Source organism: Ambystoma mexicanum, chromosome 2q, assembly GCF_040938575.1.
Source record: "Ambystoma mexicanum isolate Mex_15411 chromosome 2q, UKY_AmexF1_1, whole genome shotgun sequence".
NCBI lineage: Eukaryota > Metazoa > Chordata > Amphibia > Caudata > Ambystomatidae > Ambystoma > Ambystoma mexicanum.
The window spans coordinates 1,491,675,071-1,491,963,428 of NC_090924.1; the positions used below are offsets into that span (position 1 = coordinate 1,491,675,071).

General features: G+C 49.8%; 1 protein-coding gene across 1 annotated transcript; it reads right to left on the reverse strand.

Annotated features, from left to right (window-relative positions):
• Window positions 1-65,624: 65,624 nt before the first annotated feature.
• Window positions 65,625-181,555, reverse strand: LOC138570319 (zinc finger protein 154-like). The gene is made up of 2 exons (XM_069649102.1): window positions 181,468-181,555; window positions 65,625-70,617 (listed from the first exon to the last, which is right to left on the reverse strand). Exon 2 carries the CDS (start codon window positions 70,411-70,413, stop codon window positions 69,907-69,909), a length of 507 nt encoding a protein of 168 aa, XP_069505203.1. The 5' UTR covers window positions 70,414-70,617; window positions 181,468-181,555; the 3' UTR covers window positions 65,625-69,906.
• Between the last annotated feature and the right edge of the window lie 106,803 nt (window positions 181,556-288,358).

A 288,358-nucleotide genomic window follows, 5' to 3' on the forward strand; every position in this document is an offset into this window, starting at 1 on the left:
AGCTTGTGTTGGTTTAAGAAAGAAGATCTCAAACCGTGATCAAGTTTCCTAGCAGGAGAGTGTACTGGGAAGCTTATGTTGGTTCAAGAAAGAAGACCTGAACCGTGATCAAGTTTCCTAGCAGGAGAGTGTACTGGTAAGATTGTGTTGGTTCAAGAAAGAAGACCTGAAACCGTGTTCAAGTTTCCAAGCTGGAGATTGTACTGGGAAGCTTGTGTTGGTGCAAGAAAGAAGACTGAAACCGTGATCAAGTTTCCTAGCAGGAGAGTGTACTGGTAAGCTTGTGTTGGTTCAAGAAAGAAGACCTGAAACCATGATCAAGTTTCCTAGCTGGAGAGTGTACTGTGGAGCTTATGTTGGTTCAAGAAAGAAGACCTGAAACCGTGATCAAGTTTCCTAGCAGGAGAGTGTACTGGGAACCTTGTGTTGGATCAGGAAAGAAGACCTGAAACCGTGATCAAGTTCCCTAGCCGGAGAGTGTACTGGGAAGCTTATGTTGGTTCAAGAAAGAAGACCTGAAACCGTGATCAAGTTTCCTAGCCGGAGAGTGTACTGGAAAGCTTATGTTGGTTCAAGAAAGAAGACCTGAAACCGTGATCAAGTTCCATAGCCGACGAGTGTACTGGGAATCTTATGTTGGTTCAATAAAGAAGACCTGAAACCGTGATCAAGTTTCCTAGCCGGCGAGTGTACTGGGAAGCTTATGTTGGTTCAAGAAAGAAGACCTGAAACCGTGATCAGGTTTCCTAGCCGGAGAGGGTACTGGGAAGCTTATTATTGGTTCAAGAAAGAAGACATAAAACCAATATCAAGTTTCCTAGCCGGAGAGAGTACTGGGAAGCTTGTGTTGGTTCAAGAAAGAAGATCTGAAACCATGATCAAGTTTCCTAGCTGGAGAGTATACTGGAAAGCTTGTGTTGGTTTAAGAAAGAAGATCTCAAACCGTGATCAAGTTTCCTAGCAGGAGAGTGTACTGGGAAGCTTATGTTGGTTCAAGAAAGAAGACCTGAACCGTGATCAAGTTTCCTAGCAGGAGAGTGTACTGGTAAGATTGTGTTGGTTCAAGAAAGAAGACCTGAAACCGTGTTCAAGTTTCCAAGCTGGAGAGTGTACTGGGAAGCTTGTGTTGGTGCAAGAAAGAAGACTGAAACCGTGATCAAGTTTCCTAGCAGGAGAGTGTACTGGTAAGCTTGTGTTGGTTCAAGAAAGAAGACCTGAAACCATGATCAAGTTTCCTAGCTGGAGAGTGTACTGTGGAGCTTATGTTGGTTCAAGAAAGAAGACCTGAAACCGTGATCAAGTTTCCTAGCAGGAGAATGTACTGGGAACCTTGTGTTGGATCAGGAAAGAAGACCTGAAACCGTGATCAAGTTCCCTAGCCGGAGAGTGTACTGGGAAGCTTATGTTGGTTCAAGAAAGAAGATCTGAAACTGTGATCAAGGTTCCTAGCCGGAGAGTGTACTGGGAAGCTTATGTTGGTTCAATAAAGAAGACCTGAAACCGTGATCAAGTTTCCTAACCGGAGAGTATACTGGGAAGCTTATGTTGGTTCAAGAAAGAAGACCTGAACCCGTGATCAAGTTTCCTAGCCGGAGAGTATACTGGGAAGCTTATGTTGGTTCAAGAAAGAAGACCTGAAACCGTGATCAAGTTTCCTAGCAGGAGAGTGTACTGAGAAGCTTGTGTTGGTTCAAGAAAGAAGACCTGAAACCGTGATCAAGTTTCCTAGCAGGAGAGTGTACTGGGAAGCTTGTGTTGGTTCAAGAAAGAAGACCTGAACCCGTGATCAGGTTTCCTAGCCGGAGAGTGTACTGGGAAGCTTATGTTGGTTCAAGAAAGAAGACCTGAAACCGTGATCAAGTTTCCTAGCCGGAGAGTGTACTGGTAAGCTTGTGTTGGTTCAAGAAAGAAGACCTGAAACCGTGATCAAGTTTCCTAGCTGGAGAGTGTACTGGGAAGCTTATGTTCGTTCAAGAAAGAAGACCTGAAACGTGATCAAGTTTCCTAGCCGGAGAGTGTACTGGGAAGCTTATTATTGGTTCAAGAAAGAAGACATAAAACCGTGATCATGTTTCCTAGCCGGAGAGAGTACTGGGAAGCTTATGTTGGTTCAAGAAAGAAGACCTGAAACCGTGATCAAGTTTATTAGCCGGAGAGTGTTCTGGGAAGCTTATGGTGGTTCAATAAAGAAGACCTGAAACCGTGATCAAGTTTCCTAGCCGGAGAGTGTACTGGGAAGCTTATGTTGGTTCAAGAAAGAAGACCTGAAACCGTGATCAAGTTTATTAGCCGGAGAGTGTTCTGGGAAGCTTATGTTGGTTCAATAAAGAAGACCTGAAACCGTGATCAAGTTTCCTAGCCGGAGAGTGTACTGGGAAGCTTATGTTGGTTCAAGTAAGATGACATGAAACCGTGATCAGGTTTCCTAGCAGGAGAGTTTAATGGGAAGCTTATGTTGGTTCAAGAAAGAAGACCTGAAACCGTGATCAAGTTTCCTAGCCGGAGAGTGTACTGGGAAGCTTATGTTGGTTCAAGAAAGAAGACCTGAAACCGTGATCAAGTTTATTAGCTGGAGAGTGTTCTGGGAAGCTTATGTTGGTTCAATAAAGAAGACCTGAAACCGTGATCAAGTTTCCTAGCCGGAGAGTGTACTGGGAAGCTTATGTTGGTTCAAGAAAGAAGACCTGAAACCGTGATCAAGTTTCCTAGCCAGAGGGTGTACTGGGAAGCTTATGTTGGTTCAAGAAAGAAGATCTGAAACCGTGATCAAGTTTCCTAGCCGGCGAGGGTACTGGGAAGCTTATGTTGGTTCAAGAAAGAAGACCTGAAAACGTGATCAAGTTTCCTAGCCGGAGAGGGTACTGGGAAGCTTATGTTGGTTCAAGAAAGAAGACCTGAAACCGTGATCAAGTTCCATAGCCGACGAGTGTACTGGGAATCTTATGTTGGTTCCATAAAGAAGACCTGAAACCGTGATCAAGTTTCCTAGCCGGCGAGTGTACTGGGAAGCTTATGTTGGTTCAAGAAAGAAGACCTGAAACCGTGATCAGGTTTCCTAGCCGGAGAGGGTACTGGGAAGCTTATTATTGGTTCAAGAAAGAAGACATAAAACCGATATCAAGTTTCCTAGCCGGAGAGAGTACTGGGAAGCTTGTGTTGGTTCAAGAAAGAAGATCTGAAATCGTGATCAAGTTTCCTAGCTGGAGAGTGTACTGGAAAGCTTGTGTTGGTTTAAGAAAGAAGATCTCAAACCGTGATCAAGTTTCCTAGCAGGAGAGGGTACTGGGAAGCTTATGTTGGTTCAAGAAAGAAGACCTGAACCGTGATCAAGTTTCCTAGCAGGAGAGTGTACTGGGAAGCTTGTGTTGGTTCAAGAAAGAAGACCTGAACCGTGATCAAGTTTCCTAGCAGGAGAGTGTACTGGTAAGATTGTGTTGGTTCAAGAAAGAAGACCTGAAACCGTGATCAAGTTTCCTAGCAGGAGAGTGTACTGGGAAGCTTGTGTTGGTTCAAGAAAGAAGACCTGAACCGTGATCAAGTTTCCAAGCTGGAGAGTGTACTGGGAAGCTTATGTTGGTGCAAGAAAGAAGACTGAAACTGTGATCAAGTTTCCTAGCAGGAGAGTGTACTGGGAAGCTTGTGTTGGTTCAAGAAAGAAGACCTGAAACCATGATCAAGTTTCCCAGCTGGAGAGTGTACTGTGGAGCTTATGTTGGTTCAAGAAAGAAGACCTGAAACCGTGATCAAGTTTCCTAGCAGGAGAGTGTACTGGGAACCTTGTGTTGGATCAGGAAAGAAGACCTGAAACCGTGATCAAGTTCCCTAGCCGGAGAGTGTACTGGGAAGCTTATGTTGGTTCAAGAAAGAAGATCTGAAACTGTGATCAAGGTTCCTAGCCGGAGAGTGTACTGGGAAGCTTATGTTGGTTCAATAAAGAAGACCTGAAACCGTGATCAAGTTTCCTAGCCGGAGAGTGTACTGGGAAGCTTATGTTGGTTCAAGAAAGAAGACCTGAACCCGTGATCAAGTTTCCTAGCCGGAGAGTATACTGGGAAGCTTATGTTGGTTCAAGAAAGAAGACCTGAAACCGTTGTTAGGGAGAATTCTCTGTTTAGGCTGAATTTCCTTACCTAGTGAGTCCCCCAGCAGCTTTGCTGGATTTCTGGGGTTTCTTTTTTTCTCCTGCCAAGAGTGAGACTCTTTTACCCTCACTCTTGGACATGTTGAAGTGTGTTTTCTTGGTTAAACCTTGTGTTGAATGGGCTATGGGGTCTTTTACTCCATAGGGCCTCATGTATTTTTGTGATGTGGGTTACACAGCACCCTCTGTGCCGTGACCCAGGGGTGTCCTAGGGACTCCCCAACATAGACTCCATACCCTGGGACTGACTACTGTCTCCCAGGGCATGTAAAGTCACCAAAGACTTTGCTAGTCTTGAATCCTGAACAGAACCAGTACAAACCATCATATTGTGGACGTACTGGCTGGGGCAATTCGATTGCCCCAGGGTCTGTTAGTCGAGGGGCACGTCTCCGTCCCCCCTGATCGAGTTTTGGCTGGTGGCAGTGGAAACTACTTTTTATATTCGACCGCGAATATTTCCCTATGGGATTTCCCATTGTTTTAGGCTAACACATTTAATTATTTATTTACGGTAGCCTTAAACATACCGCCGGTTTATATATTTATTATTATAACTCCGGTTGGGACTTTTTGCCAAAACTTGATTCTAAAATGGCGTTGGCGTTCGCCTCTGTAACTCTGACCCAAAGTGGAGCCCTTTGTTCCACTTTTGGCGGGCTTCTCCACAGAAGCCCTCCAAAGTGGTGCCACTCTGTCTGGGGTACTTAGGAGGGGTGGAGGGGGATTTAGGCACCCTGGACTGAGTTACCTTGGTAACTCAAGTCGCACTCCGTCCTGATTGGCCCAAGTGGTGAGCCGGCCGGCTCACCACTTAGCATGTTTGAGTGACAGCTAGGCTGGGTGAATGGGGGTTTGCTGCATAAAAGCAGGGCTTTGGGGACTGGAACTTCAGAAGTCGCCACAGGACCAAGAATCCGACGAGGGAAGAGCTGAGCCGACCTGCTTCGACGACACCACCCGGTGGAGCCCTGCTGAACCGTCTCACCACTTTTCCCGACGACCGAGGAGAACTCTTAACGGAGTGGCTCCTTCCTTTGACTGGTGGGGACAACCAGTTTTCACCTTCTTTCCGCTTCTGGAGGTATCTCGTGGCCGCCTTGCCAGTGCCAAGCACCCCGGCAACCGGAACCCCACCACTTTTACCCCAACCACGAAAGTCGGTACAACCCTTTAACCGGAGGACTCCGCGGCTGGTTTCTTCCCGGGCAGTGCAACGACCCTCTTCTTCTGCTCTTCAGCGAGAACTTCTTCTCCCCTGACCGACGTCGAGCCTTGCTGCCACTGCCTGGAACAACTGCCACCGCTGGAGGATCCTTTCCGCTTAAGGTACCGTGTTCCGCCTGGCTTCCCTTGCCACCGACTGTACGGGGTAGATTTAGCCCCCGGCTTTCGAACCTGGGAGTGCCTGGAACACCCTGGCTAAACTTTCTAAGCCACCCTAAACTCTTTCTAACTCTTTGCAAGACTTTGAATCCCTAATAACAGTGTGATCTTGGGCACATTTTCGCTCCGGCTACTCTAAGAGTGGGCCCTGCCTAGTGACTTTTGCTCACCTGTGACTTTGTGCTTCTTTGAGCCTATTGCAAGTGTTCTGGACCTTAGAGTGGTGTGTTTAACCCATTTCTGTTTCTTTTTATCCCTTTCTTGCACCTACTAGAGTGTCATCTAACGTTAAGCGCTCACCTCTGTTTTAATTATGTGGTGTTAACCTAGAGTTGTCTAGATAGGAGTAAGGGTTGAAACTGCTTTCATTATAACTGTGTTTGAAGTGTTTTTACTATATTTTGCTAGAGTGATTTCAACTTATGTGTGTTTAATAAATAAATAACTATATACTTTTGAAACCAAGCTCTGGTCAGTGTTTGCTTGTGCTATTGTATTTGAGTACCTATTATGTATACTTTACATACTGCCTAACTCTTCTTGAGGGAAGTCTGACTGCTCAGCCACAGCTACCAAGTGGGTTTACTGCTATACCTGTAGTCTTAAATCTTTTGCAGTGGTCCCCAAGGGAACTGCACAGGTTTCTGCCTAACACTGGTGTACAGCGGTGGGATTTGTATTAAGTATACATTTTAGTGTGCTTTAGATACCTTAGTGCAACTAACCACAAAGCTTAGCACTATAAAAGTAAACCTCTAACATGTCAGTTATAGAAAGCTATAGTCAAGAGTCCCTTGCAGCCAAAAAACTGCTGATTGTTTAAGAGTGCTCTGTAAACATAAAGACCTCCTGACTAAGGGCAAGAAAATGGAGCTGATTGAAAGATTGTTAGCTAACCAAAGTCTGGGTGAGGGTTCAGAGGAACCTACCACTCCAGCAACTGTAGATGACAGTATTGAAATTAACATGGAGCAAAATGTTGATGATTCTGAGGAAGAGTCAGAAGAGGAGGGTGAGGCTGTTGTGACTGTCCCCCCTAGGCCTCTACCTGCTCTACCTGCTGTACCTACTGGGCCTTTACCAGGTCCCACATTTAGTCCTCAGTACTTTGAACTGGAGAAAATGAAACTAGAATTGGAGTATAAGAAACTGAATGCTCAAACTGACAAAGAACTAAGGCTAAGGGAAATGGAGCTCAAGTATGAGCTAGAAATGAAGAAATTATCTGTTGAGAATGCTTCTCTCTCCGGCTCCTCTAGAAGTTCCAGTCCTAAAAGACCCCGGATGCCTAAAGAATTGGTTGGTATGTATGAGCCTAAGTTGGATGTGTTGGATTGGTTGTCTCTGTTTGAATATAACCATGGGCTCCAGAACATCACAGGAAATGACTTACTCACCTGGTTGTTCTCTAGGCTTCCCCCTGTTGCAACTGATGTGGTAATGGAGATGGGGGAGGAGGATAAGAAGGACTATGAATGTGTGAAACTAGCTTTGATAGCTAGGTTTGGGAAGACCCCTTCCCAGTATCTTAAGAGGTTTAGGAGCCTCAAAAAGCATGATGGTACCCCTTGGGCTACCTGGGTGAGTGAAGGGTTGAAAAACTTAGAGGGATGGATTAAGGGTTACAAGGTGAACACTTATGAAGGTATGAAGAATTTGTTTATGTTGGAGACTATTTATGATGCCTGCTCTCCTGAGCTCAGACAACACTTGGCTGATTCCAAGGAATTAGATTCCCGGAAACTAGCTAGGGCTGCTGACTTGTGGGTTGCCAACAGGGCCACTCACAAGGATTCTGGGGTAACTCAGAAAAAGGATGGGGAGAGACAGCCTAAAAAGGACTCCAAAGAGAATTCAAATACTACAAATTCCAAAGAGGGCCCCAAACAAAACTATAAGGGTAAGCCACAAGGGAAACCGAATCAGGCTAGTGTACCTTCTGGTCCCAGACCAGAAGGAGGTCAGAACAAGCCTCCATTCCAGCGAGCCTTTGGCTCATGCTTTGTTTGTAAGGCTACTGACCATGTGAAAGGAGATCCCAGATGTAAGGGTAAACCTTCAGGGGTCCAACTTGCCTCCTTAGCCTTCGCTCCAGAAGAGGAAGTACATATGGCAAGTGGAAACTTTCTATTACTGGCTGATGAACCCACTGGAGTCTCAGCTAGTGTTTCTTTAGTCTCTCTGGGGTTGTGGGAACAACAGAATTTAGATGTATATAACTCTATCCCAGATAATACTAAAGAGTATTATAAAGACAGTGTCCAAGTGAATGGCCAGGAGACTCCTGCCATTAGGGACACTGGGGCCAGCATAACTGTGGTGGATGAATCATTTTTCAAGGCAGAGGATGTTGCTAAGGCACCCAAATGCCTCACCAAGTTAGCTGGTGGGCCTGTGCAGATGTGTCCCCAGTTACCAGTTATCATCCAATGTAATGATATGGCTGTAAAAATACCTGTCAGTGTACAATGTGAAGTGCCAGGTAGGGTTCTGTTGGGTAATGACCTCAAAGCTCTTGGAGTTGTATCTCATACCCCCAGACCCCCTAGCAAAAGGTTACAGGATCTCACAAAACCTGCAAGAGAGAAAACCCTGAGAGGGTTATCTCAGGAGATGATGACAGAAATCACTCCTCTCCCACTGGAACAACTTACTGCAGTAACAACCAGATCAGGAGCAAAGGGGCAACCCAAGACTCCTAGGAAAAAGCCAGCAGCAAGCACTCCAGTGCTTCCAACAAGGACTTCCCCTAGGTTGTCCAAAGTTACACCTGTAACTCCACCTCCAGCTGAGGCTGAGAGGGAGGTGCAACCCTGTGTGGTTGAGCTAGACTCTGAGGAAGAGCTAGAGGGAGGCCCAAACCTTATTGGAGATTTGGACCCTGAGGACCATCCTGAGCTGCAGTCTTTACTGGCAGAAGGTGGGCCTAGCAGGGCTGCTTTCCGTAAGGGGCAAAGAGAATGTCCAACTCTGGAAGGTCTCCGCCACCAGGCAGCTTCTCAAGCTGATGGGCAAGAGCCTGGGAAGTATAGGTTGCACTGGGAAGATGGCCTCTTCTACAGTGAACCCACTGAGTCTGAACCTGGAGACTACAAACGCCTTGTAGTCCCACAAGAGAACAGACAACAGTTCTTACAACTAGCCCATGAGATACCTTTGGCTGGTCACTTGAGTTTCAAGAAGACCAAGGAAAGGCTCTCACTCTACTTTTATTGGCCAAAGATGGGGGCTGAAGTAGATAGATATTGTAAGAGCTGCCATACCTGCCAGGTTTCTGGTAAGGTTGGTTCCAAGAATGTGGCACCTTTAGTGCCTCTCCCAGTTGTGGGAGTCCCATTTGAGAGGGTAGGGATTGACATTGTTGGTCCCCTTGATCCCCCAACCTCCTCAGGCAACAGGTTTATACTTGTTGTAGTAGACCATGCTACTAGGTACCCTGAGGCAATTCCTATGAGGACTGTTACAGCTCCGGCTGTGGCTAAGGCCCTCCTTGGTATTTTCACCAGGGTTGGGTTTCCTAAGGAAGTAATCTCTGACAGGGGGTCAAACTTTATGTCCCACTACATGAAAGCCATGTGGAAAACCTGTGGAGTTACTTACAAGTTCTCAACAGCATACCACCCTTAGACAAACGGGTTGGTTGAAAGGTTTAACAGAACCATGAAGAGCATGATAGGTGCTTTAGAGGAACCCCTTAATAAAAAATGGGACCTTCTACTGCCATGCCTGCTCTTTGCTTATAGAGAAGTCCCTCAGGAGGGAGTAGGTTATTCTCCCTTTGAGCTTCTCTATGGCCATCCGGTCAGAGGTCCATTGGCCCTGATTAAGGAGGGGTTGGAAGGTGCTCCTCCCCTCAAGCCAGTCAGAGTGACTGACTATGTGATAGGTCTCCGGAGGAGAATGTCACACATGATGGCAGAAGCAAGTGACAACTTGAAAGCTGGTCAAGCTCTGGTCAAACATTGGCATGACCAGAAGGCTAACATGGTTGAGTTTACTCAAGACCAGCTAGTTCTAGTTATGCTCCCAACAAGGCAGAGGGCCTTGCAAGACAAGTGGATGGGACCCTTCAAGTTTGTGGGAAAGCTTGGAGAGGTCAACTATCTGGTGGATCTGGGCAGACCCAGGGAAGCTCCTAGAGTCTTCCACACCAACAGACTAAAAGCATACATCTCCAGACCTGACGTAGGAGCCTTGCTTCTAGCTTCAGCTGCAGAGGAGGAAGAGAGTGAATCTCTCCCTGATCTCCTCAGAGGGGTGCCTTTAGATGAAAAAGTCGGAGGAGTTAATCTCTCTTCAGACCTGACACCTGAGCAACAAGAGGAGTGCAAATCTATGTTAAATCAGTTTGCCTCCCTGTTCTCACTGTCACCAGGCTTGACCCCTTGGGGCCAGCATGAGATACTCACTGGTGACTGTCTGCCAGTCAAAAGCAGAGGGTACAGAATGTCAGAACGTATCAGAACCCACATCAAAGGAGAGGTCAAGAAGATGCTTGATCTCGGGGTAATAGAACCCTCTACTAGTCCATGGTCTAGCCCAGTTGTGTTAGTACCAAAGGCAGGATCCAAAGACTTGAGATTCTGTGTGGACTATAGAGCTCTAAATGCAGTCACCAAGACTGATGCCCACCCTTTGCCCAGGACAGATGAGTTGGTGGATAAACTTGGTGCAGCCAAGTACCTCAGCACATTTGACCTTACGTCAGGCTATTGGCAAATAGCCCTGACAGACCATGCCAAGGAGAAGACTGCATTTTCAACCCCAGTTGGCTTGTACCAGTTTAAGGTCATGCCTTTTGGATTAAAAAATGCACCTGCCACATTCCAAAGGATGGTGAACCAAGTTCTGGCTGGGATGGAGGATTTCTGCATGGCATACTTGGATGACATTGCAGTCTTCAGCCACTCCTGGGAAGAACATGTGAACCACCTAGGACATGTGTTGCAGGCTCTGGAACAGGCCCATTTGACAATCAAAGCCAGTAAGTGCCAGATTGGTCAAAGTAAAGTGGTCTACCTTGGGCATGAGGTAGGAGGTGGAGAAATAAGGCCTTTGCTCAGCAAGATTGAAGCTGTGCAAAGTTGGACAACACCAACTACTCAAACCCAAGTGAGAGCCTTCCTAGGCCTCACTGGGTATTACAGGAATTTCATTGAGAACTATGGGACCATAGCTTCTCCACTGAATGTAATCTCCTCTCCTAAATTCCCTAAAAAGGTAAAATGGAATGAGGAGTGCAATCAGGCCTTTGAAAAACTGAAGAGAGCTCTTTGCCAAGCTCCAGTATTGAGAGCTCCTGACTACCACCAAACTTTCATTGTACAAACTGATGCTTCCAATGTAGGTATAGGTGCAGTTCTAAGCCAACTGGATGAGAAGGGTAGGGAGCACCCCATTTGCTTCATCAGTAGAAAACTGAAGGATCCTGAGACAAGGTGGGCAACAATCGAAAGAGAATGCTTTGCTATTGTGTGGGCACTGAAGAAGTTTAGGCCATACTTGTATGGTTCTACTTTTGTTATTCAGACTGACCACCAACCCTTGAGATGGTTAATGCAAATGAAAGGGGAAAATCCAAAACTATTGAGATGGTCAATCTGCCTGCAAGGGTTTGATTTCACCATTGAGCACAGGTCAGGGTGTCACCATCAAAATGCTGATGGACTCTCTAGGATGTATATCATCGACTAGAGGTATGAGGTTCATCCAGGAGTGGATTAAATCCTCCTGTCCCTTAGTCTGGGGGGGCGAGTGTTAGGGAGAATTCTCTGTTTAGGCTGAATTTCCCTACCTAGTGAGTCCCCCAGCAGCTTTTCTGGATTTCTGGGGTTTCTTTTTTTCTCCTGCCAAGAGTGAGACTCTTTTACCCTCACTCATGGGACATGTTGAAGTGTGTTTTCTTGGTTAAACCTTGTGTTGAATGGGCTATGGGGTCTTTTACTCCATAGGGCCTCATGTATTTTTGTGATGTGGGTTACACAGCACCCTCTGTGCCGTGACCCAGGGGTGTCCTAGGGACTCCCCAACATAGACTCCATACCCTGGGACTGACTACTGTCTCCCATGGCATGTAAAGTCACCAAAGACTTTGCTAGTCTTGAATCCTGAACAGAACCAGTACAAACCATCATATTGTGGATGTACTGGCTGGGGCAATTCGATTGCCCCAGGGTCTGTTAGTCGAGGGGGCACGTCTCCGTCCCCCCTGATCGAGTTTTGGCTGGTGGCAGTGGAAACTACTTTTTATATTCGACCGCGAATATTTCCCTATGGGATTTCCCATTGTTTTAGGCTAACACATTTAATTATTTATTTACGGTAGCCTTAAACATACCGCCGGTTTATATATTTATTATTATAACTCCGGTTGGGACTTTTTGCCAAAACTTGATTCTAAAATGGCGTTGGCGTTCGCCTCTGTAACTCTGACCCAAAGTGGAGCCCTTTGTTCCACTTTTGGCGGGCTTCTCCACAGAAGCCCTCCAAAGTGGTGCCACTCTGTCTGGGGTACTTAGGAGGGGTGGAGGGGGATTTAGGCACCCTGGACTGAGTTACCTTGGTAACTCAAGTCGCACTCCGTCCTGATTGGCCCAAGTGGTGAGCCGGCCGGCTCACCACTTAGCATGTTTGAGTGACAGCTAGGCTGGGTGAATGGGGGTTTGCTGCATAAAAGCAGGGCTTTGGGGACTGGAACTTCAGAAGTTGCCACAGGACCAAGAATCCGACGAGGGAAGAGCTGAGCCGACCTGCTTCGACGACACCACCCGGTGGAGCCCTGCTGAACCGTCTCACCACTTTTCCCGACGACCGAGGAGAACTCTTAACGGAGTGGCTCCTTCCTTTGACTGGTGGGGACAACCAGGTTTCACCTTCTTTCCGCTTCTGGAGGTATCTCGTGGCCGCCTTGCCAGTGCCAAGCACCCCGGCAACCGGAACCCCACCACTTTTACCCCAACCACGAAAGTCGGTACAACCCTTTAACCGGAGGACTCCGCGGCTGGTTTCTTCCCGGGCAGTGCAACGACCCTCTTCTTCTGCTCTTCAGCGAGAACTTCTTCATCCCTGACCGACGTCGAGCCTTGCTGCCACTGCCTGGAACAACTGCCACCGCTGGAGGATCCTTTCCGCTTAAGGTACCGTGTTCCGCCTGGCTTCCCTTGCCACCGACTGTACGGGGTAGATTTAGCCCCCGGCTTTCGAACCTGGGAGTGCCTGGAACACCCTGGCTAAACTTTCTAAGCCACCCTAAACTCTTTCTAACTCTTTGCAAGACTTTGAATCCCTAATAACAGTGTGATCTTGGGCACATTTTCGCTCCGGCTACTCTAAGAGTGGGCCCTGCCTAGTGACTTTTGCTCACCTGTGACTTTGTGCTTCTTTGAGCCTATTGCAAGTGTTCTGGACCTTAGAGTGGTGTGTTTAACCCATTTCTGTTTCTTTTTATCCCTTTCTTGAACCTACTAGAGTGTCATCTAACGTTAAGCGCTCACCTCTGTTTTAATTATGTGGTGTTAACCTAGAGTTGTCTAGATAGGAGTAAGGGTTGAAACTGCTTTCATTATAACTGTGTTTGAAGTGTTTTTACTATATTTTGCTAGAGTGATTTCAACTTATGTGTGTTTAATAAATAAATAACTATATACTTTTGAAACCAAGCTCTGGTCAGTGTTTGCTTGTGCTATTGTATTTGAGTACCTATTATGTATACTTTACATACTGCCTAACTCTTCTTGAGGGAAGTCTGACTGCTCAGCCACAGCTACCAAGTAAATCTGGGTGGTGCAGACTGCTACCAAGTGGGTTTACTGCTATACCTGTAGTCTTAAATCTTTTGCAGTGGTCCCCAAGGGAACTGCACAGGTTTCTGCCTAACAACCGTGATCAAGTTTCCTAGCCGGAGAGTGTACTGAGAAGCTTGTGTTGGTTCAAGAAAGAAGACCTGAAACCGTGATCAAGTTTCCTAGCTGGAGAGTGTACTGGGAAGCTTGTGTTGGTGCAAGAAAGAAGACTGAAACCGTGATCAAGTTTCGTAGCAGGAGAGTGTACTGGGAAGCTTGTGTTGGTTCAAGAAAGAAGATCTGAAACTGCGATCAAGGTTCCTAGACGGAGAGTGTACTGGGAAGCTTATGTTGGTTCAATAAAGAAGACCTGAAACCGTGATCAAGTTTCCTAGCCGGAGAGTGTACTGGTAAGCTTGTGTTGGTTCAAGAAAGAAGACCTGAAACCGTGATCAAGTTTCCTAGCTGGAGAGTGTACTGGGAAGCTTGTGTTGGTGCAAGAAAGAAGACTGAAACCGTGATCAAGTTTCGTAGCAGGAGAGTGTACTGGGAAGCTTGTGTTGGTTCAAGAAAGAAGATCTGAAACTGCGATCAAGGTTCCTAGACGGAGAGTGTACTGGGAAGCTTATGTTGGTTCAATAAAGAAGACCTGAAACCGTGATCAAGTTTCCTAGCCGGAGAGTGTACTGGTAAGCTTGTGTTGGTTCAAGAAAGAAGACCTGAAACCGTGATCAAGTTTATTAGCCGGAGAGTGTTCTGGGAAGCTTATGTTGGTTCAATAAAGAAGACCTGAAACCGTGATCAGGTTTCCTAGCCGGAGAGGGTACTAGGAAGCTTATTATTGGTTCAAGAAAGAAGACATAAAACCGATATCAAGTTTCCTAGCCGGAGAGAGTACTGGGAAGCTTGTGTTGGTTCAAGAAAGAAGATCTGAAACCGTGATCAAGTTTCCTAGCTGGAGAGTGTACTGGAAAGCTTGTGTTGGTTTAAGAAAGAAGATCTCAAACCGTGATCAAGTTTCCTAGCAGGAGAGTGTACTGGGAAGCTTATGTTGGTTCAAGAAAGAAGACCTGAACCGTGATCAAGTTTCCTAGCAGGAGAGTGTACTGGTAAGATTGTGTTGGTTCAAGAAAGAAGACCTGAAACCGTGATCAAGTTTCCAAGCTGGAGAGTGTACTGGGAAGCTTGTGTTGGTTCAAGAAAGAAGACCTGAACCGTGATCAAGTTTCCTAGCAGGAGAGTGTACTGGTAAGATTGTGTTGGTTCAATAAAGAAGACCTGAAACCGTGATCAAGTTCCCTAGCCGGAGAGTGTACTGGGAAGCTTATGTTGGTTCAAGAAAGAAGACCTGAACCCGTGATCAAGTTTCCTAGCCGGAGAGTATACTGGGAAGCTTATGTTGGTTCAAGAAAGAAGACCTGAACCCGTGATCAAGTTTCCTAGCCAGAGACCGTACTGGCAAGCTTGTGTTGGTTCAAGAAAGAAGATCTAAAACCGTGATCAAGTTTCCTAGCCGCAGAGAGTACTGGGAAGCTTGTGTTGGTTCAAGAAAGAAGACCTGAAACTGTGATCAAGTTTCTTAGCCGGAGAGTGTACTGGTAAGCTTGTGTTGGTTCAAGAAAGAAGACCTGAAACCGTGATCAAGATTCCTAGCAGGAGAGTGTACTGGTAAGCTTGTGTTGGTTCAAGAAAGAAGACCTGAAACCGTGATCAAGATTCCTAGCCGGAGAGTGTACTGGGAAGCTTGTGTTGGTTCAAGAAAGAAGACCTGAAACCGTGATCAAGTTTCCTAGCCGGAGAGAGTACTGGGAAGCTTGTGTTGGTTCAAGAAAGAAGACCTGAAACTGTGATCAGGTTTCCTAGCAGGAGAGTGTACTGGGAAGCTTATGTTGGTTCAAGAAAGAAGACCTGAAACCGTGATCAAGTTTCCTAGCCGGAGAGTGTACTGGGAAGCTTATGTTGGTTCAAGAAAGAAGACCTGAAACCGTGATCAAGTTTACTAGCAGGAGAGTGTACTGGGAAGCTTATGTTGGTTCAATAAAGAAGACCTGAAAACGTGATCAAGTTTCCTTGCAGGAGAGTGTACTGGGAAGCTTTTTTTGGTTCAAGAAAGAAGACCTGAAACCGTGATCAAGTTTCCTAGCCAGAGACCGTACTGGCAAGCTTGTGTTGGTTCAAGAAAGAAGTCCTGAAACCGTGATCAAGTTTCCTAGCCGGAGAGTGTACTGGGAAGCTTGTGTTGGTTCAAGAAAGAAGACCTGAAACCGTGATCAAGATTCCTAGCCTGAGATTGTACTGGTAAGCTTGTGTTGGTTCAAGAAAGAAGACCTGAAACCGTGATCAAGATTCCTAGCCGGAGAGTGTACTGGGAAGCTTATGTTGGTTCAAGAAAGAAGACCTGAAACTGTGATCAAGTTTCCTAGCCGGAGAGAGTACTGGGAAGCTTGTGTTGGTTCAAGAAAGAAGACCTGAAACCGTGATCAGGTTTCCTAGCAGGAGAGTGTACTGGGAAGCTTATGTTGGTTCAAGAAAGAAGACCTGAAACCGTGATCAAGTTTCCTAGCAGGAGAGTGTACTGGGAAGCTTATGTTGTTTCAAGAAAGAAGACCTGAAACCGTGATCAAGTTTCCTAGCAGGAGAGTGTACTGGGAAGCTTGTGTTGGTTCAAGAAAGAAGTCCTGAAACCGTGATCAAGTTTCCTAGCAGGAGAGTGCACTGGGAAGCTTGTGTTGGTTCAAGAAAGACGATCTGAAACCGTGATCAAGTTTCCTAGCCAGAGACCGTACTGGCAAGCTTGATTTGGTTCAAGAAAGAAGATCTAAAACAGTGATCAAGTTTCCTAGCCGGAGAGAGTACTGGGAAGCTTATGTTGGTTCAAGAAAGAAGACCTGAAACCGTGATCAAGTTTCCTAGCAGGAGAGTGTACTGGGACACTTTTTTTGGTTAAAGAAAGAAGACCTGAAACCGTGATCAAGTTTCTTAGCCAGAGAGTGTACTGGTAAGCTTGTGTTGATCAAGAAAGAAGACCTGAAACCGTGATCAAGTTTCCTAGCAGGAGAGTGTACTGGGAAGCTTGTGTTGGTTCAAGAAAGACGATCTGAAACCGTGATCAAGTTTCCTAGCCAGAGACCGTACTTGCAAGCTTGTGTTGGTTCAAGAAAGAAGACCTGAAACCGTGATCAAGATTCCTAGCCGGAGAGTGTACTGGGAAGCTTATGTTGGTTCAAGAAAGAAGACCTGAAACCGTGATCAAGTTTCCTAGCTGGAGAGAGTACTGGGAAGCTTGTGTTGGTTCAAGAAAGAAGACCTAAAACCGTGATCAGGTTTCCTAGCAGGAGAGTGTACTGGGAAGCTTATGTTGGTTCAAGAAAGAAGACCTGAAACCGTGATCAAGTTTCCTAGCCGGAGAGTGTACTGGGAAGCTTATGTTGGTTCAAGAAAGAAGACCTGAAACCGTGATCAAGTTTCCTAGCCAGAGGGTGTACTGGGAAGCTTATGTTGGTTCAAGAAAGAAGATCTGAAACCGTGATCAAGTTTCCTAGCCGGCGAGGGTACTGGGAAGCTTATGTTGGTTCAAGAAAGAAGACCTGAAACCGTGATCAAGTTTCCTAGCCGGAGAGTGTACTGGGAAGCTTATGTTGGTTCAAGAAAGAAGACCTGAAACCGTGATCAAGTTCCATAGTTGTTAGGAAAGATTTCGTAATTGTAGGGAATTTTCCTTCCATGTGGCAACCCCTAAACTTTTTGCTATTGTTTTTAACCTTGTTGTTGACTTTGCCAGAGAAGTACAGCCTTCTGCCGCACTTCTCTGGGCTTTCGCTCCTTTCTTACGGGGAAACTGACATGCCCTTAAGACAGTCAGTACCGGGGAACGTGGTTTCCCGTAGTTTCTTTTATCGTGTCGCAGCTTTAGTGCAACACGACACAAGAGGGCACTGTAAGCTAAGTTACAGCTCTCTTGGGTCTCTAGCCTTCTACAGGCCCTAGATACTCTTTTAGGATGGTATTTGATCGGTGCAAGTCATTCAGGGACTCGAATGGTGGCAGCGATCGTTTTGTTTATTTTGAGCTCCTTTTGGCGTTCTGAGCACGTTTTTGCACTGAACCCAAAATGGTGGCCTGGCTCCCAAAATGGCCAGGCCGCGAGGCTCCTTTGTCTTGTCCACTGACCGGCTTGCTCCCTTCACCTTCCCCAGGTCAGACGACCCGGGGCCTTCCTTATTTGGGCATGTACTTTCCCGCGAAACGTGGTTGCTTTCGCGGGCTTCTACATGTCGTTTGTGTGCCTCCAGGGTGTGGGCTGGGATGTCTGGTCCCAATACACATCCTGGGTGCCAGAGAGTCTAGGGTGGTGTGAATGCCTGGGACCACTGTGGTCCGTGATTGGTCCACGTATGGTATGTGTGTTGATGAGCGGATCTCCCATTGGCTCCCCTCCGTTTTGGCGCGAAGGGAACCGTGGATAAGAGGGGGCTGGAAACACCACTACCATGTCGATCTCCTGAGTTCTCACGAACGAAGGAATACAGGAGCCAAGTATCCTGCAACCCAGAGGCTGGACCGAGGAATCGCTGGTGACCCGCTGAAGGAATCCTCCTTTGCACTGCTGTCGTCCTGTGAAACCCTTTCCTCCTTGGATCGAACCAGAAGGCCTGTACTGGTGCTTCGACCTTTGGAATAGCAGGAACAGCTATTCCCGGCGACTTCATCATCTCCTGCCAAGTAAGCCTTCGGAAGTGTCTCTGGGCCATCCAGTTGACTGACCAGCTTACAAGGGAGTCCTGCTCTGTAACTGCCGCCAGGTTGTGTTGTATTTCGAGTCCTTGTCACTCTCCCACGCTTCGTACACTTGGCGTTCCCAAGTCTGAAGGGAGGAGTGTACATTTGGCTTGAATACACACGGCCGCTCCGTTGTCCTGCTGCGGCAACAAAACTGTGCTGGTTTCGTCGATTGGGACGTCTTTTTGCTCTACACGACTACGAGGCGTTCCCTGCTCTTCTGAACCTGCCAGCTGCTGAAACAAACGTGGAGAAGCCTGGGTCTGCTTGCTTCGGGGACCGGTGAGTAGTTTAGCTAGGATCTGGTCGCCCTCCTGCAGTATCCCATTGCTTTTCCCTGCTGTGTAAAAACAGCACCCTTTTGGCCGTACTCGCGCTCTGCTTCTGCCTGCTGTGGAGGCTGCGCTTGAGTTGCGGAACCTGTTCTCCTTCTGCTGTGCACTAACCCGAACTGCCTGACTTCCTCCGAAGAGCTTCCCCTTTTGCCCGTTGGCACCGGCGTGGCAGGTACTTTGAGCACAAGGCTCCACTCTTCGCAGGGCTCGGACTTCCATCTAGTTAGGTGCCTCTAAAGGCGAACTGAGTCTAAAGCGTTATCGCACTGCCTGTTTTCCTTCCCTGGCAGGTGGACTACATATTTCGTGCTTTAAACGCTTGCGACTGTGTATTTGTATATATATTGTGTTGATATGGTATGTGTTGGTTTAATATTGTGATATTGTGATTTTCTTGCTACGGTCATTGTTTTAAAGGCCTTAAAATAAATGTGTATCTATTTTTGATATAACAACTGTTTGGAGTAGTTTGTAAGCGCTCTTGCTTTGTGTGCTCACTGCGGGCTTTCAGTCACCCTCACCCTCTTGAGACCTAGTCTTGACCGCCGCGATCGCTACCTTGATTGGTCTGGCTTGTCCAGAGGTTACCCTGTTCCAAGTAATTAGGTTGGCCTTCTGAACTTCTGCGCCACCAGGACAGAGTTCAGAAATCCGTCTTAACAAATTGGTGTACAGCGGTGGGATACGACTGAAGGTATCCAGTGTTGCGCTCGAACTAAGGCATTTCAGGTTATTCCAAACAGTACACGTAGTGAATTGTTGTAATATAACTTTAAAAAGGCCATAGTCCTATCAAACAGTATGGAAACAAATACCTTGTTAACTTTAAATGCTTCCAAATCAGAAACGCTGAAAAAGATGTGTGCGGAGAGAGGTGTTTCCTCTCAAGGCACAAAATTGGAAATGATCCAGAGAATCGTGGCGTGGCAAGAAGCGCAGCTTGACGCTATAACTTCCGAGGACAGTGCAGAAGGTGGTGGGGCTGCTCTCACTGGCAGAACCGACGGTTCTGCCGCTGCACTGATCCATCGCGACCACGAGGACAGGGAGGATGTAATGTCTAATGTTTCCTCTGCCAGTGTTGATGGGGAGGCTATGCTTGAATTCAAGAAGCAAGAGCTTCGGTTTAGGCAGCAGGAGCTTGAATTCAGCATAGCCAAACTAAAAATCGAACAGGCAGAAAAACAGAAAGACAGGGATCACCAGTTGGAACTGGCCAAGCTTCAGGTTGCAAATGGATCCAAGGGTCCTAGACATGGGTCTGGGGCTTCCTCTCATCCACGGTTTCCGAAAGATCTGCTCAGTGTGTATGAAGAAAGGAATGACATTATGGACTGGCTGAATGCGTTTGAGTATGCATGCGAGGTCCAGGAAGTTGACAATGCTGATAAGATTGCGTGGTTGCTCAGTAGACTGCCCCATTCTGGCTGCAGTGCCATTATGGAAATGTCGAAGGCTGAGCGGGCTGATTTCGCAATGTTAAAGCAAACTCTCATTTTAAAGTTTGGGAAGACTCCGGCCCAATATTTAAAGCGTTTGAGAGTATAAGAAAAAGGAAGGTGGTACTTGGGTATCTTATGTCGCTGAATCTTTGAAAAACTTAACTGGCTGGGTCGAAGGTTATAAGGTTTCTACCTTCGAAGGCATGATCAATCTGGTCATGCTGGAACACATTTTTGCTTCTTCTTCCCCGGAGCTTAAGCAGCATTTGGCCGATTCGAAGGAGATAGATCCTAAGAAGCTGGCCATTGCAGCAGACTTATGGGTGTCACATCGAGTGTCCCATAAGGACAAAACTCATCCTGGTAAGCAGGAGGAAGGGAAAAAGTCCAAAGATATGGAGGGTGGGGAATCTGCTAAATCTTCTTCCCATAAGGGCCACAAAAAGAAAAACAAGGGTAAGACACAAGAGAACTCACAGGATAGTGGAGGTCCGCCTCCAAAACAGAACTCTGGTTACAATAAGCCTCCCTACGTAAACAGACCCACTGGGGCTTGTTTTTCTTGTGGAGCAACTGACCATGTGTAGGGGGATCCCCGTTGTAAGGTTAGACCTTTGGGGGTCCACTCCGCTAATCTGGCCTTCTCCTCCTACGAGGATGAAGAGATTACAGGAGCATCCTTCTCCTCAGACTCATTTCCCAGCGGAATAGAGGCTGAGGTAGTTTTAGTGTCCCTGGGTTCCTGGGAGCCTAAAGTCGCAGAGGCTTATGCTAGGATTCCGGATAATACCAAGCACTACTTTAAAGACAGTGTGCTGATCAATGGAGTGGATACTCCAGCTCTTAGGGATAGTGGGTGCAGTCGCACTGTAGTGGATTCTACCTTGGTAGACTCAGAGGAAGTTGCCAGAGCTACTCTGATGCCCACTAAGTTGGCTGACGGCCCCCTCCGTATGTTTCCGTGATCCCTGTAAATCTTACTTTAAATGGTACAGCAGTCAGGATTCCAGTGAGCATTCAGAGAAACGTCCCGGGAAAGGTCTTGTTGGGCAATGATCTCAGAGCTTTAGGGCTCGTAGGAGACACTGCCGAAAGACCCTACACACGGTCTCAAGCACGGGCAGCATTGGCCAAGTCCAATACGCCGCCCCAGCCGAAGGGGAAACCCAAGGCGAAAGGAGTCTACAAGTCAAGACGGGGGAAAGAGAATATTCCCCCGAGCTCGCCTACCACTGCGGTGGAGGAAGTTGGTCAATCGCCCGAGCCTGACGAGGAGGTGGCGATGCCTGAAGTATTCGACCCCAACGATCATCCTGAACTAAAAGACTTGTTAGTTGAAGGAGGTCCTGATAGGGACGAATTCAGTAAAGGCCAACGTGAGTGCCCATCTCTGGAAGGCCTAAGGAGACAGGCCTGCTCCCAGCTTGAGGGTGAACCTCCTGGGATGCATAGGATTTACCAGGAAGGTGGACTCCTGTATAGTGAGCCCACAGAGTCTACAGAAGGAGACCATAGGAGGTTGGTGGTTCCCCTTGCTGTTAGGCCCTTCCTCCTGCAGTTGGCGCATGAAGTTCCCCTTGCTGGTCACCTCGGTATGAGGAAGACCAAGCAAAGGTTATCCATGCACTTCTACTGGCCCAAGATGGGGGAGCAAGTAGAAAGTCACTGCAGGAGTTGTGCCGCCTGCCAGTTGTCTGGTAAGGTTGGCGCGACAATCCAAGCTCCGTTGGTACCGCTCCCAGTTGTGGGGGTACCATTTGAAAGGTTAGGGATCGACATGGTTGGTCCCCTTGACCCGCAAACATCCTCAGGCAATAGGTTTATCCTGGTGCTGGTCGACCATGCAACCAGGTATCCTGAGGCCGTCCCATTTACAACTGTAACTGCCAAGCCAGTTGCAGAAGCTTTACTCGGCATGTTTACTAGGGTTGGCTTCCCTAAAGAAGTTGTGTCGGATCATGGCAGCAACTTTATGTCGAAGTATAGGCAGGCTATGTGGAAAGAATGTGGGGACACCTACAGGTTCTCTTCTGCATACCGCCCCCAGACCAATGGTCTGGGGGGGCGTTTCAGCAGGACGTTAAAGAGCATGATTGGGGCTCTGGAGGAGCCTCAGAGAAGAAAATGGGATCTTCTTGTTTCATGCTTACTGTTTGCCTACAGAGAGGTACCACAGGAGGGTGTTGGCTTCAGCCCCTTCGAACTTCTGTTCGGTCATCCCGTACGGGGACCCTTAGCCATCGTCAAAGAGGGATGGGAGATGCCCACTCCCCCTGTTACTACCAATGTAGTTGATTATGTGCTAGGGCTCAGAAAACGGATGGTACTTCTGATGGGCTTGGCCAGTGATAAATTGAAGGCAGGGCAAGCGCTGGTGAAACCTTGGTACGACCAGAAAGCTTCCCTCATCAACTTTACACTTGGTCAGCAAGTCCTGATCATGAATCCCATAAGGCCTCGAGCTTTACAGGACAATTGGTCAGGCCCTTACCCAGTGGTGGAGCCCCTGGGTGAGGTTAACTATTCAGTGGACCTTGGAAGGCCTGGACAGGCTCCAAAAGTGCTTCCCATGAATAGGCTGAAGACTTTCGGCCCAAGCGTCGAAATCGCAGCACTGCTACTGGCTTCAGATGTTGAGGAAGAGGAGTCTGAACCTCTCCCCGACCTGTTCCCAAACAGTCCTTCAGTTAGCTCTTTTGAGGGTGTCCGAGTGGCCCCTCACCAAAATGGACAAGGCTCAGTGGTTTACCTTGGACATGAAGTAGGTGGAGGGAGGAGACAGCCTCTACTCAGTCAGGTACAAGCAGTACAAGACTGGCCTACCCCCACTACGCAAACCCAAGTGAGAGCCTTCTTAGGACTCACGGGTTATTACCGCAATTTTGTGGCAGACTATGGCACCATAGCTGCTCCTCTGACTGCCCTCACAACTCCGAAGAAACCCAAGAAGGTAACTTGGACCGACGAGTGTGAGAAGGCCTTCAATGGCTTAAAAGACTCCTTGTGCCAGGCCCCTGTGCTCAGGGACCCTGATTATCAAAGACCTTTTATCGTGCAGACGGATGCCTCTGACACTGGGATAGGAGCTGTACTATCACAAGTAGATGAGAAGGGTAAGGAACACCCTATCGGTTTTATTAGTCGCCAGCTTAAGGACAGAGAGCTCAGATGGTCCACGGTAGAGAAAGAATGTTTCTCTGTTGTGTGGGCCCTAAGGAAGCTGAGGCCCTACCTCTATGGGACCCACTTCACTGTGCAGACTGACCATAAGCCGTTAAAGTGGCTAATGAACATGAAGGGGGAGAATCCAAAGTTGCTTAGGTGGTCCATAAGTCTACAAGGCTTCGACTTCACTATTGAGCATAGGCCAGGTGTCCAACATAGCAATGCTGATGGGTTGTCCAGAATGTTTAACCGACCTGAACAAGAGACTCATCCAGGGGTGGATTAGTTCCCCCTGTCCATAGTCTGGGAGGGGCGAGTGTTAGGAAAGATTTCGTAATTGTAGGGAATTTTCCTTCCATGTGGCAACCCCTAAACTTTTTGCTATTGTTTTTAACCTTGTTGTTGACTTTGCCAGAGAAGTACAGCCTTCTGCCGCACTTCTCTGGGCTTTCGCTCCTTTCTTACGGGGAAACTGACATGCCCTTAAGACAGTCAGTACCGGGGAACGTGGTTTCCCGTAGTTTCTTTTATCGTGTCGCAGCTTTAGTGCAACACGACACAAGAGGGCACTGTAAGCTAAGTTACAGCTCTCTTGGGTCTCTAGCCTTCTACAGGCCCTAGATACTCTTTTAGGATGGTATTTGATCGGTGCAAGTCATTCAGGGACTCGAATGGTGGCAGCGATCGTTTTGTTTATTTTGAGCTCCTTTTGGCGTTCTGAGCACGTTTTTGCACTGAACCCAAAATGGTGGCCTGGCTCCCAAAATGGCCAGGCCGCGAGGCTCCTTTGTCTTGTCCACTGACCGTCTTGCTCCCTTCACCTTCCCCAGGTCAGACGACCCGGGGCCTTCCTTATTTGGGCATGTACTTTCCCGCGAAACGTGGTTGCTTTCGCAGGCTTCTACATGTCGTTTGTGTGCCTCCAGGGTGTGGGCTGGGATGTCTGGTCCCAATACACATCCTGGGTGCCAGAGAGTCTAGGGTGGTGTGAATGCCTGGGACCACTGTGGTCCGTGATTGGTCCACGTATGGTATGTGTGTTGATGAGCGGATCTCCCATTGGCTCCCCTCCGTTTTGGCGCGAAGGGAACCGTGGATAAGAGGGGGCTGGAAACACCACTACCATGTCGATCTCCTGAGTTCTCACGAACGAAGGAATACAGGAGCCAAGTATCCTGCAACCCAGAGGCTGGACCGAGGAATCGCTGGTGACCCGCTGAAGGAATCCTCCTTTGCACTGCTGTCGTCCTGTGAAACCCTTTCCTCCTTGGATCGAACCAGAAGGCCTGTACTGGTGCTTCGACCTTTGGAATAGCAGGAACAGCTATTCCCGGCGACTTCATCATCTCCTGCCAAGTAAGCCTTCGGAAGTGTCTCTGGGCCATCCAGTTGACTGACCAGCTTACAAGGGAGTCCTGCTCTGTAACTGCCGCCAGGTTGTGTTGTATTTCGAGTCCTTGTCACTCTCCCACGCTTTGTACACTTGGCGTTCCCAAGTCTGAAGGGAGGAGTGTACATTTGGCTTGAATACACACGGCCGCTCCGTTGTCCTGCTGCGGCAACAAAACTGTGCTGGTTTCGTCGATTGGGACGTCTTTTTGCTCTACACGACTACGAAGCGTTCCCTGCTCTTCTGAACCTGCCAGCTGCTGAAACAAACGTGGAGAAGCCTGGGTCTGCTTGCTTCGGGGACCGGTGAGTAGTTTAGCTAGGATCTGGTCACCCTCCTGCAGTATCCCATTGCTTTTCCCTGCTGTGTAAAAACAGCACCCTTTTGGCCGTACTCGCGCTCTGCTTCTGCCTGCTGTGGAGGCTGCGCTTGAGTTGCGGAACCTGTTCTCCTTCTGCTGTGCACTAACCCGAACTGCCTGACTTCCTCCGAAGAGCTTCCCCTTTTGCCCGTTGGCACCGGCGTGGCAGGTACTTTGAGCACAAGGCTCCACTCTTCGCAGGGCTCGGACTTCCATCTAGTTAGGTGCCTCTAAAGGCGAACTGAGTCTAAAGCGTTATCGCACTGCCTGTTTTCCTTCCCTGGCAGGTGGACTACATATTTCGTGCTTTAAACGCTTGCGACTGTGTATTTGTATATATATTGTGTTGATATGGTATGTGTTGGTTTAATATTGTGATATTGGGATTTTCTTGCTACGGTCATTGTTTTAAAGGCCTTAAAATAAATGTGTATCTATTTTTGATATAACAACTGTTTGGAGTAGTTTGTAAGCGCTCTTGCTTTGTGTGCTCACTGCGGGCTTTCAGTCACCCTCACCCCTCTTGAGACCTAGTCTTGACCGCCGCGATCGCTACCTTGATTGGTCTGGCTTGTCCAGAGGTTACCCTGTTCCAAGTAATTAGGTTGGCCTTCTGAACTTCTGCGCCACCAGGACAGAGTTCAGAAATCCGTCTTAACAATAGCCGACGAGTGTACTGGGAATCTTATGTTGGTTCAATAAAGAAGACCTGAAACCGTGATCAAGTTTCCTAGCCGGCGAGTGTACTGGGAAGCTTATGTTGGTTCAAGAAAGAAGACCTGAAACTGTGATCAGGTTTCCTAGCCGGAGAGGGTACTGGGAAGCTTATTATTGGTTCAAGAAAGAAGACATAAAACCGATATCAAGTTTCCTAGCCGGAGAGAGTACTGGGAAGCTTGTGTTGGTTCAAGAAAGAAGATCTGAAACCGTGATCAAGTTTCCTAGCTGGAGAGTATACTGGAAAGCTTGTGTTGGTTTAAGAAAGAAGATCTCAAACCGTGATCAAGTTTCCTAGCAGGAGAGTGTACTGGGAAGCTTATGTTGGTTCAAGAAAGAAGACCTGAACCGTGATCAAGTTTCCTAGCAGGAGAGTGTACTGGTAAGATTGTGTTGGTTCAAGAAAGAAGACCTGAAACCGTGATCAAGTTTCCAAGCTGGAGAGTGTACTGGGAAGCTTGTGTTGGTGCAAGAAAGAAGACTGAAACCGTGATCAAGTTTCCTAGCAGGAGAGTGTACTGTGAAGCTTGTGTTGGTTCAAGAAAGAAGACCTGAAACCATGATCAAGTTTCCTAGCTGGAGAGTGTACTGTGGAGCTTATGTTGGTTCAAGAAAGAAGACCTGAAACCGTGATCAAGTTTCCTAGCAGGAGAGTGTACTGGGAACCTTGTGTTGGATCAGGAAAGAAGACCTGAAACCGTGATCAAGTTCCCTAGCCGGAGAGTGTACTGGGAAGCTTATGTTGGTTCAAGAAAGAAGATCTGAAACTGTGATCAAGGTTCCTAGCCGGAGAGTGTACTGGGAAGCTTATGTTGGTTCAATAAAGAAGACCTGAAACCGTGATCAAGTTTCCTAGCCGGAGAGTATACTGGGAAGCTTATGTTGGTTCAAGAAAGAAGACCTGAAACCGTGATCAAGTTTCCTAGCAGGAGAGTGTACTGAGAAGCTTGTGTTGGTTCAAGAAAGAAGACCTGAAACCGTGATCAAGTTTCCAGGCTGGAGAGTGTACTGGGAAGCTTGTGTTGGTGAAAGAAAGAAGACTGAAACCGTGATCAAGTTTCCTAGCAGGAGAGTGTACTGGGAAGCTTGTGTTGGTTCAAGAAAGAAGACCTGAACCTGTGATCAGGTTTCCTAGGCGGAGAGTGTACTGGGAAGCTTATGTTGGTTCAAGAAAGAAGACCTGAAACCGTGATCAAGTTTCCTAGCCGGAGAGTGTACTGGTAAGCTTGTGTTGGTTTAAGAAAGAAGACCTGAAACCGTGATCAAGTTTCCTAGCTGGAGAGTGTACTGGGAAGCTTATGTTGGTTCAAGAAAGAAGACCTGAAACGTGATCAAGTTTCCTAGCCGGAGAGTGTACTGGGAAGCTTATTATTGGTTCAAGAAAGAAGACATAAAACCGTGATCATGTTTCCTAGCCGGAGAGAGTACTGGGAAGCTTATGTTGGTTCAAGAAAGAAGACCTGAAACCGTGATCAAGTTTATTAGCCGGAGAGTGTTCTGGGAAGCTTATGTTGGTTCAATAAAGAAGATCTGAAACCGTGATCAAGTTTCCTAGCCGGAGAGTGTACTGGGAAGCTTATGTTGGTTCAAGAAAGAAGACCTGAAACCGTGATCAAGTTTATTAGCCGGAGAGTGTTCTGGGAAGCTTATGTTGGTTCAATAAAGAAGACCTGAAACCGTGATCAAGTTTCCTAGCCGGAGAGTGTACTGGGAAGCTTATGTTGGTTCAAGTAAGAAGACATGAAACCGTGATCAGGTTTCCTAGCAGGAGAGTTTACTGGGAAGCTTATGTTGCTTCAAGAAAGAAGACCTGAAACCGTGATCAAGTTTCCTAGCCGGAGAGTGTACTGGGAAGCTTATGTTGGTTCAAGAAAGAAGTTCTGAAACCGTGATCAAGTTTATTAGCCGGAGAGTGTTCTGGGAAGCTTATGTTGGTTCAATAAAGAAGACCTGAAACCGTGATCAAGTTTCCTAGCCAGAGGGTGTACTGGGAAGCTTATGTTGGTTCAAGAAAGAAGATCTGAAACCGTGATCAAGTTTCCTAGCCGGCGAGGGTACTGGGAAGCTTATGTTGGTTCAAGAAAGAAGACCCGAAACCGTGATCAAGTTTCCTAGCCGGAGAGGGTACTGGGAAGCTTATTATTGGTTCAAGAAAGAAGACATAAAACCATGATCAAGTTTCCTAGCCGGAGAGAGGACTGGGAAGCTTATGTTGGTTCAAGAAAGAAGACCTGAAACCGTGATCAAGTTTCCTAGCAGGAGAGTGTACTGGTAAGATTGTGTTGGTTCAAGAAAGAAGACCTGAAACCGTGATCAAGTTTCCAAGCTGGAGAGTGTACTGGGAAGCTTGTGTTGGTGCAAGAAAGAAGACTGAAACCGTGATCAAGTTTCCTAGCAGGAGAGTGTACTGTGAAGCTTGTGTTGGTTCAAGAAAGAAGACCTGAAACCATGATCAAGTTTCCTAGCTGGAGAGTGTACTGTGGAGCTTATGTTGGTTCAAGAAAGAAGACCTGAAACCGTGATCAAGTTTCCTAGCAGGAGAGTGTACTGGGAACCTTGTGTTGGATCAGGAAAGAAGACCTGAAACCGTGATCAAGTTCCCTAGCAGGAGAGTGTACTGGGAAGCTTATGTTGGTTCAAGAAAGAAGACCTGAACCGTGATCAAGTTTCCTAGCAGGAGAGTGTACTGGTAAGATTGTGTTGGTTCAAGAAAGAAGACCTGAAACCGTGATCAAGTTTCCAAGCTGGAGAGTGTACTGGGAAGCTTGTGTTGGTGCAAGAAAGAAGACTGAAACCGTGATCAAGTTTCCTAGCAGGAGAGTGTACTGTGAAGCTTGTGTTGGTTCAAGAAAGAAGACCTGAAACCATGATCAAGTTTCCTAGCTGGAGAGTGTACTGTGGAGCTTATGTTGGTTCAAGAAAGAAGACCTGAAACCGTGATCAAGTTTCCTAGCAGGAGAGTGTACTGGGAACCTTGTGTTGGATCAGGAAAGAAGACCTGAAACCGTGATCAAGTTCCCTAGCCGGAGAGTGTACTGGGAAGCTTATGTTGGTTCAAGAAAGAAGATCTGAAACTGTGATCAAGGTTCCTAGCCGGAGAGTGTACTGGGAAGCTTATGTTGGTTCAATAAAGAAGACCTGAAACCGTGATCAAGTTTCCTAGCCGGAGAGTATACTGGGAAGCTTATGTTGGTTCAAGAAAGAAGACCTGAAACCGTGATCAAGTTTCCTAGCAGGAGAGTGTACTGAGAAGCTTGTGTTGGTTCAAGAAAGAAGACCTGAAACCGTGATCAAGTTTCCAGGCTGGAGAGTGTACTGGGAAGCTTGTGTTGGTGAAAGAAAGAAGACTGAAACCGTGATCAAGTTTCCTAGCAGGAGAGTGTACTGGGAAGCTTGTGTTGGTTCAAGAAAGAAGACCTGAACCTGTGATCAGGTTTCCTAGGCGGAGAGTGTACTGGGAAGCTTATGTTGGTTCAAGAAAGAAGACCTGAAACCGTGATCAAGTTTCCTAGCCGGAGAGTGTACTGGTAAGCTTGTGTTGGTTTAAGAAAGAAGACCTGAAACCGTGATCAAGTTTCCTAGCTGGAGAGTGTACTGGGAAGCTTATGTTGGTTCAAGAAAGAAGACCTGAAACGTGATCAAGTTTCCTAGCCGGAGAGTGTACTGGGAAGCTTATTATTGGTTCAAGAAAGAAGACATAAAACCGTGATCATGTTTCCTAGCCGGAGAGAGTACTGGGAAGCTTATGTTGGTTCAAGAAAGAAGACCTGAAACCGTGATCAAGTTTATTAGCCGGAGAGTGTTCTGGGAAGCTTATGTTGGTTCAATAAAGAAGATCTGAAACCGTGATCAAGTTTCCTAGCCGGAGAGTGTACTGGGAAGCTTATGTTGGTTCAAGAAAGAAGACCTGAAACCGTGATCAAGTTTATTAGCCGGAGAGTGTTCTGGGAAGCTTATGTTGGTTCAATAAAGAAGACCTGAAACCGTGATCAAGTTTCCTAGCCGGAGAGTGTACTGGGAAGCTTATGTTGGTTCAAGTAAGAAGACATGAAACCGTGATCAGGTTTCCTAGCAGGAGAGTTTACTGGGAAGCTTATGTTGCTTCAAGAAAGAAGACCTGAAACCGTGATCAAGTTTCCTAGCCGGAGAGTGTACTGGGAAGCTTATGTTGGTTCAAGAAAGAAGTTCTGAAACCGTGATCAAGTTTATTAGCCGGAGAGTGTTCTGGGAAGCTTATGTTGGTTCAATAAAGAAGACCTGAAACCGTGATCAAGTTTCCTAGCCAGAGGGTGTACTGGGAAGCTTATGTTGGTTCAAGAAAGAAGATCTGAAACCGTGATCAAGTTTCCTAGCCGGCGAGGGTACTGGGAAGCTTATGTTGGTTCAAGAAAGAAGACCCGAAACCGTGATCAAGTTTCCTAGCCGGAGAGGGTACTGGGAAGCTTATTATTGGTTCAAGAAAGAAGACATAAAACCATGATCAAGTTTCCTAGCCGGAGAGAGGACTGGGAAGCTTATGTTGGTTCAAGAAAGAAGACCTGAAACCGTGATCAAGTTTCCTAGCCGGAGAGTGTACTGGGAAGCTTATGTTGGTTCAAGAAAGAAGACCTGAAACCGTGATCAAGTTCCATAGCCGACGAGTGTACTGGGAATCTTATGTTGGTTCAATAAAGAAGACCTGAAACCGTGATCAAGTTTCCTAGCCGGCGAGTGTACTGGGAAGCTTATGTTGGTTCAAGAAAGAAGACCTGAAACCGTGATCAGGTTTCCTAGCCGGAGAGGGTACTGGGAAGCTTATTATTGGTTCAAGAAAGAAGACATAAAACCGATATCAAGTTTCCTAGCCGGAGAGAGTACTGGGAAGCTTGTGTTGGTTCAAGAAAGAAGATCTGAAATCGTGATCAAGTTTCCTAGCTGGAGAGTGTACTGGAAAGCTTGTGTTGGTTTAAGAAAGAAGATCTCAAACCGTGATCAAGTTTCCTAGCAGGAGAGGGTACTGGGAAGCTTATGTTGGTTCAAGAAAGAAGACCTGAACCGTGATCAAGTTTCCTAGCAGGAGAGTGTACTGGGAAGCTTATGTTGGTTTCAAGAAAGAAGACCTGAACCGTGATCAAGTTTCCTAGCAGGAGAGTGTACTGGTAAGATTGTGTTGGTTCAAGAAAGAAGACCTGAAACCGTGATCAAGTTTCCAAGCTGGAGAGTGTACTGGGAAGCTTGTGTTGGTGCAAGAAAGAAGACTGAAACTGTGATCAAGTTTCCTAGCAGGAGAGTGTACTGGGAAGCTTGTGTTGGTTCAAGAAAGAAGACCTGAAACCATGATCAAGTTTCCTAGCTGGAGAGTGTACTGTGGAGCTTATGTTGGCTCAAGAAAGAAGACCTGAAACCGTGATCAAGTTTCCTAGCAGGAGAGTGTACTGGGAACCTTGTGTTGGATCAGGAAAGAAGATCTGAAACCGTGATCAAGTTCCCTAGCCGGAGAGTGTACTGGGAAGCTTATGTTGGTTCAAGAAAGAAGATCTGAAACTGTGATCAAGGTTCCTAGCCGGAGAGTGTACTGGGAAGCTTATGTTGGTTCAATAAAGAAGACCTGAAACCGTGATCAAGTTTCCTAGCCGGAGAGTATACTGGGAAGCTTATGTTTGTTCAAGAAAGAAGACCTGAACCCGTGATCAAGTTTCCTAGCCGGAGAGTATACTGGGAAGCTTATGTTGGTTCAAGAAAGAAGATCTGAAACCGTGATCAAGTTTCCTAGCAGGAGAGTGTACTGAGAAGCTTGTGTTGGTTCAAGAAAGAAGACCTGAAACCGTGATCAAGTTTCCAGGCTGGAGAGTGTACTGGGAAGCTTGTGTTGGTGAAAGAAAGAAGACTGAAACCGTGATCAAGTTTCCTAGCAGGAGAGTGTACTGGGAAGCTTGTGTTGGTTCAAGAAAGAAGACCTGAACCCGTGATCAGGTTTCCTAGGCGGAGAGTGTACTGGGAAGCTTATGTTGGTTCAAGAAAGAAGACCTGAAACCGTGATCAAGTTTCCTAGCCGGAGAGTGTACTGGTAAGCTTGTGTTGGTTTAAGAAAGAAGACCTGAAACCGTGATCAAGTTTCCTAGCTGGAGAGTGTACTGGGAAGCTTATGTTCGTTCAAGAAAGAAGACCTGAAACCGTGATCAAGTTTCCTAGCTGGAGAGTGTACTGGGAAGCTTATGTTGGTTCAAGAAAGAAGACCTGAAACGTGATCAAGTTTCCTAGCCGGAGAGTGTACTGGGAAGCTTATTATTGGTTCAAGAAAGAAGACATAAAACCGTGATCATGTTTCCTAGCCGGAGAGAGTACTGGGAAGCTTATGTTGGTTCAAGAAAGAAGACCTGAAACCGTGATCAAGTTTATTAGCCGGAGAGTGTTCTGGGAAGCTTATGTTGGTTCAATAAAGAAGACCTGAAACCGTGATCAAGTTTCCTAGCCGGAGAGTGTACTGGGAAGCTTATGTTGGTTCAAGAAAGAAGACCTGAAACCGTGATCAAGTTTATTAGCCGGAGAGTGTTCTGGGAAGCTTATGTTGGTTCAATAAAGAAGACCTGAAACCGTGATCAAGTTTCCTAGCCGGAGAGTGTACTGGGAAGCTTATGTTGGTTCAAGTAAGAAGACATGAAACCGTGATCAGGTTTCCTAGCAGGAGAGTTTACTGGGAAGCTTATGTTGGTTCAAGAAAGAAGACCTGAAACCGTGATCAAGTTTCCTAGCCGGAGAGTGTACTGGGAAGCTTATGTTGGTTCAAGAAAGAAGACCTGAAACCGTGATCCAGTTTATTAGCCTGAGAGTGTTCTGGGAAGCTTATGTTGGTTCAATAAAGAAGACCTGAAACCGTGATCAAGTTTCCTAGCCGGAGAGTGTACTGGGAAGCTTATGTTGGTTCAAGAAAGAAGACCTGAAACCGTGATCAAGTTTCCTAGCCAGAGGGTGTACTGGGAAGCTTATGTTGGTTCAAGAAAGAAGATCTGAAACCGTGATCAAGTTTCCTAGCCGGCGAGGGTACTGGGAAGCTTATGTTGGTTCAAGAAAGAAGACCCGAAACCGTGATCAAGTTTCCTAGCCGGAGAGGGTACTGGGAAGCTTATTATTGGTTCAAGAAAGAAGACATAAAACCATGATCAAGTTTCCTAGCCGGAGAGAGGACTGGGAAGCTTATGTTGGTTCAAGAAAGAAGACCTGAAACCGTGATCAAGTTTCCTAGCCGGAGAGTGTACTGGGAAGCTTATGTTGGTTCAAGAAAGAAGACCTGAAACCGTGATCAAGTTCCATAGCCGACGAGTGTACTGGGAATCTTATGTTGGTTCAATAAAGAAGACCTGAAACCGTGATCAAGTTTCCTAGCCGGCGAGTGTACTGGGAAGCTTATGTTGGTTCAAGAAAGAAGACCTGAAACCGTGATCAGGTTTCCTAGCCGGAGAGAGTACTGGGAAGCTTGTGTTGGTTCAAGAAAGAAGATCTGAAATCGTGATCAAGTTTCCTAGCTGGAGAGTATACTGGAAAGCTTGTGTTGGTTTAAGAAAGAAGATCTCAAACCGTGATCAAGTTTCCTAGCAGGAGAGGGTACTGGGAAGCTTATGTTGGTTCAAGAAAGAAGACCTGAACCGTGATCAAGTTTCCTAGCAGGAGAGTGTACTGGGAAGCTTATGTTGGTTTCAAGAAAGAAGACCTGAACCGTGATCAAGTTTCCTAGCAGCAGAGTGTACTGGTAAGATTGTGTTGGTTCAAGAAAGAAGACCTGAAACCGTGATCAAGTTTCCAAGCTGGAGAGTGTAGTGGGAAGCTTGTGTTGGTGCAAGAAAGAAGACTGAAACTGTGATCAAGTTTCCTAGCAGGAGAGTGTACTGGGAAGCTTGTGTTGGTTCAAGAAAGAAGACCTGAAACCATGATCAAGTTTCCTAGCTGGAGAGTGTACTGTGGAGCTTATGTTGGCTCAAGAAAGAAGACCTGAAACCGTGATCAAGTTTCCTAGCAGGAGAGTGTACTGGGAACCTTGTGTTGGATCAGGAAAGAAGACCTGAAACCGTGATCAAGTTCCCTAGCCGGAGAGTGTACTGGGAAGCTTATGTTGGTTCAAGAAAGAAGATCTGAAACTGTGATCAAGGTTCCTAGCCGGAGAGTGTACTGGAAAGCTTATGTTGGTTCAATAAAGAAGACCTGAAACCGTGATCAAGTTTCCTAGCCGGAGAGTGTACTGGGAAGCTTATGTTGGTTCAAGAAAGAAGACCTGAACCCGTGATCAAGTTTCCTAGCCGGAGAGTATACTGGGAAGCTTATGTTGGTTCAAGAAAGAAGACCTGAAACCGTGATCAAGTTTCCTAGCAGGAGAGTGTACTGAGAAGCTTATGTTGGTTCAAGAAAGAAGACCTGAACCCGTGATCAAGTTTCCTAGCCGGAGAGTATACTGGGAAGCTTATGTTGGTTCAATAAAGAAGACCTGAAACCGTGATCAAGTTTCCTAGCTGGAGAGTGTACTGGGAAGCTTGTGTTGGTGCAAGAAAGAAGACTGAAACCGTGATCAAGTTTCCTAGCAGGAGAGTGTACTGGGAAGCTTGTGTTGGTTCAAGAAAGAAGATCTGAAACTGTGATCAAGGTTCCTAGCCGGAGAGTGTACTGGGAAGCTTATGTTGGTTCAATAAAGAAGACCTGAAACCGTGATCAAGTTTCCTAGCTGGAGAGTGTACTGGGAAGCTTATGTTGGTTCAAGAAAGAAGACCTGAAACGTGATCAAGTTTCCTAGCCGGAGAGTGTACTGGGAAGCTTATTATTGGTTCAAGAAAGAAGACATAAAACCGTGATCATGTTTCCTAGCCGGAGAGAGTACTGGGAAGCTTATGTTAGTTCAAGAAAGAAGACCTGAAACCGTGATCAAGTTTATTAGCCGGAGAGTGTTCTGGGAAGCTTATGTTGGTTCAATAAAGAAGACCTGAAACCGTGATCAAGTTTCCTAGCCGGAGAGTGTACTGGGAAGCTTATGTTGGTTCAATAAAGAAGACCTGAAACAGTGATCAAGTTTATTAGCCGGAGAGTGTTCTGGGAAGCTTATGTTGGTTCAATAAAGAAGACCTGAAACGGTGATCAAGTTTCCTAGCCGGAGAGTGTACTGGGAAGCTTATGTTGGTTCAAGTAAGAGGACATGAAACCGTGATCAGGTTTCCTAGCAGGAGAGCTTACTGGGAAGCTTATGTTGGTTCAAGAAAGAAGACCTGAAACCGTGATCAAGTTTCCTAGCCGGAGAGTGTACTGGAAGCTTTTGTTGGTTCAAGAAAGAAGATCTGAAACCGTGATCAAGTTTCCTAGCAGGAGAGTGTACTGGGAAGCTATGTTGTTTCAAGAAAGAAGACCTGAAACCGTGATCAAGTTTCCTAGCAGGAGAGTGTACTGGGAAGCTTATGTTGGTTCAAGAAAGACGATCTGAAACCGTGATCAAGTTTCCTAGCCGGAGAGTATACTGGGAAGCTGATGTTGGTTCAAGAAAAAGACCTGAAACCGTGATCAAGTTCCCTAGCCAGAGAGTGTGCTGGGAAGCTTATGTCGGTTCAAGAAAGAAGACCTGAAACCGTGATCAAGTTTCCTAGCCGGAGAGTGTACTGGGAAGCTTATGTTGGTTCAAGAAAGAAGACCTGAAACCGTGATCAAGTTCCATAGCCGACGAGTGTACTGGGAATCTTATGTTGGTTCAATAAAGAAGACCTGAAACCGTGATCAAGTTTCCTAGCCGGCGAGTGTACTGGGAAGCTTATGTTGGTTCAAGAAAGAAGACCTGAAACCGTGATCAGGTTTCCTAGCCGGAGAGAGTACTGGGAAGCTTGTGTTGGTTCAAGAAAGAAGATCTGAAATCGTGATCAAGTTTCCTAGCTGGAGAGTATACTGGAAAGCTTGTGTTGGTTTAAGAAAGAAGATCTCAAACCGTGATCAAGTTTCCTAGCAGGAGAGGGTACTGGGAAGCTTATGTTGGTTCAAGAAAGAAGACCTGAACCGTGATCAAGTTTCCTAGCAGGAGAGTGTACTGGGAAGCTTATGTTGGTTTCAAGAAAGAAGACCTGAACCGTGATCAAGTTTCCTAGCAGCAGAGTGTACTGGTAAGATTGTGTTGGTTCAAGAAAGAAGACCTGAAACCGTGATCAAGTTTCCAAGCTGGAGAGTGTAGTGGGAAGCTTGTGTTGGTGCAAGAAAGAAGACTGAAACTGTGATCAAGTTTCCTAGCAGGAGAGTGTACTGGGAAGCTTGTGTTGGTTCAAGAAAGAAGACCTGAAACCATGATCAAGTTTCCTAGCTGGAGAGTGTACTGTGGAGCTTATGTTGGCTCAAGAAAGAAGACCTGAAACCGTGATCAAGTTTCCTAGCAGGAGAGTGTACTGGGAACCTTGTGTTGGATCAGGAAAGAAGACCTGAAACCGTGATCAAGTTCCCTAGCCGGAGAGTGTACTGGGAAGCTTATGTTGGTTCAAGAAAGAAGATCTGAAACTGTGATCAAGGTTCCTAGCCGGAGAGTGTACTGGAAAGCTTATGTTGGTTCAATAAAGAAGACCTGAAACCGTGATCAAGTTTCCTAGCCGGAGAGTGTACTGGGAAGCTTATGTTGGTTCAAGAAAGAAGACCTGAACCCGTGATCAAGTTTCCTAGCCGGAGAGTATACTGGGAAGCTTATGTTGGTTCAAGAAAGAAGACCTGAAACCGTGATCAAGTTTCCTAGCAGGAGAGTGTACTGAGAAGCTTATGTTGGTTCAAGAAAGAAGACCTGAACCCGTGATCAAGTTTCCTAGCCGGAGAGTATACTGGGAAGCTTATGTTGGTTCAATAAAGAAGACCTGAAACCGTGATCAAGTTTCCTAGCTGGAGAGTGTACTGGGAAGCTTGTGTTGGTGCAAGAAAGAAGACTGAAACCGTGATCAAGTTTCCTAGCAGGAGAGTGTACTGGGAAGCTTGTGTTGGTTCAAGAAAGAAGATCTGAAACTGTGATCAAGGTTCCTAGCCGGAGAGTGTACTGGGAAGCTTATGTTGGTTCAATAAAGAAGACCTGAAACCGTGATCAAGTTTCCTAGCTGGAGAGTGTACTGGGAAGCTTATGTTGGTTCAAGAAAGAAGACCTGAAACGTGATCAAGTTTCCTAGCCGGAGAGTGTACTGGGAAGCTTATTATTGGTTCAAGAAAGAAGACATAAAACCGTGATCATGTTTCCTAGCCGGAGAGAGTACTGGGAAGCTTATGTTAGTTCAAGAAAGAAGACCTGAAACCGTGATCAAGTTTATTAGCCGGAGAGTGTTCTGGGAAGCTTATGTTGGTTCAATAAAGAAGACCTGAAACCGTGATCAAGTTTCCTAGCCGGAGAGTGTACTGGGAAGCTTATGTTGGTTCAATAAAGAAGACCTGAAACAGTGATCAAGTTTATTAGCCGGAGAGTGTTCTGGGAAGCTTATGTTGGTTCAATAAAGAAGACCTGAAACGGTGATCAAGTTTCCTAGCCGGAGAGTGTACTGGGAAGCTTATGTTGGTTCAAGTAAGAGGACATGAAACCGTGATCAGGTTTCCTAGCAGGAGAGCTTACTGGGAAGCTTATGTTGGTTCAAGAAAGAAGACCTGAAACCGTGATCAAGTTTCCTAGCCGGAGAGTGTACTGGAAGCTTTTGTTGGTTCAAGAAAGAAGATCTGAAACCGTGATCAAGTTTCCTAGCAGGAGAGTGTACTGGGAAGCTATGTTGTTTCAAGAAAGAAGACCTGAAACCGTGATCAAGTTTCCTAGCAGGAGAGTGTACTGGGAAGCTTATGTTGGTTCAAGAAAGACGATCTGAAACCGTGATCAAGTTTCCTAGCCGGAGAGTATACTGGGAAGCTGATGTTGGTTCAAGAAAAAGACCTGAAACCGTGATCAAGTTCCCTAGCCAGAGAGTGTGCTGGGAAGCTTATGTCGGTTCAAGAAATAAGACCTGAAACCGTGATTAAGTTTCCTAGCAGGAGAGTGTGCTGGGAAGCTTATGTTGGTTCAAGAAAGAAGACCTGAAGCCGTGATCAAGTTTACTAGCCGGAGAGTGTACTGGGAAGCTTTTGTTGGTTCAAGAAAGAAGACCTGAAACCGTGATCAAGTTTCCTAGCTGGAGAGTGTACTGGGAAGCTTATGTTCGTTCAAGAAAGAAGACCTGAAACCGTGATCAAGTTTCCTAGCTGGAGAGTGTACTGGGAAGCTTATGTTGGTTCAAGAAAGAAGACCTGAAACGTGATCAAGTTTCCTAGCCGGAGAGTGTACTGGGAAGCTTATTATTGGTTCAAGAAAGAAGACATAAAACCGTGATCATGTTTCCTAGCCGGAGAGAGTACTGGGAAGCTTATGTTGGTTCAAGAAAGAAGACCTGAAACCGTGATCAAGTTTATTAGCCGGAGAGTGTTCTGGGAAGCTTATGTTGGTTCAATAAAGAAGACCTGAAACCGTGATCAAGTTTCCTAGCCGGAGAGTGTACTGGGAAGCTTATGTTGGTTCAAGAAAGAAGACCTGAAACCGTGATCAAGTTTATTAGCCGGAGAGTGTTCTGGGAAGCTTATGTTGGTTCAATAAAGAAGACCTGAAACCGTGATCAAGTTTCCTAGCCGGAGAGTGTACTGGGAAGCTTATGTTGGTTCAAGTAAGAAGACATGAAACCGTGATCAGGTTTCCTAGCCGGAGAGTTTACTGGGAAGCTTATGTTGGTTCAAGAAAGAAGACCTGAAACCGTGATCAAGTTTCCTAGCCGGAGAGTGTACTGGGAAGCTTATGTTGGTTCAAGAAAGAAGACCTGAAACCGTGATCAAGTTCCATAGCCGACGAGTGTACTGGGAATCTTATGTTGGTTCAATAAAGAAGACCTGAAACCGTGATCAAGTTTCCTAGCCGGCGAGTGTACTGGGAAGCTTATGTTGGTTCAAGAAAGAAGACCTGAAACCGTGATCAGGTTTCCTAGCCGGAGAGGGTACTGGGAAGCTTATTATTGGTTCAAGAAAGAAGACATAAAACCGATATCAAGTTTCCTAGCCGGAGAGAGTACTGGGAAGCTTGTGTTGGTTCAAGAAAGAAGATCTGAAATCGTGATCAAGTTTCCTAGCTGGAGAGTGTACTGGAAAGCTTGTGTTGGTTTAAGAAAGAAGATCTCAAACCGTGATCAAGTTTCCTAGCAGGAGAGGGTACTGGGAAGCTTATGTTGGTTCAAGAAAGAAGACCTGAACCGTGATCAAGTTTCCTAGCAGGAGAGTGTACTGGGAAGCTTATGTTGGTTTCAAGAAAGAAGACCTGAACCGTGATCAAGTTTCCTAGCAGGAGAGTGTACTGGTAAGATTGTGTTGGTTCAAGAAAGAAGACCTGAAACCGTGATCAAGTTTCCAAGCTGGAGAGTGTACTGGGAAGCTTGTGTTGGTGCAAGAAAGAAGACTGAAACTGTGATCAAGTTTCCTAGCAGGAGAGTGTACTGGGAAGCTTGTGTTGGTTCAAGAAAGAAGACCTGAAACCATGATCAAGTTTCCTAGCTGGAGAGTGTACTGTGGAGCTTATGTTGGCTCAAGAAAGAAGACCTGAAACCGTGATCAAGTTTCCTAGCAGGAGAGTGTACTGGGAACCTTGTGTTGGATCAGGAAAGAAGACCTGAAACCGTGATCAAGTTCCCTAGCCGGAGAGTGTACTGGGAAGCTTATGTTGGTTCAAGAAAGAAGATCTGAAACTGTGATCAAGGTTCCTAGCCGGAGAGTGTACTGGAAAGCTTATGTTGGTTCAATAAAGAAGACCTGAAACCGTGATCAAGTTTCCTAGCCGGAGAGTGTACTGGGAAGCTTATGTTGGTTCAAGAAAGAAGACCTGAACCCGTGATCAAGTTTCCTAGCCGGAGAGTATACTGGGAAGCTTATGTTGGTTCAAGAAAGAAGACCTGAAACCGTGATCAAGTTTCCTAGCAGGAGAGTGTACTGAGAAGCTTGTGTTGGTTCAAGAAAGAAGACCTGAAACCGTGATCAAGTTTCCTAGCTGGAGAGTGTACTGGGAAGCTTGTGTTGGTGCAAGAAAGAAGACTGAAACCGTGATCAAGTTTCCTAGCAGGAGAGTGTACTGGGAAGCTTGTGTTGGTTCAAGAAAGAAGATCTGAAACTGTGATCAAGGTTCCTAGCCGGAGAGTGTACTGGGAAGCTTATGTTGGTTCAATAAAGATGACCTGAAACCGTGATCAAGTTTCCTAGCCGGAGAGTGTACTGGTAAGCTTGTGTTGGTTCAAGAAAGAAGACCTGAAACCGTGATCAAGTTTCCTAGCTGGAGAGTGTACTGGGAAGCTTATGTTGGTTCAAGAAAGAAGACCTGAAACGTGATCAAGTTTCCTAGCCGGAGAGTGTACTGGGAAGCTTATTATTGGTTCAAGAAAGAAGACATAAAACCGTGATCATGTTTCCTAGCCGGAGAGAGTACTGGGAAGCTTATGTTAGTTCAAGAAAGAAGACCTGAAACCGTGATCAAGTTTATTAGCCGGAGAGTGTTCTGGGAAGCTTATGTTGGTTCAATAAAGAAGACCTGAAACCGTGATCAAGTTTCCTAGCCGGAGAGTGTACTGGGAAGCTTATGTTGGTTCAATAAAGAAGACCTGAAACCGTGATCAAGTTTATTAGCCGGAGAGTGTTCTGGGAAGCTTATGTTGGTTCAATAAAGAAGACCTGAAACGGTGATCAAGTTTCCTAGCCGGAGAGTGTACTGGGAAGCTTATGTTGGTTCAAGAAAGAAGATCTGAAACCGTGATCAAGTTTCCTAGCCGGCGAGGGTACTGGGAAGCTTATGTTGGTTCAAGAAAGAAGACCCGAAACCGTGATCAAGTTTCCTAGCCGGAGAGGGTACTGGGAAGCTTATTATTGGTTCAAGAAAGAAGACATAAAACCATGATCAAGTTTCCTAGCCGGAGAGAGGACTGGGAAGCTTATGTTGGTTCAAGAAAGAAGACCTGAAACCGTGATCAAGTTTCCTAGCCGGAGAGTGTACTGGGAAGCTTATGTTGGTTCAAGAAAGAAGACCTGAAACCGTGATCAAGTTCCATAGCCGACGAGTGTACTGGGAATCTTATGTTGGTTCAATAAAGAAGACCTGAAACCGTGATCAAGTTTCCTAGCCGGCGAGTGTACTGGGAAGCTTATGTTGGTTCAAGAAAGAAGACCTGAAACCGTGATCAGGTTTCCTAGCCGGAGAGGGTACTGGGAAGCTTATTATTGGTTCAAGAAAGAAGACATAAAACCGATATCAAGTTTCCTAGCCGGAGAGAGTACTGGGAAGCTTGTGTTGGTTCAAGAAAGAAGATCTGAAATCGTGATCAAGTTTCCTAGCTGGAGAGTGTACTGGAAAACTTGTGTTGGTTTAAGAAAGAAGATCTCAAACCGTGATCAAGTTTCCTAGCAGGAGAGGGTACTGGGAAGCTTATGTTGGTTCAAGAAAGAAGACCTGAACCGTGATCAAGTTTCCTAGCAGGAGAGTGTACTGGGAAGCTTATGTTGGTTTCAAGAAAGAAGACCTGAACCGTGATCAAGTTTCCTAGCAGGAGAGTGTACTGGTAAGATTGTGTTGGTTCAAGAAAGAAGACCTGAAACCGTGATCAAGTTTCCAAGCTGGAGAGTGTACTGGGAAGCTTGTGTTGGTGCAAGAAAGAAGACTGAAACTGTGATCAAGTTTCCTAGCAGGAGAGTGTACTGGGAAGCTTGTGTTGGTTCAAGAAAGAAGACCTGAAACCATGATCAAGTTTCCTAGCTGGAGAGTGTACTGTGGAGCTTATGTTGGCTCAAGAAAGAAGACCTGAAACCGTGATCAAGTTTCCTAGCAGGAGAGTGTACTGGGAACCTTGTGTTGGATCAGGAAAGAAGACCTGAAACCGTGATCAAGTTCCCTAGCCGGAGAGTGTACTGGGAAGCTTATGTTGGTTCAAGAAAGAAGATCTGAAACTGTGATCAAGGTTCCTAGCCGGAGAGTGTACTGGAAAGCTTATGTTGGTTCAATAAAGAAGACCTGAAACCGTGATCAAGTTTCCTAGCCGGAGAGTGTACTGGGAAGCTTATGTTGGTTCAAGAAAGAAGACCTGAACCCGTGATCAAGTTTCCTAGCCGGAGAGTATACTGGGAAGCTTATGTTGGTTCAAGAAAGAAGACCTGAAACCGTGATCAAGTTTCCTAGCAGGAGAGTGTACTGAGAAGCTTGTGTTGGTTCAAGAAAGAAGACCTGAAACCGTGATCAAGTTTCCTAGCTGGAGAGTGTACTGGGAAGCTTGTGTTGGTGCAAGAAAGAAGACTGAAACCGTGATCAAGTTTCCTAGCAGGAGAGTGTACTGGGAAGCTTGTGTTGGTTCAAGAAAGAAGATCTGAAACTGTGATCAAGGTTCCTAGCCGGAGAGTGTACTGGGAAGCTTATGTTGGTTCAATAAAGAAGACCTGAAACCGTGATCAAGTTTCCTAGCCGGAGAGTGTACTGGTAAGCTTGTGTTGGTTCAAGAAAGAAGACCTGAAACCGTGATCAAGTTTCCTAGCTGGAGAGTGTACTGGGAAGCTTATGTTGGTTCAAGAAAGAAGACCTGAAACGTGATCAAGTTTCCTAGCCGGAGAGTGTACTGGGAAGCTTATTATTGGTTCAAGAAAGAAGACATAAAACCGTGATCATGTTTCCTAGCCGGAGAGAGTACTGGGAAGCTTATGTTAGTTCAAGAAAGAAGACCTGAAACCGTGATCAAGTTTATTAGCCGGAGAGTGTTCTGGGAAGCTTATGTTGGTTCAATAAAGAAGACCTGAAACCGTGATCAAGTTTCCTAGCCGGAGAGTGTACTGGGAAGCTTATGTTGGTTCAATAAAGAAGACCTGAAACCGTGATCAAGTTTATTAGCCGGAGAGTGTTCTGGGAAGCTTATGTTGGTTCAATAAAGAAGACCTGAAACGGTGATCAAGTTTCCTAGCCGGAGAGTGTACTGGGAAGCTTATGTTGGTTCAAGTAAGAAGACATGAAACCGTGATCAGGTTTCCTAGCAGGAGAGCTTACTGGGAAGCTTATGTTGGTTCAAGAAAGAAGACCTGAAACCGTGATCAAGTTTCCTAGCCGGAGAGTGTACTGGAAGCTTTTGTTGGTTCAAGAAAGAAGATCTGAAACCGTGATCAAGTTTCCTAGCAGGAGATTGTACTGGGAAGCTATGTTGTTTCAAGAAAGAAGACCTGAAACCGTGATCAAGTTTCCTAGCAGGAGAGTGTACTGGGAAGCTTATGTTGGTTCAAGAAAGACGATCTGAAACCGTGATCAAGTTTCCTAGCCGGAGAGTATACTGGGAAGCTGATGTTGGTTCAAAAAAAAGACCTGAAACCGTGATCAAGTTCCCTAGCCAGAGAGTGTGCTGGGAAGCTTATGTCGGTTCAAGAAATAAGACCTGAAACCGTGATTAAGTTTCCTAGCAGGAGAGTGTGCTGGGAAGCTTATGTTGGTTCAAGAAAGAAGACCTGAAGCCGTGATCAAGTTTACTAGCCGGAGAGTGTACTGGGAAGCTTTTGTTGGTTCAAGAAAAAAGACCTGAAACCGTGATCAAGTTTCCTAGCCGTAGAGTGTGCTGGGAAGCTTATGTTGGTTCAAGAAAGAAGACCTGAAACCGTGATCAAGTTTCCTAGCAGGAGAGTGTGCTGGCAAGCTTGTGTTGGTTCAAGAAAGAAGATCTAAAACCGTGATCAAGTTTCCTAGCCGGAGAGTGTACTGGGAAGCTTATGTTGGTTCAAGAAAGAAGACCTGAAACCGTGATCAAGTTTCCTAGCCGGAGAGTGTACTGGGAAGCTTATGTTGGTTCAAGAAAGAAGACCTGAAACCGTGATCAAGTTTCCTAGCAGGAGAGTGTACTGGGAAGCTTATGTTGATCAAGAAAGAAAACCTGAAACCGTGATCAAGTTTCCTAGCAGGAGAGTGTACTGGGAAGCTTATGTTGGTTCAAGAAAGAAGACCTGAAACCGTGATCAAGTTTCCTAGCAGGAGAGTGTACTGGGAAGCTTATGTTGGTTCAAGAAAGAAGACCTGAAACCGTGATCAAGTTTCCTAGCAGGAGAGTGTACTGGGAAGCCTATGTTGATCAAGAAAGAAGACCTGAAACCGTGATCAAGTTTCCTAGCAGGAGAGTGTACTGGGAAGCTTATGTTGGTTCAAGAAAGAAGACCTGAAACCGTGATCAAGTTTCCTAGCAGGAGAGTGTACTGGGAAGCTTATGTTGATCAAGAAAGAAAACCTGAAACCGTGATCAAGTTTCCTAGCAGGAGAGTGTACTGGGAAGCTTATGTTGGTTCAAGAAAGAAGACCTGAAACCGTGATCAAGTTTCCTAGCAGGAGAGTGTACTGGGAAGCCTTTTTTGGTTCAGGAAAGAAGACCTGAAACCGTGATCAAGTTTCTTAGCCGGAGAGTGTACTGGTAAGCTTGTGTTGGTTCAAGAAAGAAGTCCTGAAACCGTGATCAAGTTTCCTAGCAGGAGAGTGCACTGGGAAGCTTGTGTTGGTTCAAGAAAGACGATCTGAAACCATGATCAAGTTTCCTAGCCAGAGACCGTACTGGCAAGCTTGTGTTGGTTCAAGAAAGAAGATCTAAAACTGTGATCAAGTTTCCTAGCCGGAGAGAGTACTGGGAAGCTTGTGTTGGTTCAAGAAAGAAGACCTGAAACTGTGATCAAGTTTCTTAGCCGGAGAGTTTACTGGTAAGCTTGTGTTGGTTCAAGAAAGAAGACCTGAAACCGTGATCAAGATTCCTAGCCGGAGAGTGTACTGGGAAGCTTGTGTTGGTTCAAGAAAGAAGACCTGAAACCGTGATCAAGTTTCCTAGCCGGAGAGAGTACTGGGAAGCTTGTGTTGGTTCAAGAAAGAAGACCTGAAACTGTGATCAGGTTTCCTAGCAGGAGAGTGTACTGGGAGGCTTATGTTGGTTCAAGAAAGAAGACCTGAAACCGTGATCAAGTTTCCTAGCAGGAGAGTGTACTGGGAAGCTTATGTTGGTTCAAGAAAGAAGACCTGAAAAAGTGATCAAGTTTACTAGCAGGAGAGTGTACTGGGAAGCTTATGTTGGTTCAAGAAAGAAGACCTGAAAACGTGATCAAGTTTCCTTGCAGGAGAGTGTACTGGGAAGCTTTTTTTGGTTCAAGAAAGAAGACCTGAAACCGTGATCAAGTTTCCTAGCCAGAGACCGTACTGGCAAGCTTGTGTTGGTTCAAGAAAGACGTCCTGAAACCGTGATCAAGTTTCCTAGCCGGAGAGTGTACTGGGAAGCTTGTGTTGGTTCAAGAAAGAAGACCTGAAACCGTGATCAAGATTCCGAGCCGGAGATTGTACTGGTAAGCTTGTGTTGGTTCAAGAAAGAAGACCTGAAACCGTGATCAAGATTCCTAGCCGGAGAGTGTACTGGGAAGCTTATGTTGGTTCAAGAAAGAAGACCTGAAACCGTGATCAAGTTTCCTAGCTGGAGAGAGTACTGGGAAGCTTGTGTTGGCTCAAGAAAGAAGACCTGAAACCGTGATCAGGTTTCCTAGCAGGAGAGTGTACTGGGAAGCTTATGTTGGTTCAAGAAAGAAGACCTGAAACCGTGATCAAGTTTCCTAGCCGGAGAGTGTACTGGGAAGCTTATGTTGGTTCAAGAAAGAAGACCTGAAACCGTGATCAAGTTTCCTAGCAGGAGAGTGTACTGGGAAGCTTATGTTGATCAAGAAAGAAGACCTGAAACCGTGATCAAGTTTCCTAGCAGGAGAGTGTACTGGGAAGCTTATGTTGGTTCAGGAAAGAAGACCTGAAACCGTGATCAAGTTTCCTAGCAGGAGAGTGTACTGGGAAGCTTTTTTTGGTTCAAGAAAGAAGACCTGAAACCGTGATCAAGTTTCTTAGCCGGAGAGTGTACTGGTAAGCTTGTGTTGGTTCTAGAAAGAAGTCCTGAAACCGTGATCAAGTTTCCTAGCAGGAGAGTGCACTGGGAAGCTTGTGTTGGCTCAAGAAAGACGATCTGAAACCGTGATCAAGTTTCCTAGCCAGAGACCGTACTGGTAAGCTTGTGTTGGTTCAAGAAAGAAGACCTGAAACCGTGATCAAGTTTCCTAGCAGGAGAGTGTACTGGGACACTTTTTTTGGTTAAAGAAAGAAGACCTGAAACCGTGATCAAGATTCCTAGCCGGAGAGTGTACTGGTAAGCTTGTGTTGGTTCAAGAAAGAAGACCTGAAACCGTGATCAGGTTTCCTAGCCGGAGAGAGTACTGGGAAGCTTGTGTTGGTTCAAGAAAGAAGACCTGAAACCGTGATCAGGTTTCCTAGCAGGAGAGTGTACTGGGAAGCTTATGTTGGTTCAAGAAAGAAGACCTGAAACCGTGATCAAGTTTCCTAGCCGGAGAGTGTACTGGGATGCTTATGTTGGTTCAAGAAAGAAGACCTGAAACCGTGATCAAGTTTCCTAGCCGGAGAGAGTAATGGGAAGCTTGTGTTGGTTCAAGAAAGAAGACCTGAAACCGTGATCAGGTTTCCTAGCAGGAGAGTGTACTGGGAAGCTTATGTTGGTTCAAAAAAGAAGACCTGAAACCGTGATCAAGTTTCCTCGCAGAAGAGTGCACTGGGAAGCTTGTGTTGGTTCAAGAAAGACGATATGAAACCGTGATCAAGTTTCCTAGCCAGAGACCGTACTGGCAAGCTTGTGTTGGTTCAAGAAAGAAGATCTAAAACCGTGATCAAGTTTCCTAGCCGGAGAGAGTACTGGGAAGCTTGTGTTGGTTCAAGAAAGAAGACCTGAAACTGTGATCAAGTTTCTTAGCCGGAGAGTGTACTGGTAAGCTTGTGTTGGTTCAAGAAAGAAGACCTGAAACGGTGATCCAGTTTCCTAGCCGGAGAGTGTACTGGGAAGCTTATGTTGGTTCAAGAAAGAAGACCTGAAACCGTGATCAAGTTTCCTTAGCAGGAGAGTGTACTGGGACACTTGTTTTGGTTAAAGAAAGAAGACCTGAAACCGTGATCAAGTTTCTTAGCCGGAGAGTGTACTGGTAAGCTTGTGTTGGTTCAAGAAAGAAGTCCTGAAACCGTGATCAAGTATCCTGGCAGGAGAGTGCACTGGGAATCTTGTGTTGGTTCAAGAAAGACGATCTGAAACCGTGATCAAGTTTCCTAGCCAGAGACCGTACTGGCAAGCTTGTGTTGGTTCAAGAAAGACGTCCTGAAACCGTGATCAAGTTTCCTAGCCGGAGAGTGTACTGGGAAGCTTGTGTTGGTTCAAGAAAGAAGACCTGAAACCGTGATCAAGATTCCTAGCCGGAGATTGTACTGGTAAGCTTGTGTTGGTTCAAGAAAGAAGACCTGAAACCGTGATCAAGATTCCTAGCCGGAGAGTGTACTGGGAAGCTTATGTTGGTTCAAGAAAGAAGACCTGAAACCGTGATCAAGTTTCCTAGCTGGAGAGAGTACTGGGAAGCTTGTGTTGGTTCAAGAAAGAAGACCTGAAACCGTGATCAGGTTTCCTAGCAGGAGAGTGTACTGGGAAGCTTATGTTGGTTCAAGAAAGAAGACCTGAAACCGTGATCAAGTTTCCTAGCCGGAGAGTGTACTGGGAAGCTTATGTTGGTTCAAGAAAGAAGACCTGAAACCGTGATCAAGTTTCCTAGCAGGAGAGTGTACTGGGAAGCTTATGTTGATCAAGAAAGAAGACCTGAAACCGTGATCAAGTTTCCTAGCAGGAGAGTGTACTGGGAAGCTTATGTTGGTTCAGGAAAGAAGACCTGAAACCGTGATCAAGTTTCCTAGCAGGAGAGTGTACTGGGAAGCTTTTTTTGGTTCAAGAAAGAAGACCTGAAACCGTGATCAAGTTTCTTAGCCGGAGAGTGTACTGGTAAGCTTGTGTTGGTTCTAGAAAGAAGTCCTGAAACCGTGATCAAGTTTCCTAGCAGGAGAGTGCACTGGGAAGCTTGTGTTGGCTCAAGAAAGACGATCTGAAACCGTGATCAAGTTTCCTAGCCAGAGACCGTACTGGTAAGCTTGTGTTGGTTCAAGAAAGAAGACCTGAAACCGTGATCAAGTTTCCTAGCAGGAGAGTGTACTGGGACACTTTTTTTGGTTAAAGAAAGAAGACCTGAAACCGTGATCAAGATTCCTAGCCGGAGAGTGTACTGGTAAGCTTGTGTTGGTTCAAGAAAGAAGACCTGAAACCGTGATCAGGTTTCCTAGCCGGAGAGAGTACTGGGAAGCTTGTGTTGGTTCAAGAAAGAAGACCTGAAACCGTGATCAGGTTTCCTAGCAGGAGAGTGTACTGGGAAGCTTATGTTGGTTCAAGAAAGAAGACCTGAAACCGTGATCAAGTTTCCTAGCCGGAGAGTGTACTGGGATGCTTATGTTGGTTCAAGAAAGAAGACCTGAAACCGTGATCAAGTTTCCTAGCCGGAGAGAGTAATGGGAAGCTTGTGTTGGTTCAAGAAAGAAGACCTGAAACCGTGATCAGGTTTCCTAGCAGGAGAGTGTACTGGGAAGCTTATGTTGGTTCAAAAAAGAAGACCTGAAACCGTGATCAAGTTTCCTCGCAGAAGAGTGCACTGGGAAGCTTGTGTTGGTTCAAGAAAGACGATATGAAACCGTGATCAAGTTTCCTAGCCAGAGACCGTACTGGCAAGCTTGTGTTGGTTCAAGAAAGAAGATCTAAAACCGTGATCAAGTTTCCTAGCCGGAGAGAGTACTGGGAAGCTTGTGTTGGTTCAAGAAAGAAGACCTGAAACTGTGATCAAGTTTCTTAGCCGGAGAGTGTACTGGTAAGCTTGTGTTGGTTCAAGAAAGAAGACCTGAAACGGTGATCCAGTTTCCTAGCCGGAGAGTGTACTGGGAAGCTTATGTTGGTTCAAGAAAGAAGACCTGAAACCGTGATCAAGTTTCCTTAGCAGGAGAGTGTACTGGGACACTTGTTTTGGTTAAAGAAAGAAGACCTGAAACCGTGATCAAGTTTCTTAGCCGGAGAGTGTACTGGTAAGCTTGTGTTGGTTCAAGAAAGAAGTCCTGAAACCGTGATCAAGTATCCTGGCAGGAGAGTGCACTGGGAATCTTGTGTTGGTTCAAGAAAGACGATCTGAAACCGTGATCAAGTTTCCTAGCCAGAGACCGTACTGGCAAGCTTGTGTTGGTTCAAGAAAAAAGATCTAAAACCGTGATCAAGTTTCCTAGCCGGAGAGTGTACTGGGAAGCTTGTGTTGGTTCAAGAAAGAAGACCTGAAACCGTGATCAGGATTCCTAGCCGGAGAGTGTACTGGTAAGCTTGTGTTGGTTCAAGAAAGAAGACCTGAAACCGTGATCAAGTTTCCTAGCTGGAAAGTGTTGTACTGGGAAGCTTATGTTGGTTCAAGAAAGAAGACCTGAAGCCGTGATCAAGTTTCATAGCAGGAGAGTGTGCTGGGAAGCTTATGTTGGTTCAAGAAAGAAGACCTGAAACTGTGATCAAGTTTCCTAGCCGGAGAGTGTGCGGGAAAGCTTGTGTTGGTTCAAGAAAGAAGTCCTGAAACCGTGATCAAGTTTCCTAGCAGGAGAGTGCACTGGGAAGCTTGTGTTGGTTCAAGAAAGACGATCTGAAACCGTGATCAAGTTTCCTAGCCAGAGACCATACTGGCAAGCTTGTGTTGGTTCAAGAAAGAAGATCTAAAACCGTGATCAAATTTCCTAGCCGGAGAGTGTACTGGGAAGCTTGTGTTGGTTCAAGAAAGAAGACCTGAAACCGTGATCAAGATTCCTAGCCGGAGAGTGTACTGGAAAGCTTGTGTTGGTTCAAGAAAGAAGACCTGAAACCGTGATCAGGATTCCTAGCCGGAGAGTGTACTGGGAAGCTTATGTTGGTTCAAGAAAGAAGACCTGAAACTGTGATCAAGTTTCCTAGCCGGAGAGACTACTGGGAAGCTTGTGTTGGTTCAAGAAAGAAGACCTGAAACTGTGATCAGGTTTCCTAGCAGGAGAGTGTACTGGGAAGTTTATGTTGGTTCAAGAAAGAAGACCTGAAACCGTGATCAAGTTTCCTAGCCGGAGAGTGTACTGGGAAGCTTATGTTGGTTCAAGAAAGAAGACCTGAAACCGTGATCAAGTTTCCTAGCAGGAGAGTGTACTGGGAAGCTTATGTTGGTTCAAGAAAGAAGACCTGAAACCGTGATCAAGTTTACTAGCAGGAGAGTGTACTGGGAAGCTTATGTTGGTTCAAGAAAGAAGACCTGAAAACGTGATCAAGTTTCCTTGCAGGAGAGTGTACTGGGAAGCTTTTTTTGGTTCAAGAAAGAAGACCTGAAACCGTGATCAAGTTTCCTAGCCAGAGACCGTACTGGCAAGCTTGTGTTGGTTCAAGAAAGACGTCCTGAAACCGTGATCAAGTTTCCTAGCTGGAGAGTGTACTGGGAAGCTTGTGTTGGTTCAAGAAAGAAGACCTGAAACCGTGATCAAGATTCCTAGCCGGAGATTGTACTGGTAAGCTTGTGTTGGTTCAAGAAAGAAGACCTGAAACAGTTATCAAGATTCCTAGCCGGAGAGTGTACTGGGAAGCTTATGTTGGTTCAAGAAAGAAGACCTGAAACCGTGATCAAGTTTCCTAGCCGGAGAGAGTACTGGGAAGCTTGGGTTGGTTCAAGAAAGAAGACCTGAAACCGTGATCAGGTTTCCTAGCAGGAGAGTGTACTGGGAAGCTTATGTTGGTTCAAGAAAGAAGACCTGAAACCGTGATCAAGTTTCCTAGCCGGAGAGTGTACTGGGAAGCTTATGTTGGTTCAAGAAAGAAGACCTGAAACCGTGATCAAGTTTCTTAGCAGGAGAGTGTACTGGGAAGCCTATGTTGATCAAGAAAGAAGACCTGAAACCGTGATCAAGTTTCCTAGCAGGAGAGTGTACTGGGAAGCTTATGTTGGTTCAAGAAAGAAGACCTGAAACCGTGATCAAGTTTCCTAGCAGGAGAGTGTACTGGGAAGTTTTTTTTGGTTCAAGAAAGAAGACCTGAAACCGTGATCAAGTTTCTTAGCCGGAGAGTGTACTGGTAAGCTTGTGTTGGTTCAAGAAAGAAGTCCTGAAACCGTGATCAAGTTTCCTAGCAGGAGAGTGCACTGGGAAGCTTGTGTTGGTTCAAGAAAGACGATCTGAAACCATGATCAAGTTTCCTAGCCAGAGACCGTACTGGCAAGCTTGTGTTGGTTCAAGAAAGAAGATCTAAAACTGTGATCAAGTTTCCTAGCCGGAGAGAGTACTGGGAAGCTTGTGTTGGTTCAAGAAAGAAGACCTGAAACTGTGATCAAGTTTCTTAGCCGGAGAGTGTACTGGTAAGCTTGTGTTGGTTCAAGAAAGAAGACCTGAAACCGTGATCAAGATTCCTAGCCGGAGAGTGTACTGGTTAGCTTGTGTTGGTTCAAGAAAGAAGACCTGAAACCGTGATCAAGTTTCCTAGCCGGAGAGAGTACTGGGAAGCTTGTGTTGGTTCAAGAAAGAAGACCTGAAACTGTGATCAGGTTTCCTAGCAGGAGAGTGTACTGGGAGGCTTATGTTGGTTCAAGAAAGAAGACCTGAAACCGTGATCAAGTTTCCTAGCAGGAGAGTGTACTGGGAAGCTTATGTTGGTTAAAGAAAGAAGACCTGAAACCGTGATCAAGTTTACTAGCAGGAGAGTGTACTGGGAAGCTTATGTTGGTTCAAGAAAGAAGACCTGAAAACGTGATCAAGTTTCCTTGCAGGAGAGTGTACTGGGAAGCTTTTTTTGGTTCAAGAAAGAAGACCTGAAACCGTGATCAAGTTTCCTAGCCAGAGACCGTACTGGCAAGCTTGTGTTGGTTCAAGAAAGACGTCCTGAAACCGTGATCAAGTTTCCTAGCCGGAGAGTGTACTGGGAAGCTTGTGTTGGTTCAAGAAAGAAGACCTGAAACCGTGATCAAGATTCCTAGCCGGAGATTGTACTGGTAAGCTTGTGTTGGTTCAAGAAAGAAGACCTGAAACCGTGATCAAGATTCCTAGCCGGAGAGTGTACTGGGAAGCTTATGTTGGTTCAAGAAAGAAGACCTGAAACCGTGATCAAGTTTCCTAGCTGGAGAGTGTACTGGGAAGCTTATGTTGGTTCAAGAAAGAAGACCTGAAACCGTGATCAAGTTTCCTAGCCGGAGAGTGTACTGGGAAGCTTATGTTGGTTCAAGAAAGAAGACCTGAAACCGTGATCAAGTTTCCTAGCAGGAGAGTGTACTGGGAAGCTTATGTTGATCAAGAAAGAAGACCTGAAACCGTGATCAAGTTTCCTAGCAGGAGAGTCTACTGGGAAGCTTATGTTGGTTCAAGAAAGAAGACCTGAAACCGTGATCAAGTTTCCTAGCAGGAGAGTGTACTGGGAAGCTTTTTTTGGTTCAAGAAAGAAGACCTGAAACCGTGATCAAGTTTCTTAGCCGGAGAGTGTACTGGTAAGCTTGTGTTGGTTCTAGAAAGAAGTCCTGAAACCGTGATCAAGTTTCCTAGCAGGAGAGTGCACTGGGAAGCTTGTGTTGGTTCAAGAAAGACGATCTGAAACCGTGATCAAGTTTCCTAGCCAGAGACCGTACTGGCAAGCTTGTGTTGGTTCAAGAAAGAAGATCTAAAACCGTGATCAAGTTTCCTAGCCGGAGAGAGTACTGGGAAGCTTGTGTTGGTTCAAGAAAGAAGACCTGAAACTGTGATCAAGTTTCTTAGCCGGAGAGTGTACTGGTAAGCTTGTGTTGGTTCAAGAAAGAAGACCTGAAACCGTGATCAAGTTTCCTAGCCGGAGAGTGTACTTGGAAGCTTGTGTTGGTTCAAGAAAGAAGACCTGAAACCGTGATCAAGATTCCTAGCCGGAGAGTGTACTGGTAAGCTTGTGTTGGTTCAAGAAACAAGACCTGAAACCGTGATCAGGTTTCCTAGCCGGAGAGAGTACTGGGAAGCTTGTGTTGGTTCAAGAAAGAAGACCTGAAACCGTGATCAGGTTTCCTAGCAGGAGAGTGTACTGGGAAGCTTATGTTGGTTCAAGAAAGAAGACCTGAAACCGTGATCAAGTTTCCTAGCCGGAGAGTGTACTGGGATGCTTATGTTGGTTCAAGAAAGAAGACCTGAAACCGTGATCAAGTTTCCTAGCCGGAGAGAGAGTACTGGGAAGCGTGTGTTGGTTCAAGAAAGAAGACCTGAAACCGTGATCAGGTTTCCTAGCAGGAGAGTGTATTGGGAAGCTTATGTTGGTTCAAGAAAGAAGACCTGAAACCGTGATCAAGTTTCCTCGCAGAAGAGTGCACTGGGAAGCTTGTGTTGGTTCAAGAAAGACGATCTGAAACCGTGATCAAGTTTCCTAGCCAGAGACCGTACTGGCAAGCTTGTGTTGGTTCAAGAAAAAAGATCTAAAACCGTGATCAAGTTTCCTAGCCGGAGAGTGTACTGGGAAGCTTGTGTTGGTTCAAGAAAGAAGACCTGAAACCGTGATCAGGATTCCTAGCCGGAGAGTGTACTGGTAAGCTTGTGTTGGTTCAAGAAAGAAGACCTGAAACCGTGATCAAGATTCCTAGCCGGAGAGTGTACTGGGAAGCTTAAGTTGGTTCAAGAAAGAAGACCTGAAACCGTGATCAAGTTTCCTAGCCAGAGAGAGTACTGGGAAGCTTGTGTTGGTTCAAGAAAGAAGACCTGAAACTGTGATCAAGTTTCTTAGCCGGAGAGTGTACTGGTAAGCTTGTGTTGGTTCAAGAAAGAAGACCTGAAACCGTGATCAGGTTTCCTAGCAGGAGAGTGTACTGGGAAGCTTATGTTGGTTCAAGAAAGAAGATCTGAAACCGTGATCAAGTTTCCTAGCCGGAGAGTGTACTGGGAAGCTTATGTTGGTTCAAGAAAGAAGACCTGAAACCGTGATCAAGTTTCCTAGCAGGAGAGTGTACTGGGAAGCTTATGTTGGTTCAAGAAAGAAGACCTGAAACCGTGATCAAGTTTCCTAGCAGGAGAGTGTAGTGGGAAGCTTATGTTGGTTCAAGAAAGAAGACCTGAAACCGTGATCAAGTTTCCTAGCAGGAGAGTGTACTGGGAAGCTTTTTTTGGTTCAAGAAAGAAGACCTGAAACCGTGATCAAGGTTTTTAGCCGGAGAGTGTACTGGTAAGCTTGTGTTGGTTCAAGAAAGAAGTCCTGAAACCGTGATCAAGTTTCCTAGCAGGAGAGTTCACTGGGAAGCTTGTGTTGGTTCAAGAAAGACGATCTGAAACCGTGATCAAGTTTCCTAGCCAGAGACCGTACTGGCAAGCTTGTGTTGGTTCAAGAAAGAAGATCTAAAACCGTGATCAAGTTTCCTAGCCGGAGAGAGTACTGGGAAGCTTGTGTTGGTTTAAGAAAGAAGACCTGAAACTGTGATCAAGTTTCTTAGCTGGAGAGTGTACTGGTAAGCTTGTGTTGGTTCAAGAAAGAAGACCTGAAACCGTGATCAAGTTTCCTAGCAGGAGAGTGTACTGGGAAGCTTATGTTGGTTCAACAAAGAAGACCTGAAACCGTGATCAAGTTTCCTAGCAGGAGAGTGTACTGGGAAGCTTTTTTTGGTTCAAGAAAGAAGACCTGAAACCGTGATCAAGTTTCTTAGTCGGAGAGTGTACTGGTAAGCTTGTGTTGGGGTTCAAGAAAGAAGTCCTGAAACCGTGATCAAGTTTCCTAGCAGGAGAGTACACTGGGAAGCTTGTGTTGGTTCAAGAAAGACGATCTGAAATCGTGATCAAGTTTCCTAGCCAGAGACCGTACTGGCAAGCTTGTGTTGGTTCAAGAAAGAATATCTAAAACCGTGATCAAGTTTCCTAGCCGGAGAGTGTACTGGGAAGCTTGTGTTGGTTCCAGAAAGAAGACCTGAAACCGTGATCAAGATTCCTAGCCGGGGAGTGTACTGGTAAACTTGTGTTGGTTCAAGAAAGAAGACCTGAAACCGTGATTAAGATTCCTAGCCGGAGAGTGTACTGGGAAGCTTATGTTGGTTCAAGAAAGAAGACCTGAAACCGTGATCAAGTTTCCTAGCCGGAGAGAGTACTGGGAAGCTTGTGTTGGTTCAAGAAAGAAGACCTGAAACCGTGATCAAGTTTCTTTGCAGGAGAGTGTACTGGTAAGCTTGTGTTGGTTCAAGAAAGAAGACCTGAAACCGTGATCAGGTTTCCTAGCAGGAGAGTGTACTGGGAAGCTTATGTTAGTTCAAAAAAGAAGACCTGAAACCGTGATCAAGTTTCCTAGCTGGAGAGTGTACTGGGAAGCTTATGTTGGTTCAAGAAAGAAGACCTGAAACCGTGATCAAGATTCCTAGCAGGAGAGTGTATTGGGAATCTTATGTTGGTTCAAGAAAGAAGACCTGAAACCGTGATCAAGTTTCCTAGCCGGAGAGTGTACTGGGAAGCTTGTGTTGGTTCAAGAAAGAAGACCTGAAACCGTGATCAAGTTTCCTAGCAGGAGAGTGTACTGGTAAGCTTGTGTTGGTTCAAGAAAGAAGACCTGAAACCGTGATCAAGTTTCCTAGCTGGAGAGTGTACTGGGAAGCTTGTGTTGGTTCAAGAAAGAAGACCTGAAACCGTGATCAAGATTCCTAGCCGGAGAGTGTACTGTGGAGCTTATGTTGGTTCAAGAAAGAAGACCTGAAACCGTGATCAGGTTTCCTAGCAGGAGAGTGTACTGGGAAGCTTATGTTGGTTCAAGAAAGAAGATCTGAATCCGTGATCAAGTTTCCTAGCCGGCGAGGGTACTGGGAAGCTTATGTTAGTTCAAGAAAGAAGACCTGAAACCGTGATCAAGTTTCGTAGCTGGAGAGTGTACTGAGAAGCTTATGTTGGTTCAAAAAAGAAGACCTGAAACCGTGATCAAGTTTCTTAGCCGGAGAGTGTACTGGGAAGCTTGTGTTGGTTCAAGTAAGAAGACCTGAAACCGTGATCAGGTTTCCTAGCAGGAGAGTTTACTGGGAAGCTTGTGTTGGTTCAAGAATGGTGGCAAAACAAGCAGTGATAAAGCATTAAGAGGATATGAAATGAGAATAAGTCAATTATCACTGTGAAGATGAAACCGTGGCAAGGTGCCTATGAAGCAGACACATGTAAGGTTTGTCGATTGTGTGACCTGTAAGGGTTGGACTGTGTAGTCTGACAATTGTGCCTAGATCGAGTGCACTTACCTAAGAAAAAGCCATGTAAGTCACCCACACACTTCTGATTGAATTAAGTTAAACTTGGGTGAAATTAAATTAATTGAAATAAAGGAACTTTAGGAAATTGGTGAAAGGTAACCAAACAAGAAGAGCTGGTAAGTATTCCACGGAATTCTGTTGTTTTGGAAAGTTGAGAGACTTGAAAGCTTAGGGAAGGGAACCCCTTCTTTTAGTAACATAAACTATTTTGAACCTTGGGGAAGGGAAACCACCTTTTCTAACCAAGAGCTGGAGGAAGCTCTGAACTTTTATTTGAACACTTCTCATTTTGGGGCTGACATCCCTACACATAGGGCCTCATTACGACCCAGGCGCTAATGGGTTAACGCCGCTGTAAAAGGCTGCGGCGCCGTTAACCTATTAGCGCCTAATTACGAGGTCCCTTTGCGGGACCCGACCTTAACGGCTGGTTTTAACAGCCGTTAAAGTAGGGACCCGCAAAGGGACCTTGGTGCTAAGTACGGTGCCGCAATTTGCGGCGCCGTACTTAGCGCCTTCCCCATTCCCATTGAGCCCTATGGGGCAAAAATGGGAATGGGGAACGGCCATGGCGGCATGGGGAATTACCGCCCTGCCAACCTTGGAATGGGGTGGTAATTCCCCATTCCGTCATGGCGGACACCGGCATGGACCATGGTGCTATTAGCACCATGGTGCAACGCCAGGGTCGTAATGAGGGCCTATGAGTTATTATAGCACTAACTTTGCATTTCAAGAATGATTTATTCTGATAATACAAGAAAGAGTAAAGCGGACAGTGTGCACTGCACACCACTCTTTATAGTGAGGAGACTCAGTGTTAGTTGAAAGTATGGGTCTATAGGTGAAAGGTTTAAAGTCTTAAGGTGCAGGGGAGAATAGAACGTTCCTGGCACATGGACTTTCAAAATATGCGAAGCAAGCAGGTAAAGTTCCCACCATCGGGGAACTCCTGTCCCCTGCACACTCTCAATAGCTGGAGACAGCGAAGTATTCAAGAAAAAGGTATTGATTCGTTCAATTGAATTTAAATATGAATTAAGGTAGTTGTCAAGTAAGGCAATTTCAATACATAAAGTAATAATACATGATTTATCATATCTACATATTTGTTAAGAAGATTTTGTCCACGAGGTACTGTGGTTTTACCCCAATTCATCTTTTAATCAGATGCCCAACGTGCTTCGAGCAAGAATGCTCTTCATTAGAGGTTCAAATAACTGACATGTCCAAGAAAAATAATAAATAATGTGTAGGTCTCTTGGTTTGTATCAATCATCTACAATGATATTTAATAGTACACAAAGCTTGATAAATCACCTTGGGGAAGCGGTGCTTAATAGTACACAAAGCTTGATAAATCACCTTGGGGAAGCGGTGCTTAATAGTACACAAAGCTTGATAAATCACCTTGAGGAAGCAGTGTTCCAAAGGAATCGGGTGTCAAAATCTTATCAAGTGTAAAACATCTCGGGGAACTCATAGATGGAAATAAAAATAAAAATACGGAGGGGCTGTTATCAAGATGTCTATGCGGAGCATTAAATGGCAAAAACCTAGTTTGACGTGAAAATCGTGTTCTTTCTCACCTCACAAGGTCGTGTATAGAATCAATGCTTGGGGTGTCAGGTTCCACGTTTGATGGGAGTTTACTAGCCTTCTGAGCTTATCCATCTGTGGATTAGGCACATAAGTGGATGTATGAGTGGGAATTGCCACTCTCATATAGTAAAGTTAGGACACAGATAGTTAAAAAGAAATTATAGAGAAAGGCAGGATTTACATGGTGTAAGACGTGGAAATGAGCAAAAAGCTGCACCGGAATAGTAGCTCGCCGTAAAAGAAATTTCTCGCAATCAGTTCCAAAACAGTGCGATCTGCAAAATAGGAGTTACGTGAACAGGGTTTGCCCTGCGAATAGCGTGAGAGCTGCCAATGGGTAAAGGTGATGCAACTCACCGGTGGGCTCAGTCCAAGGAAAGTGTACTGTGGTATCATATCACCGGCATCCTGTGTCTGTAAGGTAAACCGCGTTGCCTGGACAAGCCGTTGAGAGCAACTGGTTGTGCGTGTGATGTGGTGACCTCAACGCGTGCGTGTCACGCTCTCTAACCTGCTAAAAAAGTTAGATGTGAGCGGTCCCGTTGCTAGGGGAAGTTGTTGATGGATACGGGAAGTGTCCACTGGGCACGGTGTAATTTGAGTAAAAATTCAGGTAAATGATAAACTAAAGATCATTCTGTAGCAGCAAGGAAGTGAAACGCTCACTTCCCAACAGCCTACCCCATCGATATCGTGAGACTCTTCGCATCCCGTGCTCGCTTCCTGGAGGAGGCGGAGCCTTGCGGGAGTCACGTGAGCTGTCACGTGACGGAACCAGCGCTGAAGACCAGCCTCATCCGCCCGAGCGGCGCATTCTGTAGCAGCAAAGAAGTGAAACGCTCACTTCCCAACAGCCTACCCCATCGATATCGTGAGACTCTTCGCATCCCGTGCTCGCTTCCTGGAGGAGGCGGAGCCTTGCAGGAGTCACGTGAGCTGTCACGTGACGGAACCAGCGCTGAAGACCAGCCTCATCCACCCTTGCGGCGTTAAGCCCGTCAGGGGTAAAGGCCAGTGACTGTTGTGTGACTGTTTGGCGCACTGGGGGCATATCAAGAGGCAATTCGACAGTCAACTCACTACTAAATCACCGCACTGTGCGGTGTGAGTCTGGTGATCGGGGCCAGGGGGCCGGTCACTGATTCCACTGTGAGACCCACAGCGCGTCGAAAACCTTCAACATCACTCCGGCTCATTCACTTCCCCAGCTTGCAAATATGGCACCTACGTCACCCACGGAAGACGACATCAGTCGCCGGCTCAGGAGCAGCAAAGTATCACAAGAGCTGGGAGAAAAACAAGACCACCATGACCCTAAGGAGGTGATAAAACAAAAAGCAGGGAAAGTCCCTGCGCCCCCTCCTCCTGAATCAGCGACTGGCCTGGACCTGCCATCTTCTCAGCCTCACCGAAGTCCGTCCTCTCTAATTCCAACGAGAGCTTCAGCCGAAGAGCCGCCTCACAGCGAAAGACTCCTCCCGGCATCCGACGCCGACAGCTTCTTGGTCATTTCCGGTCGTGACCTCACAGTGGCCTGGGACAAGGAAGCAGAATTAATAGACCGGAAGAGTGAGCCCGCAACAGGTAGCTCTGAGCCCGCTTCACCACCAATCGGGCGCTGTGCCTAGCCATTCCACCGCAAGTGCGAGTGACACCCAGCTCGAATCTGCCGTAGGGCGGACTCGGCAGGCGTCTCAAGGGCGGGGCACAGCCAGACCGTCGGAAATTTCCGACGCAGGCTCATCAAAACATCTTTTCTCCCCAGGAGTACGTTTCCACGCAACAATCCGTGACCCCCGTGTTGGAGAAAAAATGTTGCCGCAAATGACTCTGGCCACTAAAGAATCAGAACATCTAGTCCAGATTCACTGTGACAGGACTATAAGTCAGAATCCATCTAAGCGCACAAAGTTCACAAAACAGAGGGCTCCACCCAGTTCAAACATTAGGAACGAGTCCGGGTCCACGGACTCCGGCGGTGAACTGTCTCCTCAAAACAGACGCTCCCCAGATGACTCAGTCTTTGAAACATCAGCAAAGGAAAAGCAGTCACCGGTGCTATTGACTAAAGCTGAGCCCCTCATCAGTTCACCAACAAGCACTGCAGAAGCTCCGTGCCAACCCCTTGCCATAGCATCATTGGTCCGGCATCAGGCGGAAACACTATTACCGAAAGAAAATGCTAAAAGTAAACTCAAGCAAAAGAAAACGGGGGCAGGGAAACCTCGTAAATTGCAGCAGAAATTTCAGAGACCCACAAAAGGCCTGTCGGCGCTGCTGCTCTCTTCGTCTCTAAAGGAGTATTTCATTAGACAACATAAAAGAAAACTGGACCAGGACCCCGAACTATCAGACGCCGAAATTCTGGAAGCGATTAATGAATCTTCGCCCAGAACGAATCTACCAAAGCAAAGTACTTCTGCCCTAGAGTCACTTCTACCTCAACAGCCGTCGACCAAACAGATGTCACTGCAGGGGTCAAAAGAAGATTCAAATCAAGATCTGTCCAGTTCTGTCACTCCTGGACCATTGGACAAGCTGGGGAGAACTCCCCCTCCGCCTCTGATAGGGCTCCGAAATGAGTCCATTAACAACATCTCTTCATCAGAGGACACAAGCATTATGGCACCTAAAGGAAATAGCACCGTGGCAGGTCATAGAAAATCTCAGCCTCCAGAATACTATGCGTGGACTCCCCCTCACATCCAAGGCCAGTCTATTAGACTTCTAGGCGACACCGACCAGTCTCAGCAAGATTCAACCCATCCACCTGAGAGAAGGACCTCTGATAGATGGATTCCTAGTCCTTCCGAGAGAACCCAAAACACCTCCCCTAAAAACAGGATGTTGAGTGAACTTCCAAGCTCGTCAGACAAAGGATCTCCGGCACGGAAAAAAACAGATTTACTTTCCATTATGTCAGCACTTACGATTGCATTGAACCCATTTGCAAAACTTTATGAATCCATGCATGAAGCACTTAAAGACAATGGGGGTCATTACGAGCCAGGCGGTAATTACGCCAACTTTACCACCATGGTGTAAACTACGTTTACACCATGGTGGATGGCGGATTTACCGCCCCATTCCAAGGTGAGTGGGGCGGTAAATCCCCATTTCCCATTTTCCCTTTCCCATTCCCATTTTTGCCCCATAGGGCATAATGGGAGTGGGGAAGGCGCTAATTACGCCACCGTAAATTACGGTGGCGTAATTAGCATCATGGCGGGTTAGCGCCATGGATTTTAACGGCTGCTAAAAGCAGCCGTTAAAATCGGAATCAGGCGTTAAGGGTTAACGACGGCGTTAACCCTTAACGCCTGAGTTGTAATGAGGCCCAATACCACTATGATAAGCAGCATGAAGGAAAAACTCACCTTTATGGAGGGGTTCATATCTGCCGTGGAGCTAAACTCGAACAGGTCAGAAGTGCTCTTGGAAGAAAAACTGAAAAAAATGGAATAAAAAATGGAGAGCATCTTATGCATGCACCTAAGAGCAGCAAGTGACCCCCCCAAAGGAACGGATTCTAGATACACGCAGACTTTGCCCAATGGAAAGCACCATGACATGGCTCCAATTTTTGAGAAACGGCCGTCAAAGCCGATTACACCGTCTTCAAATTCCAGCCCTTTAGCGCAAACAAATGGGTGTGTGGAACACTCCAAAGAATCAGACACTGTAAGCATATGGACAGTCCCAAAAGATCCGAAAGATACTAGGTCGGTACAGGGTTGTACCAAGGCAGTAGAAACCCCCGTGAGCCATCCACCGAAGCTGAGTGCCACAATTCCACCATGTGACGAGAAAGCCATTAAACCCACCAATCCGGATGCAACTGCGGCGGCTTATCTGTCTCAAGATCTCCTAGAAATTTCCCAGCACGTAGAGGCTGAAACGCTGCGCCCTGGATCCACATCTAGTCAAGAAGATTTGACCGGCGTTACACCTTGCCCAAATCACTCTCAGAAAAAATCGCAAAGTGGTAGTGTGCAAGGCCAAAGTAAAAGCGGCAACCGGTGGCGTAGTCCATGATCGAACTCGCCAACTATAGCCCTCGGAGCTCTTAAGGATCTTGAGACAAAAGAAAAGGCTTCGGCCCGGAAATCAGCTAGAGACTCCAGCACAAGACGCAGAGAAGGACAAAGACAGGGCAGGCCCCGAATCCCTTCGCACAAGGAAAGGAACAGATGGCATAGGGCTGACCATAAGGACCGAATTAATCTGGAAAATTCAACAATCTACAAGTTAGAGCAAATAACAGCCAAAGACAGCTACCTAGTTCTCAACCGCAGGACAGTTCTTGTTGAACCCTACCATAGAGAACACAAAGCAAAAGCATTTCTCCATGTTAAAAACAAGGCAGCAAAAGAACTCACAGCTGAAACGGAAAGGGACTTGCGCCGCGTAGGCCTGAAATGTCAACAGATACCGAAGCATCCAACACTCAAATCATCTAGCGACAGACCGCAGGGGTACATGGTGAATACTCCATCTAAAAAAACATTCATGCGGCTCGGCCAGGCGAGGATACCGGAAGGAAAAACATGAGGAACCAGCGCACTGAGGAGCAGACGGAAAGCCGACAACCGCTCAAAAAGAAAGGGGTGCAATACACTGACACAGAAATCGGCATGACAAACACAAAAGAGACAGAGACGGCGAAAAACGCTACCAAAGGAAGCCCGACGTATCCCCTCAGAAGAGAGAGAACGACCTCCACTCAGCAACTAACCCATGGAAGTGGTTTTCAGAGACTTTCTCTCGCCAACACAAGAGATAGCAACGATCGCCGTGTGCCATGAGAAACATGTTTTGCCAAGAGATTGATGTACAGCAACCTAAATTCAGCACTCTTCAAATGGCATCATGGAACACGCGGGGCTTCCGCCATTTAACCACCCCGAATGACGCCAACCTGAGTTCCTTTGATCTTGTATGTCTCCAGGAAACCTGGCTTCTAAACAAACCCATATTCGATGGATATGAGATCCGGCAACAAAGTCTATTGCAGGCCGACCCTCAGCGGGCATATTGACTGCCATCCGCCTGGGTTCGGGTCTTACCCCGTTGGGAAAGATTGCTGAAGGCTACGGCATCCTTGCAACACTGGCATCTTGGCACCACTACGACCAATATCACAACTGCTGGGCGAAGGCCGAAATAGCCATAATAAATCTTTACTGGAATCCTGAGCGTACCAGCTGCAAAGACTTCTGTAACTCCATAACTTCAATCATTGACGAGTCCAGAGTCGACCGAGGGGTCGTAAATCTGATCATATGCGAGATCTAAATACCAAATGTGGGCCCGGCATTGTGACCACCAAAAACACCCTCCCACGCCCGTTGCAGGAAGACCGAGGCCGCGCGTGGTCTAAACTAATGAAGTCTCGAAATCTGCATAACACGGCAGCTCTTCAAAAAAACAAAAGCCAAATTCCTACATGGGAAAGACCAGGGGCATCAGCAACCATCGACCACATCTACATCAGTGAAGGTCTAATCCCATTCTTTATTGACTTTAACGTTGTAAAAACCACAAACAGCGATCATAATCTTCTTAAGTTGTCATGGGGTGGAGCTACACAAAAGAAATCTCACTACCACCACAACATTGAAGCAAATAACCAACAAAACCGTTTGAGATTGTCCTCGGACAACATAAGAAGTTTCGCGAAAAATCTAAGATCGAAATACGATGTCGCAAGCAAAGTCTCAGCGTGCAAAAGGCCTGAATACACTTCGCTTCTAGCCCCGCAAATAGTAAAATTCTCCAGTAAATCTCAAGTCTCAGTGAATCACATCCACTCTTTCAATCAAATGATCATGGAAAGGCGACAAGTAGTACCGAAACTTAAAAGACTGGCCATTAAGGAGGGGTCTACTGAATCCTGGACATCGTTCAAAATGGGACAGAAGCTCTACAAAGGGTGGATAAGACAATATCGTGCCACCTTATACCAGAAGGACGCAGAAGTAATGCAAACTACGCTGTTATCAAGAAGCTCTAAAGACTTCTGGGCCCTGCTGAAGAGCGCAAATGGCCTGAAACCGCCTCCAATTTCCAACTCGGTGTCAGAGCAAAAATGGATCGCACATTTCTCAGAGTTATACCGACCACTGTCAGCTACAGTCCCTGAGTTGACAGGGCCTTCCTCCTGAGGCATGGATGGATCTTTCAAATCCACAAGAAATCTCCAGAGTTATCAACAACCTGAAAGAGTCCAGGGCCCCAGGCCCAGATGGGCTGACGAACTTGGATATCAAAGAACACCCAGACATTTGGTCCAAGACAATCAGCAACCTCTTTTCCATCTGCCAGCGCCGGAAACAGATCCCTACAACCTGGACCGAAGGCCTCTTGGTCCCAATTTTTAAAAAGGGAGACTCAAGTCTACCAGCAAACTACAGACCGATAGTCCTCCTGGACATAATTGGCAAAATCTTCGCCTCTCTCCTGCTGTCCCACTTCAAGGAATGGGCTAGGATCTCTCCAGCAGCGGACACCTTCCAGACGGGCTTCTTAAAGGGTGCAGGCACGTCAATCAATCTCCTAATTTTGAACATCATCAAGGCAAAGGTTAAGAACGGAGCTCCAAAAGTCTTCATGGCTATGATAGACCTCTCCCAAGCATTTGACATGGTTGACAGAGCCAAGCTATGGGCCAAACTAACAGCATGGAATTGCCCAAACCGTCTCTTGGAACCTATAAAGGCCCTACATACAGTTACATTATTCCGGGTACGGCTCAGTCATCAAGGCACCTTATCAGACCAAATCTTTACTGGACGGGGAGTGAAACAGGGATGCCCCCTTGCTCCTGCTTTATTCATAGCTTTCATCTGAGATTTTCAGGTGTCAGAGAAAACAGTGAGAAGCTTCCCCCCAAAAGTAGGAGCAAATCAAGTATCAAGGTTGTGGTATGCGGACGACTTAGTCCTTATGGACCAGACTGCAATAGGTCTTCAAAGACAGCTTTCTAATCTGGCTGAATATATGGAAAGAAATAACCTGCAAATCAACATCGCCAAAACCAAAATCCTAACAATATCCAAAACAGTGGGAAGGAAAACAAACTCACAACTCCTGGTTTCTGGAGAAAGCAAAGATTGAAGAAGTGACGGAATTTAAGTACTTGGGCTTAATGCTAGACAACACCCTGAGAGACAGATCACTACAAAATGCCCTTTGGAGCAAGGCAAGAAATTTAGCAGCTCAGCTACGTGTGATCGATAAAAAGTTTGGCAAATTTTCCTGGAATGCAGCTCTGCAATTCTATAAAGCAAAAGTTGTGCCGGCACTAACTTATGGGACGGCGGCAAACTTAAACCTACCCACTGAGCTTTGGACCCAGTTAGAAGGTTTCATCTGGAAATCAGTTCTAGGTCTGCCTAAGTCGGCTCCAACACCAGCAATCCGGCGTGACCTAGGGCTACAGTCCCTTGCCTCCGTGGTGACTCATAGCGCGTCCCAATTATATGGAAAAATCCAGGCACCAAACACCATGCCCATCTACGGAATTATCCTCTCTGAAATTCGAAAAGGGTCCTGCAAACCGCTCACTACCTGGGTCGATAAGATTAAAACTAGTCTTGAAGAAATATCATGCACTGAAGACCTTCTTATCTCAAATCCAGGCCGTGTCAAAAAAAACGACAGCAACAAGACTGGATCAACACGCTGGAGCTAGTACAGCAATATAATTCTCTAAAGCATCTTCCACCGACCCATAACAAACTAAAAGAACCCCTGAAATACTGCGAGAAATTCCCGGAGAAAAATTTAAGAATGATCTATCTCCACGCACGCTTAAACTTACTACACACTAGGGAAATTCTAGCAGCAAGATCTTCAACGCTGAATTCGGACTGCCGCTTATGCGGCGTCCCAAATCAAGTGGAAACGGTCCGCCACCTTCTCATGAACTGTCCGGCGCTATCAAATGAGAGACAAGCATTTATGACACCACTTATCAGTGACCCACTAGCCATCGACGAAGAAACCTGTTGGTCCCGTCTGATGGCAGGTGATTCAGCCAGATGGTCAAGAACTGCAGCTAAATTTCTGTTGCTGGCCCTGTCCAAAGCCAACATAGTTGCTAGTGGTCCCTAGTCAGCTACGTCTAGGAGGCTTGAGACTTTCAGGTGGGACTGTTCGGCAGACCCCATTTATGCCCGCTAGACCTGATTACTCGTCTCTTGACCCCCTAAGTGGTGTGATAATGCATCTCTTTTCTAATTGAAATTTAAGCAACGCATTAAAGAGAGAAACAGAAGCAGACTTTTTTACACTTTTGTAAAAACCAATAGGTTAACACAAACAAAAAAATTATAAAAATAAACTAAAGAATAAAACATGTAAAAGTTGGTCCATGTAAAAATGAAAAAAGAAGACGGGTCACCAGTCGCTGTTAACTTGTAATAAATACGGCCCTTATGAAGGACCCCAAGGTATGGATTCCACGATTATGAATGTAGCAATGGGGTGAGCACTGATATAAGAGTGCCAGTGAAGTAATGCACATGGGTAAAAAGATGAAGTACATTGATCAAGCTTGGAGTCTCACAAGATATCAGACATCCTCTGATAGTATACAAATAGTTAAAGGTACATTAATTGTCACTTCTACAAAATCATTGTAATTCTCTGAAATCTGCAAATAATACAATTAAAGCAAGATACCACATATGCACCAAATACAATTAAAGGAAGATACCACATATGCACCAAATACAATTAAAGGAAGATACCACATATGCACCAAATACAATTAAAGGAAGATAGATATAGTGATGAATGATGCCCATAATGTACCTCTAGTGAAAATATGGGATAAAGGCTACCATCTAATATTGCAATGGTAATACATCATATGCTGTTGTGTTGATCCTATATGGTGTGGTGACCGCAGGTCTCTATCTCCTGAAGACCCAAAGTGGTGGAGAGGATCTGTACAATGTTATAAAAAGGGTCCTAAATAGAATTCTTCATTCATTCCCTTGGGGCTGATGGAATCAAGTTGGTAAATCCAGAAGAGTTCCCTCTGTGCGAGCCTCTTTTGAAGCTCTCCCCCCCCCCCCTGGATGGGGGGTGGACCACTTCTAGAATGACTCATCTCATTTGTGCAATAGTGTGTCTGGCTTCTCGGAAGTGGTGATAAACTGCTGATTTGCTATTCTACATCCGGATGTTGGATTTGTATTCCGTTCAATGCTCCTTGGCGCATGTCTGATGGTTTGACCTACATAGTAAATGCCACAAGGGCATTTTAGAGCATAGATCACATTTTTCCTGCTGCAGGTTGCCTAGTCATGTAATTTCATCCTATTGCCCATATTCGGGAGGCGTATGTGATTCCCTTTCATGATATTCAAACAATGTTGGCAATTGAGCCATGGGAAAATGCCTGATTTCTGTCTGTGTGGTAAGGTCTGTGATTATATTTTGACTGGTTCTGCTTTGACCAGCGAGTCTCTAAGATTCTTTCCTCTTTTATATGCCATCACCATAGCGGTATTGGGAACAGTTTGTTCAGATAGGGGTCCAATAGGGGTCCAATTTATTGAAGCTCCAGTTCTTCCTAATGGTTCTCGCCACCTGATGGCTCTGTACTGAGAATTTAAGTGTGTGTATCAACCTGGCACTCTCCATTTTAGGTTTAGTGCGTAGAAGACCACTTCTCTGATGGCCTCCCACTCGTGTGCGGGCATCGTCTAAGATGTTAGGTGGATAACCCCTCATCCTGAATCTGTCAGACATTAGTTCATATTCTGTCTGGAGTGTGTTGATGTTGGAAACTATCCTCTTGAGCCTGAGGAATTGGCTCTATGGTAGGCTTTCTTTCCAGTGTTTTGGGTGAAAACTGTTGTAATGCAGGGTGTTGTTGATGTCGGTTGGTTTTTGGTAGATCGTGGTATTTAGTTCGTTGTTGGTCAAGGTCACTAGCACATCAAGAAAATGTAAATTAGGCTGTCCTATTTGCAGAGTAAATTTGATGTTATTGCTGCTCTGGTTAAGATACTCGTGAAATTGTGGAAACTCCTCTCTGTTTCCTCTCCAGATTGCAAAAATGTCATCGATATAATGTTTCCAGAACACCAACTTGGGCCTCCAGATGTCATTTTTGAGAATGCGTGTGGTCTTGAACAACAAAGAGTCTCAGACATATCAGAACACATCAATACCCCTCATCTGAGCTGTCTAGCCCAGGTAGACTGGTTCTACAGACATCAGCCTTCCCCTGTGGCAGCCACGTACCAGTCACCAGGGGCTATCCAGCCTCTCATTACAGCAGCTTGATTCCTTCTGCTCCCGTCGATGCCGGCCTCTTGTTGGGAGACTTTGCTATAGCTGCTTTTCTCTGTGATTTTGATTTGTAAGTTTCCTTTCTATTATATCAGCTTCTGTATTGGTCCAAGAGCTCTTAGTTCAGCCCCCTTCCCATCGTGCTCTTTTGGCCCCCGTCACATGACAGTGGATGGACAGCTGATATAAACCCATCAGCCATTTCAGATTGTCCAATACCCATGGGGCGTGTGGCACCATCCCAGCTCTCCTTCCACCCGACTCCGGTTTCTTCCCTCCTTGAGTCTTCTTCTCACAGATTTCTCCCCAGCTCTGAACCGGGGTGTAATCCGCCGAAAATTCGCGCTCATACCTCCGGCGGGAAATCCACCGGCAGTATGAGCGCGAAATTTCCCCATTGAGCCCAATGGGGAATGAGGCATTCCCGAATGGGCTCAATGGGGAATGGAGAATTCCAAATCCGCCAAACCCATAATCCGGCGCTAATAGCGCCGGTGGGTTTGGTGGTAGGGCAGATAGCGCCAGCGCTATTAGCGCCAGCATTACCGCCCAACTCGTGATGAGGCCCTTAGAGCTGACATTAAATGTGCATACTGTATGATTCCTGCACAATACCAGTGTGAGGTTTCTAAGCACGGGATCGGGATTTGAACCTGCGTTGCGCCATATTGTCTTGCTTCCAGGACAAATGCATTGCCCCTGAGCTATCTTTCCTCCTTCATATAACTGCTATAGTTTCTTGCTAGCCTAGCTGGTGTTGATTTGCAGCACTGGTAGAGGTTCTGGAGGAGTGGAAATGTTCTCTCTGTTGCTAGTCTGGCTGGTGTTGATTTGCAGCACCGGTAGAGGTTCTTGAGGAGTTGAAATGTTATTTGTGTTGCTAGCCTGTCTGGTGTTGATTTTCAGCACTGTGTAGAGGTTCTGGAGGAGTGGAAATATTCCTCCTGTTGCTAGCCTGTCTGGTGTTGATTTGCAGCACTGGGTAGAGGTTCTTGAGGAGTGCAAATATTCCTCCTGTTGCTAGCCTGTCTGGTGTTGCTTTTCAGCACTGTGTAGAGGTTCCTGAGGAGTGGAAATGTTGTTCCTGTTGCTAGCCTAGCTAGTGTTGATTTGCAGCACTGGTAGAGGTTCTTGAGGAGTGGAAATATTCCTGCTGTTGCTAGCCTGTCTGGTGTTGCTTTTCAGCACTGGTAGATGTTCTTGAGGAGTGGAAATATTCCTGCTGTTGCTAGCCTGTCTGGTGTTGCTTTTCAGCACTGTGTAGAGGTTCTGGAGGAGTGGAAATGTTCTCCCTGTTGCTAGTCTAGCTGGTATGGATGTCCAGCACTGGTAGAGGTGTTTGAGGCGTGGAAATGTTTCTCCTGTTCAATAGTCTAGCTGGTATTCATTTGCAGCACTGCTCATGATATTTGCTGTAATCTGCTAGGTCCCCTTTCATCATTATAAGTTGCATCTGCCTGAAATTGGGTACAGAGTCGGACCTGGGGTTTCTTGTCTTTTACCATTTTAAGCTTTTCTACAGTTACTTTTGGTATTTGTTGCCATTTCATTTCTATTTCATTTTTCGTGGCCATCTTTATTTCACCAATCAAAGGTAGTTAAATTGCTTATAATGTTCAAATGGGCCTTGATATATAATTTTGCCAAATAGTAGGTTTCGGGTTATCTGGTGGTGTTTTAATGTGCTGAATATTGTGTAGAATCCTCTCTCTATTTGTGCTTCTTGAAAGATCTTTGTTTCTCTTTACATGTAAAGAATTTCAAGTCGTCCTCTGTCAAGGTGGCATTTGTTAGTTTTGGTAAATGAATTCTTCTCAGTACTTTGGTTGTAATTATTCTAATCGGAGGTGTCTCAAGTATTGCCAGATCTACTCTTCATGAGACAATTCTTTATTTATATTCAGTATAGCTCAGGGTGTGAGGTAGATCTTTTGTTTCTGCTTTCTGTTTTCAGCATGGGGACAATTACCCTCTTGATAAATACTTATAATATTGGATCCCATGTATTTCCTGCATTTAAATTGCCATTAATGAGTTTAATTGCCTGATGCATCTTGTGCTGCAAGTCCAGATTGTTGCTGTGAATGTATTTTTTGTATGGCCAAGGCTTCATTGCGCTAATCCCTGACACAGTTTGCATCCACAAAATCCTTTCCCTTGGGAACTTCAGGGTCTTTAAAGACCCCCTAAAGACATTTTTTTTAAAGAATGTATCCTCTGATGGATTCTCAGTACTGAGGGTCACTGAAGCGTTTCTTACACTCTGTGTACTGGTAGGGCTTTCCCCAGTATGGATTCTCTCATGGCCCAGTATGGATTCTCTCATGGCGTTTAAGAACTGAGAGATGACTGAAGCGTTTCTTGCACTCTGTGCACTCATGGCGTCGCCCCAGTGTGGATCATCTCATGCTTGTACAAGTTTGCTTTGTGTGAAAAGCTTTTTGTGCACTCTGTGCACTTATATGGCTTCCCCCCAGTATGGATTATCTTATGAAGATTCAATATACTGCAATTGCTGAAGCTTTTCTTGCACTCTGTGCACTTGCGGTCCTTCACTCCAATATGGATCTTCTGATGGGTTCTCAGAGATGAAGGGTGAGTGAAGCGTTTCTTGCACTCTGTGCACTCATAGCGCATCTCCCCAGTGTGGATCATCTCATGCTTGTACAAGTTCGATTTGTGTGAAAAACATTTGTTGCACTCTGTGCACTTGAAAGGCTTCACCCCAGTATAGATTCTCTGATGGTATTGCAGAGAAGAAGGTAGACCAAAGCTTTTCTTGCACGCTGTGCACTCATAGGGCTTCCCCCCCGTGTGGATGTTCCGATGCTTGTACAGGTTTGATTTGTGGGTGAAGCTTTTCTCAGCCATGTGAAAAGTCATGTGCGTGATTTGACTGGACCTGTGACTGAAGCAGCAACCACAAACTCTGCAGCCCAATACCTCCTTGTTTGTATGGATTGTTGTTGATGTGCAGGGCACTGGGCTCTCCTGTGAGGGTGTGAATGGCTTTACAGGTTTAGTGGAATGGTGCTTCTGTGGTACCGCTCGTATTCCTCAACACAGCCCATCTTCTGGCTATGATCTCTGTTGAAAGAAAAGATGTAATATATTATTTATATCATTGTATATGCTGCAAGATAATGTTCTAATTACGTAGGAGTAGAATTAATTGCTCCTACTCTTCCTTGTCACAGTGCTTAACAATGTAAGATGCTTGCCTTCTTATTGTAGTCTACTCTCAAAAATGTTTCTGCCATTTTGTTCCACTCCTAATGTCAAGCACGGTATTAAGACTCCTTAACCTTCAGGGAACCTCCTGTACGATACATGGGAGAGGACGGTCCGTTCTCCATGTTAAGGGAGATGGATGTAGAGGAAGTTATAGGTCAAAAGGTAAAGAAGAAGAGTATGGTAATTAATTAGAACATTACCCATAATCCCTCCTCCTAATCTCAGTACGTACAATGAAGTGTAGCAAAGCTAAATCATCGGACCCTAGATCTTCAAGAAAAAGAGGCTGACACTTAATTGGTGCAAAATCTTGTATTTTGTCTGTGCAATTCTAAGTGATGCCTTTTTGCCCAAACATCCAGGGTGATAAACAGGCTTTCAGATGATTGAAGGGGGATGTTCTGTCCAGGTACGCACCCAGTCCACATGCAGGGATTTGGGGACCCCTTCAGTATATGAGGTGGAGCAGGAATAGCAGGAAGGGCGATGCCTTCTTGCCCAAACATCCAGGGTGATAAACAGGCTTTCAGATGATTGGAAGGGTGCTATTTCAATAGGTATGCACCCATCTTACATCTAAAGATTTGAGAACATTTTCAGTCTAAGGAGGTTAAACAGGAATACAGGAAGGATGATCACAGGCAGCATATGTAACGTTTGTGCTTAGAGGAGGGGTTGAACCTTCATGCAAGTGCTTCCAATCCCACCATCGGGAATGGTGGGCAACAGAGCATGGCACCAGGCTCACCGATCCTCTGGGAAAATGAGACTGCCACTAGATAAAGCGTCTTCATCAAGAATGTCATATCCAATAGAGACAAAGTGTTTGAAGGCAGGACCCTGGCGACTGTTTAGCACCAGCAGAAGGTCCCAGGTGGAGACAAGGGATACGACCACCAGAAAGAAAATGATGATGCTCGTGAGAAGCCTAGCTATGATCGATTTGTCAAGGTAGCTTGCACTCCAATGTCTCTGAATGCTCAGGAGGCTGCCCATTGAACCCTCGGGGAAGAGTGTGCCAACCCCAGATGAAGCCCCTCCTGAAGCAAGTGGGTGATGCTCATTGTGAATGATTGCCTTAGCTGCTTTTCTTTATTTTAATTAATAATGAAATGAAGCAGGTCATCTCCATCTCAGGAAATGTGTTCTTCTGACCAAACCCCCACCCTTTATAAACTCCATGCCAAAATCAAAGTGTACACATATGCCCCGCTTGACCCGTCTCCTGAAAGAGATGCAGCACATGCCCTCCAGTGGCACAGAGCAGGGTCAGAGGATACATGTGCCCTTTGACAAATGATGAGGGCACAAAGTTCTGCAGGCAGAGGTTGCATGTAATTCTATGCACCTCTGATTAAAATATCATACATAGGGGTCTATCATCCTGGTGGCAGAGTAAATGGTGAGAGGAAGACGTAGTGATGTCGGTATTGTGGCTGATAGAAAATAATTATCAAAGCCACATCCGTTGGCTATCATCCCAGTGTCAACCCTGTCGACAGGCCCGGTCTGAGGCTTTATTGAGAGGCAAAGCAGGATGCCTGTCTCCGTTGGCTTTCCAGGAGGCAGGGTAAGTCCCACCTGACATTCCCAGGATCTCCTACCAGGAGATACCCTGAGGGCTTCCTTTTTAAAAAAATGTGTGCTATAGTTCACAAAACTTTTACACCTTTTTAAATACATTATGAATACATAAATTCATTACATTAAATCCAATTTCATTTTGTTTCCATAAAAAAAGAAGAAAGCTCTAGCCATTAAATTAAAAAAAATCCAAAACAATAATTAGTGGAAACATCTCCTCGTGATTGTTGTACATTCACAAATTCCAACAGAGCCTCTATTCTCAGCCATCACTTATAAAGTGCCACGTTTAATCTATGGTCAGAATCCCTTTCTCCTACTGCCTTTCCGGTGACCATCCAATAGAGGTAAATAGTTTCTTTTTTTTTTTTTTTTGAAAAACGACAGTTTGAAATTGTATTACAAACTTTTGTTTCACAACAGCCGAATTAACTTTCGAACCAACACCAACAGATCAAATCAGAATCAAACACATCAAAACAATCCAAAAAGGAGAGAACAGAGGCCAAACAAAGAAGGAAGGAAAATTTGACATTAAATATCTGTTTTCAAAATCATGTCAAAATAGTTCACAGTTGCACAAACAAGTTGTGTGCTGTGACCAGAGATGATCCTAGCCCAACACGTCTCCATGTCATCATCCAGAGGTGCAAATTAACCCAGATGCAACGATCGCTGGATAGTTGTTCGCTGACATTCAACTAGTAGATGTTTAGTGGTTTCTATCGAAGATTCACAAAAACGACACAGATTGTCTTTTAAGGATGGCTCCCTTCTTTGCCATAGGACTTCCTTGGTTTTTAGGATGTTGGCTCGAAACCGTAAGAATTGAGCTCTATGATAGCGGGATGGGCAATGTAAAAGGTAGCGGGCTGGTTCATTAAGTTTCCTAGAGTCATGATCCATCACTTTTGTTGACTTCAGCTTTTTTTTTTTCGTCATTATTGATGCTCCATGCCCAATAATCACATTTCTTTTTTGCATGTTGTGGCCGAAGTAGGAGTTCTTCATTGCTGATGTTTGCTGCAGATAGATACGCCACTAATTTGCAAAACCAAGTATTAAGAAGATCAGACTTTTTTGGCATCTGGTTTAAAGTAAACAATTTGTATAGGTGCCGGCGCCTCCAAGGACATTTTACGCAGCGTTGCTAATGAGTTCCATACCATTTTCATGTGTAGGGAGTTAATGGTTAGTTCATATCTCACAATAGCAATAGGAGTGGACTGTGGGCGCTTCAAAACCCTCCCCCAAAAGTGACCTTCTAAAACATGCCAGGTTTGCTCACTTATGTTCCAACCTGCAATAGCCCTGAAGATCATTACTGGCACCACTTTTTGCTGATAGAATTTATGACGGGTTCCAGAGAACATTTACCGTAGTTCCTGTTAATTTTTACAGCTTGCAGTGTTAATTTCTTCATGTTAGAAGCTAGTCCTGTCACCCATTGCTGTTCTCTGATGGAATTATTGAATTGTATACCCAAGTATCTTATTGAGTCAACAGATGAAATAATAGCTTCTGTAATTTTCCACCTAAAGGATTTATCCTTTTTTCCTTTGACATTTCCAATTGAAACAATCTTTGTTTTTGTGGTGTTTATGGTTAGTTCATTTCGATCCATATATTTTTGCAGACCTGTTAGTAGCCTCTGCAGCCCAATTTGCGTTCGATCCATCAGTACCAAATCGTCTGCAAATACGATACATTTGATTGCGGTTTGGTTTATTTTGGGGGAGAAGCATGGAATTTGCATGAGAAAGGTTGGTAAGTCTGCCAGAAACAACTTAAATAGCTCTGCGGCTAAGGGGCAACCTTGCTTGACACCTTTTTGGGTCATGATGGAGTTGGTAAGCAGCCCGTTGTTATTCAACCTCACTTTGATTGAGGTATGGGCATGTAACGCCATTATTGGTTCCAAGATAGATGCAGGACAGCACCACTTCTGTAGTTTTGCCCACAACAGGTTGCGATTTACACCATCGAAAGCTTGTTTCAAGTCGATGAAGGCAAGATGTAATTTGCCATTTGATTTCATGGTTTCCAATTTTAAGATTGTTAGGATGAGTAAGTTAACATCAACCCCAACACCTTTTGTGAACCCGGTCTGCCAAATGTCATTTATTAGCAAGTTTTCTGCCCATTTGGCAAGTTTGATGCGCAGGTTTGAGCCAAATATTTTACCGATCGTATCTAGCAGGGCGATTGGGCGATAGTTGTTTGGGTCGTCCCAACTGCCCCGCTTATGGATCGGAACGATAATCGCAGTCCTCCAAGAGTCTGGCAATTTTTTTAGCCAATCTGATTTTAGTGAAGAGATTTCCAATAAAAGCTGCCCACTCTTTTGGATATCGTTTTAGGTCGATATTTGAAATCAAATCTGGCCCAGCAGCGCGTGAGTTCTTTAGCGCCTTGATAGCAATAATAAGGTCGTCGTGTTCCATTAGCACGTCCCATTGTGTATCCACAGAGCTAGGCGTTGTCACATCGTTACCATCTGAGTTTTGGAAGACCAAAGAAAAATGCCATTCCCATATGTCGCCTGAGATGGTGTTTATTACATATGGGGTGCTTTTGGAGAAGTCCATATTCAGTATCTTCCAAATATCACGAGTGTTCTTTGGCATGATTAGGCGTAACATGTGTTCCTCACGATCTTGCTCTATTATTTTTGCCTGCGACCTTGCCCAATTCGTATACCGCGTACGTCTAGCTTTTATTGCTTGTTGAGCCTCGGATTTTGGTAAGCGTTTCTTTAATCGCCTTAAATCTTTCAGCATTGCCTTTTTCTCATCGTGCAGCACCTTACAATAAATATGTTGGTGAGACCGACCTTGATTTTGAGACCCAACTCCAGGCATTTTGAAGGCAGTCAGCAGGGCAGTATAATCTGCCCCATGATTATCTGGAATGTTCATAAGCTTTGTGCTGAGCCCTTGGATCTGGTTGCCGCTTAATCGTAGACGATTTCCACCTGAATTTACTTCCAAAGTGATGTTACTTGAGCAGTCTGGCAAAGGCATTTCCATCACCATGCAGAGTTGTAACAGGCAGTGGTCACTATATTTCATTCGTTTTATTTCTAATTCAACAATCATGGTTGCAAGATTACTTGAAATCCATATGTCATCGAGAATGCTGTTTGTGGATTCACGATGCCACGTTGGCTTAGCAGGGATGTCTGCTTTAGTTGTTCCATTTAGCATGTGTATATCACGAATCGACATGGCAGTCTGCCAACGGCTCTCTCTATCGTCAATCAAGGCGAGAGGGACCAACTGATAATTCCCCGACAAATGTTCAAACCTGAACCAATTGCAATTCAAGTCCCCGCAGCAAATCACTGATATCTTGGTGTAGGTCAGCATTGCGACGTCGATTAATTCAGCAATTGCGGATATAAAGATGTCTGACCTGATCTTTGTCGGGTTCCAGTAAGTGTTTATAATCAGAAGGTATTTTCTCGCGTTATCTTTTTTGACCGTTGTTTGCATGATTGTACCTTGTACATATGGATTGGGATTTTTAGACTCAAGCACAGCCCATGATCTTGATATCCTCACCATGGTTATAAGGCCAGAGCTTGGACGGCCTTTTGCATTTTTTACTGCTGGATTTAAAAATACAGTAAATCCATCGCAGATGGAAGGTGAGCAGAGCCAAGTTTCTTGCAAACATAAAATGAAGACATTTGCTAGCGGTGTTTCAAAATCTTTAAATAAGTGCTTGTATCCACATGTGTTCCAGGAAATGAAAAGGATTGAATTGCCAGAATTATTCAGTCATGGCTAATGTTGGTTTCTAGGCCCATTATCTTTGGTATTTTTTACAGTAGCTTTTCTTTGCGGGACACATTGATTGTCTTAGAGCAGCCGCATCAACTGGTTTCATTGGTTTCTTAGATCCATCTTTGGAGCATTCAGGTCGATTTGAAACTTCACAATCTGGTTCAACCAGTATTTCGAAACCAAAGAACAACAGTTCATCACTTGCATTTAGAAGGGTGCTGCATACAGTAGCTGAGTTGATATGTAACAAGACCTGGTCTGAACATTTTTCAGTAGCATACTCCACGATTCGTATGTCGTCAGAGACGATAGTTCGCAGCGAAGGTACGCACTTGAACAGTTTCAAAATGTTCGTTCGGTTTAAATTTACTTCAGCTTCGTCGCTTTGGATGTTTTGTAGCCGCAACTTGCGGCAGCCGCTTTGCTCTCTGCGGTTAGTCAACTCATGCACTCGATTTTTAAAGTGATTACGTAGGTTGCTTTGATTTGAAGTAAATTTAGGATTCAACTGTGACACCACTGTTTGGGCATGGAAAGATTTTCCTGAGCCTCTCGAACCTCTTTGCCTGTGCGCCATCGTTGGTTTTGTTGGTTTTGCCGTGTCCTTATTTGGACTCGCATCAGAGGACTGAGAGGGGGCAGCACGAGAGCAGGACAAAATGTCTGCTACATCGCGCTCATCTTGCAATGAATAGGTAGACAGATCACAAAGATATATATATAAAATATTGTGTCACCAGTCACCTTGGGGCGAGTGCATTTCTCTTAGGTCGAGTATGTTTACCTAAAGAACTCGCCCTGAAGGTCTAGTGGGATTTTTAAGAATTTGCAAGGCATGCCTGCTGCATCAAGACAGTTGCCTGTAAGGAGCTAAACCTGAGTTCTGATCTTAAAGCTTGTACCTGAACACTTTGTGTTAGCCCCAATGTTCCTCTCCAAATCTTAGCTTCCAATATGCTGAGCCAGCTGATTTTTGCCTGCAGTCATTTTTCCAGGCCATAAGAGGCCACCGGGATAATACATTACTTATATACTGTGATGCTCCCAGTGAGGCTGAAACCTGCTGTTTAATTAGCGAACGTTTTGGTCATAGCGTTAAGGGCCCGGGCCTTAATACATGTTTCTTGTCATATTGCAGTTCATTTTTCCCATTAAGGATTACCCGCAAATATTTACATTCTTTTACCCGCACATAACAATGGCCGCTGTTTCCTTTTCTATTTGGGGCAAAAATCATATGTTTGGTCTTGTCATAGTTTAGTTTCAACTTATGTTTGGGGCAAATCCATACCAGTAGCCTGCTGAATGATTTCAGCCCACAATTGTCTGGTCCAGAAGGACCAGACCAACTGCGTATGAAACCCATCCAATCCCCTGTGTTTCAATTGTAGGTGGGAAGTTATTCACCTCCCAAAACCAATGGAAAGTCAGCCATGTACAGGTTGAATAGCAAAGGTGCCAACACACAGCCATATTTTATTCCCTTCCTTATAGGAATATCACTGGTGCTTGTGTCTATGCGTGCCAACCTAACCTGCACAGTGTTGTCGATGTGGAATGATTTCATCCCTCACAGCAAATCGACCGGTAGCCCCCAACTTTACAGCTTTCTGCCATAATGTGTCATGATTCACCACGTTGAATGCTGATTTGAAGTCCAGGGACAGCACATGCAGAGGGGAACTGGCATGGGACCTTACTCTATTGATAAGGATGTTGAGTAACAGCCAACTATGCACTGTCCCAGAACCAGCTCTGAAACCAATCGGAAATTGGCTGAGGATTTGGCGTTCAGATACCCAAGTCTTTAACCCATCACGGATTAAATTCCCAAACAGCTTCCCTGATGCATCAAGCATTGACAGGAGTCTATAGTTCATAGGGTTGATTTGATTACATTTCTTGGAGAAGGGGATTAATATAGCCTTTTTCCAGCTTTTTGGTAATATCCCCTCTCTACATACCAACCTAAATAATTCCCATAGTAGGTGTCCCCACAATTCAGGAGTTTGTTTTAATAGCAAATTTGGTATCCCGTCTGAGCCTGGGGCCCGGGAGCCCTTTAATTTCCTAATCTTCTCGATGATCTCCTATTTGTCCGTAGTTATATTAAATGGATCACAGTTCTTTTGCGAAGGAGTTGGCTCCTGACTGTCGCCACTGAACATTTTTAGTACGTACTGGTCCAAGTATATCCATCAGTGGGGTTAGTTATATTCCTTACTGCACCCACCCCGCACATCACTGAATGATCTTCAAATCTTTTTATCATCTGCTTTTGTGATGAGCGCTTGTATTGCTCATTTGCCTCCACCCCTTTGTAGGTATTTTTGTTGGTTTTGATTAAAGAGAACTTCAGATCCATGGTTATATCTTGTTTTAATATATGCCTGATACATAAGATGGGAGTTTCCTCCTGCGGCTGTATGTGTACTACTGTTCCAGGCATATCCCTGGAGCTGTCTGGATAGAAGCAGGGGGACATGCTCTGATCACATCCCTGGAGCTGTCTGGATAGAAGCAGGGGGACATGCTCTGATCACATCCCTGGAGCTGTCTGGATAGAAGCAGGGGGACATGCTCTGATCACATCCCTGGAGCTGTCTGGATAGAAGCAGGGGGACATGCTCTGATCACATCCCTGGAGCTGTCTGGATAGAAGCAGGGGGACATGCTCTGATCACATCCCTGGAGCTGTCTGGATAGAAGCAGGGGGACATGCTCTGATCACATCCCTGGAGCTGTCTATATCAAAGCAGGGGGACATGTTCTGAACACATCCCTGGAGCTGTCTGGATAGAAGCAGGGGGACATGGTCTGATCACATCCCTGGAGCTGTCTGGATAGAAGCAGGGGGACATGCTCTGATCACATCCCTGGAGCTGTCTGGATAGAAGCAGGGGGACATGCTCTGATCACATCCCTGGAGCTGTCTATATGAAAGCAGGGGGACATGCTCTGAACACATCCCTGGAGCTGTCTGGATAGAAGCAGGGGGACATGCTCTGATCACATCCCTGGAGCTGTCTATATGAAAGCAGGGGGAAATGCTCTGATCACATCCCTGGAGCTGTCTGGATGAAAGCAGGGGGACATGCTCTGATCACATCCCTTGAGCTGTCTGGATGAAAGCAGGGGGACATGCTCTGATCACATCCCTGGAGCTGTCTGGATGAAAGCAGGGGGACATGCTCTGATCACATCCCTGGAGCTGTCTGGATAGAAGCAGGGGGACATGCTCTGATCACAACCCTGGAGCTGTCTATATGAAAGCAGGGGGACATGCTCTGATAACATCCCTTGAGCTGTCTGGATGAAAGCAGGGGGACATGCTCTGATCACATCCCTGGAGCTGTCTGGATGAAAGCAGGGGGACATGCTCTGATCACATCCCTGGAGCTGTCTGGATAGTAGCAGGGGGACATGCTCTGATCACATCCCTGGAGCTGTCTATATGAAAGCAGGGGGACATGCTCTGATAACATCCCTGGAGCTGTCTATATGAAAGCAGGGGGACATGCTCTGATCACATCCCTGGAGCTGTCTGGATGAAATCTGGGGGACATGCTCTGATCACATCCTGGAGCTGTCTGGATGAAAGCAGGGGGACATTCTCTGATAACATCCCTCGAGCTGTCTGGATGAAAGCAGGGGGACATGCTCTAAACACGTCCCTGGAGATGTCTGGATGAAAGCAGGGGGACATGCTCTGATCACATCCCTGGAGATGTCTGGATGAAAGCAGGGGGATATGCTCTGATCACGTCCCTGGAGCTGTCTGGATGAAAGCAGGGGGACATGCTCTGATCACGTCCCTGGAGCTGTCTGGATGAAAGCAGGGGGACATGCTCTGATCACATCCCTCGAGCTGTCTGGATGAAAGCAGGGGGACATTCTCTGATCACATCCCTGCAGCTGCCTGGATGAAAGCAGGGGGACATGTTCTAAACACATCCCTGGAGATGTCTGGATGAAAGCAGGGGGACATGCTCTGATCACATCCCTCGAGCTGTCTGGATGAAAGCAGGGGGACATGCTCTGATCACATCCCTGGAGATGTCTGGATGAAAGCAGGGGGATATGCTCTGATCACGTCCCTGGAGCTGTCTGGACATTCTCTGATCACATCCCTGCAGCTGCCTGGATGAAAGCAGGGGCACATGTTCTAAACACATCCCTGGAGATGTCTGGATGAAAGCAGGGGGACATGCTCTGATCACATCCCTCGAGCTGTCTGGATGAAAGCAGGGGGACATGCTCTGATCACATACCTTGAGATGTCTGGATGAAAGCAGGGGGATATGCTCTGATCACGTCCCTGGAGCTGTCTGGATGAAAGCAGGGGGACATGCTCTGATCACGTCCCTGGAGCTGTCTGGATGAAAGCAGGGGGACATTCTCTGATCACATCCCTGGAGCTGTCTGGATGAAAGCAGGGGGACATGCTCTGATCACATCCCTGGAGCTGTCCGGATGAAAGCAGGGGGATATGCTCTGATCATATCCCTGGAGGTGTCTGGGTGAAAGAAGAATGCAGGGGGACATGCTCTGAAAGCAGGGGGATATGCTCTGATCATATCCCTGGAGCTGTCTGTATGAAAGCAGGGGGATATGCTCTGATCACATCCCTGGAGATGACTGGATGAAAGCAGGGGGATATGCTCTGATCACATCCCTGGAGCTGTCTGGATTAAAGCAGGGGGATATGCTCTGATCACATCCGTGGAGCTGTCTGGATGAAAGCAGAAAGCAGGGGAACATGCTCTGATTATATCCCTCGAGCTGTCTGGAAGAAAGCAGGGGGACATGCTCTGATCACATCCCTGGAGCTGTCTGGATGAAAGCAGGGGGACATGGTCTGATCACATCCCTGGAGATGTCTGGATGAAAGCTGAAAGCAGGGGAACATGCTCTGATCACATTCCTTGAGCTGTCTGGATGAAAGCAGGGGGACATGCTCAGATCACATCCCTGGATCTGTCTGGATGAAAGCAGGGGGACATGCTCTGATCGCATCCCCGGAGCTGTCTGGCTAAAAGTAGGGGGACATGCTCTGATCACATCCCTGGAGATGTCTGGATGAAAGCAGAAAGCAGAGGAACATGCTCTGATCACATCCCTGGAGCTGTCTGGATGAAAGCAGGGGGACATGCTCTGATCACATCCCTGGAGCTGTCTATATGAAAGCAGGGGGACATGCTCTGAACACATCCCTGGAGCTGTCTGGATGAAAGCAGGGGGACATGCTCTGATCACATCCGTGGAGCTGTCTGGATGAAAGCAGGGGGACATGCTCTGATCACATCCCTGGAGCTGTCTGGATGAAAGCAGGGGGACATGCTCTGAACACATCCCTGGAGCTGTCTGGATGAAAGCAGGGGGACATGCTCTGATCACATCCCTGGAGCTGTCTATACGAAAGCAGGGGGACATGCTCTGATCACATCCCTGGAGCTGTCTGGATGAAGCAGGGGGACATGCTCTGATCACATCCCTGGGGCTGTCTGGATAAAAGCAGGGGGACATGCTCTGATCACATCCCTGGAGATGTCTGGATGAAAGCAGAAAGCAGAGGAACATGCTCTTATCACATCCCTGGAGGTGTCTGGATGAAAGCAGAAAGCAGAGGAACATGCTCTGAACACATCCCTGGAGCAGTCTGGATGAAAGCAGAAAGCAGGGGGACATGCTGTGATCACATCCCTGGTGCTGTCTGGATGAAAGCAGGGGGACATGCTCTGATCACATCCCTTGAGCTGTCTGGATGAAAGCAGGGGGACATGCTCTGATCACATCCCTGGAGCTGTCTGGATGAAAGCAGGGGGACATGCTCTGATCACATCCCTGGAGCTGTCTGGATAGAAGCAGGGAGACATGCTCTGATCACATCCCTGGAGCTGTCCGGATGAAAGCAGGGGGATATGCTCTGATCATATCCCTGGAGGTGTCTGGGTGAAAGAAGAATGCAGGGGGACATGCTCTGAAAGCAGGAGGATATGCTCTGATCATATCCCTGGAGCTGTCTGTATGAAAGCAGGGGGATATGCTCTGATCACATCCCTGGAGATGTCTGGATGAAAGCAGGGGGATATGCTCTGATCACATCCCTGGAGCTGTCTGGATTAAAGCAGGGGGATATGCTCTGATCACATCCGTGGAGCTGTCTGGATGAAAGCAGAAAGCAGGGGAACATGCTCTGATTATATCCCTCGAGCTGTCTGGAAGAAAGCAGGGGGACATGCTCTGATCCCATCCCTGGAGCTGTCTGGATGAAAGCAGGGGGACATGGTCTGATCACATCCCTGGAGATGTCTGGATGAAAGCAGAAAGCAGGGGAACATGCTCTGATCACATTCCTCGAGCTGTCTGGATGAAAGCAGGGGGACATGCTCTGATCACATCCCTGGAGCTGTCTGGATGAAAGCAGGGGGACATGCTCTGATCACATCCCTGGAGCTGTCTGGATGAAAGCAGGGGGACATGCTCTGAACACATCCCTGGAGCTGTCTGGATGAAAGCAGGGGGACATGCTCTGATCACATCCCTGGAGCTGTCTATACGAAAGCAGGGGGACATGCTCTGATCACATCCCTGGAGCTGTCTGGATGAAGCAGGGGGACATGCTCTGATCACATCCCTGGGGCTGTCTGGATAAAAGCAGGGGGACATGCTCTGATCACATCCCTGAAGATGTCTGGATGAAAGCAGAAAGCAGAGGAACATGCTCTTATCACATCCCTGGAGGTGTCTGGATGAAAGCAGAAAGCAGAGGAACATGCTCTGAACACATCCCTGGAGCAGTCTGGATGAAAGCAGAAAGCAGGGGGACATGCTGTGATCACATCCCTGGAGCTGTCTGGATGAAAGCAGGGGGACATGCTCTGATCACATCCCTTGAGCTGTCTGGATGAAAGCAGGGGGACATGCTCTGATCACATCCCTGGAGCTGTCTGGATGAAAGCAGGGGGATATGCTCTGATCACATCCCTGGAGCTGTCTGGATAGAAGCAGGGAGACATGCTCTGATCACATCCCTGGAGCTGTCCGGATGAAAGCAGGGGGATATGCTCTGATCATATCCCTGGAGGTGTCTGGGTGAAAGAAGAATGCAGGGGGACATGCTCTGAAAGCAGGGGGATATGCTCTGATCATATCCCTGGAGCTGTCTGTATGAAAGCAGGGGGATATGATCTGATCACATCCCTGGAGCTGTCTGGATTAAAGCAGGGGGATATGCTCTGATCACATCCCTGGAGCTGTCTGGATTAAAGCAGGGGGATATGCTCTGATCACATCCGTGGAGCTGTCTGGATGAAAGCAGAAAGCAGGGGAACATGCTCTGATTATATCCCTCGAGCTGTCTGGAAGAAAGCAGGGGGAAATGCTCTGATCACATCCCTGGAGCTGTCTGGATGAAAGCAGGGGGACATGGTCTGATCACATCCCTGGAGATGTCTGGATGAAAGCAGAAAGCAGGGGAACATGCTCTGATCACATTCCTCGAGCTGTCTGGATGAAAGCAGGGGGACATGCTCAGATCACATCCCTGGATCTGTCTGGATGAAAGCAGGGGGACATGCTCTGATCACATCCCTCGAGCTGTCTGGATGAAAGCAGGGGGACATGCTCTGATCACATCCCTGGAGATGTCTGGATGAAAGCAGGGGGATATGCTCTGATCACGTCCCTGGAGCTGTCTGGACATTCTCTGATCACATCCCTGCAGCTGCCTGGATGAAAGCAGGGGCACATGTTCTAAACACATCCCTGGAGATGTCTGGATGAAAGCAGGGGGACATGCTCTGATCACATCCCTCGAGCTGTCTGGATGAAAGCAGGGGGACATGCTCTGATCACATACCTGGAGATGTCTGGATGAAAGCAGGGGGATATGCTCTGATCACGTCCCTGGAGCTGTCTGGATGAAAGCAGGGGGACATGCTCTGATCACGTCCCTGGAGCTGTCTGGATGAAAGCAGGGGGACATGCTCTGATCACATCCCTGGAGCTGTCTGGATGAAAGCAGGGGGACATGCTCTGATCACATCCCTCGAGCTGTCTGGATGAAAGCAGGGGGACATGCTCTGATCACATCCCTGGAGATGTCTGGATGAAAGCAGGGGGATATGCTCTGATCACGTCCCTGGAGCTGTCTGGACATTCTCTGATCACATCCCTGCAGCTGCCTGGATGAAAGCAGGGGCACATGTTCTAAACACATCCCTGGAGATGTCTGGATGAAAGCAGGGGGACATGCTCTGATCACATCCCTCGAGCTGTCTGGATGAAAGCAGGGGGACATGCTCTGATCACATACCTGGAGATGTCTGGATGAAAGCAGGGGGATATGCTCTGATCACGTCCCTGGAGCTGTCTGGATGAAAGCAGGGGGACATGCTCTGATCACGTCCCTGGAGCTGTCTGGATGAAAGCAGGGGGACATGCTCTGATCACATCCCTGGAGCTGTCTGGATGAAAGCAGGGGGACATGCTCTGATCACATCCCTGGAGCTGTCCGGATGAAAGCAGGGGGATATGCTCTGATCATATCCCTGGAGGTGTCTGGGTGAAAGAAGAATGCAGGGGGACATGCTCTGAAAGCAGGGGGATATGCTCTGATCATATCCCTGGAGCTGTCTGTATGAAAGCAGGGGGATATGCTCTGATCACATCCCTGGAGATGACTGGATGAAAGCAGGGGGACATGCTCTGATCACATCCCTCGAGCTGTCTGGATGAAAGCAGGGGGACATTCTCTGATCACATCCCTGCAGCTGCCTGGATGAAAGCAGGGGGACATGTTCTAAACACATCCCTGGAGATGTCTGGATGAAAGCAGGGGGACATGCTCTGATCACATCCCTCGAGCTGTCTGGATGAAAGCAGGGGGACATGCTCTGATCACATCCCTGGAGATGTCTGGATGAAAGCAGGGGGATATGCTCTGATCACGTCCCTGGAGCTGTCTGGACATTCTCTGATCACATCCCTGCAGCTGCCTGGATGAAAGCAGGGGCACATGTTCTAAACACATCCCTGGAGATGTCTGGATGAAAGCAGGGGGACATGCTCTGATCACATCCCTCGAGCTGTCTGGATGAAAGCAGGGGGACATGCTCTGATCACATACCTGGAGATGTCTGGATGAAAGCAGGGGGATATGCTCTGATCACGTCCCTGGAGCTGTCTGGATGAAAGCAGGGGGACATGCTCTGATCACGTCCCTGGAGCTGTCTGGATGAAAGCAGGGGGACATGCTCTGATCACATCCCTGGAGCTGTCTGGATGAAAGCAGGGGGACATGCTCTGATCACATCCCTGGAGCTGTCCGGATGAAAGCAGGGGGATATGCTCTGATCATATCCCTGGAGGTGTCTGGGTGAAAGAAGAATGCAGGGGGACATGCTCTGAAAGCAGGGGGATATGCTCTGATCATATCCCTGGAGCTGTCTGTATGAAAGCAGGAGGATATGCTCTGATCACATCCCTGGAGATGACTGGATGAAAGCAGGGGGATATGCTCTGATCACATCCCTGGAGCTGTCTGGATTAAAGCAGGGGGATATGCTCTGATCACATCCGTGGAGCTGTCTGGATGAAAGCAGAAAGCAGGGGAACATGCTCTGATTATATCCCTCGAGCTGTCTGGAAGAAAGCATGGGGACATGCTCTGATCACATCCCTGGAGCTGTCTGGATGAAAGCAGGGGGACATGATCTGATCACATCCCTGGAGATGTCTGGATGAAAGCTGAAAGCAGGGGAACATGCTCTGATCACATTCCTTGAGCTGTCTGGATGAAAGCAGGGGGACATGCTCAGATCACATCCCTGGAGCTGTCTGGATGAAAGCAGGGGGACATGCTCTGATCACATCCCTGGAGCTGTCTATATGAAAGCAGGGGGACATGCTCTGAACACATCCCTGGAGCTGTCTGGATGAAAGCAGGGGGACATGCTCTGATCACATCCCTGGAGCTGTCTGGATGAAAGCAGGGGGACATGCTCTGAACACATCCCTGGAGCTGTCTGGATGAAAGCAGGGGGACATGCTCTGATCACATCCCTGGAGCTGTCTATACGAAAGCAGGGGGAGTTGCTCTGATCACATCCCTGGAGCTGTCTGGATGAAGCAGGGGGACATGCTCTGATCACATCCCTGGGGCTGTCTGGATAAAAGCAGGGGGACATGCTCTGATCACATCCCTGGAGATGTCTGGATGAAAGCAGAAAGCAGAGGAACATGCTCTTATCACATCCCTGGAGGTGTCTGGATGAAAGCAGAAAGCAGAGGAACATGCTCTGAACACATCCCTGGAGCAGTTTGGATGAAAGCAGAAAGCAGGGGGACATGCTGTGATCACATCCCTGGAGCTGTCTGGATGAAAGCAGGGGGACATGCTCTGATCACATCCCTTGAGCTGTCTGGATGAAAGCAGGGGGACATGCTCTGATCACATCCCTGGAGCTGTCTGGATGAAAGCAGGGGGACATGCTCTGATCACATCCCTGGAGCTGTCTGGATAGAAGCAGGGAGACATGCTCTGATCACATCCCTGGAGCTGTCCGGATGAAAGCAGGGGGATATGCTCTGATCATATCCCTGGAGGTGTCTGGGTGAAAGAAGAATGCAGGGGGACATGCTCTGAAAGCAGGGGGATATGCTCTGATCATATCCCTGGAGCTGTCTGTATGAAAGCAGGGGGATATGCTCTGATCACATCCCTGGAGATGTCTGGATGAAAGCAGGGGGATATGCTCTGATCACATCCCTGGAGCTGTCTGGATTAAAGCAGGGGGATATGCTCTGATCACATCCGTGGAGCTGTCTGGATGAAAGCAGAAAGCAGGGGAACATGCTCTGATTATATCCCTCGAGCTGTCTGGAAGAAAGCAGGGGGACATGCTCTGATCCCATCCCTGGAGCTGTCTGGATGAAAGCAGGGGGACATGGTCTGATCACATCCCTGGAGATGTCTGGATGAAAGCAGAAAGCAGGGGAACATGCTCTGATCACATTCCTCGAGCTGTCTGGATGAAAGCAGGGGGACATGCTCTGATCACATCCCTGGAGCTGTCTGGATGAAAGCAGGGGGACATGCTCTGATCACATCCCTGGAGCTGTCTGGATGAAAGCAGGGGGACATGCTCTGAACACATCCCTGGAGCTGTCTGGATGAAAGCAGGGGGACATGCTCTGATCACATCCCTGGAGCTGTCTATACGAAAGCAGGGGGACATGCTCTGATCACATCCCTGGAGCTGTCTGGATGAAGCAGGGGGACATGCTCTGATCACATCCCTGGGGCTGTCTGGATAAAAGCAGGGGGACATGCTCTGATCACATCCCTGAAGATGTCTGGATGAAAGCAGAAAGCAGAGGAACATGCTCTTATCACATCCCTGGAGGTGTCTGGATGAAAGCAGAAAGCAGAGGAACATGCTCTGAACACATCCCTGGAGCAGTCTGGATGAAAGCAGAAAGCAGGGGGACATGCTGTGATCACATCCCTGGAGCTGTCTGGATGAAAGCAGGGGGACATGCTCTGATCACATCCCTTGAGCTGTCTGGATGAAAGCAGGGGGACATGGTCTGATCACATCCCTGGAGCTGTCTGGATGAAAGCAGGGGGATATGCTCTGATCACATCCCTGGAGCTGTCTGGATAGAAGCAGGGAGACATGCTCTGATCACATCCCTGGAGCTGTCCGGATGAAAGCAGGGGGATATGCTCTGATCATATCCCTGGAGGTGTCTGGGTGAAAGAAGAATGCAGGGGGACATGCTCTGAAAGCAGGGGGATATGCTCTGATCATATCCCTGGAGCTGTCTGTATGAAAGCAGGGGGATATGCTCTGATCACATCCCTGGAGCTGTCTGGATTAAAGCAGGGGGATATGCTCTGATCACATCCGTGGAGCTGTCTGGATGAAAGCAGAAAGCAGGGGAACATGCTCTGATTATATCCCTCGAGCTGTCTGGAAGAAAGCAGGGGGAAATGCTCTGATCACATCCCTGGAGCTGTCTGGATGAAAGCAGGGGGACATGGTCTGATCACATCCCTGGAGATGTCTGGATGAAAGCAGAAAGCAGGGGAACATGCTCTGATCACATTCCTCGAGCTGTCTGGATGAAAGCAGGGGGACATGCTCAGATCACATCCCTGGATCTGTCTGGATGAAAGCAGGGGGACATGCTCTGATCACATCCCTTGAGCTGTCTGGATGAAAGCAGGGGGACATGCTCTGATCGCATTCCCCGGAGCTGTCTGGATAAAAGCAGGGGGACATGCTCTGATCACATCCCTGGAGATGTCTGGATGAAAGCAGAAAGCAGAGGAACATGCTCTGATCACATCCCTGGAGCTGTCTGGATGAAAGCAGGGGGACATGCTCTGATCACATCCCTGGAGCTGTCTATATGAAAGCAGGGGGACATGCTCTGAACACATTCCTGGAGCTGTCTCGATGAAAGCAGGGGGACATGCTCTGATCACATCCGTGGAGCTGTCTGGATGAAAGCAGGGGGGCATGCTCTGATCACATCCCTGGAGCTGTCTGGATGAAAGCAGGGGGACATGCTCTGATCACATCCCTGGAGCTGTCTATATGAAAGCAGGGGGACATGCTCTGAACACATCCCTGGAGCTGTCTATACGAAAGCAGGGGGACATGCTCTGATCACATCCCTGGAGCTGTCTGGATGAAGCAGGGGGACATGCTCTGATCACATCCCTGGGGCTGTCTGGATAAAAGCAGGGGGACATGCTCTGATCACATCCCTGGAGCTGTCTGGACAAAAGCAGGGGGACATGCTCTGATCACATCCCTGGAGCTGTCTATATGAAAGCAGGGGGACATGCTCTGATAACATCCCTGGAGCTGTCTATATGAAAGCAGGGGGGCATGCTCTGATCACATCCCTGGAGCTGTCTGGATGAAATCAGGGGGACATGCTCTGATCACATCCCTGGAGCTGTCTGGATGAAAGCAGGGGGACATTCTCTGATAACATCCCTCGAGCTGTCTGGATGAAAGCGGGGGGACATGCTCTAAACACATCCCTGGAGATGTCTGGATGAAAGCAGGGGGACATGCTCTGATCACATCCCTGGAGATGTCTGGATGAAAGCAGGGGGATATGCTCTGATCACGTCCCTGGAGCTGTCTGGATGAAAGCAGGGGGACATGCTCTGATCACGTCCCTGGAGCTGTCTGGATGAAAGCAGGGGGACATGCTCTGATCACATCCCTCGAGCTGTCTGGATGAAAGCAGGGGGACATTCTCTGATCACATCCCTGCAGCTGCCTGGATGAAAGCAGGGGGACATGTTCTAAACACATCCCTGGAGATGTCTGGATGAAAGCAGGGGGACATGCTCTGATCACATCCCTCGAGCTGTCTGGATGAAAGCAGGGGGACATGCTCTGATCACATCCCTGGAGATGTCTGGATGAAAGCAGGGGGATATGCTCTGATCACGTCCCTGGAGCTGTCTGGATGAATGCAGGGGGACATGCTCTGATCACGTCCCTGGAGCTGTCTGGATGAAAGCAGGGGGACATGCTCTGATCACATCCCTGGAGCTGTCTATATGAAAGCAGGGGGACATGCTCTGAACACATTCCTGGAGCTGTCTGGATGAAAGCAGGGGGACATGCTCTGATCACATCCGTGGAGCTGTCTGGATGAAAGCAGGGGGGCATGCTCTGATCACATCCCTGGAGCTGTCTGGATGAAAGCAGGGGGACATGCTCTGATCACATCCCTGGAGCTGTCTATATGAAAGCAGGGGGACATGCTCTGAACACATCCCTGGAGCTGTCTATACGAAAGCAGGGGGACATGCTCTGATCACATCCCTGGAGCTGTCTGGATGAAGCAGGGGGACATGCTCTGATCACATCCCTGGGGCTGTCTGGATAAAAGCAGGGGGACATGCTCTGATCACATCCCTGGAGCTGTCTATATGAAAGCAGGGGGACATGCTCTGAACACATCCCTGGAGCTGTCTGGATGAAAGCAGGGGGACATGCTCTGATCACATCCGTGGAGCTGTCTGGATGAAAGCAGGGGGACATGCTCTGATCACATCCCTGGAGCTGTCTGGATGAAATCAGGGGGACATGCTCTGAACACATCCCTGGAGCTGTCTGGAAGAAAGCAGGGGGACATGCTCTGATCACATCCCTGGAGCTGTCTATACGAAAGCAGGGGGACATGCTCTGATCACATCCCTGGAGCTGTCTGGATGAAGCAGGGGGACATGCTCTGATCACATCCCTGGGGCTGTCTGGATAAAAGCAGGGGGACATGCTCTGATCACATCCCTGGAGATGTCTGGATGAAAGCAGAAAGCAGAGGAACATGCTCTTATCACATCCCTGGAGGTGTCTGGATGAAAGCAGAAAGCAGAGGAACATGCTCTGAACACATCCCTGGAGCAGTCTGGATGAAAGCAGAAAGCAGGGGGACATGCTGTGATCACATCCCTGGAGCTGTCTGGATGAAAGCAGGGGGACATGCTCTGATCACATCCCTTGAGCTGTCTGGATGAAAGCAGGGGGACATGCTCTGATCACATCCCTGGAGCTGTCTGGATGAAAGCAGGGGGACATGCTCTGATCAGATCGCTGGAGCTGTCTGGATAGAAGCAGGGAGACATGCTCTGATCACATCCCTGGAGCTGTCCGGATGAAAGCAGGGGGATATGCTCTGATCATATCCCTGGAGGTGTCTGGGTGAAAGAAGAATGCAGGGGGACATGCTCTGAAAGCAGGGGGATATGCTCTGATCATATCCCTGGAGCTGTCTGTATGAAAGCAGGGGGATATGCTCTGATCACATCCCTGGAGATGTCTGGATGAAAGCAGGGGGATATGCTCTGATCACATCCCTGGAGCTGTCTGGATTAAAGCAGGGGGATATGCTCTGATCACATCCGTGGAGCTGTCTGGATGAAAGCAGAAAGCAGGGGAACATGCTCTGATTATAACACTCTAGCTGTCTGGAAGAAAGCAGGGGGACATGCTCTAATCCCATCCCTGGAGCTGTCTGGATGAAAGCAGGGGGACATGGTCTGATCACATCCCTGGAGATGTCTGGATGAAAGCAGAAAGCAGGGGAACATGCTCTGATCACATTCCTCGAGCTGTCTGGATGAAAGCAGGGGGACATGCTCTGATCACATCCCTGGAGCTGTCTGGATGAAAGCAGGGGGACATGCTCTGATCACATCCCTGGAGCTGTCTGGATGAAAGCAGGGGGACATGCTCTGAACACATCCCTGGAGCTGTCTGGATGAAAGCAGGGGGACATGCTCTGATCACATCCCTGGAGCTGTCTATACGAAAGCAGGGGGACATGCTCTGATCACATCCCTGGAGCTGTCTGGATGAAGCAGGGGGACATGCTCTGATCACATCCCTGGGGCTGTCTGGATAAAAGCAGGGGGACATGCTCTGATCACATCCCTGAAGATGTCTGGATGAAAGCAGAAAGCAGAGGAACATGCTCTTATCACATCCCTGGAGGTGTCTGGATGAAAGCAGAAAGCAGAGGAACATGCTCTGAACACATCCCTGGAGCAGTCTGGATGAAAGCAGAAAGCAGGGGGACATGCTGTGATCACATCCCTGGAGCTGTCTGGATGAAAGCAGGGGGACATGCTCTGATCACATCCCTTGAGCTGTCTGGATGAAAGCAGGGGGACATGCTCTGATCACATCCCTGGAGCTGTCTGGATGAAAGCAGGGGGGCATGCTCTGATCACATCCCTGGAGCTGTCTGGATAGAAGCAGGGAGACATGCTCTGATCACATCCCTGGAGCTGTCCGGATGAAAGCAGGGGGATATGCTCTGATCATATCCCTGGAGGTGTCTGGGTGAAAGAAGAATGCAGGGGGACATGCTCTGAAAGCAGGGGGATATGCTCTGATCATATCCCTGGAGCTGTCTGTATGAAAGCAGGGGGATATGCTCTGATCACATCCCTGGAGCTGTCTGGATTAAAGCAGGGGGATATGCTCTGATCACATCCCTGGAGCTGTCTGGATTAAAGCAGGGGGATATGCTCTGATCACATCCGTGGAGCTGTCTGGATGAAAGCAGAAAGCAGGGGAACATGCTCTGATTATATCCCTCGAGCTGTCTGGAAGAAAGCAGGGGGACATGCTCTGATCACATCCCTGGAGCTGTCTGGATGAAAGCAGGGGGACATGGTCTGATCACATCCCTGGAGATGTCTGGATGAAAGCAGAAAGCAGGGGAACATGCTCTGATCACATTCCTCGAGCTGTCTGGATGAAAGCAGGGGGACATGCTCAGATCACATCCCTGGATCTGTCTGGATGAAAGCAGGGGGGCATGCTCTGATCACATCCCTTGAGCTGTCTGGATGAAAGCAGGGGGACATGCTCTGATCGCATCCCCGGAGCTGTCTGGATAAAAGCAGGGGGACATGCTCTGATCACATCCCTGGAGATGTCTGGATGAAAGCAGAAAGCAGAGGAACATGCTCTGATCACATCCCTGGAGCTGTCTGGATGAAAGCAGGGGGACATGCTCTGATCACATCCCTGGAGCTGTCTATATGAAAGCAGGGGGACATGCTCTGAACACATTCCTGGAGCTGTCTGGATGAAAGCAGGGGGACATGCTCTGATCACATCCGTGGAGCTGTCTGGATGAAAGCAGGGGGGCATGCTCTGATCACATCCCTGGAGCTGTCTGGATGAAAGCAGGGGGACATGCTCTGATCACATCCCTGGAGCTGTCTATATGAAAGCAGGGGGACATGCTCTGAACACATCCCTGGAGCTGTCTATACGAAAGCAGGGGGACATGCTCTGAACACATCCCTGGAGCTGTCTGGATGAAAGCAGGGGGACATGCTCTGATCACATCCCTGGAGATGTCTGGATGAAAGCAGGGGGATATGCTCTGATCACGTCCCTGGAGCTGTCTGGATGAATGCAGGGGGACATGCTCTGATCACGTCCCTGGAGCTGTCTGGATGAAAGCAGGGGGACATGCTCTGATCACATCCCTGGAGCTGTCTATATGAAAGCAGGGGGACATGCTCTGAACACATTCCTGGAGCTGTCTGGATGAAAGCAGGGGGACATGCTCTGATCACATCCGTGGAGCTGTCTGGATGAAAGCAGGGGGGCATGCTCTGATCACATCCCTGGAGCTGTCTGGATGAAAGCAGGGGGACATGCTCTGATCACATCCCTGGAGCTGTCTATATGAAAGCAGGGGGACATGCTCTGAACACATCCCTGGAGCTGTCTATACGAAAGCAGGGGGACATGCTCTGATCACATCCCTGGAGCTGTCTGGATGAAGCAGGGGGACATGCTCTGATCACATCCCTGGGGCTGTCTGGATAAAAGCAGGGGGACATGCTCTGATCACATCCCTGGAGCTGTCTATATGAAAGCAGGGGGACATGCTCTGAACACATCCCTGGAGCTGTCTGGATGAAAGCAGGGGGACATGCTCTGATCACATCCGTGGAGCTGTCTGGATGAAAGCAGGGGGACATGCTCTGATCACATCCCTGGAGCTGTCTGGATGAAATCAGGGGGACATGCTCTGAACACATCCCTGGAGCTGTCTGGAAGAAAGCAGGGGGACATGCTCTGATCACATCCCTGGAGCTGTCTATACGAAAGCAGGGGGACATGCTCTGATCACATCCCTGGAGCTGTCTGGATGAAGCAGGGGGACATGCTCTGATCACATCCCTGGGGCTGTCTGGATAAAAGCAGGGGGACATGCTCTGATCACATCCCTGGAGATGTCTGGATGAAAGCAGAAAGCAGAGGAACATGCTCTTATCACATCCCTGGAGGTGTCTGGATGAAAGCAGAAAGCAGAGGAACATGCTCTGAACACATCCCTGGAGCAGTCTGGATGAAAGCAGAAAGCAGGGGGACATGCTGTGATCACATCCCTGGAGCTGTCTGGATGAAAGCAGGGGGACATGCTCTGATCACATCCCTTGAGCTGTCTGGATGAAAGCAGGGGGACATGCTCTGATCACATCCCTGGAGCTGTCTGGATGAAAGCAGGGGGACATGCTCTGATCAGATCGCTGGAGCTGTCTGGATAGAAGCAGGGAGACATGCTCTGATCACATCCCTGGAGCTGTCCGGATGAAAGCAGGGGGATATGCTCTGATCATATCCCTGGAGGTGTCTGGGTGAAAGAAGAATGCAGGGGGACATGCTCTGAAAGCAGGGGGATATGCTCTGATCATATCCCTGGAGCTGTCTGTATGAAAGCAGGGGGATATGCTCTGATCACATCCCTGGAGATGTCTGGATGAAAGCAGGGGGATATGCTCTGATCACATCCCTGGAGCTGTCTGGATTAAAGCAGGGGGATATGCTCTGATCACATCCGTGGAGCTGTCTGGATGAAAGCAGAAAGCAGGGGAACATGCTCTGATTATAACACTCTAGCTGTCTGGAAGAAAGCAGGGGGACATGCTCTAATCCCATCCCTGGAGCTGTCTGGATGAAAGCAGGGGGACATGGTCTGATCACATCCCTGGAGATGTCTGGATGAAAGCAGAAAGCAGGGGAACATGCTCTGATCACATTCCTCGAGCTGTCTGGATGAAAGCAGGGGGACATGCTCTGATCACATCCCTGGAGCTGTCTGGATGAAAGCAGGGGGACATGCTCTGATCACATCCCTGGAGCTGTCTGGATGAAAGCAGGGGGACATGCTCTGAACACATCCCTGGAGCTGTCTGGATGAAAGCAGGGGGACATGCTCTGATCACATCCCTGGAGCTGTCTATACGAAAGCAGGGGGACATGCTCTGATCACATCCCTGGAGCTGTCTGGATGAAGCAGGGGGACATGCTCTGATCACATCCCTGGGGCTGTCTGGATAAAAGCAGGGGGACATGCTCTGATCACATCCCTGAAGATGTCTGGATGAAAGCAGAAAGCAGAGGAACATGCTCTTATCACATCCCTGGAGGTGTCTGGATGAAAGCAGAAAGCAGAGGAACATGCTCTGAACACATCCCTGGAGCAGTCTGGATGAAAGCAGAAAGCAGGGGGACATGCTGTGATCACATCCCTGGAGCTGTCTGGATGAAAGCAGGGGGACATGCTCTGATCACATCCCTTGAGCTGTCTGGATGAAAGCAGGGGGACATGCTCTGATCACATCCCTGGAGCTGTCTGGATGAAAGCAGGGGGGCATGCTCTGATCACATCCCTGGAGCTGTCTGGATAGAAGCAGGGAGACATGCTCTGATCACATCCCTGGAGCTGTCCGGATGAAAGCAGGGGGATATGCTCTGATCATATCCCTGGAGGTGTCTGGGTGAAAGAAGAATGCAGGGGGACATGCTCTGAAAGCAGGGGGATATGCTCTGATCATATCCCTGGAGCTGTCTGTATGAAAGCAGGGGGATATGCTCTGATCACATCCCTGGAGCTGTCTGGATTAAAGCAGGGGGATATGCTCTGATCACATCCCTGGAGCTGTCTGGATTAAAGCAGGGGGATATGCTCTGATCACATCCGTGGAGCTGTCTGGATGAAAGCAGAAAGCAGGGGAACATGCTCTGATTATATCCCTCGAGCTGTCTGGAAGAAAGCAGGGGGACATGCTCTGATCACATCCCTGGAGCTGTCTGGATGAAAGCAGGGGGACATGGTCTGATCACATCCCTGGAGATGTCTGGATGAAAGCAGAAAGCAGGGGAACATGCTCTGATCACATTCCTCGAGCTGTCTGGATGAAAGCAGGGGGACATGCTCAGATCACATCCCTGGATCTGTCTGGATGAAAGCAGGGGGGCATGCTCTGATCACATCCCTTGAGCTGTCTGGATGAAAGCAGGGGGACATGCTCTGATCGCATCCCCGGAGCTGTCTGGATAAAAGCAGGGGGACATGCTCTGATCACATCCCTGGAGATGTCTGGATGAAAGCAGAAAGCAGAGGAACATGCTCTGATCACATCCCTGGAGCTGTCTGGATGAAAGCAGGGGGACATGCTCTGATCACATCCCTGGAGCTGTCTATATGAAAGCAGGGGGACATGCTCTGAACACATTCCTGGAGCTGTCTGGATGAAAGCAGGGGGACATGCTCTGATCACATCCGTGGAGCTGTCTGGATGAAAGCAGGGGGGCATGCTCTGATCACATCCCTGGAGCTGTCTGGATGAAAGCAGGGGGACATGCTCTGATCACATCCCTGGAGCTGTCTATATGAAAGCAGGGGGACATGCTCTGAACACATCCCTGGAGCTGTCTATACGAAAGCAGGGGGACATGCTCTGATCACATCCCTGGAGCTGTCTGGATGAAGCAGGGGGACATGCTCTGATCACATCCCTGGGGCTGTCTGGATAAAAGCAGGGGGACATGCTCTGATCACATCCCTGGAGCTCTCTGGACAGAAGCAGGGGGACATGCTCTGATCACATCCCTGGAGCTGTCTATATGAAAGCAGGGGGACATGCTCTGATAACATCCCTGGAGCTGTCTATATGAAAGCAGGGGGGCATGCTCTGATCACATCCCTGGAGCTGTCTGGATGAAATCAGGGGGACATGCTCTGATCACATCCCTGGAGCTGTCTGGATGAAAGCAGGGGGACATTCTCTGATAACATCCCTCGAGCTGTCTGGATGAAAGCGGGGGGACATGCTCTAAACACATCCCTGGAGATGTCTGGATGAAATCAGGGGGACATGCTCTGATCACATCCCTGGAGATGTCTGGATGAAAGCAGGGGGATATGCTCTGATCACGTCCCTGGAGCTGTCTGGATGAAAGCAGGGGGACATGCTCTGATCACATCCCTCGAGCTGTCTGGATGAAAGCAGGGGGACATTCTCTGATCACATCCCTGCAGCTGCCTGGATGAAAGCAGGGGGACATGTTCTAAACACATCCCTGGAGATGTCTGGATGAAAGCAGGGGGACATGCTCTGATCACATCCCTCGAGCTGTCTGGATGAAAGCAGGGGGACATGCTCTGATCACATCCCTGGAGATGTCTGGATGAAAGCAGGGGGATATGCTCTGATCACGTCCCTGGAGCTGTCTGGATGAAAGCAGGGGGACATGCTCTGATCACGTCCCTGGAGCTGTCTGGATGAAAGCAGGGGGACATGCTCTGATCACATCCCTGGAGCTGTCTATATGAAAGCAGGGGGACATGCTCTGAACACATTCCTGGAGCTGTCTGGATGAAAGCAGGGGGACATGCTCTGATCACATCCGTGGAGCTGTCTGGATGAAAGCAGGGGGACATGCTCTGATCACATCCCTGGAGCTGTCTGGATGAAAGCAGGGGGACATGCTCTGATCACATCCCTGGAGCTGTCTATATGAAAGCAGGGGGACATGCTCTGAACACATCCCTGGAGCTGTCTATACGAAAGCAGGGGGACATGCTCTGATCACATCCCTGGAGCTGTCTGGATGAAGCAGGGGGACATGCTCTGATCACATCCCTGGGGCTGTCTGGATAAAAGCAGGGGGACATGCTCTGATCACATCCCTGGAGCTGTCTGGACAGAAGCAGGGGGACATGCTCTGATCACATCCCTGGAGCTGTCTGGATGAAAGCAGGGGGACATTCTCTGATAACATCCCTCGAGCTGTCTGGATGAAAGCAGGGGGACATGCTCTAAACACATCCCTGGAGATGTCTGGATGAAAGCAGGGGGACATGCTCTGATCACATCCCTGGAGATGTCTGGATGAAAGCAGGGGGATATGCTCTGATCACGTCCCTGGAGCTGTCTGGATGAAAGCAGGGGGACATGCTCTGATCACGTCCCTGGAGCTGTCTGGATGAAAGCAGGGGGACATGCTCTGATCACATCCCTCGAGCTGTCTGGATGAAAGCAGGGGGACATTCTCTGATCACATCCCTGCAGCTGCCTGGATGAAAGCAGGGGGACATGCTCTAAACACATCCCTGGAGATGTCTGGATGAAAGCAGGGGGACATGCTCTGATCACATCCCTTGAGCTGTCTGGATGAAAGCAGGGGGACATGCTATGATCACATCCCTGGAGATGTCTGGATGAAAGCAGGGGGATATGCTCTGATCACGTCCCTGGAGCTGTCTGGATGAAAGCAGGGGGACATGCTCTGATCACGTCCCTGGAGCTGTCTAGATGAAAGCAGGGGGACATGCTCTGATCACATCCCTCGAGCTGTCTGGATGAAAGCAGGGGGACATTCTCTGATCACATCCCTGCAGCTGCCTGGATGAATGCAGGGGCACATGTTCTAAACACATCCCTGGAGATGTCTGGATGAAAGCAGGGGGACATGCTCTGATCACATCCCTCGAGCTGTCTGGATGAAAGCAGGGGGACATGCTCTGATCACATACCTGGAGATGTCTGGATGAAAGCAGGGGGATATGCTCTGATCACGTCCCTGGAGCTGTCTGGATGAAAGCAGGGGGACATGCTCTGATCACGTCCCTGGAGCTGTCTGGATGAAAGCAGGGGGACATGCTCTGATCACATCCCTGGAGCTGTCTGGATGAAAGCAGGGGGACATGCTCTGATCACATCCCTGGAGCTGTCCGGATGAAAGCAGGGGGATATGCTCTGATCATATCCCTGGAGGTGTCTGGGTGAAAGAAGAATGCAGGGGGACATGCTCTGAAAGCAGGGGGATATGCTCTGATCATATCCCTGGAGCTGTCTGTATGAAAGCAGGGGGATATGCTCTGATCACATCCCTGGAGATGTCTGGATGAAAGCAGGGGGATATGCTCTGATCACATCCCTGGAGCTGTCTGGATTAAAGCTTGGGGATATGCTCTGATCACATCCGTGGAGCTGTCTGGATGAAAGCAGAAAGCAGGGGAACATGCTCTGATTATATCCCTCGAGCTGTCTGGAAGAAAGCAGGGGGACATGCTCTGATCACATCCCTGGAGCTGTCTGGATGAAAGCAGAGGGACATGGTCTGATCACATCCCTGGAGATGTCTGGATGAAAGCAGAAAGCAGGGGAACATGCTCTGATCACATTCCTCGAGCTGTCTGGATGAAAGCAGGGGGACATGCTCAGATCACATCCCTGGATCTGTCTGGATGAAAGCAGGGGGACATGCTCTGATCGCATCCCCGGAGCTGTCTGGATAAAAGCAGGGGGACATGCTCTGATCACATCCCTGGAGATGTCTGGATGAAAGCAGAAAGCAGAGGAACATGCTCTGATCACATCCCTGGAGCTGTCTGGATGAAAGCAGGGGGACATGCTCTGATCACATCCCTGGAGCTGTCTATATGAAAGCAGGGGGACATGCTCTGAACACATCCCTGGAGCTGTCTGGATGAAAGCAGGGGGACATGCTCTGATCACATCCGTGGAGCTGTCTGGATGAAAGCAGGGGGACATGCTCTGATCACATCCCTGGAGCTGTCTGGATGAAAGCAGGGGGACATGCTCTGAACACATCCCTGGAGCTGTCAGGATGAAAGCAGGGGGACATGCTCTGATCACATCCCTGGAGCTGTCTATACGAAAGCAGGGGGACATGCTCTGATCACATCCCTGGAGCTGTCTGGATGAAGCAGGGGGACATGCTCTGATCACATCCCTGGGGCTGTCTGGATAAAAGCAGGGGGACATGCTCTGATCACATCCCTGGAGATGTCTGGATGAAAGCAGAAAGCAGAGGAACATGCTCTTATCACATCCCTGGAGGTGTCTGGATGAAAGCAGAAAGCAGAGGAACATGCTCTGAACACATCCCTGGAGCAGTCTGGATGAAAGCAGAAAGCGGGGGGACATGCTGTGATCACATCCCTGGAGCTGTCTGGATGAAAGCAGGGGGACATGCTCTGATCACATCCCTTGAGCTGTCTGGATGAAAGCAGGGGGACATGCTCTGATCACATCCCTGGAGCTGTCTGGATGAAAGCAGGGGGACATGCTCTGATCACATCCCTGGAGCTGTCTGGATAGAAGCAGGGAGACATGCTCTGATCACATCCCTGGAGCTGTCCGGATGAAAGCAGGGGGATATGCTGTGATCATATCCCTGGAGGTGTCTGGGTGAAAGAAGAATGCAGGGGGACATGCTCTGAAAGCAGGGGGATATGCTCTGATCATATCCCTGGAGCTGTCTGTATGAAAGCAGGGGGATATGCTCTGATCACATCCCTGGAGATGTCTGGATGAAAGCAGGGGGATATGCTCTGATCACATCCCTGGAGCTGTCTGGATTAAAGCAGGGGGATATGCTCTGATCACATCCGTGGAGCTGTCTGGATGAAAGCAGAAAGCAGGGGAACATGCTCTGATTATATCCCTCGAGCTGTATGGAAGAAAGCAGGGGGACATGCTCTGATCACATCCCTGGAGCTGTCTGGATGAAAGCAGGGGGACATGGTCTGATCACATCCCTGGAGATGTCTGGATGAAAGCAGAAAGCAGGGGAACATGCTCTGATCACATTCCTCGAGCTGTCTGGATGAAAGCAGGGGGACATGCTCTGATCACATCCCTGGAGCTGTCTGGATGAAAGCAGGGGGACATGCTCTGATCACATCCCTGGAGCTGTCTGGTTGAAAGCAGGGGGACTTGCTCTGAACACATCCCTGGAGCTGTCTGGATGAAAGCAGGGGGACATGCTCTGATCACATCCCTGGAGCTGTCTATACGAAAGCAGGGGGACATGCTCTGATCACATCCCTGGAGCTGTCTGGATGAAGCAGGGGGACATGCTCTGATCACATCCCTGGGGCTGTCTGGATAAATGCAGGGGGACATGCTCTGATCACATCCCTGAAGATGTCTGGATGAAAGCAGAAAGCAGAGGAACATGCTCTTATCACATCCCTGGAGGTGTCTGGATGAAAGCAGAAAGCAGAGGAACATGCTCTGAACACATCCCTGGAGCAGTCTGGATGAAAGCAGAAAGCAGGGGGACATGCTGTGATCACATCCCTGGAGCTGTCTGGATGAAAGCAGGGGGACATGCTCTGATCACATCCCTTGAGCTGTCTGGATGAAAGCAGGGGGACATGCTCTGATCACATCCCTGGAGCTGTCTGGATGAAAGCAGGGGGACATGCTCTGATCACATCCCTGGAGCTGTCTGGATAGAAGCAGGGAGACATGCTCTGATCACATCCCTGGAGCTGTCTGGATGAAAGCAGGGGGATATGCTCTGATCATATCCCTGGAGGTGTCTGGGTGAAAGAAGAATGCAGGGGGACATGCTCTGAAAGCAGGGGGATATGCTCTGATCATATCCCTGGAGCTGTCTGTATGAAAGCAGGGGGATATGCTCTGATCACATCCCTGGAGCTGTCTGGATTAAAGCAGGGGGATATGCTCTGATCACATCCCTGGAGCTGTCTGGATTAAAGCAGGGGGATATGCTCTGATCACATCCGTGGAGCTGTCTGGATGAAAGCAGAAAGCAGGGGAACATGCTCAGATCACATCCCTGGATCTGTCTGGAAGAAAGCAGGGGGACATGCTCTGATCACATCCCTGGAGCTGTCTGGATGAAAGCAGGGGGACATGGTCTGATCACATCCCTGGAGATGTCTGGATGAAAGCTGAAAGCAGGGGAACATGCTCTGATCACATTCCTTGAGCTGTCTGGATGAAAGCAGGGGGACATGCTCAGATCACATCCCTGGATCTGTCTGGATGAAAGCAGGGGGACATGCTCTGATCGCATCCCCGGAGCTGTCTGGATAAAAGCAGGGGGACATGCTCTGATCACATCCCTGGAGATGTCTGGATGAAAGCAGAAAGCAGAGGAACATGCTCTGATCACATCCCTGGAGCTGTCTGGATGAAAGCAGGGGGACATGCTCTGATCACATCCCTGGAGCTGTCTATATGAAAGCAGGGGGACATGCTCTGAACACATCCCTGGAGCTGTCTGGATGAAAGCAGGGGGACATGCTCTGATCACATCCCTGGAGCTGTCTGGATGAAAGCAGGGGGACATGCTCTGAACACATCCCTGGAGCTGTCTGGATGAAAGCAGGGGGACATGCTCTGATCACATCCCTGGAGCTGTCTATACGAAAGCAGGGGGAGTTGCTCTGATCACATCCCTGGAGCTGTCTGGATGAAGCAGGGGGACATGCTCTGATCACATCCCTGGGGCTGTCTGGATAAAAGCAGGGGGACATGCTCTGATCACATCCCTGGAGATGTCTGGATGAAAGCAGAAAGCAGAGGAACATGCTCTTATCACATCCCTGGAGGTGTCTGGATGAAAGCAGAAAGCAGAGGAACATGCTCTGAACACATCCCTGGAGCAGTCTGGATGAAAGCAGAAAGCAGGGGGACATGCTGTGATCACATCCCTGGAGCTGTCTGGATGAAAGCAGGGGGACATGCTCTGATCACATCCCTTGAGCTGTCTGGATGAAAGCAGGGGGACATGCTCTGATCACATCCCTGGAGCTGTCTGGATGAAAGCAGGGGGACATGCTCTGATCACATCCCTGGAGCTGTCTGGATAGAAGCAGGGAGACATGCTCTGATCACATCCCTGGAGCTGTCCGGATGAAAGCAGGGGGATATGCTCTGATCATATCCCTGGAGGTGTCTGGGTGAAAGAAGAATGCAGGGGGACATGCTCTGAAAGCAGGGGGATATGCTCTGATCATATCCCTGGAGCTGTCTGTATGAAAGCAGGGGGATATGCTCTGATCACATCCCTGGAGATGTCTGGATGAAAGCAGGGGGATATGCTCTGATCACATCCCTGGAGCTGTCTGGATTAAAGCAGGGGGATATGCTCTGATCACATCCGTGGAGCTGTCTGGATGAAAGCAGAAAGCAGGGGAACATGCTCTGATTATATCCCTCGAGCTGTCTGGAAGAAAGCAGGGGGACATGCTCTGATCCCATCCCTGGAGCTGTCTGGATGAAAGCAGGGGGACATGGTCTGATCACATCCCTGGAGATGTCTGGATGAAAGCAGAAAGCAGGGGAACATGCTCTGATCACATTCCTCGAGCTGTCTGGATGAAAGCAGGGGGACATGCTCTGATCACATCCCTGGAGCTGTCTGGATGAAAGCAGGGGGACATGCTCTGATCACATCCCTGGAGCTGTCTGGATGAAAGCAGGGGGACATGCTCTGAACACATCCCTGGAGCTGTCTGGATGAAAGCAGGGGGACATGCTCTGATCACATCCCTGGAGCTGTCTATACGAAAGCAGGGGGACATGCTCTGATCACATCCCTGGAGCTGTCTGGATGAAGCAGGGGGACATGCTCTGATCACATCCCTGGGGCTGTCTGGATAAAAGCAGGGGGACATGCTCTGATCACATCCCTGAAGATGTCTGGATGAAAGCAGAAAGCAGAGGAACATGCTCTTATCACATCCCTGGAGGTGTCTGGATGAAAGCAGAAAGCAGAGGAACATGCTCTGAACACATCCCTGGAGCAGTCTGGATGAAAGCAGAAAGCAGGGGGACATGCTGTGATCACATCCCTGGAGCTGTCTGGATGAAAGCAGGGGGACATGCTCTGATCACATCCCTTGAGCTGTCTGGATGAAAGCAGGGGGACATGGTCTGATCACATCCCTGGAGCTGTCTGGATGAAAGCAGGGGGATATGCTCTGATCACATCCCTGGAGCTGTCTGGATAGAAGCAGGGAGACATGCTCTGATCACATCCCTGCAGCTGTCCGGATGAAAGCAGGGGGATATGCTCTGATCATATCCCTGGAGGTGTCTGGGTGAAAGAAGAATGCAGGGGGACATGCTCTGAAAGCAGGGGGATATGCTCTGATCATATCCCTGGAGCTGTCTGTATGAAAGCAGGGGGATATGCTCTGATCACATCCCTGGAGCTGTCTGGATTAAAGCAGGGGGATATGCTCTGATCACATCCGTGGAGCTGTCTGGATGAAAGCAGAAAGCAGGGGAACATGCTCTGATTATATCCCTCGAGCTGTCTGGAAGAAAGCAGGGGGGAATGCTCTGATCACATCCCTGGAGCTGTCTGGATGAAAGCAGGGGGACATGGTCTGATCACATCCCTGGAGATGTCTGGATGAAAGCAGAAAGCAGGGGAACATGCTCTGATCACATTCCTCGAGCTGTCTGGATGAAAGCAGGGGGACATGCTCAGATCACATCCCTGGATCTGTCTGGATGAAAGCAGGGGGACATGCTCTGATCACATCCCTTGAGCTGTCTGGATGAAAGCAGGGGGACATGCTCTGATCGCATTCCCCGGAGCTGTCTGGATAAAAGCAGGGGGACATGCTCTGATCACATCCCTGGAGATGTCTGGATGAAAGCAGAAAGCAGAGGAACATGCTCTGATCACATCCCTGGAGCTGTCTGGATGAAAGCAGGGGGACATGCTCTGATCACATCCCTGGAGCTGTCTATATGAAAGCAGGGGGACATGCTCTGAACACATTCCTGGAGCTGTCTCGATGAAAGCAGGGGGACATGCTCTGATCACATCCGTGGAGCTGTCTGGATGAAAGCAGGGGGGCATGCTCTGATCACATCCCTGGAGCTGTCTGGATGAAAGCAGGGGGACATGCTCTGATCACATCCCTGGAGCTGTCTATATGAAAGCAGGGGGACATGCTCTGAACACATCCCTGGAGCTGTCTATACGAAAGCAGGGGGACATGCTCTGATCACATCCCTGGAGCTGTCTGGATGAAGCAGGGGGACATGCTCTGATCACATCCCTGGGGCTGTCTGGATAAAAGCAGGGGGACATGCTCTGATCACATCCCTGGAGCTGTCTGGACAGAAGCAGGGGGACATGCTCTGATCACATCCCTGGAGCTGTCTATATGAAAGCAGGGGGACATGCTCTGATAACATCCCTGGAGCTGTCTATATGAAAGCAGGGGGGCATGCTCTGATCACATCCCTGGAGCTGTCTGGATGAAATCAGGGGGACATGCTCTGATCACATCCCTGGAGCTGTCTGGATGAAAGCAGGGGGACATTCTCTGATAACATCCCTCGAGCTGTCTGGATGAAAGCGGGGGGACATGCTCTAAACACATCCCTGGAGATGTCTGGATGAAAGCAGGGGGACATGCTCTGATCACATCCCTGGAGATGTCTGGATGAAAGCAGGGGGATATGCTCTGATCACGTCCCTGGAGCTGTCTGGATGAAAGCAGGGGGACATGCTCTGATCACGTCCCTGGAGCTGTCTGGATGAAAGCAGGGGGACATGCTCTGATCACATCCCTCGAGCTGTCTGGATGAAAGCAGGGGGACATTCTCTGATCACATCCCTGCAGCTGCCTGGATGAAAGCAGGGGGACATGTTCTAAACACATCCCTGGAGATGTCTGGATGAAAGCAGGGGGACATGCTCTGATCACATCCCTCGAGCTGTCTGGATGAAAGCAGGGGGACATGCTCTGATCACATCCCTGGAGATGTCTGGATGAAAGCAGGGGGATATGCTCTGATCACGTCCCTGGAGCTGTCTGGATGAAAGCAGGGGGACATGCTCTGATCACGTCCCTGGAGCTGTCTGGATGAAAGCAGGGGGACATGCTCTGATCACATCCCTGGAGCTGTCTATATGAAAGCAGGGGGACATGCTCTGAACACATTCCTGGAGCTGTCTGGATGAAAGCAGGGGGACATGCTCTGATCACATCCGTGGAGCTGTCTGGATGAAAGCAGGGGGGCATGCTCTGATCACATCCCTGGAGCTGTCTGGATGAAAGCAGGGGGACATGCTCTGATCACATCCCTGGAGCTGTCTATATGAAAGCAGGGGGACATGCTCTGAACACATCCCTGGAGCTGTCTATACGAAAGCAGGGGGACATGCTCTGATCACATCCCTGGAGCTGTCTGGATGAAGCAGGGGGACATGCTCTGATCACATCCCTGGGGCTGTCTGGATAAAAGCAGGGGGACATGCTCTGATCACATCCCTGGAGCTGTCTATATGAAAGCAGGGGGACATGCTCTGAACACATCCCTGGAGCTGTCTGGATGAAAGCAGGGGGACATGCTCTGATCACATCCGTGGAGCTGTCTGGATGAAAGCAGGGGGACATGCTCTGATCACATCCCTGGAGCTGTCTGGATGAAAGCAGGGGGACATGCTCTGAACACATCCCTGGAGCTGTCTGGATGAAAGCAGGGGGACATGCTCTGATCACATCCCTGGAGCTGTCTATACGAAAGCAGGGGGACATGCTCTGATCACATCCCTGGAGCTGTCTGGATGAAGCAGGGGGACATGCTCTGATCACATCCCTGGGGCTGTCTGGATAAAAGCAGGGGGACATGCTCTGATCACATCCCTGGAGATGTCTGGATGAAAGCAGAAAGCAGAGGAACATGCTCTTATCACATCCCTGGAGGTGTCTGGATGAAAGCAGAAAGCAGAGGAACATGCTCTGAACACATCCCTGGAGCAGTCTGGATGAAAGCAGAAAGCAGGGGGACATGCTGTGATCACATCCCTGGAGCTGTCTGGATGAAAGCAGGGGGACATGCTCTGATCACATCCCTTGAGCTGTCTGGATGAAAGCAGGGGGACATGCTCTGATCACATCCCTGGAGCTGTCTGGATGAAAGCAGGGGGACATGCTCTGATCAGATCGCTGGAGCTGTCTGGATAGAAGCAGGGAGACATGCTCTGATCACATCCCTGGAGCTGTCCGGATGAAAGCAGGGGGATATGCTCTGATCATATCCCTGGAGGTGTCTGGGTGAAAGAAGAATGCAGGGGGACATGCTCTGAAAGCAGGGGGATATGCTCTGATCATATCCCTGGAGCTGTCTGTATGAAAGCAGGGGGATATGCTCTGATCACATCCCTGGAGATGTCTGGATGAAAGCAGGGGGATATGCTCTGATCACATCCCTGGAGCTGTCTGGATTAAAGCAGGGGGATATGCTCTGATCACATCCGTGGAGCTGTCTGGATGAAAGCAGAAAGCAGGGGAACATGCTCTGATTATAACACTCTAGCTGTCTGGAAGAAAGCAGGGGGACATGCTCTAATCCCATCCCTGGAGCTGTCTGGATGAAAGCAGGGGGACATGGTCTGATCACATCCCTGGAGATGTCTGGATGAAAGCAGAAAGCAGGGGAACATGCTCTGATCACATTCCTCGAGCTGTCTGGATGAAAGCAGGGGGACATGCTCTGATCACATCCCTGGAGCTGTCTGGATGAAAGCAGGGGGACATGCTCTGATCACATCCCTGGAGCTGTCTGGATGAAAGCAGGGGGACATGCTCTGAACACATCCCTGGAGCTGTCTGGATGAAAGCAGGGGGACATGCTCTGATCACATCCCTGGAGCTGTCTATACGAAAGCAGGGGGACATGCTCTGATCACATCCCTGGAGCTGTCTGGATGAAGCAGGGGGACATGCTCTGATCACATCCCTGGGGCTGTCTGGATAAAAGCAGGGGGACATGCTCTGATCACATCCCTGAAGATGTCTGGATGAAAGCAGAAAGCAGAGGAACATGCTCTTATCACATCCCTGGAGGTGTCTGGATGAAAGCAGAAAGCAGAGGAACATGCTCTGAACACATCCCTGGAGCAGTCTGGATGAAAGCAGAAAGCAGGGGGACATGCTGTGATCACATCCCTGGAGCTGTCTGGATGAAAGCAGGGGGACATGCTCTGATCACATCCCTTGAGCTGTCTGGATGAAAGCAGGGGGACATGCTCTGATCACATCCCTGGAGCTGTCTGGATGAAAGCAGGGGGACATGCTCTGATCACATCCCTGGAGCTGTCTGGATAGAAGCAGGGAGACATGCTCTGATCACATCCCTGGAGCTGTCCGGATGAAAGCAGGGGGATATGCTCTGATCATATCCCTGGAGGTGTCTGGGTGAAAGAAGAATGCAGGGGGACATGCTCTGAAAGCAGGGGGATATGCTCTGATCATATCCCTGGAGCTGTCTGTATGAAAGCAGGGGGATATGCTCTGATCACATCCCTGGAGCTGTCTGGATTAAAGCAGGGGGATATGCTCTGATCACATCCCTGGAGCTGTCTGGATTAAAGCAGGGGGATATGCTCTGATCACATCCGTGGAGCTGTCTGGATGAAAGCAGAAAGCAGGGGAACATGCTCTGATTATATCCCTCGAGCTGTCTGGAAGAAAGCAGGGGGACATGCTCTGATCACATCCCTGGAGCTGTCTGGATGAAAGCAGGGGGACATGGTCTGATCACATCCCTGGAGATGTCTGGATGAAAGCAGAAAGCAGGGGAACATGCTCTGATCACATTCCTCGAGCTGTCTGGATGAAAGCAGGGGGACATGCTCAGATCACATCCCTGGATCTGTCTGGATGAAAGCAGGGGGGCATGCTCTGATCACATCCCTTGAGCTGTCTGGATGAAAGCAGGGGGACATGCTCTGATCGCATCCCCGGAGCTGTCTGGATAAAAGCAGGGGGACATGCTCTGATCACATCCCTGGAGATGTCTGGATGAAAGCAGAAAGCAGAGGAACATGCTCTGATCACATCCCTGGAGCTGTCTGGATGAAAGCAGGGGGACATGCTCTGATCACATCCCTGGAGCTGTCTATATGAAAGCAGGGGGACATGCTCTGAACACATTCCTGGAGCTGTCTGGATGAAAGCAGGGGGACATGCTCTGATCACATCCGTGGAGCTGTCTGGATGAAAGCAGGGGGGCATGCTCTGATCACATCCCTGGAGCTGTCTGGATGAAAGCAGGGGGACATGCTCTGATCACATCCCTGGAGCTGTCTATATGAAAGCAGGGGGACATGCTCTGAACACATCCCTGGAGCTGTCTATACGAAAGCAGGGGGACATGCTCTGATCACATCCCTGGAGCTGTCTGGATGAAGCAGGGGGACATGCTCTGATCACATCCCTGGGGCTGTCTGGATAAAAGCAGGGGGACATGCTCTGATCACATCCCTGGAGCTCTCTGGACAGAAGCAGGGGGACATGCTCTGATCACATCCCTGGAGCTGTCTATATGAAAGCAGGGGGACATGCTCTGATAACATCCCTGGAGCTGTCTATATGAAAGCAGGGGGGCATGCTCTGATCACATCCCTGGAGCTGTCTGGATGAAATCAGGGGGACATGCTCTGATCACATCCCTGGAGCTGTCTGGATGAAAGCAGGGGGACATTCTCTGATAACATCCCTCGAGCTGTCTGGATGAAAGCGGGGGGACATGCTCTAAACACATCCCTGGAGATGTCTGGATGAAATCAGGGGGACATGCTCTGATCACATCCCTGGAGATGTCTGGATGAAAGCAGGGGGATATGCTCTGATCACGTCCCTGGAGCTGTCTGGATGAAAGCAGGGGGACATGCTCTGATCACATCCCTCGAGCTGTCTGGATGAAAGCAGGGGGACATTCTCTGATCACATCCCTGCAGCTGCCTGGATGAAAGCAGGGGGACATGTTCTAAACACATCCCTGGAGATGTCTGGATGAAAGCAGGGGGACATGCTCTGATCACATCCCTCGAGCTGTCTGGATGAAAGCAGGGGGACATGCTCTGATCACATCCCTGGAGATGTCTGGATGAAAGCAGGGGGATATGCTCTGATCACGTCCCTGGAGCTGTCTGGATGAAAGCAGGGGGACATGCTCTGATCACGTCCCTGGAGCTGTCTGGATGAAAGCAGGGGGACATGCTCTGATCACATCCCTGGAGCTGTCTATATGAAAGCAGGGGGACATGCTCTGAACACATTCCTGGAGCTGTCTGGATGAAAGCAGGGGGACATGCTCTGATCACATCCGTGGAGCTGTCTGGATGAAAGCAGGGGGACATGCTCTGATCACATCCCTGGAGCTGTCTGGATGAAAGCAGGGGGACATGCTCTGATCACATCCCTGGAGCTGTCTATATGAAAGCAGGGGGGCATGCTCTGAACACATCCCTGGAGCTGTCTATACGAAAGCAGGGGGACATGCTCTGATCACATCCCTGGAGCTGTCTGGATGAAGCAGGGGGACATGCTCTGATCACATCCCTGGGGCTGTTTGGATAAAAGCAGGGGGACATGCTCTGATCACATCCCTGGAGCTGTCTGGACAGAAGCAGGGGGACATGCTCTGATCACATCCCTGGAGCTGTCTGGATGAAAGCAGGGGGACATTCTCTGATAACATCCCTCGAGCTGTCTGGATGAAAGCAGGGGGACATGCTCTAAACACATCCCTGGAGATGTCTGGATGAAAGCAGGGGGACATGCTCTGATCACATCCCTGGAGATGTCTGGATGAAAGCAGGGGGATATGCTCTGATCACGTCCCTGGAGCTGTCTGGATGAAAGCAGGGGGACATGCTCTGATCACGTCCCTGGAGCTGTCTGGATGAAAGCAGGGGGACATGCTCTGATCACATCCCTCGAGCTGTCTGGATGAAAGCAGGGGGACATTCTCTGATCACATCCCTGCAGCTGCCTGGATGAAAGCAGGGGGACATGCTCTAAACACATCCCTGGAGATGTCTGGATGAAAGCAGGGGGACATGCTCTGATCACATCCCTCGAGCTGTCTGGATGAAAGCAGGGGGACATGCTATGATCACATCCCTGGAGATGTCTGGATGAAAGCAGGGGGATATGCTCTGATCACGTCCCTGGAGCTGTCTGGATGAAAGCAGGGGGACATGCTCTGATCACGTCCCTGGAGCTGTCTAGATGAAAGCAGGGGGACATGCTCTGATCACATCCCTCGAGCTGTCTGGATGAAAGCAGGGGGACATTCTCTGATCACATCCCTGCAGCTGCCTGGATGAATGCAGGGGCACATGTTCTAAACACATCCCTGGAGATGTCTGGATGAAAGCAGGGGGACATGCTCTGATCACATCCCTCGAGCTGTCTGGATGAAAGCAGGGGGACATGCTCTGATCACATACCTGGAGATGTCTGGATGAAAGCAGGGGGATATGCTCTGATCACGTCCCTGGAGCTGTCTGGATGAAAGCAGGGGGACATGCTCTGATCACGTCCCTGGAGCTGTCTGGATGAAAGCAGGGGGACATGCTCTGATCACATCCCTGGAGCTGTCTGGATGAAAGCAGGGGGACATGCTCTGATCACATCCCTGGAGCTGTCCGGATGAAAGCAGGGGGATATGCTCTGATCATATCCCTGGAGGTGTCTGGGTGAAAGAAGAATGCAGGGGGACATGCTCTGAAAGCAGGGGGATATGCTCTGATCATATCCCTGGAGCTGTCTGTATGAAAGCAGGGGGATATGCTCTGATCACATCCCTGGAGATGTCTGGATGAAAGCAGGGGGATATGCTCTGATCACATCCCTGGAGCTGTCTGGATTAAAGCAGGGGGATATGCTCTGATCACATCCGTGGAGCTGTCTGGATGAAAGCAGAAAGCAGGGGAACATGCTCTGATTATATCCCTCGAGCTGTCTGGAAGAAAGCAGGGGGACATGCTCTGATCACATCCCTGGAGCTGTCTGGATGAAAGCAGAGGGACATGGTCTGATCACATCCCTGGAGATGTCTGGATGAAAGCAGAAAGCAGGGGAACATGCTCTGATCACATTCCTCGAGCTGTCTGGATGAAAGCAGGGGGACATGCTCAGATCACATCCCTGGATCTGTCTGGATGAAAGCAGGGGGACATGCTCTGATCGCATCCCCGGAGCTGTCTGGATAAAAGCAGGGGGACATGCTCTGATCACATCCCTGGAGATGTCTGGATGAAAGCAGAAAGCAGAGGAACATGCTCTGATCACATCCCTGGAGCTGTCTGGATGAAAGCAGGGGGACATGCTCTGATCACATCCCTGGAGCTGTCTATATGAAAGCAGGGGGACATGCTCTGAACACATCCCTGGAGCTGTCTGGATGAAAGCAGGGGGACATGCTCTGATCACATCCGTGGAGCTGTCTGGATGAAAGCAGGGGGACATGCTCTGATCACATCCCTGGAGCTGTCTGGATGAAAGCAGGGGGACATGCTCTGAACACATCCCTGGAGCTGTCAGGATGAAAGCAGGGGGACATGCTCTGATCACATCCCTGGAGCTGTCTATACGAAAGCAGGGGGACATGCTCTGATCACATCCCTGGAGCTGTCTGGATGAAGCAGGGGGACATGCTCTGATCACATCCCTGGGGCTGTCTGGATAAAAGCAGGGGGACATGCTCTGATCACATCCCTGGAGATGTCTGGATGAAAGCAGAAAGCAGAGGAACATGCTCTTATCACATCCCTGGAGGTGTCTGGATGAAAGCAGAAAGCAGAGGAACATGCTCTGAACACATCCCTGGAGCAGTCTGGATGAAAGCAGAAAGCAGGGGGACATGCTGTGATCACATCCCTGGAGCTGTCTGGATGAAAGCAGGGGGACATGCTCTGATCACATCCCTTGAGCTGTCTGGATGAAAGCAGGGGGACATGCTCTGATCACATCCCTGGAGCTGTCTGGATGAAAGCAGGGGGACATGCTCTGATCACATCCCTGGAGCTGTCTGGATAGAAGCAGGGAGACATGCTCTGATCACATCCCTGGAGCTGTCCGGATGAAAGCAGGGGGATATGCTGTGATCATATCCCTGGAGGTGTCTGGGTGAAAGAAGAATGCAGGGGGACATGCTCTGAAAGCAGGGGGATATGCTCTGATCATATCCCTGGAGCTGTCTGTATGAAAGCAGGGGGATATGCTCTGATCACATCCCTGGAGATGTCTGGATGAAAGCAGGGGGATATGCTCTGATCACATCCCTGGAGCTGTCTGGATTAAAGCAGGGGGATATGCTCTGATCACATCCGTGGAGCTGTCTGGATGAAAGCAGAAAGCAGGGGAACATGCTCTGATTATATCCCTCGAGCTGTATGGAAGAAAGCAGGGGGACATGCTCTGATCACATCCCTGGAGCTGTCTGGATGAAAGCAGGGGGACATGGTCTGATCACATCCCTGGAGATGTCTGGATGAAAGCAGAAAGCAGGGGAACATGCTCTGATCACATTCCTCGAGCTGTCTGGATGAAAGCAGGGGGACATGCTCTGATCACATCCCTGGAGCTGTCTGGATGAAAGCAGGGGGACATGCTCTGATCACATCCCTGGAGCTGTCTGGTTGAAAGCAGGGGGACATGCTCTGAACACATCCCTGGAGCTGTCTGGATGAAAGCAGGGGGACATGCTCTGATCACATCCCTGGAGCTGTCTATACGAAAGCAGGGGGACATGCTCTGATCACATCCCTGGAGCTGTCTGGATGAAGCAGGGGGACATGCTCTGATCACATCCCTGGGGCTGTCTGGATAAATGCAGGGGGACATGCTCTGATCACATCCCTGAAGATGTCTGGATGAAAGCAGAAAGCAGAGGAACATGCTCTTATCACATCCCTGGAGGTGTCTGGATGAAAGCAGAAAGCAGAGGAACATGCTCTGAACACATCCCTGGAGCAGTCTGGATGAAAGCAGAAAGCAGGGGGACATGCTGTGATCACATCCCTGGAGCTGTCTGGATGAAAGCAGGGGGACATGCTCTGATCACATCCCTTGAGCTGTCTGGATGAAAGCAGGGGGACATGCTCTGATCACATCCCTGGAGCTGTCTGGATGAAAGCAGGGGGACATGCTCTGATCACATCCCTGGAGCTGTCTGGATAGAAGCAGGGAGACATGCTCTGATCATATCCCTGGAGGTGTCTGGGTGAAAGAAGAATGCAGGGGGACATGCTCTGAAAGCAGGGGGATATGCTCTGATCATATCCCTGGAGCTGTCTGTATGAAAGCAGGGGGATATGCTCTGATCACATCCCTGGAGCTGTCTGGATTAAAGCAGGGGGATATGCTCTGATCACATCCCTGGAGCTGTCTGGATTAAAGCAGGGGGATATGCTCTGATCACATCCGTGGAGCTGTCTGGATGAAAGCAGAAAGCAGGGGAACATGCTCTGATTATATCCCTCGAGCTGTCTGGAAGAAAGCAGGGGGACATGCTCTGATCACATCCCTGGAGCTGTCTGGATGAAAGCAGGGGGACATGGTCTGATCACATCCCTGGAGATGTCTGGATGAAAGCAGAAAGCAGGGGAACATGCTCTGATCACATTCCTCGAGCTGTCTGGATGAAAGCAGGGGGACATGCTCAGATCACATCCCTGGATCTGTCTGGATGAAAGCAGGGGGACATGCTCTGATCACATCCCTTAAGCTGTCTGGATGAAAGCAGGGGGACATGCTCTGATCGCATCCCCGGAGCTGTCTGGATAAAAGCAGGGGGACATGCTCTGATCACATCCCTGGAGATGTCTGGATGAAAGCAGAAAGCAGAGGAACATGCTCTGATCACATCCCTGGAGCTGTCTGGATGAAAGCAGGGGGACATGCTCTGATCACATCCCTTGAGCTGTCTATATGAAAGCAGGGGGACATGCTCTGAACACATTCCTGGAGCTGTCTGGATGAAAGCAGGGGGACATGCTCTGATCACATCCGTGGAGCTGTCTGGATGAAAGCAGGGGGGCATGCTCTGATCACATCCCTGGAGCTGTCTGGATGAAAGCAGGGGGACATGCTCTGATCACATCCCTGGAGCTGTCTATATGAAAGCAGGGGGACATGCTCTGAACACATCCCTGGAGCTGTCTATACGAAAGCAGGGGGACATGCTCTGATCACATCCCTGGAGCTGTCTGGATGAAGCAGGGGGACATGCTCTGATCACATCCCTGGGGCTGTCTGGATAAAAGCAGAGGGACATGCTCTGATCACATCCCTGGAGATGTCTGGATGAAAGCAGAAAGCAGAGGAACATGCTCTGATCACATCCCTGGAGATGTCTGGATGAAAGCAGAAAGCAGAGGAAAATGCTCTGAACACATCCGTGGAGCTGTCTGGATGAAAGCAGAGGAACATGCTCTGATCACATCCCTGGAGCTGTCTGGATGAAAGCAGGGGGACATGCTCTGATCACATCCCTGGAGCTGTCTATATGAAAGCAGGGGGACATGCTCTGAACACATCCCTGGAGCTGTCTATACGAAAGCAGGGGGACATGCTCTGATCACATCCCTGGAGCTGTCTGGATGAAGCAGGGGGACATGCTCTGATCACATCCCTGGGGCTGTCTGGATAAAAGCAGGGGGACATGCTCTGATCACATCCCTGGAGATGTCTGGATGAAAGCAGAAAGCAGAGGAACATGCTCTGATCACATCCCTGGAGATGTCTGGATGAAAGCAGAAAGCAGAGGAACATGCTCTGAACACATCCCTGGAGCAGTCTGGATGAAAGCAGAAAGCAGGGGAACATGCTCTGATCACATTCCTCGAGCTGTCTGGATGAAAGCAGGGGGACATGCTCTGATCACATCCCTGGAGCTGTCTGGATGAAAGCAGGGGGACATGCTCTGATCACATCCCTGGAGCTGTCTGGTTGAAAGCAGGGGGACATGCTCTGAACACATCCCTGGAGCTGTCTGGATGAAAGCAGGGGGACATGCTCTGATCACATCCCTGGAGCTGTCTATACGAAAGCAGGGGGACATGCTCTGATCACATCCCTGGAGCTGTCTGGATGAAGCAGGGGGACATGCTCTGATCACATCCCTGGGGCTGTCTGGATAAATGCAGGGGGACATGCTCTGATCACATCCCTGAAGATGTCTGGATGAAAGCAGAAAGCAGAGGAACATGCTCTTATCACATCCCTGGAGGTGTCTGGATGAAAGCAGAAAGCAGAGGAACATGCTCTGAACACATCCCTGGAGCAGTCTGGATGAAAGCAGAAAGCAGGGGGACATGCTGTGATCACATCCCTGGAGCTGTCTGGATGAAAGCAGGGGGACATGCTCTGATCACATCCCTTGAGCTGTCTGGATGAAAGCAGGGGGACATGCTCTGATCACATCCCTGGAGCTGTCTGGATGAAAGCAGGGGGACATGCTCTGATCACATCCCTGGAGCTGTCTGGATAGAAGCAGGGAGACATGCTCTGATCACATCCCTGGAGCTGTCCGGATGAAAGCAGGGGGATATGCTCTGATCATATCCCTGGAGGTGTCTGGGTGAAAGAAGAATGCAGGGGGACATGCTCTGAAAGCAGGGGGATATGCTCTGATCATATCCCTGGAGCTGTCTGTATGAAAGCAGGGGGATATGCTCTGATCACATCCCTGGAGCTGTCTGGATTAAAGCAGGGGGATATGCTCTGATCACATCCCTGGAGCTGTCTGGATTAAAGCAGGGGGATATGCTCTGATCACATCCGTGGAGCTGTCTGGATGAAAGCAGAAAGCAGGGGAACATGCTCTGATTATATCCCTCGAGCTGTCTGGAAGAAAGCAGGGGGACATGCTCTGATCACATCCCTGGAGCTGTCTGGATGAAAGCAGGGGGACATGGTCTGATCACATCCCTGGAGATGTCTGGATGAAAGCAGAAAGCAGGGGAACATGCTCTGATCACATTCCTCGAGCTGTCTGGATGAAAGCAGGGGGACATGCTCAGATCACATCCCTGGATCTGTCTGGATGAAAGCAGGGGGACATGCTCTGATCACATCCCTTAAGCTGTCTGGATGAAAGCAGGGGGACATGCTCTGATCGCATCCCCGGAGCTGTCTGGATAAAAGCAGGGGGACATGCTCTGATCACATCCCTGGAGATGTCTGGATGAAAGCAGAAAGCAGAGGAACATGCTCTGATCACATCCCTGGAGCTGTCTGGATGAAAGCAGGGGGACATGCTCTGATCACATCCCTTGAGCTGTCTATGTGAAAGCAGGGGGACATGCTCTGAACACATTCCTGGAGCTGTCTGGATGAAAGCAGGGGGACATGCTCTGATCACATCCGTGGAGCTGTCTGGATGAAAGCAGGGGGGCATGCTCTGATCACATCCCTGGAGCTGTCTGGATGAAAGCAGGGGGACATGCTCTGATCACATCCCTGGAGCTGTCTATATGAAAGCAGGGGGACATGCTCTGAACACATCCCTGGAGCTGTCTATACGAAAGCAGGGGGACATGCTCTGATCACATCCCTGGAGCTGTCTGGATGAAGCAGGGGGACATGCTCTGATCACATCCCTGGGGCTGTCTGGATAAAAGCAGAGGGACATGCTCTGATCACATCCCTGGAGATGTCTGGATGAAAGCAGAAAGCAGAGGAACATGCTCTGATCACATCCCTGGAGATGTCTGGATGAAAGCAGAAAGCAGAGGAAAATGCTCTGAACACATCCGTGGAGCTGTCTGGATGAAAGCAGAGGAACATGCTCTGATCACATCCCTGGAGCTGTCTGGATGAAAGCAGGGGGACATGCTCTGATCACATCCCTGGAGCTGTCTATATGAAAGCAGGGGGACATGCTCTGAACACATCCCTGGAGCTGTCTATACGAAAGCAGGGGGACATGCTCTGATCACATCCCTGGAGCTGTCTGGATGAAGCAGGGGGACATGCTCTGATCACATCCCTGGGGCTGTCTGGATAAAAGCAGGGGGACATGCTCTGATCACATCCCTGGAGATGTCTGGATGAAAGCAGAAAGCAGAGGAACATGCTCTGATCACATCCCTGGAGATGTCTGGATGAAAGCAGAAAGCAGAGGAACATGCTCTGAACACATCCCTGGAGCAGTCTGGATGAAAGCAGAAAGCAGGGGGACATGCTGTGATCACATCCCTGGAGCTGTCTGGATGAAAGCAGGGGGACATGCTCTGATCACATCCCTTGAGCTTTCTGTATGAAAGCAGGGGGATATGCTCTGATCACATCCCTGGAGATGTCTGGATGAAAGCAGGGGGATATGCTCTGATCACATCCCTGGAGCTGTCTGGATTAAAGCAGGGGGATATGCTCTGATCACATCCGTGGAGCTGTCTGGATGAAAGCAGAAAGCAGGGGAACATGCTCTGATTATATCCCTCGAGCTGTCTGGAAGAAAGCAGGGGGACATGCTCTGATCACATCCCTGGAGCTGTCTGGATGAAAGCAGGGGGACATGGTCTGATCACATCCCTAGAGATGTCTGGATGAAAGCAGAAAGCAGGGGAACATGCTCTGATCACATTCCTCGAGCTGTCTGGAAGAAAGCAGGGGGACATGCTCAGATCACATCCCTGGATCTGTCTGGATGAAAGCAGGGGGACATGCTCTGATCACATCCCTTGAGCTGTCTGGATGAAAGCAGGGGGACATGCTCTGATTGCATCCCCGGAGCTGTCTGGATAAAAGCAGGGGGACATGCTCTGATCACATCCCTGGAGATGTCTGGATGAAAGCAGAAAGCAGAGGAACATGCTCTGATCACATCCCTGGAGCTGTCTGGATGAAAGCAGGGGGACATGCTCTGATCACATCCCTGGAGCTGTCTATATGAAAGCAGGGGGACATGCTCTGAACACATTCCTGGAGCTGTCTGGATGAAAGCAGGGGGACATGCTCTGATCACATCCGTGGAGCTGTCTGGATGAAAGCAGGGGGACATGCTCTGATCACATCCCTGGAGCTGTCTGGATGAAAGCAGGGGGACATGCTCTGATCACATCCCTGGAGCTGTCTATATGAAAGCAGGGGGACATGCTCTGAACACATCCCTGGAGCTGTCTATACGAAAGCAGGGGGACATGCTCTGATCACATCCCTGGAGCTGTCTGGATGAAGCAGGGGGACATGCTCTGATCACATCCCTGGGGCTGTCTGGATAAAAGCAGGGGGACATGCTCTGATCACATCCCTGGAGATGTCTGGATGAAAGCAGAAAGCAGAGGAACATGCTCTGATCACATCCCTGGAGATTTCTGGATGAAAGCAGAAAGCAGAGGAACATGCTCTGAACACATCCGTGGAGCTGTCTGGATGAAAGCAGAGGAACATGCTCTGATCACATCCCTGGAGCTGTCTGGATGAAAGCAGGGGGACATGCTCTGATCACATCCCTGGAGCTGTCTATATGAAAGCAGGGGGACATGCTCTGAACACATCCCTGGAGCTGTCTATACGAAAGCAGGGGGACATGCTCTGATCACATCCCTGGAGCTGTCTGGATGAAGCAGGGGGACATGCTCTGATCACATCCCTGGGGCTGTCTGGATAAAAGCAGGGGGACATGCCCTGATCACATCCCTGGAGATGTCTGGATGAAAGCAGAAAGCAGAGGAACATGCTCTGAACACATCCCTGGAGCAGTCTGGATGAAAGCAGAAAGCAGGGGGACATGCTCTGATCACATCCCTTTAGCTGTCTGGATGAAAGCAGGGGGACATGCTCTGATCACATCCCTGGAGCTGTCTGGATGAAAGCAGGGGGACATGCTCTGATCACATCCCTGGAGCTGTCTGGATAGAAGCAGGGGGACATGCTCTGATCACATCCCTGGAGCTGTCTATATGAAAGCAGGGGGACATGCTCTGATCACATCCCTGGAGCTGTCTATATGAAAGCAGGGGGACATGCTCTGATAACATCCCTGGAGCTGTCTATATGAAAGCAGAGGGACATGCTCTGAACACATCCCTGGAGCTGTCTATACGAAAGCAGGGGGACATGCTCTGATCACATCCCTGGAGCTGTCTGGATGAAGCAGGGGGACATGCTCTGATCACATCCCTGGGGCTGTCTGGATAAAAGCAGGGGGACATGCTCTGATCACATCCCTGGAGATGTCTGGATGAAAGCAGAAAGCAGAGGAACATGCTCTGATCACATCCCTGGAGATTTCTGGATGAAAGCAGAAAGCAGTGGAACATGCTCTGAACACATCCGTGGAGCTGTCTGGATGAAAGCAGAGGAACATGCTCTGATCACATCCCTGGAGCTGTCTGGATGAAAGCAGGGGGACATGCTCTGATCACATCCCTTGAGCTGTCTGGATGAAAGCAGGGGGACATGCTCTGACCACATCCCTGGAGCTGTCTGGATGAAAGCAGGGGGACATGCTCTGATCACATCCCTGGAGCTGTCTGGATAGAAGCAGGGGGACATGCTCTGATCACATCCCTGGAGCTGTCTATATAAAAGCAGGGGGACATGCTCTGATCACATCCCTGGAGCTGTCTATATGAAAGCAGGGGGACATGCTCTGATAACATCCCTGGAGCTGTCTATATGAAAGCAGGGGGACATGCTCTGATCACATCCCTGGAGCTGTCTGGATGAAATCAGGGGGACATGCTCTGATCACATCCCTGGAGCTGTCTGGATGAAAGCAGTGGGACATTCTCTGATAACATCCCTCGAGCTGTCTGGATGAAGCAGGGGGACATGCTCTAAACACATCCCTGGAGATGTCTGGATGAAAGCAGGGGGACATGCTCTGATCACATCCCTCGAGCTGTCTGGATGAAAGCAGGGGGACATTCTCTGATCACATCCCTGCAGCTGCCTGGATGAAAGCAGGGGGACATGTTCTAAACACATCCCTGGAGATGTCTGGATGAAAGCAGGGGGACATGCTCTGATCACATCCCTCGAGCTGTCTATATGAAAGCAGGGGGACATGCTCTGATCACATCCCTCGAGCTGTCTGGATGAAAGCAGGGGGACATGCTCTGATCACATCCCTGGAGATGTCTGGATGAAAGCAGGGGGATATGCTCTGATCACGTCCCTGGAGCTGTCTGGATGAAAGCAGGGGGACATGCTCTGATCACATCCCTCGAGCTGTCTGGATGAACGCAGGGGGACATGCTCTGATCACATCCCTGGAGATGTCTGGATGAAAGCAGGGTGATATGCTCTGATCACGTCCCTGGAGCTGTCTGGATGAAAGCAGGGGGACATGCTCTGATCACGTCCCTGGAGCTGTCTGGATGAAAGCAGGGGGACATGCTCTGATCACATCCCTGGAGCTGTCTGGATGAAAGCAGGGAGATATGCTCTGATCATATCCCTGGAGGTGTCTGGGTGAAAGAAGAATGCAGGGGGACATGCTCTGAAAGCAGGGGGATATGCTCTGATCATATCCCTGGAGCTGTCTGTATGAAAGCAGGGGGATATGCTCTGATCACATCCCTGGAGATGTCTGGATGAAAGCAGGGGGATATGCTCTGATCACATCCCTGGAGCTGTCTGGATTAAAGCAGGGGGATATGCTCTGATCACATCCGTGGAGCTGTCTGGATGAAAGCAGAAAGCAGGGGAACATGCTCTGATTATATCCCTCGAGCTGTCTGGAAGAAAGCAGGGGGGCATGCTCTGATCACATCCCTGGAGCTGTCTGGATGAAAGCAGGGGGACATGGTCTGATCACATCCCTGGAGATGTCTGGATGAAAGCAGAAAGCAGGGGAACATGCTCTGATCACATTCCTCGAGCTGTCTGGATGAAAGCAGGGGGACATGCTCTGATCGCATCCCCGGAGCTGTCTGGATAAAAGCAGGGGGACATGCTCTGATCACATCCCTGGAGATGTCTGGATGAAAGCAGAAAGCAGAGGAACATGCTCTGATCACATCCCTGGAGCTGTCTGGATGAAAGCAGGGGGACATGCTCTGATCACATCCCCGGAGCTGTCTATATGAAAGCAGGGGGACATGCTCTGAACACATCCCTGGAGCTGTCTGGATGAAAGCAGGGGGACATGCTCTGATCACATCCGTGGAGCTGTCTGGATTAAAGCAGGGGCACATGCTCTGATCACATCCCTGGAGCTCTCTGGATGAAAGCAGGGGGACATGCTCTGATCACATCCCTGGAGCTGTCTGGATGAAAGCAGGGGGACATGCTCTGAACACATCCCTGGAGCTGTCTGGATGAAAGCAGAGGGACATGCTCTGATCACATCCCTGGAGCTGTCTATACGAAAGCAGGGGGACATGCTCTGATCACATCCCTGGAGCTGTCTGGATGAAGCAGGGGGACATGCTCTGATCACATCCCTGGGGCTGTCTGGATAAAAGCAGGGGGACATGCTCTGATCACATCCCTGGAGATGTCTGGATGAAAGCAGAAAGCAGAGGAACATGCTCTGATCACATCCCTGGAGATGTCTGGATGAAAGCAGAAAGCAGAGGAACATGCTCTGAACACATCCCTGGAGCAGTCTGGATGAAAGCAGGAAGCAGGGGGACATGCTGTGATCACATCCCTGGAGCTGTCTATATGAAAGCAGGGGGACATGCTGTGATCACATCCCTGGAGCTGTCTATATGAAAGCAGGGGGACATGATCTGATCACACCCCTGGAGCTGTCTGGATGAAAGCAGGGGGACATGCTCGGATCTCATCCCTCGAGCTGTCTGGATGAAAGCAGGGGGACATGCTCTGATTACATACCTGGAGCTGTCCGGATGAAAGCAGGGGGATATGCTCTGATCATATCCCTGGAGATGTCTGGATGAAAGAAGAACGCAGGGGGACATGCTCTGAAAGCAGGGGGATATGCTCTGATCACATCCCTGGAGCTGTCTGGATAAAAGCAGGGGGACATGCTCTGATCACATCCCTGGAGCTGTCTGGATAAAAGCAGGGGGCATGCTCTGATCACATCCCTGGAGCTGTCTGTATGAATGCAGGGGGACATGCTCTGATCACATCCCTGGAGCTGTCTGGATGAAAGCAGAAAGCAGGGGGACATGCTCTGATCACATCCCTGGAGCTGTCTGGATGAAAGCAGAAATCAGGGGGACATGCTCTGATCACATCCCTGGAGCTGTCTGGATGAAAACAGGGGGACATTCTCTGATCACATTCCGGGAGCTGTCTGGATGAAAGCAGGGGGACATGCTCTGATCACATCCCTGGAGCTGTCTATATGAAAGCAGGGGGACATGCTCTGAACACATCCCTGGAGCTGTCTGGATGAAAGCAGGGGGACATGCTCTGATCACATCCCTGGAGCTGTCTATATGAAAGCAGGGGGACATGCTCTGATCACATCCCTGGAGCTGTCTATATGAAAGCAGGGGGACATTCTCTGATCACATCCCGGGAGCTGTCTGGATGAAAGCAGGGGGACATGCTCTGATCACATCCCTGGAGCTGTCTGGATGAAAGCAGGGGGACATGCTCTGATCACATCCCTGGAGCTGTCTATATGAAAGCAGGGGGACATGCTCTGATCACATCCCTGGAGCTGTCTGGATGAAAGCAGGGGGACATGCTCTGATCACATCCCTGGAGCTGTCTGGATGAAAGCAGGGGGACATGCTCTGATCACATCCCTGGAGCTGTCTATATGAAAGCAGGGGGACATGCTCTGATCACATCCCTGGAGCTGTCTGGATGAAGCAGGGGGACATGCTCTGATCACATCCCTGGAGCTGTCTGGATAAAAGCAGGGGGACATGCTCTGATCACATCCCTTGAGCTGTCTGGATGAAAGCAGGGGGACATGCTCTGATCACATCCCTGGAGAGGTCTGGATGAAAGCAGAAAGCAGAGGAACATGCTCTGATCACATCCCTGGAGCTGTCTATATGAAAGCAGGGGGACATGCTCTGATCACATCCCTGGAGCTGTCTGGATGAAAGCAGGGGGATATGCTGTGATCACATCCCTGGAGCTGTCTGGATGAAAGCAGGGGGACATGCTCTGATCACATCCCTTGAGCTGCCTGGATAAAAGCAGGGGGACATGCTCTGATCACATCCCTGGAGCTGTATGGATGAAAGCAGGGGGACATGCTCTGATCACATCCCTGGAGCTGTCTATATGAAAGCAGGGGGACATGCTCTGATCACATCCCTGGAGCTGTCTATATGAAAGCAGGGGGACATGCTCTGATCACATCCCTGGAGCTGTCTATATGAAAGCAGGGGGACATGCTCTGATCACATCCCTGGAGCTGTCTGGATGAAAGCAGGGGGACATGCTCTGATCACATCCCTGGAACTGTCTATATGAAAGCAGGGGGACATGCTCTGATCACATCCCTGGAGCTGTCTGGATGAAAGCAGGGGGACATGCTCTGATCACATCCATGGAGCTGTCTGGATGAAAGCAGGGGGACATTCTCTGATCACATCCCGGGAGCTGTCTGGATGAAAGCAGGGGGACATGCTCTGATCACATCCCTGGAGCTGTCTATATGAAAGCAGGGGGACATGCTCTGAACACATCCCTGGAGCTGTCTGGATGAAAGCAGGGGGACATGCTCTGATCACATCCCTGGAGCTGTCTATATGAAAGCAGGGGGACATGCTCTGATCACATCCCTGGAGCTGTCTGGATGAAGCAGGGGGACATGCTCTGGTCACATCCCTGGAGCTGTCTGGATAAAAGCAGGGGGACATGCTCTGATCACATCCCTTGAGCTGTCTGGATGAAAGCAGGGGGACATGCTCTGATCACATCCCTGGAGATGTCTGGATGAAAGCAGAAAGCAGAGGAACATGCTCTGATCACATCCCTGGAGCTGTCTATATGAAAGCAGGGGGACATGCTCTGATCACATCTCTGGAGATGTCTGGATGAAAGCAGGGGGATATGCTGTGATCACATCCCTGGAGCTGTCTGGATTAAAGCAGGGGGACATGCTCTGATCACATCCCCTGAGCTGCCTGGATAAAAGCAGGGGGCATGCTCTGATCACATCCCTCGAGTTGTCTGGATGAAAGCAGAAAGCAGGGGAACATGCTCTGATCACATCCCTGGAGATGTCTGGATGAAAGCAGGGGGACATGCTCTGAACACATCCCGGGAGCTGTCTATATGAAAGCAGGGGGACATGCTCTGATCGTATCCCTGGAGCTGTCTATATGAAAGCAGGGGGACATGCTCTGATCACATCCCTGGAGCTTTCTATATGAAAGCAGGGGGACATGCTCTGATCACATCCCTGGAGCTGTCTGGATGAAAGCAGGGGGGCATGCTCTGATCACACCCCTCGAGCTGTCTATATGAAAGCAGGGGGACATGCTCTGATCACATCCCTGGAGCTGTCTATATGAAAGCAGGGGGACATGCTCTGATCACATCCCTGGAGCTGTCTGGATGAAAGCAGGGGGACATGCTCTGATCACATCCCTGGAGCTGTCTATATGAAAGCAGGGGGACATGCTCTGAACACATCCCTGGAGCTGTCTATACGAAAGCAGGGGGACATGCTCTGATCACATCCCTGGAGCTGTCTGGATGAAGCAGGGGGACATGCTCTGATCACATCCCTGGGGCTGTCTGGATAAAAGCAGGGGGACATGCTCTGATCACATCCCTGGAGATGTCTGGATAAAAGCAGGGGGACATGCTCTGATCACATCCCTGGAGATGTCTGGATGAAAGCAGAAAGCAGAGGAACATGCTCTGAACACATCCCTGGAGCAGTCTGGATGAAAGCAGAAAGCAGGGGGACATGCTGTGATCACATCCCTGGAGCTGTCTGGATGAAAGCAGGGGGACATGCTCTGATCACATCCCTTGAGCTGTCTGGATGAAAGCAGGGGGACATGCTCTGATCACATCCCTGGAGCTGTCTGGATGAAAGCAGGGGGACATGCTCTGATGACATCCCTGGAGCTGTCTGGATAGAAGCAGGGGGACATGCTCTGATCACATCCCTGGAGCTGTCTATATGAAAGCAGGGGGACATGCTCTGATCACATCCCTGGAGCTGTCTATATGAAAGCAGGGGGACATGCTCTGATAACATCCCTGGAGCTGTCTATATGAAAGCAGAGGGACATGCTCTGAACACATCCCTGGAGCTGTCTATACGAAAGCAGGGGGACATGCTCTGATCACATCCCTGGAGCTGTCTGGATGAAGCAGGGGGACATGCTCTGATCACATCCCTGGGGCTGTCTGGATAAAAACAGGGGGACATGCTCTGATCACATCCCTGGAGGTGTCTGGATGAAAGCAGAAAGCAGAGGAACATGCTCTGATCACATCCCTGGAGATTTCTGGATGAAAGCAGAAAGCAGAGGAACATGCTCTGAACACATCCGTGGAGCTGTCTGGATGAAAGCAGAGGAACATGCTCTGATCACATCCCTGGAGCTGTCTGGATGAAAGCAGGGGGACATGCTCTGATCACATCCCTTGAGCTGTCTGGATGAAAGCAGGGGGACATGCTCTGATCACATCCCTGGAGCTGTCTGGATGAAAGCAGGGGGACATGCTCTGATCACATCCCTGGAGCTGTCTGGATAGAAAGAGGGGGAAATGCTCTGATCACATCCCTGGAGCTGTCTATATAAAAGCAGGGGGACATGCTCTGATCACATCCCTGGAGCTGTCTATATGAAAGCAGGGGGACATGCTCTGATAACATCCCTGGAGCTGTCTATATGAAAGCAGGGGGACATGCTCTGATCACATCCCTGGAGCTGTCTGGATGAAATCAGGGGGACATGCTCTGATCACATCCCTGGAGCTGTCTGGATGAAAGCAGTGGGACATTCTCTGATAACATCGCTCGAGCTGTCTGGATGAAGCAGGGGGACATGCTCTAAACACATCCCTGGAGATGTCTGGATGAAAGCAGGGGGACATGCTCTGATCACATCCCTCGAGCTGTCTGGATGAAAGCAGGGGGACATTCTCTGATCACATCCCTGCAGCTGCCTGGATGAAAGCAGGGGGACATGTTCTAAACACATCCCTGGAGATGTCTGGATGAAAGCAGGGGGACATGCTCTGATCACATCCCTCGAGCTGTCTATATGAAAGCAGGGGGACATGCTCTGATCACATCCCTCGAGCTGTCTGGATGAAAGCAGGGGGACATGCTCTGATCACATCCCTGGAGATGTCTGGATGAAAGCAGGGGGATATGCTCTGATCACGTCCCTGGAGCTGTCTGGATGAAAGCAGGGGGACATGCTCTGATCACATCCCTCGAGCTGTCTGGATGAACGCAGGGGGACATGCTCTGATCACATCCCTGGAGATGTCTGGATGAAAGCAGGGTGATATGCTCTGATCACGTCCCTGGAGCTGTCTGGATGAAAGCAGGGGGACATGCTCTGATCACGTCCCTGGAGCTGTCTGGATGAAAGCAGGGGGACATGCTCTGATCACATCCCTGGAGCTGTCTGGATGAAAGCAGGGGGATATGCTCTGATCATATCCCTGGAGGTGTCTGGGTGAAAGAAGAATGCAGGGGGACATGCTCTGAAAGCAGGGGGATATGCTCTGATCATATCCCTGGAGCTGTCTGTATGAAAGCAGGGGGATATGCTCTGATCACATCCCTGGAGATGTCTGGATGAAAGCAGGGGGATATGCTCTGATCACATCCCTGGAGCTGTCTGGATTAAAGCAGGGGGATATGCTCTGATCACATCCGTGGAGCTGTCTGGATGAAAGCAGAAAGCAGGGGAACACGCTCTGATTATATCCCTCGAGCTGTCTGGAAGAAAGCAGGGGGGCATGCTCTGATCACATCCCTGGAGCTGTCTGGATGAAAGCAGGGGGACATGGTCTGATCACATCCCTGGAGATGTCTGGATGAAAGCAGAAAGCAGGGGAACATGCTCTGATCACATTCCTCGAGCTGTCTGGATGAAAGCAGGGGGACATGCTCTGATCGCATCCCCGGAGCTGTCTGGATAAAAGCAGGGGGACATGCTCTGATCACATCCCTGGAGATGTCTGGATGAAAGCAGAAAGCAGAGGAACATGCTCTGATCACATCCCTGGAGCTGTCTGGATGAAAGCAGGGGGACATGCTCTGATCACATCCCTGGAGCTGTCTATATGAAAGCAGGGGGACATGCTCTGAACACATCCCTGGAGCTGTCTGGATGAAAGCAGGGGGACATGCTCTGATCACATCCGTGGAGCTGTCTGGATTAAAGCAGGGGCACATGCTCTGATCACATCCCTGGAGCTCTCTGGATGAAAGCAGGGGGACATGCTCTGATCACATCCCTGGAGCTGTCTGGATGAAAGCAGGGGGACATGCTCTGAACACATCCCTGGAGCTGTCTGGATGAAAGCAGGGGGACATGCTCTGATCACATCCCTGGAGCTGTCTATACGAAAGCAGGGGGACATGCTCTGATCACATCCCTGGAGCTGTCTGGATGAAGCAGGGGGACATGCTCTGATCACATCCCTGGGGCTTTCTGGATAAAAGCAGGGGGACATGCTCTGATCACATCCCTGGAGATGTCTGGATGAAAGCAGAAAGCAGAGGAACATGCTCTGATCACATCCCTGGAGATGTCTGGATGAAAGCAGAAAGCAGAGGAACATGCTCTGAACACATCCCTGGAGCAGTCTGGATGAAAGCAGAAAGCAGGGGGACATGCTGTGATCACATCCCTGGAGCTGTCTGGATGAAAGCAGGGGGACATGCTCTGATCACATCCCTGGAGCTGTCTATATGAAAGCAGGGGGACATGCTGTGATCACATCCCTGGAGCTGTCTATATGAAAGCAGGGGGACATGATCTGATCACACCCCTGGAGCTGTCTGGATGAAAGCAGGGGGACATGCTCGGATCTCATCCCTCGAGCTGTCTGGATGAAAGCAGGGGGACATGCTCTGATCACATCCCTGGAGCTGTCTGGATGAAAGCAGGGGGATATGCTCTGATCATATCCCTGGAGGTGTCTGGGTGAAAGAAGAATGCAGGGGGACATGCTCTGAAAGCAGGGGGATATGCTCTGATCATATCCCTGGAGCTGTCTGTATGAAAGCAGGGGGATATGCTCTGATCACATCCCTGGAGATGTCTGGATGAAAGCAGGGGGATATGCTCTGATCACATCCCTGGAGCTGTCTGGATTAAAGCAGGGGGATATGCTCTGATCACATCCGTGGAGCTGTCTGGATGAAAGCAGAAAGCAGGGGAACATGCTCTGATTATATCCCTCGAGCTGTCTGGAAGAAAGCAGGGGGGCATGCTCTGATCACATCCCTGGAGCTGTCTGGATGAAAGCAGGGGGACATGGTCTGATCACATCCCTGGAGATGTCTGGATGAAAGCAGAAAGCAGGGGAACATGCTCTGATCACATTCCTCGAGCTGTCTGGATGAAAGCAGGGGGACATGCTCTGATCGCATCCCCGGAGCTGTCTGGATAAAAGCAGGGGGACATGCTCTGATCACATCCCTGGAGATGTCTGGATGAAAGCAGAAAGCAGAGGAACATGCTCTGATCACATCCCTGGAGCTGTCTGGATGAAAGCAGGGGGACATGCTCTGATCACATCCCTGGAGCTGTCTATATGAAAGCAGGGGGACATGCTCTGAACACATCCCTGGAGCTGTCTGGATGAAAGCAGGGGGACATGCTCTGATCACATCCGTGGAGCTGTCTGGATTAAAGCAGGGGCACATGCTCTGATCACATCCCTGGAGCTCTCTGGATGAAAGCAGGGGGACATGCTCTGATCACATCCCTGGAGCTGTCTGGATGAAAGCAGGGGGACATGCTCTGAACACATCCCTGGAGCTGTCTGGATGAAAGCAGAGGGACATGCTCTGATCACATCCCTGGAGCTGTCTATACGAAAGCAGGGGGACATGCTCTGATCACATCCCTGGAGCTGTCTGGATGAAGCAGGGGGACATGCTCTGATCACATCCCTGGGGCTGTCTGGATAAAAGCAGGGGGACATGCTCTGATCACATCCCTGGAGATGTCTGGATGAAAGCAGAAAGCAGAGGAACATGCTCTGATCACATCCCTGGAGATGTCTGGATGAAAGCAGAAAGCAGAGGAACATGCTCTGAACACATCCCTGGAGCAGTCTGGATGAAAGCAGGAAGCAGGGGGACATGCTGTGATCACATCCCTGGAGCTGTCTGGATGAAAGCAGGGGGACATGCTCTGATCACATCCCTGGAGCTGTCTATATGAAAGCAGGGGGACATGCTGTGATCACATCCCTGGAGCTGTCTATATGAAAGCAGGGGGACATGATCTGATCACACCCCTGGAGCTGTCTGGATGAAAGCAGGGGGACATGCTCGGATCTCATCCCTCGAGCTGTCTGGATGAAAGCAGGGGGACATGCTCTGATTACATACCTGGAGCTGTCCGGATGAAAGCAGGGGGATATGCTCTGATCATATCCCTGGAGATGTCTGGATGAAAGAAGAACGCAGGGGGACATGCTCTGAAAGCAGGGGGATATGCTCTGATCACATCCCTGGAGCTGTCTGGATAAAAGCAGGGGGACATGCTCTGATCACATCCCTGGAGCTGTCTGGATAAAAGCAGGGGGCATGCTCTGATCACATCCCTGGAGCTGTCTGTATGAATGCAGGGGGACATGCTCTGATCACATCCCTGGAGCTGTCTGGATGAAAGCAGAAAGCAGGGGGACATGCTCTGATCACATCCCTGGAGCTGTCTGGATGAAAGCAGAAATCAGGGGGACATGCTCTGATCACATCCCTGGAGCTGTCTGGATGAAAGCAGGGGGACATTCTCTGATCACATCCCGGGAGCTGTCTGGATAAAAGCAGGGGGCATGCTCTGATCACATCCCTGGAGCTGTCTGTATGAATGCAGGGGGACATGCTCTGATCACATCCCTGGAGCTGTCTGGATGAAAGCAGAAAGCAGGGGGACATGCTCTGATCACATCCCTGGAGCTGTCTGGATGAAAGCAGAAATCAGGGGGACATGCTCTGATCACATCCCTGGAGCTGTCTGGATGAAAACAGGGGGACATTCTCTGATCACATCCCGGGAGCTGTCTGGATGAAAGCAGGGGGACATGCTCTGATCACATCCCTGGAGCTGTCTATATGAAAGCAGGGGGACATGCTCTGAACACATCCCTGGAGCTGTCTGGATGAAAGCAGGGGGACATGCTCTGATCACATCCCTGGAGCTGTCTATATGAAAGCAGGGGGACATGCTCTGATCACATCCCTGGAGCTGTCTATATGAAAGCAGGGGGACATTCTCTGATCACATCCCGGGAGCTGTCTGGATGAAAGCAGGGGGACATGCTCTGATCACATCCCTGGAGCTGTCTGGATGAAAGCAGGGGGACATGCTCTGATCACATCCCTGGAGCTGTCTATATGAAAGCAGGGGGACATGCTCTGATCACATCCCTGGAGCTGTCTGGATGAAAGCAGGGGGACATGCTCTGATCACATCCCTGGAGCTGTCTGGATGAAAGCAGGGGGACATGCTCTGATCACATCCCTGGAGCTGTCTATATGAAAGCAGGGGGACATGCTCTGATCACATCCCTGGAGCTGTCTGGATGAAGCAGGGGGACATGCTCTGATCACATCCCTGGAGCTGTCTGGATAAAAGCAGGGGGACATGCTCTGATCACATCCCTTGAGCTGTCTGGATGAAAGCAGGGGGACATGCTCTGATCACATCCCTGGAGAGGTCTGGATGAAAGCAGAAAGCAGAGGAACATGCTCTGATCACATCCCTGGAGCTGTCTATATGAAAGCAGGGGGACATGCTCTGATCACATCCCTGGAGCTGTCTGGATGAAAGCAGGGGGATATGCTGTGATCACATCCCTGGAGCTGTCTGGATGAAAGCAGGGGGACATGCTCTGATCACATCCCTTGAGCTGCCTGGATAAAAGCAGGGGGACATGCTCTGATCACATCCCTGGAGCTGTATGGATGAAAGCAGGGGGACATGCTCTGATCACATCCCTGGAGCTGTCTATATGAAAGCAGGGGGACATGCTCTGATCACATCCCTGGAGCTGTCTATATGAAAGCAGGGGGACATGCTCTGATCACATCCCTGGAGCTGTCTATATGAAAGCAGGGGGACATGCTCTGATCACATCCCTGGAGCTGTCTGGATGAAAGCAGGGGGACATGCTCTGATCACATCCCTGGAACTGTCTATATGAAAGCAGGGGGACATGCTCTGATCACATCCCTGGAGCTGTCTGGATGAAAGCAGGGGGACATGCTCTGATCACATCCATGGAGCTGTCTGGATGAAAGCAGGGGGACATTCTCTGATCACATCCCGGGAGCTGTCTGGATGAAAGCAGGGGGACATGCTCTGATCACATCCCTGGAGCTGTCTATATGAAAGCAGGGGGACATGCTCTGAACACATCCCTGGAGCTGTCTGGATGAAAGCAGGGGGACATGCTCTGATCACATCCCTGGAGCTGTCTATATGAAAGCAGGGGGACATGCTCTGATCACATCCCTGGAGCTGTCTGGATGAAGCAGGGGGACATGCTCTGGTCACATCCCTGGAGCTGTCTGGATAAAAGCAGGGGGACATGCTCTGATCACATCCCTTGAGCTGTCTAGATGAAAGCAGGGGGACATGCTCTGATCACATCCCTGGAGATGTCTGGATGAAAGCAGAAAGCAGAGGAACATGCTCTGATCACATCCCTGGAGCTGTCTATATGAAAGCAGGGGGGCATGCTCTGATCACATCTCTGGAGATGTCTGGATGAAAGCAGGGGGATATGCTGTGATCACATCCCTGGAGCTGTCTGGATGAAAGCAGGGGGACATGCTCTGATCACATCCCCTGAGCTGCCTGGATAAAAGCAGGGGGCATGCTCTGATCACATCCCTCGAGTTGTCTGGATGAAAGCAGAAAGCAGGGGAACATGCTCTGATCACATCCCTGGAGATGTCTGGATGAAAGCAGGGGGACATGCTCTGAACACATCCCGGGAGCTGTCTATATGAAAGCAGGGGGACATGCTCTGATCGTATCCCTGGAGCTGTCTATATGAAAGCAGGGGGACATGCTCTGATCACATCCCTGGAGCTGTCTATATGAAAGCAGGGGGACATGCTCTGATCACATCCCTGGAGCTGTCTGGATGAAAGCAGGGGGGCATGCTCTGATCACACCCCTCGAGCTGTCTATATGAAAGCAGGGGGACATGCTCTGATCACATCCCTGGAGCTTTCTATATGAAAGCAGGAGGACATGCTCTGATCACATCCCTGGAGCTGTCTGGATGAAAGCAGGGGGACATGCTCTGATCACATCCCTGGAGCTGTCTATATGAAAGCAGGGGGACATGCTCTGAACACATCCCTGGAGCTGTCTATACGAAAGCAGGGGGACATGCTCTGATCACATCCCTGGAGCTGTCTGGATGAAGCAGGGGGACATGCTCTGATCACATCCCTGGGGCTGTCTGGATAAAAGCAGGGGGACATGCTCTGATCACATCCCTGGAGATGTCTGGATAAAAGCAGGGGGACATGCTCTGATCACATCCCTGGAGATGTCTGGATGAAAGCAGAAAGCAGAGGAACATGCTCTGAACACATCCCTGGAGCAGTCTGGATGAAAGCAGAAAGCAGGGGGACATGCTGTGATCACATCCCTGGAGCTGTCTGGATGAAAGCAGGGGGACATGCTCTGATCACATCCCTTGAGCTGTCTGGATGAAAGCAGGGGGACATGCTCTGATCACATCCCTGGAGCTGTCTGGATGAAAGCAGGGGGACATGCTCTGATCACATCCCTGGAGCTGTCTGGATAGAAGCAGGGGGACATGCTCTGATCACATCCCTGGAGCTGTCTATATGAAAGCAGGGGGACATGCTCTGATCACATCCCTGGAGCTGTCTATATGAAAGCAGGGGGACATGCTCTGATAACATCCCTGGAGCTGTCTATATGAAAGCAGAGGGACATGCTCTGAACACATCCCTGGAGCTGTCTATACGAAAGCAGGGGGACATGCTCTGATCACATCCCTGGAGCTGTCTGGATGAAGCAGGGGGACATGCTCTGATCACATCCCTGGGGCTGTCTGGATAAAAACAGGGGGACATGCTCTGATCACATCCCTGGAGATGTCTGGATGAAAGCAGAAAGCAGAGGAACATGCTCTGATCACATCCCTGGAGATTTCTGGATGAAAGCAGAAAGCAGAGGAACATGCTCTGAACACATCCGTGGAGCTGTCTGGATGAAAGCAGAGGAACATGCTCTGATCACATCCCTGGAGCTGTCTGGATGAAAGCAGGGGGACATGCTCTGATCACATCCCTTGAGCTGTCTGGATGAAAGCAGGGGGACATGCTCTGATCACATCCCTGGAGCTGTCTGGATGAAAGCAGGGGGACATGCTCTGATCACATCCCTGGAGCTGTCTGGATAGAAAGAGGGGGAAATGCTCTGATCACATCCCTGGAGCTGTCTATATAAAAGCAGGGGGACATGCTCTGATCACATCCCTGGAGCTGTCTATATGAAAGCAGGGGGACATGCTCTGATAACATCCCTGGAGCTGTCTATATGAAAGCAGGGGGACATGCTCTGATCACATCCCTGGAGCTGTCTGGATGAAATCAGGGGGACATGCTCTGATCACATCCCTGGAGCTGTCTGGATGAAAGCAGTGGGACATTCTCTGATAACATCGCTCGAGCTGTCTGGATGAAGCAGGGGGACATGCTCTAAACACATCCCTGGAGATGTCTGGATGAAAGCAGGGGGACATGCTCTGATCACATCCCTCGAGCTGTCTGGATGAAAGCAGGGGGACATTCTCTGATCACATCCCTGCAGCTGCCTGGATGAAAGCAGGGGGACATGTTCTAAACACATCCCTGGAGATGTCTGGATGAAAGCAGGGGGACATGCTCTGATCACATCCCTCGAGCTGTCTATATGAAAGCAGGGGGACATGCTCTGATCACATCCCTCGAGCTGTCTGGATGAAAGCAGGGGGACATGCTCTGATCACATCCCTGGAGATGTCTGGATGAAAGCAGGGGGATATGCTCTGATCACGTCCCTGGAGCTGTCTGGATGAAAGCAGGGGGACATGCTCTGATCACATCCCTCGAGCTGTCTGGATGAACGCAGGGGGACATGCTCTGATCACATCCCTGGAGATGTCTGGATGAAAGCAGGGTGATATGCTCTGATCACGTCCCTGGAGCTGTCTGGATGAAAGCAGGGGGACATGCTCTGATCACGTCCCTGGAGCTGTCTGGATGAAAGCAGGGGGACATGCTCTGATCACATCCCTGGAGCTGTCTGGATGAAAGCAGGGGGATATGCTCTGATCATATCCCTGGAGGTGTCTGGGTGAAAGAAGAATGCAGGGGGACATGCTCTGAAAGCAGGGGGATATGCTCTGATCATATCCCTGGAGCTGTCTGTATGAAAGCAGGGGGATATGCTCTGATCACATCCCTGGAGATGTCTGGATGAAAGCAGGGGGATATGCTCTGATCACATCCCTGGAGCTGTCTGGATTAAAGCAGGGGGATATGCTCTGATCACATCCGTGGAGCTGTCTGGATGAAAGCAGAAAGCAGGGGAACACGCTCTGATTATATCCCTCGAGCTGTCTGGAAGAAAGCAGGGGGGCATGCTCTGATCACATCCCTGGAGCTGTCTGGATGAAAGCAGGGGGACATGGTCTGATCACATCCCTGGAGATGTCTGGATGAAAGCAGAAAGCAGGGGAACATGCTCTGATCACATTCCTCGAGCTGTCTGGATGAAAGCAGGGGACATGCTCTGATCGCATCCCCGGAGCTGTCTGGATAAAAGCAGGGGGACATGCTCTGATCACATCCCTGGAGATGTCTGGATGAAAGCAGAAAGCAGAGGAACATGCTCTGATCACATCCCTGGAGCTGTCTGGATGAAAGCAGGGGGACATGCTCTGATCACATCCCTGGAGCTGTCTATATGAAAGCAGGGGGACATGCTCTGAACACATCCCTGGAGCTGTCTGGATGAAAGCAGGGGGACATGCTCTGATCACATCCGTGGAGCTGTCTGGATTAAAGCAGGGGCACATGCTCTGATCACATCCCTGGAGCTCTCTGGATGAAAGCAGGGGGACATGCTCTGATCACATCCCTGGAGCTGTCTGGATGAAAGCAGGGGGACATGCTCTGAACACATCCCTGGAGCTGTCTGGATGAAAGCAGGGGGACATGCTCTGATCACATCCCTGGAGCTGTCTATACGAAAGCAGGGGGACATGCTCTGATCACATCCCTGGAGCTGTCTGGATGAAGCAGGGGGACATGCTCTGATCACATCCCTGGGGCTTTCTGGATAAAAGCAGGGGGACATGCTCTGATCACATCCCTGGAGATGTCTGGATGAAAGCAGAAAGCAGAGGAACATGCTCTGATCACATCCCTGGAGATGTCTGGATGAAAGCAGAAAGCAGAGGAACATGCTCTGAACACATCCCTGGAGCAGTCTGGATGAAAGCAGAAAGCAGGGGGACATGCTGTGATCACATCCCTGGAGCTGTCTGGATGAAAGCAGGGGGACATGCTCTGATCACATCCCTGGAGCTGTCTATATGAAAGCAGGGGGACATGCTGTGATCACATCCCTGGAGCTGTCTATATGAAAGCAGGGGGACATGATCTGATCACACCCCTGGAGCTGTCTGGATGAAAGCAGGGGGACATGCTCGGATCTCATCCCTCGAGCTGTCTGGATGAAAGCAGGGGGACATGCTCTGATCACATCCCTGGAGCTGTCTGGATGAAAGCAGGGGGATATGCTCTGATCATATCCCTGGAGGTGTCTGGGTGAAAGAAGAATGCAGGGGGACATGCTCTGAAAGCAGGGGGATATGCTCTGATCATATCCCTGGAGCTGTCTGTATGAAAGCAGGGGGATATGCTCTGATCACATCCCTGGAGATGTCTGGATGAAAGCAGGGGGATATGCTCTGATCACATCCCTGGAGCTGTCTGGATTAAAGCAGGGGGATATGCTCTGATCACATCCGTGGAGCTGTCTGGATGAAAGCAGAAAGCAGGGGAACATGCTCTGATTATATCCCTCGAGCTGTCTGGAAGAAAGCAGGGGGGCATGCTCTGATCACATCCCTGGAGCTGTCTGGATGAAAGCAGGGGGACATGGTCTGATCACATCCCTGGAGATGTCTGGATGAAAGCAGAAAGCAGGGGAACATGCTCTGATCACATTCCTCGAGCTGTCTGGATGAAAGCAGGGGGACATGCTCTGATCGCATCCCCGGAGCTGTCTGGATAAAAGCAGGGGGACATGCTCTGATCACATCCCTGGAGATGTCTGGATGAAAGCAGAAAGCAGAGGAACATGCTCTGATCACATCCCTGGAGCTGTCTGGATGAAAGCAGGGGGACATGCTCTGATCACATCCCTGGAGCTGTCTATATGAAAGCAGGGGGACATGCTCTGAACACATCCCTGGAGCTGTCTGGATGAAAGCAGGGGGACATGCTCTGATCACATCCGTGGAGCTGTCTGGATTAAAGCAGGGGCACATGCTCTGATCACATCCCTGGAGCTCTCTGGATGAAAGCAGGGGGACATGCTCTGATCACATCCCTGGAGCTGTCTGGATGAAAGCAGGGGGACATGCTCTGAACACATCCCTGGAGCTGTCTGGATGAAAGCAGAGGGACATGCTCTGATCACATCCCTGGAGCTGTCTATACGAAAGCAGGGGGACATGCTCTGATCACATCCCTGGAGCTGTCTGGATGAAGCAGGGGGACATGCTCTGATCACATCCCTGGGGCTGTCTGGATAAAAGCAGGGGGACATGCTCTGATCACATCCCTGGAGATGTCTGGATGAAAGCAGAAAGCAGAGGAACATGCTCTGATCACATCCCTGGAGATGTCTGGATGAAAGCAGAAAGCAGAGGAACATGCTCTGAACACATCCCTGGAGCAGTCTGGATGAAAGCAGGAAGCAGGGGGACATGCTGTGATCACATCCCTGGAGCTGCCTGGATGAAAGCAGGGGGACATGCTCTGATCACATCCCTGGAGCTGTCTATATGAAAGCAGGGGGACATGCTGTGATCACATCCCTGGAGCTGTCTATATGAAAGCAGGGGGACATGATCTGATCACACCCCTGGAGCTGTCTGGATGAAAGCAGGGGGACATGCTCGGATCTCATCCCTCGAGCTGTCTGGATGAAAGCAGGGGGACATGCTCTGATTACATACCTGGAGCTGTCCGGATGAAAGCAGGGGGATATGCTCTGATCATATCCCTGGAGATGTCTGGATGAAAGAAGAACGCAGGGGGACATGCTCTGAAAGCAGGGGGATATGCTCTGATCACATCCCTGGAGCTGTCTGGATAAAAGCAGGGGGACATGCTCTGATCACATCCCTGGAGCTGTCTGGATAAAAGCAGGGGGCATGCTCTGATCACATCCCTGGAGCTGTCTGTATGAATGCAGGGGGACATGCTCTGATCACATCCCTGGAGCTGTCTGGATGAAAGCAGAAAGCAGGGGGACATGCTCTGATCACATCCCTGGAGCTGTCTGGATGAAAGCAGAAATCAGGGGGACATGCTCTGATCACATCCCTGGAGCTGTCTGGATGAAAGCAGGGGGACATTCTCTGATCACATCCCGGGAGCTGTCTGGATGAAAGCAGGGGGACATGCTCTGATCACATCCCTGGAGCTGTCTATATGAAAGCAGGGGGACATGCTCTGAACACATCCCTGGAGCTGTCTGGATGAAAGCAGGGGGACATGCTCTGATCACATCCCTGGAGCTGTCTATATGAAAGCAGGGGGACATGCTCTGATCACATCCCTGGAGCTGTCTATATGAAAGCAGGGGGACATTCTCTGATCACATCCCGGGAGCTGTCTGGATGAAAGCAGGGGGACATGCTCTAATCACATCCCTGGAGCTGTCTGGATGAAAGCAGGGGGACATGCTCTGATCACATCCCTGGAGCTGTCTATATGAAAGCAGGGGGACATGCTCTGATCACATCCCTGGAGCTGTCTGGATGAAAGCAGGGGGACATGCTCTGATCACATCCCTGGAGCTGTCTGGATGAAAGCAGGGGGACATGCTCTGATCACATCCCTGGAGCTGTCTATATGAAAGCAGGGGGACATGCTCTGATCACATCCCTGGAGCTGTCTGGATGAAGCAGGGGGACATGCTCTGATCACATCCCTGGAGCTGTCTGGATAAAAGCAGGGGGACATGCTCTGATCACATCCCTTGAGCTGTCTGGATGAAAGCAGGGGGACATGCTCTGATCACATCCCTGGAGAGGTCTGGATGAAAGCAGAAAGCAGAGGAACATGCTCTGATCACATCCCTGGAGATGTCTGGATGAAAGCAGGGGGACATGCTCTGAACACATCCCGGGAGCTGTCTATATGAAAGCAGGGGGACATGCTCTGATCGTATCCCTAGAGCTGTCTATATGAAAGTAGGGGGACATGCTCTGATCACATCCCTGGAGCTGTCTATATGAAAGCAGGGGGACATGCTCTGATCACATCCCTGGAGCTGTCTGGATGAAAGCAGGGGGGGCATGCTCTGATCACACCCCTCGAGCTGTCTATATGAAAGCAGGGGGACATGCTCTGATCACATCCCTGGAGCTGTCTATATGAAAGCAGGAGGACATGCTCTGATCACATCCCTGGAGCTGTCTGGATGAAAGCAGGGGGACATGCTCTGATCACATCCCTGGAGCTGTCTATATGAAAGCAGGGGGACATGCTCTGAACACATCCCTGGAGCTGTCTATACGAAAGCAGGGGGACATGCTCTGATCACATCCCTGGAGCTGTCTGGATGAAGCAGGGGGACATGCTCTGATCACATCCCTGGGGCTGTCTGGATAAAAGCAGGGGGACATGCTCTGATCACATCCCTGGAGATGTCTGGATAAAAGCAGGGGGACATGCTCTGATCACATCCCTGGAGATGTCTGGATGAAAGCAGAAAGCAGAGGAACATGCTCTGAACACATCCCTGGAGCAGTCTGGATGAAAGCAGAAAGCAGGGGGACATGCTGTGATCACATCCCTGGAGCTGTCTGGATGAAAGCAGGGGGACATGCTCTGATCACATCCCTTGAGCTGTCTGGATGAAAGCAGGGGGACATGCTCTGATCACATCCCTGGAGCTGTCTGGATGAAAGCAGGGGGACATGCTCTGATCACATCCCTGGAGCTGTCTGGATAGAAGCAGGGGGACATGCTCTGATCACATCCCTGGAGCTGTCTATATGAAAGCAGGGGGACATGCTCTGATCACATCCCTGGAGCTGTCTATATGAAAGCAGGGGGACATGCTCTGATAACATCCCTGGAGCTGTCTATATGAAAGCAGAGGGACATGCTCTGAACACATCCCTGGAGCTGTCTATACGAAAGCAGGGGGACATGCTCTGATCACATCCCTGGAGCTGTCTGGATGAAGCAGGGGGACATGCTCTGATCACATCCCTGGGGCTGTCTGGATAAAAGCAGGGGGACATGCTCTGATCACATCCCTGGAGATGTCTGGATGAAAGCAGAAAGCAGAGGAACATGCTCTGATCACATCCCTGGAGATTTCTGGATGAAAGCAGAAAGCAGAGGAACATGCTCTGAACACATCCGTGGAGCTGTCTGGATGAAAGCAGAGGAACATGCTCTGATCACATCCCTGGAGCTGTCTGGATGAAAGCAGGGGGACATGCTCTGATCACATCCCTTGAGCTGTCTGGATGAAAGCAGGGGGACATGCTCTGATCACATCCCTGGAGCTGTCTGGATGAAAGCAGGGGGACATGCTCTGATCACATCCCTGGAGCTGTCTGGATAGAAGCAGGGGGACATGCTCTGATCACATCCCTGGAGCTGTCTATATAAAAGCAGGGGGACATGCTCTGATCACATCCCTGGAGCTGTCTATATGAAAGCAGGGGGACATGCTCTGATAACATCCCTGGAGCTGTCTATATGAAAGCAGGGGGACATGCTCTGATCACATCCCTGGAGCTGTCTGGATGAAATCAGGGGGACATGCTCTGATCACATCCCTGGAGCTGTCTGGATGAAAGCAGTGGGACATTCTCTGATAACATCCCTTGAGCTGTCTGGATGAAGCAGGGGGACATGCTCTAAACACATCCCTGGAGATGTCTGGATGAAAGCAGGGGGACATGCTCTGATCACATCCCTCGAGCTGTCTATATGAAAGCAGGGGGACATGCTCTGATCACATCCCTCGAGCTGTCTGGATGAAAGCAGGGGGACATGCTCTGATCACATCCCTGGAGATGTCTGGATGAAAGCAGGGGGATATGCTCTGATCACGTCCCTGGAGCTGTCTGGATGAAAGCAGGGGGACATGCTCTGATCACATCCCTCGAGCTGTCTGGATGAACGCAGGGGGACATGCTCTGATCACATCCCTGGAGATGTCTGGATGAAAGCAGGGTGATATGCTCTGATCACGTCCCTGGAACTGTCTGGATGAAAGCAGGGGGACATGCTCTGATCACGTCCCTGGAGCTGTCTGGATGAAAGCAGGGGGACATGCTCTGTTCACATCCCTGGAGCTGTCTGGATGAAAGCAGGGGGATATGCTCTGATCATATCCCTGGAGGTGTCTGGGTGAAAGAAGAATGCAGGGGGACATGCTCTGAAAGCAGGGGGATATGCTCTGATCATATCCCTGGAGCTGTCTGTATGAAAGCAGGGGGATATGCTCTGATCACATCCCTGGAGATGTCTGGATGAAAGCAGGGGGATATGCTCTGATCACATCCCTGGAGCTGTCTGGATTAAAGCAGGGGGATATGCTCTGATCACATCCGTGGAGCTGTCTGGATGAAAGCAGAAAGCAGGGGAACATGCTCTGATTATATCCCTCGAGCTGTCTGGAAGAAAGCAGGGGGGCATGCTCTGATCACATCCCTGGAGCTGTCTGGATGAAAGCAGGGGGACATGGTCTGATCACATCCCTGGAGATGTCTGGATGAAAGCAGAAAGCAGGGGAACATGCTCTGATCACATTCCTCGAGCTGTCTGGATGAAAGCAGGGGGACATGCTCTGATCGCATCCCCGGAGCTGTCTGGATAAAAGCAGGGGGACATGCTCTGATCACATCCCTGGAGATGTCTGGATGAAAGCAGAAAGCAGAGGAACATGCTCTGATCACATCCCTGGAGCTGTCTGGATGAAAGCAGGGGGACATGCTCTGATCACATCCCTGGAGCTGTCTATATGAAAGCAGGGGGACATGCTCTGAACACATCCCTGGAGCTGTCTGGATGAAAGCAGGGGGACATGCTCTGATCACATCCGTGGAGCTGTCTGGATTAAAGCAGGGGCACATGCTCTGATCACATCCCTGGAGCTCTCTGGATGAAAGCAGGGGGACATGCTCTGATCACATCCCTGGAGCTGTCTGGATGAAAGCAGGGGGACATGCTCTGAACACATCCCTGGAGCTGTCTGGATGAAAGCAGGGGGACATGCTCTGATCACATCCCTGGAGCTGTCTATACGAAAGCAGGGGGACATGCTCTGATCACATCCCTGGAGCTGTCTGGATGAAGCAGGGGGACATGCTCTGATCACATCCCTGGGGCTGTCTGGATAAAAGCAGGGGGACATGCTCTGATCACATCCCTGGAGATGTCTGGATGAAAGCAGAAAGCAGAGGAACATGCTCTGATCACATCCCTGGAGATGTCTGGATGAAAGCAGAAAGCAGAGGAACATGCTCTGAACACATCCCTGGAGCAGTCTGGATGAAAGCAGAAAGCAGGGGGACATGCTGTGATCACATCCCTGGAGCTGTCTGGATGAAAGCAGGGGGACATGCTCTGATCACATCCCTGGAGCTGTCTATATGAAAGCAGGGGGACATGCTGTGATCACATCCCTGGAGCTGTCTATATGAAAGCAGGGGGACATGATCTGATCACACCCCTGGAGCTGTCTGGATGAAAGCAGGGGGACATGCTCGGATCTCATCCCTCGAGCTGTCTGGATGAAAGCAGGGGGACATGCTCTGATTACATACCTGGAGCTGTCCGGATGAAAGCAGGGGGATATGCTCTGATCATATCCCTGGAGATGTCTGGATGAAAGAAGAACGCAGGGGGACATGCTCTGAAAGCAGGGGGATATGCTCTGATCACATCCCTGGAGCTGTCTGGATAAAAGCAGGGGGACATGCTCTGATCACATCCCTGGAGCTGTCTGGATAAAAGCAGGGGGCATGCTCTGATCACATCCCTGGAGCTGTCTGTATGAATGCAGGGGGACATGCTCTGATCACATCCCTGGAGCTGTCTGGATGAAAGCAGAAAGCAGGGGGACATGCTCTGATCACATCCCTGGAGCTGTCTGGATGAAAGCAGAAATCAGGGGGACATGCTCTGATCACATCCCTGGAGCTGTCTGGATGAAAGCAGGGGGACATTCTCTGATCACATCCCGGGAGCTGTCTGGATGAAAGCAGGGGGACATGCTCTGATCACATCCCTGGAGCTGTCTATATGAAAGCAGGGGGACATGCTCTGAACACATCCCTGGAGCTGTCTGGATGAAAGCAGGGGGACATGCTCTGATCACATCCCTGGAGCTGTCTATATGAAAGCAGGGGGACATGCTCTGATCACATCCCTGGAGCTGTCTATATGAAAGCAGGGGGACATTCTCTGATCACATCCCGGGAGCTGTCTGGATGAAAGCAGGGGGACATGCTCTGATCACATCCCTGGAGCTGTCTGGATGAAAGCAGGGGGACATTCTCTGATCACATCCCGGGAGCTGTCTGGATGAAAGCAGGGGGACATGCTCTGATCACATCCCTGGAGCTGTCTATATGAAAGCAGGGGGACATGCTCTGATCACATCCCTGGAGCTGTCTGGATGAAAGCAGGGGGACATGCTCTGATCACATCCCTGGAGCTGTCTATATGAAAGCAGGGGGACATGCTCTGATCACATCCCTGGAGCTGTCTGGATGAAGCAGGGGGACATGCTCTGATCACATCCCTGGAGCTGTCTGGATAAAAGCAGGGGGACATGCTCTGATCACATCCCTTGAGCTGTCTGGATGAAAGCAGGGGGACATGCTCTGATCACATCCCTGGAGAGGTCTGGATGAAAGCAGAAAGCAGAGGAACATGCTCTGATCACATCCCTGGAGCTGTCTATATGAAAGCAGGGGGACATGCTCTGATCACATCCCTGGAGCTGTCTGGATGAAAGCAGGGGGATATGCTGTGATCACATCCCTGGAGCTGTCTGGATGAAAGCAGGGGGACATGCTCTGATCACATCCCTTGAGCTGCCTGGATAAAAGCAGGGGGACATGCTCTGATCACATCCCTGGAGCTGTATGGATGAAAGCAGGGGGACATGCTCTGATCACATCCCTGGAGCTGTCTATATGAAAGCAGGGGGACATGCTCTGATCACATCCCTGGAGCTGTCTATATGAAAGCAGGGGGACATGCTCTGATCACATCCCTGGAGCTGTCTATATGAAAGCAGGGGGACATGCTCTGATCACATCCCTGGAGCTGTCTGGATGAAAGCAGGGGGACATGCTCTGATCACATCCCTGGAACTGTCTATATGAAAGCAGGGGGGCATGCTCTGATCACATCCCTGGAGCTGTCTGGATGAAAGCAGGGGGACATGCTCTGATCACATCCATGGAGCTGTCTGGATGAAAGCAGGGGGACATTCTCTGATCACATCCCGGGAGCTGTCTGGATGAAAGCAGGGGGACATGCTCTGATCACATCCCTGGAGCTGTCTATATGAAAGCAGGGGGACATGCTCTGAACACATCCCTGGAGCTGTCTGGATGAAAGCAGGGGGACATGCTCTGATCACATCCCTGGAGCTGTCTATATGAAAGCAGGGGGACATGCTCTGATCACATCCCTGGAGCTGTCTGGATGAAGCAAGGGGACATGCTCTGGTCACATCCCTGGAGCTGTCTGGATAAAAGCAGGGGGACATGCTCTGATCACATCCCTTGAGCTGTCTGGATGAAAGCAGGGGGACATGCTCTGATCACATCCCTGGAGATGTCTGGATGAAAGCAGAAAGCAGAGGAACATGCTCTGATCACATCCCTGGAGCTGTCTATATGAAAGCAGGGGGACATGCTCTGATCACATCCCTGGAGATGTCTGGATGAAAGCAGGGGGATATGCTGTGATCACATCCCTGGAGCTGTCTGGATGAAAGCAGGGGGACATGCTCTGATCACATCCCCTGAGCTGCCTGGATAAAAGCAGGGGGCATGCTCTGATCACATCCCTCGAGTTGTCTGGATGAAAGCAGAAAGCAGGGGAACATGCTCTGATCACATCCCTGGAGATGTCTGGATGAAAGCAGGGGGACATGCTCTGAACACATCCCGGGAGCTGTCTATATGAAAGCAGGGGGACATGCTCTGATCGTATCCCTGGAGCTGTCTATATGAAAGCAGGGGGACATGCTCTGATCACATCCCTGGAGCTGTCTATATGAAAGCAGGGGGACATGCTCTGATCACATCCCTGGAGCTGTCTGGATGAAAGCAGGGGGGCATGCTCTGATCACACCCCTCGAGCTGTCTATGTGAAAGCAGGGGGACATGCTCTGATCACATCCCTGGAGCTGTCTATATGAAAGCAGGAGGACATGCTCTGATCACATCCCTGGAGCTGTCTGGATGAAAGCAGGGGGACATGCTCTGATCACATCCCTGGAGCTGTCTATATGAAATCAGGGGGACATGCTCTGATCACATCCCTGGAGCTGTCTATATGAAAGCAGGGGGACATGCTCTGATCACATCCCTGGAGCTGTCTATATGAAAGCAGGGGGACATGCTCTGATCACATCCCTGCAGCTGTCTGGATGAAAGCAGAAAGCAGGGGAACATGCTCTGATCACATCCCTCGAGTTGTCTGGATGAAAGAAGGGGGACATGCTCTGATCACATCCCTGGAGCTGTCCGGATGAAAGCAGAAAGCAGGGGAACATGCTCTGATCACATCCCTGGAGCTGTCTGGATGAAAGCAGGGGGACATGCTCTGATCATATCCCTGGAGCTGTCTGGATGAAAGCAGGGGGGACATGCTCTGATCACATCCCTCGAGCTGTCTATATGAAAGCAGGGGGACATGCTCTGATCACATCCCTCGAGCTGTCTATATGAAAGCAGGGGGACATGCTCTGATCACATCCCTGGAGCTGTCTGGATGAAAGCAGGGGGACATGCTCTGATCACATCCCTGGAGCTGTCTATATGAAAGCAGGGGGACATGCTCTGATCACATCCCTGGAGCTGTCTATATGAAAGCAGAGGGACATGCTCTGATCACATCCCTGGAGCTGTCTATATGAAAGCAGGGGGACATGCTCTGATCACATCCCTGGAGCTGTCTGGATGAAAGCAGGGGGACATGCTCTGATCACATCCCTGGAGCTGTCTGGATGAAGCAGGGGGACATGCTCTGGTCACATCCCTGGAGCTGTCTGGATAAAAGCAGGGGGACATGCTCTGATCACATCCCTTGAGCTGTCTGGATGAAAGCAGGGGGACATGCTCTGATCACATCCCTGGAGATGTCTGGATGAAAGCAGAAAGCAGAGGAACATGCTCTGATCACATCCCTGGAGCTGTCTATATGAAAGCAGGGGGACATGCTCTGATCACATCCCCTGAGCTGCCTGGATAAAAGCAGGGGGCATGCTCTGATCACATCCCTCGAGTTGTCTGGATGAAAGCAGAAAGCAGGGGAACATGCTCTGATCACATCCCTGGAGATGTCTGGATGAAAGCAGGGGGACATGCTCTGAACACATCCCGGGAGCTGTCTATATGAAAGCAGGGGGACATGCTCTGATCGTATCCCTGGAGCTGTCTATATGAAAGCAGGGGGACATGCTCTGATCACATCCCTGGAGCTGTCTATATGAAAGCAGGGGGACATGCTCTGATCACATCCCTGGAGCTGTCTGGATGAAAGCAGGGGGGCATGCTCTGATCACACCCCTCGAGCTGTCTATATGAAAGCAGGGGGACATGCTCTGATCACATCCCTGGAGCTGTCTATATGAAAGCAGGAGGACATGCTCTGATCACATCCCTGGAGCTGTCTGGATGAAAGCAGGGGGACATGCTCTGATCACATCCCTGGAGCTGTCTATATGAAAGCAGGGGGACATGCTCTGAACACATCCCTGGAGCTGTCTATACGAAAGCAGGGGGACATGCTCTGATCACATCCCTGGAGCTGTCTGGATAAAAGCAGGGGGACATGCTCTGATCACATCCCTGGAGATGTCTGGATAAAAGCAGGGGGACATGCTCTGATCACATCCCTGGAGATGTCTGGATGAAAGCAGAAAGCAGAGGAACATGCTCTGAACACATCCCTGGAGCAGTCTGGATGAAAGCAGAAAGCAGGGGGACATGCTGTGATCACATCCCTGGAGCTGTCTGGATGAAAGCAGGGGGACATGCTCTGATCACATCCCTTGAGCTGTCTGGATGAAAGCAGGGGGGCATGCTCTGATCACATCCCTGGAGCTGTCTGGATGAAAGCAGGGGGACATGCTCTGATCACATCCCTGGAGCTGTCTGGATAGAAGCAGGGGGACATGCTCTGATCACATCCCTGGAGCTGTCTATATGAAAGCAGGGGGACATGCTCTGATCACATCCCTGGAGCTGTCTATATGAAAGCAGGGGGACATGCTCTGATAACATCCCTGGAGCTGTCTATATGAAAGCAGAGGGACATGCTCTGAACACATCCCTGGAGCTGTCTATACGAAAGCAGGGGGACATGCTCTGATCACATCCCTGGAGCTGTCTGGATGAAGCAGGGGGACATGCTCTGATCACATCCCTGGGGCTGTCTGGATAAAAACAGGGGGACATGCTCTGATCACATCCCTGGAGATGTCTGGATGAAAGCAGAAAGCAGAGGAACATGCTCTGATCACATCCCTGGAGATTTCTGGATGAAAGCAGAAAGCAGAGGAACATGCTCTGAACACATCCGTGGAGCTGTCTGGATGAAAGCAGAGGAACATGCTCTGATCACATCCCTGGAGCTGTCTGGATGAAAGCAGGGGGACATGCTCTGATCACATCCCTTGAGCTGTCTGGATGAAAGCAGGGGGACATGCTCTGATCACATCCCTGGAGCTGTCTGGATGAAAGCAGGGGGACATGCTCTGATCACATCCCTGGAGCTGTCTGGATAGAAGCAGGGGGACATGCTCTGATCACATCCCTGGAGCTGTCTATATAAAAGCAGGGGGACATGCTCTGATCACATCCCTGGAGCTGTCTATATGAAAGCAGGGGGACATGCTCTGATAACATCCCTGGAGCTGTCTATATGAAAGCAGGGGGACATGCTCTGATCACATCCCTGGAGCTGTCTGGATGAAATCAGGGGGACATGCTCTGATCACATCCCTGGAGCTGTCTGGATGAAAGCAGTGGGACATTCTCTGATAACATCGCTCGAGCTGTCTGGATGAAGCAGGGGGACATGCTCTAAACACATCCCTGGAGATGTCTGGATGAAAGCAGGGGGACATGCTCTGATCACATCCCTCGAGCTGTCTGGATGAAAGCAGGGGGACATTCTCTGATCACATCCCTGCAGCTGCCTGGATGAAAGCAGAGGGACATGTTCTAAACACATCCCTGGAGATGTCTGGATGAAAGCAGGGGGACATGCTCTGATCACATCCCTCGAGCTGTCTATATGAAAGCAGGGGGACATGCTCTGATCACATCCCTCGAGCTGTCTGGATGAAAGCAGGGGGACATGCTCTGATCACATCCCTGGAGATGTCTGGATGAAAGCAGGGGGATATGCTCTGATCACGTCCCTGGAGCTGTCTGGATGAAAGCAGGGGGACATGCTCTGATCACATCCCTCGAGCTGTCTGGATGAACGCAGGGGGACATGCTCTGATCACATCCCTGGAGATGTCTGGATGAAAGCAGGGTGATATGCTCTGATCACGTCCCTGGAGCTGTCTGGATGAAAGCAGGGGGACATGCTCTGATCACGTCCCTGGAGCTGTCTGGATGAAAGCAGGGGGACATGCTCTGATCACATCCCTGGAGCTGTCTGGATGAAAGCAGGGGGATATGCTCTGATCATATCCCTGGAGGTGTCTGGGTGAAAGAAGAATGCAGGGGGACATGCTCTGAAAGCAGGGGGATATGCTCTGATCATATCCCTGGAGCTGTCTGTATGAAAGCAGGGGGATATGCTCTGATCACATCCCTGGTGATGTCTGGATGAAAGCAGGGGGATATGCTCTGATCACATCCCTGGAGCTGTCTGGATTAAAGCAGGGGGATATGCTCTGATCACATCCGTGGAGCTGTCTGGATGAAAGCAGAAAGCAGGGGAACACGCTCTGATTATATCCCTCGAGCTGTCTGGAAGAAAGCAGGGGGGCATGCTCTGATCACATCCCTGGAGCTGTCTGGATGAAAGCAGGGGGACATGGTCTGATCACATCCCTGGAGATGTCTGGATGAAAGCAGAAAGCAGGGGAACATGCTCTGATCACATTCCTCGAGCTGTCTGGATGAAAGCAGGGGGACATGCTCTGATCGCATCCCCGGAGCTGTCTGGATAAAAGCAGGGGGACATGCTCTGATCACATCCCTGGAGATGTCTGGATGAAAGCAGAAAGCAGAGGAACATGCTCTGATCACATCCCTGGAGCTGTCTGGATGAAAGCAGGGGGACATGCTCTGATCACATCCCTGGAGCTGTCTATATGAAAGCAGGGGGACATGCTCTGAACACATCCCTGGAGCTGTCTGGATGAAAGCAGGGGGACATGCTCTGATCACATCCGTGGAGCTGTCTGGATTAAAGCAGGGGCACATGCTCTGATCACATCCCTGGAGCTCTCTGGATGAAAGCAGGGGGACATGCTCTGATCACATCCCTGGAGCTGTCTGGATGAAAGCAGGGGGACATGCTCTGAACACATCCCTGGAGCTGTCTGGATGAAAGCAGGGGGACATGCTCTGATCACATCCCTGGAGCTGTCTATACGAAAGCAGGGGGACATGTTCTGATCACATCCCTGGAGCTGTCTGGATGAAGCAGGGGGACATGCTCTGATCACATCCCTGGGGCTGTCTGGATAAAAGCAGGGGGACATGCTCTGATCACATCCCTGGAGATGTCTGGATGAAAGCAGAAAGCAGAGGAACATGCTCTGATCACATCCCTGGAGATGTCTGGATGAAAGCAGAAAGCAGAGGAACATGCTCTGAACACATCCCTGGAGCAGTCTGGATGAAAGCAGAAAGCAGGGGGACATGCTGTGATCACATCCCTGGAGCTGTCTGGATGAAAGCAGGGGGACATGCTCTGATCACATCCCTGGAGCTGTCTATATGAAAGCAGGGGGACATGCTGTGATCACATCCCTGGAGCTGTCTATATGAAAGCAGGGGGACATGATCTGATCACACCCCTGGAGCTGTCTGGATGAAAGCAGGGGGACATGCTCGGATCTCATCCCTCGAGCTGTCTGGATGAAAGCAGGGGGACATGCTCTGATTACATACCTGGAGCTGTCCGGATGAAAGCAGGGGGATATGCTCTGATCATATCCCTGGAGATGTCTGGATGAAAGAAGAACGCAGGGGGACATGCTCTGAAAGCAGGGGGATATGCTCTGATCACATCCCTGGAGCTGTCTGGATAAAAGCAGGGGGACATGCTCTGATCACATCCCTGGAGCTGTCTGGATAAAAGCAGGGGGCATGCTCTGATCACATCCCTGGAGCTGTCTGTATGAATGCAGGGGGACATGCTCTGATCACATCCCTGGAGCTGTCTGGATGAAAGCAGAAAGCAGGGGGACATGCTCTGATCACATCCCTGGAGCTGTCTGGATGAAAGCAGAAATCAGGGGGACATGCTCTGATCACATCCCTGGAGCTGTCTGGATGAAAGCAGGGGGACATTCTCTGATCACATCCCGGGAGCTGTCTGGATGAAAGCAGGGGGACATGCTCTGATCACATCCCTGGAGCTGTCTATATGAAAGCAGGGGGACATGCTCTGAACACATCCCTGGAGCTGTCTGGTTGAAAGCAGGGGGACATGCTCTGATCACATCCCTGGAGCTGTCTATATGAAAGCAGGGGGACATGCTCTGATCACATCCCTGGAGCTGTCTATATGAAAGCAGGGGGACATTCTCTGATCACATCCCGGGAGCTGTCTGGATGAAAGCAGGGGGACATGCTCTGATCACATCCCTGGAGCTGTCTGGATGAAAGCAGGGGGACATTCTCTGATCACATCCCGGGAGCTGTCTGGATGAAAGCAGGGGGACATGCTCTGATCACATCCCTGGAGCTGTCTATATGAAAGCAGGGGGACATGCTCTGATCACATCCCTGGAGCTGTCTGGATGAAAGCAGGGGGACATGCTCTGATCACATCCCTGGAGCTGTCTATATGAAAGCAGGGGGACATGCTCTGATCACATCCCTGGAGCTGTCTGGATGAAGCAGGGGGACATGCTCTGATCACATCCCTGGAGCTGTCTGGATAAAAGCAGGGGGACATGCTCTGATCACATCCCTTGAGCTGTCTGGATGAAAGCAGGGGGACATGCTCTGATCACATCCCTGGAGAGGTCTGGATGAAAGCAGAAAGCAGAGGAACATGCTCTGATCACATCCCTGGAGCTGTCTATATGAAAGCAGGGGGACATGCTCTGATCACATCCCTGGAGCTGTCTGGATGAAAGCAGGGGGATATGCTGTGATCACATCCCTGGAGCTGTCTGGATGAAAGCAGGGGGACATGCTCTGATCACATCCCTTGAGCTGCCTGGATAAAAGCAGGGGGACATGCTCTGATCACATCCCTGGAGCTGTATGGATGAAAGCAGGGGGACATGCTCTGATCACATCCCTGGAGCTGTCTATATGAAAGCAGGGGGACATGCTCTGATCACATCCCTGGAGCTGTCTATATGAAAGCAGGGGGACATGCTCTGATCACATCCCTGGAGCTGTCTATATGAAAGCAGGGGGACATGCTCTGATCACATCCCTGGAGCTGTCTGGATGAAAGCAGGGGGACATGCTCTGATCACATCCCTGGAACTGTCTATATGAAAGCAGGGGGACATGCTCTGATCACATCCCTGGAGCTGTCTGGATGAAAGCAGGGGGACATGCTCTGATCACATCCATGGAGCTGTCTGGATGAAAGCAGGGGGACATTCTCTGATCACATCCCGGGAGCTGTCTGGATGAAAGCAGGGGGACATGCTCTGATCACATCCCTGGAGCTGTCTATATGAAAGCAGGGGGACATGCTCTGAACACATCCCTGGAGCTGTCTGGATGAAAGCAGGGGGACATGCTCTGATCACATCCCTGGAGCTGTCTATATGAAAGCAGGGGGACATGCTCTGATCACATCCCTGGAGCTGTCTGGATGAAGCAAGGGGACATGCTCTGGTCACATCCCTGGAGCTGTCTGGATAAAAGCAGGGGGACATGCTCTGATCACATCCCTTGAGCTGTCTGGATGAAAGCAGGGGGACATGCTCTGATCACATCCCTGTAGATGTCTGGATGAAAGCAGAAAGCAGAGGAACATGCTCTGATCACATCCCTGGAGCTGTCTATATGAAAGCAGGGGGACATGCTCTGATCACATCCCTGGAGATGTCTGGATGAAAGCAGGGGGATATGCTGTGATCACATCCCTGGAGCTGTCTGGATGAAAGCAGGGGGACATGCTCTGATCACATCCCCTGAGCTGCCTGGATAAAAGCAGGGGGCATGCTCTGATCACATCCCTCGAGTTGTCTGGATGAAAGCAGAAAGCAGGGGAACATGCTCTGATCACATCCCTGGAGATGTCTGGATGAAAGCAGGGGGACATGCTCTGAACACATCCCGGGAGTTGTCTATATGAAAGCAGGGGGACATGCTCTGATCGTATCCCTGGAGCTGTCTATATGAAAGCAGGGGGACATGCTCTGATCACATCCCTGGAGCTGTCTATATGAAAGCAGGGGGACATGCTCTGATCACATCCCTGGAGCTGTCTGGATGAAAGCAGGGGGGCATGCTCTGATCACACCCCTCGAGCTGTCTATGTGAAAGCAGGGGGACATGCTCTGATCACATCCCTGGAGCTGTCTATATGAAAGCAGGAGGACATGCTCTGATCACATCCCTGGAGCTGTCTGGATGAAAGCAGGGGGACATGCTCTGATCACATCCCTGGAGCTGTCTATATGAAATCAGGGGGACATGCTCTGATCACATCCCTGGAGCTGTCTATATGAAAGCAGGGGGACATGCTCTGATCACATCCCTGGAGCTGTCTATATGAAAGCAGGGGGACATGCTCTGATCACATCCCTGCAGCTGTCTGGATGAAAGCAGAAAGCAGGGGAACATGCTCTGATCACATCCCTCGAGTTGTCTGGATGAAAGAAGGGGGATATGCTCTGATCACATCCCTGGAGCTGTCCGGATGAAAGCAGAAAGCAGGGGAACATGCTCTGATCACATCCCTGGAGCTGTCTGGATGAAAGCAGGGGGACATGCTCTGATCATATCCCTGGAGCTGTCTGGATGAAAGCAGGGGGGACATGCTCTGATCACATCCCTCGAGCTGTCTATATGAAAGCAGGGGGACATGCTCTGATCACATCCCTCGAGCTGTCTATATGAAAGCAGGGGGACATGCTCTGATCACATCCCTGGAGCTGTCTGGATGAAAGCAGGGGGACATGCTCTGATCACATCCCTGGAGCTGTCTATATGAAAGCAGGGGGACATGCTCTGATCACATCCCTGGAGCTGTCTATATGAAAGCAGAGGGACATGCTCTGATCACATCCCTGGAGCTGTCTATATGAAAGCAGGGGGACATGCTCTGATCACATCCCTGGAGCTGTCTGGATGAAAGCAGGGGGACATGCTCTGATCACATCCCTGGAGCTGTCTGGATGAAGCAGGGGGGCATGCTCTGGTCACATCCCTGGAGCTGTCTGGATAAAAGCAGGGGGACATGCTCTGATCACATCCCTTGAGCTGTCTGGATGAAAGCAGGGGGACATGCTCTGATCACATCCCTGGAGATGTCTGGATGAAAGCAGAAAGCAGAGGAACATGCTCTGATCACATCCCTGGAGCTGTCTATATGAAAGCAGGGGGACATGCTCTGATCACATCTCTGGAGATGTCTGGATGAAAGCAGGGGGATATGCTGTGATCACATCCCTGGAGCTGTCTGGATGAAAGCAGGGGGACATGCTCTGATCACATCCCCTGAGCTGCCTGGATAAAAGCAGGGGGCATGCTCTGATCACATCCCTCGAGTTGTCTGGATGAAAGCAGAAAGCAGGGGAACATGCTCTGATCACATCCCTGGAGATGTCTGGATGAAAGCAGGGGGACATGCTCTGAACATATCCCGGGAGCTGTCTATATGAAAGCAGGGGGACATGCTCTGATCGTATCCCTGGAGCTGTCTATATGAAAGCAGGGGGACATGCTCTGATCACATCCCTGGAGCTGTCTATATGAAAGCAGAGGGACATGCTCTGATCACATCCCTGGAGCTGTCTGGATGAAAGCAGGGGGGCATGCTCTGATCACACCCCTCGAGCTGTCTATATGAAAGCAGGGGGACATGCTCTGATCACATCCCTGGAGCTGTCTATATGAAAGCAGGAGGACATGCTCTGATCACATCCCTGGAGCTGTCTGGATGAAAGCAGGGGGACATGCTCTGATCACATCCCTGGAGCTGTCTATATGAAAGCAGGGGGACATGCTCTGAACACATCCCTGGAGCTGTCTATACGAAAGCAGGGGGACATGCTCTGATCACATCCCTGGAGCTGTCTGGATGAAGCAGGGGGACATGCTCTGATCACATCCCTGGGGCTGTCTGGATAAAAGCAGGGGGACATGCTCTGATCACATCCCTGGAGATGTCTGGATAAAAGCAGGGGGACATGCTCTGATCACATCCCTGGAGATGTCTGGATGAAAGCAGAAAGCAGAGGAACATGCTCTGAACACATCCCTGGAGCAGTCTGGATGAAAGCAGAAAGCAGGGGGACATGCTGTGATCACATCCCTGGAGCTGTCTGGATGAAAGCAGGGGGACATGCTCTGATCACATCCCTTGAGCTGTCTGGATGAAAGCAGGGGGACATGCTCTGATCTCATCCCTGGAGCTGTCTGGATGAAAGCAGGGGGACATGCTCTGATCACATCCCTGGAGCTGTCTGGATAGAAGCAGGGGGACATGCTCTGATCACATCCCTGGAGCTGTCTATATGAAAGCAGGGGGACATGCTCTGATCACATCCCTGGAGCTGTCTATATGAAAGCAGGGGGACATGCTCTGATAACATCCCTGGAGCTGTCTATATGAAAGCAGAGGGACATGCTCTGAACACATCTCTGGAGCTGTCTATACGAAAGCAGGGGGACATGCTCTGATCACATCCCTGGAGCTGTCTGGATGAAGCAGGGGGACATGCTCTGATCACATCCCTGGGGCTGTCTGGATAAAAACAGGGGGACATGCTCTGATCACATCCCTGGAGATGTCTGGATGAAAGCAGAAAGCAGAGGAACATGCTCTGATCACATCCCTGGAGATTTCTGGATGAAAGCAGAAAGCAGAGGAACATGCTCTGAACACATCCGTGGAGCTGTCTGGATGAAAGCAGAGGAACATGCTCTGATCACATCCCTGGAGCTGTCTGGATGAAAGCAGGGGGACATGCTCTGATCACATCCCTTGAGCTGTCTGGATGAAAGCAGGGGGACATGCTCTGATCACATCCCTGGAGCTGTCTGGATGAAAGCAGGGGGACATGCTCTGATCACATCCCTGGAGCTGTCTGGATAGAAGCAGGGGGACATGCTCTGATCACATGCCTGGAGCTGTCTATATAAAAGCAGGGGGACATGCTCTGATCACATCCCTGGAGCTGTCTATATGAAAGCAGGGGGACATGCTCTGATAACATCCCTGGAGCTGTCTATATGAAAGCAGGGGGACATGCTCTGATCACATCCCTGGAGCTGTCTGGATGAAATCAGGGGGACATGCTCTGATCACATCCCTGGAGCTGTCTGGATGAAAGCAGTGGGACATTCTCTGATAACATCGCTCGAGCTGTCTGGATGAAGCAGGGGGACATGCTCTAAACACATCCCTGGAGATGTCTGGATGAAAGCAGGGGGACATGCTCTGATCACATCCCTCGAGCTGTCTGGATGAAAGCAGGGGGACATTCTCTGATCACATCCCTGCAGCTGCCTGGATGAAAGCAGGGGGACATGTTCTAAACACATCCCTGGAGATGTCTGGATGAAAGCAGGGGGACATGCTCTGATCACATCCCTCGAGCTGTCTATATGAAAGCAGGGGGACATGCTCTGATCACATCCCTCGAGCTGTCTGGATGAAAGCAGGGGGACATGCTCTGATCACATCCCTGGAGATGTCTGGATGAAAGCAGGGGGATATGCTCTGATCACGTCCCTGGAGCTGTCTGGATGAAAGCAGGGGGACATGCTCTGATCACATCCCTCGAGCTGTCTGGATGAACGCAGGGGGACATGCTCTGATCACATCCCTGGAGATGTCTGGATGAAAGCAGGGTGATATGCTCTGATCACGTCCCTGGAGCTGTCTGGATGAAAGCAGGGGGACATGCTCTGATCACGTCCCTGGAGCTGTCTGGATGAAAGCAGGGGGACATGCTCTGATCACATCCCTGGAGCTGTCTGGATGAAAGCAGGGGGATATGCTCTGATCATATCCCTGGAGGTGTCTGGGTGAAAGAAGAATGCAGGGGGACATGCTCTGAAAGCAGGGGGATATGCTCTGATCATATCCCTGGAGCTGTCTGTATGAAAGCAGGGGGATATGCTCTGATCACATCCCTGGAGATGTCTGGATGAAAGCAGGGGGATATGCTCTGATCACATCCCTGGAGCTGTCTGGATTAAAGCAGGGGGATATGCTCTGATCACATCCGTGGAGCTGTCTGGATGAAAGCAGAAAGCAGGGGAACACGCTCTGATTATATCCCTCGAGCTGTCTGGAAGAAAGCAGGGGGGCATGCTCTGATCACATCCCTGGAGCTGTCTGGATGAAAGCAGGGGGACATGGTCTGATCACATCCCTGGAGATGTCTGGATGAAAGCAGAAAGCAGGGGAACATGCTCTGATCACATTCCTCGAGCTGTCTGGATGAAAGCAGGGGGACATGCTCTGATCGCATCCCCGGAGCTGTCTGGATAAAAGCAGGGGGACATGCTCTGATCACATCCCTGGAGATGTCTGGATGAAAGCAGAAAGCAGAGGAACATGCTCTGATCACATCCCTGGAGCTGTCTGGATGAAAGCAGGGGGACATGCTCTGATCACATCCCTGGAGCTGTCTATATGAAAGCAGGGGGACATGCTCTGAACACATCCCTGGAGCTGTCTGGATGAAAGCAGGGGGACATGCTCTGATCACATCCGTGGAGCTGTCTGGATTAAAGCAGGGGCACATGCTCTGATCACATCCCTGGAGCTCTCTGGATGAAAGCAGGGGGACATGCTCTGATCACATCCCTGGAGCTGTCTGGATGAAAGCAGGGGGACATGCTCTGAACACATCCCTGGAGCTGTCTGGATGAAAGCAGGGGGACATGCTCTGATCACATCCCTGGAGCTGTCTATACGAAAGCAGGGGGACATGCTCTGATCACATCACTGGAGCTGTCTGGATGAAGCAGGGGGACATGCTCTGATCACATCCCTGGGGCTTTCTGGATAAAAGCAGGGGGACATGCTCTGATCACATCCCTGGAGATGTCTGGATGAAAGCAGAAAGCAGAGGAACATGCTCTGATCACATCCCTGGAGATGTCTGGATGAAAGCAGAAAGCAGAGGAACATGCTCTGAACACATCCCTGGAGCAGTCTGGATGAAAGCAGAAAGCAGGGGGACATGCTGTGATCACATCCCTGGAGCTGTCTGGATGAAAGCAGGGGGACATGCTCTGATCACATCCCTGGAGCTGTCTATATGAAAGCAGGGGGACATGCTGTGATCACATCCCTGGAGCTGTCTATATGAAAGCAGGGGGACATGATCTGATCACACCCCTGGAGCTGTCTGGATGAAAGCAGGGGGACATGCTCGGATCTCATCCCTCGAGCTGTCTGGATGAAAGCAGGGGGACATGCTCTGATCACATCCCTGGAGCTGTCTGGATGAAAGCAGGGGGACATGCTCTGATCATATCCCTGGAGGTGTCTGGGTGAAAGAAGAATGCAGGGGGACATGCTCTGAAAGCAGGGGGATATGCTCTGATCATATCCCTGGAGCTGTCTGTATGAAAGCAGGGGGATATGCTCTGATCACATCCCTGGAGATGTCTGGATGAAAGCAGGGGGATATGCTCTGATCACATCCCTGGAGCTGTCTGGATTAAAGCAGGGGGATATGCTCTGATCACATCCGTGGAGCTGTCTGGATGAAAGCAGAAAGCAGGGGAACATGCTCTGATTATATCCCTCGAGCTGTCTGGAAGAAAGCAGGGGGGCATGCTCTGATCACATCCCTGGAGCTGTCTGGATGAAAGCAGGGGGACATGGTCTGATCACATCCCTGGAGATGTCTGGATGAAAGCAGAAAGCAGGGGAACATGCTCTGATCACATTCCTCGAGCTGTCTGGATGAAAGCAGGGGGACATGCTCTGATCGCATCCCCGGAGCTGTCTGGATAAAAGCAGGGGGACATGCTCTGATCACATCCCTGGAGATGTCTGGATGAAAGCAGAAAGCAGAGGAACATGCTCTGATCACATCCCTGGAGCTGTCTGGATGAAAGCAGGGGGACATGCTCTGATCACATCCCTGGAGCTGTCTATATGAAAGCAGGGGGACATGCTCTGAACACATCCCTGGAGCTGTCTGGATGAAAGCAGGGGGACATGCTCTGATCACATCCGTGGAGCTGTCTGGATTAAAGCAGGGGCACATGCTCTGAACACATCCCTGGAGCTGTCTGGATGAAAGCAGAGGGACATGCTCTGATCACATCCCTGGAGCTGTCTATACGAAAGCAGGGGGACATGCTCTGATCACATCCCTGGAGCTGTCTGGATGAAGCAGGGGGACATGCTCTGATCACATCCCTGGGGCTGTCTGGATAAAAGCAGGGGGACATGCTCTGATCACATCCCTGGAGATGTCTGGATGAAAGCAGAAAGCAGAGGAACATGCTCTGATCACATCCCTGGAGATGTCTGGATGAAAGCAGAAAGCAGAGGAACATGCTCTGAACACATCCCTGGAGCAGTCTGGATGAAAGCAGGAAGCAGGGGGACATGCTGTGATCACATCCCTGGAGCTGTCTGGATGAAAGCAGGGGGACATGCTCTGATCACATCCCTGGAGCTGTCTATATGAAAGCAGGGGGACATGCTGTGATCACATCCCTGGAGCTGTCTATATGAAAGCAGGGGGACATGATCTGATCACACCCCTGGAGCTGTCTGGATGAAAGCAGGGGGACATGCTCGGATCTCATCCCTCGAGCTGTCTGGATGAAAGCAGGGGGACATGCTCTGATTACATACCTGGAGCTGTCCGGATGAAAGCAGGGGGATATGCTCTGATCATATCCCTGGAGATGTCTGGATGAAAGAAGAACGCAGGGGGACATGCTCTGAAAGCAGGGGGATATGCTCTGATCACATCCCTGGAGCTGTCTGGATAAAAGCAGGGGGACATGCTCTGATCACATCCCTGGAGCTGTCTGGATAAAAGCAGGGGGCATGCTCTGATCACATCCCTGGAGCTGTCTGTATGAATGCAGGGGGACATGCTCTGATCACATCCCTGGAGCTGTCTGGATGAAAGCAGAAAGCAGGGGGACATGCTCTGATCACATCCCTGGAGCTGTCTGGATGAAAGCAGAAATCAGGGGGACATGCTCTGATCACATCCCTGGAGCTGTCTGGATGAATGCAGGGGGACATTCTCTGATCACATCCCGGGAGCTGTCTGGATGAAAGCAGGGGGACATGCTCTGATCACATCCCTGGAGCTGTCTATATGAAAGCAGGGGGACATGCTCTGAACACATCCCTGGAGCTGTCTGGATGAAAGCAGGGGGACATGCTCTGATCACATCCCTGGAGCTGTCTATATGAAAGCAGGGGGACATGCTCTGATCACATCCCTGGAGCTGTCTATATGAAAGCAGGGGGACATTCTCTGATCACATCCCGGGAGCTGTCTGGATGAAAGCAGGGGGACATGCTCTAATCACATCCCTGGAGCTGTCTGGATGAAAGCAGGGGGACATGCTCTGATCACATCCCTGGAGCTGTCTATATGAAAGCAGGGGGACATGCTCTGATCACATCCCTGGAGCTGTCTGGATGAAAGCAGGGGGACATGCTCTGATCACATCCCTGGAGCTGTCTGGATGAAAGCAGGGGGACATGCTCTGATCACATCCCTGGAGGTGTCTATATGAAAGCAGGGGGACATGCTCTGATCACATCCCTGGAGCTGTCTGGATGAAGCAGGGGGACATGCTCTGATCACATCCCTGGAGCTGTCTGGATAAAAGCAGGGGGACATGCTCTGATCACATCCCTTGAGCTGTCTGGATGAAAGCAGGGGGACATGCTCTGATCACATCCCTGGAGAGGTCTGGATGAAAGCAGAAAGCAGAGGAACATGCTCTGATCACATCCCTGGAGATGTCTGGATGAAAGCAGGGGGACATGCTCTGAACACATCCCGGGAGCTGTCTATATGAAAGCAGGGGGACATGCTCTGATCGTATCCCTAGAGCTGTCTATATGAAAGCAGGGGGACATGCTCTGATCACATCCCTGGAGCTGTCTATATGAAAGCAGGGGGACATGCTCTGATCACATCCCTGGAGCTGTCTGGATGAAAGCAGGGGGGCATGCTCTGATCACACCCCTCGAGCTGTCTATATGAAAGCAGGGGGACATGCTCTGATCACATCCCTGGAGCTGTCTATATGAAAGCAGGAGGACATGCTCTGATCACATCCCTGGAGCTGTCTGGATGAAAGCAGGGGGACATGCTCTGATCACATCCCTGGAGCTGTCTATATGAAAGCAGGGGGACATGCTCTGAACACATCCCTGGAGCTGTCTATACGAAAGCAGGGGGACATGCTCTGATCACATCCCTGGAGCTGTCTGGATGAAGCAGGGGGACATGCTCTGATCACATCCCTGGGGCTGTCTGGATAAAAGCAGGGGGACATGCTCTGATCACATCCCTGGAGATGTCTGGATAAAAGCAGGGGGACATGCTCTGATCACATCCCTGGAGATGTCTGGATGAAAGCAGAAAGCAGAGGAACATGCTCTGAACACATCCCTGGAGCAGTCTGGATGAAAGCAGAAAGCAGGGGGACATGCTGTGATCACATCCCTGGAGCTGTCTGGATGAAAGCAGGGGGACATGCTCTGATCACATCCCTTGAGCTGTCTGGATGAAAGCAGGGGGACATGCTCTGATCACATCCCTGGAGCTGTCTGGATGAAAGCAGGGGGACATGCTCTGATCACATCCCTGGAGCTGTCTGGATAGAAGCAGGGGGACATGCTCTGATCACATCCCTGGAGCTGTCTATATGAAAGCAGGGGGACATGCTCTGATCACATCCCTGGAGCTGTCTATATGAAAGCAGGGGGACATGCTCTGATAACATCCCTGGAGCTGTCTATATGAAAGCAGAGGGACATGCTCTGAACACATCCCTGGAGCTGTCTATACGAAAGCAGGGGGACATGCTCTGATCACATCCCTGGAGCTGTCTGGATGAAGCAGGGGGACATGCTCTGATCACATCCCTGGGGCTGTCTGGATAAAAGCAGGGGGACATGCTCTGATCACATCCCTGGAGATGTCTGGATGAAAGCAGAAAGCAGAGGAACATGCTCTGATCACATCCCTGGAGATTTCTGGATGAAAGCAGAAAGCAGAGGAACATGCTCTGAACACATCCGTGGAGCTGTCTGGATGAAAGCAGAGGAACATGCTCTGATCACATCCCTGGAGCTGTCTGGATGAAAGCAGGGGGACATGCTCTGATCACATCCCTTGAGCTGTCTGGATGAAAGCAGGGGGACATGCTCTGATCACATCCCTGGAGCTGTCTGGATGAAAGCAGGGGGACATGCTCTGATCACATCCCTGGAGCTGTCTGGATAGAAGCAGGGGGACATGCTCTGATCACATCCCTGGAGCTGTCTATATAAAAGCAGGGGGACATGCTCTGATCACATCCCTGGAGCTGTCTATATGAAAGCAGGGGGACATGCTCTGATAACATCCCTGGAGCTGTCTATATGAAAGCAGGGGGACATGCTCTGATCACATCCCTGGAGCTGTCTGGATGAAATCAGGGGGACATGCTCTGATCACATCCCTGGAGCTGTCTGGATGAAAGCAGTGGGACATTCTCTGATAACATCCCTTGAGCTGTCTGGATGAAGCAGGGGGGCATGCTCTAAACACATCCCTGGAGATGTCTGGATGAAAGCAGGGGGACATGCTCTGATCACATCCCTCGAGCTGTCTATATGAAAGCAGGGGGACATGCTCTGATCACATCCCTCGAGCTGTCTGGATGAAAGCAGGGGGACATGCTCTGATCACATCCCTGGAGATGTCTGGATGAAAGCAGGGGGATATGCTCTGATCACGTCCCTGGAGCTGTCTGGATGAAAGCAGGGGGACATGCTCTGATCACATCCCTCGAGCTGTCTGGATGAACGCAGGGGGACATGCTCTGATCACATCCCTGGAGATGTCTGGATGAAAGCAGGGTGATATGCTCTGATCACGTCCCTGGAACTGTCTGGATGAAAGCAGGGGGACATGCTCTGATCACGTCCCTGGAGCTGTCTGGATGAAAGCAGGGGGACATGCTCTGATCACATCCCTGGAGCTGTCGGATGAAAGCAGGGGGATATGCTCTGATCATATCCCTGGAGGTGTCTGGGTGAAAGAAGAATGCAGGGGGACATGCTCTGAAAGCAGGGGGATATGCTCTGATCATATCCCTGGAGCTGTCTGTATGAAAGCAGGGGGATATGCTCTGATCACATCCCTGGAGATGTCTGGATGAAAGCAGGGGGATATGCTCTGATCACATCCCTGGAGCTGTCTGGATTAAAGCAGGGGGATATGCTCTGATCACATCCGTGGAGCTGTCTGGATGAAAGCAGAAAGCAGGGGAACATGCTCTGATTATATCCCTCGAGCTGTCTGGAAGAAAGCAGGGGGGCATGCTCTGATCACATCCCTGGAGCTGTCTGGATGAAAGCAGGGGGACATGGTCTGATCACATCCCTGGAGATGTCTGGATGAAAGCAGAAAGCAGGGGAACATGCTCTGATCACATTCCTCGAGCTGTCTGGATGAAAGCAGGGGGACATGCTCTGATCGCATCCCCGGAGCTGTCTGGATAAAAGCAGGGGGACATGCTCTGATCACATCCCCGGAGATGTCTGGATGAAAGCAGAAAGCAGAGGAACATGCTCTGATCACATCCCTGGAGCTGTCTGGATGAAAGCAGGGGGACATGCTCTGATCACATCCCTGGAGCTGTCTATATGAAAGCAGGGGGACATGCTCTGAACACATCCCTGGAGCTGTCTGGATGAAAGCAGGGGGACATGCTCTGATCACATCCGTGGAGCTGTCTGGATTAAAGCAGGGGCACATGCTCTGATCACATCCCTGGAGCTCTCTGGATGAAAGCAGGGGGACATGCTCTGATCACATCCCTGGAGCTGTCTGGATGAAAGCAGGGGGACATGCTCTGAACACATCCCTGGAGCTGTCTGGATGAAAGCAGGGGGACATGCTCTGATCACATCCCTGGAGCTGTCTATACGAAAGCAGGGGGACATGCTCTGATCACATCCCTGGAGCTGTCTGGATGAAGCAGGGGGACATGCTCTGATCACATCCCTGGGGCTGTCTGGATAAAAGCAGGGGGACATGCTCTGATCACATCCCTGGAGATGTCTGGATGAAAGCAGAAAGCAGAGGAACATGCTCTGATCACATCCCTGGAGATGTCTGGATGAAAGCAGAAAGCAGAGGAACATGCTCTGAACACATCCCTGGAGCAGTCTGGATGAAAGCAGAAAGCAGGGGGACATGCTGTGATCACATCCCTGGAGCTGTCTGGATGAAAGCAGGGGGACATGCTCTGATCACATCCCTGGAGCTGTCTATATGAAAGCAGGGGGACATGCTGTGATCACATCCCTGGAGCTGTCTATATGAAAGCAGGGGGACATGATCTGATCACACCCCTGGAGCTGTCTGGATGAAAGCAGGGGGACATGCTCGGATCTCATCCCTCGAGCTGTCTGGATGAAAGCAGGGGGACATGCTCTGATTACATACCTGGAGCTGTCCGGATGAAAGCAGGGGGATATGCTCTGATCATATCCCTGGAGATGTCTGGATGAAAGAAGAACGCAGGGGGACATGCTCTGAAAGCAGGGGGATATGCTCTGATCACATCCCTGGAGCTGTCTGGATAAAAGCAGGGGGACATGCTCTGATCACATCCCTGGAGCTGTCTGGATAAAAGCAGGGGTCATGCTCTGATCACATCCCTGGAGCTGTCTGTATGAATGCAGGGGGACATGCTCTGATCACATCCCTGGAGCTGTCTGGATGAAAGCAGAAAGCAGGGGGACATGCTCTGATCACATCCCTGGAGCTGTCTGGATGAAAGCAGAAATCAGGGGGACATGCTCTGATCACATCCCTGGAGCTGTCTGGATGAAAGCAGGGGGACATTCTCTGATCACATCCCGGGAGCTGTCTGGATGAAAGCAGGGGGACATGCTCTGATCACATCCCTGGAGCTGTCTATATGAAAGCAGGGGGACATGCTCTGAACACATCCCTGGAGCTGTCTGGATGAAAGCAGGGGGACATGCTCTGATCACATCCCTGGAGCTGTCTATATGAAAGCAGGGGGACATGCTCTGATCACATCCCTGGAGCTGTCTATAAGAAAGCAGGGGGACATTCTCTGATCACATCCCGGGAGCTGTCTGGATGAAAGCAGGGGGACATGCTCTGATCACATCCCTGGAGCTGTCTGGATGAAAGCAGGGGGACATTCTCTGATCACATCCCGGGAGCTGTCTGGATGAAAGCAGGGGGACATGCTCTGATCACATCCCTGGAGCTGTCTATATGAAAGCAGGGGGACATGCTCTGATCACATCCCTGGAGCTGTCTGGATGAAAGCAGGGGGACATGCTCTGATCACATCCCTGGAGCTGTCTATATGAAAGCAGGGGGACATGCTCTGATCACATCCCTGGAGCTGTCTGGATGAAGCAGGGGGACATGCTCTGATCACATCCCTGGAGCTGTCTGGATAAAAGCAGGGGGACATGCTCTGATCACATCCCTTGAGCTGTCTGGATGAAAGCAGGGGGACATGCTCTGATCACATCCCTGGAGAGGTCTGGATGAAAGCAGAAAGCAGAGGAACATGCTCTGATCACATCCCTGGAGCTGTCTATATGAAAGCAGGGGGACATGCTCTGATCACATCCATGGAGCTGTCTGGATGAAAGCAGGGGGATATGCTGTGATCACATCCCTGGAGCTGTCTGGATGAAAGCAGGGGGACATGCTCTGATCACATCCCTTGAGCTGCCTGGATAAAAGCAGGGGGACATGCTCTGATCACATCCCTGGAGCTGTATGGATGAAAGCAGGGGGACATGCTCTGATCACATCCCTGGAGCTGTCTATATGAAAGCAGGGGGACATGCTCTGATCACATCCCTGGAGCTGTCTATATGAAAGCAGGGGGACATGCTCTGATCACATCCCTGGAGCTGTCTATATGAAAGCAGGGGGACATGCTCTGATCACATCCCTGGAGCTGTCTGGATGAAAGCAGGGGGACATGCTCTGATCACATCCCTGGAACTGTCTATATGAAAGCAGGGGGACATGCTCTGATCACATCCCTGGAGCTGTCTGGATGAAAGCAGGGGGACATGCTCTGATCACATCCATGGAGCTGTCTGGATGAAAGCAGGGGACATTCTCTGATCACATCCCGGGAGCTGTCTGGATGAAAGCAGGGGGACATGCTCTGATCACATCCCTGGAGCTGTCTATATGAAAGCAGGGGGACATGCTCTGATCACATCCCTGGAGCTGTCTGGATGAAGCAAGGGGACATGCTCTGGTCACATCCCTGGAGCTGTCTGGATAAAAGCAGGGGGACATGCTCTGATCACATCCCTTGAGCTGTCTGGATGAAAGCAGGGGGACATGCTCTGATCACATCCCTGGAGATGTCTGGATGAAAGCAGAAAGCAGAGGAACATGCTCTGATCACATCCCTGGAGCTGTCTATATGAAAGCAGGGGGACATGCTCTGATCACATCCCTGGAGATGTCTGGATGAAAGCAGGGGGATATGCTGTGATCACATCCCTGGAGCTGTCTGGATGAAAGCAGGGGGACATGCTCTGATCACATCCCCTGAGCTGCCTGGATAAAAGCAGGGGGCATGCTCTGATCACATCCCTCGAGTTGTCTGGATGAAAGCATAAAGCAGGGGAACATGCTCTGATCACATCCCTGGAGATGTCTGGATGAAAGCAGGGGGACATGCTCTGAACACATCCCGGGAGCTGTCTATATGAAAGCAGGGGGACATGCTCTGATCGTATCCCTGGAGCTGTCTATATGAAAGCAGGGGGACATGCTCTGATCACATCCCTGGAGCTGTCTATATGAAAGCAGGGGGACATGCTCTGATCACATCCCTGGAGCTGTCTGGATGAAAGCAGGGGGGCATGCTCTGATCACACCCCTCGAGCTGTCTATGTGAAAGCAGGGGGACATGCTCTGATCACATCCCTGGAGCTGTCTATATGAAAGCAGGAGGACATGCTCTGATCACATCCCTGGAGCTGTCTGGATGAAAGCAGGGGGACATGCTCTGATCACATCCCTGGAGCTGTCTATATGAAATCAGGGGGACATGCTCTGATCACATCCCTGGAGCTGTCTATATGAAAGCAGGGGGACATGCTCTGATCACATCCCTGGAGCTGTCTATATGAAAGCAGGGGGACATGCTCTGATCACATCCCTGCAGCTGTCTGGATGAAAGCAGAAAGCAGGGGAACATGCTCTGATCACATCCCTCGAGTTGTCTGGATGAAAGAAGGGGGACATGCTCTGATCACATCCCTGGAGCTGTCCGGATGAAAGCAGAAAGCAGGGGAACATGCTCTGATCACATCCCTGGAGCTGTCTGGATGAAAGCAGGGGGACATGCTCTGATCATATCCCTGGAGCTGTCTGGATGAAAGCAGGGGGGACATGCTCTGATCACATCCCTCGAGCTGTCTATATGAAAGCAGGGGGACATGCTCTGATCACATCCCTCGAGCTGTCTATATGAAAGCAGGGGGACATGCTCTGATCACATCCCTGGAGCTGTCTGGATGAAAGCAGGGGGACATGCTCTGATCACATCCCTGGAGCTGTCTATATGAAAGCAGGGGGACATGCTCTGATCACATCCCTGGAGCTGTCTATATGAAAGCAGAGGGACATGCTCTGATCACATCCCTGGAGCTGTCTATATGAAAGCAGGGGGACATGCTCTGATCACATCCCTGGAGCTGTCTGGATGAAAGCAGGGGGACATGCTCTGATCACATCCCTGGAGCTGTCTATATGAAAGCAGGGGGGCATGCTCTGATCACATCCCTGGAGCTGTCTGGATGAAAGCAGGGGGACATGCTCTGATCACATCCCTGGAGCTGTCTGGATGAAAGCAGGGGGACATGCTCTGATCACATCCCTCGAGCTGTCTGGATGAAAGCAGGGGGACATGCTCTGATCACATCCCTGGAGATGTCTGGATGAAAGCAGGGGGACATGCTCTGATCACATCCCTGGAGCTGTCTGGATGAAAGCAGGGGGACATGCTCTGATCACATCCCTGGAGCTGTCTATATGAAAGCAGGGGGACATGCTCTGATCACATCCCTGGAGCTGTCTGGATGAAAGCAGGGGGACATGCTCTGATCACATCCCTGGAGCTGTCTGGATGAAAGCAGGGGGACATGCTCTGATCACATCCCTGGAGCTGTCTGGATGAAGCAAGGGGACATGCTCTGGTCACATCCCTGGAGCTGTCTGGATAAAAGCAGGGGGACATGCTCTGATCACATCCCTTGAGCTGTCTGGATGAAAGCAGGGAGACATGCTCTGATCACATCCCTGGAGATGTCTGGATGAAAGCAGAAAGCAGAGGAACATGCTCTGATCACATCCCTGGAGCTGTCTATATGAAAGCAGGGGGACATGCTCTGATCACATCCCTGGAGATGTCTGGATGAAAGCAGGGGGATATGCTGTGATCACATCCCTGGAGCTGTCTGGATGAAAGCAGGGGGACATGCTCTGATCACATCCCCTGAGCTGCCTGGATAAAAGCAGGGGGCATGCTCTGATCACATCCCTCGAGTTGTCTGGATGAAAGCAGAAAGCAGGGGAACATGCTCTGATCACATCCCTGGAGATGTCTGGATGAAAGCAGGGGGACATGCTCTGAACACATCCCGGGAGCTGTCTATATGAAAGCAGGGGGACATGCTCTGATCGTATCCCTGGAGCTGTCTATATGAAAGCAGGGGGACATGCTCTGATCACATCCCTGGAGCTGTCTATATGAAAGCAGGGGGACATGCTCTGATCACATCCCTGGAGCTGTCTGGATGAAAGCAGGGGGGCATGCTCTGATCACACCCCTCGAGCTGTCTATGTGAAAGCAGGGGGGCATGCTCTGATCACATCCCTGGAGCTGTCTATATGAAAGCAGGAGGACATGCTCTGATCACATCCCTGGAGCTGTCTGGATGAAAGCAGGGGGACATGCTCTGATCACATCCCTGGAGCTGTCTATATGAAATCAGGGGGACATGCTCTGATCACATCCCTGGATCTGTCTATATGAAAGCAGGGGGACATGCTCTGATCACATCCCTGGAGCTGTCTATATGAAAGCAGGGGGACATGCTCTGATCACATCCCTGCAGCTGTCTGGATGAAAGCAGAAAGCAGGGGAACATGCTCTGATCACATCCCTCGAGTTGTCTGGATGAAAGAAGGGGGACATGCTCTGATCACATCCCTGGAGCTGTCCGGATGAAAGCAGGGGAACATGCTCTGATCACATCCCTGGAGCTGTCTGGATGAAAGCAGGGGGACATGCTCTGATCATATCCCTGGAGCTGTCTGGATGAAAGCAGGGGGGACATGCTCTGATCACATCCCTCGAGCTGTCTATATGAAAGCAGGGGGACATGCTCTGATCACATCCCTCGAGCTGTCTATATGAAAGCAGGGGGACATGCTCTGATCACATCCCTGGAGCTGTCTGGATGAAAGCAGGGGGACATGCTCTGATCACATCCCTGGAGCTGTCTATATGAAAGCAGGGGGACATGCTCTGATCACATCCCTGGAGCTGTCTATATGAAAGCAGAGGGACATGCTCTGATCACATCCCTGGAGCTGTCTATATGAAAGCAGGGGGACATGCTCTGATCACATCCCTGGAGCTGTCTGGATGAAAGCAGGGGGACATGCTCTGATCACATCCCTGGAGCTGTCTATATGAAAGCAGGGGGACATGCTCTGATCACATCCCTGGAGCTGTCTGGATGAAAGCAGGGGGACATGCTCTGATCACATCCCTGGAGCTGTCTGGATGAAAGCAGGGGGACATGCTCTGATCACATACCTGGAGCTGTCTATATGAAAGCAGGGGGACATGCTCTGAACACATCCCTGGAGCTGTCTGGATGAAAGCAGGGGGACATGCTCTGATCACTGTAAGGGAGAATTCTCTGTTTAGGCTGAATTTCCCTACCTAGTGAGTCCCCCAGCAGCTTTGCTGGATTTCTGTTTTTTTTTTTTCTCCTGCCAAGAGTGAAACTCTTTTACCCTCACTCTTGGGCATGTTTGAAGAGTGTTTCTTTGGTTAACCTTGTGTTGAATGGGCTATGGGGTCTTTTACTCCATAGGGGCTCATGTATTTTTGTGATGTGGGTTACACAGCACCCTCGGTGCAGTAACCCAGGGGTGTCCTAGGGACTCCCCAACATAGACTCCATACCCTGGGACTGACTACTGTCTCCCAGGGCATGTAAAGTCACCAAAGACTTTACTAGTCTTAAATCCTGAACAGAACCAGTACAAACCATCATATTGTGGACGTACTGGCTGGGGCAATTCGATTGCCCCAGGGTCTGTTAGTCGAGGGGGCACGTCTCCATCCCCCCTGATCGAGTTTTGGCTGGTGGCAGTGGAAACTACTTTTTATATTCAACCGCGAATATTTTCCTATGGGAATTCCCATTGTTTTAGGCTAACACATTTAATTATTTATTTACGGTAGCCTCAAACATACCGCCGGTTTATATATTTATTATTATAACTCCGGTTGGGATTTTTTGCCAAAACTTGATTCTAAAATGGCGTTGGCGTTCGCCTCTGTAACTCTGACCCAAAGTGGAGCCCTTTGTTCCACTTTTGGCGGGCTTCTCCACAGAAGCCCTCCAAAGTGGTGCCACTCTGTCTGGGGTACTTAGGAGGGGTGGAGGGGGATTTAGGCACCCTGGACTGAGTTACCTTGGTAACTCAAGTCGCACTCCGTCATGATTGGCCCAAGTGGTGAGCCGGCCGGCTCACCACTTAGCATGTTTGAGTGACAGCTAGGCTGGGTGAATGGGGGTTTGCTGCATAAAAGCAGGGCTTTGGGGACTGGAACTTTAGAAGTCGCCACAGGACCAAGAATCCGACGAGGGAAGAGCTGAGCCGACCTGCTACGACGACACCACCCGGTGGAGCCCTGCTGAACCGTCTCACCACTTTTCCCAACGACCGAGGAGAACTCTTAACGGAGTGGCTCCTTCCCTTGACTGGTGGGGACAACCAGTTTTCACCTTCTTTCCGCTTCTTCGAGGTATCTCGTGGCCGCCTTGCCCGTGCCAAGCACCCCGGCAACCGGAATACCACACTTTTACCACAACCGCGAAAGTCGGTACAACCCTTTAACCGGAGGACTCCGCGGCTGGTTTCTTCCCGGGCAGTGCAACAACCTTCTTCTTCTGCTCTTCAGCGAGATCTTCTTCTTCCCTGACCGACGTCGAGCCTTGCTGCCACTGCCTGGAACAACTGCCACCGCTGGAGGATCCTTCCCGTTTAAGGTACCGTGTTCCGCCTGGCTTCCCTTGCCACCGACTGTACGGGGTAGTTTTAGCCCCCGGCTTTCGAACCTGGGCTTGCCTGGGACACCCTGGCTAAACTTTCTAAGCCTCTCTAAACTCTTTCTGAACTCGTTTGCAAGACTCTGAATCCCTAATAACGGTGTGATCTTGGGCACATTTTCGCTCTGTCTGCTCTAAGAGTGGGCCCTGCCTAGTGACTTTTGCTCACCTGTGACTTTGTGCTTCTTTGAACTTACTGAAAGTGTTCTTGACCTTAGAGTGGTGTGTTTACCCTAATTCTGCTCTTTTTCCCTCCCTTCTTTGAACCTACTAGAGTGTCATCTGAAGTTAAGCACTCACCTCTGTTTGAATTATGTGGTGTTAACCAAGAGTTGTCTAGTTAGGAATAAGGGTTGGGACTGTTTTTTTATATAACTGTGTTCAGAGTGTTTTACTATATATTGCTAGAGTGTTTTCAACTTATGTGTTCTTGAAATAAATAACTATATACTTTTGAAACCAAGCTCCGGTCAGTGTTTGCTTGTACTATTGTGTTTGAGTACCTATTGTGTATACTTTGCATACTGCCTAACTCTTCTTGAGGGAAGTCTGACTGCTCAGCCACAGCTATCAGGTAAATCTGGGTGGTGCAGACTGCCACCAAGTGGGTTTACTGCTATACCTGTAGTCTTAAATCTTTTGCAGTGTTCCCCAAGGGAACTGCACAGGTTTCTGCCTAACACTGGTGTACAGCGGTGGGATTTGTATTGAGTATACATTTTGGTGTGCTTTAGATACCTTAGTGCAACTAACCACAAAGCTTAGCACTATAAAAGTAATCCTCTAACATGTCAGTTATAGAAAGCTATAGTCAAGAGTCCCTTGCAGCCAAAACTGCTGATTGTTTAAGAGTGCTCTGTAAACATAAGGATCTCATGACTAAGGGCAAGAAAATGGAGCTGATTGAAAGATTGTTAGCTAACCAAAGTCTGGGTGATGGTTCAGAGGAACCTACCACTCCAGCAAATGTAGATGACAGTATTGAAATTGACATAGAACAAAATGTTGATGATTTTGATGAAGAGTCAGAAGAGGAGGGTGAGGCTGTTGTGACTGGCCCCCCTAGGCCTCTGCCTGCTCCACCTGCTGTGCCTACTGGGCCTTTACCAGGTCCCACATTTAGCCCTCAGTACTATGAACTGGAGAAAATGAAACTAGAATTGGAGTATAAAAAACTTAATGCTCAAACTGAAAAGGAACTAAGGCTAAGGGAAATGGAACTCAAGCATGAGCTAGAAATGAAGAAATTGTCTGTTGAGAATGCTTCTCTCTCTGGCTCCTCTAGAAGTTCCAGTCCTAAAAGACCCCGGATGCCTAAAGAATTGGTTGGTATGTATGAGCCTAAGTTGGATGTGTTGGATTGGTTGTCTCTGTTTGAATATAATCATGGGCTCCAGAACATCACAGGAAATGACTTACTCACCTGGTTGTTCTCTAGGCTTCCCCCTGTTGCAACTGATGTGGTAATGGAGATGGGGGAGGAGGATAAGAAGGACTATGAATGTGTGAAACTAGCTTTGATAGCTAGGTTTGGGAAGACCCCTTCCCAGTATCTTAAGAGGTTTAGGAGCCTCAAAAAGCATGATGGTACCCCTTGGGCTACCTGGGTGAGTGAAGGGTTGAAAAACTTAGAGGGATGGATTAAGGGTTACAAGGTGAACACTTATGAAGGTATGAAGAATTTGTTTATGTTGGAGACTATTTATGATGCCTGCTCTCCTGAGCTCAGACAACACTTGGCTGATTCCAAGGAATTAGATTCCCGGAAACTAGCTAAGGCTGCTGACTTGTGGGTTGCCAACAGGGCCACTCACAAGGATTCTGGGGTAACTCAGAAAAAGGATGGGGAGAAACAGCCTAAAAAGGACTCCTAAGAGAATTCTAATACTACAAATTCCAAAGAGGGCCCCAAACAAAACTATAAGGGTAAGCCACAAGGGAAACCGAATCAGGCTAGTGTACCTTCTGGTCACAGACCAGAAGGAGGTCAGAACAAGCCTCCATTCCAGCGAGCCTTTGGCTCATGCTTTGGTTGTAAGGCTACTGACCATGTGAAAGGAGATCCCAGATGTAAGGGTAAACCTTCAGGGGTCCAGCTTGCCTCCTTAGCCTTCGCTCCAGAAGAGGAAGTACATATGGCAAGTGGAAACTTTCTATTACTGGCTGATGAACCCACTGGAGTCTCAGCTAGTGTTTCTTTAGTCTCTCTGGGGTTGTGGGAACAACAGAATTTAGATGTCTATAACTCTATCCCCGATAATACTAAAGAGTATTATAAGGACAGTGTCCAGGTGAATGGTCAGGAGACTCCTGCCATTAGGGACACTGGAGCCAGCATAACTGTGGTGGATGAATCATTTTTCAAGGCAGAGGATGTTGCTAAGGCACCCAAATGCCTCACCAAGTTAGCTGGTGGGCCTGTGCAGATGTGTCCCCAGTTACCAGTTCTCATCCAATGTAATGATATGGCTGTGAAAATACCTGTCAGTGTACAATGTGAAGTGCCAGGTAGGGTTCTGTTGGGTAATGACCTCAAAGCTCTTGGAGTTGTGTCACATACCTCCAGACCACCTAGTAAAAGGTTACAGGAGCTCACAAAACCTGCAAGAGAGAAAACCCTGAGAGGGTTATCTCAGGAGATGATGACAGAAATCACTCCTCTCCCACTGGAGCAACTTACTGCAGTAACTACCAGATCAGGAGCAAAGGGGCAACCCAAGACTCCTAGGAAAAAGCCAGCAGCAAGCACTCCAGTGCTTCCAACAAGGACTTCCCCTAGGTTGTCCAAAGTTACACCTGTAACTCCACCTCCAGCTGAGGCTGAGAGGGAGCTTCAACCCTGTGTGGTTGAGCTAGACTCTGAGGAAGAGCTAGAAGGAGGCCCAAACCTTATTGGACCCTGAGGACCATCCTGAGCTGCAGTCTTTACTGGCAGAAGGTGGGCCTAGCAGGGCAGCTTTTCGTAAGGGGCAAAGAGAATGTCCAACTCTGGAAGGCCTCCGCCACCAGGCAGCTTCTCAGGCTGATGGGCAAGAGCCTGGGAAGTATAGGTTACACTGGGAAGATGGCCTCTTCTACAGTGAACCAACTGAGTCTGAACCTGGAGACTACAAGCGCCTTGTAGTCCCACAAGAGAACAGACAACAGTTCTTACAACTAGCCCATGAGATACCTTTGGCTGGTCACTTGAGTTTCAAGAAGACCAAGGAAAGGCTCTCTCTCTACTTTTATTGGCCAAAGATGGGGGCTGAAGTAGATAGATATTGTAAGAGCTGCCATACCTGCCAGATTTCTGGTAAGGTTGGTTCCAAGAATGTGGCACCTTTAGTGCCTCTCCCAGTTGTGGGAGTCCCATTTGAGAGGGTAGGGATTGACATTGTTGGTCCCCTTGATCCCCCAACCTCCTCAGGCAACAGGTTTATACTTGTTGTAGTAGACCCTGCTACTAGGTACCCTGAGGCAATTCCTATGAGGACTGTTACGGCTCCGGCTGTGGCTAAGGCCCTCCTTGGTATTTTTACCAGGGTTGGGTTTCCTAAGGAAGTAATCTCTGACAGGGGGTCAAACTTTATGTCCCACTACATGAAAGCCATGTGGAAAACCTGTGGAGTTACTTACAAGTTCTCAACAGCATACCACCACCAAACAAACGGGTTGGTTGAAAGGTTCAACAGAACCATGAAGAGCATAATAGGTGCTTTAGAGGAACCCCTTAAAAAGAAGTGGGACCTTCTACTGCCATGCCTTCTCTTTGCTTATAGAGAAGTCCCTCAGGAGGGAGTAGGTTATTCTCCCTTTGAGCTTCTCTATGGCCATCCGGTCAGAGGTCCATTGGCCCTGATTAAGGAGGGATTGGAAGGTGCTCCCCCCCTCAAGCCAGTCAGAGTGACTGACTATGTGATAGGTCTCCGGAGGAGAATGTCACACATGATGGCAGAAGCAAGTGACAACTTGAAAGCTGGTCAAGCTCTGGTCAAACATTGGCATGACCAGAAGGCTAACATGGTTGAGTTTACTCAAGACCAGCTAGTTCTAGTTATGCTCCCAACAAGGCAGAGGGCCTTGCAAGACAAATGGATGGGACCCTTCAAGATTGTGGGAAAACTTGGAGAGGTCAACTATCTGGTGGATCTGGGCAGACCCAGGGAAGCTCCTAGAGTCTTCCACACCAACAGACTAAAAGCATACATCTCCAGACCTGACGTAGGAGCCTTGCTTCTAGCTTCAGCTGCAGAGGAAGAAGAGAGTGAATCTCTCCCTGATCTCCTCAGAGGTGTGCCTTTAGATGAAAAAGTTGAAGGAGTCAATCTCTCTTCAGACCTGACACCTGAGCAACAAGAGGAGTGCAAATCTATGTTAAATCAGTTTGCCTCCCTGTTCTCACTGTCACCAGGCTTGACCCCTTGGGGCCAGCATGATATACTCACTGGTGACTGTCTGCCAGTCAAAAGCAGAGGGTACAGAATGTCAGAACATATCAGAACCCACATCAAAGGAGAGGTCAAGAAGATGCTTGATCTCGGGGTAATAGAGCCCTCTACTAGTCCATGGTCTAGCCCAGTTGTGTTAGTACCAAAGGCAGGATCCAAAGACTTGAGATTCTGTGTGGACTATAGAGCTCTAAATGCAGTCACCAAGACTGATGCCCACCCTTTGCCCAGGACAGATGAGTTGGTGGATAAACTTGGTGCAGCCAAGTACATCAGCACATTTGACCTTACGTCAGGCTATTGGCAAATAGCCCTGACAGACCATGCCAAGGAGAAAACTGCATTTACAACCCCAGTTGGCTTGTACCAGTTTAAGGTCATGCCTTTTGGATAAAAAAATGCACCTGCCACATTCCAAAGGATGGTGAACCAAGTTCTGGCTGGGATGGATGATTTCTGCATGGCATACTTGGATGACATTGCAGTCTTCAGCCACTCCTGGGAGGAACATGTGAACCACCTAGGACATGTGTTGCAGGCTCTTGAACAGGCCCATTTGACAATCAAAGCCAGTAAGTGCCAGATTGGTCAAAGTAAAGTGGTCTACCTTGGGCATGAGGTAGGAGGTGGAGAAATAAGGCCTTTGCTCAGCAAGATTGAAGCTGTGCAAAATTGGACAACGCCAACTACTCAAACCCAGGTGAGAGCCTTCATAGGCCTCACTGGGTATTACAGGAATTTCATTGAGAACTATGGGACCATAGCTTCTCCACTGAATGTAATCTCCTCTCCTAAATTCCCTAAAAAGGTCAAATGGAATGAGGAGTGCAATCAGGCCTTTGAAAAACTGAAGAGAGCTCTTTGCCAAGCTCCAGTATTAAGAGCTCCTGACTACCACCAAACTTTCATTGTACAAACTGATGCTTCCAATGTAGGTATAGGTGCAGTTCTAAGCCAACTGGATGAGAAGGGTAGGGAGCACCCCATTTGCTTCATCAGTAGAAAACTGAAGGATCCTGAGACAAGGTGGGCAACAATCGAAAGAGAATGCTTTGCTATTGTGTGGGCACTGAAGAAGTTTAGGCCATACTTGTATGGTTCTAATTTTGTTATTCAGACTGACCACCAACCCTTGAGATGGTTAATGCAAATGAAAGGGGAAAATCCAAAACTATTGAGATGGTCAATCTGCCTGCAAGGGTTTGATTTCACCATTGAGCACAGGTCAGGGTGTCACCATCAAAATGCTGATGGACTCTCTAGGATGTATATCATCGACTAGAGGTATGAGGTTCATCCAGGAGTGGATTAAATCCTCCTGTCCCTTAGTCTGGGGGGGGCGAGTGTTAGGGAGAATTCTCTGTTTAGGCTGAATTTCCCTACCTAGTGAGTCCCCCAGCAGCTTTGCTGGATTTCTGGGGTTTCTTTTTTTCTCCTGCCAAGAGTGAAACTCTTTTACCCTCACTCTTGGGCATGTTTGAAGAGTGTTTCTTTGGTTAACCTTGTTTTGAATGGGCTATGGGGTCTTTTACTCCATAGGGCCTCATGTATTTTTGTGATGTGGGTTACACAGCACCCTCGGTGCAGTAACCCAGGGGTGTCCTAGGGACTCCCCAACATAGACTCCATACCCTGGGACTGACTACTGTCTCCCAGGGCATGTAAAGTCACCAAAGACTTTACTAGTCTTAAATCCTGAACAGAACCAGTACAAACCATCATATTGTGGACGTACTGGCTGGGGCAATTTGATTGCCCCAGGGTCTGTTAGTCGAGGGGGCACGTCTCCGTTCCCCCTGATCGAGTTTTGGCTGGTGGCAGTGGAAACTACTTTTTATATTCAACCACGAATATTTTCCTATGGGATTTCCCATTGTTTTAGGCTAACACATTTAATTATTTATTTACAGTAGCCTCAAACATACCGCCGGTTTATATATTTATTATTATAACTCCGGTTGGGATTTTTTGCCAAAACTTGATTCTAAAATGGCGTTGGCGTTCGCCTCTGTAACTCTGACCCAAAGTGGAGCCCTTTGTTCCACTTTTGGCGGGCTTCTCCACAGAAGCCCTCCAAAGTGGTGCCACTCTGTCTGGGGTACTTAGGAGGGGTGGAGGGGGATTTAGGCACCCTGGACTGAGTTACCTTGGTAACTCAAGTCGCACTCCGTCCTGATTGGCCCAAGTGGTGAGCCGGCCGGCTCACCACTTAGCATGTTTGAGTGACAGCTAGGCTGGGTGAATGGGGGTTTGCTGCATAAAAGCAGGGCTTTGGGGACTGGAACTTTAGAAGTCGCCACAGGACCAAGAATCCGACGAGGGAAGAGCTGAGCCGACCTGCTACGACGACACCACCCGGTGGAGCCCTGCTGAACCGTCTCACCACTTTTCCCAATGACCGAGGAGAACTCTTAACGGAGTGGCTCCTTCCCTTGACTGGTGGGGACAACCAGTTTTCACCTTCTTTCCGCTTCTTCGAGGTATCTCGTGGCCGCCTTGCCCGTGCCAAGCACCCTGGCAACCGGAATACCACACTTTTACCACAACCGCGAAAGTCGGTACAACCCTTTAACCGGAGGACTCCGCGGCTGGTTTCTTCCCGGGCAGTGCAACGACCTTCTTGTTCTGCTCTTCAGCGAGATCTTCTTCTTCCCTGACCGACGTCGAGCCTTGCTGCCACTGCCTGGAACAACTGCCACCGCTGGAGGATCCTTCCCGTTTAAGGTACCGTGTTCCGCCTGGCTTCCCTTGCCACCGACTGTACGGGGTAGTTTTAGCCCCCGGCTTTCGAACCTGGGCTTGCCTGGGACACCCTGGCTAAACTTTCTAAGCCTCTCTAAACTCTTTCTGAACTCGTTTGCAAGACTCTGAATCCCTAATAACGGTGTGATCTTGGGCACATTTTCGCTCTGTCTGCTCTAAGAGTGGGCCCTGCCTAGTGACTTTTGCTCACCTGTGACTTTGTGCTTCTTTGAACTTACTGAAAGTGTTCTTGACCTTAGAGTGGTGTGTTTACCCTAATTCTGCTCTTTTTCCCTCCCTTCTTTGAACCTACTAGAGTGTCATCTAAAGTTAAGCACTCACCTCTGTTTGAATTATGTGGTGTTAACCAAGAGTTGTCTAGTTAGGAATAAGGGTTGGGACTGTTTTTTTATATAACTGTGTTCAGAGTGTTTTACTATATATTGCTAGAGTGTTTTCAACTTATGTGTTCTTGAAATAAATAACTATATACTTTTGAAACCAAGCTCCGGTCAGTGTTTGCTTGTACTATTGTGTTTGAGTACCTATTGTGTATACTTTGCATACTGCCTAACTCTTCTTGAGGGAAGTCTGACTGCTCAGCCACAGCTACCAGGTAAATCTGGGTGGTGCAGACTGCCACCAAGTGGGTTTACTGCTATACCTGTAGTCTTAAATCTTTTGCAGTGTTCCCCAAGGGAACTGCACAGGTGTTCTGCCTAACAATCACATCCCTGGAGCTGTCTATATGAAAGCAGGGGGACATGCTCTGATCACATCCCTGGAGCTGTCTGGATGAAGCAGGGGGACATGCTCTGATCACATCCCTGGAGCTGTCTGGATGAAAGCAGGGGGGACATGCTCTGATCACATCCCTGGAGCTGTCTGGATGAAGCGGGGGGGCATGATCTGATATATGTCTGATTCTCATTTTTCTTTGGAGTATTTTTACTCCCTATTTTAGGTAGGGTTTGCCTATTTTAAAGGAGTAAAAGTGGCCATTAGACCCCTTATCTGTAAAGCTACCTACAACATCTAAAACCTCAAGTAGAGGCAGATGGTCCCTGTAGGACCAGAAGAACTTACTGGTGGCACCAACCTGAGCCGTCCTGGAAGATGAGTGTGAGTTCACAGCTGCAAGATCTGCACATCCTAGAGACGTGTTCATTGCTTGAACTGTGCAAAATGACCAGAACAAAACCTTGCAGGGGGGCGCTGGAGTGTGCCCACTATACATGTGTTTGAATAGAAAAGACGTGTTGTGTGCTTGAACTGTGCAAAATGACCAGAACTAAACCTCGCGGGGGGGGGGCACTGGTGTTTGAATACAAGACTTGTTGGTTGCTTAAACTGCACAATAAACCCTGCAAAGTAAAGAGGAATATTTCCAGAAACATTGGTGGGGAGGAGCTCATGTACCAACCAGATAAGCAAAACAAGATGGAGCAGGAAGCCTTATCTTAGCTACATTTGCTTTCCTTCTTTAGTGTTGGGGCCAATTAGTCCTCTGTCTGACTTACCACACACCCCATGTTTTTTATTTTGCAAAAATCTGAGCCACAAGGCTGCCAAGCACAGTACATGCACCTTTGTTTACATCATCTGCCTGCTGCTACACTTTATGCACACCATAGTATGGCCCTAGGAGAGTAGCCATTCCATACGCTATACTCCACCTGGTACTGTGACTCTTTGGCAGCAAACCACCTAATGTGATTTGGTAGTCTCAGGCTCTCTCTGTAATTTAACATGTGCTGTATTTTGTAATGTTTCCCTGTCTGCAACTACCGGATTTGACTTATTACCTACCTGTACTTGGATACCTGATGTAGTCCCCACACCATGAGGTGAGGCTTTCCAGACTATGCTCCCCTACCAATGTTGCTTATTACCTACCTGTACTTGCCCGCCAGCACCAGCCCCGTGACCTCGCGAGATTTCGAGAGTGCGCTAAAGCGCGGAGGTGGCAGATCTCATGCCTGAGACAGCAGATCTCATGCCTGGGGCGGCAGGTCTCGCGCCTGCGGCGGCAGATCTCGCGCCTGAGGCGGCAGATCTCGCGACTGGGGAGGCAGGTCTCGCGCCTGGGGAGGCAGGTCTCGCGCCTGGGGAGGCAGGTCTCGCACCTGAGATGGCTGATCTCGCACCTGAGGCGGCTGATCTCGCACCTGAGGCAGCTGATCTCGCGCCTGAGGCAACAGATCTCGCGCCTGAGGCAACAGATCTCGCGCCTGAGACAGCAGATCTTGCGCCTGAGGCGGCAGATCTCGCGCCTGAGGCGGCAGATCTCGCGCCTGAGATGGCTGATCTCGCGCCTGAGGCGGCAGATCTCACGCCTGAGGCGGCAGATCTGGCGCCTGGGGTGGCAGATCTCGTGCCTGGGGTGGCAGATCTCGCGCCTGGGGCGGCTGATCTCGCGCCTGGGGCGGCTGATCTCGCGCCTGGGGCGGCTGATCTCGCGCCTGGGGCGGCTGATCTCACGCCTGAGACGGCAGATCTCACGCCTGAGACGGCAGATCTCACCCCTGGAGCGGCAGATCTCGCGCCTGAGGCGGCAGATCTCGCGCCTGAGGCGGCAGATCTCGAGCCTGAGGTGGCAGATCTCGAGCCTGAGGTGGCAGATCTCGAGCCTGAGGTGGCAGATCTCGCGCCTGAGGCGGCATATCTCGCGCCTGAGGCAGCAGATCTCGCACCTGGGGTGGCAGATCTCGTGCCTGAGACGGCAGATCTCGCGCCTGAGGCAGCAGATCTCGCACCTGAGGACCTGACATTGATTGGGCCTGCCAACAGAGGCCCCAGACAGCCAGAGCTTCATTCCAAGGCTGGGGCAGCCTCCAGGGTGCTCTGGCTGCTGCATGAACTGGACAGCCATAACTGTGAGCACCTGCATCTGCCCCACCCTGGACCTGTGATACCCCAGTTTGCCCTACACGCGGCGTCTCAATAATCACCCGGCCAAGCCTAAGCACAGACACCAACACACGCATACCAACGACCAACTAGGCAGACACAGACAGCCCCCGCCACTCGGCCGCCCCTCCCGCAGCGCCCACCACGTGCCCGTCACCCTTCTTCCTGGAAGTGCCCCCATCCCGCTCACCTGCGACGTGAGGGCGCCATCTCTGGAGCGTCGGGCTTCTCTATGATGACCCGGCCATTAGAGGGCACTGGGCAGTGTACTGTGTAGCACAGGATCGCAGTGCGCATGTGCAGAGTGAGCCTCCTTCCCCCCTCCTGGCCAATAGAATGCAGGATCGTGCTACGCATGTGCAGAATCCGGGCCGGGCCGTGAATCCTGGCCACTAGAATGCAGGATCACATTGCGCATGTGCAGAAAAGGAGCCACTCGGTGCATCCTGACCAAAAGTTTACAAGAACCTAGTGCGCATGTGCAGAGTACGGGCGCCTTCATAAATCCTACTCAATAGACTGCAGGATAGTAATGCGCATGTGCACAGAAGGTGTGTTTCTGTACGAAGCCTGTCCACTACATTGGGAAAAGTCCGCTTTTTGACTATGTCCGAGATGTTTCTTGTAATCTGTAGAGAGAATGCTCACAGAGAAAGAAATGTACGTCTATATGTACACTGGAATGGAGCTGTGTGCCCGTACACTGGGAGGGGGCTATGTACACTGGCAGGGAGCTGTGTGCCCGTACACTGGAAGAGAGCTGTGTACACTGGGAGGAAGCTGTGTACACTGGCAGGGAGCTGTGTGCCCGTACACTGGAAGAGAGCTGTGTACACTGGGAGGAAGCTGTGTACACTGGCAGGGAGCTGTGTGCCCGTACACTGGAAGAGAGCTGTGTACACTGGGAGGAAGCTGTGTACACTGGCAGGGAGCTGTGTGCCCGTACACTGGAAGAGAGCTGTGTACACTGGGAGGCAGCTGTATGCCCGTACACTGGGAGGTAGCTGTGTGCCTGCACACTGGAAGGGAGATGTGTACACTGGCAGGGAGCTGTGTGCCTGTACACTGGAAGGGAGCTGTGTGCCTGTATTTCCACTGGGAGGGAGCGGTGTGCCTGTCTGTACACTGGAAGGGAGCTGTTTGCCTGTCTATACACTGTGAGAGAACTGTGTGCCTGTCTGTACACTGGGAGGGAACTGTGTGCCTGTCTGTACGCTGGGAGGGAGCTGTGTGCCTGTCTATACACAGGGAGGGAGCTGTGTGCCTGTCTATACTCTTGGAGGGAACTCTGTGCCTGTCTGTGCACTGGGGGGAGCTGTGTGCCTAGCTGTACACTGGGAGAGAGCTCTGTGCCTGTCTATACCCTGGAAGGGAGCTGCGTACCTATCCGTATGCTGGGAGGGAGCTGTGTGCCTAGCTGTACACTGGGAGAGAGCTGTGTGCCTGTCTATACACTGGGAGGGAACGGTGTGCCTGTCTGTACACTGGGAGGGAACTGTGTGCCTGTCTTTCCACTGGGAGGGAACTGTGTGCCTTTACACTGGGAGGGCACTGTGTGCCTGTCTGTATGCTGGGAGGGAGCTGTGTGCATGTACACTGGAAGGGAGCTGTGTGCCTGTCTTTCCACTGGGAGGGACTGTGTGACTGTCTGTACACTGTGTATAGACAGGCTGTGTGCCTGTCTATACACAGGGAGGGAGCTGAGTGCCTGTCTATACTCTAGGAGGATACTGTGTGCCTGTATGTACACTAGGAGGGAGCTGTGTGCCTGTACACTGGAAAGGAGCTGTGTGCCTGTCTATACACTGGGAGGGAACTGTGTGCCTGTCTGTACCCTGGGAGGGAGCTGTGTGCCTGTCTATACACTGGGAGAGAACTGTGTGCCTGTCTGTACATTGGGAGTGAGCTGTGTGCCTGTCTATACACTGGGAGGGATCCGTGTGCCTGTCTATACACTGGGAGGGAGCTGTGTGCCTGTCTGTATTCTGGGAGGGAGCTGTGTGCCCGTCTTTCCACTGGGAGGTTACTGTGTGCCTGTCTGTACACTGGGAGGGAACTGTGTGCCTGTCTCTTCACTGGGAGGGAACTGTTTGCCTGTCTATACACTGGGAGGGAACTGTGTGCCTACCTATACACTGGGAGGGAACTGACTGCCTGTCTATACACTGGGAGGGAGCTGTGTGCCTGTCTGTACACTGGGAGGGAACTGTGTGCCTGTCTGTACAATGGGAGGGAGCTGTGTGCCTGTCTGTGTGCTGGGAGGGAACTGTGTGCCTAGCTGTACACTGGGAGAGAGCTGTGTGCCTGTCTGTACACTGGAAGGGAGCTGTTTGCCTGTCTATACACTGGGAGAGAACTGTGTGCCTGTCTGTACACTGGGAGGGAACTGTGTGCCTGTCTTTCCACTGGGAGGGAACTGTGTGCCTGTCTGTACACTGAAAGGGAACTGTGTGCTTGTCTGTACAATGGGAGGGAGCTGTGTGCCTGTCTGTGCGCTGGGAGGGAACTGTGTGCCTAGCTGTACACTGGGAGAGAGCTGTGTGCCTGTCTATACACTGGGAGGGAACTGTGTGCCTGTCTGTACACTGGGAGGGAACTGTGTGCCTGTACGCTGGGAGGGAGCTGTGTGCCTGTCTATACACAGGGAGGGACCTGTGTGCCTGTCTATACTCTTGGAGGGAACTCTGTGCCTGTCTGTACACTGGGGGGGGGGCTGTGTGCCTAGCTGTACACTGGGAGAGAGCTGTGTGCCTGTCTATACACTGGGAGGGAGCTGTGTGCCTATCCGTATGCTGGGAGGGAGCTGTGTGCCTAGCTGTACACTGGGAGAGAGCTGTGTGCCTGTCTATACACTGGGAGGGAACGGTGTGCCTGTCTGTACACTGGGAGGGAACTGTGTGCCTGTCTTTCCACTGGGAGGGAACTGTGTGCCTGTACACTGGGAGGGAACTGTGTGTCTGTCTGTATGCTGGGAGGGAGCTGTGTGCCTGTACACTGGAAGGGAGCTGTGTGCCTGTCTTTCCACTGGGAGGGACTGTGTGACTGTCTGTACACTGTGTATAGACAGGCTGTGTGCCTGTCTATACACAGGGAGGGAGCTGTGTGCCTGTCTATACACAGGGAGGGAGCTGTGTGCCTGTCTATACTCTTGGAGGGAACTCTGTGCCTGTCTGTGCACTGGGGGGAGCTGTGTGCCTAGCTGTACACTGGGAGAGAGCTCTGTGCCTGTCTATACCCTGGAAGGGAGCTGCGTACCTATCCGTATGCTGGGAGGGAGCTGTGTGCCTAGCTGTACACTGGGAGAGAGCTGTGTGCCTGTCTATACACTGGGAGGGAACGGTGTGCCTGTCTGTACACTGGGAGGGAACTGTGTGCCTGTCTTTCCACTGGGAGGGAACTGTGTGCCTTTACACTGGGAGGGCACTGTGTGCCTGTCTGTATGCTGGGAGGGAGCTGTGTGCATGTACACTGGAAGGGAGCTGTGTGCCTGTCTTTCCACTGGGAGGGACTGTGTGACTGTCTGTACACTGTGTATAGACAGGCTGTGTGCCTGTCTATACACAGGGAGGGAGCTGTGTGCCTGTCTATACTCTAGGAGGATACTGTGTGCCTGTATGTACACTAGGAGGGAGCTGTGTGCCTGTACACTGGAAAGGAGCTGTGTGCCTGTCTATACACTGGGAGGGAACTGTGTGCCTGTCTGTACCCTGGGAGGGAGCTGTGTGCCTGTCTATACACTGGGAGAGAACTGTGTGCCTGTCTGTACATTGGGAGTGAGCTGTGTGCCTGTCTATACACTGGGAGGGATCCGTGTGCCTGTCTATACACTGGGAGGGAGCTGTGTGCCTGTCTGTATTCTGGGAGGGAGCTGTGTGCCCGTCTTTCCACTGGGAGGTTACTGTGTGCCTGTCTGTACACTGGGAGGGAACTGTGTGCCTGTCTCTTCACTGGGAGGGAACTGTTTGCCTGTCTATACACTGGGAGGGAACTGTGTGCCTACCTATACACTGGGAGGGAACTGACTGCCTGTCTATACACTGGGAGGGAGCTGTGTGCCTGTCTGTACACTGGGAGGGAACTGTGTGCCTGTCTGTACAATGGGAGGGAGCTGTGTGCCTGTCTGTGTGCTGGGAGGGAACTGTGTGCCTAGCTGTACACTGGGAGAGAGCTGTGTGCCTGTCTGTACACTGGAAGGGAGCTGTTTGCCTGTCTATACACTGGGAGAGAACTGTGTGCCTGTCTGTACACTGGGAGGGAACTGTGTGCCTGTCTTTCCACTGGGAGGGAACTGTGTGCCTGTCTGTACACTGAAAGGGAACTGTGTGCTTGTCTGTACAATGGGAGGGAGCTGTGTGCCTGTCTGTGCGCTGGGAGGGAACTGTGTGCCTAGCTGTACACTGGGAGAGAGCTGTGTGCCTGTCTATACACTGGGAGGGAACTGTGTGCCTGTCTGTACACTGGGAGGGAACTGTGTGCCTGTACGCTGGGAGGGAGCTGTGTGCCTGTCTATACACAGGGAGGGACCTGTGTGCCTGTCTATACTCTTGGAGGGAACTCTGTGCCTATCTGTACACTGGGGGGGGGCTGTGTGCCTAGCTGTACACTGGGAGAGAGCTGTGTGCCTGTCTATACACTGGGAGGGAGCTGTGTGCCTATCCGTATGCTGGGAGGGAGCTGTGTGCCTAGCTGTACACTGGGAGAGAGCTGTGTGCCTGTCTATACACTGGGAGGGAACGGTGTGCCTGTCTGTACACTGGGAGGGAACTGTGTGCCTGTCTTTCCACTGGGAGGGAACTGTGTGCCTGTACACTGGGAGGGAACTGTGTGTCTGTCTGTATGCTGGGAGGGAGCTGTGTGCCTGTACACTGGAAGGGAGCTGTGTGCCTGTCTTTCCACTGGGAGGGACTGTGTGACTGTCTGTACACTGTGTATAGACAGGCTGTGTGCCTGTCTATACACAGGGAGGGAGCTGTGTGCCTGTCTATACTCTAGGAGGGAGCTGTGTGCCTGTCTATACACTGGGAGGATACTGTGTGCCTGTATGTACACTAGGAGGGAGCTGTGTGCCTGTACACTGGAAGGGAGCTGTGTGCCTGTCTATACACTGGGAGGGAACTGTGTGCCTGTCTGTACACTGGGAGGGAGCTGTGTGCCTGTACACTGGAAGGGAGCTGTGTGCCTGTCTTTCCACTGGGAGGGAACTGTGTGACTGTCTGTACACTGGGAGGGAACTGTGTGCCTGTCTTTCCACTGGGAAGCAACTGTGTTCCTGTCTGTACACTGGAAGGGAGCTGTTTGCCTGTCTATACACTGGGAGGGAACTGTGTGCCTGTCTGTACACTGGGAGAGAACTGTGTGCCTGTCTGTACACTGGGAGGGAACTGGGTGCCGGTCTTTCCACTGGGAGGGACCTGTGTGCCTGTACACTGGGAGGGCACTGTGTGACTGTCTGTACACAGGGAGGGAGCTGTGTGCCTGTCTATACACTGGGAAGGAACTGTGTGCCTGTCTGTACACTAGGAGGGAGCTGTGTGCCTGTACACTGGAAGGGAGCTGTGTGCCTGTCTGTACACTGGAAGGGAGCTGTTTGCCTGTCTATACACTGGGAGGGAACTGTGTGCATGTCTGTACACTGGGTGAGAGCTGTGTGCCTGTCTTTCCACTGGGAGGAAGCTGTGTGCCTGTCTATCCACTGGGAGGGAGCTGTGTGCCTGTCTATACACTGAGAGGAAGTTGTGTGCCTGTCTATCCACTGGGAGGGAGCTGTGTGCCTGTCTATACACTGAGAGGAAGCTGTGGGCCTGTATCTACACTGAGAGGAAGCTTTGTGCCTGTCTATACACTGAGAAGGAACTGTGTGCCTGTCTGTACACTGGGAGGGAACTGTGTGCCTGTCTCTTCACTGTGAGGGAACTGTGTGTCTGTCTATACACTGGGAGGGAAATGTGTGCCTGTCTGTACACTGGGAGGGAGCTGTGTGCCTACCTATACCCTGGGAGGGAACTGTGTGCCTGTCTGTACACTGGGAGTGAGCTGTGTGCCTGTCTATACACTGGGAGGGATCCGTGTGCCTGTCTATACACTGGGAGGGAGCTGTGTGCCTGTCTGTATTCTGGGAGGGAGCTGTGTGCCCGTCTTTCCACTGGGAGGTTACTGTGTGCCTGTCTGTACACTGGGAGGGAACTGTGTGCCTGTCTCTTCACTGGGAGGGAACTGTTTGCCTGTCTATACACTGGGAGGGAACTGTGTGCCTACCTATACACTGGGAGGGAACTGACTGCCTGTCTATACACTGGGAGGGAGCTGTGTGCCTGTCTGTACACTGGGAGGGAACTGTGTGCATGTCTATACACTGGGAGGGAACTGTGTGCCTACCTATACACTGAGAGGGAACTGTGTGCCTGTCTATACACTGGGAGGGAGCTGTGTGCCTGTCTGTACACTGGGAGGGAACTGTGTGCCTGTCTATACACTGGGAGGGAGCTGTGTGCCTGTCTGTACACTGGAAAGGAGCTGTTTACCTGTCTATACACTGGGAGGGAACTGTGTGCCTGGCTGTACACTGGGAGAGAACTGTGTGCCTGTCTTTCCACTGGGAGGGAGCTGTGTGCCTGTCTGTCCACTGGGAGGGAGCTGTTTCCCTGTCTATACACTGAGAGGAAGCTGTGCGGGGTGGCTTTTTTTTATTGATTGATATTTTATTTCTATCGCGCTCGTACACAAGTGTTTCAGAGCGCGACAAGGTGTCAAGACCGGTAGGGGGGTCTGTACTTGCGCTCTCTATATGGTAGAGGAGAGGCACAGAGGACCCCAGCCAAGATTCTCTATTATGGTAACGATGGACGAGCAATCAAGGCCTAGCTTCTCAGGAGGTGATGCAGGCTGGTTCTTAAGTACAGTGTATCCCCAAGCCCCCACAAAGGAATGTCCACACACTGTATTACTGAAAACACAGTCTTTATATAATTAATATTCAAGGGTTATGTACACTTATCACAATAACACACTTTGTGCTCAGGAAAATCAATAATGGTAAATATCTACAATTCTAAAGTGGTACCACTAATATTAGACCTCATTAAAGTGCATTCACAATACTGTCAAAATGTCACACAGATCAATAAGAAGGAAACCAGCAATAGAGAGAGGAGAGATAACAGATGGTTGAAACAATAGGCAGAAGACTGGCCCTTGCTACTGGACACAGTTCTGTGTGGAGATCCCCCCACCTGGGCAACCTGTAAAATAAAGAGATATAACACAAGCCCAGTCCATATATTGTTCAATAGTCTTTTTCTCTCCTACAATGTTTTTACCCCCCCAATGTACCTGGTGGAGTCGAGTTCTTCGAAGAGGCGTCGACAGATACTTCTTGAGTGACCCCCTTTAAAGCAGGAGTCACGGATCGTCGAGAGGCGTCGAGAAGCGTCGGGGAACTCAGTGTTCGGTGTCGGGGAATCGACGGCCCTTCTTGAATGTCTTCCCTTTCAAGCGGGAGACACGGGGCGTCGAACGCCCGACGACAAACGGGGTAGAACGGCGTCGATGAGGCGGCAGGCTTCGATCTGAGCGGTGCTCGTCGGCGTCGAGACGTCGGCGTCCTGCGAGGAAGAGGCGTGCGGGGCACCTCGGCGACACTAGTTCTGGACCGCAAAGATTGGGAATGACGGTGGCCCAGCAAGGGCGTCGAGTCGCTCGAGTCTTTGGGGTCGTGAGGTGGCGGGAAACCCACCGGCGGATTCTCCTCGGCGCGTTGGTCGTCCTCGACTTTCTCCGGCAGGACAAAAGCGGTCGACGATGCGGACGAGGGAGTCCTTCGATTCAAATGTTCTTAGGCAAGGAGCGGACGGCTCCGGTCGTCGGCGGCACGGCGTCAAGTGGTTCCCACGGCTGGGCAACACAACTTCGACGGGCCTCCAGCGGTTACACAGACCTGCGAACCCTGGTCGACGGCAATGGACTTCGACAGCGTCGATGTCCAGGTGCTTCACTTCGATCTCCTCGGCGGTCCCGTCTCGGGTCGGCAGCCTTTCGAGGGTCTAACTTCCAGGGCGCTTCGGCGAAGATTCGGCGGTGCTCGATGGTCCCTCGGAGCACGGGAAGAGGGCGCCTAGCCAGGTCCTCTCTCGGGTCAGTCCTCGACGAACACGGCAGCCTTCGGATCGGTCGAAGCAAATGCAGCAGCAAGTCTTCTTCTTCCAGCTGGGCGTCGAGGGTCAGCAAATCCAGTTACTCTTGAGTGGAGACTCAGCTTCTGAACGCTTCTGAACAATTTCCAGTGGTGAGAGGTCCCCAGATATACTATTCTGTCTCTCATCCACACTGCTGGCACACACTCAGCAGCCAATCACACAGAAGGGCATTCATGCAGTCAGTCAGCCAATCAGGCACACAGTGCATTCAGGCCACACTCCTCCCTTTCAGACACTCACAACAAGGAATGTGGATTGGGACAAGTACCCAGCCATTCAACACTACACACTGCATTCAGGCCAGTTTCGGGCAGGGCTGTCTCAGTCTTTGTCTCACATGCCAGAAACCAGACAACCACAACAAGGAGTGTATATTGGTCACCCACTCCTTTCACCCAGGTCCCACCCACAGGAGGTACCCACAACATACAGTCAAAGGGAAGGCTCCAGTCAGTCTAGCTGGGCCTTCACAACAACACCATATATGGAACTTCCACCCAACAGCCAGTCAGGGGGAAGGGACAGAGTCAGGGCTTCCCAGGACTTTGGGAAAACAAGGTAAGAGGCAATAGAAAGCAAGAGGCCACAGGGGCCATCTTGTTTCCTATAAGGAATCAACTGATCCCAATGGCAGGGCCTGGGTATCCCAAAATGGAGGACACCCAGAGCACCTGTCAAATTCAGCATGGAGCTGCCACCAGCCCATACCCTGCTCTGTGGGTCACCCACAGGTGCCCAAAAACATACACTAGGGGCACAGGGTTGCACCCCTACCCATGGGTGCCATAAGGGTATCCCATGGGTCTGTTCACCAAACCAAAAGAGAGAGCTGCCCTGCCAGGAGTCCCAAATGGACTCCTGGGCAGAAAACATAACAGAACACACGATAAAAGGCAGAAAAGGACAAGGATTCAGAGGCCCTGTCCCTCTGATGCATTTCCAGCATCACAGTCGCCCCCCCCAGACTGAGGTGGAGGGTGCCTAATCTCCCACGGGATAGACACCCTCATCCAGACGGTCAACATACCTTCTGGAAAGGCCATCTGCATTATCGTGACTCTTCCCTGGTCTGTGCTCTATGGTGAAGTCTAGCCCTTGCAGGCTAATGGACCACCTGAGCAATTTCGGATTCTCACCCTTCATCTGCATAAGCCACTTCAGGGGCTTATGATCTGTTTGGACCTTGAAGGTGGACCCCGTAAGGTAGGGCCTAAAACGCCTAAGGCTCCAAACTATACTAAAACACTCCTTTTCAACAGTAGCCCACCTAAGTTCTCTACCCTTGAGTTGTCTACTGATGAATATGATAGGATGTTCTCTCCCTTTGTCATCTAACTGGGACAAGACAGCTCCAATTCCGGTGTCGCAGGCATCCGTCTGGACGATAAAGGGTCGGCTGTAGTCAGGCGCACACAACACAGGTGCCCTACACAGACTTTCTTTCAAGCCATCAAAGGCCCTCTGACAGTCTTCGGTCCAATTAACCTTCCTAGGCTGTTTGGGCGAAGTTAGAGCTGTCAGGGGTGCAGCTATGGTTCCATAGTCTGCCATGAAATTGCGATAGTACCCAGTGAGGCCCAAAAAGGCTCTCACCTGGGTTTGAGTAGTGGGAGTCTCCCAGTTCTGTACGTCCTGTACCTTACTGGAAAGAGGCTGGATTTGACCCCCTCCTACCTCATGACCAAGATAGGTAACTTTCCCCTGAGCTATCTGGTACTTGGTGGCCTTGATAGTGAGGTTAGCCCTTTTCAAGGCCTGCAACACCTTATCCAGATGTGTCAAATGCTCTACCCAGGTGGAACTGTAGACGGCAATGTCGTCTAAGTACGCCACACAAAAGGCTTCCAGCCCACTGAGCGCATGGTTGACCAATCTCTGGAAGGTGGCAGGGGCATTCTTCAACCCAAAAGGCATGACCCTAAACTGGTAGAGTCCCTCAGGTGTGGAGAATGCCGTCTTTTCCTTGGCATGGTCCGTCAGAGCTATTTGCCAATAGCCTGAGGTGAGGTCAAAGGTGCTCACAAATTTGGCAGCACCTATGGTGTCCACGAGCTCATCAGCCCTGGGCAATGGGTGCGCGTCAGTTTTGGTGACGGCATTGACTCCTCGGTAGTCCACACAGAACCTCCAATCCTTGATACCCGCCTGGGAACTTGCCTTAGGGACAAGGACCACTGGACTGGACCAGGGACTGGTTGAGGGTTCAATAACACCCAGATCCAACATCTTGGCGACCTCAGCCTGGATGTGGTTCTTGACGGTATCTGACATACGGTAGCACCTGCTTTTGACAGGCACACTGTCACCAGTGTCAATTTCGTGCTTACACCACGGTGTAAGGCCCGGTATCAGTGAAAACAGAGAGGCATACTGCTGGAGCAAAGCCCTGCAGGCCCTCTGCTGCTCTGTTGTCAAATCTGGAGAGAGATGTACTCCCTCCACTGAGCCATCCTGAGGGTTGCTATGCAGCAAATCAGGAAGGGGCTCACTCTCATCCTCTTCTTGCCCTGAAGCTAGCAAGAGACATGAGACCTCTGCTCGCCTGTGGAAAGGCTTGAGCCTGTTGACATGGAACACCTGAGGGGCTACCCCAGAGGCACCCATGTCAACCAGATAATTGACTTCGCCCATCTTGGAGATTATCCTGAAGGGTCCAGTCCACTTGTCTGCCAAAGCTCTAGGCTTGGTAGGCTCCATCACAAGGATTTCCTGTCCCGGAGTCCAATCCACTTGCGAGGCTTTAAGGTCATGCCAGTACTTATTCAATTCCTGGCTGGCCTTGAGATTCGCTGTTGCCTGACCCATCATCTGTGCCATCCTCCGTCTGAGGCCTAACACATAGTCCCCCACTTGCTTGGCGGGACCTGGAGGGGTGGCTTCCAAGCCTTCTCGGATCAAGGCGAGGGGCCCCCTCACGGGATGTCCAAAGAGTAACTCAAAGGGGCTGAAACCAACACCCTCTTGAGGTACCTCTCTGTAAGCAAACAGCAGGCATGGCAGGAGGAGATCCCATTTCCTCCATAGGGGCTCTTCCAAAGCACCTAGCATGCCCTTGAGAGTTTTGTTAAATCTCTCAACCAGACCATTGGTCTGGGGGTGGTAAGAGGTGGAGAACTTGTAGGTTACCCCGCACTCTTTCCACATGGTCTTCATGTAACTGGACATGAAGTTGGATCCTCTGTCAGAGACAACCTCCTTGGGGAATCCAACACGGGTAAAAATGCCCAGGAGAGCCCGGGCAACCACCTTGGCAGTAATAGTCCGAAGGGGTATAGCCTCGGGGTACCTGGTGGCATGATCAACCAAGACCAGGATGAACCGATGTCCACCGGAAGTGGGAGGGTCCAGGGGACCGACAATGTCGATGCCCACCCTCTCGAACGGTGTGCCAACCACTGGCAATGGCTGCAGTGGGGCAATGACTCTGCCTCCAGTCTTGCCAGACAACTGACAAGTTGGGCAGGTCCTGCAGTGGGACTCCACTTCTACTCCCATCCGGGGCCAGTAGAAGTGGGCAGAGAGCCTCTGCTTAGTCTTCTTGGTACCAAGATGACCAGCCAAGGGCACCTCATGCGCCAACTGCAGCAGGAAGGGCCTGTAAACCTGGGGTACCACCAACCTCTTGAGGGCACCAGGTTCAGGCTTAGTGGGCTCACTAACAAGGAGCTCACCCTCCCAATAAATCTTGAATGTCCTAGGCACTTCACCTTGTGCCTGGGACAGGGCCTGTTTCCTCAGACCCTCGAGAGAGTGGCACTCTCTCTGTCCTTTACAGAAGTCTGCCCAGGAGGGTCCCCCTTCAGCTAACAAGCATTGAAGGTCGGGATGATCCTCCGGGTTGAGAACCTCTCCCACAGGAGAGTCTTCTGTCTCTTCTCCCACAGGAGTTGAGTTTGGGTTTTCCACTGGACCCAGCCCGTCCGGAGCATGGATCCCAATGGGTGCTGTCGGAACAGCAGGCAGAGAAGGTGTTCCCTCCACAGAGGTGGCCTTCTTGGTCCTCCTTCTTCTTGCCTTAGGCTTCGCCTTTGGCTCGGGTACCTGACTCACAGCCAGACCCGGTGTCACCTGTGACCTAGTGACGGCAGCAGCAGTCATGGGAAGACCATCCGAGATCAACCCCGACTCTACTAGATCATTTCCTAACAGAATGTTAGCAGGGACATTGTCCTGAACCAGGACAGGAAGCTTTGCTGTCTTGTCTCCAATCATGAGTGTGACTAGGGTTACAGGCGATAATTTGGGAGGCCCACCAGCTAACCTGGTGGTTCTCAGAGGAGCACCGACATAGTCCTCTGGCTTGAGCAGGGTCCTGTCCACCACTGTCATGCTTGCCCCAGTGTCTCTCAAACCAGTAGAAGGCTGGCCATTCAAGAGGACACTTCTCAAAAACCTACGGGTGTTCTGCGGGATAGTCGCCAGTACTTCTGCGTACTGGTCCCAGGCCCCAAGGGACACTAAGGAAATCTCTACAGGAGCACCAAAGGTGATTCCTGTAGAGGAGGGGAGGACAGTGGCCTCCACCTCAGACATGGGGTAAGGGTAGCTCAGGCTGACAGCCTGTACTCCAAGTGCCTTACCTTTACACTTGGAGTCACCCCTTCTGTGGTCCAGAGCCCCACAATCCCAACAAGTGCCAGGAGTGCGGGGTACGGTACTGGAACCACTGGGAGCCTGCTTTGCAGCAGGTGGACCACTACTCTTATTCCCACCCACAGATGACTTATCCCCACTAGGTTTTTAGGTCTTAGGAGAGGAAGGTTTTGGTTTACCCGACTGTGATTGCTTTTGGGACTCCTCAGCTTTCTGAGAGGTCCCCTTTTCTTTGTCCTTGTCCTTCCCACTGGAGTCCTTAGGGGACACCCGGTGGGAGACCCACTTATCAGCCAACCTAGACAGCTTAAAGGGGTCCAAAATGTTCTGGTCAGCAACATACTGACGCAGTTCTGGTGAACAGGCTTCAGAAAAATGCTCAAAAAACAACAGGTGGGATAATTCAGCAAAAGTTTTCACCTTGTAACCATCAATCCACCCCATCATGTTCATGTGCGCAGCACTCACCCAGTCAACCCAAGACGTATTCTCTCTTTTCTTAAAATCCCTGAACCTTTTAAGGTATTGGGCAGGTGTCTTGCCAAACTTGGCAATTAAAGCAGACTTCATACACTCATACTGACCCCTTTCTTCCACACTCAGCTTCAGAATACAGTCATATCCAGTTTGAGGCACTCTGCTTAACAAACACTTAGCCCAATCTCTTTTATCTACATCATGAATTGCACAAGCCATTTCAAACGCTTCAATCCATTGGAGGATATCTGAACCCTCCAAAAACACACCAACCAAATCTTTCATAAACTTGGTGGCTGGGGACCTGCCACTCTCAACTGGTTTAGCTGAAGTCTCCACTCGAGCTTTCTCTAACTGGATTCTCTGACATTCAGTGTCCTTTTCTTTGAGCGCAAGATCCCTATTCTTGAGTTCCACTTGCTGTGCCAGCTCCTCTTTCTTAAACTCAGCTTCTATTTCCAACTTGCGATATTCAAAGGCTAACTTCATCCTTAATAACTCAAGTTCCATGGAATTGCTGGGGTTCGGAACAGAGGCAGCAGGAATGGCGGCATTCCCAGAAACAGATTCAGCGACAACCCCAGGGGCAGAGTCCTCACTGGTTGAATCCCCCCCTTCATCAAGAGTTTCACCATCAGTCTGGTAGTCCACCAGGGCAGCTATCAGCTCAGCCCTAGACTTATCCACAAAGTCTAACTCCCTGGCTTCACAAGCACTCTGGAGAGCCTCTAAGCTCATCCTAGTCAATTTACCATTCGCAATGGACTCCATTGCTTGTAATGCAGTTATTTGGAACACACCCGAACCTTAATCTAATAAAGTGCGGATATTTTGTAAGTGGCACGGTTATACACTGAGTCTTAAAACCATAAGCATCCCACCCCTGCCACCAGCTTGTCAAGACCGGTAGGGGGGTCTGTACTTCCGCTCTCTATATGGTAGAGGAGAGGCACAGAGGACCCCAGCCAAGATTCTCTATTATGGTAACGATGGACGAGCAATCAAGGCCTAGCTTCTCAGGAGGTGATGCAGGCTGGTTCTTAAGTACAGTGTATCCCCAAGCCCCCACAAAGGAATGTCCACACACTGTATTACTGAAAACACAGTCTTTATATAATTAATATTCAAGGGTTATGTACACTTATCACAATAACGCACTTTGTGCTCAGGAAAATCAATAATGGTAAATATCTACAATTCTAAAGTGGTACCACTAATATTAGACCTCATTAAAGTGCATTCACAATACTGTCAAAATGTCACACAGATCAATAAGAAGGAAACCAGCAATAGAGAGAGGAGAGATAACAGATGGTTGAAACAATAGGCAGAAGACTGGCCCTTGCTACTGGACACAGTTCTGTGTGGAGATCCCCCCACCTGGGCAACCTGTAAAATAAAGAGATATAACACAAGCCCAGTCCATATATTGTTCAATAGTCTTTTTCTCTCCTACAATGTTTTTACCCCCCCAATGTACCTGGTGGAGTCGAGTTCTTCGAAGAGGCGTCGACAGATTCTTCTTGAGTGACCCCCTTTAAAGCAGGAGTCACGGATCGTCGAGAGGCGTCGAGAAGCGTCGAGGAACTCAGTGTTCGGTGTCGGGGAATCGACGGCCCTTCTTGAATGTCTTCCCTTTCAAGCGGGAGACACGGGGCGTCGAACGCCCGACGACAAACGGGGTAGAACGGCGTCGATGAGGCGGCAGGCTTCGATCCGAGCGGTGCTCGTCGGCGTCGAGACGTCGGCGTCCTGCGAGGAAGAGGCGTGCGGGGCACCTCGGCGACACTAGTTCTGGACCGCAAAGATTGGGAATGACGGTGGCCCAGCAAGGGCGTCGAGTCGCTCGAGTCTTTGGGGTCGTGAGGTGGCGGGAAACCCACCGGCGGATTCTCCTCGGCGCGTTGGTCGTCCTCGACTTTCTCCGGCAGGACAAAAGCGGTCGACGATGCGGACGAGGGAGTCCTTCGATTCAAATGTTTTTAGGCAAGGAGCGGACGGCTCCGGTCGTCGGCGGCACGGCATCAAGTGGTTCCCACGGCTGGGCAACACAACTTCGACGGGCCTCCAGCGGTTACACAGACCTGCGAACCCTGGTCGACGGCAATGGACTTCGACAGCGTCGATGTCCGGGTGCTTCACTTCGATCTCCTCGGCGGTCCCGTCTCGGGTCGGCAGCCTTTCGAGGGTCTGACTTCCAGGGCGCTTCGGCGAAGATTCGGCGGTGCTCGATGGTCCCTCGGAGCACGGGAAGAGGGCGCCTAGCCAGGTCCTCTCTCGGGTCAGTCCTCGACGAACACGGCAGCCTTCGGATCGGTCGAAGCAAATGCAGCAGCAAGTCTTCTTCTTCCAGCTGGGCGTCGAGGGTCAGCAAATCCAGTTACTCTTGAGTGGAGACTCAGCTTCTGAATGCTTCTGAACAATTTCCAGTGGTGAGAGGTCCCCAGATATACTATTCTGTCTCTCATCCACACTGCTGGCACACACTCAGCAGCCAATCACACAGAAGGGCATTCATGCAGTCAGTCAGCCAATCAGGCACACAGTGCATTCAGGCCACACTCCTCCCTTTCAGACACTCACAACAAGGAATGTGGATTGGGACAAGTACCCAGCCATTCAACACTACACACTGCATTCAGGCCAGTTTCAGGCAGGGCTGTCTCAGTCTTTGTCTCACATGCCAGAAACCAGACAACCACAACAAGGAGTGTATATTGGTCACCCACTCCTTTCACCCAGGTCCCACCCACAGGAGGTACCCACAACATACAGTCAAAGGGAAGGCTCCAGTCAGTCTAGCTGGGCCTTCACAACAACACCATATATGGAACTTCCACCCAACAGCCAGTCAGGGGGAAGGGACAGAGTCAGGGCTTCCCAGGACTTTGGGAAAACAAGGTAAGAGGCAATAGAAAGCAAGAGGCCACAGGGGCCATCTTGTTTCCTATCAGGAATCAACTGATCCCAATGGCAGGGCCTGGGTATCCCAAAATGGAGGACACCCAGAGCACCTGTCAAATTCAGCATGGAGCTGCCACCAGCCCATACCCTGCTCTGTGGGTCACCCACAGGTGCCCAAAAACATACACTAGGGGCACAGGGTTGCACCCCTACCCATGGGTGCCATAGGGGTATCCCATGGGTCTGTTCACCAAACCAAAAGAGAGAGCTGCCCTGCCAGGAGTCCCAAATGGACTCCTGGGCAGAAAACATAACAGAACACACGATAAAAGGCAGAAAAGGACAAGGATTCAGAGGCCCTGTCCCTCTGATGCATTTCCAGCATCACACAAGGCAAGGCAGGGGAACAGGGGAGAACAAAACAGCGATCTTACTAGGCCCAGTGACATTGAGAACATACACGTGCATGGGAGAGGAGGCAGGGGAAAAGTGCATGGAAGGGGGGAGGTGGAAAGTGCGAAGCAGAGGAGAAACAGATAAATAACAATTAATAAATAATAAAGGCAACAAACAGTGGTAATGCAGCCAGCAATTTGCAAGTGCTAGGTTTAAGGAATATAACTAACCCCATTGATGAATATACTTGGACCAGTACATACTAAAAATGTTCAGTGGTGACAGTTCAGAGCCAGCTCCTTCTCAAAAGAACTGTGATCCATTTAATATAACTACGGACAAATCGAAGATCATCGAGAAGATTAGGAAATTAAAGGGTTCTCAGGCCCCAGGCTCAGACGGGATACCAAATTTGCTATTAAAACAAACTCCTGAATTGTGGGGACACCTACTATGGGAATTAGTTAGGTTGGTATGTAGAGAGGGGAAATTACCAAAAAGCTGGAAAAGGGCTATATTAATCCACTCTACGAGAAATGTAATCAGAACAACCCTATGAACTATAGACTCCTGTCAATGCTTGATGCATCAGGGAAGCTGTTTGGGAATTTAATCCGTGATGGGTTAAAGACTTGGGTATCTGAACGCCTAATCCTCAGCCAATTTCAGATTGGTTTCAGAGCTGGTTCTGGGACCGTGCATAGTTGGCTGTTACTCAACATCCTTATCAATAGAGTAAGGTCCCATGCCAGTTCCCCTCTGCATGTGCTGTCCCTGGACTTCAAATCAGCATTCAACGTGGTGAATCATGACACATTATGGCAGAAAGCTGTAAAGTTGGGGGCTACCGGTCGATTTGCTGTGAGGGATGAAATCATTCCACATCGACAACACTGTGCAGGTTAGGTTGGCACGCATGGACGCAAGCGGTTACAGGTCATTTGGTCAAAAAAAAAGGTCGACAGGACAAATGGTCGACTCAATTTGTTCGAAAGATAAATGGTCGAATAGTATTTTTTTTGTATTTTCACATTTTTTTTAATTTTTTGGGCGGTCCCCCACCCCCTTTTTTTGCTAAAAGCCCCTTTTTTTTCCTAAACGAAAACCTGAAAAATATATATAAAAATAAAAAAAAATTCGACCATTTGTCTTTCGACCAAATTGCATCGTCCCTTTGTCTGTCGACCAATTGTCTGTCGACCAAATGACTGGACAGCGATGCAAGCACCAGTGATATTCCTATAAGGAAGGGAATAAAACATGGCTGTGTGTTGGCACCTTTGCTATTCATGCGTACTGAAAGGCGCAGGAACACCCCACACCCTGGACCAGGGTATTAGGTAACAAAGTATACTGAAAAATTGTCCAGAGGTTGTTTTTTAATTTATAAAGGTATCAAAGTTTATTTGCTAAGATACATTATTTCCCACAATGAATTAATCATCAATTAATGCACACATTAAATTACATAAATATTGCAGGAGAGCATAATACACCAGATTATAAAACAACCTAACACAACCATCATTCCTCAACAATCCTCAACAATCAAACCATCATTTGCAACTCATGTCAATCAGCCTCATTCAATCACAATACAAATTGAACCAAACCATTGGTGCAATATATATGTAGTAGCACTCCATTAGTTAGCCCCACATAGTCTTTATCATTTCATTTCATCCACATCAACCTGTACGTGGCAGACTATCCGTTGGGTATGGGGCAGGTGAATAACTTCCCACCTACAATTGAAACACAGGGGATTGGATGGGTTTCATACGCAGTTGGTCTGGTCCTTCTGGACCAGACAATTGTGGGCTGAAATCATTCAGCAGGCTACTGGTATGGATTTGCCCCAAACATAAGTTGAAACTAAACTATGACAAGACCAAACATATGATTTTTGCCCCAAATAGAAAAGGAAACAGCGGCCATTGTTATGTGCGGGTAAAAGAATGTAAATATTTGCGGGTAATCCTTAATGGGAAAAATGAACTGCAATATGACAAGAAACATGTATTAAGGCCCGGGCCCTTAACGCTATGACCAAAACGTTCGCTAATTAAACAGCAGGTTTCAGCCTCACTGGGATCATTACAGTATATAAGTAATGTATTATCCCGGTGGCCTCTTATGGCCTGGAAAAATGACTGCAGGCAAAAATAAGCTGGCTCAGCATTTTGGAAGCTAAGATTTGGAGAGGAACATTGGGGCTAACACAAAGTGTTCAGATACAAGCTTTAAGATCAGAACTCAGGTTTAGCTCCTTACAGGCAACTGTCTTGATGCAGCGGGCATGCCTTGCAAATTCTTAAAAATCCCACTAGACCTTCAGGGCGAGTTCTTTAGGTAAATATACTCGACCTAAGAGAAATGCACTCGCCCCAAGGTGACTGGTGACACAATATTTACCAGTGATTTTTGTAAACCATAAGCTCACTTCGTATTTGGTGCAATGCTGCTAAGCATGCACAGTGAAACTTTCATTTGCCATTTACTGCAAACAAAGTGTGTTTGCCGTAAATGGAAAATTAGTTTCTAACATCAGCTCGGGTATCATGCAAATGGTACTCACCCATCATAAAAACTACTCGCCAATGCTTGATTTTGCAAGCTCAGGGGCCACGTGGCGCACTGCTGGTTATGATAGGGTGGATCTGTTTAATGCATGGTAAAAGAACCTGGAAGGTTTAGTTTCCTGTGTGAGAAACTATGTGCCTCTATTGGATGGTCACCGGAAAGGTAGTAGGAGAAAGGGATTCTGGCCATAGATTAAACGTGGCACTTTATAAGTGATGGCTGAGAATAGAGGCTCTGTTGGAATTCGTGAATGTAGAACAATCACGAGGAGATGTTTCCACTAATTATATAAATGATTTTACAAACTATTGTTTTGGATTTTTTTAAATTTGATGGCTAGGGTTTACTTCTTTTTTATGGAAACAGAATGAAATTGGATTTACTGTAATGAATTTATGTATTCATAATGTATTTAAAGAGGTGTAAAAGTTTTGTGAACTATAGCACAAAGAAAAAAAAAGGAAGCCCTCAGGGTATCTCCTGGTAGGAGATCCTGGGAATGTCAGGTAGGACTTACCCTGCCTCCTGGAAAGCCAACGGAGACAGGCATCCTGCTTTGCCTCTCAATAAAGCCTCAGACCGGGACTGTCGACAGGGTTGACACTGGGATGATAGCCAACGGATGTGGCTATGATAATTATTTTCTATCAGCCACAATACCAACATCAGTAAGTCTTCCTCTTACCATTTACTCTGCCACCAGGATGATAGACCCCTATGTATGATATTTTAATCAGATGTGCATAGAATTACATGCAACCTCTGCCTGCAGAACTTTGTGCCCTCATCATTTGTCAAAAGGGCACATGTATCCTCTGACCCTGCTCTGTGCCACTGGAGGACATGTGCTGCATCTCTTTTAGGAGACGGGTGCAGCCGGGCATATGTGTTCACTTTGATTTCGGCATGGAGTTTATAAAGGGTGGGGGTTTGGTCAGCAGAATACATTTCCTGAGATCGAGATGACCTGCTTCATTTCATTATTAATTAAAATAAAGAAAAGTTAAGGCAATCATTCACAATGCGCATCACCCACTTACTTCAGGAGGGGCTTCACCTGGGGTTGGCACACTCTTCCCCGAGGGTTCAATGAGCAGCCTCCTGAGCATTCAGAGAACATTGGATAGACAGGCACACAGCTCCCTCTCAGTGGACATACAGGCACACATCTCCCTCCCAGTGGACAGACAGGCACACAGCTCCCTCCCACTGTGTAGACAGGCACACAGCTCCCTCCCAGTGGAAGGACAGGCACACAGCTCCTTCCCAGTGGAAAGAAAGGCACACAGCTCCCTCCCAATGTATGGACAGGCACACAGCTCCCTTCCAGTGTAGAGGCACACAGCTCCCTCCCAGTGTACAGACAGGCACACATCTCCCTCCCAGTGTATAGACAGGCACACAGCTTCCTCTCAGTGTGCAGACAGGCGCACAGCTCCCTCCCAGTGTATAGATAGGCACACAGCTCCCTTCCAGTGTATATGTAGGCTCACAGTTCCCTCCCAGTGTATAGACAGGCACACAGTTCCCTCCCAGTGGATATGTAGGCACACAGTTCCCTCCCAGTGTATATGTAGGCACACAGCTCCCTCCCAGTGGAAGGACAGGCACACAGCTCCTTCCCAGTGGAAAGAAAGGCACACAGCTCCCTCCCAATGTATGGACAGGCACACAGCTCCCTTCCAGTGTAGAGGCACACAGCTCCCTCCCAGTGTAAAGACAGGCACACATCTCCCTCCGAGTGTATTGACAGGCACGCAGCTTCCTCTCAGTGTGCAGACAGGCGCACAGCTCCCTCCCAGTGTATAGATAGGCACACAGCTCCCTTCCAGTGTATATGTAGGCTCACAGTTCCCTCCCAGTGTATAGACAGGCTCACAGTTCCCTCCCAGTGTATAGACAGGCACACAGTTCCCTCCCAGTGGATATGTAGGCACACCGCTCCCTTCCAGTGTACATACAGGCACACAGCTCCCTTCTAGTGGACAGACAGGCACACAGCTCCCTCCCAATGTATAGACAGGCACACATCTCCCTCCCAGTGGACAGACAAGCACACAGCTCCCTCCCAGTGGAAAGACGGGCACACAGCTCCCTCCCAGTGTATAGACAGGCACACAGCTCCCTTCCAGTGTACAGGCACACAGCTCCCTCCCAGTGTACAGACAGGCACACAGCTTCCTCCCAGTGTATAGACAGGCACTCCGCTCCCTCCCAGTGGACAGACAGGCACACAGCTTCCTCCCAGTGGAAAGAAAGGCACACAGCTCCCTCCCAGTGTATAGACAGGCACACAGCTCCCTCCCAGTGGACAGACAGGCACACAGCCCCCTCCCAGTGGAAAGACAGGCACACAGCTCCCTCCCAGTTTATAGACAGGCACGCATCTCCCTTCCAGTGTAAAGGCACACAGCTCCCTCCCAGAGTATAGACAGGCACACAGCTCCCTCCCAGTGTATAGACAGGCACACAGCTTCCTCTCAGTGTGCAGACAGGTGCACAGCTCCCTCCCAGTGTATAGGCATGCCCACAGCTCCCTACCAGGGTACAGACAGGTGCCCAGCTCCCTCCCAGAGAACAGGCAGGCACACAGCTCCCTCCCAGGGTATAGACAGGCACACAGCTCCCTCCCAGTGGACAGACAGACCCATAGCTCCCTCCCAGGGTATAGAGAGGCACACAGCTCCCTCCCAGTGTATAGACAGACACACAGCTCCCTTCCAGTCTACAGGCACACAGCTCCCTCCCAGTGTACAGACAGGCACACAGTTCCCTCCCAGTGTATAGTCAGGCACACAGTTCCCTCCCAGTGAAGAGACAGGCACACAGTTCCCTCCCAGTGTACAGATAGGCACACAGTTCCCTCCCAGTGGAAAGGCAGGCACACAGCTCCCTCCCAGTATACAGACAGGCACACAGCTCCCTCCCAGTGTATAGACAGGCACACGGCTCCCTCCCAGTGTATAGACAGACACAAAGCTCACTCCCAGTGTACAGGCAGGCACACAGTTCCCTCCTAGTGTATAGGTAGGCACACAGCTCCCTCCTAGTGTACAAACAGGCACACAGTTCCCTCCCAGTGTATAGACAGGCACACAAGCTCCCTCCCAGAATATAGACAGGCACACAGCTCCCTCCCTGTGTATAGAAAAGCACGCAGCTCCCTCCCAGCGTACAGACAGGCACACAGTCCCTTCACTGGGAGGAAACTGTGTTCCTGTCTATACACTGGGAGGGAACTGTGTGCCTACCTATACACTGGGAGGGAACTGTGTGCCTGTCTATACACTGGGAGGGATATGTGTGTCTGTCTGTACACTGGGAGGGAGCTGTGTGCCTGTCTATACACTGAGAGGGGACTGTGTGCCTGTCTGTACACTAGGAGGGAGCTGTGTGCCTGTACACTGGAAGGGAGCTGTGTGCCTGTCTATACACTGGGAGGGAGCTGTGTGCCTGTCCTTCCACTGGGAGGGAACTGTGTGCCTGCCTGTACACTGGAATTGAGCTGTTTGCCTGTCTATACACTGGGCAGGAGCTGTGTGCCTGTCTGTCCACTGGCAGGGAGCTGTGTGCCACTCTGTCAACTGGGAGGGAGCTGTGTGCCTGCCTATACACTGGGAGGGAGCTGTGAGCCTGTCTGTACGCTGGGAGGGAGTTGCTAGTTTAGTCAGTTGACATCTTTTCTGCCGAGTACTTGGGGGTGATACCATAGCTCTCAACCATTTGTGTTGCAAAGGCGGGTGAAATCACCCGATTTAGTTTTTGGCGGGTGAGACACCCATTGAAATGAATGGGCGTGCAGGAGGCTTGGCGGGTGAGTCAGCCCTTTAGAAGGCGGGTGACACCCGCCAAAAGCGTGTGTGTTGAGAGCTATGGTGATACTGATATATTCCAACAGGTCTACAGTGCTTTTCTGTCACTTCCTTACTTTTATTCACCTTCTGGTCCCTCGCTCTGCAGAATAGAATTACTTTTACATTCTATGATTTCCCACAGACTCCTTTATCTGCTACTTTCCCTATTTTGAGGGTCATCTCCCCCTGTGGTAGTAATAATAGGTGGCTCCATTTACACTCTCTCCCTCACACCAGGCGTTCCCTGCAGCTGCAACCTGTCCTGTGCTCCCCACCAATCAGAGAAGTGCCCCAATAAATGGAATCGCCTGATTTCGGGTGATGGTAAATAAGAGGCCAGGATATTGTATCCCCAGCGGGTCATAAGCAGGTTAATATGTTATTTATAACTGTCATAGTGCCTCAGCCTGGAGTGAATGGGAAACCTCCAGACTCCCTTCACATGTGCAGTACAATGATAACATCTAAAACACAGAAGCAGATTCATATTTTAACATATTTTAAAGTATATCAAACTTCGCAAGGCTTCAGTGAACTCTCACACATTCATAAACATATAGAACCCTATTCCCACCTTCAACCCCCGAAATGAGTTCAGCGGAATCTGCACTGCTGCGTATCAAAGAAAGCGGTTGGATTGCACAAAACATTTCAAAAGAATTTTGTTACTGAGCTAGACAACTGTAGACTTCTTCTGAGCCAGATATGTAAGCAAGCACCAAAATGTTTCATTTCATTTTGTCATTTGTATAGCGCCTTTAACCATGGATATGGTCCCAATGCACTGTAGGTTGAAAGCCCTCGGATGGACCGAAGTCCAAAGTATGGGAAAGTTAGGAGGCGCTAGTATGCATGTGTGCTTAATGGCCATTCAAGGTTATGAGGGCTTGGGTGAGTCCCTGCTAGCCACCCATGTCTAATTGGCATGTGTAGGTTGTGGAGAGATGTACAATAGGCAAATAAACTGGAAGCTGTATTTAAGAGTATAGTCCGTTATAGCTACATTTAAAACTTTTTGAAGAGTTACATTCTTATGGCAGAAGTTGTGTGCAAAGTGTCATTCGAGTTGTATGTGAAAGCAGATGTGTGCGTGAGTGTGGCCATGCCTTCGGCTAATTCCAAAAGCACAGAGTGTGAGAGGTTCATTCAGCAACATTCTAAAACATCTGGGTTGATAAATTATGGTGAATATATTCTGCATTTATCCAGCTGTCGTAAGTGACTACATTGAAGACCTCACTTAACAGTTAAGCCAGCATTCTGCCAACACCTGCATTCCCTGTAGTGGAACACCTTCTACAATGGGCTAGAATCCATAACATGGTCGCCCTCATGGACTTGACTAAGTACAACATCCTGGTCAACTGCAAAACTATACAAGTGCTGTACAAATGCTATCACAGCAGATGTTCTGGTGAAAAGGCTACAGTCTGTGCAATATAATGGCTACCCTCACAAAATCCTCAGAGACCAACACCCATGTTACCCTCCTGAATTATTCCAAGTGCAGCACAAAGGGCAACCGCACAAGTATTCTAAGTATAACATGTTGGCTACCCTAATGGATATTCACACAGCAAAAATCTCAGCTACACTTATAAATCATCTAAGAGCAGAAGCAATGGCCTCCTTTCTTGCAAATGTGGTTTAACACGTTGGCCACCCTCATAAATACCTCCAATGCAATACTTTGCCAACCCACCACAATCCATCTAAGTGCAACAAATTGCCCATCCCCAAAATCTATCTAAGTGCAACGCATTGCTCACCGCCAAAATCCATCCAAGTGCAATCCATTGCCCACCGCCAAAATCCATCAAAGTGCAACAAATTGCCCACCCCCAAAATCCATCTAAGTGCACCACATTGCCCACCGCCAACATCCATCCAAATGCAACACATTGTCCACCCCCAGCAATCATCATTGCACTCTGAGGCACTATAGAATCATTTGACACAAACACAAAATTACAAGAAAAACCAGCACCTTTATGGTTATCTCCAAGCAAGTCTGGGCCCAGGAAAACATCAAATCCAACCAGTCTTCAAAACTCACTCAAGCCTCCTATTCCATGGCATCGGTCCGAGATCCATTGTCCACATCATTAGGGTGTGTGTATGTGCAGCAAGAGGATCCTATCTTCTTGCACACGCCCCCTTCCATTGCTGTAAGTAAATCCAGAACATACCAATTCTGAGGGTCATGAAGCAAATAGCCTGCAATTCTGCTTGTATTGAATTGAGACCTTGCTCTGTCTGTTTCTCTATCTGCAGCATCTACTAGTCCTACTTTGTGATCTGCAACCACTTTGCATTTGCTGCAGTTTGGATGCCAGAAACTAGGAGGGAAGTGAATTTTTTTTCCATCTTTGTGAACAGACGCAATTGCTTTGGGATCACGTTGAGCTTGTCAGAGGAGTCTTGGGATCAATAATTCACCCATTTTGGCAGTGGGCTCTTAGCGATGAGTGAGCATGCTGATGGGGAGGGTGTTGAGTTGAAACCAGGGGTGGCATATTTATGACAAAATGTGAGTCGGGCAGTAGGAGAATGGCTAAATGCAAGGTGGTGAGCAAACAGACACCTCTCCAGAATGGGGGAAAGTGGAGATAAGCGTATTGTCAGCCTACCCAGTAAAATCCATAAATGGCGATGTGCCATTAGTCAGGTCAGCAATAAACAAAGTCTTATTGCATCTTAGATTTGCGGCTACGAGTACAGTGCCATTTCCTCTGAAGCAAAAGGAGAAGTGTGTCAGTATCTGCACCTTACTGGACATTTCTTTCAATTCGATCCAGGTGAGTTTTGACACACAGGTGCTCCAAATTTGAGAACATTTCTGGTTGACACGTGCCAATACATCCTCTGAGAATCTCAGTAGACCCCCCGCTGTACAGCTCACTTGTCTTTTCACCCATCTGTCATTGTAAAACAGTGCACCTTCCAATTTCAGTAGTTGTCTTATTTAACAAACTGCTTGCTCTTTTTTCTTGGTACACTTGCTTTCATCTCTGTCCATTATGACTGCCTGGACCATGTGTCCTTGAAACAGGCTTCCTACTCTGCACAGGGCCAGGTGTAATAAACACTGCACTATAAGCGGTGGCATTTCTTGTGGGATAAACTGTTAGGGTGTGCCTGTTGCATGGGGTAGAAGAGAGCAAATATAGCAGTTCTCATTTGACTTTGCTTTTCCCATCTCCCTCATGTGGTTGTACCACATATAACCTGTCTTGGGGGGGTGAACATTTGCAATGGTATCAAAATGACTTCTTTCATTCATTATGTTCAATGTCCTTTTCTGTTTCCCTTTTATTTCTTGCCATCCCTGTACTTAATGTTTCCGTGTCATTGACATACCCCCCTTTACATGCATACACCATATTAAATTCCCTAAAATAAATTAAAGAAGACAGAAACAGAAGTATCCTACATATAATAAAATGTACATTGCACACTGGGCCTCATTACAGGTTTGCCGGTGCGGAAACAACGGTGGCGGTAAACCCGCCGCCACCATTGTTTCCGGACCGGCGATCTATGAGTTCTGCAGCGGGTGGCATTACACCCGCCAGTTCTGACCTGGCGGGCGTAACGCCATCCGCCCGCAGACGGACGCGGAAACACCGGCACCATTACGACATGGTGCCAGTGTTTCCACTTCCCCATTCCCATGGAGTCCTATGGACTCCATGGGAATGGGGATTTACAGAATGCGGGCTCCGGAATTACTGAATCACCGGGGCTGTAATGCCCTGGTAATTCCAGCAAGTCCAGAGCCAGTAAGTCCCCATGAGTCCGGAGGAGGCCTGCTGGTTTTCCAGCACAGCTACCACCGGACCCGTAATGAGGCCCAATGTCTTCAGCCTGGAAGCGGAGGAAGAAGAATATTTAGTGGCCTGGGGCTCGCGGGGGCCCATATCTGTTGTAAACATTTCACTATAAAGTTCGCCACATTCAGTATTAAATGTCAATCTTCTTGGTGGCCTGCAGGAGGTGGGTCTGTGCCAGTTGCTTCTTGAATGTCAGATAAGTGTACCCAATAACACAATTATTTTACTCTGACAGCAGATGGAGTGGCATACACCACCTCGAACGGGCTTTGGTAATGACACTCATTCCACTTCCTCACAAATGACCTCACATGTATGAAATCTCTGGGCTAGAGCTGAGGCATCTGTAGAGACGTTGGGTCGACCGTAGGCATGGCACCAGTTTCTTCTCTCCCGGGAGCAAGCTGTTGAGATATAATCTTTATACACTTTATTAAATCCCTACAAATACCCATCACTATCTCATGCAGGGACAAGTGGTGGTCCTTACGTGGCTGGTATCTGTGGCTGAACACAGCAAGAGGAAGACAATGCAGCCCGTTCGTCCCTAGTGATGACATAACTTTGACAGTTTTTGTTTCAACAGACCATTGAGGCATTCCACGATCCTGTTGTCTTTCAGGGTGGTCAATTGAGCACAGCTTATATTCAATCTCTAGAAGGGATGTCATCTCTTTAAATAATTCATTGAAAAAGTGGGTCCCGGAAAGCTACCAGGGGGCATGCTGATGGTAGCAGCCTGAGCAAGTCTGTCCATACCAACGGGCCGAAATAGGGATTGAGCCCCCCTTTCAGGCCCCTCTTATGGATAGATTGAAAGCCCTAGGTCTTAGGTATATGCAGTGCAAATTTCGGGTGATTTTGCTGCATTGACTCAGAGATCCCGGACCTTAAGAGGAGCCACGGGAAAGTGAAAGTTCTTTCCCCACCGTGGAGCTCCATTGCGGGACTACGACAGTGGGCTGCAGGAGCAGTCTGGGGCCTGTGGATAGAACTGGAGGCACCGCCCGACCCAGGAAATATTGATCTAAAGAACCTGGCATGTGCAATGTCCTAACTGAGCTTTCATACTCTTCATTTGGCGGGCTGCACAGCAGCCTGCCTGCACCAGGTATAGGAGGCGCAGAGGCGATTGTGCAATGCTGTTCCACCTGGCGCAACCCTCACAGTTGAGCACTGTATCCTTTGGCAGGGATGACGGGCCAAGGGGAAGCGCACTGCCGGTGCATGTGAGTGGGCTAAACAGCATGGTTCCCTCCCACCTGAGGTAGGAGGGGTGCGCTGGAGGCTGGGAGACAGCAACTCCAGACGGAGACTCCAATTGAGGGTACTTCAGCAGACTCCTGTGTAGTAGAGGACACGGCTGATAGCCCTTGCCCCTGTGCTATGTTGGCAAGGTGTGGGCCCCCTTCTGCTTATAAGGGGCGTGTACCTGCCTTGTGGACCTAGCTAAGATCATGGTGCAAATACGCAGGAGAAGGATCCAGGGGACTCTTTACAACCGCATGCCCTCATTAATTTGGGGTACCCCATGAAGAATGCAATGGGTGTCCCTGACCCCTTGCCAGGAGTCATTCAAGTGAATGTTTATCGGGGGTTAAAAGTTGAACAGCAGGGCATCAACCCTACAACTGGGTCCTGTTGGGAGGGAGTGGTGCACAGAGGCAGTGGACTAGCCAAGGCCAGCTGAATTGATTGTGACCCAGTGGACACCCCTGCAATAACCCATTGGGAACGAAAGTAATGTACGAGCCGTAAATACAAGGTCGTTTTTGAGAACCATGGGAGCACCTGTAGCAGCTGCCATTGAACTGTGCGATTCTACAGGGTGGAGAGGGGAAACAAGGCAACAGGGGCCATAGCCAGTTTGGAGAAGAGTGAGCATCCCTTGACCCCCCACTTGAAAGAAGGGACAGTGAGAAGGAAGTATAGTCCCCCCACATATTACATGGCCTGGAAATCAAATCTGGGGCGATTTGAGTACTCTTGATGGCCTGAACCTCTTAGAGAGGTGGTACCTGTGACCATGGCGGAAGATGTGGAGGGCCTGATACTGACAAGAGAAAACATTACCTCCTTTCTGGCAGAAATAAGAGCCATGAGGGCATTATTGGAGGCAAACTGGACAACATCAACACCAGGATTGATAAAATAAATGAGAGACTACAGAATGTGGAGGAAAATTGGGTGTCTCTTGACATGCTGGAGACTCAAATGGATATGCAGCTGGTGGAACTAGAGAGGAGGGAGTCGGAAATCACCCTGAAGATGGACGATTTCGAGAATCGCGAGAAGAGAAACAACCTGAGAGTCTTTGAAATTCCTCAGAAAGATGGTGAAACTGAAACAGACTTGAGGTGGCCATACATGGCATGGCTAAACTCCTTTTTGGAGATGATTCCATTGATGAGCCAAAAGTGGAAAGAGTCCACAGAGCGGGAGGAACGAGCAGGGGACCGAGATCGGTTGCCCGTTTCCACAACTACGTAGACAAAATAAAGATATTGGAGAAGACAAAGGTGACGGACGGTTATGCAGGGCGATGCCAAAATGACTGTGTTCCAGGACTTGTCTACACTGACCCTGGCCAAGAGACGTCTTTGTTCCCCCCTAACTAAATGGCTTGATGAGAAGGGAGTAAGTCAAAGATGGGGGTTCCCCTTCTCCACCTTATTTGTAGTGGATGGATGACAATACAAATTGGTTTTGGAGAATGACATTCATAGAATCACAGAAGAATTGACTGGAGAGAATGGAGCCGCATTGAGTAGCGGCGGGAAAAACCCTGAAGGCAAAGAGTGGCTTATAAAGGTTCCTAGAAGGTGACGGGTCCCGGGCTCGAGGAAATTCCGGAAACTGAACGTCTCACCAGCAGGTGACATCTGAGGGCTTCTCATTGGTGTGGTTAGGATGGATTCTGACAGCTTGTCTTGTTGTCTTTTCAGAAGATGAGAGGGTTTTATCTGTGAGCTCTTGGGTGTGGTGGTGCAAGGAGTTATTGAGGGAAGAATTGGAGGGATCTTGTTTTAAGCAGAGTGGGGGATTTACGAGGCAGGCTTGTTTATTTGGTTTTGAGATTGTGCCGACCCAGTTATCCGGGTCTTATTGGAGGTCCGGTATTCGGCCAATGATGACAACTGGGTGGAACCGGGCGCCACAAGGGGCAGGGCGTGGGGAGGGAGGCAAGGGGGGGGTGAGGGTGAAGGGGGAGTTACGGGGTTCTGGTACAGAATTAGTTTTGCTTCAAGTTGATAAGACTCTGTTGGTATTCACCTGGGCTTGTAAGGGGACTGAGCTTTGTGGATGGATGGATGGATGGATGGATGGATGGTTGGATGGATGGATGGATGGATGGATGGGAGTATGGCGCTGAATGACTTGACGGAGGGGGGGCATGAGGATTGTATGCAAGTTTGGATTTTGAATGTGAAGGGGCCTAACTCCCAGATGAAAAGATCTCTGGTGACCAGGGAGTTCCGGGGATTTAACATGGATGTACTCTTCCTACAAGAGACCAAGTTTATCCGGTGGAAGAGAGGAGAATCCCATGTGGACTTATGGGGCAAGTATACTGCGGATAAGGGGATTCTAGGAAAGGGGGAGTGGGCATTTTGCTCCATAAAAACCCCTGGATAAAGGTGTCAAGGAAATGGGCCAGTGTTGACGGGAGGGCCATGCTGCTCTCGGGCATCATAAGAGGAATAAGGTTCATGTTTGCTACGATTTATGCCCCCTAATAGGAGCAGATGAAATTCCTTGGGGAGACCCCTGTGAAAGTGCTTTGTAATGGCGAGGGGTATCTCATTTTGGGTGGGGAGTTGAATATGTGGGCAGACTTCACACTGGATAGGTGTACAAGGGGATCAAAAGAACAGAAAACTACAGGGGTCGGGCGGGAGGACCTACAGGAGAGTTTGAACTTAAATGGGTTGCATGATATTTGTGGCTTCTTTCACCCCCAGGAAAGGGGCTTTACCTCCTACTCTGCCCCTCACAGAATGTGTACCCTTATTGACTACATTTGTATTTAGAGAGATTTGTGGGAGGTGGTGCAAGGTTCCGAGATTCGCCCAATTAGTTGGTTGCACCATGATCTGGTCTCCCTGGACTTGGCGTGGTGGGGGCTAAGTTCCAGATGGAGAAGTAACAAATCTGTTTGGAAGGACCCGGTGTTCAGAGAGGCATTGGAGAGGGAAATCAGTGAATTTTATGGCATGAACAATATGGGGGATGTTGAATGTGGTATGGTCTGGGATGCTGCTAAGGCAACCTGACGGGGTATGCTGATTAGAGAGGGGGCACGAAAAAAGAGGGAGAGAACTCTGCTGGAAAATAGGTTGTGAGCAGAGATTGTATTCTTGGAAAGGCATATACCGACATCTGGGGAAAGAGTGGTTAGGCAACGTGAGAGAGACAAGGGCTGTTACGCTCACCTGGCTCCCACAGGGGCGTCGGTCGGACCCGGACTGCTCTGGCCTCCACCCACGTGATGCGTAGTGCAGCGATGACTGACTGGATCTGCCCTCCTAATCTTGCCTGCTTGGCCCGTAGAAATATTCTCCTACAAGTGGAGAGATGGATTTAGCCACTTGTGGATTCAAGTGATAACACCCACACTGTCCTCCCCACTAATCACCTCTGAAGCGCCCTCTCAGAAATCTCACCTTATATTCTTGAAGGATGAGCCCTCCATCCTGCAAAGCACGCAGGGGCGCGTTGATGACCAGTTACTTCACTGGCTTGAAGGTATTGGAAAAGTTGTAGATGAATCCTGACTCCAAAAGATCCTGGCGAAGAGCCGTAAGTATATAGTTTGTAAGAGTTCAAAATGTCTGGAATTCACTCCTGTCCAACTCCTCTTTTATCTTGCAGCTTTGACCCAATAAGAAGATTGACAGCTGAAAGCACTCCAGTAAAAATCTGTGTTACCCAACACTGTCCGGTAAATAATACCAAGGGTTAAACTTGCTGCTTTCTCCTTATCTTACAGGTGCGGCATAAGAAGATGTGGCGTGCTGATGAATTATACCTCCAGTGGTAAAATCAGGTAAGCATATGGTGGCAAAACAGATTAGGCCTCATTACAAGTGCTCCGGTCCGGAATTAACGCTGCCGGTATAACCATACCGGCACCGTTTCTGCGTCTGCCCAATCATGACCCGCGGTCCCGGAAATAGCACCTCCCCCAACCGCCACCGTGGAGTCAAGGGTCCCGTAAAGTCCACCTGCATGGAAACCCCTCTGTAACTGGCAATACGAAACACCGCGAGCATCACAACTAGCGCGTACACGGAAACACCGCCAGAAAAATGGCGTTAAAATCGGGATCACGGTGGCGGTACCGCCGCCAACGCGCACATGACGTTAAACAGTGCCTGCTGAACTGAATCAGGGCACAGGTGCACCAAATCAGCCCAGCTGGACCCAGCAGCACACTGGGAGCCTACAAAAGGCTACACCCAACCCAACACAACACAAAACCATGCAGGCAGCAGCTCTAGTAGCACTTGGCCTGGGCCTACTCAACCAACATGTAGCACTGCACATGATGGCAGTAATGGTGCAGAGGCGGAGGCGGAGGAGGCACAGGCGCCAACCAGCCAACCCTGCACCTATGGCAAACCCCATTGTCCAGCCGGCACAACCCTGCAGGCAGCCAGCAATACCACGCATCAGGGCCTCACCCTGGAACCTTACCCCAGGACAGATCCACACACTATACCGGCTGGACAGTCCAACAATCCTGTACATCACTGCCATGATTGAGGACAACATCAGCAGCCACATAGACACCCCCACCGCCACCCCCCCCTCCTGAAGGTTGTGTCTGTGCTGCATTTCCTTGGCACTGGCACCTATCAACACACGGTCGGTGAGCTGCACGGCATACCACAACCCTGTATTTCAAAAATCATGGTACAGGTACTGGATCCCCTGTTGCGCCATGTGTCGGAACACATAGCCCTACCCCGTACACTCCCCGACGTCATTGCCACCAAGTTGGCCTTCCATGCCATAGCAGGCATGCCAAATTGCATAGGTGCAGTTGACTGCACCCTAATTGAGCTGACAGTACCACGTGCAATTGAGATGGTGTTCCTCAATAGGAAACAGTATCACTCGTTGAATGTACAGATGGCATGTGATGCCACGCTACTGATTACACACTGCTGCGCACGTTTCCCAGTCTCAATCCATGACTCAATGCTACTGCGGAATTCCACGTTGCCACGGTAAATGGAACACTATGCTGGACAAAACACATGGCTATTAGGTGAGTACAGCTGACAATGCTCCGACCCTTTTGAAGTGGTGTGTGTGTCTGCAGGCCAATGAGCATTGTGAGTGTGCCGCTGTGACCACACTTGCATCACCCCCCCTGCCATCAACCAAATAGACAGCGGATCCCAAACATCACAAAGGAAGACATGACAGGTCACCACAGTGTGCCCTACACACCCTGCCACATGACACACACAGCCGATACTGTCACTGTCCCATACACCTTGTGCCACTGCAAACACCTACCCACAAATGGAACACTGCCCTCCCAATGCACATGATGCCTGTAAATGAGACGTCCTGCATTAACTACTTCATTACAGTGGAGTGACTCTGCCATGTGTGCACATCACTGCACTATGCCATACTCACAATCAAATGTCACCCGCAGGGCAGAGTACACATGCACGTAAATGTGTAGGTCAATATCCATTTGGCTACATCCACTGTGATGGCCGATAAACACTTCCAACCACTGCATAGCACACATGCATGAATGAACAATGATACAAAATAGCACAGCATCAGATGAAGACATTATACAACAAACACTGACATGTCCCCCATCTTCATCCCATGTAGGTGATGCTGGATATGCACTCACGCCATGGATGATGACACCTGTACGGAGACCAAGGAACAGGCATGAAGAGGCGTACAATAGGGCACATGTCCGCACACGTGGAATGATTGAGAGGACATTCGGACTGCTGAAGGCCCGGTTCCGCTGTTTGAGCAGATCTGGTGGATCACTGCTGTACAGCCCAGTGAAGATGGGTAAAATCACACTCGTATGTGCCATGATGCACAATCTCTGCCTGCGCAGGAACATCCCAATGCCCCCAGACGCAGATGAGGAAGATGGGGATGGAGATGGGAATGGGGATGGGATGGCACCACCTCCCCCTTGGGGTGCACTTGATGGCCAAAGAGCACGGGAGGAGCTGATTCGAATTTACTTTTGAGACACAGCACATTCACAGCAATGCATGGACATGGTGATGACAATAAATGATGTGTTGTACTGCAAATGAAATGATAGAGGTCCACACATGTATGTTTTGATTTCAAATGATGATATATTGATGAATTCACAACAGGGAAGGAGGTGCAATGGTTAGGGAAGCTGCACACCCGTGCCCACCCACCACCCAAACTTACCCACCCCCACCCAGGCCCCAATGTTCAAACACCCAAAACAACCTCCCCCACCACCCAAACGTACCCACCCCTCACACCCTTCAAGTCCACATGTGTCCTGCAGTGCCCCACACACATGCCATCACTTCCGTGTGCGCTTCTGTGCCTGTGTATCCTTGCCCGAGAGCCCCGCTAGCCGACTCGAGTGCCTCCTTGGACTGGCAGTAGTGGAGCTGAATCGGATGGTGGTGTTGGATGGCACAGAATCAAGTATAGATGGCATACGTGCAATATTTGCCTGTTGCCCAATCAACATAGACTCTATGAGCCTGGAGGTGTTGTCATTACCCTCCCGCACATGGCGTGCCAGGGTGACAATAGTGCTGGCAAAGCGTCCAATGGACCTTGACAGGCGACGCACTGACGTGCTGTAGCACTCCCTCTGCAGCCTAGATTCCCCGAGCTGCCTCTCCACCAGCTGGGTGAGGGTAGCCTGCTGCTCCTCCATCCGCTGCATGCGGGAATTAAGCTCTGCCATAGATGGGGTGGGTGACCTCATGGGACTTCGGAGTGATGTGGGACTAAACTCCAGCTGATGGAAGGATCCCAGGTCATCAAATGTGGGCATCTCCCCCTGTGGCCCAGTATCAGAGTGCTCTGCCGGGGCACTGTTGTCACCACAGGCCGCCTCCTCTGCAGTGCAGCTGCCTTCTGTGTTGGTTTGGGTGGGCACGATGGGTTCCCATGGCACCTGTGTTAACTCAGGCAGCGTGGAGACGCTGGGGATGTTGGTGGTGGTGGCTGGCACATTTGTTGCAGCTGTTACTGGGGGCAGAGATGCCGAACTGCTGGCAGCATCCTCTTGTGCAGAGGCGGTGGCTTGGACACGTGTGGGTGCAGATTGCCTGGCCTGTTGTGCAGTATCACTGTCACTTGACACGGCTGTGGGGACACAGAGCACGTGCAATTAGAGTTGTGGTGGTGGCTGATGGGTGCATCACATGTATCATACAGGTTGATCATTCAATAGTGTAAGTTACATGCATCTGATTGTTGTGGGTATGCATTGTTGTGATATTGGTTGCCATACGGATCATGATGGGTCCTTTGGCCCAGTCATGCACTGCTTGGGGAGGGAGGGTTGTTAATGGGTCGCTTGGCCCAGTCATGCACTGCTTGGGGGGGGGTTGTTAATGGGTCCTTTGGCCCAGTCATGCACTGCTTGGGGGGGGTTGTTAATGGGTCCTTTGGCCCAGTCATGCACTGCTTGGGGGGGATTGTTAGTGGGTCCTTTGGCCCAGTCATGCACTGCTTGGGATGGTGTTTATGGGTCCTTTGGCCCATTCATGCACTGCTTGGGGGTGGGGGTTGTTAATGGGTCCTTTGGCCCAGTCATGCACTGCTTGGGGGGGGTTGTTAATGGGTCATTTGGCCCAGTCATGCACTGATTGGGGGGGGGGTTGTTAATGGGTCCTTTGGCACAGTCATGCACTGCTTAGGTGGGGGGGTTGTTAATGGGTCATTTGGCCCAGTCATGCCATCAACCTATTCTCATGTGGCATTCATGTTTCACCACTTACCAGCATCTGCAGGTGGGCTCACCCCTGCCTCAGCCTCCCCGATCCCATGGATGCCCTCAAGGTGGAGGACACTGCTGAAACGCTCCTCCCATGCTTGCAGCCTCAGTGGGGAGGGGGGTCCTCCACCTGTCCCACTGCTGCGTTGGCAGTGTGTGGAGATCAGGTTCGGAAACCCGCAGCCTGAGGTCTTCCCACTGCTTGTGGCAGTCCCCGACGCTCCTCACAGTCACGCCCACAGCAGTGCACTTGCGTGCTGCTTCCGCCCACACTTCCTTCCTCCGTTGCTGTGTGGCGTGCCGTTGATCGGCACTGAACAGCATCTCTGCATGCTCCACTATATGCTCCACCAGAACAGTTAGCTCCGCCTCACTAAAGCACTGTTTGCGCTGCCTCTGAGCTGGAATCCTGGCAGACATGCTGGTGGTCCCTTTTGCCTTCTCACAGTGTGGATTCTGCTTGTGCTGACTCTGAATGGCAATGAATTGTGCTTTATATGATGGCCGCCTCTCTGTTTCCTGTTTTGGCAATCATGGTATTTCCGGTTCTGTGTCCGTGGCGACGGAGGCGGACACGGTTTTTGCGCTACTTGTGGCAGCGCTATGTCCATTTCCGTGGCTTTTTTCGTGATGGCGGTAACAACGTTTCCGCATCCGTGTGGTGCGCGCGACCGACAGCACGTAATCGGACGGTCTTCCCGCAACCTTGCGGACACAGAAACTTTGTTACCGCCGTCACGGAATCACAGCGGTCCAAACCTGACAGGTTGTAATGAGGCCCATTGTCTCTGTCTGTTCTCTCTGCTCACCCTGTTGTTTCTTGTCCCCCTTAGGTGCCGGAATTCAGCGATGTAAAGATGGAGACAGCGCCGGATCGAAGAGATGCTGCGTGGAACGGTGAGTTTGGCGCAGCGCTGCTGCTGGCGATGCAACGCGTTTAAAACAAAGTCTTTTCTCTGGTTTGAAGATGCGATGAATCAAGAATCAGGTAAGAAATCAGGTAATACTCTTGTTCTAACCTTTGCTTCATTCCTACTTTCTAGGTGCTCCAGGTTCGAGGCGGGCGTGGCAGAAGGCTGGATGCTGCTGCTGGCACGGTGAGCGTTACGCTGCTGGATGCAGAATAACGCGAAGTGTGTGCCACTCTTCGGGCGTGGTTTAGATAGCCCCCAAAGTAGTCCCAGGTAGATATTCCTCCCCGACCACACCTGAGTAACAAAATAGTCCCTAAGGTAAAGTAGTCCCTTCCAGGCCTCACATGGTCTTGGATCTTCTTGCAGCATGGTCTGCTTCAGGTAAGTGTGCACCTATGAGCCTGGCGCCTATGGTGCCAGGACTGATGTCCCATATGAGCCTGGCACCACAGGCGCCAGGACTGAACCCAGACAGCCCCTAGCAGGGGTTGCTGGGTTTTCTCAAGGTGACATGATGCCTGCTCCCGGGCTGATGGACGTGGTCTGGATGCCCGGGGGTATGCATCATGACAGCACTCCCCCTCAAGGCCCCTCCTAAAGTCGTTCCTTCCCTTGGTCCTGGTTTGTCTGGGAAATCCCGATGGAATCTCTTCACTAATCGTGGTGCATGAACGTGGTCACTAGGCTCCCATGACCTTTCCTGTGGCCCGTAACCTTTCCAATCGATTAAGTAAAAAAGTTTTGATTTCACCACCTTGGAGTCCAGGATGTTTTTCACCTCAAATTCAGGTTCTCCATCTATCAAGATAGGATCTGGTGGTTTGGTTAATCTTGTTCCTGGTTGAACTGGTTTTAAAAGTGAAACATGAAAGACAGGATGAATTCGCATATTGGAGGGTAATTCCAGTTTGACGGCCACCGGGTTGATAATGGCCTTAATGGTGTAAGGTCCCAAATATCTAGGATTAAAAGTCTGAGTTCCTTTCAGAGGTATGTGTTTTGTAGCTAGCCAAACCTGATCTCCAATTTGGTACTGTGGAGTTTCACTTCTATGTAGATCAGCATTTTTCTTGTATTTCTCTTTTGCTTGCTTCAAATGTTCTGTTGCTTCCTTGAAGGCTTGTGTAATAGTAGAATGTAAATGACTAACTGCAGGCATTTCTAAGTGCTGAGGCGAATCGAGTTCAGAGGTTCGAGGGTGGCGTCCATATATGGTATAAAAGGGGCTTTGTCCGGTTCCTGAATGTACAGAGTTATTGCATGCATATTCGGAAATCCATAAAATATCTTTCCAATTACTTTCGGTCTGGTGAAGCATGCAACGAAGGTACTGTTCAAGGGTCTGGTTGGTCCTCTCTGCCTGACCATCAGTCTGGGGATGGTGACTGGTTGATAACCTTACGTCGATTTGCGCCAATTGGCAACATTTCTTCCAAAAATGTGAAATGAATTGACTACCTCGGTCAGAGACCAATACAGAAGGAAACCTGTGTATTCGAACAATGTTTTCGAGGAACTCCTTGGCCAGGACTGAAGCAGAAGGTAATCCCTTCAAAGGAATAAAATGGACCATCTTGGAAAAAAGATCCACGATAACTAGAATGGTGTTAAATCCATTACATGGAGGTAGATCATTAATAAAGTCTAAAGATAAGGTGTGCCATGGTGTAGGTGGAATATCCAAAGTTTGTAAAAGGCCAGCTGGTTTTTTCTTCTGACTCTTGTTTTGGGCGCAAATGCCGCAAGATATCACAAATGACTTTATATCTTTTCGCCAGGTGGGCCACCAGAATTGTCTCTTAATTTTGGCTTCGGTTTTTGCAATCCCTGGGTGACCTTCCATTAGGTTATCATGATAATTGGAGATGACAAGTTCCTGTAATTCATTGTGTGTTAGAATTAGTCATCCTTGGTAGTAGGGTAGGTCATTGATGACTGAGTAATCCGGGCCTTTCTTTACCCAGTCCTGCAGGGCTGCTGGATTGAAGAGTTGTTGGATTTTTTAATGAATTCTTCTAGTGTCTGTAAAGTAGTTATGCCAAGAATTCTTTGTTCAGAAATTATAGGCACCGGCTCCGGGTTCGCATATGCTTCTTCCATTCCTATTTGGGATAAGGCGTCTGCCTTGCCATTTTTACAGCCTGGTCGATAAGTGATCACAAAATCGAATTCGGCAAAGAACAATGTCCATCGAAGTTGGCGCGATGATTGGTCTTTGGCTGTTTTTAGATACTGCAAGTTCCGGTGATCGGTGATTACAGTAATGGTATGCCTGGCACCGAGTAGATAGTGTCGCCAAGCTTTAAAGGTGGATTGGATGGCTAATAACTCTTTATCGGTAACCGCATAGTTTAACTCGGCTGCCGAGAACTTTCTGGACCAAAATGCCACTGGGTGAAGTTGACCAGTTTCAGGATCCTTCTGGGACAGGACAGCTCCCATGGCTAAACTGGATGCATCAGTTTCCACTATGTATGGAAGCTCTGGGCGTGGATGCTTTAAGACAGGCGCCGACGTGAATTTCGCTTTCAGCTCTTGGAAGGCCTTTTCAGCCTCTTCGGTCCACAAGAAACGTTTGTTCTTTCGCAAAAGTGCTGTGATGGGATGTACAACATGTGAGAAGTCCGGAATGAATCTGCGGTAGAAATTGGCAAATCCGAGCATGCTTTGCACCCCTTTAACTGAACTAGGTGATGGCCACTTGAGAATTGCGTCCACCTTTCGTGAGTCCATTCGGACTCCTTTTGGAGTCAAGATAAATCCAAGGAATTCAACTTCCGTAACATGAAAAACACATTTTTCTAATTTTCCATATAACAAATGCTGGCGTAGTTTCTCAAGGACTGCACATACGTGCTTAACATGGTCTGATTCTGAGGAAGAGTACACAAGGATATCGTCTATGTGTACGACAACACAGACGTCAATGAGTTCACGAAAGACATCATTCATAAAATACTGGAAGGCTGCTGGTGCATTGCACAACCCGAAGGGCATCACCTGGTATTCGAATAAACCGTACTTGGTGCGAAAGGCCGTCTTCCATTCGTCACCTTTCTTTACACGTACTAGATGATATTCCCCTCGGAGATCGAACTTAGTGTAGATACAAGCATCCTTTACTTGGTCTAGTAATTCGGGGATCAGAGGCAATGGGTACCGGTTCTTTACCGTAATCTGATTTAGTGCACGGTAGTCTATGCAGGTTCTAAGGTCACCTTCCTTTTTTGGCACGAAGAACAAAGCTGAGGATACAGGAGACTTGGAAGGGCGAATAAAGCCATTGGCAAGGTACTGGCCTAAGTATTGTCGTAGGTGAAGGTTCTCAGGTTCCGTAAGGGCATAGATCCTGCTACAAGGGGGTTGTGCACCGGGTATGAGACCGATTTGACAATCGTACAATCTGTGAGCAGGTAAGGTGTTTGCCTGTTCCTTTTGGAAGACATCCTGGAATTCTTGGTATTCTGGAGGTAGTTGCATGACTGCTGTGGTTACTGTGGCCAGGCCTGCATTCTGATTTTTCTTTGGGTAACAGGTTTGTGCACAATCCGGGAAGGTTATCCTCTCTCTCGCCAATCAATACAAGGATTGTGTGTTTCCAACCAAGGTATCCTCAGTATTATTTGGAACTGAGAGGCTTTGATTAGATCAAACACAATAGTCTCTCGATGCCCATCCTGACCCAATAGTGTCATCTCTGCGGTGGAATGAGTTACAGGCCCAGAGGCTATTTCAGTTCCATCGACTGTGGTGATGACATCTGAGGTGGTTTTCCGGCAGAGAGGTAGATTCATCCTGGAAGCCAATTCATGGTCCATATAGTTCCCTACAGCCCCGCTATCAATGTATGCCCTTACTGCGTGCATACGTGAGGGTTGTCTAGGATCAATTAGGACCATTGGTTTGATCAGATGTGAGGTCTGAGTGTTCTTCTTTAAGCTCGGCAAGCGGACCTCTACGCTTGTCGGGCGTGGTCATTTTCCGAATCAGGCTCTTTTGGACTTTTATCAGCAACTCCTACCACCTTCTTGGGTGGTTTTATAGGGCAATCCCGTAGAAAATGTCCTGAGGTTCCACAGTACAGACACAATTGCATCTGTCTTCTTCTTTCCCTTTCCTTTTGAGTTAAGGGTCCTTTGACTCCCCCCCGATTTACATAGGTTCTGATGCATCTGTTCCTTTGGGGGCAACATTGGATTTAACCAATACTCGATTTTCGAGCTTAGCTCGATCAGCCTTTCTATTCTGGAGTCGATTATCCAGCTGGACCACTAAGTCTATAAACTCTGCGCAATCCTGAGGTGGGTTCACTACTTGAGCCAAGATTTCTTAAAGTTCTCCCCGAAGTCCACGATGAAACAATGTCATTCGTTTTTCCTCAGGCCATCCGGTTTCCACTATCAATCTATTGAAGGTTGCGATATAGGTTAGCAGATCCTGGTTACCCTGTCGTAGGGACAAAAAGTTTGTTATCCAGGGCCTGTCCTTGAATGTGCCGGGAAAATAGTCTTTCCATGCTCGTTTGAAAGCCCTGAAAATCCCGAAGAATTGGGTCATCCTGAGTAACTAGTGGAATTGACCAATCAGCTGCACTGCCGCTGAGATATGATAATACAAAGGCTACCTTGGCTTGATCGTTTGGGAAGGCTCCTGGTCTGCATAAAAAGTGCAAGCAGCATTGGTTCATAAACACGGCGAACCTTTTGGGATCTCCAGCAAAGCATTCGGGTGGAGCTAATGGAATATTTCCTGGTAGGTTTATTTGCACAGGGTTACTCGATAACACAGGAGTTGGGTTTCCCCTGGAACCAGGTAGAAGTGCTTGTCCAGCTTGAGTTTGCAGCAGTTGTCTAGCGAGATCATCTGTGCGCTCCTTCAATACAATTAGTTCTCTTCTGAATGCATTAGTCTCTTGGCGACCGGAGTGCACTTCCGCCCTAAGTTCCCCCAATAGTTGGGCCAGTTGGTCGGTTTCTGAGGTTTCCATAACGTCCGGGTGGGGATTTGTAGATAGGCTTTGCGTTCTGTTACACTCACCTGGCTCCCACAGGGGCGTCGGTCGGACCCGGACTGCTGCGGCCTCCACCCACGTGATGCGTAGTGCAGCGATGCCTGACTGGATCGGCCCTCCTAATCTTGTCTGCTTGGCCCGTAGAAATATTCTCCTACAAGTGGAGAGATGGATTTAGCCACTTGTGGATTCAAATGATAACACCCCCACTGTCCTCCCCATTGATCACCTCTCAAGCGCCCTCTCAGCAATCTCACCTTATATTCTTGAAGGAGGAGCCCTCCATCCTGCGAAGCACGCAGGGGTGCGTTGATGACCAGTTACTTCACTGGCTTGAAGGTATTGGAAGAGTCGTAGATGAATCCTGACTCCAAAAGATCCTGGCGAAGAGCCGTAAGTATATAGTTTGTAAGAGTTCAAAATATCTGGAATTCACTCCTGTCCAACTCCTCTTTTATCTTGCAGCTTTGACCCAATAAGAAGATTGACAGCTGAAAGCACTCTGGTAAAAATCTGTGTTATCCAACACTGTCTGGTAAATAATACCAAGGGTTAAACTTGCTGCTTTCTCCTTATTTTACAGGTGCAGCATAAGAAGATGTGGCGTGCTGATGAATTATACCTCCGGCGGTAAAATCAGGTAAGCATATGGTGGCTAAAGAGATTGTCTCTGTCTGTTCTCTCTGCTCACCTTGTTGTTTCTTGTCCCCCTTAGGTGCCGGGATTCAGCGATGTTAAGTTGGAGACAGGGCCGGATCGAAGAGATGCTGCGTGGAACGGTGAGTTTGGCGCGGCGCTGCTGCTGGTGATGCGACGTGTTTAAAACAAAGTCTTTCCTCTGGTTTGAAGATGCAATGAATCCGGAATCAGGTAAGAAATCAGGTAATACTCTTGTTCTAACCTTTGCTTCTTTCCTTCTTTCTAGGTGCTCCAGGTTCGAGGCGGGCGTGGCAGAAGGCTGGATGCTGCTGCTGGCATGGTGAGCGTTACGCTGCTGGATGCAGAATAACGCGAAGCGTGTGCTGCTCTTCGGGCGTGGTTTAAACGGCCTCCAAAGTAGTCCCAGGTAGGTATTCCTCCCCGACCACTCCGAGTAACAAAATAGTCCCTAAGGTAAAGTAGTCCCTTCCAGGCCCCACATGGGCTTGGATCTTCTGGCAGCATGATCCGCATCAGGTAAGTGTACATCTATGAGCCTGGTGCCTATGGCGCAAGGACTGAACCCAGACAGCCCCTAGCAGGGGTTGCTGGGTTTTCTCAAAGTGACATGATGCCTGCTCCCGGGGCTGATGGACGTGGTCTGGATGCCCGGGGGTATGCATCATGACAAGGGCAGAATTGAGACTGTTGGAAGAGAGCAAAATAACCTGCAAACTCCAGTTTTTAAAACAGAAATATTACGAGAATGGTGATAAGACGATGCTATGGTGGTGGCCCAGCTTAGGGGGCAAAGAGCAGACAGGTGGGTCTCAGAAATGTATGATCAGAGTAATGTAGTGAAGGTAACTCCTGAGTGGATTCAGGAAAGCTTTTCCTCCTTTTATGAAGAGTTATATAAGGGAGGGGGTAGATATTGAAGCTACTTAGGCGATATCCGTCTACCTAGGCTAACCCAAGAGGAGATGAGAAGATTGATTGAATCCATTACAGGGGAGGAAGTCCTGGATGCAATTTGTCAACTGCAACTTGGTAAGGCCCCAGGGGAAGATGGTTTCACCTCTGGCTTTTATAAAACATTTGAGAGTCAGATGGTACCTTTTTTGACTGAACTCTTCAATAACATACTGGAGATGGATAGGAGGGTTGTTTGTCTGGGCTCTTATTACGGTGATTCCCAAAGAGGGCAGGGATCCCCGAACCTGTGGCTTGTACCACCCAATTTCACTTCTCAATGTCAAAGTCAAAATATTTACCAGGGTCCTCACCGCAAGGTTGGAAGGGTATATGCCTTGCCTGGTCCATGTGTATCAAGTGGGTTTCAGAAAGGGCGCCAAGGGGGTGATACCATGAGGAAGTCGTTGCATTTGGTTAATGGCACCTTGAAGGGTGGAGGAGACATGGCTCTCCTGTCAGTAGACGCAGAGAAGGCCTTCAATAGGATGGAGTGGAGTTTCCTTAGGCAGATCCTCCTCAAATATGGAGTGGAAGGTAAATTCTTGCAAGCGATCATGGCAATATTCACCATCGAAGGCCTGAGTGGCTGTGAACGGGGGTTTCTCCTGCTGGTTTCACCTAGAAAGTGGGTCAAAGCAGGGTTGGCCACTCGCCCCAATTTTGTTTGCCCTCTCTCTAGTACCTATGCCCAGGCGATAAGGCAGTATAGTCGAGTTGCAGAGTTATCTATTGGAGGTGTGGAATACAAATTAGGTTTATATGCGGACGATATGATGTTACATATACGGAACCTGCTGATGTCGGTGCTGGTGGCAGTCGATTTGAGAAAACAGTACAGGAGGCTATTGAGATTCAAAATCAATAGGACCAAGTCCATTTTGTTCCCTTTGAATGAAACAGGGGACAGCAGAGTTGGGAGGTTCTCCACGCTGGGAATGAAGATTAGCTTAAGTACCCTGCATTATCTGGGAATTAACGTTACAAGGTACATACCAGGTTTGTAGGAAACGTTCCCTCATTGTTGTCTAAATTGTTTGGGGATTTTGACAAATGGAATAAGTTGACTGTTTCCTGGCTTGGCCGGCTTAACGCCATAAAAATGGTCTACTTACCTAAGATTCTGTACTTGTTCCAGATGTTACCTATCCTGATTCCTGATGTGTTGTTTCGAGAAGTGAAGGGGCGTCTTTTGCGGTTTTTGTGGCAGGTGAAGAAGGCTACAGTGGCCATGATATTCTTGTCCTCCCCAAGGATAGAGAGGGTGTAGGCTTCCCTCACCTCCACCTATATTACAAAGCAGTCCTGCTTAGAATGTTGATTCCACACCTGAGGGGACAGGAAGACCTCCAGTGGACAATGTCCACCTTGGACCTGCCACAGTCAGAGAATGGATTTGGGTCCTGAAGGGGAGGCTCCCAAGGAAGATTAGAGAGCACCCTATTTTGGGGAATATTTGGGGGACTCGATAGGAGAGGAGTGACAACATGGCCTTCACCATTGAGTCATTTGTGGGCCCCTGGCATGAAAGATGAAAGTCCCGGCGGACGTACTACTGTCACATGACCTTCTTATAATACTGCACATTATTCATTAACATTGACTCTCACGCCTGCATACTGAACGGCGTATTTATCCTCCATGGTGGGATCTCCATAGACGTATGCAAAACTTGTTCAACAGCACCTCTTGTCGTCCACACGTATATATTGGGCATATGACAGCCACCTTACCTACGTATCTAGACTGGTCCCAACAGACCTGCTCGCCAGCACACTCCCCTTTGGAAATTGGACTCCCAATCTGTATCATAACAGTCTATCATATCACTGTGATCCATGTCTCTAAACATGTAATTTTATGTTGCATGTATTGTGTTGCTCCTCCTAACCCCCAGCCCATTGCATAGCACTATTGCCTGCTATACTCAGCCCTTTGATTAATGGCTGGCATGGCCTGCTGCCCATTGCATAACAGTGTTCATGATGTACTCCACCCAGTGAATAATAGTGTTGCCTGTTGCCCACTGCATAACAGGGCCGTTTGTCCACCTAGCCTAGTCATAACATTGGTACCTGTTGTACCTAGAACTTTGCACATTTCCAATTCTGTTTCCGGATCTCAGCCCACTGTATTCCTGCCTGCCCACCCCTCCAGCCTAGCACTCCCAGTATTTCTGTTTTGCCACCCTTAGGCTCATTGCACGGCCAACACCGAGCCCACGGCTTAAATTGCGCAGCCTGTACCTAGCCCTCTATCTATGCCGCCTAGTACTCTTATTCAAGCCCATATCCAACCACCAACTGCCCAATATCAGCCTGCCCGTGACTGTGCTTCACGCAGCACCCGATTCACCATGTCTGCCCTGCCGAGAGCCACAATTACCATGGCTACCCTCCTACTGCTATTTCATTCATTAGCCCCTACTACATTCTTGCCAGCTTTACTGCCCTCACACCCAAGCCCCACAGCTATCATGCAAACAACCACTATCATCAATGTAGATCCTGTCTCCCCCTCCAAATGTATCACCCGCTTCGCCCTACCTCCCACTCCACTAATTCCCTGCCCGCTTAGCCTGAGAAACACAAGACTAGGCTCTCGCTTTCACCGTACGAAGACATCCCATAGTGCCTATCCTGACCGCAATAGGACCACTAGCTCACACACCACTCCCCCCAGGCCAAAACCCCTTACCCTAGCAGAAACATCCACCCACCCCAGTTATACTCCAGGAGCAACCATTACCGATATCCCTAACCTTAAAGGAGCACTTACCAATGCACGCTCCCTTATCGCCCATGCTCTAGATATTGCAGACCTTATTACCACCAATCATCTGGACTTCCTTGCTGTCGCAGAAACCTTGCTACATCCTGCGGCAGGCCCATCTCTATCTCTAGCCATCCCTGACAACTATACAATCATCCGCTCAGGCAGAAGCCATGGCAAAGATGGCGGAGTGACCTTCATAGCCAGATCCCACTTGAACCACAGAGAGTTCCCCAACACAGGTTTACCCTCAGCGGAACTCCTGTCCGTAAAACTCCCGCTCTCTGACACACGTACCCTACTACTCCACCTCATCTAGAGACCACCGGTTGTTATCTCCTCCTTTGAGGAAGACATCACCAATCTCCTCAACCAAAATACTAAACCGGATTCAAAAATCATTCTCCTGGAGACCTTAATTTAGGCCTTTATGACGCTAACGCCACTAACGCCACCACCCTAGACAATGCCATAACACAACTAGGGTTTAAACAATGTATCAATGAACCTACCCACTTCAAAGGCAGAAAGTTGGACTGGCTGGCTGAACTTAACTGTTCCACCACCATCCTCAACAATGCACCCTGTGCATGGTCGGATCACCATTGCATCACCTGTATCTGCAATGATAACATTTTGCATGTCTACCTGTTTTATTTCGATGTAATATGTAACTGTGATTGTAACTACCTCTCTCTGTAACTATACATTCCTCCTATGTTTAAGTGAACAGATAGGTTAGGTGCGCTCTATAAGTAATAAACTAAACTAAAGATACCATTCCAAATTCTTGATACTAGAAGGAAAATTAAGGGGTTGATCTCTGCCCTATATGGAACACTGTTGGAAGCGGGAAAGGGGGATACGAAGAGACTTAGTGCACAATGGCAAAGGGTTATGGGCACGGAAATTGAATGCCCAACATGGCTTAAATTATGTTGGGGCCTCTAAGGTGTCTATTTCCTGTCAATATAAGCTCCACGCAATTAAATTGTTACACAGATGGCAATACGACCCATTTGGGTTGTCTAAAGTGTACATGGGTGTCAGTCCTGAATGCTGGCGCGAAAGTGGTGCCAGAGCAGACTACTGGCATATGTGGTGGGGTTGTGTGATAGTGCAGTTTTATTGGGACAAAGTCCTCGGGCGGATAAAATAATTAGACGGGGTCATCCGTAGTAAGACCCCAATGTTGATATTGTTTGGGCTGGAGGAGGTAGAGGGGGAATATTACACCCTTCTGCATTTGGTGGATCGTCTGTTGCTGGCCGGGAGGCCATGTTTGACGATTCATTGGAAAAGGGCGCAGCTCCCGGGCAGGAGGGAATGCTCTCACACTGCAAGGAACATATATTTAATGGAAGAAGTGACATCAGCAATTCATGTTGGTGTTGCGAGCCTGGAAAAGGAATGGGGGGAATTTTGGAAAAGATATATGCCGTTAGACGTAGAAGTTGAAAATGGGGTATTAAGTTATTAATTAAGGATACCGTTGGGTGTGGATAAAGGACCTTGGAGAGGAGCCCATGGAGGATTTGATTGTTACTGTGAACTATTTCTGTCTAGTTTGTTTGTTTGCCTATACAGGTCCAGGGAGGGGGGAGGAATTCACTTCCAATTGATATTAGGGCTATTAAATCCATACACCAGTTTTACAGAGCTTTGAAGACTTTTTTGTTTAGATAGTCTCTCTCTAGTTATGTTCTGGAGCCGCACTCCTCTGGTGGGCCTATGTCGCTTTGTATGCCTATGATTTAATCTACGCCACTTTACGGTTTGGTCTGTCCCGTGCGTGTTACAAATGCAAAAATCAAGTCAAATCAAATAAGAATGTGGAATGTGCTTGTGGAGTTTGTGTAGTATTGTTGGCCATGTACTATGATGTTATATGATGTTGCATTTATAACACTCCAATACACAAGTGTTTCTAGGTGTGACAAGACAAGGAGAGGGAAACAAGAGAGGACAAAATGACAATCTTAGTAGGCCTTGTGTCATTCGATCGTGCAAGTGCGGGGAAGAGGGAAGGTGCTGTATTGTTTAAAAATTCAATATAAATATACTTTAAAAAAAAGAAAAAGTGAGTCCCTTTGTCATATCTTTCAACATCACATATCCCTCAGTGAGGAAAGACCATGCGTACTAAAAATGTGGCCACAGATTTAGCATTGGGTTTGTGCACAAGGGCCCGCCTCAATCCAATGAGAAAATGTGAACACAATAACAATAAGAAAATGATAGTTACTGCACCTGTTTATCATGTCCTCATAGTTTATGTGGAACTCTCGGAAGGGTCCTGTTTGATGGGGCAATGTGCCACACAACTTCCTGAGTGTGTGTCTGGTGCTGAAGTAGTGGCCGGTAGTGCAGTTTGCCACAAATTTATCAACGTATTCTTGAAGATTGGTGACAAACCACTCTTCCTGAATGTCAGCTGCAACATGCTGTTTAGACATATTTGTCAGGTAATGCAGTTGCTCAAGAGCAAACATATGCAATTGTTGGGTGCCTGCCCTTACAATTCAGTCATCTGAGTGAGCGGCACTGCTATGTAAGGCAATGCTAGCTGCAATTGTTGTGTGGCTACCTCAGGATATGCTGTGACGTTCATTACCTTTAAATACGCTGCTTCTTTGGTGGCCTATTCTGCAGTACCATTTCAAATTAAATAAGGCAAGTGTCCCGTGTGTGGCAGCGCATTTCACCACTGCTACTAGTGTTGGACAGGATAAGGCATAAATTAATCTTTCAATCAATGCTGAATCCTGCACAGGTGTCCCATCAGACTTCTTTCACTTTCCACCTAACCATCTGAACAACCCTGAATGTATTCTATATTACTCTATATTGTTACTAGACACCCTTGTGATGCTTCTAGTGCTTCAATATGTGCAATGAGCTCTGCTGCTTGTTCAGAATTATGTCTAGGTAACGTCTTTTTAATTGTCCCTGTCTATGAGGTGCACGACTGCAACAGCTGTATGCCTTTGAACCGTTTCCTGATCAATCATCGATGAACCGTTGTTAGGGAGAATTCTCTCCTAGGGCTAATTGCCCTTACCTCTAGAGTCCCCCAGCAGCTTTGCTGGATTTGAAGGGTTTATATTTTTTCTCCTGCTAAAAGTGAGACCCTTTTTTCTCACTCTTAGACAGATTGCTAGTGTGCGTTTTAGGGTATCTTGTGTGGTTATGTTCTATGGGGTTTTTCTCACCCTCATAGGAATCATCTTTTTACATGTGTGGTACACAGCACCCTCCGTGCCGTACCACAGGGGTGTCTTAGCGACCCCAAACATAGACTCCATACCCTGGGACTGACTGCTGTCTGCCAGGGCATGTAATGTCCCCATTGACTTTACAAGTCAATTCTTACGAACAAAACCAGTACAACCCATTTTACTATGGAGGTACTAGGAAGGGTTAATAGTTTTTCCCTAGTGTTCATTTTCGAGGGGGTACCATACAGTCCCTCTCTCAAAAGTTTCATGCTGGTGGCAGTGGTTACTACCGTAAATATTCGACCGCAAATATTTCCCCATGGGATTTTCCCATTGTTCGAGGCTACCACTTTTACTGACAGCCTCTAACATACCGCCGTTTTTTTAAAATATGAACTTTACTCCGGTAGGTTTTTATTGCCAGCGCCTTGATTATAATTCTTTCTCGTGTCTTTCACTATAGTCCTGACCCAGGTCGGGGATCCTTTGTTCGTCCTTTTGGCGGGCTTCTGCACAGAAGCCCTCCTCTCGGCGCCACTGAGTCTGAGGAGAGGATGTGTGGGAGGGGGAATAGGCACACTGGACAGGGTTGCCTACGCAACCCAAGTGGCACTCTGCCCTGATAGGCTGGGGGTTCTCCCACCAGGAGAGCCACCCCACTGTGTGAGTGACAGCTAGACTGTATGAATGGGGGTCTTGTTGCATAAAAGCAGAGTCCTGAGTACTGGAGGACAAGACGTTGCCACTGGAACTAAGAAGCCGAAGAAGAGAGAAGCCAAAGACATCTGCAACGACTGAACCACCGGTGAAGCCCTGCTGCAGATCCTCACCACTTTTCTCCAACAACTGTAAGAGTCTTCTTCCCTTGAGCTGGTGGGGCCAACCAGTTCGCCAATCGCTTTCCAAGACCTGCCTTGGTCGAATCGCCAGTGCCAAGCACTAGGAGACCGGATAGCCAGACACCCGCCCACCACGACCGCGCTTTAAAGGAGCAAACCTTTTATTCATTTGGCAGCACCGCGGCTGGTTTCATCCCTGGGCAGTGCAGTAACTCGAACCTTCCTCCATGACGAGAGCCTCTCTTCCTCTGCTGGATCTCTCGAACTGCAGGAACTGCCAGGAACTACCGCCACTGCAGGAGCCTCTTCCACTTTTAAGGTACAATGTTCCGCCAGGCCTCCCTTTTCGTTGGGTACTGCTAAAGGTGTTTTAAATCCTTTACTTACCTACTGGGTTGGCCGCCCCTGTCATCTAACATTGTCTTTCACCTTCTGCAACCGCCTTTTCGAATCGTTAAACAAAGACTTGACTGCAGCTACTAGAACATTTTGCTCCTGGGCACTTTGCCCTGTACCACTGACTCTGGCACAGGCCTATTGACTCTGGCTAAATCTGTTACAACTGCCTTCTCTAGATTGCTTCTCACCTGGAAATGTGTTGGTGCACCTAACTCTTATAACCACCTTTTCCTTCCCTATCTTTAAACTTGTGAAGTGCCATTTTGCTTGGTTTTCAGGTCAGTATTGCACATGCCAAAGTACTGCCTTGCCTAACTTGTTCACAATCTTCTTGGGAAGTGTTGCTGGTGTGTTAAAGATTATAACCCTGTATAACTTGTCCTTTGCCTCCCTTTTGAGAAATTGTTAGAGTGCCATTTCTGCTTGGTTTTCACTGTGCCGTGTTGCTCAGTTGTCACTCTTGCTCAAACTTGTCTTCAATTTAAATAGGGAGTTGTGTATACTTTTCTTGACTGATTTAACTTAATTTTATAATAGTCATTTGTGTGTGAACATCAGAGTGTGTAAAATAAATATATATATTCTTTTTCATACAAAGCTTTGGTCAGTGTTTCCTTGTGCCATAGTATTGTAGTCCTAATGTGTAAACCCTGAATACTGCTCATCTCCCTCTTGAGATAAGTCTGACTGCTCAGCCACAGCTACCAACTAAATCTTTGTGGTACAGACTGATACCAAAGGGGACTTATTGCATGTACCTGTCGTCTTAATCTTCTGTAGTGCTCCCTAAGGGAACTGCACAGGATTCTGCCTAACACTGGTGTCCAGCGGTGATTATAAAAGTATTGGATTTACATTTTAGAGTGCTGCTAGTACCTTGGTTCAATTAACCACAAGGCTTAAACAATCACTAAAAGTTAATTTAAAAAAAAAGTCAAAGATGGAAAGCTATAGCCAGGAGAGCCTCCTTGTAAATACTGTGGATTATTTAAAGGATCTGTGTAGACAGAAAAGTCTTCCTGTCAAAGGCAAGAAATCAGAAATGATTGAAAGATTGTTAGAACACCAAAGACTGGAGAGTAGAGCTGTAGTGCCTACCCCTCCAGCAAATGTAGCAAATATTGAGGATTATAATGTTGATGATGTTATTGTTGAAGCAGAAGAGGAAGAGGAGGATAACAATGTCACCCCCTCTGGCCCTCTGCCTGCTCAAAGGCCTCAACCTATGGCTACTGGACCATTGTCAGGTCCCACATTAAGTCCTAAATTTATCACTCTAGAAAGAATTAGACTTGAACTTGAATTCAAAAGAATTGGTGCCCAAACTGAACAGAGACATTAAGAACTAAGGCTCAAAGAAATAGAGCTCAAGCATGAGCTAGAGATGAAGAAATTGTCTTTGGAAAATGCTTCTCTCTCCAAATCCTCTAGATCCTCCAGTCCAAAAAGATCCTGGATGCCTAAAGAGATTGTGGGTATGTATGAACCTAAGTTGGATGTGTTAGATTGGCTTGCTATGTGTGAATACAATCATGGGCCCCAGGATATCACAGGGAATCAGTTGATCCCCTGGCTATTCTCTAGACTCCCCCCCCCCGTTGCATCTGATGTAGTAATGGAGTTGGGGGAGGTGGATAGGATGGACTATGGATGTGTAAAGCTAGCTTTGATAGCTAGATTTGGGAAGACACCTTCCAGTACCTTAAGCAGTTTAGGACCCTAAAAAAGCATGATATTACCCCTTGGGCTACTTGGGTGAATGAGTGTTTGAAAAACTTAGAGGGATGGATTAAGGGTTACAAGGTGAACACATATGAAGGAATGAGAAATCTTGTAATGTTGGAGTCTATCTATGATGCCTGCTCTCCTGAGCTCAGACAGTACTTGGCTGATTCAAAAGAACTAGATTCCAAGAAACTAGCTAAGGCTGCTGACTTGTGGGTTACCAACAGGGCTACTCACAAGGATTCAGGGGTCACTCAGAAAAAGGATGAGGGAAAGCAGCCTAAGAAAGACAACAAAGAGAATTTAAATAATTCCAATTCCAAAGAGGCCCACAAACAAAATCCTAAGGGTAAACCACAAGGGAAACCTAATCAGGCTAGTGTACCTTCTGGTCCCAGACCAGAAGGGGGTCATAACAAGCCACCATTCATAAAGACATTTGGGAAATGTTATGTTTGGGGTTCAACTGATCATGTGAAAGTGGATCCAAGATGTAAGGGTAAACCTTCAGGGATCCACACAGTGACCTTAGCCTTCACTCCAGATGAGGAAGTACCAATGACCAGTGGAAACCTTCAACTAATGGCTGAAGACCCCATCCGAGTCTCAGCTAGTGTATCTTTAGTATCCTTGGGGTTGTGGGAACAACAGAATTTAGATGTGTATAATTCTATCCCAAATAATACTAAAGAGTGTTATAAGGACAGTGTCCTAGTGATTGGTCAGGAGACACTGGGTCCAGCATAACTTTTGTGAATGAATCTTTTTTCAAGGTGGAGGATTTTGCTAAGGCACCCAAATGCCTCACCAAGTTAGCTAGAGGGCCTGTGCAGATGCTTCCCCAGTTACCAGCTCTCATCCAGTGCAATGACATGACTGTCAGAATACCTGTTAGTATCCAATCTTAAGTACCTGGAAGGGTGTTGTTGGGCAATGATCTGAAAGATCTTGGAGTAGTATCCAGTACTCCCAGACCTCCAAGTAAGAGATTACAGGAGCTCACCAGACCTGCAAGGGAGAAGACCTTAAGAGCCTCTCCTGAGAAGATGATAGAAAAATAAATCACTCCTACTCCACTAGAGTTACTAACTGCAATTTCAAGACAACAAGAAGCAAAGGGGGAAACCCAAGACTTCTAAGAAGAAATCAGCAGATAGCACTCCAGTGCTTCCAACCAGGAGATCTCCTAGGTTGTCAAAAATCACACCTGTGATTCCTCCTCCAGCTGAGGCTGAGAGGGAGGTACAACCCTGTGTGGTTGAAATAGAGCCTGAGGATTCAGATCTAGTAGAAGGCCAGAATTGTATTGGAGATCTGGACCCTTTGGACCATCCTGAGCTGCAGTCTTTACTCGCAGAAGGTGGCCCCAACAGGGCAGACTTCAGTAAGGGACAAAGAGAATGTCCAACTCTGGAAGGTCTTCGCCACCAGACAGCTTCTCAGCTTGAAGGGCAAGAGCCTGGGAAGTATAGGTTACACTGGGAAGATGGCCTCTTCCATAGTGAACCAACTGAGGCAACCCCTGGAGACTACAACAGACTTGTAGTGCCCCAAGAGAACAGACTACAATTCTTGCAACTAGCCCATGAGATACCTTTGATGGTCACTTGAGTTTCAAGAAGACCAAGGAAAGGCGCTCTCTCTACTTTTATTGGCCTAAAATGGGGGCAGAAGTAGATAAATACTGCAAGAGTTGCCACACCTGCCAAACCTCTGGTAAGAGTGGATCCAAGAACGTGGCACCTTTAGTGCCTCTCCCTGTGGCGGGAGTACCATTTGAGAGGGTGGGAATTGACATTGTCGGTCCTCTAGACCCTCCAACCTCTTCAGGCAACAGGTTCATCCTTTTTGTAATAAACCATGCTAGTAGGTACCCTGAAGCAGTTCCTATGAGGACTGTTACAGCTCAGGCTGTGGCTAAGGCCCTCCTTGGTATTTTTACCAGGGTTGGGTTTCCTAAGGAGGTAATATCCGACAGGGGGGGGCACATTTTATGTCACACTACATGAAGGCCATGTGGAAAAACTGCGGAGTTACCTACAAGTTCTCAACAACATACCACCCTCAGACAAATGGGTTGGTAGAAAGGTTTAACAGAACCATGAAGAGCTTGATAGGAGCTTTATAAGACTTCCTTAAGAAAAAGTGGCATCTTCTACTGCCATGCCTTCTCTTTGCATATAGAGAAGTCCCTCAGGAGGGAGTGGGTTACAGTCCCTTCGAACCTCTCTATGGCCATCGGTCAGAGGTCCATTGGCCCTGATCAAGGAGGGGTTGGAGAGTGCTCCTTCCCCCAAGCCAGTCAGAGTTACTGACTATGTGATAGGACTCCGGAGGAGAATGTCACACATGATGGCTGAGGCAAGTGATAACTTGAAAGCAGGTCCGGCTCTGGTTAAGCATTGGCATGACCAGAAGGCCAACATGGTTGAGTTTGCTCAAGACCAGCTAGTTCTTGTTATGGTGCCGCCAAGGCAGAGGGCCTTGCAGGACAAGTGGATAGGACCCTTCAAGATTGTGGGAAAACTTGGAGAGGTGAACTATCTGGTGGATTTAGGCAATCCTAAGGAGGCTCCCAGAGTCTTTCACACCAACCGTCTAAAAGCTTATGTCTCGAGGTCAGAACTGGGTGCTTTGCTTCTAGCTTCAGCTCAAGAGGAGGAGGAGAGTGAACCTCTGCCTGACCTTCTCTGAGGCAAGCCTTTAGATGAGCAAATAGAAGGAGTTAATCTCTCTTCTAATCTGACTTCTGAACAACAGGAAGAGTGCAAAGTTTTGTTGAATAAATTTGCCCCCTTGTTTTCGCTTTCACCAGTCTTGATCCCTTGGGGCCAGCATGACATAAATACTGGTGACTGTTTACTTGTCAAAAACAGGGGTTACAGAATGTCAGAAAATGTAAGAACCCACATCAAAGGAGAGGTCAACAAGATGCTTGATCTCGGGGCAATAGAACCCTCTGCTAGTCCATGGTTGTGATGCTGGAAATGCATCAGAGGGACATGGCCTCCGTATCCTTGTCCTTTACTGCTTTTTATCGTGTGTTCTGTCATGTTTTCCATGCAGGAGTTCATGTGGGACGCCTGGCGGTGCAGCTCTCTCTTTTGGTTTTAGTGAACAGACACGGGGGATACCCTTATGGCACCCATGGGTAGGGGTGCAACCCTGTGCCCCTAGTGTATGTTTTTGGGCACCTGTGTGTGACCCACAGAGCAGGGTACGGGCTGGTGGCAGCTCTGTACTGAATTGACTAGGTGCCCTGAGCGTCCTCCATTTTGGGATGCCTAGGCCCTGTCATTGGAATCGGTAGATTCCTGATGGAAACAAGATGGCCCCCGTGGCCTCTTGCCTTCCATCACCTGTTACCTTGATCTTCCTGAAGTCCTGGGAAGCCCTGACTCTGTCCCTTTCCCCTGACTGGCTGTTGGGTGGAAGTTCCATATATGGTTGTGTGGGGAAGTGCTGACCAGACTGTCTGGAGCCTTCTCAACGACCGTATGTTGTGGGTACGCCTGTGGGTGGGACCTGGGTGAATGGAGTGTGTGACGAATACGCATTCTTTGTTGTGGGTGTCTAGTATCTGGTGTTTGACACAATGACTGAGACAGCCCTATCCAAAACTGGTATGAATGCAGTGTGGAGTGTTGAATGGCTGGGTACTTGTCGTGATTGGATGCTTGAGTGTGACCCAGCGGAATGAATGGGAGATCAACAGTATATCTGGGGACCTCTCACTGCTAGGAATCGTGTTCAGAAACTCAAGTCCACTACGACGAGTAACTGGAGTAACTGAAACTTGACCTTGAAGCCCTGCTGGATGAGAAGAATTGCTGTTGCTCTCCTTCACAATCTGAAAGCTGCTGTGCCTCCAAGGACTAACCCAGAGAGGACCTGGTAAGGCGCCCTCTTCCCGCACTACGAGGGACCATCGTGCACCAGCTGATCTTTGCCAAAGCTCCCTGGTAGACAAACCTATGACAGGCTGCCGACCGGAGATGGGGACTGCTGCAGAATCCCAAAGAGAAGCACTCGGACTGTTGTCCGCCACTGTCGACGACCGCCTTTGCCGACTGGAGCTGCTGTGCTCCCGTTTGCCTAAGAACTTCTTTTGATTAACAGGCGCTCTCGTCTGCATCGCCGCCTGCTTTATCCCGCTGGAGAAGGCATGACCGTCGACACGCCGAGGAGCATCCACCGGTGGGTTTCCCACCACCTAAAGACCACAGTGACGCCGATGGCTCGACGCCCTTGCTGGGTCACAGTTCTTCATCATCTCTTTACGATCCAGAACTATCATCACTGAGGTGCCCCGCACGCATCTTCCTTGCAGGATTCCAATGCTCCGTCGTCAATGAGCACTGCTAGGAACGAAGCTGCCACTTCACCGCTGTAGTTCACCCTGTTCTCCGTCAGACGTGCGACGACCCGTGACTCCTGCCTTAAAGAGAGGGCACTCAAGAAGGGCCGTTGATTTTCCATCAACGAACGCTACAATTCCAGGTACATTGGGGCTGTAGAACTATTGTAGAAGGAAATAAGACTCATAGAACAATATATGGACTGGGCTTGTGATACATCTTTGCTTTACATTTTGCCCAGGTGGGGGGATCTCCACACAGAACTATGCTTAACGGTAGAGGCCAGTATTCTGCCTATTGTTTCAACCATCTTGCTTTCCTTCCCCTCTCTACTGCTGGTTTCCTCTTTATTTGATCTGTGTGACATTCTGACAGTATAGTTGGTGCACTTTAATGAGATCGGATAATATTTGTGGTACCACTGTAGAATTGTATATATTTACCATTGTTGATTTTCTGAGCTCTATATGGGGCTTGGGGACTACACTGTACTTAAGAACCAGCCTGCATCACCTCCTGAGAAGCTAGGCCTTGATTGCTCGTCCATTGCTACCGTAATAGAGAATCTTGACTGGGGTCCTCTGTGCCTCTCCTCTACCATATAGAGAGCAGAAGTACAGACCCCTCTCCAGTCTTTACACTGGTGGCAGCGGTGGGATGCTTATGGTTTTAAGAATCAGTGTATAACCGTGCCACTTACGAAGGATATCTGCACTTTATTAAATTAAGGCTTAGTTGTGTACAAGATAACTGCATTACAAGCAATGGAATCTATTGCGAATGGTAAATTGGCTCGGATGAGTTTAGAGGCTCTCCAGAGTGCTTGTGAAGCCAGGGAGTTAGACTTTGTGGATAGGTCTAGGGCTGAGCTGATTGCTACCCTGGTGGACTACCAGACTGATTGTGAGACTCTTGAAGGGGGGGGTGCAACCAATGAGGACTCTACCCCGAGGGTTGTCGCTGAATCTGATTCTGGGAATGCCACCATTCCTGCTGCCTCTGTTCCAAACCCCAGCACTGCTCTTCAGGGGAAGGCCCTGAAGATTGAAGTTTTAAAATTGGAGCTACAACGGGAACAATAGCCTTTCAATACAAAAAGTTGTCAACAGATGCTGAGCTTAAGAAAGAGGAGTTGGCACAGCAAGTGATACTCAAAGATAGGGACACTAAGCACCAAAGAATCCAGCTAGAGAAAGCTTGAGTGGAGACTTCAGCTAAACCAGTTGAGAGTGGCAGGTCCCCAGCAACCAAGTTTATGAAACATTTGGTTGGTGTGTATGCGGAGGGTTCTGATTTCCTCCAATGGATTGAAGCTTTTGAAATGGCTTGTGCAATTCATGATGTTGATAAGAGAGATTGGGCTAAGTGTTTGTTAAGCAGAGTGCCTCAAACTGGATATGACTGTATTCTGAAACTGAGTGTGGAAGAAAGGGGTCAGTATGAGTGCATGAAGTCTGGTTTAATTGCCAAGTTTGGCAAGACACCGACCCAATATCTTAAACGGTTCAGGGATTTTAAGAAATGAGAGAATGTGTCTTGGATTGACTGGGTGAGTGCTGCGCACATGAACATGATGGGGTGGATTGATGGTTACAAAGTGAAAACATTTGTTGAATTGTCCCACCTTTTGTTATTTGAAGCCTATTCACCAGAGCTGCGTCAGTATGTTGCTGACCAGAACATTTTGGACCCCTTTAAGCTGACTAGGTTGGCTGACAAGTGGGTCTCCCACTGGGTGTCCCCTAAGGACTCCAGTGGGAAGGACAAATACAAAGAAAAGGGGGCCTCTCAGAAAGCTGAGGAGTCCCAAAAGCAGTCACAGTCGGGTAAACCAAAGCCTTCCTCTCCAAAGACCCAAATACCTAGTGGGGATAAGTCTGTTGTAGGTGGGAATAAGAGTAGTGGTCCGCCTGCTGCAAAGCAGGGTCCCAGTGGCTCCAGTACCGTACCCCGTACTCCTGGCACTTGTTAGGATTGTGGGGCTCTGGATCATAGAAGAGGTGACTCCAAGTGTACAGGCTGTCAGCCTGAGCTACCCTTACCCCATGTCTGAGGTGGAGGTCACTGTCCTCCCCTCCTCTACAGGGAGCACATTTGGTGCTCCTGTAGAGATTTCCTCCGTGTCCCTTGGGGCCTGGGACCAGTACGCAGAAGTACTGGTGACTATCCCACAGAACACTCATAGGTTTTTGAGAAGTGTCCTCTTGAATGGCCAGTCTTCTACTGGTTTGAGAGTCACTGGGGAAAGCATGACAGTGGTGGACAGGACCCTGCTCAAGCCAGAGGACTATGTAGGTGCTCCTCTGAGAACCACCAGGTTAGCTGGTGGGCCTCCCAAATTATCGCCTGTAGCCTTAGTCAACATTACGATTGGAGACAAGACAGCGAAGCTTCCAGTCCTGGTTCAGGACAACGTGCCTGCGAACATTTTGTTGGGAAACGATTTGGTCGAGTTGGGGATGATCACGGATGGTCTACCCATGGCTGCTGTGTCGGTCACCCGATCGCAGTTCACACAAGGTCCGGCTGCAAGCCCAGTATCCTTGCCGTTGGGGAAATCCAAGGCACGAAGGAAACAGAAGAGTAACAAGGCCACCTCTGTGGAGGGAGCCCCTGCTCTTCCTGCTGTTCCGACAGCACCCATTGCGATCCATGCTCCTGACGGGCTGGGTCCTGTGGTGAATCTGTGGTGAATCCCGTCTCAACTCCTGTGGGAGAAGAGCCAGAAGACTTTCCAGTGGGAGAGGCTCTCAACCCGGAAGATCATCCCGACCTTCAATGCTTGTTAGCTGAAGGCGGACCCTCCCGGGTGGACTTCTGTAAGGGAGAAGGCACGACCGTCAACGCGCCGAGGAGCATCCACCAGTGGGTTTCCCGCCACCTAAAGACCACAGAGACGCTGGCGACTCGACGCCCTTGCTGGGCCACAGTTCTTCATCATCTCTTTGTGGTCCAGAACTATCGTCACTGAGGTGCCCCACACGCCTCTTCCTTGCAGGACGCCAACAAACACCGCTAGGAACGAAGCTGCCACTTCACCGCCGTAGTTCACCCTGTTCTCCGTCAGACATTCGTCGACCTGTGACTCCTGCCTTAAAGGGAGGGCACTCAAGAAGGGCCATCGATTTCCCGTCAACGAACGCTACAATTCCAGGTAAATTGGGGCTGTAGAACTATTGTAGAACGAAATAAGACTCATAGAACAATATATGGACTGGGCGTGTGATACATCTTTGCTTTACAGGTTGCCTAGGTGGGGGGATCTCCACACAGAACTGTGCTTAACGGTAGAGGCCAGTATTCTGCCTATTGTTTCAACCATCTTGCTTTCCTTCCTCTCTCTACTGCTGGTTTCCTCTTTATTTGATCTGTACTTGCACTTTAATGAGATCGGATAATATTTTTGGTACCACTGTAGAAGTGTATATATTTACCATTGTTCATTTTTGGAGCACAAAGTGAGTTATTGTGATAGTGTACATAACCTTGAATATTAATTATATAAAGACTGTGTTTTAACCAATACAGTGTGTGGACATTCCTTTGTGGGGGCTTGGGGACTACACTGTGCTTAAGAACCAGCCTGCATCACCTCCTGAGAAGCTAGGCCTTGATTGCTCGACCGCGTACCAATAGAGAATCTTGGCTGGGATCCTCTGTGCCTCTCCTCTACCATATAGAGAGCAGAAGTACAGACACCCCCCTCCAGTTTTTCCAATGGTCTAGCCCGGTTGCATTAGTACCAAAGGCAAGATCCAAGGAGTTGAGATTCTGCGTGGACTATAGAGCTCTAAATGCAGTCACTAAGACTGATGCCCATCCTTTGCCAAGGACAGATGAGCTGGTGGATAGACTTGGGTCAGCCAAGTTCCTCAGCACTTTTGATCTCACGTCAGGCCATTGGCAAATAGCCCTGACAGACCATGCCAAGGAGAAAACTGCATTCTCCACCCCAGTTGGCTTATACCAGTTTAAGATTATGCCTTTTGGCTTAAAGAATGCACCTGCTACATTCCAAAGGATGTTTCACCAGGTTCTGAATGGGATGGAGGACTTCTGCATGGCATACTTGGATGACATTGCAGTGTTCAGCCCTACTTAGAAAGAACATGTTGACCACCTAGTATATGTTTTGCAGGCTCTTGAACAGGCCCAACTGACCATAAAGGCAAGCAAATGTCAAATTGGTCACCGTAAAGTGGTCTACCTTGGACATGAGGTAGGAGGTGGTGAAATAAGGCCTTTGCTCAGCAAGATAGAAGCTGCGCAAAATTGGACAACACCCACTACTCAAACCCAGGTGAGAGCCTTCTTAGGTCTCACTGGGTATTACAGGAATTTCATTGAGAACTATGGGACCATAGCTTCTCAACTGAATGTAATCTCTTCTCCTAAGTTTCCTAAAAAGGTCAAATGGAATGAGGAGTGCAATCAGGCCTTTGAAAGCCTGAAAAGAGCCCTTTGTCAAGCTCCAGTTGTAAGAGCTCCTGACTACCCCAACCCTTTATTGTGCAAACAGATGCTTCCAATACAGGTATAGGTGTAGTCCCTAGTCAACTGGATGACAAAGGTAGTGAACACCCCATTTGCTTCATCAGTAGGAAACTGAAGGAACCTGAGACAAGGTGGGCAACTATTGACAGATAATGTTTTGCCATTGTGTGGTCTCTGAAGAAGCGTAGGCCCCACTTGTATGGTTCTACTTTCACCATTCAGACTGACCACCAACCCTTGAGATGGTTGATGCAAATGAAAGGGAAAACCCAAAACTGTTAAGATGGTCAATCTGCCATCAAGGGTTTGATTTTACCATTGAGCACAGGTCAGGATGTCACCATTAAAATGCTGATGGTCTCTCTAGGATGTTTTTAACCGACTAGAGGTAAGAGACTCATCCAGGAGTGGATTAGATCCTCCTGTCCCTTAGTCGGGGGTGGGAGGGCGAGTGTTAGGGAGAATTCTCTTCTAGGGATAATTTCCCTTACCTATAGAGACCCCCAGCAGCTTTGCTGGATTTGAAGGGTTTATTTCTTTTCTCCTGCTAAGAGTGAGACCTTTTTTCCCCACTCTTAGACAGATTGCTAGTGTGTGTTTTAGGCTATCTTGTGTGCTTATGGTCTATGGGGTATTTCTCACCCTCATAGGAATTATCTTTTTACATGTGTGGTACAAGGTACCCTCCGTGCCGTACCACAGGGGTGCCGTAGCTACCCCCAAACATAGACTCCATACCCTGGGACTGACTGCTGTCTCCCAGGGCATGTAAAGTCCCCATTGACTTTACTAGTCAATTCTTATGGTCAAAACCAGTACAACCCATTTTACTATGGAGGTACTGGGAAGGGTTAATAGTTTTTCCGTAGTGTTCTTTTTCAAGGGAGTACCGTACAGTCCCTCTCTCAAATGTTTCTGGCTGGCCGCAGTGGTTACCACCGTAAATATTCGACCACAAATATTTCCCCATGGGATTTTCCCTTTGTTCGAGGCTACCACTTTTACTGACAGCCTCTAACATACCGCCGGTTTATTTAAATATTAACTTTACTCCGGTAGGTTTTTATTGCCAGAACTTCGATTATAATTCTTTCTCGTGTCTTTCTCTATAGTCTTAACCCAGGTCGGGGATCCTTTGTTCGTCCTTTTGGCGGGCTTCTGTACAGAAGCCCTCCTCTAGGCGCCACTGAGTCTGGGGTAGACAGGATTTGTGGGAGGGGGAATAGGCACCCTGGACAGGGTTGCCTACGCAACCCAAGTCGCACTCTGCCCTGATAGGCTGGGGGTTCTCCCGCCAGGAGAGCCGCCCACTGTGTGAGTGACAGCTAGGCTGTATGAATGGGGGTCTTGCTGCATAAAAGCAGGGTCCTGAGGACTGGAGGACAAGACGTCGCCACTGGAACTAAGGAACCGAAGAGGAGAGAAGCCAAAGACATCTGCAATGACTAAACCACCGGTGAAGCACTGCTGCAGATCCTCACCACTTTTCTCCAACGACTCGAGAAGATCTTCACCTGCAAGAGTCTTCTTCCCTTGAGCTGGTGGGGCCAACCAGTTCGCCAATCGCCTTCCAGGACCTACTTTGGTCGAAACGCCAGTGCCAAGCACTAGGAGACCGGATAGCCAGGCACCCGTCCACCACGACCGTGATTTAAAGGAGCGTACCTTTTATTCATTTGGCAGCACCGCGGCTGGTTTCATCCCTGGGCAGTGCAGTAACTCGAACATTCCTCCATGACGAGAGCCTCTCTTCCTCTGCTGGATCTCCCAAACTGCAGGAACTGCCAGGAACTACGGCCACTGCAGGAGCCTCTTCCACTTTTAAGGTATATTGTTCCGCCAGGCCTCCCGTTTAGTTGGGTACTGCTAAAGGTGTTTTAAATCCTTTACTTACCTACTGGGTTGGCCACCCCTATCATCTAACATTGTCTTTCACCTTCTGCAACCGCCTTTTCAAATCGTTAAACAAAGACTTGACTGCAGCTACTAGAACATTTTGCTCCTGGGCACTTTGCCCTGTACCACTGACTCTGGCACAGGCCTATGGACTCTGGCTAAATCTGTTACAACTGCCTTCTCTAGATTGCTTCTCTCCTAGAAATGTGTTGGTGCACCTAACTCTTATAACCACCTTTTCCTTCCCTCTCTTTAAACTTGTGAAGTGCCATTTTTCTCAGTTTTCACCTCAGTATTGCACATGCTAAAGTGCTGCCTTGCCTAACTTGTTCACAATCTTCTTGGGAAGTGTTGCTGGTGTGTTAAAGAGTATAACCCTGTATAACTTGTCCTTTTCCTCCCTTTTGAGAATTTTTTAGAGTGCCATTTCTGCTTGGTTTTGCCTGTGCCGTTTTGCTCAGTTTTCACTCTTGCTCAAACTAGTCTACAATTTAAATAGGGAGTTGTGTATACTTTTCTTGACTGATTTAACTTGCTTTTATAACAGTGATTTGTGTGTGAACATCAGAGTGTGTAAAATAAATATATATATTCTTTTTGATACAAAGCTTTGGTCAGTGTTTCCTTGTTCCATAGTATTATAGTCCTAATGTGTAAACTCTGAATACTTCTCATCTCCCTCTTGAGATAAGTCTGACTGCTTGGCCACAGCTACCAACTAAATCTGTGTGGTACAAACTGATACTAAAGGGGATTTATTGCATATACCTGTAGTCTTAATCTTCTGTAGTGCTCCCTAAGGGAACTGCACAGGATTCTGCCTAACAACCGTCAAGGAAGAGGGCCTCCCCCTCTTCGAGTGCATCCTCCCTTGCTTGAATTTGGTAATCCTCAGGACCTTCATTGAGAATCCTTGCTCTACAATAGTTACACAATCCTAGAAACTGTTGCATCTACTTCAGGGTGCTAGACTTATGTGTTTTGTACTGCAGTTGCTCTTTCTGTGGTCTCCCTTTTTCCTGTTGAGGTAGTACTTTTTTCCAAGTATACCACTTACTTCTGACAATTCTGCATTTTGTCCTTGTCCACTTTGTACCCCTTTTCTGCTTGTAATGTCAACAATGACACGGAGTCCCCTCTACATTGCTCTTCAGTGTTATTACACACAAGGCTGTCATCTACGTACTGAATGACGATGCTCTGAATGTGTATGTTACCTAAATCCATATGCAAGACTCTGTCAAAAATAGTGGGGGTCTCACAGTACCCCTGAGGAAGTCTTGTGTATTGAAATTGCTGTGAGACACAGAGAATAAGGGTACCAGGGGTTCGATAAAAAATCATTTTTCAAATCAATTACAGTAAAATATGTAGCCTCAGTGGGTATGTTACAAAGGATTGTGGCAATATTCGGTGCTACTGGAAACTCTGCCTCTAGAATGTTAGTCAAAGGGCGGAGATCCTGTATCATTCTCCAACTTGAACCCTTCACTTTCTTGGAAGGTTATATAGCCGTGTTGCAGGGGGATTCTGATTGTACTATTATGTCCTGCTACCATAATGCCAAGATGGTTCAATAATCCCTTCATCTGTCTCTCTGGATGATGGGTATTGTCGTACTCTGGGTAATACTGCGACCTGCTTCAGCTTTATGTGAATGGTCCCTATGCTCTTCAATAAACCTACATTGTGGGGGTTGCAAATCCACAAGGTTCTGGGTACTTTTCCCATGTCTTCCTGTAATTGAGAGGGTACTGGTCTAGCAATAAGTGTAGTGTGTGGTACTTCTCTGTGCTGCACCATAACCTAACAATGGATACATATTTCAAAAATAATTTCTCCAAAATTGTTTGCATCTTTGAACAAATCCTCATCAGACAAACCCTGTAATGGCTTGGTGGGATCTATACATAAAACCGTGCGCCCCTCATATCCTTCCTTGTCAGTAACAGTACTACCTTATCCTTTTTGATTATTACCACTTCTACATCTAGTGTGAGGATGGTACATGGGGCATGTTCCTGAAGGACTACAGGCTTAAACCAAACCTCCACTGGCACTCTCCACGTTTTGCCTTTTTTTCCTGGCACCCATCCCACCAAAACTGTTACTCTATATATGGAACACATCTGGATGTATAGGTACCCCTCTGGGAGCACCATCACTATAAAGTGCTTGTATTATCACAGCAGCCCTAGCATGATAGATTCCTGGGGTTGAGCACACTACACCATCCTCAGTAAATGCAATAGTCATGCTTAGCTTGCTCTGGGGGTCCCTACCTAGAAAGTTTACTAGGCTATCTTTTGAAAATCATGATGGTGCTACCACCTCTTGGTTACCTACCTTGATGGGTAAATCTTTTGTAAATCGAACCGACATTATTGACCCAGAGAACCCCTGTGTGTACATTACTTTTCCTGATAAGGGAAAGTGACCTTCCTTAATACAGGAGTTTTACTACCATGAAGGTGAATGTTTTACTACCTATACTCACAACTACCTGGGGTTCCTTTTCCGGGTTGGCACTGACTGACAGGACTGGACACGTCAGGGATCTCTGTGGGCTGTCCTATTGGGGATAGGTGCTCGACCCCGCAAGTGGACAAATGCTACCTCGAATTACACTTGCTCCAGTGTAATGGGTTACCATACCATGTGGCAGGGGGTGCTAGTCCCAGGGCTGAGACAGGGACTGTGGGGATTGCTGCTGCAGATATGCCAGTGCAGAATTTGGATCTGGCTTCAGGATTGCTGGTGTGGGGTGTCAGATACTGATACTCTGGTGATTGACCAGGGTTAGGTGATTGTGGGGATCCTGGGGCAATTGGGAGCATCATCTTTGATGGCAGATGATATGTAAGTGCAACTGTGGGTCCACTAGGATAAGTGCTGGGATCATAAGTATGTACTGGTCTGCTCCTACAATCTTGCACAAGTGCCCTGTCCTGCTGCAGGTCCAACACGGTCCCAGTCCCCCAAACCTCTGTCTCATCCCCCTAAATCCACCTCCCACGTCCTCCCTGGAAACCTCTTTTCCTCTGATAACCTCCCACGCCCCTTCTATTATCTGGGTACCCTTGTTAATCCTCTGTCCATTCTAGTGCTTGCCTTATGCCCTGCTGCCCCTCAGGGGAGCTGGTAATCAACACTCCTTCACACTTTATTTCTCCTACAATGATGCACTATGATTGCCTGAATCTCTGCCCATACCTTTGCTTCAATCCCTACTACCCTATCTAAATCATTTTCCACATCCTTTGGAAATTCCTTCCATAGCATGTGGTAATATATCGCTATATTCTTGTCCCAGGGCTTACCTGTCTCCGCACTCTACATTTCTTGAATCTGGTTTACATACAATGTGGGGTCTTCATCTAACTTAATGGTACGGGCCATAATCAAATTTATAGCTGGTGTGTCTGGGTATGCTGACCTTAACTCGTTCCACACTCTCGCTCGATAGTCATTAAACTGTGCTCCATCATGAATGCCATTATTCATCTGTACCCCTGGGTACCACGCCTTCCTCCATATGTCATCTGCCTGTTTTCCAAGCAGTGCAGCGAATACGTTTCATATCCCCTACTGCCAATGTTATCTCCACAGTCTTTTTTTGCAATGCATATATCTATTTGCCTGCCCCCGCTGTAAGTCAAGGTAATGCCTTCAATAAATTGTTTCTGTCCATGTGTGGCCAGGGCACATATTGTGCCTTCCCATGTCCCTGGTGTAGTGACGGAACTGTGTTCCTGACTGTTTAACCTCTACAGTTATCCCTCCTCTCCTGCCTTTGGCTACAGCCTTTCAACCTGGTCATGTCCTAAGGCTCGGCCCCCATAGGCTCTCTACTCTCGGAGTTGGTACCAAAGGTATCTCAGCATCCTGATTCTCCCCCTGCTCCTCATCTAACACCCATTAATCTTCCTCCTTGCGACCTCTGTGTCTCTGGCCGTTTGAATTGAGTCATAGGGCCTCATTACGACCCGGGCGGTAAGGGATTACCGGTACCAGTAAGGGGACTGGTGCCGGTAATCCCTTACCGCCCAATTCCGAGGTCCCTTTGCGGGTCCTCCCTTAATGGCTGGTTTTACCAGCCGTTAAGGACATGACCCGCAAAGGGACCTTGAAGGTAATTACGGAATTACGACCTTCCCCATTTCCATTGAGCCCTATGGGGGAAAAAATGGGAATGGGGAAGGGCCACTGGTGAATGGGGAATTACCACCCCGCCAACCTTGGAATGGGGCGGTAATTTCGCTATTCACCATGGCGGAATCGGTAAGGTACCGATGTCAACCATGGCGCTAATAGCACCATGGTTAACGCCTGGGTCGTAATGAGGCCCATAATCTACACTGACGGCAAGTAATGGACCCTCGGATAACCCCCAGCATTGGGGTTATCTTTGCTTCCAGCTGCCTGCACTTCCCTAATCACTCTATCAATTCAAAACAGATTGTCACCTGCTCTCCATTCATCTGCACCCAGTGTCACTCTCCGTCCCTCCCCCATCTCCTGAGCTGCTTGCGCCCGCTCTGCCTCTGTTCTGTGGAGCGCTGTTTGTAATTTGCTCAGTGCCCGATTGTCTACTTCCATAACCAAAGGGTCTCATGTAGCATTAGCCACTGAGTCGCATGTCGCATTCGCACTAGCAGTGGGAGCCTCCTGCCTTGGTGCGGTTTGGGGTACATACTGGAGGTTGGTACAACCTGCTGCGGGATGCACAGGGAAACACCCATATGGAGGCGGGGTTATAGGGATAACACTAGGTGTAGTTGTTACCTACTTTTGTTCTTTTTGTTCGTCTGGGACATCTTCTAAATCCTTGACCATTCTCCAGAGTTTGAGGATACCCTGCCTACTTCACAACGTTCTCCCGTTATACTTCGCAACCGGATACCTATACATATGTTCCAAAACATCCCTAATATTTGAGCCCTCCTCTTCAGGCAACAGCTTGTTCATTCCCCCTTTTGTATCCACGACCCACTCACTATGGAATTGAGAATCTTTTCCTGGTACTGCGGAAGGATGGTACACATATACTCGAGTGGGGTACTCATAACTTTTTGCACTTGTCTCCTTTGACAGGTTTGTTAGTCACTTATCTATATGTATACAATGATTCTAGTCCAGCCCTGGCGAATTGCAAATGACCTTTGTTTCTGTTGATAACTTAATCCTCATGCCTCCTCTGGGCCACCTCGTACCAGTTCTAGCACAGTCAATGACCCTCATGTCTCCTGTTCTCTTCTTTAGTCTAGTACATTTGGCTTTGGCTCTATCCCCTGTGTTACAACAATACATAGGTTTGCTTTCAAGAAAATGGTTCTGACAGCAGGGAGGGCTAGGGAATGTCGGGGAGTGACAACAATCAATGGGCTGTACCCCAGGTGATTGCCCTTGTCCCCAGAGGGGTAGTCCCTCCCCATGAGGTCCCCCCGCATTAAACTACCCATATTAGAACTATTGGGTAGCAGCCACACCTCCGTAGCCACATGGAAAGGAGCTCCCTATTGGGGAGAAGTGACAACACAATGCTGGTATTATTGGTCCCTACTGTGCACTCCCTCCCCCTCTATCATTCTTTCCTAGCATGCTCCTTATGGTACCGTTTTCCCATCAGCTTTAAAGGGTCCAACTTCCGCTGCTCACCTCCATTTAACATCACCAGCAGTGCTCCAACCCCCAATACAGACATTTCCTGCTGTGACCCATGAAAGTGAGAGGTCCCCAAATTGCACTTAAACACTCCCAATGAGAGTCAAATAGGACACATCCCCGAAGGGAATGAGACCAAGACCAAGTGTTTGTGATAACAAAAATCTAAAATAGGGTAAGCAAAATCTACTTTGCAAACTCCGAGAGCACTCTGCCAAAAACATGTTACAGTTCAGTTTTAAGACAAAGGGCCTCATTACGACCCATGTGCTAATGGGTTAATGGCGCCGTAAAAGGCTGTGGCGCTGTTAACCTATTAGCGCCTAATTACGAGGTCCCTTTGCGGGACCCGACCTTAACGGCATGTTTTACCAGCCGTTAAAGTAGGGACCCGCAAAGGGACCTTGGTGCTAATTACGGTGCCGCAATTTGCAGCACCGTACTTAGCACCTTCCCCATTCCCATTGAGCCCTATGGGGCAAAAATGGGAATGGGGAAGTGCCATGGAGGAAGGGGGAATTACCGCCCCACCAACCTTGTAATGGGGTGGTAATTCCCCCTTTCTCCTTGGCGGAGTCGGTAATTTACCGGCATGGACCATGGTGCTAATAGCACCATGGTCTTCCGCCAGGGTCGTAATGAGGCCCAAAATGTCGTCATCAGTGATGGGGAGGCCTAGGGGGCACATGGAAAGTGGGGATTGGTTGCTAAGGGCTGGCGCTTATAGCCTCTATAGGTTAGTTCTTGACGCTTGGTGGAGGCTCATGCGATGCTGTGATGATGCTTCTGGGTCAATCATTCAGCTGGGCTCATCGGGCTGGCATGCTATTGTTAAGAAGAATTTCTGAACTCTGACCTGGAGGGGCAGAGGTTCAGAAGGCCAAACTAGTGTCTTGGAACAGGGTAACCTCTGGACAAACCAGACCAATCAGTTTCGCAAGCGTGCGAAAATGTGCGAAAACGTGCGATATGCAGTGAAAGAGCGAAAATCGCAGTGCAAGTGTGAATATCCCAGGAAAACCAGCGTACATCTATTCATGGAAGTCCGTGCGCGAGTAAAATCAGGGATGTGCGCTGAAAAAGTGCGTGGCACACGCCGGCGCACAGGTCATCTAACGGCGTGCGCCAAGGCCACAGCGAAATCTCACATAGCGCGGCGCACATAACAAAAGTAGGCGGAACACTTGGCGTAACACTCGGAATGGGGAACAACTCGTGAAAATGTGGGCGTCACGGGGGAAGTACAGGAGGCAAGTGCACGGAACGCCCACACGCTCACCTACAACAAGCATTAATGGAATCAAATAGGGCAAACCAGTGCACGGGCAAAGACGCGCACTGACCCAAACCAGTCCGCCACACAAAGGCAGGCGGTAGCGTCCCTGCGCTGGAAAAAAATGTGCGGCAAAATGTGCGCTAACAAAAAGCATGAATATACAGCTCTGATGAATGTCCCATACTGTGGCCCCCTAGGACAAATGACGTGCAAAGGGGTACGCGACAAACAGCAACACCCGCTGTGTGAAAAATTAGCTTGTGCATGTATTTCGGGTGTGCGTGGGAAGTTTTACACGCGATCGGGCCTGGGGGAGCGGGGTACGTGTATTTCAGGGGTGCGCGTGAAGTCCTACACGCGATCGTGCCTGGGGGAATGGGATACGTGTATTCCAGGGGTTCACAGGAAGTTTCACATGCGATAGGCCCTGTGCGAGTGGGCTGCGTGTATTCCTGGGGTTCGCGTGAAGTTGCACACCTCAATTGGCCTGGGTACGTGTAAATCTCGGGTTCGCGGGAAGTCTCACACACGATAGGCCCTGTGCGAGTGGGGTGCATGTATTCCTGGGGTTCGCGTGAAGTTGCACACCTCAATTGGCCTGGGTATGTGTAAATCTCGGGTTCGCGGGAAGTCTCACACACGATAGGCCCTGTGCGAGTGGGGTGCATGTATTCCTGGGGTTCGCGTGAAGTTTCACACGCGATTGGCCTGGGTACATGTAAATCTGGGGTGCGCAGGAAGTATCACACGCGATTGGCCTTGGGCGAGCGGGGTACGTTTATTTCGGGGGTGTGCGGGAAGTATCACACGCGACAGGCCCTGTGCGAGTGGGGTACGTGTATATCTGGGGTGCAGGGGAGTCCTACACGTGAATTGGCAGTGTGGGTCCTCCCAGGTGTTCCCTCTACACTCTCCACGCCCCCTGCAGGCAGGCCACACCACAGGGGACTTCATGTCCCGCAGGCAGCCCATCCACCATGGGCATGCCCCCCAGGCAAGACACATGTCAGCTAGCACTACTGATAACCAACGCATGACAACCTCCACCCCCACCATCCAGCAGTGCAGGGCACCTGCCAGCAGGCCCCCACTCATGTCCCCTTGAACCCCCAACCCCCAGCAGTGCAGGGCACCTGCCAGCAGGCCCACACTCATGTCCCACTCATGTCCCCTTGCAGCCCCACCCCCCAGCAGTGCAGGGCACCTGCCAGCAGGCCCACACTCAGGTCCCCTTGCACTGCCACACCCCCAGCAGTGCAGGGCCCCTGCGAGCAGGCCCACACTCATGTCCCCTTGCACCCCCACCCCCAGCAGTGCAGGGCACCTGCCAGCAGGCCCACACTCATTTCCCACTCATGTCCCCTTGCACCCCCACTCCCCAGCAGTGCAGGGCACCTGCCAGCAGGCCCACACTCATGTCCCCTTGCACCCCCACCCCCCAGCAGTGCAGGGCAAATGCCAGCAGGCCCACACTCATGTCTCCTTGCACCCCCAACCCCCAGCAGTGCAGGGCACCTGCCAGCAGGCCCCCACTCATGTCCCACTCATGTCCCCTTGCACCCCCACGCCCCAGGAGTGCCAGCAGGCCCCAACTCATGTCCCCTTGCACCCCACCCCCCAGCAGTGCGGGACACCTGCAGCAGGCCCACACCCATGTCCCACTCATGTCCCCTTGCACCCCCACCCCCCAGCAGTGCAGGGCACCTGCCAGCAGGCCCACACTCATGTCCCCCTGCACTCCCACCCCCCAGCAGTGCAGGGCACCTGCCAGCAGGCCCACACTCATGTCCCACTCATGTCCCCTTGCAGCCCCACCCCCCAGCAGTGCAGGGCACCTGCCAGCAGGCCCACACTCAGGTCCCCTTGCACTCCCACCCCCCCAGCAGTGCAGGGCCCCTGCGAGCAGGCTCACACTCATGTCCCCTTGCACCCCCACCCCCAGCAGAGCAGGGCACCTGCCAGCAGGCCCACACTCATGTCCCACTCATGTCCCCTTGCACCCCCACTCCCCAGCAGTGCAGGGAACCTGCCAGCAGGCCCACACTCATGTCCCCTTGCACCCTCACCCCCCAGCAGTGCAGGGCACCTGCCAGCAGGCCCACACTCATGTCCCACTCATGTCCCCTTGCAGCCCCCACCCCCCAGCAGTGCAGGGCACCTGCCAGCAGGCCCACACTCAGGTCCCCTTGCACTCCCACCCCCCCAGCATTGCAGGGCCCCTGCGAGCAGGCCCACACTCATGTCCCCTTGCACCCCCAGCAGTGCAGGGCACCTGCCAGCAGGCCCACACTCATGTCCCACTCATGTCCCCTTGCACCCCCACTCCCCAGCAGTGCAGGGCACCTGCCAGCAGGCCCACACTAATGTCCCCTTGCACCCCCACCCCCCCAGCAGTGCAGGGCACCTGCCAGCAGGCCCACACTCATGTCCCCTTGCACCCCCACCCCCCCAGCAGTGCAGGGCACCTGCCAGCAGGCCCCCACTCATGTCCCCTCGCACCCCCACCCCCCAGGAGTGCCAGCAGGCCCCAACTCATGTCCCCTTGCACCCCCACCCCCCAGCAGTGCGGGACACCTGCAGCAGGCCCACACCCATGTCCCACTCATGTCCCCTTGCACCCCCACCCCCCAGCAGTGCAGGGCACCTGCCAGCAGGCCCACACTCATGTCCCCCTGCACTCCCACCCCCCAGCAGTGCAGGGCACCGGCCAGCAGGCCCACACTCATATCCCATTCATGTCCCCTTGCAGCCCCACCCCCCAGCAGTGCCGGGCACCTGCCAGCAGGCCCCCACTCATGTCCCCTTGCACCCCCACCCCCAGCAGTGCAGGGCACCTGCCAGCAGGCCCAACACATGTCCCCTTGCACCCCCACTCCCCAGCAGTGCGGGACACCTGCAGCAGGCCCACACCCATGTCCCACTCATGTCCCCTTGCACCCCCACCCCCCAGCAGTGCAGGGCACCTGCCAGCAGGCCCACACTCATTTCCCACTCATGTCCCCTTGCACCCCCACCCCCCAGCAGTGCCGGGCACCTGCCAGCAGGCCCACACTCATGTCCCCCTGCACCCCCACCCCCCAGCAGTGCAAGTGCAGGGCACCTGCCAGCAGGCCCACACTCATGTCCCCTTGCACCCCCACCACCCAGCAGTGCAGGGCACCTGCCAGCAGGCCCACACTCATGTCCCCTTGCACCCCCACCCCCCCAGCAGTGCAGGGCACCTGCCAGCAGGCCCACACTCATGTCCCCTTGCACCCCCACCCCCCAGCAGTGCAGGGCACCTGCCAGCAGGCCCACACTCATGTCCCACTCATGTCCCCTTGCACCCCCACCCCCCAGCAGTGCAGGGCACCTGCCAGCAGGCCCACAGTCATGTCCCCTTACACCCCCACCCCCCCAGCAGTGCAGGGCACCTGCCAGCAGGCACACACTCATGTCCCCTTGCACCCCAACCCCACCAGCAGTGCAGGGCACCTGCCAGCAGGCCCACACTCATGTCCCCTTGCACCCCCACCCCCCAGCAGTGTGGGACACCTGCAGCAGGCCCACACTCATGTCCCACTCATGTCCCCTTGCACTCCCACCCCCAGCAGTGCAGGGCACCTGCCAGCAGGCCCACACTCATGTCCCCCTGCACCCCCACCCCCCCATCAGTGCAGGGCACCTGCCAGCAGGCCCACACTCATGTCCCACTCATGTCCCCTTACACCCCCACCCCCCAGCAGTGCAGGGCACCTGCCAGCAGGCCCCCACTCATGTCCCCCTGCACCCCCACCCCCCAGCAGTGCAGGGCACCTGCCAGCAGGCCCACACTCATGTGCCCTTGCACCCCTACCCCCCAGCAGTGCAGGGCACCTGTCAGCAGGCCCCACTCATTTCCCACTCATGTCCCCTTGCACCCCCACCCCCCAGCAGTGCAGGGCACCTACAATCATGCCCACACTCATGTCCCCTTGCCCCCCCACCTCCCCCAGCAGTGCAGGGCACCTGCCAGCAAGTCCCCACTCATGTCTCCTTGCACCCCCACCCCCCAGCAGTGCAGGGCACCTGCCAGCAGGCCCACACTTTTGTTCCACTCATGTCCCCTTCCACCCCCACCCCCCAGCAGTGCAGGGCACCTGCCAGCAGGCCCCCACTCATGTCCCCCTGCACCCCCACCCCCCAGCAGTGCGGGGCACCTGCCAGCAGGCCCCCACTCATGTCCCACTCATGTCCCCTTGCACCCCCACCTTCCCAGCAGTGCAGGGCACCGGTCAGCAGGCCCCCACACATGTCCCCTTGCACCCCTACCCCCAGCAGTGCAGGGCACCTGCCAGCAGGCCCACACTCATGTCCCCTTGCATCCCCACCCCCCCAGCAGTGCAGGGCTCCTGCCAGCAGGCCCACACTCATGTCCCCTTGCTCCCCCACCCCATCAGTGCAGGGCACGTGCCAGCAGGCCCCCACTCATGTCCCACTCATTTCCCCTTGCACCCCCACCCCCCAGCAGTGCAGGGCACCTGCCAGCAGGCCCCAACTCATGTCCCCTTGCACCCCCACCCCTCAGCAGTGCAGGGCACCTGTCAGCAGGCCCCCACTCATGTCCCCTTGCACCCCCACCCCCCAGCAGTGCAGGGCACCTGCCAGCAGGCCCACACTCATGTCCCCTTGCACCCCCACCCCCCAGCAGTGCGGGACACCTGCCAGCAGGCCCACAGTCATGTCCCACTCATGTCCCCTTGCACCCCCACCCCCCAGCAGTCCAGGGCACCTGCCAGCAGGCCCCCAATCATGTCCCCCTGCACCCCCACCCCCCAGCAGTGCAAGGCACCTGCCAGCAGGCCCCCACTCTTGTCCCACTCATGTCCCCTTTCACCCCCACTCCCCAGCAGTGCGGGGCACCTGCCAGCGGGCCCCCACTCATGTCCCCCTGCACCCCCACCCCCCCAACAGTGCAGGGCACCTGCCAGCAGGCCCCCACTCATGTCCCCCTGCACCCCCACCCCCCAGCAGAGCACCTGCCAGCAGGCCCCCACTCATGTCCCCTTGCACCCCCACCCCCCAGAAGTGCAGGGCACCTGCCAGCAGGCCCACACTCATGTCCCCCTGCACCCCCACCCCCCAGCAGTGAAATGGCGATCCGACGACACAAACCAAAAGTCAACTATGTACATCAACCCATGTCCGCCAGACGATGGCAGGCAGCAGCATCCCTGCGCATTAAAAAATATGTGCGTTAACAAAAAGCCGTATATACAGCTCCAATGAATGTCCCATACTGTGGCCCACTTGGACAAATGTCGTGCAAAGGGGTACGAAATAGCGTGTATTTTGGGGGTGTGCGGGAAGTTTCACACGCGATTGTGCCTGGGCGAGCAGGGTACGTGTAATTCAGGTGCTCGTGGGAAGTTTTACACGCGATTGTGCCTGGGCGAGCGGGTACGTGTACTTTAGGGGCTCGCGGGAAGTTTTACACGCGATTGGGCCTAGGCGAGCGGGGTATGTGTAATTCAGGGGCTCACGGGAAGTCTTACACGTGAGTGTGCCTGGGCGAGCGGGGTACGTGTACTTCAGGGGCTCGCGGGAAGTTTCACACGCAATCGGGCCTGGGCGAGCGGGGTACGTGTAATTCAGGGGCTCGCAGGAAGTCTTACACACGATTGTGCCTGGGCATCCAGGGTACGTGTACTTCAGGGGCTCGCGGGAAGTTTCACACGAATTGGGCCTGGGCGAGCGGGGTACGTGTATTACTGTGGTGGGCGTGGAAGTACAGGACGCAAATGCGCGGAACGCCCACACGCACACGCCAAAAAAGACGCGATAATCCAGAAACACGTACGCAAGCAGGAAGCAGGCATATGTCGACCTGCGCAGCATAAAAGTGCGCGCAAACAACAAACAAGCTCAGACGCCAGGATGAATATACCGTACCTAGCAGCAGTGGCTATGGGATACCGCAGGAGGAGGAGGAGGATAGTCAGGCCCAGAATTTGTATACCCAGAACCAGCCTTTTTGGGATGCCTGATGACCACGTGTATGGGAAGTACAGCTTTCCACCTCACATAATACTCGACCTGGTCAGTGAGTGTGTTCTGACTTGAGTGTTGTGTACACCGTTGAAACCTCCGTCCTCAAGTAACGCACAGGGGAACTAAAAGAAACCCGCTGTGTGACCTTTGGGCCACAGGTGGGAGATGTTACTTCCCGGATCCACGGGACCTCTGGAACACCGATGCTGCTGTCAAAAAGAACGAGGTTAAGTACCAGGCAATTACAATATATCACAAGAACCAAAGGATCTGAATAGCCTTACCTATCCAGTGTTTGGAAACCCAGGAAACCTAGGAGGGAGGTTCGAGACTCAGATGAGGCGGTCCCTAGAACATGAGGACCGCGGACAAGCGTGGATGCAGGATAAGCCACCTGTAGGACTGAAGACGTGACTTGAATCCCAAAAGGGAAATGGTGTAGAAGTTCAACAAGGTACCAAGGGATGATCCGAAGACAAGTTAGGGTCGTGTCAGAAATCCAGCAACAGGTAAACAGTTCCAAGCAAAGGTACAAAGGGGTAATCCGAAGGAGTCCAAGAGAGAGTTCCAAGATCAAGGTAAACCAGTAGTGTTATCCAAATGTAGCGCCAAACAGGGTCTGAAGACAGCTGAGAAGCAATGAGTGTTCCGTGCCTCAAGCCTTATATACTGTGCGTTTCGGGGTCATGTGACGTCCACCAAGGTCACGTGGGAAACGCCACTCTGGATCACGTGAGCAAGTGAATGATCGGCGTGGAGGTATAACGCCGCCCCTTCTGCTGTATGTTCTCCATGGCAACTGTCAGTGCAGGAAGGGCTGCAATCGAGCCCGTAATACCTGGTACGGAGCTTTCGGTCCTTTGGGTAAACCAAATCACATGAGCCTCGAACCCTGGAGGGAGGTGTTGGGGAAATATGAGCAGTGTTCTGGTGTGCAGTGGATCGGTGTGCAGAGGATCGGTGTGCAGAGGATCGCCTAACATAGCCCCCCCCAACGGCCCACGACCCCGTGGGCAGGACGGGTGATCCTTATGGAACCGGGCTACCAACTGATGAGCGTCAAGATCCGAAGCAGAAACCCAAGAACGCTCTTCCGGTCCATAACCCTTCCAATCCACTAAATACTGGAGCCTACCCCTAAACCAACGGGAACCCAAAATGGCCGACACTTCAAAAACATCAGGAGAGGCCAGGGACACCTAGGCTGCAGGGGCCCGGAGGCGGGAAGAATCAGGACAAGGCTTGAGGAGAGAGACATGAAAAACAGGATGGATACGCCAAGAACTCGGGAGAACCAGACGAAAAGCCACTGGATTCACAACCTGAGAGATCACATACGGGCCAACGAAACGAGGCAAAAGTTTCCGACAACCCACCAGGCGAAGGTGACGGGAAGACAACCACACCCTAGAACTCACCACCAGGGGAGGAGCAGCCAGGCGCTTGCCGTCAACACGAGCTTTCATAGAAGCCTTTGCTTCAGTGAGATGGACCAAAGTACTAGCATGAACAGCAGACAGATCCCTAAGACAAGCCGTGGCCGCAGGATTCAAAGAGACCGAGGTGTCAGGGACAGGCAAGACCTTGGGGTGTTGGCCATAGAGGGCGTAGAAAGGAGAAAAACCTGTAGCAGAATGAGCCGCGTTATTGTATGCGAACTCGGCAAGCCGTAAAGCACTCAACCAGGAGGCCTGTTGCTGCAATATAGGACACCGAAGATACTGCTCCATAGATTGATTCGTCCTTTCAGTCTGCCCATCAGTCTCAGGGTGATAGGCCGAAGAATACCTGGTATCGATGCCAAGCAATTTAGTCAATGATCTCCAAAAACGAGAGGTGAACTGTGACCCACGATTGGATATAATGACTGAAGGAAGCCCAAATAACACAAACACATATTCAAAAGACAAGTCCGCCAAGACTGGGGCCGAAGGAATTCCCTTACAAGGAACAAAACAAGCCATTTTTGTGAACGTGTCTACCACCACCCAGATGGTGTCAAAACCTCGTACCTTGGGGAGATCGGTCACGAAATCCATCGTCAGTGTATGCCAAGGTCTTGGAGGTACCGGAAGCGGAAGCAGCAGCCCAACTGGTCGTCCTCTTCGATGTTTGGCCTGAGCACAAACAGCGCATGAATTGACATAGCATTCCACATCGGGCTTCATAGAGGGCCACCAGCACCAGCGCTTTAGGAGATCCATAGTGCGCTCTTGGCCAGGATGGGCATTAAAGGGAGCATCATGAGACCACTCAAGGGCCAGGTTACGAGTGTCAGGCGTGGGAAGAAACAGACGTTCATGCACGAAAGGCAAACCATCACAATAAACGGGGTCCCAATCCCGCAGTTGGTCGGAATGATTGCTCGTCCAGGCTCGTACAGAATCCAACAATGACAGAGAGGGAGTGCAGAGACAAATCACATGACTCTTACCAAGAACAGTATCGGGGAAGGTTGGCAACTCGACCCCACCCGGAGAACGTGACAAGGCGTCCGCTTTTCCATGTGAGTTTCCAGGACGATGCATAATGTGGATATCAAAAGCAGAAAAGAAAAGATGCCACCGGACCTGTCTGCTATTGATGCACTTTAAGGAGGCCAGATCCTGTAGATTTCGATGATCTGAGTATACAGTGATTGGATGCTTAGCCCCCAGAAGATGATGGCGCCAGACACGAAAGGCGTCCATGACAGCCAGAAGTTCCTTCTCCGTTACAGTATAATGGGTCTCAGTATTGGAAAACTTACGGGAGTGGTATGCCACCGGGTGCAATTTGCCTGTTGTAGGACATGTCTGAGACAACACTGCACCGAGGGCAAAAGAAGAGGCATCCGCCTCAACTATGAATGGAAGATCGGGATTGGGGTGCTGGAGCACCGGTGCGGTGGTGAAAGCGGTTTTCAAAGCCTCAAAAGATTCTTGATGTTCCTTCTGCCACCGATAGGGTACCTGAGGGCTGGTCAGGGCCGTAAGTGGGGCTACAATCGTGGAAAAGGACGAAATAAAGTGTCTATAAAAGTTGGCGAAGCCCAAAAAGGCCTGCAAGGACTTGAGTGTCTGAGGAACTGGCCAATCTAGGACTGCTTTAACCTTGGATTCGTTCATGGATAGTGCCCCAGGGGTAATGTGGAAGCCCAGAAACTCAACAGACGTTTTATGGAATTGACATTTCTCGGGTTTGGCAAATAGGGAATGTTCCCTCAGACGGGATAAAACCTCCCGGACATGCTTTACATGGTCATCAAGATTCTGTGAAAAGATCAAGATGTCGTCCAAATAAACAACCATGTATACGTCCAAAATGTCCCTGAATATGTCATTCATAAAAAGCTGGAATGTTGCCGGGGCTTTGCATAGACCGAAGGGCATGACTAGGTATTCATACAAGCCGTAACGGGTGCAAAAGGCAGTTTTCCACTCATCGCCTTCGCGAACGTGCACTAGGTTGTATGCGCAGCGAAGATCCAGCTTGGTGAAAACAGAGGCATGGGATAAGTGGTCCAGAAGAGGTGTGATCAACGGAATTGGATACCTATCCTTTTTCGTGATAGCGTTAAGACGCTGATAATCCACACAAGGAAGTAAGTACCCCTCTTTCTTAGGTACAAAAATTAGGGACTTGCAGCTGGTGAAGTAGAGGGGCGGTTATGTCCTAGTCGTAGGGCGTTCTGTACATACTGTTTCAATGCTTGTTCTTCCGAGGGGGACAGAGAATAAATCCTGCCCGAAGGAATGGTAGAATTCGGGATTAATTCAATTGGGCAGTCATATGGTCTGTGTGGAGGAAGTACCTCGGAAGAAACGCGATCGAAAACTGATTCGAATGCTTTATACTCAGATGGAATCCCTGACACCACCCCTCCAACGGTGTGGGAATTCACAACCTCTGATCCATCATCATTCAGCGTGAGTTGAGCTAGAGCTCCCAAGGCCCGAGAAGGAGTATCTTTTGCTTGATGGGTTGGGAGACAATAGTTCTGACAAATATCAGACTCGAAGAGCACCATGCCTGATTGCCAATTAATCAGAGGATTGTGTTCACGTAATCATGGTATTCCTAATATGATACCGAATTGAGGTGTGGTGATCAAGTCAAAACTTAGTGTCTCTGTGTGAATATCTTGTATGGTCAATAATAGGGGAGCAGTTTGGTGTCTAACGGGACCAGAGACTAGTGCAGTGCCATCTACGGCCTGAACAGGTTCCAGTCGGGTTTTTACCACTAAAGGTAGATTGAGAGAATGGGCTAACGCAATGTCTATGTAGTTCCCAGTGGCACCTGAGTCAATGATGATCGTGACTGCATGAGAGATACCCGTAGAGGGACAAAGAGTGGCCTGTACAAAGATGGGCTGGATACGAGCAAAGGCAAGAGGGGTACCCGGAGATGAAGACTGGACACTCGACCTGGTCTCTGGATCTAAGGTCGAGCTGTCCGAAAAACCTGACTCTTCTTGGGACGTCGAGGGCATTCCTTCACATAATGTCCCGTGGTGCCACAATAAAAGCATGCATTATCCAACCTTTTACGTTCTCTCTCAGATGTCGTGATAGGGCTACGTAAACCTCCTACTTGCATAGGTTCTTCAGTACTAGAAGCAGGGGTACTGACAACTGTAGGATGGGAAGAAACCCCCAACTCAGCTCTGCGCTCTGATCGACGTGCATCTACCTGCAGGGCAAGATCCACTAGTTCCTGATACTGCGTGGGCATAGAAGGAATCACTGCTAAGGCATCTTTCATTGCGTTATTCAACCCCCTATAAAATATAACCGCCCGCTTGCTTTCTGGCCATGATGTCTCGGCGACCAATTGGTTGAACTGGGTGATGTAATCTATCAAGGTCCCTCTGCCCTGGGTTAGTTCTAACAACTCCAAATCCCTAGACTGTGCCTTGTGTCTGGTATCGAAGACTCGAGACATCTCTAGAACTAACAGATCAAAATCATAGAGAACCGGGCTATTGTTCTCCAATAAAGGGTTAGCCCAAGCATCAGCTATCCCGGCCAGATGGGAAAGGGCAAAGGCGGCTTTAGCAGTGGAATTAGGAAATGCCAGAGGTATGCACAAGAAATGTAACTTGCACTGATTGATGAAGGTCCTGAACTTCTTGGGGTCACCTTGATAACGTTCAGGAGCGGCCAAAGGGGAAGGGGTTGGGAGGACCACCGGAGTTGGAGTTGGGGTACTTGCCAACGGAGGAGGTGTGGTTGAAGTGCTAGCATCCCCGAATTCAGGGTCTGCAGGAAGAGAATGCTGAACACTCTGTATGGAATCTAACCTTTGGTGAATCACTGTATTAGCCGCGGCTATATCTGCCCTTAATACTGTAATCGCCTGAACTAAAGCAGTTATGGGTTCTTCCGTGGATCCCTGCATTGTCTAACACGACTATATGGCTTCTCAGTCTGTTCTGACTTGAGTGTCTGTTAGGGAGAATTCTCTGTTTAGGCTGAATTTCCCTACCTAGTGAGTCCCCCAGCAGCTTTGCTGGATTTCTGGGGTTTCTTTTTTTCTCCTGCCAAGAGTGAGACTCTTTTTACCCTCACTCTTGGGCATGTTGAAGTGTGTTTTCTTGGTTAAACCTTGTGTTGAATGGGCTATGGGGTCTTTTACTCCATAGGGCCTCATGTATTTTTGTGATGTGGGTTACACAGCACCCTCTGTGCCGTGACCCAGGGGTGTCCTAGGGACTCCCCAACATAGACTCCATACCCTGGGACTGACTACTGTCTCCCAGGGCATGTAAAGTCACCAAAGACTTTGCTAGTCTTGAATCCTGAACAGAACCAGTACAAACCATCATATTGTGGACGTACTGGCTGGGGCAATTCGATTGCCCCAGGGTCTGTTAGTCGAGGGGGCACGTCTCCGTCCCCCCTGATCGAGTTTTGGCTGGTGGCAGTGGAAACTACTTTTTATATTCGACCGTGAATATTTCCCTATGGGATTTCCCATTGTTTTAGGCTAACACATTTAATTATTTATTTACGGTAGCCTTAAACATACCGCCGGTTTATATATTTATTATTATAACTCCGGTTGGGACTTTTTGCCAAAACTTGATTCTAAAATGGCGTTGGCGTTCGCCTCTGTAACTCTGACCCAAAGTGGAGCCCTTTGTTCCACTTTTGGCGGGCTTCTCCACAGAAGCCCTCCAAAGTGGTGCCACTCTGTCTGGGGTACTTAGGAGGGGTGGAGGGGGATTTAGGCACCCTGGACTGAGTTACCTTGGTAACTCAAGTCGCACTCCGTCCTGATTGGCCCAAGTGGTGAGCCGGCTGGCTCACCACTTAGCATGTTTGAGTGACAGCTAGGCTGGGTGAATGGGGGTTTGCTGCATAAAAGCAGGGCTTTGGGGACTGGAACTTCAGAAGTCGCCACAGGACCAAGAATCCGACGAGGGAAGAGCTGAGCCGACCTGCTTCGACGACACCACCCGGTGGAGCCCTGCTGAACCGTCTCACCACTTTTTCCCAACGACCGAGGAGAACTCTTAACGGAGTGGCTCCTTCCCTTGACTGGTGGGGACAACCAGTTTTCACCTTCTTTCCGTTCTTCGAGGTATCCCGTGGCCGCCTTGCCAGTGCCAAGCACCCCGGCAACCGGAACCCCACCACTTTTACCCCAACCGCGAAAGTTGGTACAACCCTTTAACCGGAGGACTCCGCGGCTGGTTTCTTCCCGGGCAGTGCAACGACCTTCTTCTTCTGCTCTTCAGCGAGATCTTCTTCTCCCCTGACCGACGTCGAGCCTTGCTGCCACTGCCTGGAACAACTGCCCCCGCTGGAGGATCCTTTCCGCTTAAGGTACCGTGTTCCGCCTGGCTTCCCTTGCCACCGACTTTATGAGGTAGTTTTAGCCCTCGGCTTTCGATCCTGGGATTGCCTGGGACACTTTGGCTAAACTTTCTGAGCCTCTCTAACTCTTTTCCGAACTCTTTTGCAAGACTCTGAATCCCTACCAACTGTGTGATCTTGGGCACGTTTTCGCTCTGTCTGCTCTAAGAGGGGGCCCTGCTTAGTGACTTTTGCTCACCTGTGACTCTGTGCTTCTTTGAGCTTACCAAAAGTGTTCTTGACCTTAGAGTGGTGTGTTTATCCTAATTCTGCTCTTTTTCCCTCCCTTCTTTAACCTACTAGAGTGTCATCCAACGTTAAGCGCTCACCTCTGTTTTAATTATGTGGTGTTAACCTGGAGTTGTCTAGATAGGAGTAAGGGTTGAAACTGCTTTCATTATAACTGTGTTTGAAGTGTTTTTACTATCTTTTGCTACAGTGATTTCAACTTATGTGTGTTTTATAAATAAATAACTATATACTTTTGAAACCAAGCTCTGGTCAGTGTTTGCTTGTGCTATTGTGCCTGAGTACATATTGTGTATACTTTACATACTGCCTAACTCTTCTTGAGGGAAGTCTGACTGCTCAGCCACAGCTACCAGGTAAATCTGGGTGGTGCAGACTGCTACCAAGTGGGTTTACTGCTATACCTGTAGTCTTAAATCTTTTGCAGTGGTCCCCAAGGGAACTGCACAGGTTTCTGCCTAACAGTGTCGTGTAGACCGTTGAAACCTCCGTCCTCAAGTGACGCACAGGGGAACTAAAAGAAACCCGCTGTGCGACCTTTGGGGCCACAGGTGGGAGATGTTACGTCCCGGTCCACGGAACCTCTGGAACACCGATGCTGCTGTCAAAAAGAACGAGGTTAAGTACCAGGCAATTACAATATATCACAAGAACCAAAGGATCTGAATAGCCTTACCTATCCAGTGTTTGGAAAACCCAGGAAACCTAGGAGGGAGGTCCGAGACTCAGATGAGGCGGTCCCTAGAACATGAGGACCGCGGACAAGCGTGGATGCAGGATAAGCCACCTGTAGGACTGAAGACGTGACTTGAATCCCAAAAGGGAAATGGTGTAGAAGTTCAACAAGGTACCAAGGGATGATCCGAAGACAAGTTAGGGTCGTGTCAGAAATCCAGCAACAGGTAAACAGTTCCAAGCAAAGGTACAAAGGGGTAATCCGAAGGAGTCCAAGAGAGAGTTCCAAGATCAAGGTAAATCAGTAGTGTTATCCAAACGTAGCGCCAAACAGGGTCTGAAGACAGCTGAGAAGCAATGAGTGTTCCGTGCCTCAAGCCTTATATACTGTGCGTTTCAGGGTCATGTGACGTCCACCAAGGTCACGTGGGAAACGCCACTCTGGATCACGTGAGCAAGTGAACGATCGGCGTGGAGGTGTAATGCCGCTCCTTCTGCTGTATGTTCTCCATGGCAACTGCCAGTGCAGGAAGGGCTGCAATCGAGCCCGTAAATCGTATCTGGTACGGAGCTTTCGGTCCTTTGGGTAAACCGAATCACATGAGCCTCGAACCCTGGAGGGAGGTGTTGGGGAAATATGAGCAGTGTTCTGGTGTGCAGTGGATCGGTGTGCAGAGGATCGGTGTGCAGAGGATCGCCTAACAGAGTGGGAGGATGACCTCACATCGCCCACCCTCTGCTCCCAAGCACTCAGCCCCCTGGAGAAGGTCCTTAATGTACTGCACTTCTTGGCCACTGGATCATTTCAGCGGACAAGTGCCATAGTGGGGGGGGTGTCACAGGCCACGCAGTCACGCTGCCTACACCAGGTTTTGGCCATCATGACTGCATGCCCATCAGTACGCAGGCACATATACCTGCCCAGAACACCTGCAGAAAGGCAGGCTGCCATCCAGGATTTTTACGGGGTGGCACACTTCCCCAAAGTGCTAGGTGCAATTGACTGCACCCATGTGGCTCTACATCCACCCAGGGCATCTGAGCACATCTATAGAAACCGCAAGCACTGGCATTCCATCAACGTCCAGGTAGTATGTGATGCCAAGGGAATCATCACCTCAGTATATGCCAACTATCCAGGGTCCACCCACGACAGTTTCATTTACAGAATGTCCACCCTAAACCGGGACCTAGAAGCTGGCCGGCATGTCGATACATGGCTGATTGGTGAGTATAAATGCCACAGCACATGCATGCATGTCAGATACTGAGTAATGTCACAACTAATGATACCCATCACCACCTCCCCAGGGGACAGTGCCTACCCTCTAAGCACCCACATGATGACGCCAATTCGGAACCCCACCACGCAATCCGAGGTAAGATACAATACAGCCCATATTGCAACCCGGGGCATAGTGGAGCACACATTCGGAGTGCTCAAGTCACGCTTTCGCTCCCTTGACCGTTCTGGTGGGCAGCTGTTATACGCTCCCCCAGTAGTGTGCAGGATCATAGTGGCAGCATGTGTCCTGCACAATGTTGCAACACGCCGGGGCCTGCCCGTAGACATGGTGTTGCCCCCACATCCCCAACCACATGCACGGACGCTGCGCATAGGAGGGGAAAGGGCACGGGGTGAGGCAGCCCGTACGTAGCTGGTGAATAATTACTTCACCTAAAATCACACCCCTGTGGAGTTCACACAGCCCTGGCACATACCAGCTGACTATCAATGATGATGAGTCAAGTGACAGTCAACTGTCACAACCATACCAGCCTGAGATTGTTCACCTGGTAGTGTTCCATTGTGTGCATCCCTACCTACACAAACACCACCAATACTGTGTCATCAAAAGACACACTTCTATGCTGCTAAAGTCATTACCCCCTTGCAAGATACAACATGACAACAGTGCCATGTCACCCAACACCTCCCCAGCACCGCCACCCAACACACCATGGCATGTCATGCTATGTGAGAGCAAACAAAGGAATCCCCAAAACATGACACAAGTGTCACAAAGTACAGTGTCCCGAATGGAAAATGGCCACACACAATATGCTCCCATTAATGTAGAACTGACAACACACATGACCAAAGACTTACCACAATTCAATGCAGGTAGCCACCCCAAACATAGCATTCACATGACAGTACTAAGTTAAAGGATACATAGTCTTACAAAACTGGTGATGCTAGCACATCAACCACTTCCAACTGTACAGTGTTGGTGCCACACAAATCTGGAAGTGCACTGCTTACAACATGAACTCGATCTCCAAAGTAGACGGCCTTGTGAAGACATGAGGAATGAACCTGCAAATTAGGAGGGAGACATGGATGCACAAGCACACATCAATACACCATGCAGTGTACAATACTACAACAATATGCACTAGGAATGTATACACAGTATTGACTACAGACTGCCCACACATGTCATGGGAGTCCAACGTCACTGTGTAAGTTACTGTCACTTGGGCACACCCTTTGCAAGCCCATGGTAACGGGAAGCAGGAGGGGTATGTGTCTCACGAACCCATGCATCTAACCCAAACTCAGGACAAGCCTGCATGTGCCCAGCCGGAATACAGTGGATGCCCACGGGAGCCACACAAGGCAACACACTGTAACAAAAACAGAAAAATCAAAAACCAAAAATCAAAAACCAAAAATCAAAAATCAAAAATCAAAAATCAAAAATGGCCATGTGCGGGCCAGGGGGTGTGGGGGAGGCCACCCAGGAGGTCCAAGGACAAGGTGCACACCAACAGCCAGCTGTGTGGATGTTGCGAGAAAAAAAACACCTCCATGGGCTCATGGCCTGCACGGCTACGCTATCGTGAGAGATTCAGAATCGCTGTGGTCGCTCTCATCACCCTGTGCTGCTGCCGCCACAGGAAGTGGTCCTTCTATGGGAGGCAGCCCACGCAAAGCCCTAGTCTGGTCCTCCATGGCAGCAAGCATCTCTGCTGAGAGGGTACGTGTGACCCGCTCCAACAGCTGTTCTGTCCTCGTGACAGTGGAAGCCTCAAGCTCCACAAGAGTCTGCCTGAGGTAACAGACTTCTACCCTCGGGGCTTCCCTCTGGCCCTGGGACTCTAAAGAAATGGCTTCCCGCAGAGTGTCCAGGGCCGCTCGTCTGTCCCGGTTGGAGGCCAACATGTCCTCCCTGAATGATTGGCAAATGGAGTCTGTTGCCTGCTGTAGTTGCTCCATCTGCCTTTCTGGGGGGACAATGGAAGTGGCCACCCTCTCCATAGCTTGAGCCATCATCTCAGATGCTGCTGCCTGTTGGTTTGCCATACCGTATATGAATTTCTCCCATGCGGTATTGCCTGGTGGCGTACGGCCACTGCGTTGGCGGGCACCACACCTGTATTGGGCAAGGCGAACTGTGCCTTGCTGTGTCGGCACTGCCTGAGGCTGCAGGACTGCATTCCCCCTCTGATCTGCTGGCCCAGGAACAGGATCAGATGTTGCGGAGTGTGGCTCTGCATCCGTAACCACCAAAGGCGGACCTACCAACACTGACATAGTGGGCTGTACCCCTGGTGCAGGTGGGTCGAACAGAACAGAACCCCTTCCAGAAACACCTACCTGCGAAGCCACATAGGTCTCATCATCCGAATCAACACCCGAAAAGAGGTCTGGTGAGGTGCACCCAGAGACACCCCTGGGCAGTATGGTCTGCAGCAAGAGTGGGTTTTCACCCACCACCACACCCCATCCCCCACTGGTACCCGGTCCTGCCTGAGATCCCTCCTGGGTCTGCACCATCTCCTCACCCTCAACAGCATCAAGTGTGTCATCCCCTGCAAAAACATGAAAGACAACAAATGGAAACAGGCATTAGCACCATGGCACACAAATAGGCCTGACAAGCCAGAGAACCAGTACATGATTTACACATGTCCCACATGACTATAACCCTCCGATGCCTGCACTGTCACTGAGTAGTAAGGGGAGGCAAAAGGCAGACACTGATGACACCAAGATGGAAGAGCAACACATTAGCTGCATGCTGGCTAGCAGAGCCATCAAACATTGGCCTGTGAGTGGCATGTCCAATCCACATACATGACACATGCCATCACACAGATGGCATGTACCATAGGCATGTCACATATCGTTTGACAATAGGGCTGAGAAATGCGTAGTGAAAGTGGGGGGATGGAAACAATCAGCCTGAATGAACAATGAAAAATACAGAACAATGTTGTTGCAAGATGCCACTTCAAGGGCAACTGGCGGGATGTTGCACAAAAAGTCTACTGTGGGCAGAAGGGATACTGTAATACCCAAATCCAGGGGCGCAGAATGTTTTTGAATGAAGCACATGGGTGACCCAAACCACTCAGGCACACACACCCTCACCTGGCACTCAATCAGAACCCCTCACACACACAACATACATATGGATCACACACACATGTGCACTCACCGGACAATGCCTCGTAATCTGGCAGATCTCCCACACCTTGGATCTGTTCCTCTGTGACGTAGGTCCCAGCAACAGACTCATGTACAGTGAGTTCAATGTCCTCTTGTGGAGACCCACCTCCAGTCACCAGAGTAGCGGCATGACTTGAGGCCAGCTTTTTCTTTGCCCTGCGCTTAAGGTCATTCCAGCGCTTGTAGCACTCACCAGCTGTGTGCCTCACTAATCCAAGGGCACTTATGATGTCCGCGACGGTCTGCCAGTGTGCCTGACGTTGAGCATGTGTGGTCTTGCACCCTGAAGTGATCAACATTTCGCTGTCATGTGCGGACATATACTGCACAAGTGCATCACGTTCGGCATCATTGAAGCTAGGCTTCCTTTGAGTGCTGGACTGCGTAGCCGTGTCTGGGGTATCAGCCTGTAGTGGACGAGCACTCTTCCTCTTTTTTTTTGGAAGGTGGTGGGGATCCTGAGTGGCCTATGCCGCTCTGGCCACTAGGGGCAGGAGCACCGGTGGACTGGGCAGTTGGAGTGTGGGAATGCACACTGAGCATGGGACTTGGTGCAGGCATTGGCTGAAGTGTTACGTAGTCAGGGGGAACGTTAGCAAAATGGACTGGGACCAACACTGCACTGGCTGGGAGAGCCAGAGCTGGGTTGGATGGAGCTGCATCTGCCCCTGCAGCCTCCCCACCCTGCCTACTCGGGGCAGCAGATGACATAGCTACCCCTGATGCACGTGGCCTGGTGACACCAACTTGCACTGCCACACGTGGCCTAGACTTGGCGACCTGGAAGTCAGCCTGGGTGTCACCCTCTGCCAGGTCAGGTGCCACAATGGGCCGGTCCAACAAGGGCTGAGCAGAGATGGTGTCAGCCACGTTTCCCTCAACTATGGGGGGGCATGTGTGTCCCTGACTGGTCCTCCACACATGGGGGGCTAGGGGTACCCTGCAAATCCCGGCCACGTCCCCTACCGCGCCCACCACGGCCACCTCTTGAGGCTCGGCCACCTTTGCCACCCTTACCGCTTGGTCGCCTCCCAACCATGGCACTGATGTTGTTGTGCGTATGGGAGTTGCAGTAAACTATTGTTCTGGGCAATTGGGTGTCAAAGGGGTAGGGTACTAGATGGAATTCGTACCCTAGTGCTCTAGCAAGGCTTTATGTGACCCCTGGGGAAAGATGACGGGTCACGCAACGCACAGGCACTCCAAAAACAGAAAATAACGTGCACGCAACCCCTCGTAGACCACGTGCGTGGAAAAATGAACCCGCACTACGCTGTGGCACTCAGAAACACAAAAATGAATGTACGCGTGTTACACGCAGCCTACAATGACCTCTGAAGGGATACGCGACACACGGGGCAAGCACAGTTGGTAAATACGTGCGCAACTCACCGTCTGCCTGGAAAATGAGCGTGAAAAATACACGCGTGTGCCCGTTGGCAACACCACCGTCAAAAGAAGAATTGTACACTGTCTGAGGAGACAGAACAAAAGAAGAAGTGAACGCTGTTTGAGGAAACAGGCCCAACAGAAAATCAGAAAAAAGCTGTAAGAGGTAACAGGGAGTACGAACTAGAAACGCTGTGAAGTAAATTGCGTGTGAACCGACAAGAAGTACAGAATTCACCCACTCGCTCTCCACGAAAATCACGTACAAGGAAATGACGTCCTACATGTGCCTTTTGAACCGGCCCACATGTCCAACGTAACTTTTGCGTATACGCGCTAAGGCCCTAACCTCCAATTACACGAGCTGTAACTCGGACGTGCAGTTCTTGGACATGTAACATGCACCCGGGTTCAGGGAAAGGCCCGCGTGCGCACGTCACAGACGCGCTTCCACGCTAAGGGCCTTTGGTCCAATGAAATCGCGTACGCATGCTGACGCGCTTACGTGCTAAGGGCCTTTCCTCAAATTACATGCTGACGTGCAAGATTTTCACGTGCCAAATCACTCCGTATCAAGCTGGCCACGCGTACACACACGGAAGACCACACATTCCTGCCCAGAAGGCCAAATTACTGCCCCCCCGAGCCCCGAGCACACTCCCACCTGCCATCTGCTGCTGCCTGATTGCCTGCTGCCCACGTGCCCTGCCATTTGCTGCCTGCACATCAGCCCGGGTGCTGTTGCTGTGACCACCCTGCTGGAACCGAAGATTCCCGACTGCTATTCCATCGCTCCACAGCCCAGCCCCAAGACCCAGCTGCCCACCCACACCTGCCTCTGGGGTTGCCATGTCGGGCACTACACCATCTGGCACCACTGGCAACCCCCAGCCAGAGAGGCAGAGGGCCACCAGCTTCACTGCCACCGAAGTTGGTGTCCTGGTGGAGCATGTCCTGGGGCATTATGATGCCCTCTTCGGAACATCACGCGCCAACAAGGAAGAACGGGAGAGGATCTGGGACGATGTAGTGGTTACCATCAACGCAGAGGGGGTGGCAACCTGTGACATCAAGCACATCAAGAAGCGCTGGGAGGACTTCAGGTCCAGGACCCTCCACAATGCCCGGCGCCTTGCAGAGGGGGGACAGGCACGCCTGAGTGCCATCCAGATGAGGGTCCTGGAACTCGTAGGCCCAACGCTCCACGCCCAGATCCTTCGGAGGGAGACCCATCTGGAGTTGGGCGGTAAGTGGCCAAGCGTTGCTGTGTGAGACAGTGCAGGTTGTAGTGTGCAGGTAGTCTGATGCTTGCCTGTATGTGTGACATAGGCCATGTATGGATATGTGTGTGTGCAGGGACATCATGGTCATGCATGTGAGACCAGTTATGTGTGAGCCACATGGTTGGTGCATGTGTTTTGAAGCAACATGGGGAGCTCTATGTGGAATGCACACATGAATGCATGGCTGTCTCTGTTCCTGGACATGGAGGGGGGGTGAGGAATGGGTGCTGATGTCATGTACATGTATGGTGCACATGTGTGTGTGTGTGCCTGAGAAGTGTGTGTGTGACTTTGAAACGCCATGGATGCATGTGACTTTGAAGGCAACATCTTGGTTTACAGGGGCCCTTCTACATGGATGTTGATGTTGATTGCAGGCGCACAGACTGTTTCTGCATGTGTGTTGTGTGCATTCACCCATGTGTTGTGGAATGACAGGATGGAAGTGACATTTGACAGTGCCACGCATGTGTTATTGCTTCCTGTCTAGGGTATTTTGTACTGTACCCTGATGCTTGTGTTCTATGTCTCCCTCTACGCAGCGTCAAGTGAAGAAGAGGGCGGAGACGGCACTGTGGAGCCAAGCGGCGGGGATGCCTCCACTGGGCGCCGAAGCAAGGCCCAGTCACCCTCCCAGGAATTTCCATCATCCGGGAGTGAGGGGGCTGGTGCTGCGTCTGCCTCAACGGCTGTGGCGGAAGGGCCGGGTGAGCCCCCACAGGGGCTTCCAATGGCGGAAGACGGTGTGGAGACATCCAGGTTGGTGGTCTCCACAGAGGAGGAGGAGCCCGCTACTGAGCCGCACATGGGGCCTGGTGGGGGTAGTACCACTGGTGCAAGTGGTGCAGTCCAGGGCCAGGGTCAGGAGGCAGCACAGGTCACCGCGGAGGGGCCTGTGCATGTCGCTGTCCTTGACCCTGTGACTGCACCATCATGCACCAGCAGGGAGGCCCCATCCCAGGCCCGTCCGCAGGTGGGGGAGAGTGCCATATCACCTGCCTCTCCACTACCTGCGGACGAGGGGTCCTGCAAATGTATGGGATCCGTCCTGGTGGGTGTCGTGTTGCGCACGCATGTCATTCGTGATGACGTGTGTTCTTCCTGAGCGGAGAACGCACGCCATCACGAAGAGCAGCGTCATGACGTGGCACTGCTGGGAGGGGCCCTGGTCAGAGGGTTCCTACATGTGACGCGCACTCTGGCAGACCTCTCCTCCTCTGTGGAGGCTATGCGCCGGTCGTTCTCCACATCGTCTTCCGGCCCAGATTCCACCAGGGCCCCCTGTGGACCTGGCCTGACCAACACAGCCAGCTTGGTGGATATCCCATCCCTGCCACAGTCGAGAGTCGGTGGTCCAGCAGAGGTGGACACCACAACTGGAGACCAGCAGATGGAGGATGTGCAGGCATCATCGGACAGGGCACATGGACAGCAGCAGCAGGAGCAGGCTGTAGGAGGGAGCAATAATGGCTCGGGGCCATTAACATCGGAGGGGCAAGCATCGGCCGGAGGGCAGGAGGACCCTGGATGGGAAGTGTCTTCCGTGTGGCAGCAGTTGGGCCATGCGATAGATGCGGAGCGGCAGCGGGCGGAAGAGGCACGGCTCACAATGGTCAGGGTTGAGAAGTCCATGCATAGGGCCCTGAGGCGGGCCGAGTGCCTCGAGGCCATTCGCAGGGACCTGGAGTTCCAGTTGTCATCGTCCCTGCGAACCCTCGGGGCCATGGAAGTGGACCGCCTCCGGGAGATCGAGCAGGAGTTCGATGATGCCCTGGCCCGGAACATCAACATGTGAGCCGTTGGACTTGCCCGCTGACCTTGTAAATAGTTCTTAGGTTAGTATTAGGTTTCCTTTGGTTTTTTCTTTATTTCGGACCTTTTGGACAATGGACCACATTTTTGTATATAGTTTTTTTATTAGGTAGTAGTTTTTGATAGGTTTTAGTTCTTCAGTTGGGATCATGCACCCTGGATTGTTCATCTGTATATAGTTAACTGTTGGATTCTACTTTTTTTTTGGATTTCCCCATGGAGCAATGGTTTTCACTTTAGTCATTCCCTTGGATTTCATTTTTGGAACTGTGACTTTGGACACCTTTCCTTTAGATTATGTTTAGTTGTTTTTCATTATTTTACGGACATGCAGCTTTCTTTTTTAATTTCCATTGTCGTTTGTTTGATTTTAATTCCATTCATGTTGCTTTTAATACATTTTTTTTGCCAGACTTCGATGTGTGGTATTATCTCATTGGTTTCATGCATCTCATGATATGGGTTTTGAGATTCACTTGCACCCATTGTGTGTGTGTGACGGACATGTGTTCATTTACATACTTGCCATTGGGGTTGTATCATGTAATTCGCATTTCTATGTGGGTGGATGCAATACTTGGGTGGGTCTTTGGCATGTGGAGGCTGGCCATAAGGGCCAGGGATCCAGATTGTGATGACGTGTTGGCTGGGGGACATGTGTCGGGCCCTGTTGGCAGGTGCCCCACACTGCTGGGGGGTGGGTGTGCAAGAGAAGATGAGTTTTGGCCTGCTGGCAGGTGCCCCACACTGCTGGGGGGTGGGGGTGCAAGGGGCATGAGTGGGGGCCTGTTGGCAGGTGCCCCACACTGCTGGGGGTGGGTGTGCAAGGGAACAAGAGTGGGGGCCTGCTGGCAGGTGCCCCATACTGCTGGGGGGTGGGTGTGCAAGAGAACATGAGTGGGACATGAGTGGGGGCCTGCTGGCAGGTACCCCACACTGCTGGGGGTGGGTGCGCAAGGGAACATGAGTGGGGGCCTGACGGCAGGTGCCCCACACTGATGGGGGTGCAAGGGGACATGAGTGGTACATGAGTGGGGGCTTGCTGGCAGGTGCCCTGCACTGCTGGGGGGGTGGGTGTACAAGGGGACATGAGTGGGGGCCTGCTGGCAGGTGCCCTGCACTGCTGGGGGGTGGGGGTACAAGGGGGTAATGTGTTGGTGATCACTAGTGCAAGGTGACATGTGGCTTGTCTGGGGGTTCATGCCCATGGTGGATGGGCTGCTGCGGGACATGACCAGGGGTGCAGGGTAGTCCCCTTTGGTGTGGTCTGCCTGCAGGGGCCGTGGAGGGTGTAGACGGAACACCTGGGAGTACCCACACTGCCAATTCACATGTAGGACTCCCCTGCACCCCCAAAATACACGTACCCCACTTGCACAGGGCCTATCGCACCCCAGAAATACACGTACACTGCTGAAATCGCATGTGGAACTTCCCGCGCACCCCAGTAATTCACGTACCCTGCTGAAATCGCGTGTTAAACTTCCCCACACCCCAGAAATACATGTACCCTGCTGAAATCACGTGTGGAACTTCCCGCGCACCCCAGTAATTCACGTACCCTGCTGAAATCGCGTGTTAAACTTCCCCGCACTCCAGAAATACATGTACCCTGCTGAAATCGCGTGTTAAACTTCCCTGCACCCCAGAAATACACGTACCCTGCTGAAATCGCGTGTGGAACTTTCCGCGCACCCCAGTAATACACGTACCCTGCTGAAATCGCGTGTTAAACTTCCCCGCACCCCAGAAATACACGTACCATCGTGTGTGGAACTTCCCACGCACCCCAGTAATACACATACCCTGCTGAAATCGCGTGTTAAACTTCCCCCGCACCCCAGAAATACACGTACCCTGATGGAATCGCATGTGGGGCTTTACGCGCACCCCAGTAATACACGTACCCTGCTGATATTGCGTGTTAAACTTCCCCGCACCCCAGAAATACACATACCCTGCTGAAATCGCGTGTGGAACTTCCCACGCACCCCAGTAATACACGTACCCTGCTGAAATTGCATGTTAAACTTCCCAGCACCCCAGAAATACACGTACCCTGCCGAAATTGCATGTGGAACTTCCCGCGCACCCCAGTAATACACGTACCCTGCTGAAATCATGTGTTTAACTTCCCCGCACCCCAGTAATACACGTACCCTGCTGAAATCGCATGTGGGACTTTCCACGCATCCCAATAATGCACATACCCTGCTGAAATTGCATGAGGAACTTCCTGCGAACCCCATACACGTACCCCACTGGCACAGGCCCTTTCGCGTATGAAACTTCACGCGCAACCCGGTAATACACGTTCCCCGCTTGGCGTTTGCTGATTGGCAGCCATGTAAACTGGTCCAGGGTTAGCGCAGTCCTTTGCGATGAATTGGGAATTTTGATGGCTTTTCCTTGCGCGAGGGCGTTCTCGGGGGCGTAACTGCGCCACTCTGCACCACGGCCGGTTTTGGAGGCTAAAATCCATAAATATGCTGTGCGCGGAAATCGATTTTAGAGCACGCGGCTGGCGCAGACATTCACACGCGCATACTGTGCACCAGCAGCGTGCGCCACTTTTGTGCGAAATTCTATGAATTACCCTGTAAGTATCAAGAGGGGTGAAGGTGACTGAAAGACCTCAATGAGCGCTCAAAGCAAGGACACTTACAAATTACTCCAGACAGGTGTTATATTAAAAATATAGACAGATTTATTACAAGGCCTTTGTAACATAGACCATAGCAAAGAATCACAGTAACACTAGAATAAACCAAGACATCACAATCAGCACAATGGGCCTCATTACGACCCAGGCGCTAATGGGTTAATGGCGCCGTAAAAGGCTGCAGCGCCGTTAACCTATTAGCGCCTAATTACGAGGTCCCTTTGCGGGACCCGACCTTAACGGCTGGTTTTACCAGCCGTTAAAGTAGGGACCCGCAAAGTGACCTTAGTGCTAAGTACGGTGCGGCAATTTGCGGCACCGTACTTAGCACCTTCCCCATTCCCATTGAGCCCTATGGGGCAAAAATGGGAATGGGGAAGGGCCATGGAGGAAGGGGGAATTACCGCCCCACCAACCTTGTAATGGGGTGGTAATTCCCCCTTTCTCCATGGCGGGGTCGGTAAGTTACCGGCATGGACCATGGTGCTATTAGCACCATGGTTTTCCGCCTGGGTCGTAATGAGGCCCAATATATATACCAGACCAATGGAGTATAAGGGGTTAAAAGCACTAAATATGTAGACCACCTAGATGGGGAGGAAAACATGCAGTGCAAGTAATCTTTAGACCCAGTTCCACATCAAGAAGACACCTAACTAAGAGGCAGTCCAAGCCCTACGAAGAGAGGAGCCTTATGCTCAATAGTACCTGCACACGATGGTGCCAATGGACAAAATAGGGTCTCTTCAAGGGTCTCTAACAGCTCAGGAAGTTGGATAAGGCGATGAAGAACAAGTTGCCACTATTCAAGCAGGACCTCCACTGGAGGGCAGAGGCAGTTTGAGAGTGTGGGATGGAGTCGCTATTTCACAATAGCTGGGGAAATGGAAGGGGCCCTCAGGGGCCACTTGTGCATAAAAATGGGCTGCTGTGCTAGGGGCCACCGGTTGGGGTAAGGACTACTCACCGGTCCCCGACACAGGCAGACCCAAACTTCACCAGTACAGTCCACTTCCCTTGCAGGTTCGAATGCGACAATCAGGACGTCTCGACACTGCGTAGTTCCTGAGATGCAACGAGGATTCCCAAATGGCACAGTGGCAATTTTCTCCGCTCGGAGTGGAGGAATCGGCCCAATTCCACTGCAGCAGGCTTCAGGGGCAAAGGGGTCACGAATGCAGCGAACTTGCACAGGTCGTTGCCTCAGCAGGGCAACACGGTAACCACATTTACTCTGGTCCGAGCGCACTCTTCTCACTTCAGACCTGGGAACGCCAAGTGTATGAAATTCGGTGTGAGGGCGTCGTTGTTAGGCAGAAACCTGTGCAGTTCCCTTTGGGAACACTGTAAAAGATTTAGGACTACAGGTGTTAGCAGTAAACCCACTTGGTAGCAGTCTGTACCACCCAGATTTACCTGGTAGCTGTGGCTGAGCAGTCAGACTTCCCTCAAGAAGAGTTAGGCAGTATGCAAAGTATACACAATAGGCACTTAGACACAATAATACAAGCAAACACTGACCAGAGCTTTGGTATCAAAGTATATAATTATTTATTTAAAAACACACTGTTTGAAACACTCCAGCACTCTTATTGTAAAACTCTCTAAACACAGTTACTATTATAATATATACAACCCTTATTCCTTATCAGATGAGTCTTAGTTAACACCACTTATTTCCATACAGAGGTGAGCGCTTAACTATAGATGGCACTCCAATAAGTCTATGAAGAAGGGAGGGAAAAAGACAGAATATGGAAATGTACACCACTCTAAGATTTAGGAACACTATTAGCAAGGCAGAAGAGCAAAAGTCACTTGTGAGCCAAAGTCCATAGGCTGGGCCCACTCTTAGAGAGAGCAGAGCACAAATGCGCCCAAGATCACACAGTTACACTTGGCTTAGAAAGTCTTGCAGAGAGTTTGAAAAGAGTTTAGAGAGGCTCAGAAAAGTTTAGCCAGGGTGTCCCAGGCTAACCCAGGTTTGAAAGCCGGGGGCTAAATCTACCCCGTACAGTCGGTGGCAAGGGAAGCCAGGCGGGACACGGTACCTTAAGTGGGAAGGATCTTCCAGCGGTAGCAGTTGTTCTTGGCAGCGGGTGCAAGTCTCGTCGTCGTACAGGGGAAGAGAAGATCTCGACTTGGAGGAAAGATAAAGGCCGTTGCACTGCCAGGGAAGAAACCAGCCGCTGAGTTTTCCGGTTAAAGGTATTACCCTTTATTTCGCGGTCGTGGTAAAACGTGGTATTCCAGTTGCCGGGGTTCTTGGCACAGGCAAGGCGGCCACGAGATGCGTCGTAAAGGCAAAAAGACGGTGAAACTGGTTATCCCCACCAATCAAAGGAAGAAGACTCTCCGGCGGGAGATCTCCTCTGTCGTTGGGAAAAGTGGTAAGACGGTCCAGCAGGGCTCCACCTGTGGTGTCGTCATGGCAGGTCGGCTCAGCTTCTCCCTCATCGGATTCTTAGGTCCTGTGGCGACTTCTGAAGTTCCAGTCCCCAAAGCCCTGCTTTTATGCAGAAAACCCCCATTCCCTCAGCCTAGCTGTCATTCAAACATGCTAAGTGGTGAGCCGGCCGGCTCACCACTTGGGCCAATCAGGACGCAGTGCAACTTGAGTTGCCTAGGCAACTCAGTTCAGGGTGCCTAAATCCCCCTCCACCCCTCCTAAGTACCCCAGACAGAGTGGCACCACTTAGGAGGGCTTCTGTGGAGAAGCCCACCAAAAAGTGGAACAAAGGGCTCGACTTGGGTTGGAGTCACAGAAGAGAACACAAACGCCATTTTAGAACTGAGTTTTGGCAAAAAATACCAACCGGAGAATTAATAATAATTAAATAAACCGGCGGTATGTTCGAGGCTATCGTAATTAAATAAATAAAGATAGTAGCCTCGAACAATGGGAAAATCCCATAGAGAAATATTTGCGGTTGAATATAAAAAGTAGTATCCACAGCCACCAGCCAAAACTCGATCAGGGGGGACGGAGACGTGCCCCCTTGACTAACAGACCCCGGGGCAATCGAATTGCCCCAGCCAGTACGTCCACAATATGATGGTTTGTACTGGTTCTGTTAGAATTCAAAACTAGTAAAGTCAATGGTGACTTTAAATGCCCTGGGAGACAGTAGTCAGTCCCAGGGTATGGAGTCTATACTGGGGGGTCACTATGACACCCCTGTGTTACTGCACTGAGGGTGCTGTGTAACACACATCACAAAAACACATGAAGCCCTATGGAGTAAAAGACCCCATAGCCCATTAAACACATCTAGAGTCAATGAAACACACTCAAATCATGCCCAAGAGTGAGGGTAAAAGAGTCTCACTCTTGGCAGGAGAAAAAAATAAACCCCAAAAAATCCAGCAAAGCTGCTGGGGGACTCACTAGGTTAGGAAATTCAGCCTAAACAGAGAATTTTCCCTAACAGTCGTGGACACAGAGCTAGCAGTATACCAAGTTTTGAGGGCCTCCTTGAAACAACGGCGGTGACAGAGCAAACGTCCCGTGTAAGCTGGTCAGCCCACTGGATGGCCCAGGGACACTTCCGAAGAGGCTTACTTGCAGGGTTTGATGAAGGTGCTGAGAATAGTTGATCCCACTATTCCAATGGGTCGAAGCATCTTTGCAGTATTTCTAGGACCTTCAGTGGCAGAGGGGTCCCACGGGACGACAGCGGGCTCAGGGTGCCAAACCTTCCAGCGGGTCACCAGCGGTTCCTTAACTCGGCTTCTTGTTGCAGGATACTTGGCTCCTTATCCTTTGTTCGGTGTAAACTCAGGAGATCGACCTGGTAGTGATATTTTCAGCCTCCTTTTATCCAAAGTTCCCTTCGAACCAAAATGTAGAGGACCCAATTTGAGATCTCCTCACAAACACGCACTCCATACGTGGACCAATCATGGACCACAGTGGTCCCAGGCATTCAGGACACTCCAGACTCTCTGGCACCCAGGATGTGTATTGGGATCAGACATCCCAGCCTACATCCTGGAGGCACACATACAAAGCATGCAGAAGCCCGCAAAAGCATTGGGATTCGTGGGAAAGTGCATGACCAAATAAGGCCTGACCCGGGTCGGCTCGACCTGGGGAAGGTGAAGGGGCAAGATGGCCAAAGAACAGGACTAAGAACCTCGTGGCATGGCCATTTCGGAGCCCTCGTGCCAAACGTGGTTAACACAGTTAACATGGCACGAAAGGGTTAAAAATATAAGACAACGTTAGCTGCCACCAGTCCTGCCTATGACACATCTGCACAGTTCATAAAAAGTCCGGCGAGATTTTCTAGGGTCTTTTGAAATTTCTAGAGACCCAAGTGTGCTGTATGGTAAGATGCATTGCACACTTGTTACATGTTGCACAAAATCTGCAACATGAGGAAAGGAGTAAGGGAAAAAAAGTCTCCCAGTACCGACTGTCTTAAGGGCATGTCAGTTTCTCCATAAAACGTGAGCTAAAGCCCAGAGGAGTGCAGCTGAGAGCTGTGCTTTTCTGGTAAAGTTTAGTCAAGGGTGTTTAAACAGCAGCAAAAAGTTTGGGGGTTGACACATGAAGGGAAAATTGCACACAATTATGAAATCTTTCCTAACTCGCCCCTCCCTAACTAAGGACAGGGGGAACTAATCCACCCATGGATGGGTTTCTTGTTCAGGTCGGTTAAACATTCTGGACAACCCATCAGCATTGCTATGTTGGACACTCGGCCTATTCTCAATAGTGAAGTCAAAGCCTTGCAGACTTATGGACCACCTAAGCAACTTTGGATTCTCTCCCTTCATGTTCATTAGCCACTTTAAGGGCTTATGGTCAGTTTGCACAGTGAAGTGGGTCCCATAGAGGTAGGGCCTTAGCTTCCTTAGGGCCCACACAACAGAGAACCATTCTTTCTCTACTGTGGACCATCAGAGCTCTCTGTCCTTAAGCTGGTGACTAATGAAGCTGATAGGGTGTTCCTTACCATTCTCATCTACTTGTGATAGTACAGCTCCTATCCCAGTGTCAGAGGCATCCGTCTCACACTGTTCAGTCCAAGTTACCTTCTTGGGTTTCTTTGGAGTAGTGAGGGCGGTCAGAGGGGCAGATATGGTGCCATAGTCTGCCATGAAATGTAGTACCCAGTGAGTCCTAAAAAGGCTCTCACTTGGGTTTGTGTAGTGGGGATAGGCCAGTCTTGTACTGCTTGTACTTTACTGGGTAGAGGCTGTATCCTCCCTCCACCTACTTCATGTCCAAGGTAGACCACTGATCCTTGTCCAATCTGACACTTACTGGCTTTTATGGTCAAGTGGGCCTTCTGAAGAGCCTGTAAAATATCCCAAGGTGTTTCACATGGCCTTCCCAGGTGGCACTGAAAACTGCTATATCATCCAGATATGCAAGACATAATTCATCCAACCCATTTATCACATGATTCACAAGCCTCTGAAAAGTGGCAGGGGCATTCTTCAATCCGAAAGGCATTACCCTGAACTGGTAAAGACCCTCTGGAGTTGAGAAGGCGGTCTTCTCCTTGGCATGTTCTGCAACCTGCACTGAGGTCAAACGTGCTGAGATACTTGGAGGCACCCAAGGTATCCACCAGCTCATCTGTTCTAGGCAAGCGGTGTGCATCTGTCTTGGTGACAGCATTCAGAGCCCTGTAATCCACACAGAACCTTAATTCAGAAGTACCTGCTTTTGGAACCAAAACCACAGGACTGGACCAAGGACTACTGGGGAGTTCAATCACCCCAAGATCCAATATTTTGTTGACCTCTGTCTTAATGTAAGACCTTACTTTGTTTGACATTCTATATCCCCTACTTTTGAAGGTACATTGTCTCCTGTGTCTATGTTATGTTTTCACCAAGGTGACAAACCAGGGGACTGTGAAAACAGGGGGGAAAATTGCCTAAGCAAACCTTTCACCTCAGCCTGTTGATCAGAAGTCAGGCGAGGGGCCACTCGGACACCCTCAATGGAGCTATCTGAAGGACTGCTTTGGAACAGGTCAGGGAGAGGTTCAGACTCCTCTTCCTCAACACCTGAAGCCAATAGAAGTGCTGACATTTTAACTCTTGGGATGAAAGCCTTCAGCCTATTTACATGGAACACTTTTGGAGCCTGTCCAAGCCTTCCAAGGTCCACTAAATAGGTGTCCTCACCCTGTGACTCCACCACTATGTAAGGACCTGACCATGTGTCCTGTAAAGCCCTAGGCCTTATGGAATTCATGGTCAGGACTTGCTGACCAGGTGTGAAGTTGATGAGGGAAGCTTTCGGGTCATACCAATGTTTAACCAGTGCTTGTCCTGCCTTCAACTTGTCAATAGCCAGACCCATCAGGAGTACCATCCTTTTTCTGAGCCCTAGCATATAGGGCCTCATTACATGGACGGCGGTAAGGGTTTACCGGTACCGGTAAGGGCACCGGTACCAGTAAACCCTTACCGCCTTACTACAAGGTCCCTTTGCGGTTTGGTACTTTAACGCCTGCCATTTAGCAGGCATTAAAAACCAACCCGCAAAGGGACCAGGGTGCTAATTACGTTACTGCAATTTGCGGCATCGTAATTAGCGCCTTCCCCATTCCCATAGAGCCCTATGGGGCAAAAATGGGAATGGGGAAGGGCAATGGGGGAAGGGGGAATTACCACCCCGCCAACCTTGGAATAGGGCAGTAATTCCCCTTTCCTCCAAGGCAGTGCCGGTATTTTAGCACCTTGGTCCTCCACCTACCGTGTAATGAGGCCCATAGTCTACTACGTTGGTAGTAATAGGGGGAGTGGGCATCTCCCATCCCTCCTTGACTATGGCTATGGGTCCCCTTACAGGGTGACCAAACAGAAGTTCAAAGGGGCTGAAGCCAACACCTTCTTGTGGTACCTCTCTGTAGGCAAAGAGTAAGCATGGTAATAGAGGATCCCATTTTCTTCTTTGAGGTTCTTCCAGAGCCCCAATCATGCTTTTCAAGGTCCTGTTGAATCTTTCAACTAGACCATTGGTCTGTGGGTGGTATGTGGAAGAAAACTTATAGTTGACCCCACACGCCTTCCACATGGCCTGCATATACTTCGACATAAAGTTGCTGCCTCTGTCAGACACAACCTCTTTGGGAAGCCAACCCTAGTAAAGATGTGGCAGTCACAGTTCTCAATTGGATGGCCTCAGGATACCTGGTGGCATGGTCGACCAGCACCAGGATAAACCTATTGCCTGAGGATGTCTAGGGGCAAGGGGGCCAACAATGTCGATCCCTTCCCTCTCAAATGATACCCCCACAACTGGGAGTGGTACCAAAGGTCCTTAGATTGTTGAGCCACTCTTACCTGATAACTGGCAGGAGGCACAACTCCTGCAGTGACTTTCTACTTGCACCCCCATCTTGGGCCAGTAGAAGTGCACGGATAACCTTTGCTTGGTCCTCTTAATTCCAAGGTGACCAGCAAGCAGCACTTCATGCGCCAGCAGCAGGAGGAAGGGTCTTACAGCAAGGGGAACCAACAACCTCCTATGGTCTGCTTCTGTAGACTCTGTAGGCTCACTATACAGGAGCCCACCTTCCCAATAAATCATGTGCTTCCCAGGAGGTTCGCCCTCAAGCTGGGAGCAGGCCTGTCTCCTTAAGCCTTCCAGAGATGGGCACTCACGTTGGCCCTTACTGAATTCTTCCCTGTCAGGACCACCTTCTACTAACACATCTTTTAGTTCAGGATGGTCGTTGGGGTCAAATACTTCAGGCATCGCAGCCTCCTCGTCAGGTCCTGCTGATTGACCAACTACCTCCACCTCAGTGGTAGGTGAGTTAGGGGGAATATTTTCTTTCCCTCTTTTTGATTTTCTGACTCCTTTAACCTTGGGTTTCCCCTTTGGCTGGGGCAGGGCATTGGTCTTGGCCAGTGCGGCCCTTGTTTGAGACCTTGTGCAGGGTCTGTCAGCTGTATCTCCCACAAGCCCTAAAGCTCTGAGATCATTTCCCAGCAAGACCTTTCCTGGGACACTCCTCTGTATGCTCACTGGAATCCTGACTGCTGTACCATTGATAGTAAGATTTACAGGTATTACTTGCTCCATAAGAGGTCGGCCATCAGCCAACTTAGTGGGCATCAGAGTAGCTCTGGCAACTTCCTCTGAGTCTACCAAAGTAGAATCCACTACAGTTCGACTGCACCCCTATCCCTAAGAGCTGGAATATCCACTCCATTGATCAGCACACTGTCTTTAGAGTAGTGTTGGTATTATTTGGAATCCTAGCATAAGCCTCTGAGACTTTAGGCTCCCAGGAACCCAGGGAAACTAAAACTACCTCAGCTTCTATCCCACTGGGGAATTAGTCTGAGGAGAAAGATGCTCCTATAATCTCTTCTTCCTCATAGGAGGAGAAGGCCAGATTAGCAGAGTGGACCCCCAAGGTTTTGACCTTACATCTGGGATCCCCCTTCACGAGGTCAGTTGCTCCACAAGCAAAACAAGATCCACTGGGTCTGTTTACACAGGGAGGCTTACTAAAACCAGAGTTCTGTTTTGGAGGCTGACCTCCACTACCCTGTGAGTTATCTTGTGTCTTACCCTTATTTTTCTTTTTGTGGCCCTTATGGGAGGAAGATTTATCAGTTTCCACAACTTCCTTATCTTTGGACTTTTTCCCCTCCTCCTGTTTACCAGGATGAGTCTTGTCCTTATGGGACACTCTAAGTGACACCCACAAATCTGCTGCTATGGCAAGCTTCCTAGGATCTATCTCCTTTGAATCTGTCAAATGCTGCTTCAGCTCAGGGGAAGAAGATGCAAAAATATGTTCCAGCATGACAAGACTTATCATACCTTCAAAGGTAGAGACCTTTTAACCTTCAACCCAGCCAGTCAAGTTCTTTAAGGATTCAGTTACATAAGATACCCAAGTACCACCTTCTTTATTCTTGTACTATCTGAATCTTTTTAAGTATTGGGCAGGAGTCTTTCCAAACTTTAAGATGAGAGTTTGCTTCAACATTGCAAAATCTGCTCTCTCAGCTTTTGACATTTCCATAATGGCACTGCAGCCAGAATGGGGCAGTCTGTAAGTAACCAGGCAATTTTATCAGCATTGTCAACTTGTTGAACTTCACATGCATACTCAAATGTATTCAGCCAGTCCATAATGTCATTCTTTTCCTCATAAACGCTGAGCAGATCTTTTGGAAACCTTGGATGAGAGGAGGCCCCAGACCCATGTCCAGGAACTTTGGATCCATTGGCAACTTGAAGCTTGGCCAGTTCCAACTGGTGATCCCTGTCTTTCTGTTTTTCTGACTGCTCTATCTTTAGTTTGGCCATATTGAACTCAAGCTCCTTCTGCCTAAACAGCAGCTTTTGCTTCTTGAATTCAAGTATGGCCTCCCCATCAGCACTGGGAGAGGAAACATTAGACATTACATCCTCCATGTCCTCATGGTTGCTGTGGATCAGTGCAGCGGTAGAACCATCAGTTCTACCAGTGAGAGCAGCCCCACCTCCTTCTGCACTGTCCTCAGAAGCTATAGCTCTAAGCTGAGCTTCTTGCCAGTCCATGAGTCTTTGGATCATTTCCATTTTTGTGCCCTGACAGGAGACACCTCTCTCCACACACCTTTTTTTTAATGTTTCGGATCTAGAAGCATTTAAATTTAACAGGGTACTTGTTTACATACTGTTAGATAGGACTATGGCCTTTTAAAAGTTATACCACAACAATTCACTATGTGTCCTGGTAGAAATAACTTGAAATGCCTTCACTAGTGTGCAACACTGGATACCTTCAGTGCTATCCCACCGCTGTACACCAATTTGTTAAAGGATAGTTCCGGGACTTTTTTTTTATTGTCCCTACGGGTCGGCCATGTGTTTGTAAGCATAAATCGGTAGATCGTAGAAAACTTTCCTATGGACCTTACCCGACTTTTCGCACATTATCGCACTCGAAATCAGCCTCCATTTTGTGATAATCCTATCATTTCGCCCCATCGACCTGGCTCACCTGCCTTTGCGGCACTAAATCAAATCCCCCGCCCCTGAGCCTGACATCAGCAGACGCGTACTGCCCATTTCCCAACGCCAAAGCACGTTTCGTGTCAACAATCGCTGCGCCTCAGCTAATGACGTGTCGCCATGGAAATGGCAGAACGCCTCTTTCCCCAATAAGTATAAACAGACCGTTTCACAACACACAGCAGCAGATTTTCGATTCCATTCCTCTCTCTGTGTTACTTTGAGTATTCTGTGACTCGTTTCAGTGCTCTGGTCAGCTACCTTCGCCGCTTGTAGCCCGTGTGAACACCTGTACCATCTCGGTAAATTATTTTACTTTCTTTACCACACAATGGCTACAATAATGCCGTATATGTACGAGCCCGAGTACACCGAGGAGGAACTACTGGAAAGGCAAGCACGCGAAAACGATGGGGATTCGGACGGCAGTTGGGAGGACCAGCCAACGGATGAAGAGCCTGGACCATGTCGCATGGACGGCGTCTCCACCTGGTGCACGTGTAATCAGTGCGAGCTAATGCCAACTGAGGAGGAGAACTGCTGCCGTGAAAATTCCGGGTGCTTGGCCTACATTTCGGAAGGCGAGCAAAGTCTGCAGGAAGGCGAGCAAAGTCCGCAATGCATCACCGAGCTGCCAGAGTTCAGGGAAGCCTGCCTCTCACGGACCGTGTTGAGGATGATGATGGTGCTTATGCACGAACTTCGCGGCACTGTTCGTCCGCGTAATCCGAGTAACGAGTAAGTATACTCTGGTTGTGATGTCAGTGATGCCACTACTATTTCATGGTCGTCTCCCACATATAAAATTCCATCTACATATCATTCGAACGCATGTAAATTTGTTCCATATAGTGCATTTTCTAGATATATTTTTTTTCAAAGCAAAATGACATGTTTTACATGAATCGACATTGATAAGAAAGTTTTGTCATTTTAATACAGTTTGCATCTTTCTTTTTCACAGGTGGTACAGGCTGGTGGCCTATCGTTGCTTCACTTGGTGGCTTCACGGGAGGCTCGGACACCGCGTTCGGAGAGTAATACCTGCCTGTGCGGTACTTGCCATTAGACAACATTTCCCCAGCGACAGTGGACAATACCGCGGGTTTTCCCTGGATGTGCTGCAACCGGAACTTTACAATGTGTAATGTTTATTATTTATGTTCAATTGAAATTAAGATCTAAAATAAAGCCCAACATATATTTTAACAATGGTTGTTTTGATTTTTTAAATGAATCTAGTGTGTCTCCATTGAATAGTCTTCCTGTGCCTTGTCTTGTCACACCACATGTCTCCGGCCAGCATCCTCCCTCACGCTGGCCGCCCACCTTCAATCCACATAACCGTTGAACCCATATATGCAGCAGTCATACATATATTATTTTGCGGGTTGGCATCAAGCCTCCCAGCCTTGCCTCCTCCCCCGAAAATACTTACCACACCACTTTGTTCAAGCGTTGGCAATAAAAAGCCGTTGGATTTTATTGATACAAAACATGGTTATAGGTAAATAATCAATATGGTTGATCATAATAAATCATCCTTTTGGGCACCGGGTACAGAGATGACCCCCATATATTCTCCTGGGAGGGTGAGGTATTTATAAACTCACCCCCCTGCCTTCCATGTACTAGATCCTGCAGCCTGCCTCTTACATGCAGTTAGATGGCCTCTCCTTGGTGAGGCCCTGCGGCAAACGGGTCTT

Excerpts from the sequence above, each read along its gene's own strand:
- LOC138570319 (XM_069649102.1), bottom strand. The coding sequence starts at position 70,413 with ATGACTTTTCACATGGCTGAGAAAAGCTTCACCCACAAATCAAACCTG.